The sequence below is a fragment of the Trichosurus vulpecula genome, chromosome 6, assembly GCF_011100635.1.
Source record: "Trichosurus vulpecula isolate mTriVul1 chromosome 6, mTriVul1.pri, whole genome shotgun sequence".
Lineage (NCBI taxonomy): Eukaryota > Metazoa > Chordata > Mammalia > Diprotodontia > Phalangeridae > Trichosurus > Trichosurus vulpecula.
Window position 1 is genome coordinate 15,499,713 of NC_050578.1, and position 288,358 is coordinate 15,788,070.

The following is a 288,358-nucleotide window of genomic DNA, read 5'->3' on the forward strand; positions in this document are numbered from 1 at the left end:
CCAGCATATTTTACAGATGAGGAAACTGAGGCAATCAGGGTTAAATGACTTGCCCAACATCACAGAGCTAGTAAGTGTCTGAGGCCAGATTTCAACTCAGGTCTTTCTGACTCCTGGTTTGGAGCTCTATTCACTGCACCACTGAGCTGCTCTCTGTATTGTTAATTTAGTCAGCTTCATTTAGGAAATGAATGCAAGGCTCTCCTGATCATCATAATCGCTTAATAAAAATTCATCTAATTCATCCGTGTAAGGTTAACAAACTTTTTCTACTTACAGTGGTGGTTAATAAGGGGAGTGTAATGGTTGATAAGTTTGATATTTAAAATACAGAAACCCACTGATTGCTCCTCCTGTTCCTCTCCTACATGCTCTCTTTGAGTCTGCTGGGTAATGACAACCAGATATAAGGCTAAAGACCCAGAGATATGGACTCACATTGGGGTACACATCCCCCCATCTGCTGTGCCACCACTTGTGTTGCCCTTGGGACTTTAGGGATAAGAAATCACATCCCTATGTGCCTCTGAGCATTAAACTGTTTCACCTATGATCTGTTGAGTGCTTGTGTTACCTCATTGTCCTCATAGGGGAAATTGGGTAAGTCTCCTGCAAAAAGTGATGTTTGAGCTGAGTCTTGAAGAAAATCAGGGATTATAAGAAGGATTGATGAGGAAGTGAAGAATGTCAGGTATAGGGGACAGTCAGTGGAAGGTTACAAAAGTGGAAGGTGGAACCTTGCATGGACCACTGAATGAGTGGGTGATAGTGGGCAGAGGTAACATGGAACCAGATAGAAAGATAAGAAGGATCTAAGTATTTTGAAAAGAAATTTACTTTTAAAAATTAATATTTCTCACTTTTAAATATCAAATTATCATAGCATTATAAATGTAAAGCTGGAGGGGAATTTAGAGGTTATTTATTCATCTAGCTGCCTTATTTTACAAATGAGAAAAGTGAGACCAGATTTGCTTCATGTGAAAGAGGTAAAATCTGAACTCATTTTTCTTACTGCCAAATACTATCTACTTTCCTTATTGGAAAGGGATCCAGACACAATGGAAAAATCAGATTCTACAAACTGAGTTAGTCCTTAATTCTTAAGTATTTTGTCTGAATAAGTAGCTTGAGTAAGTGATCCTCACTTAATAAGCATTTATTAAGCATCTACTATGTGCCAGGCACTGTGCTAAGTGCTGGGGTACAAAAAAGAGGCAAAACCAGTGCCTGCTTTGAAGGAGCTCGCAATCTAAGGGTGGAGACAGCAAGCAAACAAATAAGAGCAAAGAAGCTATGTACAAGAAAAAAAATTGTTGTTATTCAGTCCTGTTTGACTCCTCATGACCCCATTTGGGGGTTTCTTGGCAAAGACACTGGAGTTGTTTGCCTTTGTCTCCTCCAGCTCTTTCTACAGATGAGGAAACTGAGGCAAAGTGAAGGGACTTGCCCAGGGTCACATTGTTAATAAGTGTATGAGGCCAGATTTGAATTCAGGAAGATTAATTTGACTTCCTATCTGACACTCTATCCACTGTGCCACCTAGCATAAGCGAAGGAAGGCTCTAGAATCATGGGGACTCAGGAAAGGCTTCCTCTAGAAGGTACAATTCTTGTGTCTTGAAGCCAGGCAAAACAGGGGGTCCAGACGAGGAGGGAGAGCATTGTACACATGGTGAATAATAGCCCGATAAAATGCCTAGAGCTGAGAGATGAAGTGTCTTGCTCATGCAACAGCAAAGAAGCCAGTGTTGTTTTTCTAAGGATCTGACAAAGGTGGTTAAGTTGTTAAAGTGTCTGTACTACTGTGTTATTAGTATTTGGAAGCTTGCTGGTCTTTGAACTGCTGAATCCTCAGCTAGCCAGTGTATATTTTAATAGAGTTTATGTTGCTTACTCTTTACCTCAGTCATATGATGATAAGTGACTTGCACTGATGATCCAAGCTTTAAGGGCTAAATGATGAAGATGGCAGCTAGGGGCTTGCCATTTTATTTTCTTCTAATTAATATTGAATATTGACTCAACTTCAACTAGCATGCTTCTTTCTGAACATACCTCAATGGTCATCATTTGAAGGCTGGAGTAAGAGAGTAGATATGTATCAGAGAAAATTCACCCCTGCTAGAGGAAAAAAAAATATTGTACACATACCATACAGATTATTAGTTAGAGAGCATGTTTCTTATGGTTAGTGTGATCTTTCATCAAATGAGACAAATCCAGACATCTGATAAAAAGTTGCTTTCTTGACGTATGCTTTTACCAACACATAGTCCAGTTACAAGCAAAACTTTTAATCCAGATCAGGCTCCTAGGAAGTGGCCAGAATATTCACTGAAGCCTTTTTCTCACATACTAAAAGGCTGAGGGTGCTAGTACTCCTTCAGCAGGCAGATGAGTGAGCTGTGTACCTACTCCTAGTAGTTTGTTATAATAGGAAGCTAGTAGATAGCAAAAGTTTCCTCCTCCCTACCCTTGTGACCTTATCCCAGGTGAGCTGCTCTCTTTTCTTGTCATGGCTCCCGTGGTAGGGGTCACAGGGTTGGTGTCTTAGGTTTCTCTCCCCCAAAAAGAAATGTTTTCCTTCCCATGGAGCTCTGTTTACCAAAGTTTGAGATCTCTCCCTGAGGTTTCTCCCTCCCTGTACTCTTAAATTTCTCTTAATTTAATTTTGGGCCATCTTTTATATTGTCTGACCAAAGATTATTTTTAGGGAGGAATTGAGATAGTTCCTCAGATCATAGAATTTTTAGTTATGGGTCTAAGTTTGAATTATCAATCAACCTGAACATTTGTAAATAAATTAGACATAAGTTGCTTTTCAGTGGGGAGAATTGTTTGATTTTGTCTCACATCTCTATTTACCTACCCTGGGTCTACTCACTGTCAAGGGACAGCGGCCCAATTAATCTCTTTTGTACAGTTTATGACTGTGTCAGTTAGATGGTAGGGTTCTTCTGGAAGAAGTAGGAGAAATAAGCATTTAAAGAATCTAAGTGGATGAATTGTGTGAAACAGTTTCTGATTTAACAAGATGTTTCAAATATTCTTTTCCATGAGAATATTCCATGATTTTTTAAATGTAGCTAGATTGCTTTATGCTTGCTTTTCAGGTTTTAGACATGTTTTCCTTGGCATTTTTAGAATATAGTCTTATGAGAGAAACTTTTTAATAGGTCAAAATCTACAGGTTGCATAGCCTAGAAAAGAGAAACCTATTGGTCTCAATGAATCCTATTTCATGCTTAAAGCTAAAAAAAATGAAAACAAAACACAAAACAACTCCCACCAAAGGAAATGAACAGGAGGCAAATATATCCTTGGACTTAACCCAGTGGGGGAGAGAGCTGAGGCAATTAACACCAGAAAGGGTAATTTACATACTAAAATTTCCTAACCTGCCAATACCATTAATTTGTTCACAGTTTCCTACAACATTCAATTTTAAGCACATTTAGTTCTCTTCATTTTTTCATATTTTAAATGGCTTCCTTTCCTTTATTACATTTTATCCAGAAATTGCAGCTGATTGAGCATGTCTTCCAGGGCTGGCACTTTGTTGAAAGACTTTTGCTATCCAAGATTTGCCTAGGGTTACAAGAGGGAGGGGATTGTGCTTTTATTTATAAATTATGGTATGCTACAAATGTGTATCAATTAAATTTTTTCATTCATTTCAGAATGACAAGAAGAAAACATTTTCAGTTGCTTTTATTGAAAGAAGAAGAATATTAAAATATTAATGAAAATATAAAGGTCTTATTTTAGGCTTTGAGCTTAAGCCCCATTGATTCCATTCAAAACCACAAATTCAGCAGGGTAATGCTACAAAGAACTGGAATAAAAAGCACAAGTAATCTTCTAGATGAATTATTCTTCAATGTTAATGTCTAATTTGTATTGCTTAAACCATAAAGAGTTTTTTTTTTTAAATAGGCTAGCTCTGCCTGAAAGGTTGAGAATTTAAGTTGTAGATATAAATATGTCTATGCCTCTATTGGCTTGAACAAACTGAAACAATTTTGTTGATGACACTTACCTGATCTCGTTAATCTTTTTGATATATGACACTTGATAATACTATCTAAATGACAGGTTAGTGGCTAGTTAGCGTGACATTTAAAACAGCTACCAAAAACCCCAGCTTGGTAGTTGGAAAAAGCCCAGGTGCAACAAATATATTAAAGGATTGGAGAGAATAAGTAATGAACTCTCAATCCTCAGTTCTTTTTCATACCTGTCCCAGTTTTTGGCTTATAGCCAATTATGCAAGTCCACAAGAGAGTTGGCTTAAAATTCCATGCCAATAGACTATCCATGGACCTTTGCTTGTGAATTACGTGCAGATGTGAGAGCTTGCCCCATTCCACATCAGTCCTCTAAATAGATTCACCATCACCACCACTACCTCCAAATTATAGTTTAAAGCCTTAACTAGTTCTCTTCCATAAGTACAGCCATGTGCTTAGGTGTGTGTCTCCCCATTGAAATTATGGGGACAATTCAATTAACAAAAAAAAAAAAATCTTTGTGCATTGCCAAGCCAATGAGAGGGAGCCATCTTGTGGTTCAGGAAAGGACTTATTTTGGTTGCATTTCTATAGATGGTTCACAAAGATTTAGTAACCTTTGACTAATAAACATTATGTACATTTTACTTGTTTTGGCATCTAAAACAAGCAAATAACTCGATATTTTCCGTTAAATAATGAAACGATATAATAAAATGCAATAAACATTAAGCGACTCTAGTTTTCAGACAACTGTTTTCTGGCACAGATAAAGTTTAGATAAGACACCATCCCTAAGTTTCAAAGTTTATAGTATGAAGGGGGATAGATTTAATTTAAAATACAGATCTAAGAGGGAAGATTCTCTTCAACAAATGAATCAGGAAGGACTTCTTGGAGGAGCTGGTATTTGAGTTGGGCATTGAAGGATGTATAGAAATTAAACATAAGAAGAGAGAAAGGCAGAATATTACAAGCAGAGGCATGAGTATCTAATACATGTTTGGAAGAAAATAGTTCATTGCATCTGGAGTATAAAGGATATAGAAGGGAATAATAAGATGGTGACTATAGAGCTAGACTCTAAGCCAGGAAGATCTAACTTCAATTCTCTCCTTTGACATATACTGCTTGTGTTACCTGAGATGTTACTTAATTTCTCATTGCCCTGGGAAGCTCCATAATACTACAAATTGAAAAACGATTATTAATCTGTATTAGTAGAGGGAATTATCTTACCAGAATTTTCCACACTAGTGGGAAATTCCCACAGCTAGAGAGCAAAATGTAATGATAATATAAGGATAGAAAATTAGAGGGCAGGAGGATATAGAGAGCCTTCTTGCTAAGCAAAAAGGTGCTGAATTGGACCCCATAGAAAACAGGGAATCCCTGAAGATTTCTGAATAGGGAAGTGACATAACCAAATCTATGTATAAAAAAACATTTTAAATGGTATGAATTGCAGATTGGAAAGCAGAGAGAGTGTTGGTGGGAAGATTAAGAGGTTAATGCAATTATTTAGGTTATTTTTAAAAACCAGGATAGTGGCAAAGGGAATAGATCTAATAATAAATGTGGAAATGCAAGTCAGGACCAAGTAAGTGGCATGAAAAGTAAAAGAAAAGAAAAAAAATAACCCTAGGTTACTAACATGGGAGGCTGGGCAAAAGGTAGTAAACACAACAAGAAAAAAAAAGCTTAGAGGGAAATCATTTGTTGAATTGGAGGTGCTTCTGGGCATACAGGTAAAATTCCTTAATGGTAACTAGAGATGTATGTCCTGGTGAAAAGAGATTAGGATTGGAATTAGGGAGATTTTAAAGTTAGCTACATAGAAGTGTTTGGAACTAGGAATGAATAAAATTACTGAGAATGAGAATGCAGAGAAAGAAATGAGACACAAGGATAAACCTTTGGGGATTATCTACACTAAAAATTTGAGTAAAGGATGAAGATTGAGTGAACGGTACAGAGGGAAGTGGTTGGGGAGAGATAGGAAGAGAACTGGTAGAGTGTGGCATCTCTGGACAAGAGCTTTCATTTTGACAGCCTGGTTGATGGGATCAAAAGGCATAGGTGATCAATGAAGAGGAAAACTAAAACACAAAAACATTGTGTTAGAAAATTAGAAGGTTTCTGATGACTTTTTGAATAGTTTCAGTAAAATGGTAGAGATAATGGGACATACATGAGATATTATGAAGGTAGAAATGACAAATGGGGGGGGGCAGAGCCAAGATGGTGGCTGGAAAGCAGGGACTTGCATGAGCTCACCCCTAGGTCCCTCCAAACACCTATAAAATGGCTCTGAAAAAATTCTAGAACTTCAGAACCCATGAAATACCAGAGGGAAGCAGGGCTCCAGCCCAGCACAGCCTGGATGGTTGCTGGGTAAGGTCTATCACATGGAACTAGGAGCAGAACAGAACAGAGCCCAGCACGAGCCGTGCCTGGACCAACCAGACCAGGAGCTGGGTAGAACAGATCCTAGAGCCCTGAATCAGTGAGCTGTGGCAGTTACCAGACTTCTCAACCCATAAACACCAAAGACAACAGAGAAGGTTAGTGGGAAAAGCTGCTGGGACAGCGTGAAAGGAGTTCACTGTTTGGCCACTGCCCTGAGGGCAGCAGAGGTGATGCAGCTCTGAGGCTGCTTACAGAGCTACAGCTGCAGTTGCTTCAGGCCCCAGGCCCACCTGGTGGGAGGAATTAAGCAGTAGATCTGAGTGGGAATGCAGAGCCAGCTTAGATCTGAGTCCCGTCTGGGTTGGCAGTTCTTGGGGGAGGAGTAGCACTGATGTGGCAGAGCTTGCTGTGTAGAAATAGCTCTTAAAACAACAGCACACCCCAAGCTTGGGACAAAGAACTCTATACTTTATAAGCAGTCATACTCTGACAAAAAACTCAAGGGTCAAGTAAGTTGGCTGGGAACATGGCCAGGCAGTGAAAATGGACTCAGATTCAGACTTTGGAATCTTTCTTTGGTGACAAAGAAGACCAAAACATACAGCCAGAAGAAGTCAACAAAGTCAAACAGCCTACATCAAAAGCTTCCAAGAGAAACATGAACTGGTCTCAGGCCATGGAAGAGCTCAAAAAGGATTTGGAAAAGCAAGTTAGAGAAGTAGAGGAAAATTGGGAAGAGAAATGGGAATGATGTGAGAAAACCATTAAAAACAAGTCAATGACTGGCTAAAGGAGGCCCCAAAATACTGAAGAAAATAACACCTTAAAAATAGACTAACTCAAATGGCAAAAGAGCTCCAAAAATCCAATGAAGAGAAGAATGCCTTGAAAGGCAGAATTAGCCAAATGGAAAAGGAGGCCCAAAAGACCACTGAAGAAAATACTACCTTGAAAATTAGATTGGAGCAAGTGGAAGCTAGTGACTTTATGAGAAATCAAGATATTATAAAACAGAATGAAAGGAATGAAAAAATGGAAGACAATGTGAAATATCTCATTGGAAAAACCACTGACCTAGAAAATAGATCCAGGAGAGATAATTTAAAAGTTATTGGACTACCTGAAAGCCATGATCAAAAAAAGAGCCTAGATATCATCTTTCAAGAAATTATCAAGGAGAACTGCCCTGATATTCTAGAGCCAGAGAGTAAAATAGAAATTGAAAGAATCCACTGATGGCCTCCTGAAAATGATCCCAAAATGAAAACTCCTAGGAATATTGTTGCCAAATTCCAGAGCTCCCAGATCAAGGAGAAAATATTGCAAGCAGCCAGAAAGAAACAATTTGAGTATTGTGGAAACACAATCAGGATAACACAAGATCTAGCAGCTTCTACATTAAGGGACCAAAGGGCTTGGAATATGATATTCCAGAGGTCAATGGAGTGAGGATTAAAACCAAGAATCACCTACCCAGCAAAACTGAGTATCATGCTCCAAGGCAAAATATGGATTTTTAATAAAATAGAGGACTTTCAAGCTTTCTCAGTGAAAAGACCAGAGCGGAATAGGAAATTTGACTTTCAAATACAAGAATCAAGAGAAGCACGAAAAGGTAAAGAAGAAAGAGAAATCAGAAGGGACTTACTAAAGTTGAACTGTTTTGTTTACATTCCTACATGGAAAGATCATGTATATAATTCATGAGACCTCAGCTTCAGGGTAGCTGAAGGGAATACACACACCCATACACACAAACACCCACACACATATGTGTATATATATATATATATATATATATATATATATATATATACACATATATACACACACACGCACACACGCACACACAGGGCAGCACAGGGTGAGTTGAATATGAAGGGATGATATCTAAAAAATAAAAGACATGATAAATCTTTTTGATAGATTGGATATATGACGTGTGTGAGTAAGTAGTCAAGATTACCAGGCCGCTTGTCTGGGAAGATGGTGGTGATAGGAAAGTTGGTAAAAAGGGATTGTTTGGAGGGAAGGATAATGAATATCATGTCCAGGCCATTGTAAGATCCTTCTAGGTGATAGCCCTACCTTGTCTCTCCCCACACTCCAGGCCAACTTCCTGTCAGTTGTAAACTGATCTTTCTAAAGTGTAAATCTGACCACTTCACCACAGCAAACACTCGTGTCCCCCTCAATAATTGCCCCTGGATCACTTTTGCCTTTAGGATGAAATATAAACCTGTGTATTTGGCATTTAAAGGTATTTATAAATTGGAACCTTCCTACTGTTCCTGTCTTCTTAGGCCGTCTTCCATGCCTGAAATGCTCTCCCTCATTACCACTGCCTTCTGCCTTTCTTCAAGACTCAGTTCAAATGCTTCCTTCTGCAAAAGACCTTTCCTGGTCCCCTCCTCTCTTCTTTCCTCTGAGATTACTTCCCATTTACCCTGTAAATATCTCTTATGTGCATAGTTGTTTGCATTTCATCCCCTACATTAGAATAAAAGCTCCATTAGGGCAGGGACTATGTTTGGCATTATTTTTTGGTTTTTGGATACTTAACACTCATCAAAGTGCCTGGCACTAATAGGCGTAATACAAGATGGTGATGATGAGGTTGAAGAGAATGAGTAAGGAAGCAAGATAACAAATATAGACAAAAATTTAAGAAACTGTGTAGTGAAGGGAAGGATTAAGATGGGGCAAGTATGGGATAAAGAGAGATGGGGGGGTTAAAAAAAGAATTATGAGAGCAAGTCTGTAGGCAGATGCAAAGGAACCAATGCTAAGAAAGAAAGTTAAAGTACATGAAGGTGATAGCTGACTTTTAAATCAGGTAAGGAAGAAAGTTAATATGCATGAAAGAGAATAGATGATTCTCAGAACAAGGCCCTATAGAAGTAGCAGAGAATCAAGGTGGGCAGGGAAAAGTGATTAGTGAAATAGTAGGGATATCTCCTTTTCCATACATGGAGGGAAGGAGGAAAGAAATTGGTAATGGTGAAAAGTTTTTAGGACTATAGGAAGGGCCTGAGAAAGTTCAGGTCAGATGGTTTCAAATTTCTCAGTCAAGATCTTCTAAGTTTTAAATGTGGAGAGTCATGGTAACCATTGTTGGTGAAAGGAGAGAACAGACTTGGGACAGTAATTGTGAGAAATAACATGAAAATAAATAAGGGCAGAATATAACTCTAGCATTGAGGGCCCATTTGATAATCTGTACCATAAATTTGCTTTAACCTAGGGGAAAGCAGCCAACTGTGTTGAATCAATTAAGTGTTTCTTACTTCGTATGATGCACTGTTATAGTTGGTGGGGTTACAAAGATCAAAACAAAACAAAACAAAAAAAACGAAAAAAAACCAGCCCTGTTCCTTAAGGAGCTCATATTCTATTTGTAGAAGGGGAATACAGCACTTAATTATACTTGATAATTTGAAGAAGGAAGATGAGCAACTAGGAGGATTGTTGAAGGTTTTTCTTAGATGGTGGCATATGAAACTGAACCTTTTAAAAAGGTGGTTCCTAAGAGATCCAGTGAATTCTAGGCATGGGGTGAAGGTTGTACAAATAAATAGAGATTGGAAATAGGATTCTGAATTCAGGGAATAGTATGTAAGTCAGTTTGCGTCCTTTGGAACTCAAATTACATCCAGGAAAGAAAATGTGCAATAAGCCTGGACCGGTTAGTCTGGAGCTGGATTGTGAAGGCCTTTAAATGGCGGGCTGAGCAGTTAGAATTGTATCCTAGAGGCAATAGGGAACCTTTGAAACTTTTTGTGCAAGGGAGTGATGTGGTCAGACCTGGACTACTGGAAGATTTCAACAATTGTGTGGAGAAGGTAGAAGGGGAGATTGAGAGAGAGGAGAGATAGAGAGGGGAGAGACAAGAATCAGGAATCCAATAAGTGTTCATAATTCAATCATTCATGAAAGAAGTAATCTTTTCACTTTGGGAAGACTAAGCTAATAAAGAGACTACTGAGATAACTGGCATGTATTAAGAGAGTTATGTCATTTCATTTAGTCAAGCAATAAATTCTATAATTAAGATTAGGGGAGAGTTACTTCCCAGAAGGACCCAGCTCTGAAATTCGATATGTTTGAACCACTTGTAGTTTTTTGGCCTAGAAACAGTTTTGTCCTTATTTTGCAGTCCAGTGTGTGAAATGACTTCCCCATCTTTGACAACCACATCTAAAGCTCAGTTTCAAAAAGTAAAGAAGATTTTCCCATATATATGGACCACTATATACCCAGAATGGTAAAGTAATGATCTTGAAACAAAGCATATACCTTAGAGGGGTGAATTTTTCTTTCATTATACATAACTTATTTGCACATCGAAGGCAAAAGAATTATTTTTGAATAGCAAGTTAGAAGTTTTAAAAATAGTTTTCATGATACCTGCATGTGAGCTCATCATTTTATTTTGTGATATATCTTTCCAGAAATGATCACCAAACTAGAACAGAATGCCAAATAAAATTTAAATAGAATCCAGGCTTAGCATGTTGTTCATGTTCTATAAGCTACGGAAGATAATATTTTTAGTAAAAATGTGTTCAGAATTTTAAAGTGTGTTAGCTCCTATCACCTTTTTGCAGTATTTACTGTTGGAAACCCTCAAATTGTATTTTCCATTAAACAAACATAGAAAAGTGATATCTTCTGCCTTGAATTTTTTCCTTCACAATTTAGTTTATTTTCAGTTACTTCAGTGTTTTCATAAAACATATGAAAATTATAGTTCTGAGATAACCAAGTCAGTCTTGGTGAATGGATTCCATTTTTTAAATTGAGGTAAATTGAAGATAAACTTTGATTTGAGGGACCAATTTAGTGCATTTCTATATCTATCATTCATGTTCTTGAATCAAGAATGTTGAGTATCTATTTCTCAAACTTGAGTGTTTCATAATCAATTTCGTTGATTGATTATAATAAAAAAATGGACTCATGAATGGAGAACTCTCAGTATGGATATGACTTTACAAAATCATTTTGACACCTGCTTGGCAAATTAGTCTTAGAGAGCTGCTTGGGATATTGAGAAGTTAAGTGACCAGGCCAGAGTTAGTATGTTTCAGAGGTGGGACTTAAACTTAGGACTTCTTGACTCTGAGGCCAATTCTCTAACCATTAAAGTGTACCATCTACTTTTTCATAGTACCTTTTTTTTTTGGAGGCAGTCAGGGTTAAGTGACTTGCCCAGAAGTGTCTGAGGCCCTCTTGATTCCAGGGCTAGCACTCTATCCACTGTGCCACCGTAACTGCCACCTCTTCATAGTGTCTTAAACTGCATATCTTCAGTGAAGACATTCTTCAATTTATTTTTCATCTTTTCAAGAGTTTCTTTTTTATTCAGGATTTTATCTGGCTACTTGTTGGGAAAGGCGTGAATCTGTAATTTCTCTAAAACTAATCTCATTCATAAAATGGTGGGTGTTATTTCCTTTGTGGATTTTATAAAGTATAGGTTTATCAAGACAGCCTTTCTTTCTTGTCATGCCCCAAGTTGGCCAGCCCTGGTTTCTGTGCCTCATAACTAGCTTGTTTGTTATCGATCAACATTCTATCACATTTTTATTCTGTCAAATTTCAACAACCTTTGGAATAGAATTCTTTTCAGGAGGCTGAGAAAGTATTATTGATTGTTCTGGTTTATCTTATTTAAATCCATATGCTATAGATTCTTTCTTAGTCCTTGAATAAGAAGTCACCTAGAATTTCTTTTCTGCTCTGTGCCCCATAAATCTAAAGCCCCTGCCAGCTGGACTTTGCCTACTTAAGCAAATTCTCGGAAGGAGTATTGGTAAATTAAAGGGATTCATTTCCAAGATCTGAAAAAGGAATATATTCTGAAAATTAAAAAAAAATCATAGTGACTGATTGAGAACATACTAAAGGCCACTAAATGTTTCTCTTTGCAATCTTTCTCATCTTTTTAAGTTTTGCATTCCATATGATCAACATGTGTATTCAAGTGAAAATGGGATTAGGAAAGACAGCCTTTCATAGATGAATCTGTACAGCTGAGCAGTGAGCTTCAGCCTACATTTAGCTCCTCTTTCACATAGTTCTTTAAAGACTAACACTTTGTTAGCATGTACTTCCTCTTCTATGGGCTGAATATGTCCAGTTCTTTTAACCAGTTTTCATATGGCATGACCTAGAGGAAGGTTTCTTCAACTTATTTTCTTCTTTTTTAAGAGGCAGCTAGATGGCACAGTGGATAAAGTGCCAGTCTGGGGGTCAGAAAGACCTGAGTTCAAATGCAGCCTCAGGCACTTACTAGCTCTGTGACTTTGGGCAATTCACTTAACCACTGTCTGACTCAATTTTCTCAGCTGTAAAATGGGGATAATTATAGCACCTACCTTGTAGAGTTGTGAGGATCAAATGAGATAATATTTGTACAGTGCTTAGCATGGTGCCTGGCACATATTAAACTATATCAATCCCCTTCCAGGATCCCTTTGTCAGTCTAATGGAACCTATGGATTCCTTCTTAGAAAAATGTTATTAAATGAATAAAATAAAATACATTCAATTACAAAGAAAACCAATTATATTAAAATAAACAAGTAATCCCTGCCCCCCACCCAAATTGGCAGAACCTCTAAAATCTCTATTCACTGACCTCTTGGGGAAGCATATCTATTGACCTCACACCAAGAACCTTGAACTAGAGGTTCCTTTGCACATGCCAAGTTAGAATATCTTTACTAAATAGCAAGAAAGAGTGAACTCAGTACTGCAGATAAATCTTGACCAGGAAAGAGTGCAGTGGGTCTATCACCTCCCTAGTCTTAGATGTTATATATTTACTTAAAGTAGCCCAAGGTTGCAGTAACTCCTTATGTTGCCATATCACAATGTTTACTCAGTCAGGTTGAAGTCCATGAATCTAGACTGCCTATCTGCATGGAGTAAATTTATTGGAACTGCTAAACTTTCCATCTGTTAGATAAAAATCCATATGGTCAGACAATATTAATTTATATTTATAAAATCTCTTCTGCCACAACTTGATTTTCTCATGTGGAATAGAGAATCACTCATAACCATCTTCTTTCTAATGCTTCTTTATAATTGAAGGCATCTATTGTTGTCTTTTGGTTTTATAGTCAGGAATTCCACTTTTTAAAGCTATTACTCAAAAGTACATACTTGTTGCATTGCTTCTGAGTAAGTCTTATTTTAGGGTTTGCATTTCTTCCATTGCACTTTATGCAGACAGGGTATATGGATATATGGAGAGGTAGAAGAAAACCTCAAGATGTCCAACTCCTTCATTTTACGTATTCATCTACATTGTAAGGAAACTCAAATCAGGTATTATGTGGGGGAAAACACTTTGAAAACCTTAGTGTGTTATGTAAAAGTCAGCTATGATGATTGCCATCATTATTACCAATCTCAAGATCATATTACAGCTAAGGAGTAAGCCCAGAATATTTTTTTAAGAAAACACTGATTATAAAAATAATGTTAAATCTACCAAGTTGTGGTTTTTTGACTATAGTAGAAGCACTGTCCTAACCCCAACCCTAATTCAAGTTAGGCTATTTTCTCAAAATGTATTGAGATCACCCTTGAATTTTGGTTAGCTTGTAGAATTAAAGATTAAGGCTGTTAATATCACTTCCTGGTCACCAGAAGGTAGCCAGGACGTACTCCATGTGCTGTCTCTGATGCTTGATGGCTAGGTCAAAATTGACAACTCAGGGGAGGAAGCTTTATTCTACTGAATTATCTCAAATCTTCAATGCCTATCCTTGTTGGATATCCATCTACAATGGCCAAGTAAGTTTCCTTTAGTAACTGTTGAATGCTTATAAGTATGTCATTGTGTTCCAGGTTCTAACATAAACTATTAAGGTACTAATCTGGCCTGAGTCAGGTCCAGCCCAGAACAATGAAACATACTAGATAGAATAATCCATGCTCTGGAAAAAAAAATTCTTTATTCCATTTGATCCAAGTCTCTACAGTTACATGAATGGCATAAACTGCACATGGGTTAACAACTCTGACTAGAGCTTGTTAGTTGTAATGTTGAACGAAAGATAATACAACCAAAAGCAATTTCATCAAATTCATGCATGACATTTTAATATAATTTTAAGGAAAGAAAATCTTCCTGCCATTTTGCATAAGAACACAAAGCTTAGGAAGACACTTTTAAAAACCACAGACAGGTAATTTATACACTATCATAGCAACACTGTTTTTGGTTGTCTTTTAAACATTTTTTTCTCACTATCACAAAATTCACTGTATGATGTTAAAACCTTGTGTTGAAAGCTTATGGAACATTTCTTTTTGTTTTTGTTTGACAGAACACACTGGTATACATCCATGGAATGCAGAATGTTAATACTTGAGCCCAATTTTTTTCAGGATCACCCACTCTACTTTAAGTTACATAAAAACTCCAAGATGGCAACTTGCATATTTCACAAAGATGAAAGTGAAAGAGTGCAATCATATTCAAGCATGTCAAAAATACAATACATCCAAATATTTATATATACATATTTTTTTCCTGGCATTTAACCCACAGCTTCTAACATTCTCATCTGCAATCCTAAGCCATTAGAGCTGATGTGTTTATAACATTAAAGATGTGGGTTGCCTGAAGGCACCTTTGCTAAAATCAACCCTAAAGAAAGACCAGCTGTTGCTATAAAAATAACTTAATGTATCAATTATATTTCATCATGTCTTTACTGAAAAGAAAAGATATGAACTCTTTTGGGCTAGTGGGGTTTCTTGCTTATCTAATTACCTGCAAGGGATCTTTTAATATTGCCACCTCTCCCCATATATTCCTCAATTGAATCTTGTAAATATAACAAAAAATATTGCTGAATATGGTTTAAGATTAAGGAAGACATTTTTCTTTTTTAATTTTACTGCATATATCACACAGATTTTTTTTGAAATTTTGATTTTTCTATGCTATATACTAATTTTGTATTTCATCCTAGTTCTAAATGGAAGCATCTCTTTATCCTTCAAGACTAAAGTGCATTTATAAATGGCTTAAGTAGAAATAAAACTCATGGTACAGGATCAAGGGAGGATACATGGATTTTTATATCAGGAGAAAATTTATTAAGGGCTACAATGTGTAAAATGGAATAGACTTATGCTATGTGGCTCAAGTGGGTAGAACAACTGGTAGAAATAATAGGGCCACAAATTTGGATTCAATTTAAGGAAACACTTACAAAAACAATTAGAGCTATTCAACAATGATGAATGATGAGTTTCCTTCACCAGAAGTATTCAAGCAGGAGCTTTCTATATTCTGGGATAGAGCATAGGACCAAATCTTGCACTAGAAAATGTATATATACTAGGTGTTCCTTTCCAATTTTCTCATTCTAATATAGAAATGATTATGTGAAATTGAAGAAAGAAATTGAGAAAATGGCAAAAGAAAAAAAATATATAGATTCTTGGAATCCACTTAGTTGATGAAAATATTGAGTGTTTTTTGACACTAGGTTCAAGTGTATTGAATAAAATGAGATGTATATTTCCATTCTGATTTCTACCACATGAGAACTATAAGAAATAATGGAAAGACTTCTTGTTAAAATCACTAGGAAACTTTCCAATAAAACTGGTCATTGTTAAGATCTGACAAATATCTGGCCATTTTGGAAAGAAATCTAATACTTTGCTATTTTGTAGCAAAGATATTTGACAAATGGATTACTTCATATAACTTTATTACTGCATTTTAGACACCACACATTATGCTTTCTTAATAAACAATCTGTTACATCCACTGAAACATACCAACATCATTGAAGATCTCTTATAACTTGAAATATGACTTTATATTTCCATTTTGAAATTACCCTTTTTGACTTCCTGGGTCATATTAACATAGGACAATCTATCACTCTAAAATCCCATGACAACAAATGCAGACCTTTTTAAGAGGAAAGTCCCAGCTTGTCTCTAGAGAGTTCTATTTCCTAGGTCCACTTGTGGAATATGAAATGCCCTCCTCTAGTGTCTGAGAGAAGTTTTGCTGCCTTAGACAATTCCTTAACCTTAGGGAATCATCCCTTCTGTATTAGCTTTTAGCCTTCTCAGGAACTGGTGCCTCTGTTTAACATACAAAATGTACAACAGAACAGTATATATTTACCTAAAATTTAAAGATGTTAAGGTGGGAGCAATTTGGATAATTTCATAGGTAGACCCTTCCAACTTTAAAATTTTAAAATTTATTGTGTTTCAAAATACAATCCTTAAGATTTTGGCAAGGTCAGTGACTAAAAAGGTCAGACAGCCTTCAGCCTTCTTTCCTTACCCTTTGCAATACCAACAAAAAGAAAAGAAAACAAAACACACACAAAAACCCAACTGAAATTGAGAGGGTCCTCTCTCAAAAAGGTGTGAAGGGAATTTAGTATTAAGGTCAATTCACTTTTATCTGTTAGAGGCCTGATTTGTACATTCAAATGTATTATTATTCATGGAGTCTTTGGAGGTTTTGTATTCCATTTGTAGCCGTGTTGTTTCCCTTTGTACTAATGACAGTCATTTCCTTTGAAGGCAGTTTAGTAGAACTGATCATATGTTTCAATATGCAGAATACAAATGGGACTATATCTTACAAATTTCTCACATGTGCAAAAGTTATATTTTGTAATTAACATTAGGACTAGACAGTAAAGGTATTTATTTGGTTAAAACTGTTCCGATGAGCTAATGTTACTGTGGTATTACACTCAGTGCCTTGCTTCCAAAGAAATGCATTGAGTATCTGGGGGTGATTTTTGGCACTGAGAAGAATGCTCATTGAATTAGTTGGGAGCTTCAAAACATAAGGTATGGTTGTTATTATTAGCATCCTTAATTCTGTTCTCCATGGCTATGCACTAATGCCACAGGAAAAAAAAAATGGATAAAAGTGATATCCTTTCTAGCTCTAACATTGAATCTCACCATCATTGTGCTTTGTGTTGACTTGTATGGTAGTGGGGGCATTTTCCCACATTGGGTCCATTTTAAAATTATGTTGAAATTCTCCAATTTTTGGCTGCTGTAACTTTTCACCTGAATTGAATTACCTTGAGAAACTCAGGAGACATTTGGTGATTAATTAGTGTAATATTTACTTACAGCTCCATTTACTAAGAACATTGCTACAGTTTCCAAAAGCCCACAGTTTAGGCAGTAAGATAATGTAGTGAAATGCATATATTCCCAAATTAAGAAGTAAATTGTGATTTCTATCTTTAAAATTAGTGAATATGACTAAAAGAACAAGCTTGGGAATATAAACAAATTTGCTTAGTAAAATTAGACATGCTTTGACTTGCCAACAAAATTCCTGACTCATCCCCTCAGTGTACTGTCAAATGTACTTTATTTATATGCACATATTTCTGGTCTAGTTTTGGCTTCCTTGTCAGCTCCTTGAAGGTAGGTACCACTTTTCTGTGAAATATATTCCCCAAACATTTTGTACTCTACATGTAATGACTGATGTTCTTAAAATAGGTGCCAGGTCTGTGGACCTAATTAATTTTTCTTTTCTGGCTAAAGCAGATGATGAATTTAGAAAGCATATGCTAACATTTGTACTGTGAAGTATAAAAAACATATTTTAGAAGTTAGAAACAATAAATATTAAGTCTGTGGCTAGGAAATAATTGCTTTCAAGGCTAACATCTTTTTTATTTGTAACACAATGAAGGGATACTTAATGAATTTTCCTCCAATTTAGGATTGCCTGCCTTCTACCTCTCTAACTTAAGTATCTCGTAATCCATTTGTATTCTATTAAATAAGAGGTTCTTTACATTTTGGGGATTAAGACCCTTTGGGCAGTCTGGCAAAGTCCCATGGATCTCTTCTAAGAATAATATTTTTAAACAACTGAAAGATAAAATGCTGAATTTCATTAAAAGTTAGTGAAAGCAATGATATATATTTTTTTCATCCAAGTTTACAAGCCCTGTGGAATCTAAATGGTGTCTGTAAACCCCAGATTATGAGTCTCTGTGTTATGTATGTTTTGTGGGTATGGGTGAATTTCAAGGGCTTGGGTTTTCTGTTGACAGACGTAAATGGCTAATAGTCTTGAACAGATCAGGTTCAAAAGAACAGTTGATGTAAGGCAAAGGATATATGTCAAGTGGGAAAAGGTTGGGGGAATTGAACAGTGGGGATATAAAAGATGGGCTAGTCCCTAGTCCTCAAGAACATGGTAGTAAGAGGACAGCTCAATTCTGGGGAAGGAAAGGTGAAAAGGGGAGAGGAAATTGAGAGGGGAAAGATGGAGAAGAAATGAGAGGGATGCATTTTCTTTTTAAAGAAAAAGGCAGCTATACAGAGATGACTTTTCCTCCTTAGAAGAAAAACTAGTTGTAGATGGCAAAGGTTAACATAGCAACTGCCATTTAAATCAGCCTGCCACTCTTAGTTATGTCTTTTCTCTTTCCTGCAGTCTTCTCTAAGAATGTCAATAGCTATAGGAGATTAAGATTGTACCTCTGATTTCAATGGTATAAGGATCCTGGGTGAGCAAATGCTCTCTACCAATACAAATCAGCATCATCTCAGCTGCTTAGAGTCCGAGTTACCAAAGCATTGAGAGATTACATGACTTGGCTAGAGTCACACAGCCAGCATGCTGTCAGAGGTGAGACTTGGATCCAGGTCTTCCTAGTTTCAAGTCTAGCTCTTTATTAATTACACTTCATTGTTCCATGAACCTTAGCATATTTTAGAATGATGAAGATTCATTGACCCCCATTGTGTAGCCATGCTGCAAAAAAATGGACATACCCGCAAATGGAATCCTGGGAATTCTATACTTTAGCTTAGTCAAAAATGAAGTGAATAGGTAGAACTGAAAAGGAGATTAGGGATTGGGAACTTATTAAGAATTGGGAAGATCAGGAACTGACCACTGTGATCACCTGGATGTAACACTTGGATGGACAAATAATTGTACTAAAAAAAAAACTAGATATGGAATGAGAATCTGGGGACATATTTGCAAACATCTGATGGTCCTGACAAAGGTCTTTTAGGATCAGTGCTCAAGTGTTTTCTTGAGGGTGAGGGGAATGAGGCGATCCTATATTATAGGCTGATAAGACACTCAAGAATCTAGGGATGGTGAAGTAGTATATTTTATATTTTTGCTTATATCTTGAATCATATTATATATACATATATTGTGTACATATATATATCTCTCTGTGTGTGTTTTAAATATTTTAGATGTATGGACTGTATGTGTATGTACATAGAGATGTATGATGTACATAAATACACACTATACACACACACATACAAATATAAATATAGGTTGTACATGTAGGAATAAAGTCCTATGGCTACTTAAGTGTCTGGCTAGCTTCTTACCTCCTTGTGATGTTTTCTGGAGAGTTCATTTCTATCAATATATTGAGTCACAACAGCCATAGTTTTCATGTAGCTTCATGTTGATCCAAAATACTGATTGATTTCTAAAAGTCTTAATTAATCAGATCTTCCTTTTTAGGTTAAAAAGGAATTATGTTTGTCCTTAAAAAAAGATCCAATGAAAGTTAATGAGTTTAAAAAATATTTTTTACATTCAGGTGCAATTTTCTCATTTGACAGCATAGTCAGTAATGTGTATATTGGAGTGATCTCTTTTTAGAGGAAAAGTGTTTATATGTTGATATAGAAACAAGTATGAACAAGATTCCAAATCATTCTTGCTTGAACTTGTTTAAGAGCAATTATTTCACTGGAGTCATTTATGCTTCATCCTCGAATATAGAAACAGCTGATACCTGGAGTAGATTTTAGTAGCTGAAATGCAACATGACTATGTATATCTACATTCTATATACTTAACACATATTTGTTTGCTTGGGGATAAGACAACATATATTACTAATTAGGGGGAAATATTGATGTGTAATATGCTAAAGTACATAAGAATTGAATACAAACTGTTTTTCAGGGACACTTTGGAATAGCCATCCTTTTCGTTCCCTTTCCAGCTAAACCTTAAACACACACACACACACACACAGACACACACACACACACACACAGACACACACACACACAGACACACAAACACACACAGACACACAAACACACACACACACATGCATTCTCTAGGTTCTCATTATCAGTAAAATATGTTGCCAAAGTTTGGTTCACATGAACTGGGCTGCTAGCAATGCAGCATATGTCTGCCTCAAACACTCTTTTGCTTTTGGATACACACTTTTCAAAAATAAGGAAAGTTTATAGTAACAAGCTGTTTTAGCTGCAGTGTTTGTCTATAATGTCAAGATAACAAGCAACTTGTGTTCTATGTCTCACAAGAGACATTTGAGCAGTGAAAGTGGCCATGCTTAAAAAAAGATTATTAAAAGCAATTAGAACATAGTGTAATTAATTGCTGAAAAGGCCCAGGCATAATAACTGCTGTGACCCTTTAAATTGAGAAACATCTTTAGCTTTAAATGGCAGTTCTAGTTTTCAGTTTGGCAGTGTACAAAGATCAGAACATCAGACTGACAGATTTTGGGTTCAAGAAAGGGCTTTTACTAGATTTTCTACCGTGGTCTCAACTCTCCCAATGCAGAAATGATTCTTTGGAAGTAACTTGCCCTCTGGTGTCCCGTTGGGTGCATTTGTGCGATAATTAGCTGAAATTGTTTGTATTGCTTTTATAAAAAATAGTAGGTACTCAAGGACAATTTAATGGAGAAAGCAATCAAATCAAACCAGAATCCTAAATTCTATTTCATTTGTACTGTCAACATGGAATTTGGATGGTTAGATTTGGGACTTCTGATGTGCAACAAAAGTGTCAACTGATAATTGCACTTATTCTATCATAGTAAAACTTCTGGTTTGGGTTCAAACAACCCTAAAGAGCAACCAAATAATTGGAACCAAAATGTTGAGTTCCATTCAATTTGATGACATTGTGAAGACTCCCAAGGAAGCATCTTGTGCATTGGAAGAATTGTGCTCAACATTTAAGATCCCTCAAATTTGTAAAAGTAAAACTCAATAATTATGTGCTTTTGGGGAAAGAGACTCAATCCTGTAGCACATTTCTACAGCAAATTGAATTGTCCTTTTAAACTTGATTTGTTTTAAAAACTTATATAAATCTCATAAGAAAATGTGTTCTAACATTCATCTAATAATTCCATTGCAATTTGACCAAATCAATATCTAGCCTCAATTTTTAAATACTTTCTTTTACCTTTTCAGCCCCCATGCTATATTAAAATGTGACTATTTCACTGAACACTGAATATTTCATCTTCAGTTACAATAAAAATTTTTAACCAAAATCACATGAATAAAATTAAATAACTATCGAAGTCTAAAAAACCTCCCTTACATTTATCAAACATTTTTTGGGAATAATTAAAAATACACAGGTATAACGATTCTTTAAAAACAATGCATTCTGATTGAACTGACTGTAATTCAAAGAGAATAATAAAGGCTAAGAAGGGCATTCTATTGGCTAACTGGCCTCCTGGGCCATTTACATTAGTTAGCTAGAAAGATGACCTGGTTATGAAAAATTTCATAACACTAAATTATTTTTTTAAAAAATTAAATATTTTCTGTATTATAAAATTTGTTCTTCTCCTTCAGAGCTATTAGCTGGGTCAACATAACACCAAAACCAGAGTTTGTCTGATATATTCTATTGAAATAAGCAATGATTTAAATGGCAGGTAGACACAGTCTAAGAAAATAGCTTTTAGGGATAAACTTTATTTTTTACTACTTGCTGTGTGTTTTTTTAATACAAAAAGAATTCTAGGTAGATACTGCTTATACGGGACTCAGCTGGGGTGTTTTAAACCAAATTTAAAAAGGAAATAACACTGATTTTTTTAAAAACATAGGAACTCCAAAAAGTGGTGTATGGTACTACCACTATGTAATACATTGTACCATAAAACACATTGGCAGTTAAGCTTTCCTATATAATGATACGATCTACTATGAAAAAATTGGTCACTTTTAATTATTATGAAATACAAAGTTTATCATAGCTTATACTCATCTTCATTCATCTGTCTGATTATGACTCTGCATAGCAAGTCAAAATAGAACCTCTTTTTCATATGTCTCTTTAAAACACCTGTCATCACCTACACATGCACATGCACTTATGCAGGCAAATGTGCACGTACACACACACACATACACACACAACCAAAACATATATAACAGAGATATTTCCTGCTAAATGGAACAGCTAAGCCTCAATACATCTGGAGACCTAGTCTTGCTGCTGATGAATATCCTCGTGCCTAAGAATTTTGTAGATAACCCAATAAAAAATGTTGAAAATTAAAAAGGCTAATGGGAAGCAGGCTCGGGAAATGGTGTCAATCTTTTTGGCTCTGTCAAGGAATACCTTCCTCATTTCCTCGGAGGTTTTTGGTGTGATCTGGACAGGATTGTTTGGCCCCTTGGGGGTAACGCCATCTTTTGCTTGCAGACATGGTCCCATTCCATAAGCTGTAAAACTGAACCGACTTTCCCTTACCTCATCATCCTGTCACAAGAGAAACAAAAAGAATTTATATGTAATAGAATGATTTTCAGAGAGAAATGACCTGTGGTGTCATGGTATCTTTGAATTTTGATTTGGATAGATCTGTTTCTATATAGCTATAGAGATACACATATCTGTTTACATCTATCTATGCAATGATAGATACATGTGTATACATATGTGTATACGCAGATATAGGAAAAGGGACCGGACCTGTGATTTTATTGGGAGAAGGAACTTGCTCTACCAATGCAGGTTGTCATGTTCTCTGAAATTTATAATCACAGAGAGATTTCTAGAGTAGAGAGAGGTTAAGTGACTTGCCCAGGGACACGTAGCTAGTATGTATCAGAAGTAAAGCTTGAACCCAATTCACCCATCTCTATTCACTATGCCATACTGCCTCCCATAGGTACACATCATTTAAAATATGTAAACATGTTTATTATACATCACATGTCCTATATGTATGTATTTATATGCATATGTATGTGCGTTTATATGTTTGTGTGTGTGTGTGTGTGTGTGTGTGCATTTGTGTAACTCTACCACATCAGAAAACAAAGGCAGTACAGCATATTAGATAGAGTGCTAGGCTTAGAGTCAGGAAGAACTGGATTTAAACCTTTGAGATTGATTAAGCTGTGTGACACTGGAAAAGCCATTGAACTTTTTTGTGCCCCAGCAATTCTCAGAGACTTAGCTACTAAGCCATATGGCATTGATGATCTATGTCAGGGGAAGTTACTCCTACACCAGGAATTCCCCAACCTGGAAAAATTACAGATCTTTTCTTTACTTATTCCTATACGATTATAATTGTTTTAATGTTAAAGGCAGTTTTTCCTGCTATTTAATTTGTTACATTTGTCTTATACTACTATTAAACATAAACTGTCAATATGTAAAATATTGTAATAATGTAACAGGTTTTAAAAAAAGTATTTTGGAAGGGACTTTGATGCTAACTAAAGCCTCTGGTAGTGTCTCATTGACTGTAAAAACCTCCAGATGAAAAATCTTTTTTACGTTTTTCTATGATCCTATACACTCGCGTGTTGATAGACACATTTGTACATAATAAAAGTACGGTGTCCCATGACACTATATCAGGAGACCTGACAAATATTTTCACTTTTTGTTTGGATGAACCTCATTTTTTGTTTTTGTTAAAGATTTAATGGATTTGTTAGCCAAAGAAATCTTATTGGTTATTTTGGGGAAAATTTATTTTAGTCTTCCTGTGTTCTACTTTTCTATTTACTCTGAACTCTGACTCTATGTGTTCCTAACTTCTGTTGTATGGAAAATGAAGAATATAGGCTATGTAGTACCTTGCACAAAGTTAGATGTTTAATAAATGTCTTTGAAAAGAATGGTTTGAAATCTAAGCTTATGATTGGGTCAGCTGCTTTCCAAGCACCCTGGTTTTGTGACTTAAAAAAATTAGGAGACATTAATACCTATGTTTCATTGAACTTCGGCTTTGTTAAATTTCTTAATAATTCTAAGTTGTTAGAAAAAAAAACTTGTTTTTCCCCCCTGAAAAAGAGCAACTTGCTGAAAATATGCTGCAGTTGAAAAAAGCACTCATCTTTAAAATGCAAAGGGAGAAGTAACTTAACATTTTTTAAATAGTCACTAAATTTGGGAACTGAAATATCATTATGAGGTCTCTGTTTCTCGCTTAGTCATTAATTGATATCAAAAACACCAATTTTCAAAAAGGGTACACAAATTAGCCTAAATATGGTAGTAAGTTCATGGAGGTCAAAACGGTAAGTTACTAGAGTTGTTTAGAATATATAATACTTCATCAAGACTGTTTTCTTGCTACTGACAGTTTAAAGCATGGAAGATGCCACCTGTAGTTTTGCAGGACTTTTTCCCTCTCCATTTAAAGGTGGGGGGAAAAAGATAATAGGTTTTTTAATTAAAATAATAGGCAAAGTTATAATAATTAAGCACAAAAAAGATAAATTACTAAGAAAATTTTAATCATTTCGTGAGTCGATGTTGGAAATTGCAATGAGATTGAGGCCAAGAAAAATGCTAAGATCAAATTAATTTTTTTTCAGTAATTATGTCATATATGTTAATTTGACTTGAGAAAGTACAGTGTATCTAATTTGGGAAAGAGTTAAGTATAAAATTTATAGGCAATTACATATGTTGAATAATAATTGACATAAAACTGATGAGTCTTTAATAAGCATACCTTGGTGAGAAAATGACTCCTTTTTGCTCACACATAAATGCTTACATAGAAAATAAAGTATAAACAATTTTGTAAATAATGCTTTTTCCCCCCTCTGTACTCCAGATAGGACAGCTACCTCCAAATCTGAACTACTCTGACTGTTTGCTGCAGTGTGGTCCAATGGGGTCTCTCAATGTTTCTTTTTGCGTCTGAACCAAACACAAAAGGAAGGACTGCTAACTCATCTGATAATTTATCACCAGGGTATTCACATGGTTTTGAATACTTGGTTAGAGGCAAATTGCTAAATACCCAATGTGTTGACCTGATCCCAAGCTCTACAGATGATTTACTTGGTTAAATCACTTCTGTTGACTATCCTTTATAATAATTTAAAAAGAGACATTTACTCCAGTGTGGTGATACTTATTCGCATGAGCCTTTCAGAGAAATAAAACAAAAGAGCAATAATCTCTAGAGAGGACTTGATTATGACCCTGATTCCAATCTCCATTCTAGCTTTAACCTCCTTCTGGAAGTTTGAGCCCATAAGAAGATAGGTTTAGATATGCAAGGGACTTAATAGGTCATTAGGTTATAGGTTTAGAAGGAATGGACTGTGAACACCATCTAGCATAATCTTCTAATTTTATAGATAAGGATGCTGAGGACCAGGTAGCTTGAGTAATTGATCCAAAACAACATAGCAATCAATCAATAGGCCTTTATTAAGTACTTACAATGTACTATGCAATAAGTAGGAGAGTCTAGATATGAACTCAGGTCTTCTGACTCCAAATCCAGCTCATAATTTTACCTATCTCAAAGGAGCTATATTTCAAATTTCATATATACTCATGTACATGATAAAGCTTATGATCAAATTTTGTGTACTATACATGAATATCTATCAACTATTGCAGTTCCTAAATGCATATTTTCCTATTTCCTACAGAATCAAGAACAGTATTCATTTTCATATGTACATTTGACAATTTAAATAGTTTTCAGATAAGGCTAAGTTAATCCCATATTGCTTAGTTCTTGTCTCCCAGGGTATAATTAAATACTTAATTTAAAGTAAAATGCTAGAGTAAATTATATCCCAAGAGCTTAAGATAGTTAATAAACCCCTGAAGTACCTAACTTGAAGAAGCAGTATATGGATCAATAATAGTAGTATCATTTAGGTTGTGCAAATACAACTTATATAAATGTCTAATGAAAATAAAAATTTAGATACAGATTTTCTTAATACTTTACTTGGTAGGTTCATATTATAACTACTGGTGTAATTCTACTGTTAGATTCTGTATGCCCCACCCAAGTTAATCAGGCAAAAAGCTATGGGAAGAGTATATCAACTAGTATGCCTACATCCTAGCTGATGACATTTTTAACCTTCTTTACTAAAAGGGGTAACTAGTTGTGCAATGTTGAACAAGTTAATTGGCCTTTCTGAGCTTCTCAATCATAGGTTCATAGATCTAGACATGGAAAGGACCTTAAAGGCCATCTTAGTCCAATTTCCTCATTTTACAGAGGAGGAAAAAATTGACATCTCAGAAGTTAAGGTATTGTTATATGCAATATGAAAGGGATGGATCATACAATCTCTACAGTTTCTTTGAGTTCCAAATTCTTTGAAAAAGAATATGGAAATAACTTATGGTATGGGGTAGAGGGAATTAACATTAAATTTTTTGCAAGAACTGATCCTACTCTTCTCATTTTATATTAGAATAAAAGCATTCCAGAAGAAATAGGATGATGGTTGCTGCTGACCCAACTTGAACCTACCAGGTACCATGTCTACCCACTCCACCATGGTAATTCTCAAGTTATTTATTAGGTAATAAATTCATTGTTTCTATTAAAAACTGATAAAAATTTAACAAACAGTAATAGTTATTAAAATTTAATTATTTCATCACTTTATTAATCACAATTGCTCAGATTTATACAGAACTTTAAGGTTTACAAAGTGGTTTCCTTCCAACTCTGGGAGGTAGGTAGGGCATTAATTTTCTTGTTTCCAGTAACTAATCATAAATCCCTGAAATGCTATATATAGACTCACAGAATAGATATCATTTTTTGTTAGCTAGGAAAAAATGAATTTTAGAATAAAAGAATAAATTCAGATTTAATTTAAATGGGGAAGGATGGAAATGATCATTTATTAAGTGCTTACTATGTGCCAATGACTTTGCTAAGGACTTTATAAATATCTCATTTAATCTTCACAAAAACCCAGGGAAGTAGGTGCTATTATTGTCCCCATCTTATAGTTGAAGAAACTGAGGCAGGCAGAGGTTAAGTGACTTACTCAAGATCAACTAGCTAGTAAGTGTGTGAGATGGCATTTGAATTGAGGACTTCCTGATTCTAGTACCACCTATTTGCCTTAGGTTTGGTACAACTTAAGCCCTCCAATGTAATATGGGGATTTGGAATCAAAACCTGGGTTTGAATTCTGGGTCTATGTATTACCTGAGCGACCATGGGACAAGCTACTTCTCTTTTGTAATTTGCAATGCAGATATAATAATAGCTGTGTGACTTAGTATATAGTATTATTATTCTGTGCTTAAATCCGATAAGATTTTTTGATACTCTAAAGCTATGGTACTCAGAATGTCCCAAAAGCCTTAGTGTACTTACTAAATCTTTATTTAAATGCTTATGAATATTTAATATGAATTAAACTACTCTAAGACTTTTGGGTCATCCTGCATAGTATACCAGTTATTTTCTTTTCTGAAGCAAATTCTCATTAAAGCTTAAAAGGATAAAAAATATTTAACCATATTGAGTAACATTTTTTTAAAGTCAATATCAGAAATCCAAACAATTTTTTTAAATTTCTGGTTCTACCCAACTTTTATTGAGCCCCAAAAGTTCAAAAATAATAACAATCAATGCTAGAAAATTAGAAATAGTAAAATTATGTGTCATATCTGGCATGGCATGATGGAGAGAGTGCCAACTTAGAAGTCAGAAAGACTGAATTGTAAGTCCTAACCCTTGAAAGAATTTGTCTTCAGTGTACTTCCCAAGCCATTCCCCAAAATACAACTTAGGGAGAAGTTGTAAATCTGTATTAATGGGGGATTATCCATGGGTAGGCGTTCCTCATAGTAATTAAATCATATGTCCTGATCCTCTCCAACCTTCTACCACCCCATCCCAAAATGATATGTTTAGCTTTATATTTTCTTTCTTTTTTAACATCACAACTATGTTGTATTAATATTTACTGAGAGTTTTTTAAGGCTCCAAGAAGAGGTAAAAATAATGATGATGTCTAGCACATAGCACTTTGTAGGTTTACTGAGCCTCATAATAACCTTATGAAGTAGGCGAATAGCACTACCCTAAATTTAGGAATGAGGAACGGAGGTTTAAAGACATCAAGTGACTGTTCACACACTTACCAAGAGTTTAAGGTGGACTTTGAACCCAGATATTTTTGAATAAAAGTTCAATACTTATTTCACTATCACAGCTTGCATTTCAGAAAATAAAAATATTCTGTTTAAATTTTTTCTTAGGAAGAGAAGCATGAAAATATAAACTATTAATCTATAGAGGTTGGAGGGGATTAATAGTCATGATACATTGCAGAAGGTCTAACATATTCCAAAAACCACCTTATAAGTGAAATTATTAGTCCATAGTTAAGTATTAAATCACCATTTAAAGTGTCAACCTTGGAAGAGTTTCTTCCATGTATGTCTTCTGGGCCTCAGTTTTCTCACATCTAAAATGATCTCTCTGGTCCATTACAGAGCTAACATGCTATATAATTCAAGGTAACCTTCTAGTTGTTGAATGGGAAAGTAGACAAGGAGAAGAAAGTGAAGGATTGGAAGAAAAAATTTCATATTTGAGTTGAAAATTAACATTTTAAAGGTATCATCTGACAATTAGAATAGGTAATTCCCAGAAAAATTGCTAAGAAATAAAACTACAATCCTCACGAATTTTAGTGATGCAGTATTTTAAGGAATATATAAAAAAGTGACACAGAAAATCCATTGTAGGGTTATTCCTAGGGTTTGATGTTTCAACTACTCCATCAAAGTCACTCCAACATAACTGAGAAAGAATGCATTATTTAAAATCTGTAGACCAACCGTGTTTTGTGAAAATACCACAAGAATTGCTGAGAAAAATACAATCCATCCACATAAGTTCTTTTGCTTCACAGCAACAAATAATGTAGCACTCTGTGTTTATGTGTTTAGTGATTTTCAGCCACAAGATAGATCTTTCAGAATTCCTTATATCTTTATGGAAAATCAATCAACATTGTGTGTGCGCTAAAGAACATAATGTTGGCTAATGTGAAAGTTTATCTACATGAACTTTTCTTTTTATCATTTGCGTTATCCTATATTCATACATAAATGACTAGTTTATTGTAGCTATTTGTCTTGAAAACTTAGAGATAACTTCCCCAGATACTTTAAAAGGATTAATGGTGACTCAAAAAATAAAAGGATTTGTTATTATCTCCATAGATCTATGTGCTAGCCCATGGCTAGATCTATAACTATACAAAATAGCGTATAGTAATAATGCATAACAATATGTACTAGGAAATTATAATTTTCCAAAGTCACTACATTGTCAGGCTGCAATACCACTGAAATTATATTAGAAAAAATAAATTGAAGCATAGGAATTTTGTCCATATCTCTCACATGGTTCTCTCTGTGTTATTCAGAGACATTTTGGCATTTTGTGATAACCATATAGCAAAAGAAAACCTAACAAAATCATCAAAGAAGACAGCAATTTCCATCTAATACAACTTAGAAAAATGCACATACACTCACATACAAACTCACAGACCACTCAGCGATGAACATCTACCACAGGGCATGTAATTAGCACACAGTACTCCCCAACATTGTGGGGTGGGGAAATCTGGATGAAGGGCAAACTTTCACTGTTATACAAAAAAATAGAAGATCTTATTTAGCAAGGGAGAAAGATGGCAAATAGAACATTAGAATAAAAGACCTGGACCAATAATTTCCTTTGTAATAATGTTCTGGTGCGTCTTTTGTAAATGGCATCCTAGTGTCCTCTTATCATCAAAGATAATTTGAGCCCTATGCTATTTTATTCATTCTAACTGTCCAACAGAAAAATAGTAGATGTTAGGAGAATTTTAAATTAAACCCTAAAGAGAATAAGGAGAATTAATTAAATGGGATAAGTTTTAGACCAATATTACGTTTAAGTGGGCATCTGAATGGGAAAACACAATTTGATATACAACTTGGAAAGTTAAGGACTGAATTCAGGCACCCAAAAGATTTTAGTTCATGAACTGGTTACTAAGAATTATTCCTTTTCTCTCTCCCCCTCCCTCTCTCATTCTCATTGTCAATCATCTCTCACTTCTTAGTGAAGAACTGAACTTAGCATTTCATTGATGAAACAAGCCCCCTTTAAAATCACAAGAAGTTTGCCTCTTGTGGGGCACTGAGAGTTTACATGACTTTCTTGGGGTCACAGGGTATAAATCAGAGGCAAGATTTAAAACCAGATCTTCTTGCCTCATTGGCTAGCTCTATAGAGCTAGCCATTGTCCCGCTATTCCTCTGTCTGCTTTGTTATTTAGTTATTAAATATTCATTTAAAGTCAAAAGATTAATTTCTAAGTAATCTATTTTATAGGTCTACTTTTTACCCAAGCTGCTTCGAATGTTTAGAGATATACGGTACAAACCAGTTCTCTCTGAAAAGCTCATGGGCCTTTGACTTTAGAAAACATGTTTCAGTTATTACGTCTGAGTACCTCCACCAATATATTAACAATTCTAGTTTTTTATCTGTAAATATAGATAACATTCTTCCCTTTCATCATCTGACTCTGGTTTGTTATCCTTTCAGTGTGCATATCACTCTTTTGTTTCTAGTTCAGCATTGTTAACAGATTATTATTTGGCTTGCTCCTTGAGGGAGAAGTTAAGAAATAATCCCAATTATTAAAAAGGTCTATGGACATCAGAGGCTTAAGGAATGTAAAGGAACTTTGAGGTCAGTGAGTTCAACTTCTGCCTCATTTTGTAGATGAGGAAACTGAGTCTTATGATGGGTAAGTGACTTGCCCACAGTTAGCAAAAATCTGAGGCACATTACGAGCCTAGGTCTTCCTGACTCCAAGGCCAGCTCTCTGTCCTGAGTGATGGGCACATTTTCAGTAACTCAAAATAATCAAAAATTTATTAGAAATTAGGCTACTGTAGAATGTTTGGTTTGTGCCCAACTTCTATGGAGCAAATGTAGTCAGACTGTTCATAATATGAGTTGACACAACTGATAAGATTTTAATTATCAGTAGGTATGTATTGGATGCTCTTGAGGTGTATGAATCATGAGGAAATGGTTTGCCTGTTTTTTTTCCCCACTGGAGTGTTGCTTGTATCTTTTGGTAAAGCAACCTTTAATTGAAGTTTTTTCCCCCAGAGATAATAAAAACATAGTATGGCCTAGATGAAAAATAATAATAGATATTTCCCAAAGGCAAGTTCTTGCCATGCTACAGACATTATGGTGCATGCAAATCCCATGCAATTAAATGACAAATTATTAGTCTAGCAAATAACTCTTGCATGGCAATTGTATATTGTAATTTAGTGTTAACTGGAAACCAATTCAAATATCAAACATAAAACAAGGCTGGGAAAAGCCACCCATTTGAGAAAGACCATGCAGTTTTAATGGCAGAGGGAAAATAGTATGGAATTACATGCTACAAAATAATTAAACAGTCTATAAATCATTTCAAATTTCTTCTGTCAAACAGCATTAGAAGCAAAGTTAGCTCCCATGAAATAAGTATTTTTAGTATACCCAAATGATGACATACCATTTTCCATTAGCACAGACAGCACACAGAACATGTCCACCTTTCCTCCATTTTCATTGAATCATTTTTATATGGTGTAGTATTCTCCCCCAAGCTAAACACCATATGTAGCACAGTATGCCAAGACATACTTATTGACTTATGCTTCTCCCCCCCACCACTCTAAGCATTTGTCCTCATTTCGTATGTGGAACTTAGTTTGCAAACAGAAACATTCATTTGTCTGATGTATCTCAATCAAAATCCAACATGAGGAATTAGGTACACACACATATGGAATCTGAAAAGACTTTTTTTTCTTCCAATTAAACATTTCAAGTCAAATATAGGATTGCCTTGGAGCAACTTTCTTTTTTATAAAAAAAAATGGGAAAGAGAAAGAAAAATAGATAATTTTTTACTCATTTTGATACTACTTAGTTTGGGTAAAATGTGTCATTGTTTTCATTTTGAGAATAGTTATGAAAATATGAACTGTTTTTCTTTAAATATATATTTACCAGAAAAGCTTGAGCTTGCAAAGAGCTCAGAAAAAAAAATAGTTAAGGTGATAGTTAAAATGCCTCCCCTGAGTGAAAGAAAACTGAAATGGGACAATTTTTCCCCCATAAGGAAAAGAAAATAAAGGAAGGAAAGGTCCAAGAAACAGCTAAGACTGCTGATGATTTGTTATTACTTTAAAAGAAAAATGGGCTTCGTTTCCCCACCAGACACTGCCTACATGCAGAAATATGCTGTTAGCCTTTAACTGATGACCACAATCTTCTAGTTGAAGTTAAGAAAGTGAATTTACCGTGTCTGAGAAACGGTAAAACTTCTCCAATGCAAAAGCTTCTGTCTGTGGGAAGGCAAAGTGGACCAAAAGGGATTGAGAAATCAGAATCAGGTAATGTATAATTCAATAAAGTTGCACATTTGGTTTGAATTACGTAAAACATCTTAACATAGGTTATCAAAGAATCGATTCTTCACAGAACCAGGACTTTGCCCCTCAGTTACTACTGAACTTAGAAAATTCCAGAAATTTTTTCCTTAACCTTCCTGAAGGTTTTGAGTCATCTTCTTCATTTTTTACTTGTAATATATACATATATATGAACATATATACATACATGCATATTTATGTGCCAAATGCATATTTTTTCAAATGGTCCAAGTCACAGTTTGCTATTTCATATTCCTAACACTTCCACAAGGTAGAAATATTTTGATGTGAAGGGGAAAAGAATCCATCACACTGAGGTAAAGAGCAGTTAGTCTGTTAATTCCATTTAAATCACTAGTCACCGAAAATTGAAGTCTTTTGACTTTTAGTCCACCATTTTATCCATCTAATCATGCTGCTCCCATGATTCATGATAGGTATGGTATATGTTTTTCCTTTTATACCATCCTGTACTGCATACATTGACTTCTTCTAAATCGAATGCCCCCATCTTAAAATATTTGGTGTATAATCCCATTTCCCTCTAATTTCCAAATACAGAAGAGATATGAATACTAATTGAAAAAGGAAAAAAGACAAGTAAATCTGGAAAAAAAGTGAAGAGAATAAGTAAGAATTCTTTCTCCCACCATCCCTAAAAAAAAAAAAAACAAAAGTGGGAAGGAGAAAAGGGGCACTGTATTATTTATAATCAATAATGAAAAATAGCTTTATCAGTTGACAGCTGAGGAGTCAGGAAAAGAATCCCAATTCTTGGGGTAAGATTTTTTTAGTTTTGTACTAGAAAAGTAAGAATCAGAAAATAATGTTAAAAGAAAGAGAGTGGAGAGTAGGGGATGGAAGGGGAAGTAAAAGTAAAGGAGGATAGAGAAGAGAAGGGAGGGTGAGAATTAGAGGAGAGAGGGTGGAGAAGAATAAAGAAGGAAGATTTTCATATTTTAAAACCTATCTATCTAACATGTTTCTCAGTATACCACTTAATAGGGTCAAGTTTTGACAAAATATTGTATAAATGAACAACCCTGAGGTTTCTGTTCTTGACCTTTCACCAGATTCTTCTAGTACTCTTCCCATAGTACAATGAAATAGACATTTCCAGAAGCAGCATTGGCTCTTTTCTGACTGTAAGACATAGCTGGATAAATAACCAGTTTGATGTACATGAAATATTAAGAAATGACTTATTATGTGAAAAACTAAGAACTAACTCCAGCTATTATGTTATATTGGGGTAAGCTTAAAAAGTCCTTGAATCTTTTATGTTTTAGGAGATGCACAGTATTTAAATGAAACTATTGTTTTGGAGGTTTTAATTAATTTCACTTAAACATTTTGATATTCTAGTTCCTAGCCACTCTTTCCTCTGCCAAAACCCAACCTAGAAGATTGTATGTTTAAGTAGGCACCTCCTATATTTAAAAAAAAAACTGATTGGCACTAGAATACGGGATAGAGCTAAGCCTTTTATTTATTGTTTGTAGTTACATTTTTTAAAAATATTGTTTATCAAAAAGAAAAGAAAGGACAGGATCAATAACAGCACAACACATTTAAGACTAGTCTGTTAATCTGAGAGTAAAAATCCTATCTAGAGACTCCCTTTATAGATTTATTTCAAAATGTTTATGATGCCCTCTGGTTTGGGTTCAGCTTAAGCAGGAATGGTGGTAGCAGTATGCTAACAGTATTCTACCCTTTTCAGACAATTAGTCTGCTATTGACTTTTTCATAAAGACATATAAATGAAGAAAAGACCAGTCAACTACATATATCTTTTTCTTCTGTCTCATCAAATAAAAGATATATGGTTGAAGAATATAGAGGAAAAAAGCTCAAAATAAAGTCAAACTTTTACCATAACATTGATTTAGGTCAAGTTTAAATTCTAATTCTTCTTTGATGCCTTTAAGAATTAACATATGTAAAGCAATGGATTTTCTTAATTCAAGCGAGAGATTTTATTTGTATCAGTAAATACACTGGGAATCACCTGGAAAACTTTTCTGAGCTCCATACAGCTTGCTCTAATACAACATTCTGTGACTATTTAGATTCCTTTATAATTATCTAGAACACTTGACTAAGCTACAAATTACACAATGCCAAAATGATGTTAGCATGTTTATCTCCCTGCCAGGTTATTTTCCTTCTCTAGGGCTGCAAAATCAGTATCTTTCCAGTTTGTTAATATATTCCCATCCTACCTTGTTCTTCTTTCGTTTCCGACGGAATCGCAATAATTCCTTGTGTTGCCTTGATACAAAGTTGACAGCAGCATACTCCAGGAGTGCTGAGAACACAAAGAGGAGACACACTGCCATCCAGATGTCAATGGCTTTGACATAGGAGACCTGGGAACAAGGAAAGGCCAAGTGAGCAAGAGATGGGCCAGGTGATTTTGAGGGTCACCTCCAAGAAAAAGAAAGAATGGGGTGGGAGGTGTTTCCTGGATCCTGTCACTTAAATACCAGGCAGTTCCTGTAAAATAAGAGTAAACTTTAAAAAACTTAGTTCTTTTTGAAAAAAGAGTTATTTCTGGAACTTTGCCATACAAAGTTTTTTCAAATACTAGATGATCATATTTTCCTGTTGTTTTTATTTCACTTAGAATTTGATTCCAAATTAGCCACCTACATAAAGGAGAAAAAAATGTAATGAAATGTAATTTTGCTTTTAGCAAGCTTAGTACATGAGAAGTGTGACTAAAATTGAAATGTGTGTATGATGTGGATGCTACAATTCTCCCATTTTCTCCAAGCAGTTATTTCCAGCATCTAATATCGTCTGGAGGAGTAATTGAGATACTCCAATGCTGCATTAACACTTTTAGGTAAAAAAGGCAGAATGAACTGAAATGGTAAATTAACAGTTGCCAGATGACAGTAGATCCTACAATCCAATCCAAAAACAAACATTTATTAAGCTCCTGCTTTATGTAAGGCACTGTCCAAGGTGTCAGGGAGATTAAAAAAAAATAGATGGCAGTCGCTTCAGGCAACTGGCAGCACTGAGTCTAGAGTCAGGAAGACTTATTAACTGTGTGATCCTGGGATATCTTTGTGCCTCAATTTCCTCAAATGTAAATTAAGGGTAACAATTGTGCTTAACACAGTGCTTTGCACATAGTAGGAGTGTAATAAATGCTTATTCCCTCCCTCCTTCTCCTTTAAGATAAGGTAGCTACCAGTAATACACAACAATGGCCAAATCACTTTACTTCTCCTGTCTTCACTTTCCTCATACATAAAATAAGAGTTGAACTAGATCAGAGCCTGTTAATCTTTTCTGCATCATGGACCCCTTTGCAGAATAATGTTTTTAAATAAATTGTATGGAAATAAAGATGTAAATTTTACCTATTCAAATTCATGGATTCCCTGCAGTCTATCTATGGATACCCCAGGTTATCAACCCTTGTCCTGGATGATCTCTAAGGTCTCATCCAACTGCCACATTTTATATTTTTATACATGATAAATACATAAGGGAGATATCACATTACTTTACTTCCTTGTATCACTATGGCAACTGGGGAATTCCAACAAGTTTCAAATAAGTTGCACTCTTTTCTCTTAGCAGGAAGTAGAGAAACTTTCTCTTCTTTTCATATATCCTTACTGTTTTGTGCTTACTCTCCTTAAGTACTCAACTAGACATAGATCAGGCAGCAGTTTTTCTGTACATGTCTCTACCTCCCTTCCCATCCCCAGTTTTTCTTTCTTTTCTTTTTTTGCTTAAAATAGCAGTAGAAAGTTCTAGAAAGAAGCACAGGCATAACCCTATATGATGTGGACTATTCACTTCAATTCAAGAAAATGTTTAAAAGATCTACTATGCTTAAGATGCTAGGAATATAAAGGCAGAAATAAAATTTCCCCTACCTGTAAAGGGAGGTTGAGAGGATTCAATACCTACATATATAAGTAAATAAGATGTAATCTAAGGAAGGAGACATCACTAACTGGGACATTCTCATATTGGTCATGTCCAAAAATATATGTCTCATTCTGTATATTAATACATCACCTCTATGTCAGGAGGTTGACAACATTATTCATTATATATTCTCTGGAATTGTGATTGATAACTTGGTGGAACAGAGTTTTTATGTCTTTCAAAATTAGTAATTTTTATTATGTTGATATGGTATACATTATTCCAATTCTGTACTTTCTCCTCTGAATCCATAAGTCTTCCCAGGTTTATCTAAAACCATGTCTTCCTTCATTTATTACAGCTTAATAGTATTTCATTATATTCTTATACTGTAATTTATTCAGCCATACCCCAAGTACTTGTATTTATTCTGTATTATACTTATAAATGCCATGTTGTCTCTCAAGGAAAAAAAAAACACATAAAATCCTTGAGGGCAGGGACTATTTTATTTTTATTTTTGTATCACTAGCCCACACAAGAGCTTCTGGTACATAATAGGTGCCTAATAAATGCTTACTTGTTTGATTGGTACATGATTTGAACCCTAAAAGAAGTAAAAGATGCTAAGAAGCAGAGATGAGAAAGGAGTGCATTCCAGGTGTGAGGGGTTGGCTGTACAGACATGGAAATAAGAGTTGAAATATCAGATTGGGGCAACAAGTATGCTCATTTCTTTGGGATAACGTGTGTGTGTGTGTGTGTGTGTGTGTGTGTAATAAGAAATGTCTGGAAAGGTAGGTGACAGCCAGATTTTAAAATGTTATAAATGCCCAATGTGGGGTTTGTGTGTTATCCTAAAGATATTAGGCTTTTGAGAAGGGGTGATATTGATAGACAGGCATTATTTAGTTACTTAGTGGGGATGGGTAGAAAAGGAAATAGATCAGAAACAAGGAAATCTAATTTGATTTCCTCTTTCAATTGTCCAGGGGAGAGGAGGTGAAGACCTGAATAAGTGCAGAGAAGACATTTGGTACAAGTGATGGTGTAGAGGTACGTTGAATAAAAAATTTTCCTATTAGATGAGAGGAAAGGAGCAAGGGTGACATGGAGGTTATATGACTGGGAGCATCATGCTGTTCTCCAGAGAAACAGGATAGTTTATAGAAGGGGCAGAAGAAGGAAAGGTAATAAAGAATTTGGTTTTAGATGTGTTAGTTTCAGATGGAGATAGACCAAATGGCAGTTGGTGATGCAGAACTAGAATCTTAGAGTGAGAAAAGAAGATATTTGGAAGTTTTCTGTATTGAGATAATTACTGAACCTATGAAATCAGATGAAATCATCAAGATAATATAGAGAAAGAAGACCAAAAGCCTCAGGAAAGAGTATCAGGGCATACCCATATTTAGAAGATAGAAGATGTATGATCCAGCAAATTCATTGAATAATCGGTCAACAAAGAAGTTAAGACTGTACAGTAGGAACTTGAGGCTAGAACACAGAGACCAGATTGAGAGAACAAGGAGTTGGAGAGGGTTAGTGGTTTCCAAGTATGAAGATAAGAGTGTGATGAAGAGGTAAATTGTGATATGGTTGTTGAAGTCATTGAATAGTGAGGGAAAGTGATCTGGAGACAGGAAGATAGCAGTAACAAACTTGGGGAAATACTGTTTACTAATAGTGTTATCAATGCATTGTAACAAAACCCTCTTGTAACACTGCACAGTGCCAACACAATTGTTTGTGCCCAATTACCTGTGATATAAAATAAATACCATTCCTTTAAAATGAACTGTCCACCCCCAGTGATGTCATTTCACCTAATATATTTTTCTGGAAGTCATTTATTATATTAGGCAGGCTATACTTGGAAAATAATTTTTAAAAACTTAATTTAGTCCCTGAATGAACATCAATACCCCTTGGAGAAAATGACTCAAAAGTGTTTGTGTGAATGTTGCTACACTTGAGTGTCTACCTAAATGGCATTATCTGTTCTAAATGGAAATGTTATTAATCCAATAGATCTACCCAGAGGCATCTGGTTCATTGCAAAGTGATTTGAAACTTTTCAAAGGCCCATGAGCAGTGTAAAAAGAAACTTTTGTCTCAAACCAGAAATTAAAAGTTGTATTTCAAGTCATTTGGGATTCCCCATTTGCATTGAAATGACCCACTCTTGAAGGAGCAATCTGCCTGGATTGACTTGGAACTACAACAAATGGAACCACAGAGTATTAAAGACCTCACGTGCACTTTCTAAACTAGATTTTCCTATTTATCCTGTGATTAACACATGTTAATATATTTTGTTTTTCTTTCTTAATTTTTCATATCTTCACCTATGATCACATAGGATCATAGGCCTAGAGCTGGGAGCAGTCTTGAACGTTGGCTAGTCCAACTCTTTTATTTTCAGAGTAGCTCAGTAGCACAGTGAGCAGAGCACTGAACTTGGAATCAGGAAGATCTGAGTTCAAATTCAACTTCAGATACTTACTAGCTGTGTGACCCTGGGCAAGTCACTTAGCTTCTGTCTATCTCATTTTGCTGATCTGTAAAATTAGAATACTAATAGTACCTTCCTCCTAGGATTATTGTGAAGACAAATTAAGATAATATTCATAAAGACCTTAGATCAGTGCCTGGTATATAGTAGTTGCTAGATAGATAATTGTTCAAATATAAACTTTTGTAAAGAAGAAACTGAGGATCACTTGCCCAATATCACACAGATATTAAATGGCAGAATCAGGATTAGAACCTGGGTTATCTGACTCCAAATCCAGTACTCTTTCTACAATACCATGCTGCTCCTGCCAACAGATGTAGATGAGAACACCTCCACTTGTTTGTAGATGGCTTCATGAGTGTGTGCTGACACAACAGTTCAATACATGGTGACTAACTCTCTGGTAATGAGTCTTTCCACATTTAGTTAGATTGATCTTGACATGACAGATACACATTTTGTCCTGAGTAACATAACTTGAGCTCTGTGTGGGACCCCAGGGCCTCCTCCACAACATGAGGAAGAACTGCAGAAGGGATTTGCTGGAAGCTTAGAACAGGCAGATAAAGCAAATAAACATTTGTTCAGCTCCCGTGATGCGCAAGGCATTGTACAAAACACTCTGGGGGATACAGAAGAAAATGAGGCATTTATTGGTAATTACAAACAAATACAAAGCTTAATCACATACATAAATTCTCAAAAGTAGTTGCATTTTATAATGACTTTCCCCCTCATGTAACTACATTGTGCTTTGTGAATTTAATGCTAGCCATCAGTGGTGACTAATTGATTTAGGAAAAGCCAAAATACTGTAGGCAAGAACACAAGACACATTTAGATTCTTAATCCTCAAACTTCTGTTAGTCTATGTTAGAGCATTTCATAAGTGGGATATACTAGTCAGATGAGGTTCAGAGCAAGAAAGGATCTTAGAGATTGAGTCCCTTCCCTTTTCCAGAAACCCCATTTTAGAAACGCTGAGTTATACCTGCAGAGAGGTTGTGACTTTGCCCCAGTCACAGAGATAGAAGAATTATAACCAATGGAATGAATCATGAGAATTAAGAAATGAATCCAAATAAGAAGAAAAAAAGAGAGCAAACAGTTTGCCTCAATCTTCATTCAGAGTCCATAATTATTTCTCCAGATGTGCATGGTTTTTTCCATCATGAGTCTTTTGGAGCTGTCTTTGAACCTTGCATTGATGAGAAGAGCCAAGTCTATCGAAGTTAGTCCTTACAGATACCATGTCTTTAATCATGTATAATGTTCTCCTTGTTCTGCTCCCCTCACTCAGCATCAGTTCATATAAGTCTTTCCAGGTTATAATGAAGTCCATTTGCTCCTCATTTCTTATAGCACAACAGTATTCCATTACATTTATATACCACAATTTGTTTAGCCATTCCCCAATTGATGGGCATCCCCTTGATTTCCATTTCTTTGCTACCACAAAAAGAGCTGCAAGAAATATTTTTTTTGTACATACTTGTCCATTTCCCACTTGTGTGATCTCTTTGGGATACAGCCCTAGAAGTGGTATTCCTGGGTCAAAGGGTATGCACATTTTTATAGCCATTTAGGGATAGTTCCAAATTGCTCTCCAGAATGACTGGATCAGTTCACAACTCCACTAACAATACAACAACGTTCCAATTTTCCCACATCCTCTTCAGCATTTAGCATTTTCCTGTTTTGTCATGTTAGCCAATCTAACAGGAGAGATGTGATACCTAAGAGTTGTTTTGATTTGCATGTCTCTAATTAATAGTGATTTAGAGTATTTTTTCATATGCCTATAGATATCTTTAATTTCTTCCTCTAAAAACTTCCTGTTCATATCCTTTGACCATTTCTCAATTGGGGAATGACTTGTATTCCTATAAATTTGACTCAGTTCCCTGTGTATTTTAGAAATGAGGCCTTCATCTGAGACATTGTTTGTAAAGCTTCTTTCCCAATTTTATGCTTCACTCCTAATCTTTGTTGCACTGGCTTTGTTTGCACAAACATTTTTCAATTTAACATAATCAAAATTATCCATTTTTAATTTTGTAATGCTCTCTATCTCTTGCTTGGTCATAAATTCTTCCCTTCTCCATAAATCTGACAGGTAAACTATTCCTTGCTCTCCCAAATTGCTTATAGTATCAGCCTTTATTCCTAAATCATGAACCCATTTTGACTTTATTTTGGTATACGGTGTAAGTTATTGGTCTATGCCCAGTTTCTGCTATTTTCCAGTTTTCCCAGCAGTTTTTGTGAAATGGTGACTTCTTAACCCAGAAGCTGGACTCTTTGGGTTTATCAAAGAGTACATTACTACAGTCATTGACTACTGTGTCTTGTGTACCTAACCTATTCCACTGATCCACCACTCCATTTCTTAGCCAATACCAAGTAGTTTTGATGATTCCTGCTTTATAATAAAGTTTAATATCTGGTATGGCTAGGCCACCTACCCTAGCATTTCTTTTCATTAATTCTCTTGATATTCTGGCCCTTTTTTTCTTCTAGGTGAATTTGGTTATTATTTTATCCAGCTCTGTAAAATAATTTTTGGTAGTTTGATTAGTGTGTCACTGAATAAGTAAATTAGTTTTGGTAAAATTGTGATTTTTATTGTATTAGCTTGGCCTAACCATGAGCAACTGATGTTTTTCCATTTATTTAGGTAAAGATGGTTCTTTTTAAGAAAATGATTTTATTTATAAGCAATGTGATGCAATTAATATATAAGCAGTGTGGTATAATAAAAAACAGAATTTGACTGGGAGGAAGAATCAGGTGACTTTCTAAAATTTGTACTCTGTCGTTAATGGTGTGACTGATGTTGGATAAGTCAGTTAATAACTGGATCTCAGTTTTCTCATCTTTAAAATGAGATGGATGTATTTTAAGACTCTGGGATGGCATCATTCATAGCCTAAATATTTAAAGACATGCTATACTCTACTTCAGGTGACTTTTGTTTCTCTACATTTAACTTTCACCTTGATGAAATTGAAAAGCAAATTTAGAAGGTGTCAGCTTTTTCTTTCCCTCTTAGACCCAACCTATGAATCTCACTGACATCTCTTAGTACTCTATCAATGTTAACAGCACTTCAAAGTCTATTAAGTGTGAAACTGGATACGCACAGAATTATAATTGATTGTATCTCTTTCCCTGGCCTTACCCTTATCTCTCTACCTCTCCCACCCTCCCTCCCTCTTTCCTCTTCCTTCTCTGCCTCTCCTTCCCCCCCTCTCCCTGCATATTCCCCTCTCCCTACAGTGCTTCCATCGCTGTTCTACCATAAGCTTATTTTGCAATCATAGGCCCTCACCCCCCCCTTTTTTGCTTCTAATATCTATCTCTATTTACAAACTAATATGGTATAAGATGAAAGATGCACTAACCTCAGATTGCAAATTGCTTTATCAAATAGAATCTGAACCAGCAAAAGTGACAGTCTGTCAAAGGCAATTTCTGGTGGGAATATGGCTGTGCATAGATAATAATCAAATAGCCAATTGATTCAGGTGGGTGTTGTGAAAAGAAACAATTCAATTGACTGGAGCTGACTTCTTTCACATTTAAATCTTTAACCCTATGATTATATGCTATGTATCACAGACATAAAACCTGGGTATAAGGCTGAATTTTTCACTTTTTAGTTGTTTTGTCATAGTTTTTTTTTCCAGATGTGATTTCATCAGCATAGGGAGCTCCCAATGAAGAAACTCCATTTTCTAATGTGGAACTGTATGTCCTCTGAAAATTATAATCTTAGAGAATTCTTGGAAGCGAACAAAGATTAAGGGCAGACACTTGATTCTCGGATTGCCCTCTAACCTATCCTACTCTGCCTTTTAGTTTATTTTCTTGGTATAAAATACCTAGAGCCTTCTCATAGAATCATATGATCTTGATTCCATTTAAAATTAAAAGTTACCTTAAAGGTTAAATTCTATAATGATCCGGGGATGAATGAACTGCATTGTTGCTGGTATACTATGGTTATTGAGGTAGATAGAGAGAACTAGGCCCTGGTGGTCAGACCATATTCTATACACTACCACCCTTAGCCATCCCCGGCCATCTTAATTAAACTAGGAGACGTAATCAGAGCATGAGCCAAGTAGAAATAGATTCCCAAAAGAAAGGGCAACACAAATTAAGCTCGTTATTCTTTTCTCATATTGTCTCCCCTAACACTGATTCAGGAATCATATTATTTAATCCTTCCATGTGCCATATCTCTATCTCGATATTCTCCCCACCCCAGTCTGCAGATCTCTAATACAACATATCTTTATGATACATGTACATTAAGCTTAGGTGGCCCAATGGATAGAGTGCTGGGCCTGGAGTCAGGAAGAATCATCTTTCTGATTTCAAATGTGGTCTTAGATGCTTACTAGCTGTGTGACCCTGTGCAAGTTACTTAGCCCTGTTTGCCTCAGTTTCTTCATCTGTAAAATGAGCTAGAGAAGGAAAGGGCAAACCACTCTAGTACCTTTGCCAAGAAAACTCCAAATGGATCATGAAAAGCTGGACATGACTCAAATAACTGAACAACAAAAAATATTAGGCTGGCCTCAAGTCACTCTACATTCAAGACTATCTTCCACTCAGTTGTCAAAATGATCTTCCTAAAGTGTACATCTGATAGTGTCACAATCTTCAATAAATTCCAGTGACTCCTGATTGTACCCAGGATCAAGGGAAAAATCCTCTGTTTGGTTATGAAGCCCTTCTCAGCCTCAATTTCTTCATCTATGGAGTGCAAATAACTATATTGCCTTCAATGTGTGGGGTTGTTGTAAGGTCCAGTAGGATAATATCTATAAAGCATGTTATAAAACTCAATTGTGCTCTATAAATGCTATCTGTTATTATTATTTTAGTATATTTTATGGCAGTTATTCTCAGAGAGGCCAACTTCCTTTAGTAGACATGTCTTCTTCCAGTTTGCTTTTTTTCCAGACTTTATCTTCCATTGCTATACCGCCCTCACATCAGATAACTAACAATCCATGGAATATTACCATAGTTGCGCAAGGTTTGGGGATGGAGGAGGATTTCAAGAGTCAGTAGCTTAGGGAAAGTTGACCAGTTCTATGGCTTTGGACCCAAAACTATTCTTGCTGTGCAGTTCCTTCCTCATTTTGAACTGAAATCTGCCTCCTTGAAATGTCTGGGATCTACTTTCTGGAGCTTTTGAATATGGTGTTGTCTTTCTTCATGATAGCTCTGAACATCTTTCATGACAGCTATCTTATTTACACTAAAATTTTTTTTTCCTTTTTTCCACATTGAATCTTCTCTGCTTTTCATAGGAGATAACCAGGAGACACAGTGGATGGTCTCCTGGCCTTAGACTCAGGAAGGTATGAATTCAAACCCTGTCTCAGATGTTGTGATCCTGGGCAAGTCATTTAACTTATCTTCCTCAGTTTTCTTCTCAGTAAAATGAAATCTCTAAAGTCCTTTATAGCTCAAACCTATGATCCTATGATCTGGTTTTCCACACCCCTCACTATCCTAATTACCCTCATCTAGATGTGCTGTAGTTTATTAGTAGTGCTCTTAAACTGTTACTCTCAGAGGTAAATACAGTGATCCAGATGTAGTGTGACAAGAATAGTGTAAAACAAATCTGGAAGCTGGACCACAATGAAATTTTGGCAGATATGTTACCCTGATGACTTAGATTGAGATCAGAATCAATTCTTTTTTCTTCTTCACATGAATGTGCTTTTGTTACCTATCTGGTAACTGGGTGGTTATTTTTTTTAGCTGAAGTGAAGGATATCATGTCGTTCTCTATTAAATTTCACTTGTCCAATTTCAGATTAAATTTTGTCTGGCTAATTCCAGATAACATGAGATAACCTGTAAATCACTTTGCAAATGTTGAAGTCATACATAAACACTAGTTATTATTGCAGCCTGACAAGATCTTGTTCAATATGAATTCTTTCATCCAAAATATTATGTTTTCTTCCTAGTTTTATATCATATACAAATTTTATAAATATGCCTTTCATATATGTAAGTTGTAAAAAAAATCCCTAAGATGTGGAAATTCTTTTTCTCATCTCTGTATCTTCACTAAGGTCTCCTACCCCTATCACTTTCTTTTTTCAGTCCACCCAGATCTGATCTTTCCTTTGTGTCCTTGAGTCTCTATGAAGCTTTTCCTAGTTAGCCTTCATTGTTCCATCTCTCCCCTGAATTCCTAGAGTACTTATTGGTCTATACTGCTTAATTTAGCTCCTGATTGTACTTTATCCTGTATATTCCACTGCTCTTCAGGAATGTTAACTTTCTCTATCCTTGATGAGATTGCAAGTTCTTTGAGGTGAGGATCAAAAAGTCTTAGTATCTCACCAAAGTACCTGAACATGTATTAAATGCTTAATAAATTTGTGATATTTCTCTGCTCATGGTTGATCAGAAGTCTTGTTTGCTTATATACAACATCATTATTGATATACAATATGCATATAATGTATGTAAGAGAAGAAAAAAACTCAGAATAATCCCAAAGACCCAAGCACTAAATACAAAACAGATTTCAAATCCATAATTAAACTTTGCCCAGACATAAATAATAAAACTCTCCACCAAGGCCTACCCAGCATACTGAGACATGGTGAACTACACATTTTTTTTGGATAATTCAGGTAGCAGCAAAGCAAGGTCAAAAAGAGTTAATTTGATTCCTCAGACTGAACTTTTCTACCTTCCTTCTAGGTGAAAACTCCTAAAACAAACAAGCTTTTCTCTCAAATTAGGCCATGTGGAAAATCAATATTGAAAGTACATATTTGTTAGCAAAGTAATGACCATTATTCCAGCTAATAGTAAGGAAGCCCTGAGGTATGATTGTGAAAATGGAAATAAATGACAAGGCTCATTAGCTTAAAATTATAAGCAGATTTATAATTTATTATCAGATCAATATTTCATGGAATACTAGTTAACATAAGACATTTTGAAAACATAATGAAATGTTAATAGCATGAGACTTCACTCTGATATTCCACTATTAAATCTTGGAAGACAGAGTGAGTAATATAGGACATGAATTAGTATGCTAATAATTAACACATTTCTAATGCATTTGTTTGCATATTATGAGAAAATTCAAACCACATATGTACATGATTGTAAGAGCAGAACGCAATAAGGAGCAATGCCAGTCATGCAAAATCATTAACTTTGTATAGCACCAAACACATTGCCATATGTACATGGGTACTTATAGTTTGATGATGATGGAGACAATCATTATGATGAAGATGACATGAAGATGAAGATTGTGAAGGTTAGAGAAAAATGCTAGGGGAGGCTATGAAATATTCCTTTCCTGCAGGTCAGAAGATGGGAAGATTGATATCTGTCAACTGACATTCCCTTATGGAGCAAAAAAGCAACCAATCACATTTAACTGAGGTAAAGCTTGCAATAAAAAAGAGCAGACACTTTTAAGTACCACGGGAGAGAATGCTGCAGTTGTTGTAGTTTTGCTGTGTGTGTGTGTGTGTGTGGGTGTATGTGTATGTGTGTGTGTGTGCACATGCACACATGCATGTATGCACATGCATTCATGTATGCATGATGTGTTTTGGGGAGTGCCATGTGTAGTACATCACATCATGGTTAAGTAAAAGCTAGAGGAACCATCTGCTAAGGATGATTCTGGCATTCTCAATGATTCATGTAATATGTGCAACCATGAAATGCTAGCTTTACTCACCTTTGGGAGAGAAGCTCGGGATCCTGAGCTTTGTGTGGTCATAGTCAGCACAGTTGTTATCCCCAAAGCTACCCTGGCTGGAGCTGCATCCATGTTAATCCAAAATGAAACCCATGACAGTATAACAATCAGGAGACTAGGTATGTACATCTGGATCAGGTAGTAGCCCATCTGTCGTTCGAGATGGAAACGAACTTCTATACATGTGAACTTTCCTGATGACAAAAAACACACATTCATTTTCCCATGAACACACCTCTCTCATATCAGCTATTCAATAGCTTTTCCTTATCTGAAATAATTTTGATGTCTCCTTATAAAACCATGGTGTCATAGCCTATTATCAAGACAGAAAGGAAATGCTAGATTAGTATTTTCTAAATGGAAGTAGCCATGAGGCAAGGGAAGGGAATTAGCATTTACAGAGCATCTCCATATGCCAGGTACTGTGCCAAGTGCTTTTTTATAAAGATTATCATTTTATTTATTATTTATTAATTTATTTATTATATTAATCAATTTATTTATTATAAAGATTAATTAATTAATTAATTGTAAACAGTAATTAATTTATTTATTATAAAGATTATCATTTATATTACCTTTGAGGTAGGTGCTATCATTATTCCCATTTTACCATTAAGAAAACTGAGGCAAACAGAGGTTAAGTTATATGCTCAGAGTAACACAGTGTATGAAGTCAAATTTAAACTCACTTCTTCAGGTCCAGCACTCTATTCACTGTGCCATTAGCTGCCATGAGACAATTTTGATCTTGTGACATATTGATAAGTATTCTGTTTGTGCAAAATTCTGTGGTCAAGGATATGGGTCACCTTGAAGCTAGTTGCATGGGCCAGGTCTAAAGTTATAAAATGGACAAATGATTGCCTATCCATTGCACCAACATTTATCAAGTGCCAAGCATTTGCTAGGCACTGCACTATATGTTTGTGCCTCAGAGACAAAAATTAAACAATCCTTAATTTCAAGGAATGTATGTTCTACTGGGAAAAAAACATAATTATGTATCAAGCAACTTGGGGGGAGGGTACCAAGGAAAAGTGGAAAGCTGGAATATAAGTATATGTGTTGGATTAAGGTTAGATGAGAGGTAAGAAAAGGTGGGAAAGGTGAGGGGTGTGCATGTGTATATGATTACATGTGCATGAGAGATGGGATTATGTGTCTCCTACCTAGCGTTAACAGTACTGGTGAGTGGTTCATATCACTCTAGTCTACAATACCAGACATTGTCCTCAGTGGACTTGGGGCCAGAAATAGTTAGAGTTGAGTTGTTGGAGGGAAATGGCCTGGCACAATTTTTGAACCTGAGTCACAGAATTGAAAAGGCCATAGATTCTTATTTATAGCCATCTACCTACAAAGAATCAAAAAAAAATCCTGACAAGTAGTCATGCAGGTTTTTCTGGAAGACCTCCAATTGAGGAGAAAAGCTCTATTTCCCCAGAAATCCCATTGCACCTCTGCAGAGCTCTAATTATTAGGAAGTTTTCCCTGACATGGCTAAGTTTGTATCTTCCCCATGCTATTGCTTTTAGAGGTCTCCTGTCATGAATTTTAAAATGGGTTGGCCCCTACTAGAGGGCCCACAAAACTGACATTGTAACAGAGGACTATTTTGCCCATCACATCATATGTCCTTTGCAAAATGGCACCTTACATTAGGACAGTATTGCTGAGGAGGTAGCTAATGCAAATATTATTCCTCTTAGAAAGATGGGGAAACTTAGGTGCAGAGAAACTGTGAACTGATGACTCTCACATAGCTAATAGGTGGCAGAGACAGGCCTTAAACTAAGGTCTTCCTGTTTCCAGTCCCATGCTCCTTCCACCAGCCACTGGGAGACTTCTACAAGAAGGGGCAAATTCTTACCTTTTTGTAGAATATTTCACTAGGTAAGGAGCATAAAACATTAAGTAGCCACAAAAAATATTTTTCAAAACCTTTCCATTTCTATGGTTACCACTATGATTAAAAATAGAACAAAGATGTAAGAAGAGAAAGAACAAGGTAGAGAAAGAGAATTCCCTTATGAAAAATTGATCCTAAGGCTACCAAAAAGAATGGAGATTCAGGGACAGAAAATGATGAAATGACATTGCAAGTTTTTCTGGTAGTCAAGAATTAACTATTCTATCGATCTCTTCCTGCATTCATTCCCAGAAAACCCATCTGAGGCAAAAAATGGTACAGATCAATTAGTTCTGTTTACAAAGAAAAAACAACACATGAATGAGCAATATAGGAATGAGAATGAACAAAGGTGGTAGCATAGACTATACACTGATATATTCTAAAATTGGGGCTGTATGTTAGTTATTTTTAAAATTTATTTTATTTTTAATTTATGAGATAAACATTTCCATAGCACAGTAGAATAAAACAAAGATGAAACTGCAAATATATTAATTATGGAGATAGTATCCATAGAAATAGGAAATGGGAGAATTTTGTGATAGGGATTCTAGTGATGGTAAAACCAAGAAACCCAATAGACAATGAAGTTTTAGGATGCAGCTTCACCCCTAGCATCATCCTTTGTTTTTAGTTCCAACATTACAGAGAGGAGACAGAGAATGATTTTTACTTTATCCTCTAACTTTTTTATTAGGAAAAATACTTTAAAGTTTTCTTTGAAAATCCTTTTGACTTTTTCTTTGAGGGAAATTCACCAAAATTTGTTATGCACAAGTGGACAATTTATTCATGCTTTTAATGATGTAAAATATCAAGTCTGTTCTATTTTGGTGAAAAAAGCCTTCAACTTTAGCACAGTTCATTTTATTGAAGAATTTTCAAAAAAGTGAAATGTATACTTATGTAACCCAGGGCTATTATTAAAGTTTAATTTTCTCTTTTACCACAGGGAACTGTAGGACAGACAACCTGGACTGTTCTTGATTTCCACATTTTTTTCTTGTGTCCTGTGAGGGAACAGATCAAGAGAAACTTGGGGGCTACTGAAAAGTTCCCTAGACACCTGGGTTATAAAACTGCCGTGAGCAAGGGATGGGTCTACATTGCTATAGCCAGGGAAGGCACACTTAGGGAGTATGAAAGTGCCACCTGAATCAAGGGAAAGTCAATGGACCAGTGCTGGTCCTGAGAGCACAATGGTTCAGTGGGAATGTAAATGGTCTGGAGTAACTACTATTCAGTAAGAATATAAACCAGTTGATTTTTTTAAATTGCCAAGTAGCAGCAGTCAGAGTTTAGCAAGGTGGAAAAATCAGGGAGGGAAGGATTTTGGGACCACTGAAATAGTTAACCATGGGGACTAGGCTTGTTCAGGAAGTTAAGTGAAGCCAGAATTAGAGTATAGACTTGGAGTGGGGAGAGGGGATAGTTAAAAGAACTGGAATTCACAGAGCTAAAAGTAAAAGAATTGGAAAATTAGGACAGGAAGTTGTGATTATAGAGGAGAACTAGAGAATACAAGGTTTCAAAGGTTGAGCAGGAGGTAGATGGTATCTTGTATACATGGAAGATATTGGATTAGAGTTCAAGAAATATAACATCAGGGTATGGATCTTCAGGTTTGTGTTATGCAATGGTTTGACATTCCTCTTTTATATTGCTCTGATTCAGTAATTTTAAAATATATGTGAAGTTTGATTTTCAAGGGAAGAAGGAGCTTCCTCACTGGTCATTCACTAAACCATTTATATTTTGGGTCCCATCTCCCACTCAAGAAGAGAGGTTAGGTAGGAATATTGGATTGTGCTTACAAACAGAAGTGTTGTGTCAGGCAACTGAGACACTGAATAAAAAGATTTTCCCAGGTTTCTAAGTGGGAGCCAAAGAAGTATCACACCTCCAAAAATGTATACCAGACCTTTATTCTATAGGCGTCTATGGCAAAATGGTTTTTGCCAATAAACCAGTAACAAGTAGACAGCATTGTATCAAGCATAGAGAGTGTCTGCAGGGTGCTTTATATAATGATAGTATTGGCATACAATGAGTTAAAGTTTACAAAACATTTTACATATGTCATGCTCTAAAAGTCTTAGCGGAGATTTACACTTTCTGACTTTTGGAACACTGTATTGAGTCTTGCAAGAACCTGATAATGGGGAAACAGAAATGAAGTGACTTGCCCAAAGTTGTTCAGCTACTGAATATCAGAGGCAGGACTGAAACCCACATGTTCCTGATTCAGAGGTTGACATTCTATCAACTATATCAACAGAGTTATGAATAAATTGAATTTTTGTTTAAAAACGACCAAAAATCATGGCTTAGAGGCATCAGGACTCTTTACTTTAAAGGAACTCATTGGTAAGGTGTTTTGTATGTGAATACCTTTATATGTTGTTGCTGTTGTTGTTTGTCCTTCGTTCTCAAAGAGGACCATGATATCACAAAGGCGATGCCATGACTTGCACATGAATTGTATTTAAGTGAGGGAGGAAATATGAATAACTTCATTAGAAGAAAGGTAGTAAAGTGTATTCAGCATTTTAGGGAAAGAGGGAGGTAGTGGTATTTAGGGTATAGAAAGGTGACCTCAGTGCCAGAAGACATGGCTTCAAGTTCCACCTACAACATATACTGGTCATCTGACCTTGGATAAGTCATTTAACTTCCAAGTGCTTTAGTTAACTCTCTCTTAAGACTGTACATTTCAGACGTGTTGACCTTATTGAGTAAAGAGAGTTCTCAAATTGGGGAGTTTGTTATATGAGCAAATCACATTGATATGTTATTCCCTCTCTAGCATCCTGCTTTCATCAGTGCATGTAGGTACCCCTGAGTTTTTGAAGTCTGTTCGAGTAGGACTCAATCCTGCTCTTATCATAGGTTCTTAAAGTCTATCCTAGTAGGATTCAATCCTACTCTCATCAGGGCTTGTAGGTTTCCCCAGGATCTTGAAGTCATTCTTAGTAAGATTTCAAGTTCTACCCAGCTGAAAAGGCGTTGAACCTGGTTATAGTGATGCTATTTTTTGTGTTAGCCAGAGATCAGATTAAGTTCAGAGAAGCTTGTCACTTTCTTGGCTACAAAGTGATGGATGTTGTATCCATGAAAGCTCTTCAAGGACATTATTTCAGTTACATGTGGGTTGTAATCTATGTTGATGGACAGAATATTCCCCACCAGTAGTCATAGGTTGCTGAAATATAGATATGTTTATTTTTTAAGTAGGTCACATCTTTACTAGGGCATAAAGACAAACAACAACATTTTGGTAGCTCAATAGGAATGTTATCTTTTTCTCTAAGTTTATATGCTTAGTTTCCATAAAGAATATTTTCTGCCAGTGCTGCTTTAAAAAAGTGCCTCATACTTTTTGAAGAAGGTCCAACTATGCCATACTGTAGACATTATTAAATGAATGAATTCAAGTTTAGCCAAGATTCTGGCAGCAACAGAAAGTCACCGGAGAAACTGTCAACGTGAATTTGAATTTGTTCTAAATGTATTTTTGCTGCAGCTCAAGGCACTAAAATGAATAATGTAATTCCCTACTGGCCTTTTCTTCCTGATCAGTCCAATTGACTTGTATGTTATAGTGGGTAGATGATGTGAAATGCATCAGGAAACCTGGCTCTGGTAAAATCTCTTGTGTCCACGTGCCAGATGCTACAGACCTTTGTGGATATATTCCTTGGTGGGGGTGGGTGGGTGGGAGTGGCTCCCATTTCCAATAGTTTTCTTTGAAACACAAATACTCCAAGGAGAGGTGAAAATCAGGGCCCAATACCTTAGTTTGAATTTATCAGAAAGAAAAAGAGAAAGGACATATAATGAATAAGGTCTTAACCTACATCACAATTTTGCCTCAAAGTGACCTGGGTAACATGCATGTAGAGGACAGAGTGGCCAACAATAACCACTACAGAAAATTTCCTCCTTTTTTGTTAATGCAGAAGTCAGATATAGTGGCTTCTGCCCCATGAGGATTGAAAGAATTCATATTTCAAGCTCAGAGCCTGTGGGCACATGCTGTCCATAACACTCCCAAATGCAACCGAACCAGACTAAGATGTAATTGGGAAATATTTAACAGAACAAATAAAATTACAATAAAACATTGATGTTACTTTGTGGTTTTCTAAGTCAATACAAGCCCCAAGAGATACTCATATATGATTTAGTGGCCTCCATTTCAATTTGAGTTTGACACCACTGATCTAGTGTATTTCTCAAGGAACAAAACCAAACAAACCCCAAACCCCTAAAACATTGTTCTTTGAATGAGACCTCTTCTTTTACCTTAAGTTAATACAGAACATATTTCAGCCATCAGGCACTCATTTAGTTCATTCAAGTCAATTACATAACTGCATGCTTTTATGTAAATGTATGATTCATGTGTTTCAAAGACTTTTTTCCCCTTTCTGATACTAGGAAAAATTATGCATTTCAAATATAGTCAGAATAATTGGTTGAATATATTTAGGAAGGCACTGAAGAATTAGAAAACTATGATTCAAAAAATTCCTACCTCGCCGATCATAATTAGTTGTGATTAGTTCCTACCTGTATTGTAGTGTTTGGTGCAGTACCGTAAGTCTTTCTCTTCTTTTAAAACAAACTGGGGCAAAGTGAGTCCCTCTGCTACTTGTACAGGTGCCTCATCTTGCCATTGAAAGATGAGATCATTCATGGTATATCCAACTAGGCAAAAGATAATTAAAACCACTCAGGTTATAAAGTGCCATTATAAGCAATGAACTTAATACCAAGAATATTTATACAAACAAAAACCAGTAAAGAAAAAAAACAGACTTCTTGTATCAGTCACTTGGGGTTGGTGAGTACTTCCTAATTCATTACCACTGACATCTATCTAGATGGAACACTTTATAAGGAAATAAAAAATAAGGAAAATTTAAATTTCTACTAAATTTTCTACCGAAATAAGAAAAAGACAGGAATTTCTATTTGCTAGAGCCTACACAGAAGCATATGGGGGAAAATGAACCTCTGAAATACCTTAAAGATACATATGCACAGAAAGGATACATGCAAACACAGAAAATGAGTGCTAAATTCTTTCCTGCCCTTTAAAGCCTTTCTCAAGTGACGAAATTTTCCTTAATTCTTTGTCCATAAAGATTTCCCTCCCACCCTAGGACCTCATGGAGAGTTTTGCTTTGACATTTCATATGTATCGGTCACTTGTGTTCATTATGTATTTAAAGCTGGAATTGATCTTAGAGGTCATCTTATCCTGCCCCCTCATTATACAGGATAGGAAACTGAGACCTAGAGAGAATAAATGAATTTTTCAAAGTTACACAGATAGTAAGTGGAAGAGCTAGGATTTGAATCTAGGACCCCGACTCCAAATAAATTGTTCTTTCTATTGTGTCACAGTACCGCCTCATGTACTTCTCTGGTATTGCATCTTGTCCCCCTTAGATGATTCAGGAGGGCAGGGTCCTCATCTTATCTAAAAATTTGCAACTGGCATGATGAATATCTGCTGAATTTGTTCAATTTAAACTTGCTTAGAAGAAGAAACTTGTTTATTAGAGTCAGTATAAAAGTGAGTTCAGTAAATAATCAGCTCATTTGCTGAACTGTATGTCTATAACTCTGAGGCTATAACATATGCAGGATCCTTAAAAGTCTGACTCCTGGCTTGTGTCAACATCTGGTTACCACAGAGATTAGAATACACATAGGTAAAGATATACTCCCACAGTATCTGAGGTAGTAGCATCAGTAATTTTGAACTGGCTATTCTTTGAACAACCTGACTGTGGTCTGATGATAATGTTGAAAATTTACATCACTGAAATGCAAACAGAGATGACTGTTATTGAATAAGCTTTTTTTCTAAAGCCATTGAATTTTCTTCTCTTTTGGTACGACATCTGAGGATGACTTTCTCATTCGATAACTTCTTACTGAAAAGTGAGTGCCTTTTTTCAAGGATTTAAAAGTAATAAAAAAGGTACTGATCTTTAGTCTGCCAAGTCACACTCTGTAGTCTGCTATTTCTGCAGTCACTAGAGAAGTAAACAGCTAAATTTCTGCCCAGCTCCAAATGAAAAAAGAAGGGAGAAGAATCTCAGAAACAGCAAAAAAATTAAGCCTTATCATTCCACATTCCAAGTATATGTCAGAGCCTTGCATCAAACTTTCTAAGATATTTTCGGCAGGGGCGGGGGAGGTCCTATCTAGCTTTTAATCCAAATTGTTTCTAAAATTCATTACTGTACCAAATAGTTATATACACAGTCACCCATTTACGACCTTTATATGAACAGGCTGTTATTAAGTCATGTTATGTAGAGATTTGGGAGTGGCAAATGCATCAATTTATAATTTACAAATACAATAAAAACAAAGCATCAATGAACAACATTTACCAAAGGCCTGCTTTATGCAGAGTGTTATATAAGAGGCATTAAAGAACCAGGGGCTAAACAACTGTGGTTTAGTCTTTTGTCTTCAGTGGTGTCCAACTCTGCATGACCCCATTTGGGGTTTTCTAGGCAAAAATACTGGAATGGTTTGACATTTCTTTTTCCAACTCATTTTACAGATGAGGAACTGAGGCAAACAGGGTTAAGTGACTTGCCCAGGGTCACACAGCAAATAAGTGTTTGAAGCCAGATTTGAACCCATGAAGTTAAGTCCAGGCCTGGTGCTCTACACATTGTGCCACCTATTTAGCCCTGGGATAAATAATATTGTAACTTAATCAGTTTAAATTCTTTATGAGTTTTAAATCAGTGAATACTTAATAAACACCTACTATGTAACAGGCACTATGTTAGACAATGGGATGCAAAGACAACACATGGAACAATTACTACTCTCTTCAATGGGGTAGAGGGGTGACATGGATGTGCATAAATATATGAGAAATAAATATAAAAAGAATAACTAGAAATAAATCCAAAGCAATTAAATGCAACTCACTAACAGACAGAACTTTAGCTAGTTGAGAAGGGCACTAGTACTTAAGGAAGTCAGGAAAGTTTTTTTTTTCTTTTTAACATATTACTTCCATTCAAAAAGTTTTAAGAGGGTCCCAGCTGTTTCTCATAATTTCTGTTGGCAGTATTTTAGGTAAAGTTGGGCCAATTGGCGAGAACATGCTGCTAATGAGAGCAAGGTTATAGGTTCAGTCACTATAGAGACCAGCTGGATGCAGAGAGAAGAAAAACTCCTTTCCATAGATGTAGCTATGTGAAATGCATGGCCCCAATCCAGCTAATTACCAGGAGAGAATGTAAATAAATGGCTTGGTGTGACCCATTACCACTGCTAGAAAAACATCTCCAAGCACTTATCAGGTACCAGTGGGCAGTTGTGTCATATTTGTCTACAAAAGGAAGACTTTAGAAAAAATTCTATCACACCCAACAAACTAAAAACCAAAAAGAAAAGCAGTTATTTCATTTTATCTAGTAAACATGAGACCCTGATGAAACCCCTTCACTCTATCTAACTTGATTAAATTTCCCTTTTCATGGCTGTTCTCTCTTATTGGATTGCATTGTCCTATTATGGTATATTTCAATATGGAGTAGGTACTTAATAAATGCTTATTTACTGACTGGGGGAAAAACCTATCAGTTCACGGCTAAATTTCTAAGCTCATTATATTCCTTATCTCATCTTAAACTCTTTTGATGGTTTTCATGATTTCTTTTTTTTTAGTAATTTAGCAATGAGAATAAATTATGGTCAAAGAAAAACATGGCAAATGCATGACAGACACAACATGCTAGGAGAGTTCATGAGAAGAAAGGGCTACATTTGGCTAAGGGAAACCAAAATTGACTTTGATGAAGTGGTATTGGAGCTGTGAAGAGGTTTAAGAAAAATGATGATCGTAGGGAACCATATATTTCTAGGGGTGCTCGAGGCCCCAAAATACCTACCCTCCAGGTCCTGCTGAAAGAATTGGACTCAAGCCTTCTCAGCCAAGGGAAAAGACAAAGTTTATTAGGGATTCACCATAACAGGTTGTCTTAAGAAATCCCACGCTTTGTGATGCCTGTTTTCACAAGCAGGCCAGATTCAATCTATCTGAGCTAGATTGAATCTGAGCACCTTCATGGAGGGAAGATATACGCAAGATTGTGGGAGGGATTGAAGGGTGGTCTGGGGTGACTAGAGGAGGGATTTAGGGAGGGACTTGAGGAGGAGTTTAAGGAGGACTGAGATGAGGTCAGACTCCAGGGACTGGTTTCCATAATTTCAAAACAAATTTTGTGTAGGAATAGGCTGGTGTGTTTACATTCCTACATGGAATGATGATGTGTATGATTCATGAGACCTCAGTATTAGGGTAGCTAAAGGGAATATGCATATATATATATATATATATATATATATATATATATATACATTTATGTGTATATATATATATATACATTTATGTGTATATATATATATATAAGTGAATGTGTATGTATGTATATATCTATGTGTGTGTATATATACATACATATATATAGATAGAGAGAGAGAGAGAGAGAGAGAGAGAGAGAGAGAGAGAGAGAGAGAGAGAGGGAGGACACAGTGTGAGTTGAAGATGAAGGGAAGATATCTAAAAGAAATAAAATCAAATTAAGGGATGAGAGAGGAACATACTGAGAGAGGGAGATAGGGAGAGATAGAATGGGGTGGATTATCTCACATAAAGGTGGCAAGAGGAAGCAGTTCTATGGGAGGAGGGAAGAGGGCAGGTGAGGGGGGAATGAGTGAACCTTGCTGTCATCAGATTTGACCTGAGGAGGGAATACCATACATACCCAATTGGGTATCTTACCCCACAGGAAAGAAGGAGGAAGAAAATAAAAAGGGAGGGGGATGATGGAGGGGAGGGAAGATGGGGGTGGAGGTAATCAAAAACAAACACTTATGAAAGGGGACAGGGTCAAGGGAGAAAATTCAATAGAGGGGGATGGGTTAGGAAGGAGCAAAATATAGTTAGTCTTTCACAACATGAGTATTGTGGAAGGGTTATACATAATGATACACATGTGGCCTATGTTGAATTGCTTGACTTCTTATGGAGGGTGGGTGGGAAGGGAAGAGGGGAGAGAATTTGGAACTCAAAGTCTTAAAAACAGATGTTCAAAAACAAAAAATGTTTTTGCATGCAATTAGAAAATAAGATACACAGGCAATGGGGCATAGAAATTTATCTTGCCCTACAAGAAAGGAGGGGAAAAGGGGATGGGAAGGGAGTGGGGTGACAGAGGGGAGGGCTGACTGGGGAACAGGGCAACCAGAATATACGCCATCTTGGAGTGGGGGAGAGGGTAGAAATGGGGAGAAAATTTGTAATTCAAACTCTTGTGAAAATCAATACTGAAAACTAAATATGTTAAATAAATAAATTTAAATTAAAAAAAAAGGAATAGGCTGGTGGTGATAAAGCATGACTTGGTGAGTTTTAACAATGTCAATGAAGTTAATCAGACATGTCACCAAAATGGTGCATAGAAATCAGGAAACTCATTATTAACTAAAAGAGGTTTTACTTCTTACCAATCCATGAAACCAGTTTAAATAATATGTGGCCCTGGTTCTCTCCTGCTCATCAGTATAATTTGGGACTGAGAGAATAGAACTTGTCTTAGCTGATGGGCCATTCTTCACCTATAGTGGACTAAAGGTTTTTACAAAAAAGATACTTTTAAGAAACAGAGATATAATACTCAGAGAAGCAGTGTGATGTGGCAGAAAGATTACTGGACCAGCAAAGAGTAGGGTCCTGAATGAAAATAATTATGGATGTAAATTTGGCCAATCACAACTCTGGGTTTCAAATTCTAATGTATACAGTTTTGAAAACCTGGCCTCTGAATAAAACATTAATGAGGAACCCTGGGTAAGGAATCTTTCTCTCCTAATAAAGACAAACATTTGTCCTACAACTTATAGTCCTAGTAAATTTCCTGGGGTGCTTAGAATTAAGTTACTTGTTCAGCCTCACACAATCAGCATATAGTAATGGTGGGAATCGAGCCCCGGTCTTCCTGACAAAGAAGCTGGCTTTTAATTCATTATTCTACGCTGGCTCATTTGTATAAACATAGATTTGAAATAAATAACTGCTGCAGTCTCTTCTTTTGGAGAGCTTGGTTTGGTATTTTTGCAAGTTACTTGGAGGCTTAGGAGAATGGGAGCTGAATTATGCATCGAAATGCTAACATTTATTTGGGGAAACATATAATGACAAGTTTTCCCAATGGGGTGAGGGAAAGGAATAAACTTTTATTATGCACCTACTATGTGCCAAACCCTGTGCTAAGCACTTTATAAATATTATCTCATTTGATCTTCACAACAACTCTGAGAGGCGGGTACTAGTATTATCATCTCTATTTTACAGTTGAGGAAAGTGTGACAGGATATAATAACTTTTGTGAGTGACTGGTGTCAATCAGGATTATAGAAGATGAACTATTGTGACCCCAAGGTGACCACAGTGCTGGACTAAGGGACTCCCCAGTCATATGCTACTGAAAGATCTTTGTGGCTAACATAGTGTACAAACTTGTTCTGGTTCTCTTTTAGGTCACTCTTCCATACGAAATTCTAGGATTGGCTGTGCATTCAGAAAGAATGAACATTAAAAATGATTAGGGCCTGGATGTTTCAAGGGGATTGGAGTCACTGAAGGGAAAACATGGAAGAATCACGAGGGAGAGAGAAGTCAAGGAATATCTTACAGTAGACTCGCTGGCACTACAAGTCCTGCTTCCTTCAGCTTTTTGAGGTCTATATGGGTGATAAAATTTCTTAATATATATTGTTGGAAGATAGCCTCTATGATTCTATGGCATGTGATACAGGAAAACGACAAAAGTAAAGAGGTTTGAAGCTAACATCTTCAAGTGCTAAGAGGCTACAATTATTAGAGGTTGCCTTGTCAGATGAGAATATTCTACAGGATGTCCCTAAAGTCTGAACACACAGGCAAAAATGCATATGTTGAAATATTTGGAATATTAACAGACCTTAGCCCCTTTGACTTCTTTTTCTGGGGTATGCTAAAGGAGAAGGTGTACTCAATGAAAATCACAGATGCAATACACTTGATTCAATGCATGAAGAGTGAATGTGCCAAAATTGATGGCAATGTGGAGTTATTTTATCGAGTTCATGTGAATCTAGCAAAGTGCATCGATCTTTGCATCACAAACAATGGAAATCATATTGAAGATGTTATTTGTTAGTATTCCATTTGGAATACTAACAAATAACATCTTCAATTTGTTAATATTCCAATTAGAATATTAACAAATAACATCTTCAATATGATTTTATTTAAAATGTCGTTGAAAATTTCATTCATTTCATTTCTGGAAAAAATGCCTTTTTGCTTATGTGTCCAGACTTTAGGAACACCCTCCATTTTTCCAACCTGGCCAAGCACTGCAAGACATGTCTAGGATAAGCATCACCAAAGGTGCTCTCAGATTGTCTTTTGAAAACAAATTCAGTTGTTGGTGAAAATACCTTGAAGAGATACTTGGGACCTCAGGATCCCCAGGTCAAAAAGAAGGCAAAGACTATGGGACAGGAGCTACATGAGTGGAGATCTTTGGACAATGTGAAGATACAGCTAAAGCCACACCCTCCGGAAAAGAGAGAGTAAGGCATCCTGCACCTGAGAAGAGTTTACCTAGGTTGTTGGCAATAGTCATTTCCGGAGTTATACTTAAGGAAAATTACTTTGGTAGTGGTGCGTACAGGCAGCTAGGTGGTGCAGTGGATAGAGAGCCAGGCCTGTAGACAGGGAGACTTATCTTCAGACATTTATTAGTTGTGTGACCCTGGGGAAACTACTTAAGCCTGTTTGCCTCAACCTCCTTATCTCTAGAATGAGCTGGAGAAGGAAGTGGCAAACTACTACATACCTTTGCCAAGTAAACTCCAAAGGAGCCATGAAAACATGGATACGACTGAAAACAACTGAACAAGTAGGGTGTACAATGGAATGGAGTACTGAGAGATTTGAGGCAGGGAGACCCATCAAGAGGCTGTTGCAATAATCTGGGCAACAGGTAATGAGGGCATTAACTGAGGTGGGTAGTTGTACAAATAAAAGGAAGGGATCTGATAGGAGAATTTTTGAAGATAGAAATGGCATGTTTTGGCAACTGGTTGGATATGTGGGATGAGGTAGAGTGAGAAGCCTGGGATTATGCCAAGACAATGAAGGTAGGAAACAAGAACAAGAATGGTACTTTAAAAAGAAATAAGGATATTTACAAGGGACAGCATAAGTGAGGGAAAGATAATGAAATCTGTATTAGACAAATCAAGTTCTCTAAAAGTAAAGTTGTCTAGAAGTGGTGTCAAGAGATGATATGTAAAGTAATGTTTAATTTCTGTGGAGCTGACCTTGCTGGAAGCAACCCAATAACCTCTGGTCTTTTCCCTTAATAATTTGTGGATAAATTGTAAATTTACCTAAATCCTCCCAGAACCTTGCCCAATGTTCTATATGAGATAGGAATTTTATAACTGTGTATGAATTGTGCCAAGAAATAAATGAGTAAAGAGACTGCTGGCTTTCTTTGTTCTTTTATATAGCCAGAGTTGGAAGTATTTTGATTATATAGCCATAGATCTAATGCCCTAAGCTGGGAAATTTATTAGTTTATATTAAACTTATATTACATATTAGAAGTGAAATTCTTCTCATTTACTAATTAGGTGAAAATTGAATTTGAGAAGGACTTTGTTAGAATTTCCAAAGAAAATAAAATTAGTGTGTGTGTGTGTGTGTGTGTGTGTGTGTGTGTATGTGTGTGTGTGTGTGTGTGCCAAAAGAAAGAAACCCAACCAGGGAAAGGGTAGGATTGCTTGGTCATGGTACTGAAGGTATGCTCCATTCTGAAAGGACAATAGTAGAGACTATTTGAAAAACTTGTCTTGGTCTTTTCTGAGTAAGACACTAATAAGAAATGTTCTCACTCCAAAATTACCTTCTGAAGTAGATGCTTAGACAGCAACACTGATTTATAAAAGAAATTAGTAGAACATATTTGATCTAATAAAGCAAATTGCAGACACATAAACAGACCCAAATGGCACATATTTAAGAATTTTGAAGGAAATCAAGAACGTAAATTATGGAATTACTGGACAAAATGTATAATAAATATACAATTTAAGTTCCTTGAGGACAAAAACCATTTTATTCTTTCTTTTCATCCCTAGTGCCTTGAACATAGAAAGTATTTAATAAAAGCTCAAGTGATTGATTGATTTGAAGATTGTCATTATGACTTCTAGCCCTAGCAGGGATAGTAGAAGAAAAACTGGAGATACTAGATGAATGAGCTGCAAACAGTTAATGACAGGCTCACTGAACATGAATGTAAAAGCATTTTTAAATATTTACTGTGTGACAGGCATTGTGCCTTGGCATATAAATATAAGATACTTGGGAAAAGACATATTATTTCTTTAAGTGAAAATATTGCCTGGCTAGTCTACAAGAGTTCTTTAAGAGAGCAAACAACATTATGTAGGAAAATCATACATAATATTATTATATAATTTAATCATTTAATATTATATAAAACAAAGTAAATGTAATAGAAAAAAATTGATGAAATGCATTACATTTTAAAAATACTTTAGTTAAATATTTTTAAGTCAACATGTGACTGTCTTAGAGATAAGAAGCAAAAGGTAGGAATGAACATCCATTTCTGTTTAGGATTAAAAATTAATAATGCCTGACCTGGTCTTAACATTTTAAAATATAGTAGGAAGAAATTTTCTCAGTGGATAGGAATGGCATTCAATATTGCTGAATGGGAGAATATGAAGATGAGAAAGGAAATGGAGTAAAATCTTAGAATATTTTTGTGATGCAACAGAAAAGTAGAAGATGAGTTTTAGTATAGGGAAAAATCAAAAGTAATTTATTAGGACAAAATAATCGAGGCCTTATAAGATGTTTACTATTTAGTTATTATTTATGACCAGAGAGTCATTGTAGACTGTTATTTGAAGTTGTTGTCCAATACTATGATTCTGTCAATAAGGCATTAAGAATGATGGACATTAAATTGCAGGATGGGGACAACACTGAAACTGTAGCATAGTGTTTGTAACTATACTGGAACCTGTATGGCAGTTTTCTAATCATGATGGTTAGAAGAGAATGGAAGATAATGGAAGCCAAAATGATCAAAGATATAAAAGGGTTAAAAATGTAAGGCCTTAAAATAAAAACAAGAATTCTTCCCCTTGGTAAAACAAAGGCTAAAGCACATTTAATATAAATCTATAATATCAAGAATGGAGTGAATAGAATGAACACAAAATCCTGCAATGCTAAATGAACGAATCACTTGATGTTTGAAAGAGGTGAATAAATGACAGATAAAATGAAATCTACCCTTAAATATCAGGTAAGTTGGTAGAATTGCTTATTCTAAGACATAGAAATTAAAAGTATGATGTTCAAAGAAGTTTAAAATGAACTTCTAAATTTACAATGATTATAGAGGAAATGATGTCATGCAAGACAGTCATGGCCTCCCCAAACTTTCCTGTTATTTATGAAGACAAATTACTGAGCCCAGCCCCATATGGCAATTCTTCATTCCTTAAGTAACAGCTGGAACTCTTTTTGAAAAATATGATCATTTGGAGCATGTAGACTGTTGCCAGAAGACATATTCCCCAAATGAATTTCATCGAACTGACAAGAAACAACTGCAATGTCAAAATATATTTAACTAATCAGATTCATTCATTTATAATTGGTGCTTTACATTTTAATCATTTTTACCAGAAAATGAATTTTTTAGTTGGCATCGCACTGAAATCAGAGTACTGTGAGAAGTTTTTTCCTTGACTACACTGGAGCCCCATTGAAACATCACCTTGTTATTGAAAATAACTTAATACATGGCAGGTTCACTTTGAATCCCCTTAGCAAATGGAAAGAAAGAAAATATTAATTGCCTACTATGTGCCAAGTATTGTGTTAACTGTAAACAAATATTGTCTCCTTGGATCCCAATAACAGCCCTGGAAGGGGGTAGTGTTATTATTTTCCCTATTTTACAGTTAAGGAAACTGAAGTAGACAGAGGTTAAATGACCTGCCCAAGGTCATACTGCTAGGAAATATCTCAGGCTGCATTTGAAATCAAGTCTTCCTGACTCCAGGCCTAGCACTCTATCCACTTTACCATCTAGCCAGCCCAATATAAAACGAGGAAGGAAAACCATCATAATAAGATTATTTTTTGATAAAGGTTCAGAGGGCTTAGACCTCAAAGACCTAGCATGTTTTTCCATAAAAGTAAATATACACTTTATGGTGGTTACATGCCTCCATCAATGTGATATAGGCAGCGAAGCCCTCATATTTTGAGTGATCATTAGTGATCATGATAATAGTTTAGCATTTACCATATTAAAATTCATGTTTGAGTCATCACCCTTTACACAGTAATAGAAAGAAGCAGTAAATAGAATAAGAAAATAGATGTTTTGTTATTAATGCATGGATTTCTGTCAAAACCAATCTTTCTGTCTGGCATAGTACCTTATTGATAGAGGTACTAGAGACTCTTTAAGCATCTCTCATCCTTGGTAATGGCATGTTTGGCAGCTGTTATCTTTTGTCTATTTGAATGGGGATGAAAGTGGTATCAATCAGCAGCTCCCTCAGTGAGTGCCCACCTTTGCAAGTATGATTCTCAGATAGAATATAGGGTTTAGGGGGTAAATTTCTATCAGCCATACAAGGCCAGTACTCCTTTGATCCAGAAATGTAGTCTTCAAGAAGTTGTGTGGCCTGGATGGAAAGAGTCAAGTTTCATTCAATTTCATTTGAGGAAGAAGAGCTGAGTTGCAAATTGACTTATTTTCTGGAAGGACTTAAATAAGAGGTTAGATCATCTTTAGGGATGGAGCTGAAATGGAGCCTTGGTTCCTGGGAGTAAGGCATGTGACTGCAAACATAAGAATTGGTTCAACTGGAAGTAGCAAGCAGGGCTTCTAGAGCTATTCCTTTTAGTCTTGAATGATCTCTTACTCTCTAACAAGCTACTCCATCTGGATTTCTCCTGTATAATGGAAAAGAGCAGTAGGTAGTGGTAATTAAGGTGGATTTTAGTGTGTGTAGGATGGATTTTTATTATTCTTTCCTATATTTTAGTTCCCAGGATCTGTAGCCATAAAAATTCTTGTTCCCAGGTGTTAGATATGAGCTCTTGGGATCATGGTTCAAAACATCTCCACCATGCTTGCACAGCATTATATAATGATAAATAATATAAACATGTGTGCTTAGATTGTAAATATCCACTGTGGCTGCACAGTGAGATATAGGGATGAGGTAATGTAGAACCATAAGGCTATTGTTGGCAATACGCCTTCTTTGTCTGTTGTGTATAAATAAAGTGGGCACTGGTCAGTGAATGGGGAACCCTTAGGGTTGAATGCACAAGCTGGGATACTGTGCGTGCCTTGATCAGCCCCCATTAAGGCTTGGGGAAGGAGGAATATGTGTTTGCCTCAACCAGCCCCCATTGAGGCTTCAGGAGATTTAGGGAAGTGCATAAGCTGTCTGTCTCAATTGACCCCACTGAGACACAGGAGTAATTTCACCTCTTTCTTGTTGGCCCCTGCAAGAAGGTTGATTGGGGAATGGTGTAGGGGTTGTTGCTCTCATTATTGTAACCGTTTTGAGAAGAATAGTCTAGAAGAAAGTAAACCCTCCGAAGCTGCCTTCCTGTCCTTCCTGTATGACCAGGTCCAGAGTGAACCTGTGCTAGTGTCTCCACTTGTATTACAGGTAGCCTGGAAGATTTCCAACTTCTTTGAGGGTAGAGGTAGGTAGACGGCTACTACTTCAATTGGTAGGAAAGTAATCAGAAGTCCATCTCTCAGTGTCTGTATCTCTCTTCCCTTCTCTCCCCCTACCGTCCTTCCTCTTTCTTCCAGGATTGAGAAAGCACACAGAGACTCAGCTGAGTATGACTTGTTGGGACTATGAGTGACATCAAGAAATTTTAACGTTCTTCCTTTGAATGATTTTGTACCTTATTTTTGGATCATTAAATTAAATTTTATCATGTATAAGCATCTATATATGTATACATTGATAATTTTCTCTACAGTTTAAGTGCCTGAGAGGTTCACTATTGATTTAGGATTTTTCCCACCATCTAAATACTGATAATTCCACTCAAGTCTCTGTCTTTCTTGGACAAAATTATAGAATTATTTTGTAGTGCTCAGTTTTGCAGATATGTTCTGGTCAAGGCCTAAAGATCACAGGAGTTCTGATGCCCAGTAGCACTGGGGTGCAACAGAAGGAAATAGCTGGTAGAAATTCTCCTTCTTTGAACAGGATGCTTAATAGTAAGTGCTTAATCAATGTTTGTGAGACAAATTTTTCTTTTTGGATCTAAATAAAATAAATCAATTCTGCTAATCTCTGGATAATTAGAAATGATTTCCATTGGTCAGGAATTCCTCAGTGGTCATTGCAAGCCTACAGTGGAAAGAAAGTAGCAGGAGCCTATCTACCCATACATCGAACTCAAGCATATCTCTGGAGTAAATAAAGGTGTCATTTTTGAGTAGGAACACAACTGACAACTTGTGAATGAGCTACCCTGTGTCATTCCCAGCACCAAAGAGCTCATGATACCCAAATGTGATTTGTCTTATTAAATTACCATGGGAAATCAGCAGCAGGACATTCAGGTGTATTTCTATAGTGCCAGAAGAAAATGTTACATGAGCTCTGATATTTTGCATAGAGTTGGTGAAAAAAGAAAAGCAAAATAAATACCCAAGTGAGAAAAAATATGTCTATATAGGTAACATTTCTGCAGAGTCAACTTATGCTGACTGAACATAGACTCAGTGTAAAAAATCATGTTAGGCACTGTAATTCATAAGTAACATGAAAATTTTCAAACTCTAATTCCTGTTTGGACACCCCACTAAATCTCCAACACTGCAGTTTCACTTGGGTAATTCATCTGAGCATTGGATGAATGAACCTTACCATCATTTCCATTGACAGGGTGTAGTACAAAAAGAACTGGATACAAAGAGAGAAGATCTGAGAGAAAATCTCAGCTATTGTACTTAATCTATGTGCTATCTTGAGAAAATCACTTAACTACTCTCGGTTTCATTTTCCCTACATGTAAAGTGAACTATTTGGACTTGATGTTATCTGAAGTGTTTTCCGTTTCTAAATCCTATGAAATATTTAAAATTAATTTTAAATACTACTTTAGTATCTGAGTAGATTTTTAGCTACTCCGTGCTTGTTTCCTTTCTCTTCGTGTTTACATGTTTCATTGACCCATGATCCCAAGCAACCACAGCTTGTGTTGCACTGATTCAGTAAGTTCACGTCCAAAGCTGGAATTGCTGCTAGATGACTTCTTGTCTAGCTACCACTAGGCTGTAGCTGAAGGTTATTTCATAAGGTCATGCCTTGCTCCTCCATTCTTTGCTTTGTTGGATACAAACCCAGATTCTGAAACACTTGGAGGCCAGTGTAGCCTCCTGACTTTTTGAAACTCACAAGAAAAAGACACCAAGGATAAGTAAAGCCTTTCCCAAGGTTCCATAACCTCATAGGGGAAAAGGTCTCAAAGTCTATCAGCTACACTCTGGCCACCTAAAGCATTGTCTTTGCTCTAAGCAAAGAAGTCATACCACCAGAATGCAGCTGAAGTGAGAATTGTCACAAAATTGTAGGAAGCTAGCTAAGGCCTTTTAAAGGCCTCTTCAGCCCAAGATACTTTGATGCACCACATAATTAATCAGAATCAGTTAGAGAATGTCTAGATATGTCCCATAGCTTCTCCAAGGCATTTCATTTCACTTAATCACAATTCTCTTGGAAACCTCTTCCATGCAGAGAAATGATGTCTGTAGCACTCCGTGCATGTGTCAGATTCCTTCCCCTCTATACACACATTAATATGTACATAGTTTAATTTAACAAGGGGCAACAATTGTTCCATGTCCCCCTTCTTTTTGTATTGTATTTAAAAAAATATTGAAGTACCAGCATATAATTGACAATAAAATCAGTGGCGATCACCTACACCTTAATATATGCGCATATGTGCATATATGTTCACATGCATACATGTGTTTATATGACTGTAAAACAGCAAAAGTAAAAGCTTGTTTTCAAAATGGCAGTCTTACAATGTTCTATATACATAGAAATAGATCAGAAAGATAGGCTGCAACCTGCCTTCAGGTCAGCAAGGCAGTATGTTTTAGTCTGGAGCAGGTAAAAAGAGGTTATACATAGCACACGCTTTCCTGTCAATTCCCCAAGGCTTTTCAGAGACCTGTCACTGGGACCACATCACCACTGGGACTACATCATTTGTCACCAAAGACAAAGTCTTAGGTAAAGCTGGATCTAATTATCTAATGTTTTATAGACTCAAAGAAACACCTAAAGCCCCAAGAATTCTTTTGCTAAAAGCAAATGTTAGAGCTAGCCATTCAAAAAACACCCAGTACATGGGGTGACTTCTGTGTGCCCCTTGGTTGGAATAGGACAGAAACAGTACTTTTTGTTGAAAATTTCAGCAGTAATTGGTACACGTTGTTAGACCAAACTTTGGAGCAGTAAGACAAAAAGGAGAGAGGACTGACAGTGTTTTCCTATGTAATAGCCCTTCTGGCAAAGCTGGACTAATTGCCTCTAAGAGGGTCTAAATTGACAAACATCGTAGGAGCTGTCTTTTTTTCAATTATGAGAAAATGGATTGGAGGACAGAATATTTGGTTCCATAGTAGTTTAAAAATACTCTCTGGAGAGACACTAGAGGAGAATTGGAGAGATATACAAATGGAGGAGTCTTCCCAGGATACTGACTCTAAGCCTTGTAGCAGATAGAAACTTTCTTTCCTTGTTCTCTTCTCACCCTGAGGGGCATGAAGCTGAGAGTGTGCATGGCAAGTGTAATGGGAGCTGACTAATGAGCCTAGTCCCTACAAGTATATGCAGAGTGCTTAGTATAGACTCGGTTGTATCTGTAAATATTTTGAAATTGTTGCTTGACCTATTAAAATAGGAGCCTCTTTAAGTGACTATAGTATCTGTGTGGTCAGAAGTGGCAGTATAGGTACTAGTCGATCTCATCCTTTCTCTTTGGCATACTTCTTCCAGCTAGTGAAGGAGAATGGCATTGGAGTTTGGGAATTTCATGAGGTTAGGAAAGCATACCACTAGAAAGTTAGTAGCAGACTCTTAGGTTGGTCAGCCAATCCAGCTTTGAGCTTCCAAGGAATGACTGAAGGGACCTATCCTAGCAGCAGGTAAGACAGGAGTCCATCTAGCAGTAATGCCTCATTTGGGTGTGAACTTGGTTCTACTAATGCTATTTAGAAAACTTCTTTAAGTCTGAGCCCACTCTCCGCAGAGTGTGTGTTATTACAGGATGGGGGTATTTATAATTCTGTTCTTTATATATTATTAGTTAAAGCCAATTTGTGTTAATTGGTTAAATGAAACTGAGATACTAATTACTGGTGGCTAATACTAGGGAAACTACACGAGAATGGGAGTTCAAGCACTGAACTTAGAAAAGAAACACCCTAATCTCTTAGGAATATGCTTAAGACTCTGATCAATGAGCCTAGAGGACTTGTACGCCTATTTTAAAAGGAATACAATGATTTTGCCCTTCACTCTTAGAGAGGAAAAAGGAAAAAAAAACTACTTAAGAAAAGAATGAATATGTTGCATAGTTTGTGGGCATCATTTGAGGTAGAATAGGGGGAAATCCTACATAGGAACTTGAAAGGGCCTAATCTTTTGTGCTTTGCAAGTGATAAGATAAACATCTCAGCATGAGATAAATATATTCTTTCAAGCTGATTTTAGGCTTGCTTTATGGAGATACCTTTTGGGATTCTATGCCAGTTCAGGTTATATGTTTCATAAGTCTTTTGCACTTACTGTTATTTTCTGTAGCCAGCAGTGAATGAGTTAATGTAACATTAGAGATTGGGCTGAAAGATCACTAATATTTAGGGGTAGCTAGGTGGTGCAGTGAGTTCAGCACCAGCCCTGGAGTCAGGAGGACCTGAGTTCAAATCCAGCCTCAGACACTTGACACACCTACTACCAAATTACCCTTCCTAAAAAGTTACTAATATTTAAAAATCACATTCTAAGATTGTTTCTGTATTCCCAATATTCGCATTTAAGTTTTATATAAATGAACATGTTTTTAATACATAAGTTTATTTAACTTCTTTCTTCAGGAAAACACACTTTAAAAATTCCTAGTGTTATACATCGATCATTATAGTCCATTTATTTTGCAAGAGAAGCAGCATGAGATAGGAAAAATATTGAAATTGGACAGGAGACAAGGCTTTCCTTCTAATTTTGGCTGCATTGGTTTTGTTAGTACAATTTTTTTTAATTTGTGAAATCAAAATTACCCATTTTACCTCCTGTAAACTTTTCTCTCTCTCTTGCTTGGTCATAAGCTCTTCCCCTGTTCATAAATCTGACAGGTAATTTCTTTTCTGCTCCACTAATTTTCTTATTATACCACCCTACATTTAATTCATGCATCTGCTTTGACCTTATCTTGGTATACAATGTGAGACATTAGTTTATACCCAATTTCTGCTGGTCTACTTTCCAGTTTTCTCAAATAGGGAGTTAATGTTGCTATAGCTGGGAACTTTAGGTCTGTCAAACACTAGGTTACTGTGTTTATTTGCTTCTCTGTATTTGTACCTAACATATTTTGCTGATAGATCTTTCTATTTCTTAACCTGTTCCAAATTGCTTTGAAGTGTAATTTGAGATCTGGTACTTCTATGACTCTTTCCTTCATATTTTAAAAAGAGATTTACTTTGATATTCTTGATCTTTTAATCCCCTGGATGAATTTTGTCTACCTGTTTAAATTCTTTGGTAGTTTGATACAGCACTAAATAAGTACATTAATTTAAGCAATGTCATTTTTATTACATTGGATCTTTGTTTTTATTTGTGTCAACAGCATTTTGTAATTGTACTCGTAAAGTTTCTGTGTGTGCCTTCACATGTGGACTTCTTAAGTATTTTATAAAGCCTGTAGCTATTTTAAATGACATTTTTCTTCTGATCTCTTCTTGCTGGATTTTGACATCCACATACAGAAATGTTGATGATTTATGAAGGTTTATTTTATTTCCTGCTACTGTGTTGAACTCAATTTTTAAAATTTGTTTTTAGTTGACCATCTTGGGTTCTCTAGGTAGACTATCATGTCATCTGCAAAAAGTGTTTTTTTCCTCTTTGTCTATGTTTATTCTTTCAGTTTTTTTTGTGTTATTGTGATAGCATTTCTAGTACAATACTGAAAAAAATGGTGATAATGGACATCCTTGCTTCACTCCTGATCTTACCAAAAAGGCTTCTAGCTTATCCCCTTTACAAATGCTTGCTCTTGGTTTTAGATAGCTGTTATGTAGCTTTTTAAGAAATGCTTCATTTATTCTTGTGTTTTCTAGTGTTTTTAATAGGAATGATGTATTTTTTCCAAATTTTCTTCTGCATATGTGATTTTTGTTGTTTTTGTTATTGATACAGTTCATTATGCTTGTAATATTTCTATTATTGAACTAGTCCTGAATTATTTATGTAAATCTAGCCTGGCCATACTGCATGATCTTAGTGACATATTATTGTATATCTAGTGTAAAACTAGTATATAATTTGTATACAAATAAATATAGCCTCTAGTATTTTATTTAAAGTTCTGAATCAATATTCATTGGGGAAATTGGTGTATAGTTTTCTTTCTCTGTGTTGACTCTCCCTGGTTTAGATATCAAGACAATATTTATGTCATAGAAGGAATTTGGTTGGACTCCTTTACCTATTTTTTAAACAGTTTATATACTATTGAAATTAATTGTTCTTTGAATGTTTTGTTGAATTTGCATTCTACCAAATTCGTCCTGGGTTTTTTTCTTAGGGAATTCATTTATGGCTTGTCAATTTATTTTTATAAGATAGTGTTAAGTATTTAAAATCTTCTTCTGTTCATTTAGGGAATTTATTTTTTTTTGTAAAAATTCATCCATTCCACAGATTGTCAGTTTTACTGGCATACAGTTACACAAAAATAGCTCCTAATAATTACTTTTATTTCCTTTTTTTGCTGTAATATACTTTCCCCCATTTTTGATACTGGTAATATGATTTTCTTCTTTTTTTAAATCACATTGTGTAATGGCTTGGTTCTTAGCTTTATTTATTTGTTAAATGGATTTTATATTTTTAATTTTGTTAAACTTCCCTTTGATTTTCAAGATATCTATTTTAGTATTTAATTGGAGGTTTTTAATTTGTTGTTTTACTTGCTCTTTAAGTTGGATCCCAATTAACTGAACTGTTCTTTCTCCCTTTTATTGATGTATGTAAGCATTTAGAAGTATAATTTCTCCCCTAATTACTGCTTTGGCTGCATCCCAAAAATTTGGTACATTGTCTCATTTTTGCCATTATTTCTAATGAAACTATTGACTTTCTATGATATGTTCTTTGACCTATTCATTTTAAAATATTAGGTTACTTAGTTTCTAATTAATTTTTAATCTATGCTTCTAAGGTCCCTTATTAAATGTAATTTTTATTGCATTACAGTCAGAAAAAAGATGCATTTAATATTTCTACTTTAATGATTTTCTGAAGTTTTCATATCCCAGTACATGGTCAAGTTTTGTGAATGTGCCAATCATAGCTAAAAAGAAGGGATAATTCTTTCTATCTCCATTCAGTATTCTCCAAAAGTTGATCATATTTAACTTTTCTAAAATTTTATTCATCCCCTTAACTTTTGTTTTGCTTAATTTATGATTAGATTTATCTAGACATATGAGGGGGTAGATTAAGATAGTATAGTTTCATTGACTATTTTGTCCTACAGAATATAAATTTTACTTTAAAAAATTGAATGTTCTGCCATTTGGTGCATATATGTTCAGTATTGATAATTATTGTTTATGGTTCCTTTTTAAGCATTTAATTGGTATCCCTGGTATATCTATTATTGCTTTTGGATTGTGCGATATCATAGTTTCCATGGCTATGTTTTTTTACTTGAGCTGAAGCATAGTAGATTGTCCTTGGGACCTTTATTTAAACATTTAAGTGTATCTTCAAGTGTTTCTTTTTTCTTAATTTTTTAGTATTTTATTTTTCCCCATTTACATGTAAAAACAATTTTAACATTCAGTTTTAAAACTTTGAGTTCCAAATTCTTTCTCTTCCTCCATCATTGAGAAGGCAAGCAATTCCATATAGATTATACATGTGTAGTCATGCAAAATACTTCCATAAGAGTCATGTTGTGAAAGACTGTGTTTCTATCTTATTCCTCCTCCATTTATTCTATTCTCTCTCTCCTTTCACCCTGTCCCTCCTCAAAAGGGTTTTGCTTCTGACTACCCCCTCCCCAATCTGCCCTCCCTTCTATTACTGCCTTCCCCTTCTCTTACCCCCTTCTCCTCTACTTTCCTGTAGATAAGAGAGATTTCTATACTCAATTGACTGTGTATATTATTTGCTCTTTGAGCCAATTCTGATGAGTAAGATTATCTTATTCTCCCTCACCTCTCCCCTCTTCCCCTCCACTGTATAAACTTTTTCTTGCCTCTTTTATATGAGATAATTTACCTCATTCTATCTCTCCTTTTCTCTTTCTCCCAGTACACTCCTCTCTCACCCCTTATTTTTTTAGGTATCATCCCATCATATTCATCTCACACCTTGTAATATCAATTAAGTTGGGTGTCTTTGATTCAGTCTTAGTGGGTGCTAAACACCAGGCCCAAACCCCTATCTACTAGACACTAAGCCTATGTGGGTGTGAAGCCCTCAGGGTCCTAAGGGGAGTTTCTAAGACCAGAGCCAATAGTAGGAGCCTGAGTTCTGGTTGCTCAGGTGATGTCTGATGATGGCTAAAGAGTGTATAAAAAGAGAGAACAGAGCTATTTGTGGGGGGCTCTTTCACTCTTGGAGGAGTGTTGATGTGGAGACTCTGGGCAGCTGGTAAGAGCCCCCTAGCTTGTAAACCGGGATGCTTGGACTTTGCTAAACCCTGGTAACTATGCATTGAGATTTGAATCAGACAAGCTCTGTCTGTTGATGTTTGTAACTTGTTTGTATTTGCTCTGAGGTTCAGGGTGCTGGTTCTTTCCCCTGAACTAAGTGAATGATATTTGTATGTTGGATTAAAATAAGATTGTTAACCCCTTAATACTGCTTTCCTTATTAAAGCAGATCAAAAGAATCTGCATTGACAACTTTCTGTGTGCTGGTTGTTGGCAGGTCTTACACCTGTACAGCAGCTGCAGCCAGATTGTTGCTACACACCTATGGCCTCTGTCTATACATACTCCTTCTAACTGCCCTAATAGTGAGAAAAATCTTCTGAGTTGCAAATAGCATCTTTTCCATGTAAAAATGTAAACAGTTTAACGTAAATAAGTTCCTTATGATTTCTCTTTCTTGTTTACCTTTTAATTCCTCTTTGAGTCTTGTATTTGAAAGTCAAATTTTCTATTTAGCTCTGGTGTTTTCTCAAGAATGCTTAAAATTCCTCTGTCTCAATAAATGTCAACTTTTTCCCTTCATGTATTATACTCAGTTTTGCTGGGTAGGTTATTCTTGCTTTTAATCCTAGTTCCTTTACCCTCCAGAATACCATATTGCAAGCCCTCCAATCCTTTGATGTAGAAGCTGCTAAATCTTGTGTTATCTTGATTGTGGCTCCACAGTACTTGAATTGTTTCTTTTTGGCTGCTTGCAATATTTTCTCCTCAACCTGGAAACTCTGGAATTTGGCTATAGCATTCTTGGCAGTTTTCATTTTGGGATCTTGTTCAGGAGATGATCGGTGGATTCTTTCAATTTCTATTTTACCCTCTGGTTCTAGAATATCAGGGCAGTTTTCCTTGAAATTTTCTTGAAAGATGATGTCTAGGCTCTGTTTTTGATCGTGGCTTCCATGTAGTCTAATAATTTTTTTAAATTCTCTTTCCTGGATCTATTTTCCTGGTCAGCTGTTTTTCCAAAGAGAAATTTCACATTCTTTTCCATTTTTTTCATTCCTTTGGTTTTGTTTTATTGTATCTTGATTTCTCATAAAGCTCTTAGCTTCCATTTGCTCCATTCTATTTTTCAAGGAATTATTTTCTTCAGTGATCTATTGGACCTCCTTTTTGATTTGACCAATTCTGCTTTTTAAGGATTCTTCTTCTCATTAACTTTTTGGACCCCTTTTACCATTTGGACTAGTCTGTTTTTTAAGCTGTTATTTTCTTCAATATTTTTTGTATGTCTGTTGACTCCAAGCTGTTGACTCTTTTCTCATGATATTCTTGCATCACTCTCATTTTTCTTCCCAATTTTTCCTCTACCTCTCTTAGTTGATTTTCAAAATCCTTTGTGAGTTCTTCCATGGCCTGAGACCAATTCATATTTTTCTTATTGGCTTTGGATGTTGGGGCCTTGACTTTGATATCTTCTTCTAAGTGTTTGTTTTGATCTTCCTTGTCAGCACCGTAACTTTCTATAGTAAGATGTTTTTTCTACTGTTTGCTCATTTTCCCAGCCTATTACTTTACTTTTAAGTCTTTGTTAATATAGGGCTCTACTTCCAGGGTGGAGGGAGTACTGTCCCAAGTTTCCGGGGTTTTGTGCTGTTGTTTTCAGAGATACTTCCAGGAACTTGTAAATTTTCAGTTCTTCCAAGGTGGCATGATCAAAGGAGAGGTGTCCTTTCCTGACCTGTGCTCTGGTCTGTAATTGGCTACAAGCAATTGTGGTCTGCGGTTGAACTATAAGGAAGCTCCCCCCTCTACTGTGGCCATAAGCTCTGCTATGCTACTGCTCCTCCTCACCCTGGGACCTCACTGGGACTGTGATCTGGATCTGAATATGGGTGAAGCAACAGATTCCTGCTTCAGTGCTAGCAAAGAGACTCCTGTAATCTCCTTCTGACCAGCTGTTTGACCCCCTTACTGTCTGTAGGCTGGAGTTCTGGCAGCAGCTGCTGTGGCTGATTCAGTCATTCCCAAGGCCTGCTCCTGGTTTCCTGGGGCTGTGCTGTGCTGGTGCAGCCTGTGCTGGACTATGGTTCACTCTCACCCAGGTGCACCAGACCCTTGTTACTGACCTTCCAACTTGTCTTTGGCATCTATGGGCTGAGAGGTCTGGAAACCACCACTGCTGTCAGTGATGAAGTCATCCCAAGACCTGCTTAGGGTTTGCTTGGGCCCTGTCTGAGCTTGCATGGCTTGCACAGGACTGTGCTCCTTTCTCACCTTGGTACAACAGACTTTTCCTGACAGACTTCCAAGTTGTCTTGGGCTGGAAATTTGGTTCACTTTTTCTTTTTGTGGGTTCTGCTACTCCACAATTTGTTTAGATTCATTTTCATAGTTATTTGGAGGGGTTTGGGGGAGAGCTCAGGTGAATCCCTGCCTTTACTCTGCCATCTTGGCTCCCTCAGATGTCTTTCTTGTAAATAATATATTGTTGTATTCTGATTTCTAATCCACTCTGCCATCTTCTTACATTTTATAGGTTAGTTCATCTGATTCACATTCATAGTCAGGATTACTAAAAGTGTTTTTCCATCTATCCTATTTTCTTATATTTTATCCTTCCTCTTTTAGCCCTTTCCCTTTCTTAAGAGTCCATTTTCCTTCTGACCTGCTGCTTCACTTAATCTGCCCTACTTCTTATCCTGTCTCCTTTCTCTTAAACCTTTTTTTCCTCTTGCTTCTGTGTGGGTAAAATTAAGTTATATATTTGACTGTGTGTGTAAGTTTATTCTTCCTTCTTTGAGATAGTTCTGATAAGAGTGAGATTTAACTGTTGTTCTGCCTAACTCTTTCCTCCACTGTAAATTTTTTTTTCAGTGACTCATTTATGTATGGGGATTTCCCTGATTCTTCCTCTCTTTTTTATTCCTCTCCCAGTGAATTCCTCTTACACCACTCTTCCATTTTTCTTTCGAGAGCATCCAGAATAACAGAATCACACAAGTCCACTTTAAAATTAGACTCCTTCTAAGAACATTAGTGATGATAAAGTTCTAAGGGCTTACATATATCCCCTCCCCCAATAAAAATTAAACAATTTAAGCTTGTTTAATACCTTATGGTTTCTCTCTTTTGGTGTGTGTGTGTGGGTGTGTGTGCATGCACACATGTGTGTTTCTCTTAAGTACTGTGTTTGAATGTCAGATTTTCTTTTTGATTCTGATATTTTCATCAGGAATGCTTTAAATTTTTTTTTAATTTTTATCAAATGTCTAATTTCTCCCTGTAAGATTATGCTCAGTTTTTATCAGATAGGTTATTCTTGGCTGTAATGCTAGATCCTTTGCCTTCCAGAATGTTCCAAGCCTTCTGTTTGTTTTTATTGCTGTTTGCTAAATCTTGGATGAATTTTATTATGGGTCCATGGTACTTGAATTCTTTCTTTCTGGCTGCTTGAAGTACTTTTCCTTGACATGGGAGTTCTTGATTATGGCTAAACCATTCCTGGGAGTTTTCATTTAAGGAGCTGACTTTTAGATTTTTCCAAGTTCTACTTTTGCTGCTGGTTCTAAGATATCTGGGCAGTGTTCATTTATAATTTCTTTACATATGATTGCATAGACAGAACTGTACTTAAAGAAAATCGTTTTGGCATAGTGGTGTTTACAGGCAGCTAGGTGGAACAGTGGATAGAGTGCTAGGCCTGAAGTCAGAAAGATTCATCTTCCTGAATTCCAATCTACCCTCAGATACTTAATAGATGTGAGATGCTGGGGCAAGTCATTTAAGCCTATTTGCCTTAGTTCCTCATCTGTAAAATGAGTTGGAGAAGGAAGTGATTAACCACTCCAATATCTATTTTCTAGGTCAGCTGTTTTTCCTGACATAATTTCCAGGTTTTTTTTTACTTTTTCAGTGTTTTGAATTTATTATTTCTTTAAGCCTGATAGACTCATTAATTTCCATGTAGCTAATTCTAATTTCTAAGGTGTTGTTTTTTCAAGTAATGCTTTATATCTCTTTTACAAGGCTTTTGGTTATCTTTTCATAACTTTCTTATGTAGCTCTCTTTCTTTTCTCATTTTTTCTCTACTTGCCACTTTTCTTTGATTTAATTCTTTTTGCTCTTCTATCATTGTCTATAATTATTTTAAGAATTCTTGTTGGATTTATATCCAATCTTCATTTTTCTTTGATGCTTCACATGTAGTTATCTTTAATTTATTGTCTCTTTCTGTGTCTGTGTTCTGAGCTTTCTTGTCACCATAGTGGCTTTTTAAGGTTTGTGGTGGCTTCTTTTTCTCCTTCTCCTTCTCCTTCTCCTTCTCCTTCTCCTTCTCCTTCTCCTTCTCCTTCTCCTTCTCCTTCTCCTCCTTCTCCTTCTTCTCTTCCTTCTCTCTTTTTTACTTCTTCTGTTTCTTCTTCTCCTCCTCCTCATCGCCATTATTGGTATCATTATTATTCATTATTCCAGTCTACTTCTTGACTTTGCACTTTATGTTAATGTTGGACTCTGCTTATTTTGGGGGTGGGTGGACATTGGACTTGATGTTCTCTCTTTTTTTTCTCTTCTGCTGTTTTCACAGCTCAGTCTGGGAGCTGACAAGTTTTCAGTGTTTCCAAAGTGGTTTGATCCAGGGAGAGGTGTGTTCACTGACCTCTTCATATAAGATCTACAAGTTCCTGACCCAATTTTGGATTTGTTTGATTGTGTTTGATAGAGTTCAGTAGGCTGTTGCTGGGTTCAGTTACTGTTAGCCCACTGGAAGGTTCTATATGTTCAGAATAACTGAACTGATTGATTCCCCTTTGATGCTGGTTTCCTATCCTGTGTATTCCACTGCAGGCTTATGTGTATGGGGTTAAAGGTTAGAACCAAATCTCCCCTCTGCTCTTCGGCATGGAATCACACAGCTAAAGTTTTGGAACTCATTCTTTGCTCCAAACACAGGCAGGCCTTCTCTCACTTGCCACCATGACTGCTCCACTATGATCCTAAATTGAGTAATGGGTGACAGATGTGTCAGGGCTGGTTCAGGGGTACCTTGTGATCTTTTAGTCCCATTATTTCCAGCCTTGGTTTTCAGTCTTAGCCCCTTTATTTACCCTTGCCCTATAATTTTCTCCACTTCTACTACCTCTGTGCTGTGCTCCTACTTAGCCCCTGTCCCAAACTCCTCAGACCTCTCTGCATTCCTAAGCTCCCCTGGGCTGGAAATAGGACTCAGTGATTTTTTCTTGGCTTTCCCAATCCGAATTTGGTATAGTACATTTTCTAGGTTATGTTTGTTGAGCTTGGCAAAAGTGCTGGCTCCCACTAGACCATCTTGACTCTCTCTGCCTTTCCTCCTACCTTTTCACTCATTCTTTAGTTTCCTTGGATGAATCATTTTCCTTTTACAAAAGATGTGTCATTGACCTTCTTCTCTTCTCTACTCTCTCTCTCTCTCTCCATATTGTGTGTGTGTGTGTGTGTGTAGTTTTCCCTTAGCAATGTCATCAAAGATTCACAGGTCCTCAGGCAGCCAAATTCCATGCTTGCACAGGAATCCCATCTATAGTAGGGCTTACAATTAGTCATATAGCCTCTTCTTCAAGATTTCTAATGGTGATCTCATTTGAACATCCCATTTTCACCAACTTCATACTTTCATTTGTGCTGTTACCCCAATCTCCAAATCCAAATACCCTCTTTGTATATCCAAATATAATCTGCTTGTGGCACCTCCTTTAAGAAGTTGCTTTTTCACCTTTCTAAACTTGGACACCCTACATTTATTAGCTGTGTAACATAGTTTGGTAGTTAATCATAACTACTTTTGTGTTTGATATATGTTAATCTTATGCCAATGAAATGAAAAGATCATAGGACACATAGGAGACAGAGGTCAAGAACCAAAAGGAACTTCAACGGCATCAATTCTAACCCTCTCATTTTGTAGTTAAGGAAACTGAGAGGTTAGTGAAGTTAAAATGACTTGTCCAATGTCACACAGGAAGCACCAGAGGTGAGATTTACACCCAAGTCCTCTAACTCCAAAGCCAGTGCTCTGTCTACTGTATCCAGCTTCTTCCTTCATGTTACTAGGCGATAGAAAACTTCCATTTCCTTTGAATGCCCCAGAGATATATTCATACCTAGTAGATATCCAAAAACATATTTATTTAATTTGTAGGATTTAGAGTGGGCTGGGACTAGGGAGGCCATCTAGTCCACCCTCTCCTTTTATATTCAGGGTAGTAATGCCTCAAGAGGTAAAGTGACTTTCTCAAGGTCACATAGCTCTAAATAGTGAGGCAGGGTTTGAACCCAGGCTCTATTACTTCATTACCTGTATTCTAATTGGAAAGATTTGGATTATGGTAGTGACCTCCCTTGCATTGAGAAAATAATTCATTTGAGGTTTATTTCTCTTCTCTTTCTCTTCCTCTCTCCATACCTGACAAGTCATACTGTTTATTTCTAGTTTTCAATAAAAAATCATTCCACAGTGGGAATTAGAACAACCTGGAGGTTTTTCACCAGTTCTTACAGCATTTTGTTAAAAGAGAAATTGCTTTTTACAGAAAATAAATACACATATTTTTTTCTTTAAAAATGTAACCTGGATCTCAAACTATTCTATAAAATCACATACTTTTGAAGAAGTTTTAATATGTTATATTCCTTTTTTAATGGTTAAGAGAAAGAGGGCAATGAAGTTGCTATCACATTTACTTGATCTATATTTAAGTCTCCCCCAATGGCAGAAGGAGAGAATAAATAACTTCATGGCGCAATTAATGAAAATTCAATGAATTAATTAGAAAGAATTCTTGTTTCAGGTATGGACTTGATTAGATTAGTGAACTCCAATTTCTATGATCACACACCCTACAATATGTGCATATTTACATATTTATAAATTACATACATGTACTATTGTACTAATAATTATGAGGATTGTAAAACTTAACACAGGGCTATACAATACCGCTATTAGATCTGTACCCCAAAAGAGATAAAAAACAAAAAGGAAAAGGACCTATATATACAAAAATATTTATAGCAGCTCTTTTCTAGGGACAAATAATTAGAAATTGAAGGGATGTCCATCATTTGGGAATGGCTGAATAAATTGTGGTATGTAATTATGATGGAATATTATTGTACTATAAGAAAGGAAACTCTCAGAAAAACCTAGAAAGACTTACATGGGCTGATGCAAAGTAAAATGTACTTGGTGCAAAGTAACAACAATATTGTAAGATGATCAGTTGTGAATGACTTATATTCTCAGCAGTACAGTGATGCATGATAACGTTGAAGGACTTATGATGAAAAATGCTATCCATCACCAGAGGAAGAACTTATGGTGTCTGAAGCAACTTTTTCACTTTCTTTAATTTTCTCAAGGTTTTTTGGTCTGTGTTTTCTTTTACAACATGACTATCATGGATATGTTTTGGATGACTACACATATATAACCTGTATGGAATTTCTTGCCTTCTTAATGGGGGAGAGGGTTTGGAAGGAAGGAAGGGAAAGAACTTGGAGCTCAAAGTTTTAAAAACAAATGTTAAAATTGTTTTTACGTGCAACTGGGGAAAATTAAATATCAAACAAACAAACAAATAAATAAATAAATATACCAAAATGAGAATAGTGATAAGTAGTAAGGTATAGATGTGAAAAAGAGATGCCCTTGAGATGAAACTTGGAGCTTTTTGAGCTTTCCAGTATGGGGGAGAGGGGACTAGGTGCCACTGGACCTTTTCCAGAGTCCCACTCCCCTTGACTGGCAGGTTCAAAGCTCTCACTTTCAAAGAAGTTTTAAGGAGTGGACACAGAAGTGAAGTTTACTTGAGTAAAAGTTAAAAAATACCCACTAAGATCCTCTTCCTTGTGATCCCAGCTCTGACCAGAATGGGGCTACAGTGAGAAGTTAGAACCATTAAGATCCTCCTCCCTATGGTCCCAACTCTGACTATAGTAGGGATACAATGCCTTCTCTCTATCATCCTGGCTCTGACCAAGCTGAGGATACAGTGAAAAGTTAGAACCATTAAGAAAGATCCTTCATCTTTGTCATCTTGACTCTGCCTGAGCTAAGGCTGAAGTGAAAAGTTAAAACAGCTAAAAACATTTTGCCAGATTTATATCAACTCCTCTCATTCTAGATCAGCTTAAGGAAAGAGAGTGCTGAAGAATGGTAGGGAATTTGAATTCCCTACCTAGCCACTCACCGCACCCCTCCACACTCAATATATCCTAACTTCTTTATATATGCTTCACTCCTCACTAGAACAACAGGTGTGTCCATGAATTCATATTTCTCACAGAACAGCAGGCATGTCAATGTGATGGGATCCTAGCAACTGCTTCTAGCTAGCTACTGCCCCAGGACCCATTCCTCATATTTCCAACAGAAACAGCAGGTGTGTCCATGCACCCAACCACAACCATATCCATCTAGTCTCAGATAGGACTACAATAGCCAGCCAATGAGAAAGCAGCACCACCAGGATGCCCAAGCAGGATGTAGACCCCAAAACAATAGAAATAGTTCAATAGGGGGCGGAGCCAAGATGGCAGCTGGTAAGCAGGCACTAGAGTGAGCTCTGTACCCGAGTCCCTCCAAAAACCAATAAAAAATGGCTCTGAACCAATTCTAGAATGGCAGAACCCACAGAACAGCACAGGGAAGCAGGGCTCCAGCCCAGGACAACCTGGATGGTCTCTGGGTGAGGTCTATCCCACACGGAACTCGGAGCTGGGAGCTGGGAACGGAGTGGAGCAGAGCCCAGCCTGAGCGGCGTGGACCATCCAGACCAGAAGCCGGCGGAGGGGGTCCTAGCACTCTGAATATGTGAGCTGCGGCAGTTACCAGACCCCTCGATCCACAAACACCAAAGACTGCGGAGAAGGATAGTGGGAAAAGCTGCAGGAGTGGAAGGAGTTCATGGTTCGGCTTCCAGCCCCGGGAGCAGCGGAGGTGGGGCAGCTACAGCTGTTGTTACTTCCAGCTCCAGGCCCACCTGGTGGGAGGAATTAAGTGGCGGATCAAAGCAGGAGTGCAACAGCCTGCTGAAGATCTAAGCCCAGTCTGGACTAGGGGTTCTTGGGGAAGGAGTAGTGCAGGTCTGACAGAGCTGGCACCTCCCCCCCAAATGTGGAACAAAGAACTCGTTAGTCTACAAGCAGTCATACCCCACTGAAAAACTCAAGGGTCAAGTTAGTTGGTTGGGAATATGGCCAGGAAGCGAAAACACACCCAGATTCAGTCTCAGACTTTGGATTCTTTCTTTGGTGACAAAGAAGACCAAAACATATAGCCTAAAGAAGACAACAAAGTCATAGAGCCTACAACAAAAGCCTCCAAGAAAAACATGAACTGGCCCCAGGCCATAGAAGAACTCAAAAAGGATTTGGAAAAGCAAGTTAGAGAAGTAGAGGAAAAATTGGGAAGAGAAATGAGAAGGATGCGACAAAACCATGAAAAACAAGTCAATGACTTGCTACAGGAGACCCAAAAAAATACTGAAAAATACACTGAAGAAAACAACACCTTAAAAAACAGACTAACTCAAATGGCAAAAGAGCTCCAAAAAGCCAATGAGGAGAAGAATGCCTTGAAAGGCAGAATTAGCCAAATGGAAAAGGAGGTCCAAAAGACCACTGAAGAAAATACTACTTTAAAAATTAGATTGGAGCAAGTGGAAGCTAGTGACTTTATGAGAAATCAGGATATTATAAAACAGAACCAAAGGAATGAAAAAATGGAAGACAATGTGAAATATCTCCTTGGAAAAACCACTGACCTGGAAAATAGATCCAGGAGAGATAATTTAAAAATTATTGGACTACCTGAAAGCCATGATCAATTAAAGAGCCTAGATACCATCTTTCAAGAAATTATCAAGGAGAACTGCCCTGATATTCTAGAGCCGCAGGGCAAAATAGAACTTGAAAGAATCCATCGATCACCTCCTCAAATAGATCCCCAAAAGAAAACTCCTAGGAATATTGTCGCCAAATTCCAGAGCTCCCAGATCAAGGAGAAAATACTGCAAGCAGCCAGAAAGAAACAATTTGAGTATTGTGGAAACCCAATCAGAATAACCCAAGATCTGGCAGCTTCTACATTAAGAGATTGAAGGGCTTGGAATGCGATATTCCGGAGGTCAATGGAGCTAGGATTAAAACCTAGAATCACCTACCCAGCAAAACTGAGTATCATGTTCCAAGGCAAAATATGGAGTTTCAATAAAATAGAGGACTTTCAAGCTTTCTCAGTGAAAAGACCAGAACTGAATAGAAAATTTGACTTTCAAACACAAGAATCAAGAGAAGCATGAAAAGGAAATCAAGAAACGGAAATTGCAAGGGACTTACTAAAGTTGAACTGTTTTGTTTACATTCCTACATGGAAAGATGATGTGTATGATTCATGAGACCTCAGTATTAGGGTAGTTGAAGGGAATAGGCATATATATATGTTTATGTATATATATAAGTGAATGTGTATGTATGTATGTATCTATGTGTATATGTATGCATGTGTATGTAGGTATATATATATATATATATATGTGTGTGTGTGCTTTTATATATATATATATATATATATATATATATATATATATATATATGTAAAAGAGAGAGAACAGACACAGGGTGAGTTGAAGATGAAGGGAAGATGTGTAAAAGAAATAAAATGAAATTAAGGGATGAGAGAGTAACATACGGAGAGAGGGAGATAGGGAGAGATAGAATGGGGTGGATTATCTCACATATAGGTGGCAAGAGGAAGCAGTTCTGTGGGAGGAGGGGAGAGGGAAGGTGAGGGGGGAATGAGTGAACCTTGCTCTCATCAGATTTGGCCTGAGGAGGGAATACCATACATACCCAATTGGGTATCTTACCCCACAGGAAAGAAGAGGGAGGAAGATAAAAAAAAGTAAAAGGGGGGGGGATGATGGAGGGGAGGGCAGATGGGGGTGGAGGTAATCAAAACAAACACTTTGGAAAGGGGACAGGGTCAAGGGAGAAAATTCAATAAAGCGGGATGGGTTGGGAAGGAGCAAAATGTAGTTAGCCTTTCACAACATGAGTATTGTGGAAGGGTTATACATAATAATACATGTGTGGCCTAGGTTGAATTGCTTGACTTCTTAGGGAGGGTGGGTGGGAAGGGAAGAGGGGAGAGAATTTGGAACTCAAAGTTTTAAAATCAGATGTTCAAAAAACAAAGTTTTTGTATGCAACTAAAAAATAAGATACACAGGCAATGGGGCGTAGAAATGTATGTTGCCCTACAAGAAAGGAAGGGAAAAGGGGATGAGAGGAGAGGGGGGTGATAGAGGGGAGGGCTGACTGGGGAACAGGGCAACCAGAATATACGACATCTTGGAGTGGGGGGGAGGGTAGAAATGGGGAGAAAATTTGTAATTCAAACTGTTGTGAAAATCAATGCTGAAAACCAAATATGTTAAATAAACAAATTTAAATTAAAAAAAAATTGAGGGAAAAAAAAAGAAATAGTTCAATAGTAGTAATAGGAGACTCCTGAATATATACAATATTATGTATTATGTATAATATGTATTATAGCACACTATTATATTATATACAATATGTAATTATAGAAGGGGACAGATATGAAATGTGAAGGCAGAATTAGCAATATTTGACAACTGACTTTACTTCTGATTCTCTTGCCAGCTCTTCCTCCTTGCCTGCTACCTCCCTGTCCTAGAGAACATCCTATTTCCCTCTTCCCCAGTTGTTCCCTTTCTCTTAATTGGTACTTATTTCTATGGGACCACTGCCATATTCACAAAGGGGTGGTTTGGGATACTGCACAGCCGAAGGAGAGAGAGGAGTAGTGGAATACTAAGTAATAAGGATAGGTGTTGCTGTATTGAAGACAAGTCCTATATTTGGCTATGGCAGTAAGGGTGAGATGTAACCTATTTTTCCACCTTTTAATTAGTTAAACCACACACCTAGGGGTCAGTCCATAGTGCCACCCTGACTTTAAAGATAATTAGGTTATAGAATCATAGATTTAGAAATAGAAAAGAATTTAGAATTTTCAAGTCCAAACCTCTCATTTTGCAGATGGAGAAACTGAGGCCTGGAGAGATCTAATGCATTGGTCAATGTCACAGAGATATTAAGTGGTAGTGGTATAAGGGGTAAAAATGATAGTTAAGCCAAGGCAACTCATACTTCCAGTTTATCTGAATTTCTGTCCGATGTGGAAAAACAATCCTATTTACAAATACCCTTCAATACTTCATTGAATGCATGAAATTATTGATGTGGGGACTTACTCTAATGGGATTTATTGTAACCCTTTCATGCTCTATCATCCCATCCCATTCTTGTCTATTCCTTCCCATGAATTCTCCTTAGAATATCTACCCAACACATCGGGTATTTTCTTCTAGGTCTTTTTAAGATGACATTTCTTATCAGTGTATCATTCAGGCCATCCATTTATCATCATGTACTCTTGCTATATGTCTACCACATATTAAAATCACAGCTTTTCTGGGTGATATCCCACAGTCCAAATTCAACCTTTAAACAAACAACTAGTTAATCAGAAGGAAGGCTGGGACTATGAAACCAACGTTAGAGGCAAGGCCTGCTGCTGGATAGATAACTCAGTGGAAATGGATATACAGAAATCATGGACAGAAAGGATAGTCTAGGAAAAAAATACTATGAACTCAAGAAGATACTCTAATGTAATTTGCTCTATAATTCTAGGAGACTTCTAAGGCAAAAAAAGTATTTAAATCACTGAGTAGCTCCTAATAGATATTTGATTCTCACAATTACTTTAAAATTTGCTCCACATGATACAAATTCTAAAAATCAGTTAGTTTGGTTGTAGAGTTACATTTCACATAAAGGAAATTTCTAGGTCTAGCGTATTGGTAACCTGTATACCGAAAAGAACAGGGCCATTGGTCTGTGAAAACACCAATAATAACAACATAAAGCAGAAGCATTATCTAGTTGAGACTTCTGCACACTTCATGTAATGGGTTACTGGAGACTAGAAAAAAGCTCTAAGAGGATTGAAAAGTTAATTAAATCTTTTTGCTGAATAGTTTCACAACATGCTCTCTTTTTTCTTCCTTTATATGGCTTAGTTTTATAAGTACAGAAGTATAAAGCCGATAGGAGTGTGCCAGGATATTGAACTTTGTGTGGGGCTTTACTTAGGCCAAGGTGACCAGGACTTTTTTTTATTAAAGTCAAAACACTGGGTACACTAAAAGTAATTACAGTCCTTTGGCAGTATAGAACCAACTGACCTTGATGATTCGGAAGAATATTTAGTTAAAGCAGAAAGCTACCAAATAATTAGCTTCTTTCCCTTCCTCTTCTCCCCTACCACTTCTAGAATTACTTCTCCTTAGGTTTGGTTCCACCATTCACCCCCATCTCACAAACTAAATATATCTAAAAAGTTGATTTTAGGGTACATTTCATGTTGCATATATGTTAAGTGAACCAAAGCAACGAAAGATTCAGTTGTTTTCATCCAATGGTGAGCATCTTAAAATAAGCAGCTTACTTAAGGTATTCTACTATTGAGTTAAAGCTTTTCTTAAAAAAAGTTCAGTCTAATTCAACCATAAAAATAGATATTAGCTCATCTGAAAGGCAAAACCTATTATATCTTTATCCTTAGTTTCTTTATTTCTTTAGAATGGAAAATGCTATAATCCTTTGCTAGCTATTTCTACTTTTATAGTATAGTACTATACAATACCCAGTTAAAAGATAATCCCACTAAGCAACAAAATACTGATAAAACCACTTTTTAAAAAATCCTCCAATAATGTTTAACTACTGCTGAAATTTTGTATCAAAATACATTTTATGAATAATCAGAGTTCATTTTGATCCTACTTACAGCTTTCCAGTTGCATTATACATGTTTGTACATCCATAGGAAAATTTTTGAGATCCATTGGGCAGGAGAGTATTAGTGTCAATCTGAAATAATATTGAAAAGTTATTATGAAAGATGACATAACATAAACATTTCAGTAATGAAGCAATAACTGAAAAGAATACAGTACCTTGTAAGATGACAATGACATCTATTCATATCAGAATGAGCTTCAATGTCAAGATGCTCATTAGCTATGAGAAAACCTATGAGCATAATATAATAATCATTTTAAGATAAGTAGATACTTTTAAGTTTGTGTTTTATTTTTGCGGTGGAGGGGGAGGAACATATTGTTTGGTCAAATTGGACAATAAGAAGAAGAAGAACAAGAATAATGCTTTATATAATTGATGGCATGATCCAAACAAATCTCCCACAACCTATCAAAATTCTATGTTGAACAGAGAGACTAAAGAAAGCACAAGGTGCCATGAGAGTAGTGATGTAAAAGAAAAATGGAGGAACGATAAGGGAAATTAGTGAATTGTGAAAGGGTATACCAGGGTATTAGTTGGTAGATTATATTTATTGAACTCCCACACTGGAGAATTTAATATTCTTTATATTTCTATTTACAGAGGGGTGGATCAGCTATTAGACTCTTTTTCACCTGGCTAAGCTAGGTTACAAAACTTTACAAGTACCATTATAAATTCTGCGTTGTGTGTTTTTTAAGGGTTTTAATTCGTATTAATTTGCACTATATGGCAAAAGTTTGCTTTCTTCTTAATCACATGAATTTTTCAAATATCCAAGATGGCTGGGATAGTCAAACAAAGCTTTTAGCTTTGACAATGAGCACTTTGACCTTCTCTATGAAAGGACACAGCCATTCATTCTCCAACTCTTGTATGCTCTGCCTATGCTATGAAAAGTGAAATACACATCCTGATGATTTCACTGGACAAAAACAACAGATGTTAAATAATTTTAAAAAGCAAGACTCAAGGAGCTGTCTGGCTAAGAAAAATAAGAATTCCTGCTATAGCTCAGATCTTGGAAGAAGAAAATCTTTGACACCTCTCTCCTTTTGGTTTAAGGTACTATATTAGAAAGGTTTCTTTGATAGCACATTGCTGCAAACTGAATCAATCCTGTGTTCATACCATTAGATGTAGTTATCAAAATGGAGGCTACAAAACAAAGGAAACAGAGGGCCTGAAAAAGGCAAACATGCAACTCCCAAACCAAACATCTCCAAACTAAACAACAATTAATCACATTCAACTGTTTGAAGTGGACAGCTCTTACTGAAAGAGAGAACACTGTGTTTTGTTGACAAGACATGAAAGCAGGCTCAGTCCCTTTTAGTTTTGCACATAGGAATCCTTGGCTTCATGTAAGAACAAATTTTTCAAATCTTCCCTTGAATGTAAAATAAACAAATTTGCCTTACTAAAATGAAATGTTTTCTATCCATTTTGCAGCTGGCTTGTCATAGGATCCCAGATCATTTTGCCCTTATTTCAAAATTTTAATACTTTGACAACAGTAATATGTAAGCTCCTTGAGGACAGGAAGTATTTAATTTTGCTCTCTATTTCTTTGGTATTTGGAATGACCATAATTAGTGCCTTAATAAGGATAGAGAAAAGACATCTGATTTCATTAGTACAGAGAAATCCTTGCATGATGACACTGCCTGTAACAATCCAGATGGGTGCCTTCACTAATACGTGGTTTTAGAGAGTTGCCTAGAGGTTGGTGAAGTTAAGAAATTTTTTCAGGGTCACACAGACAGCATATGTCACAGATGAGACTTAAATACAGGTTTTTCTGGCACCATGGCTTACTATGTCATACAAATTCTCAATGCATAATAAATGCTTGTTAAATTGAATTGAACACCACCTGAAAATCCAGGTGAATTAGGAAGTCTTTTTCTGTCTTCTACTCAGCTATCAATGAGATCTCAAAGTAGAGATCTCAACATGTCATCCCTATTACTTTATCATAATCAAATAAATTCCGTAGTATTTTATGATCTAGTGGCCTCTGTGTTGATCTTCTCCCAAGATATTTCATCTCCCAACTCTGCATTTTCAATGACCACCCCACATTCCTGGAAGTCCCTCTCTTTTCAGCCCAGCTTTCTAGCTTTTTTCAAGTCTTAGCTAAACCTTTACCTTCTGCAAGAATACTTTCCTGATGCTTTTTAATGTTAGTGCCCTGACTCTGAGATTATTTCCACTTTATTCTGTATGTCTAGTTGTACATAGTAGTTCTCATGTTGCTTCTTCCATTAGAATGTGATCTCCTTAAGGCTAGGGCCTGCTTTTGTCTTTGTAATCCCAGTGTTTAGCATAATGACTAGCGTATAGCAGGTGCTTCCTAAATGCTTGATTTGTTGAATCTGTGGAACTTTCTGGATCTTTATCCATGTCACACCCATTATGAGTAAAGATTCTGTGCTGGCTATCATTCTTTTCCCTCTTTTTTTCCTCTCATTTGATAATTCCAATCAATCCCTATAGATTCAATAATCATCTTGGAGATGATGCCCAGATCTATATAGTTAGCTATAGTCTCCTGAGATCCAGTCTTGCATTATGAACTGCCTAATGGACATTTTAAAAAGGATGTCCTGCAGGCATCTCAGAAATTCTATCTCCAAGCTATCTTTTCACCAAACTTTTGCATTAACATGGGTGGCAGGGGTGGTGGGCACCACTAAACTAGTCCCCCAGGTTTCTAACCTTGATGTCATCTTCTACACCACATATCCAAATAAATTTCCCAATATCATAACTTTTGTCTTCACAAGGTCTCTCATCAATTTCCTCTTTTCTCCATTTCTACAGTCACTATTATAGTTCAAGCCCTCATCCCACTCATTTGAACAATTGCAATAGCCTCCTAATTTTTCTCTTTGTCTCTCTCTACTCTAATCCAGCCCCTACAGAGTCACATAAATAATCTTTCCGAAGAGTAGGTCCGGCCATAGGTCACCTATCTTACTTCCCAAAGTCCAATGGCTCCCTATGAATTCTAGGATCCAACATAAATTCCTCTGTGTGACATTTAAAACTTCACAACATGTCCCCTTCTCATCCTTCTAGTCTTCATTTACTCCCCTCTACATCCTCTGTTATCCAGCTACACAGACCTATTTTTCTTCCTAACATACAGCTTTCTATTCTCTCTGTGCCAGGCTGGCTCCATGCCTGGAATGTTTTGTCCCTTCATACTCTACATCTTAGTTTCTCTGGGCAAATTTCAAGCCTCAGCTGTAATCTCACTTTCTAAAGGAGGGCTTTCCCAGTCCTAGATCCTGGTGCCTTCCCCTCTAAAATCACCTAGTATCTGCTTTCATGTGTCTTGTATATTACTTCTATAGGTACAGGTTGGCTCTCCCACCAGAATGTAATCTCACTGAATGCAGGACTTGTTTTTGCTCTTTTCTGTGTTTCTCTAGTGCTTAGTACAGTTCCTGAGATATGGTAGGCATGCAAAAAAGGGTTAATAACTGAATCTAGCTCAATGTGGGCTTATAAAAAGAAAATATTATTTTTAGAATATTTATTTATTTTTAGTTTTCAACATTCACTTTTAAAAGATTTTGAGTTCTAAATTTTCCCCCTCCTTCGCTTCCCCCCTCCCCAAGATGGCATGCAATCTGATATAGGCTATGCATGTAAGAGAAGGTATTCTATTTGTTTCATTTTAGCATTCTTATGATCACATGCTTTAATCATTTATTTTTGTTTTAAAGAATCCGTTTTCAGTTGTTCTCTGCTATAGCCAACTGCCATTTTGAGATAGTCCATATTCTACGAGAAACATTTTTGTGATAAGTGTGTCATACTTTATGCTGTCTTATCAACACCACAGAATAGACTTTAGACTGCTAGTTATAAGCATTCAAAACAGGAAATGGAGCAGGTGAAAATGAAATAAAGAATTGGATAATATATTTTAAAGCCAAAAAATGAAACACAGTGAGAAATGAATTCCACGGGGAGTGAATTTTACATATTTGCTATCTTTTTGTAAAATAAAAAAGTAGGAAAAGCAAATGCTTCTTGGGAAAGCTTATCTTGCTGGGTTATATGAAAAGAGAATGGAGTTAGTCTTCATAAATAAGCAAATTTGTAGCTCTGTCCTTTTAGATAAAATATATCCTTTCATTATTATTTATGGCATTCAGAAATTATCATTATTAAAGAGATATTTTGGTATAGTGGAGAGAGTTTAGCACCTGGGCTGAAATCTTATACACAGTACCTACTTATTAGCTGACGAGGACAAATCTAAAACTCTGTGACCCTCAGGTTATTCTGTAAAACATCTACTAAGTTATGAATAGGTTGTGACCTATCTTTGTGAGAGGATTTCTTACACTGATGGAATCACAAATCTTTGCCGTATGGACTTATTTGCATTATTAATAATTTAAGCCAACCTATAGCTTTGTCTCTAGATTTGAAGTCAGAGGACCTGAGTTCAGATACTACCAGTTGTGGTACTTTCTACCTATGTAACCTTGGTCATGCCACTTAATATCTCTGATTCACAGTTCCCTCATCTGTAAAATGAAAGGTTTGAATTACATCACCTCTGAGATCCCTCAGCTCCAAATCGAGGATCCTAAAAACTTAGACTCATGAAAAGTTCTCTAGGAAACTAGGCAGTCTGAAACACTGCAGATTAAGCAGAACTTTGTTTTTTTTTTTTTGTTTGTTTTGCTGGATTAGAGCTAAAACTAGTCCTCAAAAAATGATAGATTTTTTAAAAATCATAATGACTACACTTTCACATGTACCCTTTATCAGTGCAGAAAAAAACTTGAATTATATAGAGGAAGGACTTTCACTGCACCTTAATCAAAAATCAATACTGAAAACTAAATATGTTAAATAAATAAGTTTAAATTTAAAAGAATGTAAATTCTTTGAGGTCAGGGACCATATCTCTTTTGCATTTGTAACTCCAGTGTCTAACAGCACCCCATGTGGTGCCTAGAACATACTACAACTTAATAAATACTATTTGTTGATTCATTCATTTAAAAAAATATATTTTTTTCTTAAAGGTTTTGAAATTCAACTCAGATCTGACATTCATCTCAAAATTTCTTGATCTCTATAGGAAAATTATGGCAATGTTAAATTTAATAAACAATTAAAAAAACCCTTACCCTTTATCCTAAGTAGAAATTATTCAAAGGTGCATTTGTCAGTTACTTGGAAAATGCTAAAAATGACAACTGAGAAAAATAAAGTACTTTGTTTCACAGTTATTTCATTCTGTCACTTTTAAGAAGTAATTGACTCATTGGCAAAGAAAGAAGAGAAGAGATAACATTACAAAAGCAGGTCATCATGATTTCAAGAATAACACCCAACAATGGGCCTAAAATTTGTAGCAGAAATCCTCAGAATCATCTTACACATCAAAATTTTTGAGAGAACCTAATTAGTAAAGGGGAAAATGATGAGACCAATTAAAACCAACTTAGTTTAGACCCACAATAGTATATAGAAATTTTCCTGCATATTATTCTTTTTATTGTTAAGGTAAATAGTTGTTAGAAGGCAGCTAGGTGGTGTAGTGAAGATAGTCTTGGAGTCAGAAAGACCTGAGTTCAAATCTAGCCTCAGACATTTACTAGTTGTGTGATCCTGGGCAATTCACTTTCCCTCTGCTTTGGTTTCCCCATCTATGAAATGGGGATAATAACTTGGAGTCATTCCAATGGTCTCTTCAAGTGGGCAATGCCATAAAAAACATTAATCCTATTGTTATAATGTTGTCTAAATATAGGGCCAATTATGAGAGATCAATGACAGTAAAATGCTTTGGGCTTTTTAGAGAAATAAATGAAGGATAAAAGGAATGCTTTATAAGCCTTCTGCCTTGGTCTATCATTGTGATTTCCCTTGTCACATACATGGAGATGGGGGCGAGGAGGCTGAGAATTGGGTAATGAAGACAAAAAATGTGTAGAAAGGTGACTAAAGAAAGAAAAGTAGAGGTGGTAAGGGGATAGAAACCTATAACAAGATGGGATATAGCAAGTCAAACTGGAAAAGTTTCTTCCCTTGCAGATGTTTTAGTGAATTCACCAACTTTTTTTTCCATTTTTTTATTTCATGTTAGATTTCCTCATCCTTCAATTTCCATTTAATCCTCCCTGCTGGCCTCTGTTGGTGTGGAACAACAGCTGCATCAGCTCTCAAGGTCGATAGCTGGCAAGAAAAACATGGACATGGAAAATGAAAAATGGAAATAGTTCTCCCATCTAGGACTCACCTGATTGAATATAGCACATTGCCGTTTTTGAAAATTCTTAGCAATTTGTTGTCTGTCGTAACCTCATGAAAGTTGGCACCTTTTTCATTAGCAAAGAAAAGATCAGGTTTCCAAATGGAATCCAACATGGAGGGATCTAAGTCTAAGGAATCGTCGGGATATTCGCTATAGGCAAGGCGAGGATCATTCCACTTCTGACGGAGGAAGATATTCACTCTGTAATCCTATAGGAAAGCACACAAAGAAACTGTTTTTGTTTGTTTTTATGGAAGACTTCTGGGGTTTCACGGCTTTTGTTTTTGGCTGCTTCGGGTGGTTTACTGTTCATAATAATAACTAGCATTTATGTAGTTCCCTAGGGTTTGTTATACATGTTTATTTTTATCCTCACAAAACCCTGGGGAAGTAGGTGCTGCTATCATCCCCGTATTACAGATGAGACCAAGATAAAGTGTGTGCATTGTACAGAATCATGCAACTAATAAGTGTTTGAGGCTGGGTTTGAGCTCAGGATTTCTTGATTCCAAGTCCCTATCCACTGAACCCACCTAGCTGTTCTTTCTTGGATGATGGCAGAATGAAAGCTATCTTCAATGGATCATAGCCAATAACATTTTTTGTTATAGTCCATTAATTACCAAAAATAAATTCTAAAACAGAGGCTTTGGCAACTTCTCCACAGGATGTATGCTCTTCAAAAGAAATACAATGAAGACAGATAAAATATAGGGTAATAAGAGATTAGACATGTAATTTCATTGATGGAAGGAAAGCTCAGATGGTGCAGCAACAATCCGGCTAGGAGCAGCTGTTGAGGTGTAAGACCCAATAAGACTATCAGTAAGAGCTGCCAGCACAGTTTCTTTGATCTGCTTTACTAAGGAAAGCAACTTTAAGGGGTTAGCAATCTCACTTTCATTAATTCACTTAGCTCAGGAGGAAAAGCCAGAAACCTGAACTTCAGAGCAAATACAAATGAATTACAAACATACCTTATAGACTAAATGCAAACCAACATCTGAGTTAGCAAAGCCGGGGCTGGGGAAGGGATGGGGGTGGGGAGCAGTTACAGTGGGTTGCTCAGAGTCGTGCACTACTCTTCCAATGAGTGAGAACCCACAAACCAAACATTTGGGTTTCTTCAAAGCCAGGGAGGGCTCCTAAACGGCTCCCCAGAGTCTCTGCACCAACACTCTTCCAATGAGTGAGGGCCCCAAAAGTCAAATGCCAACCTTGGATTTTGTATATCCATCTCAGAGCCTGGGGGCATTTAATTACCTCTGTGCTGAAAAGCACTCAAACAAAGAACAGTGAAAATCCCATTTTGCCTGCTCCATTCAAAGGCCAGAATCATTAAAGGCACTGAAGAATAGCAAAAAGCCCTGCCCTGATTACTGTTACAGATGGGCATACCCACTCTATTAAGGTAGGAGCACTGAGACATTAAAGTGACTTACACACTCAGGGTAAGATAGTCGTTCCTGTCATGGTGGGGATTCATGGATAGATCTTTAGCTACTGTGCTACAGCCAAAACATCTTTTAATTTGAGAGTCTATACTTTTGCTTCTTATCGCCTTTGAAATTCAAAGCATATTACTCAGTAGGGTTATGCACAACAAGAACCTTGATTTGTTTATGTCTCTCTGGGTACGTTTATACATATAAACATGCATATACATACATGTATATTATATATATATATGTATACACATACATGCATATTATATATACGTATATACATACATATAGATAGATATGTAGATATAGATATAAAGACTGGACCTGTGATTCACTGGTATAGAGGATGCTAAGGTTAGTAAGCTTCTACCAATGCAGGTTGACACTTTTTTCAGCAACTTATAGGTTCTAAGAGCTTCCTGGAACATGAAGAGGTCAAGTGACATAGAGATAGCATATGTCAGAGGCATGTCTTGAGGTTGGGTATTCTTAGATTGGAAGGACGCTCTCTAGTTACTACTCACATACATATGGGCTTTTTTCCTCCTTCAAGTTAAAATTCTCCTCCTTGGTATTAAATTCCTAGAAAGACTTTTTCATGTATTGTAGAAACAGAGTAAGTATTAACTGAGGCATACACATGGAGGTAGTTTTACATTAAGAATATTACCAAAGGTATCTCTATTCAATATTTGTTTTAGTCTCCTTGCAAAATAATAGCGATATATATTTTTTCCAGCTGGAGACTAGCATACAGACATTATTGTTGATGGTACAGGATTCTAAATGAAGAACTAAAATATAAAGATATGATTACTTTATACACTTAAAGAAAGTACTACTAATGATGTTTCCCAGTGAGATAACTCATCATCCATGAGTAAAGGAGGAAGAGAGAACTACTACCAAGAGTCTTAGTTCTTGCTCAATCCTCTATGAATTAATAGCATCATCACCAAGATAGGTGATCAGGGCTAAGACGATAGATTCAAAAGTTATTAGCTAAAAATACATTATTTACCCTCTCTAAACTCCCTCTCTCCTACCCCTAGTTTATGAGTGATAAAAAAATCATATATGTCATTATAAGAATAATGAATGCTACCAATCAACTGGTACACTCAGTTAAACCCTACCACCATTAGAAACATCTGGTTAAATTACCTAGCCTGAGGAAATAATGGTGAATGAGTGCCTCAGTGTTATTGGTTTTACTGCTTGACTCTCCCAAAGCACAGGGTATCAATAAGTACCACTGTATAATGACAGAAGACATTCCCATGATTCCAGGCTTGATGGATTGCTAATCTTGCAGATGCTAAACTCTTGTATTTTTGGTCAGTGTTTGAAGAAGTTTATCCACCCAAATGGAAAGGTACATAGAGGCCATTTGTTAGATTAAGTCTAGAGTTCTGTGACTTTGGGCCTCTTTTTGGAACTGAGGTTGCATAGCAGTTAATATTTTTCTGCTCACCAGGCACCCCATGTATCTTTTCAAGGAGCAGAGTTAACTTCAGCTTTTTGCCTCAAGACTCATCATAGTGTGAAAACACTTTATAATTGTCCAAGGAGACGTCATGACCCATGAGGTTCTGTAAAATCTGCACATGGGGATATGGAAACAACCTTTTTCTGGCCAAGGGGAGGAGGTTATCTTTTAACCTAAAGATTAGAGTAAAACTCCTAGATAAGAGACCTGTGGGGAATAAGCTATGCTCTTGTTTTTCTGTTATCTTATGGCAGAGATGTTAACTGTAAACACCGAGGAAGGAAAATATATACACACCCACACCCACACACACACCCACACCCACACCCACACACACACACACACATATATAAATATACTATATATGTAATTACATATTTATATATATATATATATCTTATATATCTATATGTATATAAAACAATACTATTAGTGTACATTTCTATAGTGCTTAAAGGTTTGCCCAGTGCTATCTTTAAACTACTGATGTGAAGTAGAAAGTAGAAATACTGTTAGATCCATTTTATAGATGAGAAAACTGAGGCTCAGAGAAGTTGAGTGGCCTGCCAAAGTTTGCACAAGCATCAAAACCAGAATTTTTTTTTTTTATAATGCAATTTATTTATTTAACATATTTGGTTTTCAGCATTGATTTTCACAACAGTTTGAATTACAAATTTTCTCCCCATTTCTGCCCTCCCCCCCCACTCCAAGATGGCGTATATTCTGGTTGCCCTGTTCCCCAGTCAGCCCTCCCCTCTATCACCCCCCTCCCCTCTCATCCCCTTTTCCCTTCCTTTCTTGTAGGGCAAGATAAATTTCTACGCCCCATTGCCTGTGTATCTTATTTTTTAGTTGCATACAAAAAGTTTTTTTTGTTTTTGAACATCTGATTTTAAAACTTTGAGTTCCAAATTCCCTTCCCTCTTCCCTTCCCACCCACCCTCCCTAAGAAGTTGAGCAATTCAACCTAGGCCTCACATGTATTATTATGTATAACCCTTCCACAATATTCATGTTGTGAAAGGCTAACTACATTTTGCTCCTTCCCAACCCATCCCGCTTTATTGAATTTTCTTCCTTGACCCTGTCCCCTTTCCAAAGTGTTTGTTTTGATTACCTCCACCCCCATCTGCCCTCCACTCCATCATCCCCCTGCCTTTTATTTTTTTTTTTTATCTTCCTCCCTCTTCTTTCCTGTGGGGTAAGATACCCAACTGAGTATGTATGGTATTCCCCCTCAGGCCAAATCTGATGAGAGCAAGGTTCACTCATTCCCCCCTCACCTGCCCACTCCCCTCCTCTCCTAGAACTGCTTCCTCTTGCCACCTTTATGGGAGATAATCCACCCCATTCTATCTCTCCCTATCTCCCTCTCTCAGTAAGTTACTCTCTCATCCCTTAATTTCATTTTATTCCTTTTAGCTATCTTCCCTTCATCCTCAACTCACCCTGTGTCTGCTCTCTCTCTTTTACATATATATATATATACACATACATACACATACATACATATACACATAGATACATGCATACATACACATTCACTTATATATATACATAAACATATATATATGCATATATATATGCATATTCCCTTCAACTACCCTAATACTGAGGTCTCATGAATCATACTCATCATCTTTCCATGTAGGAATGTAAACAAAACAGTTCAACTTTAGTAAGTCCCTTGCAATTTCCGTTTCTTGATTACCTTTTCATGCTTCTCTTGATTCTTGTGTTTGAAAGTCAAATTTTCTATTCAGTTCTGGTCTTTTCACTGAGAAAGCTTGAAAGTCCTCTATTTTATTGAAACTCCATATTTTGCCTTGGAACATGATACTCAGTTTTGCTGGGTAGGTGATTCTAGGTTTTAATCCTAGCTCCATTGACCTCCGGAATATCGCATTCCAAGCCCTTCGATCTCTTAATGTAGAAGCTGCCAGGTCTTGGGTTATTCTGATTGGGTTTCCACAATATTCAAATTGTTTCTTTCTGGCTGCTGGCAGTATTTTCTCCTTGATCTGGGAGCTCTGGAATTTGGCAACAATATTCCTAGGAGATTTCTTTTTGGGATCTATTTGCGGAGGCAATCGATGGATTCTTTCAATTTCTATTTTGCCCTGTGGCTCTAGAATATCAGGGCAGTTCTCCTTGATAATTTCCTGAAAGATGGTATCTAGGCTCTTTTTTTGATCATGGCTTTCAGGTAGTCCAATAATTTTTAAATTATCTCTCCTGGATCTATTTTCCAGGTCAGTGGTTTTTCCAAGGAGATATTTCACATTGTCTTCCATTTTTTCATTCCTCTGGTTCCGTTTTATAATATCCTGATTTCTCATAAAGTCACTAGCTTCCACTTGCTCCAATCTAATTTTTAAAGTAGTATTTTCTTCAGTGGTCTTTTGGACCTCCTTTTCCATTTGGCTAATTCTGCCTTTCAAGGAATTCTTCTCCTCATTGGCTTTTTGGAGCTCTTTTGCCATTTGAGTTAGTCTATTTTGTAAGGTGTTGTTTTCTTCAGTGTATTTTTCAGTATTTTTTTGGGTCTCCTTTAGCAAGTCATTGACTTGTTTTTCATGGTTTTCTCGCATCCTTCTTATTTCTCTTCCCAATTTTTCCTCTACTTCTCTAACTTGCTTTTCCAAATCCTTTTTGAGTTCTTCTATGGTCTGGGGCCAGTTCATGTTTTTCTTGGAGGCTTTGGTTGTAGGCTCTATGACTTTGCTGTCTTCTTTAGGCTGTATGTTTTGGTCTTCTTTGTCACCAAAGAAAGAATCCAAAGTCTGAGACTGAATCTGGGCGCGTTTTCGCGTCCTGGCCATATTCCCAACCAACTAACTTGACCCTTGAGCTTTTCAGTGGGGTATGACTGCTTGTAGATTACAGAGTTCTATGTTCTACGTTTGGGGGGGAGGTGCCAGCTCTGTCAGAGCCGCAGTCCTCCTTCCCCAAGGACCCCCAGTCCAGACTGGGCTCAGATCTTCGGCAGGCTGTGCACCCCTGCTGTGATCCGCCACTTAATTCCCCCCACCAGGTGGGCCTGGAGCCGGAAGTAACAACAGCTGTAGCTGCCCCACCTCCGCTGCCCCCGGGGCTGGAAGCCGAACCGCGAACTCCTTCCACTCCCGCAGCTTTTCCCACTAACCTTCTCCACAGTCTTTGGTGTTTATGGGTCGAGGGGTCTGGTAACTGCTCACGTATTCAGGGCGCTAGGGCCCCCTCCGCCCGGCTTCCGGTCTGGATCGTCCACGCCCAAAACCAGAATTTAAAGCCAGATGTCTCCTTGCCTCCAAATCCAGTGTGCTCTTTTCTATGTCATGCTGCTTGAGTTACTAATCTCCCTGCATGACTTAGCAGAGGATCACTGAAACAAAGCTAAGTCACAATGCTGCTGGCAACTTTTTCAAGTGTAAAAAGGACATCTGAAAAATAATTTAAAAAAATCCCACTTATAGACTATAGTTCCTGATTACTGTAATAAATACTTTTTAAACATCTTCAACACTTTGTAAGATATTGACGGAGAACTGTCTGTATCTACAAGATCAGCTATTTAAACCATACTACTGAGGCTTCATTTACATAAACTCAGCATTCTCCAGTATCTTGCATTATTTTTCTCTAAATGTCATGTTGTGGTTACCTGCTCCTCACCTGGTTGTACTTATTGGAATGGTAAACATGTAACATAAACCTAATTTGTGATGTTCTAAAAGATTTATTTTATTTTATTTTTGCTGCTTGGCAATCTAAAAGCAGTATTTTGATCACCTATGGATACTGTGTTTGGTTCATTTAGTGAAAACTAACCGTCCCAGGGGTAGGTGACACAAAGTCTACAATTCTGCTTCTTGGAGTACCAGGGAAAATCATTAATCTCCCTTGTGTAGAGCACTCAGGAGGATCCTGAAATCTCCAAATATCCTCCAGCAGCCCTCTGAACTGATCTTCAGCAGCCAGGAATCAGGATGAATGGAAAGGAAATGTGAGTCCTCCATTTCTTAACAAAAACCTGGTAGCCAATGAATTATTGCTATGAAACGTCTTGTTAGGATAAAATTCTCCCTTGGAACTAGAATTTTCAATCAATGCTTCCTTGAAGGTGACTGGCTCAATGAAAGGCAGCATGGTAGGTTGAGAGCTAGCCTCAGAGTCAGGTGAATCAAGGTTCAAGTCCCCTTTCTGATGTATACTGGTTATTGTATCTTGGTCAAGTGATTTAACCATTCAGTTCTCTAGCAAACTCCCTAAGCCTAAGTTGTCAGCCTAGGAGTTCCAAATGCCAATGAAATCATATGTCCAGGCCACTATCCATAGTTCTAATTATGTAAAGTATACTACTGTGAGAGCATGCAGGATGAAGAGCAGTCCAGTGCAAGTTACATGAATTAATTAAAGTCTACTGTCCTCAGAGGGCTAGTCTGCCTGTGTATTTCAGAAAATGGCTTTATAGGTTTCCATTAACTTGCCTGTAGGTATTTAATGAAAATCAGAAAAAAAAATTTTGTTTTAGGATAACAATGAAAAGGATCCGTTTCTAAAAGATATGCAAACATCCATCTGCTTCAATCAATTCCTTTGAAAGAAACCTATCAAACAACTGGTTGTACATTATGTACACCAAACAACTAGTTGATTAGGTGCCTGGACCAAAATCAGTCCATCTACAAACTTTTATTAAACACTGACTCCCAGACCCAGAACTAAAAATACTAGGGATAAAAGAAAGGTAAAAAGAGCACCTGCCCTTAGGGAACTTCTATTTTAATAGAGATAACAACATGCATCCAAATAGATACTTCAAAGAGAGAATAGGGAGAAGAGAACCTTGGAAGGAAGTTAAGGATTCTAAAAGAGAGGTAAAAAGGGAAAGCATTCCAGGCTGGAGGAGTGGTCAGTGTCAAGTTACAGAGACAGGATATGTTAGAAACAGCAAGTAAGGCAGTATGGCTGGACCATCCAGGGAATGGAGCATGGAAGGGACTAATGGGTAAGAAGCCTCTAGGAAGAGTTCTAGCTGCAAAGAGCTTGGAGTGTATATTTGATCCTTGCAGTTACAGGAGCCCTAGAGCTTTAGTGTGGGTGTAAGAGGGTAGCATAGTTGGATCTCCTGCACTTTAGAAAAATCACTTTGACAGTAGTGAGGAGGTTGGATGGAGTGGGTTGAGACTCCAAGCAGGGAGACTAATTAGGAGGCTCTTTCAATAGCCCGCTTAAAAGTGATGAGGGATTGTAGACACGATATATTTTGAAAGGAAAAACATAGAAACTTTCCCAACTTATTGCATATCTGGAGTGAATGAGAGTGAAGTCAAGGCTGTTACATGAGCCTAGGTGACTGGGGAGATGGTGATGTGCTCAAAAGTAATAGAGAGGTTTGGAAGAGGGGAGGATATGGGGGGGTGTAATGACATGTGGCTTAAACACCGTAAAAATGGCAAAGAAGATAATAGCTAGCATTAACATAGTGCTTTAAGCTTTTCAGAGCACCTTACAAATATTATATAATTTGATCCTCACAATAACTCTGGGTCCCATTTTTCAGATGTAGAAACTTAGACACAGATTGGTTTTGACTTGCCACTGTTGCATAATTAGTAAAATGTTTGAAGTTGGATTTGAACTCAGGTCTTCTTACTCCAGTGCAACACTCCAGTCAGCTGGGTATTGCAGTGGATAGAGTGTACTACTTGAAGTCAGGAAAACCTGAGTTTATATCCAGCCCCAGACACTAGCTTTTTGACTCTTAATTCTCTGTATCTCAGTTCCCTTTTCTATAGGATGAGGATAATAATAGCAATTACTTCACAGGATTGTTTCGAGTATCAGCTGAGTTAGTGCTTTGCAAACTTTAAAGAACCATATAAATGCCAGCTATTAGCTATTATTATTGTTTACTATGCCATTTAGATGCCTGCACAGTTGAGGAAATAGTCCATATGCTGCTAAACCTAAAAGTCTCTTTTCCTTGAAAGCATAAGCATTATCTTTTGTCTCTTTAACAGTGAATATTCTGGGAAGTGCCATGAATTACTTCACTGATAAAAAAATTTAGCTCCAAAGTGATTTAGGGAAAAAAACACAACAACTGCCTCTAATTGACCTTTCCAGTCTTGCTTTAGATGACTCCATTTCACTTACCCTTTTATTCAATAAACTGGTTAATGGTTTTGCTTAATTAACAGGTGGATTCAATGAGAGAAGTCATTTCAATAACCCTATGTAGAATAAATTAATTCATTTAATTAACATTCTGTGTCTGCCATGTGCAGATACTATGGAAGGCATTAAGGATCACAGATAGACATGCCACATGCTCTGCTCTTAAGCACCTTCTAATCTAATGAATGCAGAATATATAAAATTAATCAAATGTGAGAATATATTAGGTCTGAAAGATTATTCCAGATAAATTGCTCAAGAGAAATTCAATGGGAAGATTTCTTTCTCTTGAGATGAAGGGAAGCAGAAAACTTCCTAGAGAAAAGTGGTCCTCAAGATCGAGTTTGAAGGAAGAGAGACTTTAAGATGAAGATGGGAGAAGGTAGTTTATTTCTCAAATAGCTGATAATATAATAATATTGTTATTGCTAACATTTATAGAGTCCCTTAAAGTTTGTAAAGTATTTTACATATATTGTCTCGTTTTATCCTTACAGCAATCCTGTGAAGTAGGTGCTATTTTTTTAATCTCCATTTTATAGGTGAGGAAACCAAGGCTGAGAAAAGTGGCTTAGTGGCTTAAGTGGCTTAGCCATGGCCGCATAGTTAATGAAGTATTGAAAGCAGTGTTTGAACTCAGGTCTAACCACTGCACCAAATTATAGAGATAGAAGGCAACGGAAATGAAATAAAAGACAAGAATTGTTAAATGTCGAGGAAAGTTGTTTTATTTTTTGGGTGGGATTTCCCACACGTTTTTAAGAATTGTTAGAGCATGATAAAAGAGGAGAGCGGTTTGAGGCTATGGTTGGGAGGACTGACATTTTAGCTATTATGAATAGAAAAATAGAGGAAAACAGGAGATGCTTGACATGTTTAGAGTAGTGGAGGAAGTGAAGTGAGAGAGCTCATATTGAATGGTCTCAGTCTCAGTAAAATAAGAGAATAGTCATCTGTTGTGGCAAAGCTGGACAGCATACTAAAAAAATAGAGACATCACATTGTGACAAAGGTCCATATAGTCAAAGCTATGTTTTTTCTAGTAGCAATGTGTCACTGTGAGAGTCAGACTATAAGGAAAACTGAATACTGTGGAATCAATGCTTTTGAAATGTGGTGTTGGAGAAGAATTTTGCGAATCCCTTGGACAGCAAGGAGATCAAATAAATTAATATAAACCACCTTGGTTTCCAATTCTTTGCAATCACAAAAAGAGATGGTATAAATATTTTTGTACATATTGGTCCCTTTCCCACTTGTGTGATCTCATTGGGATACAGTCTTAGAAGTGGTATTGTCAGGTAAAAGGGTATGTACATTTTTATAGCCCTTTGGGCAAAGTTCCAAATCGCTCTCCAGAAAGGTTGCATTAGTTCAGAACTCCACCAATGATGCATTAGTGTTCCAATTTCCCCACATCCTCTCCAATATTTATTATTTTCCTCTTTTGTCATGTTAGCCAATCTGACAGGTGAGAGGTGGTACCTAAGAGTCATTTTGATTTGCATTTCTCTAATCAATAGTGATTTAGAGCATTTTTTCATATGTCTATAGATATCTTTAATTTCTTTCTCTGAAAACTGCCTGTTGACTATTTATCAATTGGGGAATGACTTGTATTCATATAAATTTGACTCAATTCTCCGTATATTTTAGAAATGAGGCCTTTATCAGAGACACTGGGTGTAAAAATTCTTTCCCAGTTTTCTGCTTCCCTCCTAATCTAGGTTTCATTGGCTTTGCTTGTATAAATCTTTTCAATTTAATGCAATCAAAACTATATATTTTGCATTTCATAACACTCTCTGTCTCTTGTTTGATCATAAATTCTTCATTTCTCCATAAATCTTACAGGTGAACTATTCCTTGTTCTCCAAGATTGCTTATGGTATCCAACTTTATACCTAAATCATGAACCCATTTTGACTTTATTTTGGTACATGGTGTCAGATACTGGTCTATGCTATATTATTCTCAAGATAAGTTGCTATAATCTTTTTGCTAATATTTTATTTAAAATTTTTGAAATTGGTCTATAGTTTTTTTTCTCTGTTATGACTCTTCCCAGTTTAGTTATAAATACCATATTTGTGTCATAAAAATAATTTGGTTGGACTCCTTCTTCACCTATTTTCCCAAATAGTCTATAAAGTATGGGAATTAATTGTTCTTTAAATGTTGATAGTATTCACATGTAAATCAATCTGGCCATGGAGATGTTTTCTTAAGGAGTTCATTGATGGTTTTTCCAATTCTTTTTCTGAGATTCAGTTATTACGTATTTTATTTCTTCTTCTGGTATTCTGGACAATTTATATTTTTGTAAATATTCATCTATTTCCCCAAGATTGTCAAATTTATGGGCATACAATTGGGCAAAATAATTGCTAATTACTGTTTTAATTTCCTCTTAACTGGAGGTGAATTCACCCTTTTCATTTTTGAAACTGGTAATTTGGTTTTCTTCTTTCTTTTTTTAAATCAAATTAACCAAAGGCTTATCAATTTTTTTAAATTTTTTTTAGCCTATTCATCATGTCAACCAATGGAGTTATTCTGTATTTATTTGGTATAGCTGCTCTTGAATGTTTATATATTGAACCCTATAAAAAGGGGGCCCTGGGAGAAGGGGGCATTTCTGATCATGAGGAAGATCTGAGGTCTACTTCATTAGAGGGGATCATGGACCCTTCAATAAAGTGCCATTGACTCAGAGCTCTGACTCAATTTCTCTTATTGTAGGTTGCGTAATCTTTATCCCTACAACAATAGGCTCTTGTTCAGTTGCCTTTTCTTTATTTACCATTTACAAAATTAGAATATGAAATCTTCAGAAGTTATTACAATGTGGAGAGGCTAAATATACTTACACTGACCCAGTTTTAGATTAATGCAACATTTACGGTAATCTCTGAATGGAATGAAAATTGTATTCACTGCTTGCTTTCTTTGTATGTAACAAATGATATTCTAAAGTTAACATTTTAATGAGAGGAGAGGAAGGAACAAGCATTTATTAAGAGCCTACTCTGTGCTAAGTACTTTACAAATATGAATTCATTAGATCCTCACCCTGAGAAGGAGAGTTTCTTCTTATTCCCATTTTACAGTCGCTGAGATTGAGGAAGACAGAAGCTAAATGACTTGGCCAGAGTCACAGAGCCAGTAAGTGCCTGAGGACAGATTTGAACTTAGGTTTTCTTGACTGGAGGCCCACTCTATCCACTATGCCACGTAACAGCCCAACGGAGGAACAAGGTACTAGATACAATCATGAGAAGGGATTATTTTCACCTATACATATTTGTAAGTTAGTTAACTGCTATCTATGTGACAAGTTACCTCACTTTTCTGGACCTTGCTTTCCTAATTTGTAAAATGAGGGGAGCTAGACTAGATGGCTTTCCTTTCTAAATTTATGATTCCATGATGTAAAATAATATCAGTCAGTGAGTGCAATTCTCTTTATTTGAAGGGGTACTGAGGGGTAGTGGATAGAACACTATAGACTTGGAGTCAGGAAGATGCAGGCTAAAATCCTGTCTCAGACACTTACCAGCTATATTAACTTGGTAAACCTCTTTGTGGATCAACTTCCTTATCTGTAAAATAAAGAGTTTGACCAGATGACTCCTTGACCCCACAACCTGCCCTTTCAACTTTGTCTATGATCCTGTGACTCAAAATACTTTTAGAGTTAGAAATTCTTCTTTTTTTGTATTGTTTTATTTTCTTTGTTAGAATAAATTTGAAGATGGAAGGGACCTTAGAAGTCATCACACCAAACATTCTTATGTTACAGATAAGGAAACTGAAACTGAGAGTTTAAGAGACTTTTCCAGGGTTACATGGTCAATGTAGCTGAGGCATGAGATCTTCTATACTCTGAATTCAAGGATATATTTTCTCCTCCTATTTCCTCCTTACCATCAAAACCTTTGTCATTTTCCCTCTTGGTTGTGGCTGCTGGCCAATAAAGACTTTACTTTTCCTAAAGTGTACTTTATATAATTTTAATTTTTTAAGTTCTCCAGAGGAGGAATTCAATTCATTTGAATAGATTTATTGGCAGAGGGAAATGAAAATGAGTGAGTGTGATCTCTTTCTTACTTGACCATATATTCTGTTGGTGGGGCAATGATGTTTACATAGAGAAGTGTAACAACAATGTTGCTAGCAGCTGTTGTGGGTGTGTAAGACCAACAATACCAGCCCACAGGAGGGCTGCTAGTACAGATTCTTTCATCTGCTTTTCTAAGGAAAGCAACTCTAAGGGGTTAACAATTTCACTTTAATTAAACATACATATTCCATTCACTTAGTTCAGGGGGAAAAGCCAATACCTTGAACTTCAGAGCAAATACAAACAGAAATTACAAATGGAGACAATATAAACAGATCAAACAGACAGATTTCTGTCTGACCAAATCATAATATACATAGTTACCACAGAAGCACCATCTGAGTTTTTCAAAGCCAGGGGGCTCCTTCAATTGGCTACCCAGTGTCTTGTCACTAACACTCTTTCAATGAGTGTGCCCCCAAAGGCAAAACGCCAACCTCAGATCTCAGGGTCAAAGGGTGTCATGACCATGTGAACTAGGCCTTCCCTTGACATAAGCAGGTCATCAAAGACTCCTCATTCAACAAAAGATTCCTTAGTGCTGAGAAGCACTTCCAAAACAAAACCAACAAAAAGTTCACTTTGCTTGCCATTATGTTTGAAAGGCAAGACTCATCAAAGGTACTTGATTACCTCAGCATTCCAAAAGAGAAAACAGTAAGAGCCCTACCTCAATTACCATAACAAGAAGGAATCTAGTATAATTGGAAAAAAAGGGAGGTTGATTAAGAGTCATAAAAACATAGAACAAGAGAGAAAAGGAAACTCTGAGAACACCTAAGGCCAACCACTTAATTTTTAGGTGAAGAAATGGAGGTCCAGGGAAGTGAATTGACTTCCTGAGGTCTGACAGGTAGCAAATATTTGTCAATATTTGAACTCAGTTCCTCTGACTCAGGGGAGTGATATAGTCAAGATTCAAAGCCAGACTGCCCTTCCTTAAAAGTCTTTTTTTAAGTAAAAAAAAAGTGTATGCTGTAATCTGTATTCAAACATCATCAGCTCTTTCTCTGGGGATGGGTGTCATTTTTCATCATAAGTCCTTCAGAGTTGTCTTGGATCTTTGTATTGCTGAGAATAGCTAAGTCATTCAAAGTTGAACATCTTACAAGATTGCTCTTACTTTGTACACACTACATTTCACTTTACATCAACCAATATAAGTCTTTCCAGGTTTTTCTGAGAGCATCTTGAGCATTATTTCTTATAGTACAATAGTATTCCATCATAATTACAAGCCATAATTAGTTCATTCATTCCCCAAATGATGGGCATCCCATCAATTTCTAATTCTCTGTTCCCAGAAAAGAGCAGCTATAAATATTTTTGTTCATATAGGCCCTTTTCCTTTCTAAAAAAATATCTTTTGTGATATAGACTTAGTAGTGGTATTGCTAGGTCAAAGGTTTTGCATGGTTTTATAGCCCTTTGGACATAATTCCAAATTGCTCTACAGAATGGTTGAATTAGTTCACAACTCCACCAATAGTGCATTTATGTCTCATTTTTCTCACAACCCCTCCAACATTTGTCATTCACCTTTTCTATACTATTAGCCACTCTAATAGGTATGAGGTAGTACCTCAGAATTATTTTGATTTGCATTTCTCCAATCAATATTGATTTAGAGTCTTTTTTCATATTGCTATAGATAGCTTTGATTACTTCATCTAAAAAAGTGATCATATCTTCTGGTCATTTATCAATTTGGGAATGGCTCTTATTTTTATAAATTTGACTCACTTCTCCATATATTTGAGAATTGAGGCCTTTATCAAAGAAACTTGCTTCAAAATTTTTTTTCACTGTTACTATTGCTGATTGTATTTCCCTCCATCCTATTCCCTCCACCCCACATTTATTCTATTCTCTCTCTTCTTTTGCGTATCACTCCTCAAAAGTGTTTTGCTTTTGACTACCGCCTCCCCCAATCTTCCCTCCCTTCTATCAACCTACTCCCCATTCCCTTACCATACAGGAAAGTAGGAGAGGAAGGAGATAAGATAGATTTCCATACCCAATTGAGTGTGTATGTTATTCCCTTTTTGAGCCAATGCTGATTAAAGCAATGTTCACTTACTCCCCTTCCCTTCTCTTCTTTTCCTCTACTGTAAAAGCTTTTTCTTGCTTCTTTTAGGTAAGATAATTTACCCCATTCTACATCTTGCTTTCCCTTTCTCTCAGTACATTCCTTACTTAACCTTAATTTTATTTTTAGATATTATCTCTTTATATTTAACGTGTACCTGTGCCCTCTGTCTACATATATATATATATATATATATATATATATATATATATATATATATATATGTGTGTGTGTGTGTGTGTGTGTGTGTGTGTGTGTGTGTATATATATATATTACTTCTAACTACCTTAATAATCAGAAAGGCCTTATAAGTTACAAATATCATCTTCCTGTATAGGAATGTAGCTACTTTAACCTTATTAAGTCCTTTATGATTAGCCTTTCCTGTTTTTTTTAACCTTCACTTGAGTCTTATATCTGAAAGCCAAATTTTCTATTTAACTCAGGTCTTCTCATCAAGAACACTCAATTGTCCTCTATTTCACTGAATATCCATTTTTCCCCTGAAGGATTATTCTCAGTTTTGATGGGTAGGTAGTTTAACATCTTGGTTCTGCCCCCAAATTATGATTGTTCTCCACTGAAAAATAACAAGTCTCTCCACTCCATTTTCCAGGGCACCAGTACTCAATATTTATCTGTGCATTTCTTTTTTTATAATTAATTGACCTTAGTCAACAAATGGGGTACTCACTTTTTCTCATCTAGAAAGGTGAATAGAACAGGGAAGTACCCTGTATGCTCAGAAACTAATTGTAAGTCTTGCATTTTGTTTTTGTGACCAGACATATAATGAGATTTTAGATGACTATGCATAGCCAATTTTCTTGATTCTCCTCATGCAGAGGATGAATTAGATTGAATCTATGCACCTTCAGAAAACAGAACCAGGACCCATGTGGGGAAACCTTGTAAGGAAGGAGATTTGGGGTTAAGGGAAGAGAATAAGTATTTATTAAATGTCAAATAATCTTTACCCATGTGAAATACCCTTTTTATTATTGATAATGAACTTTCAATACTTGACGCAAGGTCAAGGTGGTCACTAACAGTAACTGTCTCTTTAAGAGAATGAAAGAATGACAGTGAATAGCACACCTTTGTAGAAAGCTGGGCACCTCTTCTCTGCTTGATAGTCTTTCACTAAAGCACTACAGTCTATTCCCTCATTTGTCCTAACATCTATTTTATACTACCTTTTCCCACCCAGTCATTGAATACTTAGAACTACCATATTTACTTTTAACCCTAATTATATAATTATCCTTAGATACCTTATTCCACAAATGCAGTTGTTTCTGATATATAGGATAGTCTCATCCCCCTCATTTTTAAATGCCATTTCAAATGGCAATAATCTTTCCAGATAGTTATTTAGTTTTTGCCATTTATATATGTAATTTAATATAGGCAGAGGCATATTTAAGGTGTTGTATGTTATATTTGAAGCTTCCCTGGGGATTCTGTAACTTTCAGCATCATAGAATTGGCTGCCTGTGGGGAACTGAACTCCAAAAGCCACTTAAAGCTGTTCAATTAATGCTACAAATGGATTTTAAATTAGGTAGGATACCTTAGGAACTTTCTGTTATCAAAAAGACAAAAAAGACCAAGGACTCCAGCTGCACCAGGGGCCATCTCCAGTTGTCCTTATCTATATCTTGCCATTGGACTCAGATGGCTGTGAAGGTGAAAGTGAGGCTGGTGACTTTCAACAGCCCTCCCTCACTTAAATCCAATTCACTTGCAAGTCACGGCAGCACCTTCCTGATGTCGTGATACAAAGCAAGGATAGCTTCTCTCTTGACTTCCTTCTCTTTTCTTCATTATAGCAACAACAACAACAACAAATGGCCAGAGGGCTCTCTTTTCTTACAAGCTTCCTGACCCATGTCCAAACCTCCACTTTCTCCCTATTCTATCAAGTCTATAAAGGGTTACCCCATTACTGCTTCTAACAATAATATCTAAAATTTACGTAGTCCTTTATGTTTTCGATACTACATATATTTTTTTCATTTTATCCTCGCAACAACCCTGAGAGGAAACTACTATTATTATTTCTATTTTACAGATGAGGAAAGTGAGGCTGAGAAATTAAGTCCTAAAACTAGTAAGAGCATCAAGCAGAATTCAGGTCTTTCTGACTTCATCCACTACACCACCTAATTCCTAAAATACAGCTCTGAGAATGCTCAACCGAGACCAAACTCCATCACTCTCATTCACGCCTCTCTAGTCTTAGGAAATGCCATAAAAATCATTAGTCTTGCAATTCAAGCCCTTCCATTTGATCTCCATCTTCTGTTCTAACCACTAGTGCCTTTCACATCCTCCTCTTTCAGCCAAACAGAAACCATCCTCCAAATATATGCTGCTGTTTCCCGACTTTTGTTCAAACTGTTCTTTCTACTTAAAATATCCTCCCCTTCCATGGTAATCTATCAAAAGGTGCTCATTCTTCAAGGCTCAGGACAAAGGACATCTCTTCTATGGAGAGGGGTAAAATGATCTGTCTCTCCCGAACAACTATTGTATTTTGTCTATACCTTAATCTTCTTCACAGACTTTTCATATTCTCCCTCCAATCAAAACCACAGAGGAAAGAGGGGAGGGGGACCAAATGGTTAGAAAAAAAGTCTCAAACCTCACTTTATTAACTTACTCAGAAGGCACCTGAGAGGATGTGAACAATTACCAAATGATATGCTTACTTTCCCAACTCTGTCTTCATGACATTAATGTATACAGGACTTGAAAACATTCTTGAAGAAGTTTTAAGAAATTCCATTCTGCAGCAGACCACATTGTTGTAGTCATATAGTTGTCAGGAGGATATTAGGGGTTATAAGATCCCACAGTACACATTGATCGGCTATAAATAATTGATGAGCACACTATCACTTTGCTATGTACAGGTGTTTCCTGTATATAGCTGAAAATTGTTCAAAATTCCTTGAATGATAAAACAACAGTGATAACTTTGGTAAGCTATCACTATGTGGGGTATAAAGTAATGTGATGTGTGTTCACCGGGGTAGTTTGCCACCATCATGAAGAATGTCCTGTTATAATACAGATGGAAAACGAATTCCCCATAAATACTCTCATTTGCAAATTATTTGATGTTTAATGCATCGAGTCCTGGGTAAGTAAGCAATAACCAATGGCCAGCGCTTACTTTCCATTGGCATGCCATACAATGATAGGAGAACTAGAGAAAGGTCCTCACCATGTTGGATAGACCCTCTGCAGGGGAAACACAGAATATAAATAGTTTGTGGCAACTAGGTAGAGCAGTAGAGTGGTGAGTATGGAGTTAGGAAGACCTGAGTTCAAATCCAGCTTCAGACACTAGATGTGTGACTTTGGGCAAATCACAACCTCTGATTGGCTCAGCTCCCTCAACTGTAAAATAGGGACAGTAGTAGCATTTGCCTGTCATGGATCGTTGTGAGGATCAACAGAGACATTTGTAAAGTATTTGGAACATGGTAGGCACTCTGTAAATGCTAGCTACTATTGTTTTTAATCATTATATTGTGATCTACATTACTCATTATTGATCATTAGAGCCAATTATCCCTTCTTTGTTTTTCAATATCTCTCTGAATTGTAGTGCTATTAATTCACCAGGCCCGCATTTTGGCTTCTTATTTTGTTCCCTTAGGATCTAAAATAAATAGAAATATAAGCAGTCAATGAAAAATTTTATGTAGGTTGGCTTCTACTTATCCGATCAAAAAATAAGGAGAATACCTCCAAAGGAGGCATTAATGCTTGCATCCCACTGGTGCATATAGACCCGGTGTCAAGCTGTGCACAGAATAATGCCAGGACAACAGCACCAAAGAATTGAATGGATAAGTTGTTTGATTTTATTAAGAGAAGCAGCCTGAATGGTACTGGATCTGGAAGCAGCACTGGCCTGAGAATAAAGAGACCTGGGCACTAGCATTGGTCCCACTGCTAACGGGCTATGTGATCTTGGGCAAGAAGCTCCACCTCCTTAGACTCAGCTTTCTTATCTATAAAATAAGGGGACTGGAAGAAAGGAAGCATGGTAAAGGGAAAGAATCTTCAATTTAAAGCTAGAAAATCTTTGTGATTTTGAATAAATTGCTTAAGCTCTATGGGCACATGTAAAATGATGGAATTAAAAAGAGGGATTGTTCTATTCTCTTTTCTATTTTCCTCAAGTTAGATCATCTCTAAAGCCTTTTCCAGCTCTTAAAATAATTCTAAGAATCTACATAAAGTGTTAGTATTTTGTTATGTTCTATTTTAAGTGTGTCATGGACATTTCTAGAAGTGTAGTGAAGCTTATGGATCCCTTTTAACAATAGTGCTATTAAACACTAAAATGCATTTAGTTGGTAATGACAAAGGGAGGAACATTTACTCACTGTCCCACCCTGCTCACCTGTAATTATTAGGTTGAAATGAATTGTAAACTTCATGGTGGCAGGAACAATATCCTATACAACTTTTTTATTCCTTGCATGACTGGAAACAGAACTTTGAATATAAAAACATGCAATAAATGTTTGTTGAATAAAATTAAAATTATTTTATATCTAGGTGACATAAAAATTGCCCAAGCTGAAAATTTTAGTTAACTTAGCATGCCAGCAAAGCATCAAAAATCAAGACAATGACAAAACATTTAAAAGTAGATTTTTGTTTGTGCTTTGATAAGACACAACATTTTAGGTAGATGCAAACCATTACATGAGGAGCACTGTTTATATTTCCTTTTTTCCTTCAAACTTTTAGTTGCCTCTTATATATGGTGCACTATTCAGGAAAAATACAAAGATAAATAAGACAGCATCCATCCATAAGGGATTCACAATTGAAGAGTGAAATAACACTCTGACAGTGATATTTGGAATCCTCCAACTTAAATGAAACCAATGAGTAACAATGGTTAATCTAAAAATAAAATCATAGAATAAGGAGAATATTTAACTCTTTGAAAAATATGGTAATTTCAAAATGCTCCATTGTCTACTGGTTCTAGAGATCACTCTTTTGATACCAGCTTGGCTCTACAGTTTTACCATTAGCTTTGATTTAAGCTTTCAGAAATTTAAATAGGCATTGTACCTTTTTGTAAACAATATTTTGATGGGTGAGTGATTACATCTTTTTAATGTAATATTTAATGCAACTAAATACATGTTTGCTGATTATCTACATATGGGTCTATTCAAATATTATGGGTTTGAAGAGAGAAATACTCACTTTGGGAATAATATGGTGAATAAAATATGTAATAGAATTAAATAGTATTTACAATGACTTTTTCCCCCTTTTAATAACTCAATTACTTCCTGGCTAATTGTTGATTTGCAGATGGGCACTATGGAGGCTATTAACTTCACTACAAAATTATAGAGAAATCAACTCCTTTTAGAAATCATAATTAGATATTATAGTTTCAATTTCAAACAAAATATTAAGCACTGGAATATTCTGCTATTTCTGTAGTGAAGCAAATATGTGCTAGTTTTTCTCAAGGCAACTATCATTTAATTGTAGCATACAAGTATTAGACAGAAACAAAATATGCTAGCACCAAAATGAAAAATGAAAACAATGAGACAAGCATTGGGTACTTTTTTGATTGTCTTCATGCCACCAATTGGGATATTTCTGAGCATTTAATTTTATGTTGTTTTCTAGTCAAAATACATGCAGTCATACTTTGCAATGAGATATTTTGGTATTTGCTCAAGAGCAAGATATACTATTAAAATGTTCACTCATTTTAAGTATTCAATAAATACAAATCACAAATATAACTACTCCCATTCTTCATCACATTTTATCCCTGAACCTTAATTGCTGGTTGGGTGCCTATTTCTGAATATAACTATGATTGAGAAATAATTTAACAAATGAAGGAATAGAACAACTGAAAATTAATTATCTTTGCTGGAATCCTGTGAGGTTTGGACATGGAAAGGATGGTCCATAGAAACTGCTTATTCCTCTGGTACATTTTACCTGTGATTTTGGTAGCTGCCTCTAAGCTTCAGGCAGCATAGGTCATTTGGGGAAACTTTATAGAAACATGATATTTTTATTATTGTTTTTTCTAAAAATAAAAATATCTTTCAGAATAAAAGCACAAATTAGCCACCTAAAAATTATGATTATAAAAGATTATAAAATGTACAATTAATTTATCATCTAAATAAAACTCTAAAACAAATTTATAATTTAAAAATTCAAATTAAAAAAGATTTAAATAATAACCTAGCTACAAATGAAGTCCCTTCCACTAAACTTAAATTGTTATTAATCCTTGCTTAATGTAATACTGAATTTACTTCTCAAGACTAATTAAAACTCTTCCAGCTTTTCTTCTTACAATCAGAAACCTTCTGATCTACTGTATAATGAGTTTACATATTTTGTAGACCTTCATATTCAGCTTTAAAAAACTGTTACTTAAGTTTGCCTCTCCAGCTAAGAAATGAAAACTCAATCCCCATTTTTCTTTGGAACATCTTTTCCCAGCAAATACCTTTTTTCTTTCTCTGTTACAAAGATTCCTTTCTTTTCTCTCATGACCAACCAAAATGAGATATTAAAACAATGCATCAGACATGCAGCATGATTGTCTGTTTTTAGAATAATGTTATTGCAATCAGGAAGGCATGATTGTGAACGTTATAAAGATCTGTTCCTTTAGCTCAATTATCTGATCTCCTTTTCCCATACATTGAATTAATGTGTCTATCAGCCTGAGGTGACACCGGCTTTTTTATATTGGCTCACACCAATCTGTTTTTTAAAATCCTGCAAATATTGTAAAAATAGTTGGACAAAATGGAAAAAATTTGTTCAAAATGAATAATTTTCTTACATATAACTCCATACTTTAAATTGTTTAATTAAAGAATAACAGAATTTCAGAATAGGAGGGGGCACCAAAGACCATATATTCAAATCCATAAATATACAGGAATCTCATTCACAACTTCCCCAATAATTGGCCATCTGGCTTTTGAAGGCCTCTAGTGTGGAGGAACCAAATATCAGGTCTCCTTGGTCTACTCCTGACTCATAAGCCTTACTTTCTTAAACTGCTTTTCATATAGCATGGTTGCAAAGTCCTCTAATCACCCAAGTCACCCTTGCTCTTGACTCTTCCAGCTTGTCAATTTCCTTACTAAAATATAGCACAAAATGTGAATAAGGGATTCTAGATGTGATCTGATCAGGGACAGAGTAGAATGACATTTTTCACTTGTCACTTTTTGGAAACCATTCCTCTCAATGAAGTCTAAAGCTGTATTAGTTTTCTTAGCAAAACACTTTATTTTACTGATCACTGATATTAAGCAGTTTACCTAAATCTCAGTCCAAATTATGCTGAAATGAATAATAAATTTAACATATGTGTTACTTATTATTTTCCCCAATGTGAACTGTTCTTCATACATTTTTACTTCATTCACTGAAAAATAATCAACATCATATTTCTCTTAATCATTCTTTTAAATCTTTCCTATGTTGCCAATGAGATCTGGCTTTTCATCATTTTCACTTGTTGTTCAATTGTATAGCTAAATTTACTGAGGACATTTCTACCAGACAAAAATATCATTTAAGGTCGAAGTTGTATTTATTATCCCAGCTATTTCAATTGTAATTTGAATTGCATTTCATTTGTTCTCCATGACATTCTTCCTCATAATTAAGTGGCCCCATTTACAATATACCTTTGTGCTCTCTTCTTTTATGAATTCCTATGATGATAGTAATAAATCCTTAATATATCATCTTCCAATCACTCCCCTTTTATATTATGAAAAAAGCTGCATAGGTAATATTTTTCTCAGTACATTTAGATAGAAGCTTAATTCCTTAAGGATTTAAAACATAAGTTTCAATGCTACAGTTTGTATCTCCTTCATTATTAGTGGAATATCTCACTCCTAAATATAAGAAATTCAAAAGTGTTTTCATAACAGATGACACTGAAACTCTAGAGTCTAGCATTTGCCCAATGATTATAACAAAATATAATGAATTCCTGTTCATATGCCTAGTATCACTGAAAATGTGTTTGAAATTTTTAGTGAAATGGAAGTTTTAAAAGGTAGAAAAATATTTTGAATCGTTTTTAGGTAAAGTGAATAGACATATGTTATATATGTATATAATGTGTATATATATATATATGTACATATATGTGTATATATATAATAGACACATACACATATGTGTATATGTCTATATCTACATTTCTACTGATTTATAGAGACACAGATATGTATGAAAATCCAGGTGAGAAGTAGCATAGTGTAGTAGGCAGGGAGTTGACCTCAGAATCAGAAAGATAGAAATTCACTCCTGCTTGTGTCACATACTGGTTATACAATCTTGGACAAGTCATTTGACCTTTCTGTGTCCCAGGAAACTCTGCTATGGAACAGGAAGTTCCTCACTAGGAGATCCCTGTAACAATGACATAAAATAATAAAAACAACCACAACTATGATCACTCAAACAACAAACTAAAAGAAAACAAAACCTCAACTAACTGGCACCATTGAAATGCTATAAAATCTAGAGGGAAGCCTCCAGTACATTGGGTTGATTCTTTAGGTAGGATTATGGGAGTATATGGACAAGAAGGTACAAAAGTAGGGAAGATGAGAAGGCAGTGTTGTGTGATAATCTTAACAGGGGGCGGAAGTACCCACAGTGACGAGGTCATAGATACTCTTCAGTACCAAAAAAAATGTTAAAAAATCCTTCATTTTAAAAAAATTCAATTAAATATTTATTGACTATCTATAGAGTACAATATAGTAAAGAAGGCATTTTAGCTTTACCTGGGGAAAAAATTGGCTAGGCATTCACACTAACCTGAGTTGAAATAAGCTTCTCCTAAATCAAATTCTGTCCAATGCCACCTCCTCCTTCCTTGCAACTGCCTCTAATAACTCCCCAAATACACATGAATGCAAATATAGTTAGTTTTTACCCTAAATCTTTCAAGAGTAGTTGAGAAGCTGTTGCAAATGTTATTTTTTTTTCAAAGCAGAGAAAATTAATACTAAACTTTTGGGGAGTTTGTTTCTTGGACATAAAATCCTTATTAATTAAAAAAATCACATCTCCACATCTTTTATATTTGTGATTTCCACACTATGCATTAAAACCAGATCATCACAAAGTAGTCTTTGTTGGTACCCTAAGTAATTCTACTTTTAAATACATTTATTTAAATGTAATGTATAAAACCATATACACATAAATAGGTGCGTATATCTATACAAATAGATACATATATCTATAATTAGAAAAACAACAGGGAAGGAATGCATACATGAACTTGAAAACATGAATTCAGCTTTCTAGAGCTGAGAAAAGCTTTGGAAACCAGCAAAGTGATAAATAAAGTAATAAAATATTTTGCTATGTGCAAAAGAGTTAAAAATAATCCGGAGTTCCAAGTTCCTAGTGAAACTAGCCAGATGGAAATGTATTTACTTTTATCCTCAATAACACTTTGTGATAATTGAAGTAGCTGCCTATTATGGAATTATGGAAGTCATCCAAAGAGGTATTTGTTGCAATACTAAACACAAAGGGTGAGAGCTTAGGAATGAAAGAGCAAAGGATGACATGGTTATTATTTTGTCCTTTTTTTTGGTCACCAATGAAACAAGAAAAATGATCATATTACAAAAACAAGGGCATAAGTTTTGTTCTAGGGGACTGAAATTTTAATGCAGACATTTCCAACTATAAAAATATTGAACTGGACATGTCTTTTCTTCCTGTTTTGATGAACATAATTAGATACCATCACCCTGTGGTTGATTAGAGTTTTACACTAATGATAGCCTTCCTAGTTTGCATTTACTCAGTCACCACTAAGACACTTAGGTAAACTAATCACTGAGATTATTGAATATCCTTAGTTTTCAAATGTTTGCCTGAATTGTTAAAGACTAAAAAAGCAAAGAGTTTACATTGCATATTACACTAAAGAAAGGTGATAAAGGTCTGTCTTTAGGGCACATTTGGGTCAGACAGCAAAGGAAGTTTGGCACTTACTTGTCTCCTTAGCAGTCTAAACAAGTGAAATAAATTGGAGAGCAAACCAGAAAAAGTTGAGTTAAGTCCATTAGGACAGGACAGCCTCCATTTATAACAGTGGCCTCTGGAAAGAATTTATAGGGGTATCCCTTTAGATAAGTCTTGACATAGGAAGTCACTTCATAATTCCTTATTGTCTTCTGGACCAACCTAATATTAGGGGCCAATGTGGTGGACATGGCTACTGGGGAATTAGAAATATAAGCTGCAGATGAGTGGAGGGCCAGAAATGAGTATTTCAGGTGTTAAGGTCAATGTTATCCCTAGTATGTATTTCTGAAATACTACAGAATTGCAGAATTGGAAATTATCTGAGAGACCATTAAAACTAACTCATACCTGAATAAAATGCCCTCTACAAGGTAGGATCATAGATTGAGAACTGGAAGGGATGTTATAGGTCACCCAAAGTTCTTCTAAAGGCATAATGGTATAGTGAATAGAGTGCTGGATTTAAACCAAATAATTGAGTTCAAATTATACATCAGACACTTATTAGTCATGAAATCCAGGGGGATAATGATAATGGAAATTAATAATAATAGTAGTTGTAATAATAATATTAATAAAGAACTGTGTGACCCTCAGGTGGTATCAACCTCTCTGGGTCTTAATCTCATCATTTGTAAAGTGATACATCTGGATTTAATGATTTCTAAGGTCCCTTTCAGTTTTTAGTACATCATTTTATGATCCTAGCATCTAATTTAACTTTCTTATCCTACAGATGAGGAAACTAAAACCTGGAAACTCTTAGTGACTTGCCTCAGATGGAATAGGAAAAAAGTGGCAGAACTGAGATCTGAACTCAGGTCCTCTGGTCTCACATGCAGCACCCTTTCCCCGGTACCAAATAACTCCAACAAATAATTGTCTTGTCTTTGCTTGAAGACATCTGGGGTTTTTTTTTTGGGGGGGGGAAAGCTACTGCCTTCTAAGGGAGCCAGTGTCTTTGAATACTTCTAATGCAAGGGATGATAGGATCACAGATCTAAAACTAGGGATTTTAGGGGTCTTCTAGTCCATCTCTTTCATTTTTACAAAGTAGGAAACTGGGAAGCTAAGTGACTTTCCAAAGATCACACAGTGACTAGGTGATAAAGCCCAGTATTCATTCAAATTAAGGTCTCCTGACCCCATATTCAGTCCACTTGATTTTCCTCACATCCATCCTACCTCTTTACAACTTCCATTCATTATTCCTTGTTCTACCCTTTCAAACCAATCAGCACAAGTTTAAATCCCTTGGGAAAGAAGCATTTAGAGAAAGAGGTCTCTTTTACTCCATCTGTCAATCTAGTTTGCTAGAAGAGAAATTCTAAAATATTATCTGCAAAAAACAACATGTAAAATCTTGCAACCTGGGGAAAAACTATAGCTGCTCTCTTTTCTTTGACTCAAATAACTTAATAATTTAGAAAAAAGAACTGAAGGAATGATTTAAGAGTTACAGTGATCTCATGTGGTTTTGCAGATCCCAAATGACATAGGCAGGACATTTTCTAGGGACATGAAGAGAATAGCCTCCCTCTAGATTGACTTCTATTCTCTTTCCTTAGAGGGAAAGGAGAGTACCAGCATTGCTGCCAGCAATATACTGTTCCTATTCTGACCAAATGCAATGTAAGAAAGGAAAGGAGCAAAGCTTGGGCAGAGCAGGGCATGAGATGAATGATTCTCCCCTTACCAACAAACCGTCACAGTTCGTACCAGTGCCAGTATAAATGAATCCAATTTCACCTTCCTAAAGGACACAGCAGGCTTAAAGTTTGTTAGGAGTCCCTAAGTGTGGCTCCTGCCAGTATAAAGATTAGGTAAAGATGCACACGCATGCCCGGGTGCACGCATGCACGTGCGCGCACACACACACACACACACACACACACACCTACACTGAAAAGCAGTTTTCAACCAAAGGTGGGGTAAGGGGATGATAAAAGGCAATTTAAGTTTTTAAAAGCAATTCAATATATTTAAGGTCTCAATATATTCCATAATGGTGATTTTCATTATGAAGCTGACAATCCAGAATTGGACAAATGGTCTAAGATCTATTTCTGCATAAGAACTAAGCAACAGTACAACTGTGAATAGTTTTAAGGAGGAGAAGGCAGTGTTTAATGGTTTTACTAGAGGTTATTTTGAGATGGGCAATTTGAAGGGTGAGGGCCTAAAAGATGGCTTAGAGCAGAAAATTGTTCAAAATGAGTCAAGAGTTTTGATGCATTTCTGTGAGAGCTGAACAGTTAGTATCCTCAAAGACAAGCAATTTAGCACTGATAAGCTCCAAGTAATAGATACCCTGGAAGGAAAACCTGGTATTTTTTACACATCACACTTTGAAGCAAACATTTCTTATGACCAAATAACCACCTTTAACGATTGGGCTAAGATACTGCTAAATTCAGCAGAAAAGGTTGTATACTAGACAGAAAAAGAAGAAGAAACTTCTCCTTTCCATCTTAGACTTTTGCATCAGGGAATTAAAACAGTGCCTAATATGTGCATATTAGTTTTTGAGGAGGCCATAATTTATATATCTTGTCATCATGGAACTTAGACTGTAGTGCAGGATTTAAAGGTTAGTTTTTGAAGAAGAGAAAGAACTGAAAATTTAGACTTTTTATCAGAGAACTTTTGGGAATCCCAATGAAATATCTACATGACCGTGGCAAAATAACTTTAGTTCAGGAGAAAGGACATATGAGTGATATGGAACCAATGCTATAAAGTATCCTGCCACTAAAAGAGCCAGGAAGACTGGAGAGACTAAATCTGACCCAATCTTTCAGTCATGTCAAATTTTGCTCTTCCATCTGAGAAACCGTAAATAAGGGATTTGGCTTCATAATTTCTAAAGTCTCCAGATAATTTTTAGGACATTTTAACTGAAGGTCAGAGACCCTTCATTTGGATAATACTCCATAAAAGAGAGATTTGATAGAAATCTATTCTGGTGTCTGTCTGATAAGTTACAGGTAACTGACCAAGTCATTAGGCTTTTTTTTAAAATTAAAATAAACAAACAGAAAAGCTATAAGCAAAAATGAAATGAAACTTGCAAGAGGCAAAACCCATGAAATTTATATACATGCATACAGACATACATACCTGTATACACACACAAACATATACATGCATATACATATGCACATACACATATATCAGAAAGTGTTCTTTTGCATTAATGTACAACATATGCTGACAAAATGCCTACTGTGTGCACAGAAGTTGGGGCAAAAAAGTATCAGAGAACCTGATAGTATTGGTTCAGTGCCACTCATATTTTATTAATCCTGAGTGATATGAAATTGTGTGTATATAAAATTATTTATATAGTTATTATATATATTATGTTATTATCTATTATATATATTATCATATAGTTATATATAAATATATGGTTCTATTTAATCAGTTACACACAGTTACATAAACTTATCTATATATGTAGTAATATATAGTTGTATATGTTTACATATAGTTATATAGGATGTGCATATTTGTATGTATATATGCATACACAAATGTGTCTATATTTGCACACACACATATGCAATCCATTATGTGTATATATATATATATTATACACACATGCACATACGTGCCACATACTTTAATATATCTCTATTTACCTTCCTTAATAATGTGAAGATGAAGGACAAGGAAGATACATTTTGCCTTTAGTTAAGTAAAAAACATTTCTAGACTCTGATAATTAGAGCAAAAGTCTTTATTGGACAAGCATTTAAGTGCTTACTATCTGCCAGACACTTCCTTAAAGGCTGGGCATAGAGAGACATGAAAAAATCTGTCCTCAAGGAACTGAGATTGTACTGAAGTGCAACAACATACAAACTATTCAGTCAATACGAAATATGTACAAAGTCAATATAAAGTATATGTGAAAGACAGAGAGAGGGGAATTTGGAGAAGAGAATATGTGCATACCTATGACTTTACCAAAGACGAAGATGTGGTCAGAAAGCAGGAAGTAGAATTTAAAGAAAGAATTATAACTAGGAAATGACCTGGTGAAACAATTGCCATGGGTTTTTAAACATGCGGTATAGTCGTGTCAAAAGGTTCCTGATGAACTGCCTAAAGTCGGTGCTGGGTGATGCAGTCGTGACCCTACCAGAATTAGTATACCTTGCTAAAGACTTAAGTTATGGATAGGCTATATTTGGGGCTCCCTGAGGATAAACTGATCCAACCTTGCTGCCTAAATAGGACTGGAATAATGATGAGGTAGGTGCAATGCTTTGAATTATGCTTCAGTGAACTACTATATCCTGAAAAATTCTTCTACATTGAAGATTATTGAATATTTACTTGGAGAGGTTTTGATATCAACAGTGTCCATAAATCTCAGTGAGCACACACATACACATACACACAGATACGCCTTTAAGCAAATACCAAAAACTCTTAGAAATTTCATTACATATTAGTTTGAGAAAGTAATACTTTCCTTATTAACTAGAAATCAAGACCTGGCAAACTTTGGCCCAAGGCCCAAAGTGAGTCTGCCCCCTGTTTCTGTATGGCCAGTGGCAAAGAATTTTTTTTTCTTTTTAATATTTTAAAATGATGAATACTTTATTTAAAAATGTATAAACCATTTTAAATTCATCAACTCCGAAGTCACACAGAAGGCTCAAATACTGCCATGGTTTGTTGAACCATGGATTAGATGACACACACCAATGAGAATTTTCTAAGGCTGCTGATATGCTCCAGAAGGGGAAAAATAGAAATTTAAATTTCAGCAATTCATTCATTCTATCTAATTTTGAATACTCAGAGTTTTTACGGGAAGAAAAAGAAATATTTTCAATGAAAAGAAACTCCTAATTTTTCAATGACTATTACAACAAAGACCAATAATGGAGAAGATTTTAACTGCTTTTTTATGAATCTACTTTTTGTTTGTTACATATTTTATTCAATGATTTCAGACTACTATTCTCAGTTACTGTTGTCAAGTTACAAAAATTATTCTCCCATGTATAAAGCTTCTCATCCTAAAATCTTTAGTTATACACTTAGACACTCATTCATTCTCATAACACCCTTAAGAGGTAGGTGGAATGCATTAGGATCCATGAATCTGATGCAGAAAAAGGTCAACTTACTTTTGCAGGGTCACACAATGAGTCAGTTACAGACCCAAGAATAGACTGGAGGTTTAGTGTTTCACATATGTGAATCGTAACTATGGGCTGTGTACTGCCAGCAGTTCCCAAGACCCAATCATTTCCCTGGCTACTTTCAAACTTGAGAGTACCATGGCAGTGAGGCTAATTAAACCTTAGAAAAAGAATACCGAGAAAAAAGTTGTTGAAAAACTTCCCTTGTTCAAGTCTTTTAAAAACAGAACAAACGTTCTTCTTTTTAAAGGAAGTATCCTTTAGGGCCAGGACACTAAATAAAATGATCTTAGAAGTCTATAATCTTAAGAACCAAAAGAATATCTATGCGTATTTTAAAATAGACATTACAGCGATAACATTATTACAGGGTTTTAACGTTTATGAACCACATTCCATATATGATCTCATTTGACCCAATAGCTCTGGGAGGTAGATGCTATCATCTACATTTTAACAGATGAAAAACTAATATCATATTGAGGTTTATATAGCTAGTAATCATCTGAGGGGGAACTTGAACTTAGGTCTTCTTGACTTCAAGTCCAGCACTCTATATACAATAATTATAATCGCAGGATCACAGATTGTGGAAGGGGCCTCAGAGGTCACATCACGTGACCTCCTCACTTTATAGATGAGGGAAGTGATGACCATATAGGTTAAGCAGTTTGCCCCAAGGGTCACAGAGATGGTAGGAATCAAAGGCAATAATTTGAACCCAGGTCCTTTGACTTCGGGGTTGGTGCTCATTTCTTTGTGTAGCCATTTACAAAGCTCTTTAAGATTAGCAAAGTACTTTATATACATTGTCTTGTTTAGATGTCACAACATTTTGGAGAGGGGGAGGAGGGGGAGAGAGGGAGGGAGGGATGGAGGGAGGGAAGGAGGGAGACAGCAAGAGAGGGAGGGAGGGAGGGAGGGAGGGAGGGAGGGAGGGAGGGAAGGAGGGAGACAGGAAGAGAGGGAGGGAGGGAGGGAGAGAGAGAGAGGGAAGCTACATTTTCCCATTTTGCAGGTGAGAAAAGTCTGGTTACGTGATTTACCCATGGTGTAGTATCAAATAAGCTGGGTCTTTTTTTTACTGTTTTATAATGATAAATTAATTTATTGTCTTTGATGGAGCCTTACTAGGTGCAAAGCCCCAGGCCCAAACTCCTAATTACTAGGTGCTAAGCCTATGTGGGCGTGAAGCTCTCAGTGTCCTAAGGGGAGTTACTAAGACCGGAGCCAATAGTAAGAGTCTGAGTTCTGGTTGCTCAGATGACATTTGATGATGGCTAAAGAGTGTATAAAAAGAGAGAACAGAGTTATTTACTTGGAGCTCTGAGCGACAGGAGGAGTGGAACGTGACTATGGGCCAGACATTGTTATGAACTCCCTGGCTCCTGAACTCAGATGTTGGTTTCTTGGTAACTATGAATTGTATTTGGTCTGTTAACGTGTCTTTGAAATTTGTTTGTATTTGCTCTGAAGTTCAGGGTGCTGGCTTTTTCCCCTGAACTAAGTTAATGATATTTGTATGCTGGATTAAAATAAGATTGTTAACCCCTTAATGTTGCTTTCCTTAGTAAAGCAGATCAAAAGAACCTGTTCTGGCAGTGTTCTTGTTGTTGGGCTTGTGTTGGTCTTTCACCCCCACAGCAGCTGCTAGCTGAATTGTTGCAACACATGGACAGAAAGCTAGTTGGTAGAATTCAAGCACAGACCTTCTTGGTTCTGAGAACAGTACTCTATCAACTACCTTGGATTGTCAATGGGCATATCTATCTATCTATCTACCTTTCTATGTATTGAGAGACAATATAGAATAGTAGATAGAAGGCCAGTCATATTAAATAGTTCACATTGTGGATGGCTTGAAGGACTGACTTCAGGGTTGTCATTCTAAAACTGTTTGTGGGATCAGATTAGTTTGTGATATAGGATGCTGAAATGCCTGTACAATAACACTATGAACTTGCAGGGAATATATACAGTTGATCTAAAATGGAAAACAAATGCCATTGGTAAATGCTGGGATGGTGCTGAAACAAGTCTGAATACTCACCAGCTTAGAAATTTGCAGATAAATTTCAAAAGTTAAATATAGCCAAAAATAGCTAACAACATAAATTAGGAGGAATTGCCTTCTGATCACTGAGAGAAAGCACACAAAGACAGAAAACCCTGACCATAAGCCAAAATGTTCTGAACTGTTATCAGGAATCATTCAGGCTCTCACTTCCACTCCTTCCTAAATTAAGAACACAGTGAGGTTTGTTATTGGTTTTGTTCAAATCATAAAGCTGCCTGTGGCTGTGTAAGCCCAATTGAAGAGAAAATTGCTTCTTTCCTATTTTTTCCAGATGAATTCCCAAAGCACTAAATCCCAGCATCCATAGGCATTTTCAATGGTGAAGAAAAGATGCTCTATCTTCATATGTATGCTCTCAGCTACAGAGGCTATTTAATTTGCTTGTGAGCCTCTTTTTCTTTGCAAGGGCCCTTGGAATATTGCTCTTATGTGTTTGACATTGTCTATGGTGCACCTCAGAATCAAGGGGAGAGTGCACCAATAGACACTACATGAACAATGCTATGGCAGCCTCAATGAAATCACCGAGACTATCAGCCTTCCTCCTTAACTATTCCTTATCTGCTGAAGAGAGACATGCTGCATTTTCAATTGATTATTGAATAATTAACATTAATTGACATTCTAAATTCATGGCTGAGTAACAAGTTGTGACTCATGTCAATTATCTTATAGAATACCAGATCATGGTTCTTGGGGCTCCTCTCTCTTTCAGGGCCTTCAGGGTAAGCAATTCCATCTTGGAAGATTTAGCTCTCATACAGCAAAGTCTTAAAATATGGCAAAATTCCTTCAAAATGAACACCAAGACAAACTATATATTGCAAGAAAGATATTTCTGTGCTCTGGTGGAGGGTCCACTGAAATAAAACTTGATGGGTCTGCTTCAGTGAGTTCTACACAACAAATCCTTGTCTTTGTTCATTTGTCAATCATTTTACCAAAAGAATATGAGTTTGTGCTCTTTTGAGTGATAGGGCCAGCTCAGGAGACAATGGCTTCATGAAGCTTTCCTGAATTCCAGCCCTTCACTCCTTCAATCTAAAAAGCATCCTGTTCTCCTCAAACTTTCTTGGAGCATTTTGTTTACTGCTTTTAGTCATAACTATTAGACCCTACCTTGTGTGCATATGATGATAAACTCATCAAAGGCAGGGACTATTGTTTTTCACCATCATCATCATCATTCCTAGAACACTTCTTAACCTGAGGTTTATGAACTTATTTTTTTAGTAACTGTATTTCCATATAATTGATTTCCTTTGTTATCTTTTACCTATCCTATATCATTCATTTCACAACATTATTTACAATATTATTCTGAGATGTTGATTCACCAAATTGTCAAGGTATCTGAGAACTCCGGCCTGAGAGCTTAGAACATGGTATTGAACTTCTTTTGTGGGAAAGGAGGTTGTCTGAATCTGTAATTTTACTTTTATAGTGAGCTCCCAGTGGGGAAACTCTCAAAACTCTCTGCTTTATAGTTTATCCTCTTAACAGACTTGTCTGGGGGCACTGAAAGATTAAATAATTTGTTTAAAGTCATACAGCCAATGTGTGCTACAGGAGGGTCCAAAACCCAGAAATTCTTTTTATTACTCTGTCAACTATTCCAAGGTACCTCTCAGACACTCAAATTGATTAATGAATACTAGCTGCTTTCTAAGAGGTATTTTTGGATTGCCTGAATGTGTGAATAGGAACGTTATGGTGGAAGTAAGATCGAACCCCAAGAAGGAGAATTTTAAGCCTAAGTGTATTAAGTAGGATTACAAAGTCCCCTTTCCTAGAAATCATTTCCCTGTCACACATAGCCTAACTCATAGCAGCCACTAAAATTTCTTTTGTCTCAATTAGGTAAGCAGAGGAGAGCTCCACAGCTGTTTATGCCTTAAGCATTGCCTCCAAGACAGTATAATCTTTCAATGTTCCTCATTTTCCATTTCAAAAATCCCACAAACCTGAATTCTCAAGCTGCTTAGCAAAACTAAAAGCCACATGGGAATATCCAAGAATTTGGAAAAAAGATAGGAGCACAGGTGGTCTATTTTTAAGAAACTTTCCATGACTGACTTTAAAACACTTTCTCCTTTGATGCATTCTAGACAAATTGGACTGTTCATCATCTTTCACTTGCTTTGGTGCCTTTTCTCAGGGAATGAAATGCTCCCTCCTTCTTTCCTATTTGCTGAAACACTGACATTTAAGTTGCAACTCCAATGACAACTCCTTCATGATCTTTGCTCTGAAACTCCTTGTTTCAACAATCCAGCTAGCAGCTTCTGTGGGGGTGTAATATCCACCTACAGCCAGCACCCAGAAAGCTGCCAGCAAGCTGGGAAAGCACAGGTTCTTTTGATCTGCTTTAATAAGGAAAGCAAGGTTGAAGGGGTTGACAAGCTTACTTTAATTCAGCATACAGACAGCATTCACTTAGTTCAGGGGAAAAAGCCAGCACCCTGAACTTCAGATCAAAATACAAGTTACAAACATCAACAGACAGACCCAATACAGATTCATAGTTGCCAACATCTAGGTTCAGCCCGGGAGCTCAGAACAAGGGCTGGCCCAGAGTCACTCGCGCCACCACTGCTGCAGGTAGAGCTCCAAAGAACAGACAGCCAACCCCTGGTTTTTATATCTTTTTCAGGGTCAGGGGTGAGTCACATGTGCGACTCACCCACGTGACCTAGAATCATCACAAAGAGGTGGACTTAAACCCACATGGTCTAAAAGCCTCTGCTCTCCCAGACATGTAAACTAGGCCCTCCCTGGAGTTAGCCCCACCTTGGGCCCCACCTTAGTTGCCAATCCACACCCACTAAAGTTTTACACCTAATAGGGGTTTGGGCCTGGGGCTTAGCACCTAGTAAGATTCAATCAAAGACACTGAATTAATCAAAGGAAACAAAGGCCAAACTCTTCAAGGGCACTTGTTGAATTAAGTGCTAAGGAGCCCATTTTGATTACCAACACACTCCTAGGAAGATATGATTTCTTACCCTCTCTCAACTCTCATACCATTTTATTAGTATTTCTTATATGTAATTATAGTCAAATTTGAATTGTTTTTCTACACAGTAGATATGTAATAAATTTTTGTTGAATGACTGCCTAAATATCTTATCTCCTTAATAAGATTGTAAATGCAGCAGGCATTTCTTAAATGTTTGTTTGTTCATGTAGTGAATATATTCATCACTCCTGCTCCAGAAATAGCATTCTTGTTGCAGTAATATAAGGTATATACCTGTGGTTTTATTGGTAGAAGAAACCCTGGAGGAGGAAACTCTCTCTAACAATGCAGGTCAGCACCAGTTCTGTAATTTATAGTTTTCAAAGTTGGCTGCGGGCACTAAGATGTTAAATAACCTGCCCACGGTTGTATAATCAGTCCATGTTCAACATTAATCCAGATTGTTCTGATTCTAAGGTCTGCTCTCTGCTATGCCACATGCCCACACAGTACAATAAATTAATGGCAACTAGACCATGGCGCATCTAGACTGAATAATATGTGCTTAAAACTAAGAGTCTAGACATGACAGATACTAACATGGCTTCTTTTTTTATTTAATACTTTATAGGAAAAAGTGAGAAAGTGGGATTTTTTCCCATACAGGAATGGGCTTAACCCTCTAAAAGCTGGTAGGATATTTTCAGATCCCCCTGAAAAGAAGTAGGTTGACATCCCACCTCACCATTGGTTACTTTAAGCACTGGTTGTACCTAAAGGTGGAGTGTTGGGGCTTTTTACGGAATCACACTCATTGTTTCAGAGAAATATGAAGAAGTAGGTGTGGCTCTCTAAAGGACTCAATTTATGCCAGAGAGAGACACTAAGATAGTGTTTAACATTCAGTTCACGTTGCTGAAAATAAATTCAAATACTATTAGGTATCTATTCTAGACACTGCTGTTGGTGATGAATATTCAAATACAAAGAGGGAGACATACCCTGACCTCAAGGAGCATATATTCCACCTCAGAGATACATGTTAAAACAGAATTAATTATAGAATATTTATTCCATGCCTCCCCTGTTTTGCCCCCTGCCCTCCAAAGCCCCAAAAAACATAAATGAGGGGAGTTATTGATGCAGTGAGGCAAATGAGAAAAGACTTACTGGCTCTTGAGTTAGGCCTTGAAAGGACTTAAGGGTGCTAAGAAGCATACCTAAGGAGACATAGGCATTTGGGTAGCTTATTTAAAGGCACAGAAAGTCACATATACAGGCCTGTTTGTTTAGACTCAAACCATTAGTGCATAGATTATATGAAGGAATAATGTGCACGCAGCCTGGAAAGATAGGTTGGGGTTAAATGATAAGGAGCTTTAAATGCCAAAGAGAGAAGGTTATATTTTAACCTAATGACAATGAGGAGTCATGGAAGCTTCCTGAGCAGAAGTATCACAGAGTCAAATAATCAAATAATTAATAGCATTTACTAAGTACTTAGTATGCACCAGGCACCATGTTAAGTCCTTTAATCAGGTATAAAAGCATATATTCTGACTACTGCCATTAGGTAGTTAAAACATTATTATGAGACTTATTTGAGTCTTAGACTAATTATCCTTTACATTTTTTAAATGGTAGAATGAACCTCCATTATTCTAAATGATTCTTAGACCACTTTATGAACTCTATCAAAGAATGTCTAATTTACTGATCTTGAAGCACTTTCTGTAAAAACATTGTATGGGCATTGCATGCATCTATTTTCACATCAATGTGGAGTTAAAAGCATGTGCTTTTTATGCTCCCTTAAATTCCTGAGGTGGATCCCAGTAGACTGGGACACCAGCTTTATCTGGTTGTATGTATGACCTTGGGGAAATCACTTTGCCTTCTGAATCTTCACTTACTTCAGCTACAAAGTTGAAGGGCTTAAAAATTATAGTTCTAGTCAACTACAAATCTCTTTTTTAAAAATTTGATTGTAAGAAGACAATCTAGCTGAGCAGAGTTATCAGCCTATGTTAACTGTGACTTCATTCTGTGTAGGTGTCTAGGTCAGTGTTAATTCCGTGATCCAAGATTAGAATTGCCAGGGCAGATCATGAAACAGAATAGGGATGAAAGTACACAGATTTCATCACAAGATGGTCATGTTGGGTATAGTTGTGTACTAGCCTGGTTTTTGTCTGTTATGGTATCAGTGTCGAGGATCACTCTGGGGGAAAGATAAGTTGCAAAGGCTCTGGTAGGGAATACGGGCATGTAAGATGAAAGTTCTATCATCTGGAATAATTTATACACTACCTTCTTTTGGATGTCCTCCAGTGTAAACTTGAACGTTTGGAAGGATCTTGGGCAGGAATGCTACACCTTAGTCTTGTTCATACGTTTGTTATTTTGAGCTTAGTCATTATAGAAAAAAACATCAATGATGATCAAAAAAGACTTTGGGGAAAAAAACCTATAAGGAAAATCTAAAGGAAGAACCATTTTACTTGAAATTGAGAAAACTAGTCTGGGAAAGGGTTATGACATATAATAATGAGGTATAAAATGAGGAATTGTTGAGGAATAATCCATTTCTATCCTAATAGTAATAAATAATAATAATGCCCACCATTTGCATATGGCTTTAAATTATCTTGTTTGATATTTACAACAGCCTTGTGTAGTAGGTATTATACACACAAGGTATTAGCTTCATTTTATGGATGAAGAAAATGAGGTTCAGAGAAGTCAGTTGACTTGACTGGAGCCAAGAAGCTAATAAATGTAAGAGGCAGGATTTAAACATGGTGTTTATTCCCCGAATCAATCCCATTTCCTATATATTATATTGCCTCTTCCAAAAGAAATGGGAAGAATGTATGATGAATAAAGTGTTGTTTGGACATGCATTATTTTCTGAAAAGAAGGTATTTTGTGTGTATCCTCTAAGACAGGAGTTTTTAATATGGGGTCCATGGATATATTTCAGGGGGTCCATTAACTTATATGGGAAAATATATGTCTTTATTTCCTTTGGAATCTCATGTGTTTCTCATTATACATTTCAAAAGATTATTCTGTGAAGGGATACATGACACAAAAGCATTAAGAATCTCTAGTCTAGGATAATTGAGATCCTGCCTAGAAAAAGGTAATAGATTAGATAACTTTTTGATCCCTTCCTATATAAGAGGATAATTGTTTGACATATATTTATATACATTTTCTGGCAATTTTTTATAATAACAATATATAAAATTATTTCCCCTCAAGAGAGCAAAAGGACCCTAAAATGACATGTATGCGATATTTTAATCATCCCTGTCAAATCCCTTGGAAACCAATCAGTTTTCTGCTCTTGGGGATGAAAAGCTCTTTCCTACTCTAATCCTTATTATGATATGTAGGTATTCCTTGGTTCTAGAAGGCTATTTTAGCAGGGCAAAATGTCTCATTCATATATGTAGACCATACTTGATTCCTTGAAAATGTGACTGCAGAGAAAACTCTTCAAAGACTTTCTAATTATTAATATCAAGCAAAGCTATATGCTTGCTGAATGTGTCCACCATCATTATGGATTCTCTGGAGGAAACTCTCCAGGGTCCAAAAAAAAAATACAAAGCAGATGTTGAAGTATATTGATGTTCCTTTTGATGGATGATATTGTACAAATTTCCCCAGAACCTACAATGTATCCTCTTAATGAGATGTATTATTATTTAATAGACCAATTAATAAGCATTTATTAAATACTGTGTTCTTAGTACTGTGCTGGAGACACAAAGACAAAAATGAAACTGTGTTTGCTTTCAAGAAGTTTACATTAAAAAAGATGATTAACAATCCATACAATAAAAATGTGATAGTTATTATCCAGATTATGCTGTATAGTCAATACATCATTATATATGCTGAGTATGTACTACAGATATATAACAAATTAGGTTAAGAATTGAATAGGAGGAAGGAAAAGGATGGGTTGAACTCAGTGCCTTTAATGATCTTAGGCTTACATTCTGGCATGAAGATTCATCTTTTCAATATAAATGTTTTGGTGACTTTCTATGGATATAAATTTTTTTTTCTTTTTGCTTTTTGGCAGGGCAATTGGGGTTAAGTGACTTGCCCAAGGTCACGCTGCAAGTACATGTGTCAAGTGTCTGAGGCTGGATTTGAACTCATGTCCTCCTGACTCCAGGACTGGTGCTCTACTCACTGCGCCACCTAGCTGCCCCTGTGGATATAAATCTTGAAGCCCTACAATCTGTTAGCAGTTAAATTTGTGAGTGACCCATGAGGAATATAAATAAGCTACAGCACATTTCTAACAAAGATGTCCTACAAGAACTGGAATAAGGGAGATCATTGAGGAAATTTCATGCTCAGAGAGGGATATGGTTCAAGAAAATTCAAGACTCTTGGATGAATCCTTTGTGGAGAATCTCTGGAACAATATGAACAAGAATCCCATGGATGAAAGAGCTTGAATTCCTTGAGATCTAAATTAATAAAAAAAATACTCATATCAATGAAATGACAGATCTATTAAAATAATGTTGCAATTTATTGTTCCCGATGTTCCAAGCCCCTCAGTTATTATTTAGACTTTTAAAAATGTTATTTTTCAGTGCTCCTCATCTTAATACTAGAACATTAACATATGGATTGCATGTTAAGGAAATATGGAAAATAGAGTATTGCTTACTCCATTATTGGAAAGAATCCTCAATGGCAATATGACAAGAACAGCAGATCACTCCCTGACTGAACAAATGGCTGATACTATAGGAAGTTAATTAGATAAACATTAGAAAAGGTATATAATTTTGGCACTAAAAGAAATGAGCTTATGTTGTAGAAAAAAAGATTCAACTATTGAAAGAATTAATCTGTTGCCAAGAATGGATTGTGAACAAAATTTTGCTTGCATATTATTTTGCCTCTGCTAAAAATAAACTGACTAAATAGGATTTCTACATGAGAGAAGACTATAAAGAATAGCTTTTAATGGGAATAGAGACACAATTAAAATCTGTAAGTAAATATTGCATATCAGGGAAACGCAGACCACCAGAGGGAGTTTAGCATATTTGGTAAGTTGTTAAATGTAAGAGGAAGATTGATTGTGCTGATCAGACTGAGGATGTAAACTATTCCTAGAAGAGGAGTTAGTATTTTTTTTAAATAAAGTTACAAGAAAAAAAGATGTTTGTGGATAGTTACAAGCAAAGTTGTATACCACTTTCTCATTTTGAAAATGCAATCACTTAATTGCATTAAGCATTCAGGAGGAAAGAAAATTGGAAAGGGATTTATACTTTGGGGGATTTAAATCAAGTGTTTTAACTTGATTTAAAGACAGCGATTTTTAAATAAAGAGATTAAGATAAATTCTGAGTAATTGACAACAAAAGTAACATATACTCCTGAGGTATCAATGGCTTATTCTCTCCAAATAAAATAATTCTAACCATTTAGTTTATAGCAAGATTGTTTCTCATTATGTAATTATTATAGTAATGATATAATTATGTTATGAAGGGAAGGGAAAGGAATAAATATTTATTTAATGCCTATTATGTAGCAGGCACTATTCTCAAGGCTTTACAAATATTATCTCATTTAATCATCCCAACAAACTTTTGAGGTAGGCTGTACTTTTAATCCTTATTGTATGTTTGAGGAAACAGTGGTTAAGTGATTTTTCCAGGGTTACACAGCCATTAAGTGTGTGAGATTGAATTCGAACTCAGGTCTTCCTGACTCCAGGCTTAATGTCCTATCCATTTCACAACCTATCTGCTTAATTGGCATGATAATTTTGATTAAAGGAATATAAACTATGAATTAGGGGGAAAGAAAAAAAAGTCTTTTAAGCTAAGTTGGATTAAGATGGTAAAGTGAAGCTTAATACAGCACTCAGTTTCCCCTCTTAACTCTTAATCAAACTAGTAAAATGTCCCCAAAAAGAGCAAATATTACAATGAAAAGAATCATTCAACAAATTCTTATTAAGTATTAACTTTGTGCCAAGTGCTGGGAACCAAAAAATATGAAAATGCAAGGTCAAGGTAGAAGAATGGGTGAGGGTAAAAGTCAGAAGAGGAATATTTAAAAAAAATCTACCAAAAGGTAATTCTTACATAAAAAATGCCTAGAGATTAACTCACTAGCCCACAGTCTCTTTTACTCTTGCCTTTAACACTCCTATACCTCTTTCTCACAATCTGGGTCCTCTATTTCTGGTGGTACCTATGGTTTCAGGTATAGTCTTTTGGAGGTAACTGCATGGTAGTATTGCAAGGATATTGTGCTCATAGGGCCTTTTGAGGCTGTTGAGTCAATTTAGCCTTGATTTTTGAGTAGGAGGAAATGAGTGATTGCAGAGGAGTGTGGATCCTAGGGGAAGAGGCTAGAGAAGAGAAAAGAGACCTGAAATTCTTTGCTATGGTGTCACCAGCAGTGTCAGGAAAACTCATGACAATCAATAATTTTATAATAGTTTAATTTTGTGGCAGCAATGGTCACGTGTCATTGACACTAGACTGACTCAAACCATCTATTTGACTAGATAAAATCACGTGGGACTGGTTTCTCCATCTTTAGTTAGTTCCCTGACAATTCAGTGTTAGATTTTGTGGTATACACACGCATTTCATTGCTTTCTTTTGTTGTATTTTTAATTCTGTAGGCTTAAAGTACAGCTATAGCTTCAAAGAAACTGACAAAAGCTGAAGCTTTTAAAAATGCATTTCAATAATGGGTTAGCGATTTTGTCATAGCTGTTGGTATAAGGAAGGCAATAGTATCAAGGTCCATCATTAGGAAGCACAAAGGAAAATGCAATCTAAAATTGAAAAACAACACCAAGAACTGACAAACTCCTGCTGTAATAGAGACATATTAATCCTTACAGAATAAGCAAAACATTTAGAGGGATTTGCAAATTGGACAGATTGTTATTAATTTCTCTATAGTGCAGTATAGACATTTTGATATTAAAAGAAAAACAAGAAGAAAAATATGAATTAACTAATTAACCACTGGGCAAAGAATTCAAAGACCAGAGACTTTCATCTGTTGTCATTGATAAAACTCACCTTTTTTCACTTGAAGCCTATACTAAAACTTCAGTCAGAAGAAGTCCAGGAGAGCCTTAAGATCTGAGCATTCCCATCAGACCATAAAACATTTACCCCAAATATATTTGGAAGATTTTTTAATTTGGCCTTGAAGTTTTGTTCCTATTAAGGTTATCGTGGACTTTGATAAATACATTGAAATAGTGACTAGGGAGAGAATTTTTAACCAAATAAGGATTAGAGGGCATAAAGGAAGACAAACTACTTTTTGTTGCATAAAGTTAATTTTTTTACTCAAATGAAATAAATGAAGATAATAGAAACTCTAATGTGGGTAATACATATGCAATAAATATCGATGATAAAAGTCTGCTATACAAAATGCATAGGAAACCGACATAAATTACTAATATCAAGAATTAATCAAGATGTGAGGTCAAGTGTATTGGCAATTAAAATGGGCTCTTAGAACTTAGTTCACCCAAGTGCCCTTGAAGAGTTTGGCCTTTATTTCCTTGATTAAATTGGGAGTCCTTGATGACCCCCTTGCCTCAAGGGAAAGCCTAGTTTACATGGGTTTGAGAGACATGTTTGTGACATCAAAAGCTTTTAGACCACGTGGGTTTAAGTCACCTCTTTGGGATGATTTTAGGTCGTGTGGGTGAGTTACATGTGTGACTCACCCTTGACCCTGAAAAAGATAAAAAACCAGGGGTTGGCTTTCTCTTTTTCGGAGCTCTGACCCACAGCAGTGGTGGCACACGTGACTCTGGGCCAGCCCTTGTTATGAGCTCCTGGGCTGAACTTAGATGTTGGTAGCTATGAATTGTATTTGGTCTGTCTGTCAATGTTTGTAATTTGTTTGTATTTGTTCTGAAATTCAAGGTGCTGGCTTTTTCCCCTGAACTAAGTGAATGATATCTGTATGCTGGATTAAAGTAAACCTGTCAACCCTTAATGTTGCTTTCCTTAGCTAAGCAGAGCAAAAGGACCTGGGTTTTGCAGCATTCTGTGAGCTGGTTGTTGTTGATTTTACACCCCCCACAGCAGCTGCTAGCCAGATTGATGAAACACCAAGTGATAAGAACAAAATTTTCAAAGGAATACTTGCAAAACATAATCAATTGCAAACATGCTCCAAAGAATTAATAATTTAAAAATAATTAAATCAACTTCAAGGTTTTCCCTCATAACTTGCAGAATAATAGCTAGGATAATAGCAGCTTAAGGTTTTTGAAGCATTTTCAAATATTAAATTATTTTATCTTCACAACATAATGAAACTGAGGCTGACAGAGATTAAGGGACTTGCAGAGGGCCACACAGCTAGTCAGTATTTGGGCTGGATTTGAGTCCTCTTGACTCAAAGGTCAGCTCCCTTTTCCGTGTCCCTCTGATCTCCCTCTAAATGTTGAAGATGAACAATGAGATGGAACAATGATGTCAGAGAGGCTGTGATCATACAGACATATTACTACCTCTGTTCGTGGAACTCAAGTGGCCCAATAATTCTGGGCATCAATTTGGAATTACACAAGAAAAAGTGATTCAAGTATACATTCATACACTTGTCCTAATGATTTCACTAGATAAATATCCCCAGGAAAGTCAGAAGCAGAAAACACAGATCAAATATATAATCAAATATCCATAATAACACTCCATGGTAGCAAAAAGCTGGAAATAAAGTGGCAGCTCACTTACTGGGGAATAACTGAAAAATAATATTCCTGCATGTTCTTTCCATTACATTTGATTGCATTCATTTGTGAAAGTAATTGGATATGATGCTTTTCAGCAATTGCAGTAAGAAATTATATCTTCCCTTCACCCTCATTCCCCAAGTCCTACTATGCTGAACAAGTAACTCTCATGGAAACATAATAGCAGAAACCCTACTGCTCATTCAATGGCCCCTTCCACCATTGCCATAATCATCAAGCATCATCTCAAAGACCTCATTACATCCATATCTGAACAATTATCTTGGTGTTCAGGTTTGCAAATGTTAAATAAAACTCCTTTGGCTAGGGAACAGTGCCAATGAGGTCCCGAGTATGGGTCCAGTCTCTAAATGATCCAGTTTTTGTCACAAGGACAAAAAAAGACAACCCCATGCCCAGCTATAATAATTGTAAACCTGTTCAGTCATCTTGGCAAAGACCTGTTCTTTGTCCCACAGGAAACCGGTGAAGAACATGTGAATGGTTTAGGGTAATTCAACACCATTATTGGGAAAAATTTAAATATATGAATCATCATCTGTGATGGACAACACTGCTAGTTGCTGTTTTAAGCTACAGGAAGTTCTTACTCCTTTGGTAAGTTCTAGGCAGAAGGACAAAGGCAGATTTTTTCTCACTATGCTTAGAGAGCAACAGTAACCTCTAGGTAGCAGTTGTGACCATGCTACTATTGAGGGCCATTTTGAAAATTCATCTTTTAGGAAAGAATAATCATAGTCCAAGGCAGACAAAATCCTAGTTACAGAGATAAGTAAATAGAGACAGAAAGGCAGTTACACATATACTTATTATGGTTCTATACTAAAATATTTCATTTTAAAAGAAAAAGAATTATATCTTTTCCTGGGACAAAATCATTGTCTGTGACCTATTTTTCCAACTTATTACAAACTTGAACAAGAATTTCATTTTATTTTAATATGTCATCTAAAATCAAGTTCAAAATATTTGAATTGAAATGTTTAAGATATTTTATTATAATATAACTAATATTTCTATAATTCTTATTATAGTTAAGCTAGGTTTTTTAACTATGTCTCCATTTTATATACAAAACATTTACTCTGGCATGATTTTGCAAAATATCAGTTTCTGCAACCGAGGTCAAAGTTTTGTTGTTTATGGCCAAAGCATGGTGCGAGACTCCCAGAGGACAACATACATACAATATAATCTTGTAAATAAAGTATAACCCTAACAGATTGGGATGTATAACATTCATTACTCCTTTAAAATATATATATGTATACACACACACACACACACGCACACGCACACACACACACACACATATGCTCTAGCTTCCTATTGATATTATATTATAAAACTACATACAACTCAAAATATGTATACATTGATTTGTAATACTAAAATGTAATGCTAATTTTCTTATCACATGGAAGAACAGTATGTAAATCCTATAGATATTATAATGGACAAGTAAATAAAAGCTTAACTGAATTAGAAACTAGAAATTACTAGCCATTTAAATCAATTTATTTAAACAAGAGACCATGAACTATTTTGAATCAATAAGCAATGTTATTGATTTATATGTCAAAACTTCAGGTATTTTTCTGGGATTTTAAGCATTAGAATACAGACTTATTAATACAGAAAGAAAAATTTTCATTGCATTTATAATTGTTCTTTAAAATAGCTTGAATAAAAATATTGTTTATTGTGATTTAACTATACCAGCTATTTAATATTAATATATGTGCATACATATATAGGCATATATACATGCATCATTAACAGCTTGTTACTTAAATGACTCCACATTTGGAGTTGAAACATTTTACTGATGTCAAATGGCTTACCATGGTTGTCTCTGCAATGGATCCAAAGCTGTTTATGAATATATTGCATGTGACATTAACTGGAGGGCCTGAAAAAGGAAAATAAAGTAAACACCAATACTAGGTAAAAGTTTATAGAGGAAATAACTCGGGGCCTAATAACAGAAATGGAGCAGGTAGGTGGCATAATAGATAAAGTGCCTAGAGTCAGGATGACCTAAGTTTAAATATGGCACCAGATACTTAATAGCTATGTGACCTTGGAAAAGTCACTTAACCCTGTTTGCCTTGATTCTTCCTCTGTAGAATGAGCTGGAGAAGGAAAGGGCAAACCACTCCAGTATCTTTGCCAAGAAAACCCCAAATGGGGTCACTAAGAGTTGATGACCGAACAACAACACAATCAGAAGACCTGGGGTCAAGTTGATGCTCTGTTAAGGGACTTCGAATTACATACTCTCTTGACCTTTCTGAAGGATGGTTTCCTTATCTTTACAATGGAGACCATAATACTGGGAGTTTTCTTCCTAATGTGGCAGCTGTGAAGAAAGAGCACTATAAATATACAAAGCTCTCTGTGATTGAGAACTGACATTAGTACTACAGCACGTTTGTTATTTCACTGATGTGGGGACTCCATTTACCTATCTAAATAACAGCTCTTGTTCATAAATTAATGCATTAAGTAAACATTTATTAATATTAATCACAATATTGTACTAATACAACTATTTGAAATGAATGAAAATTTTCAAAATAAATTTTATTTTTTTCAGTAAATAAGTAACTTCAGTAAATAAGTAACCCATCAGAAGAAAAGGAAAACAAAACTTTTATAAAGAAGATGTATATTCAAGCAAAACAAATTCCTATGTTGTTCATGCCCAAAAAAGTGTGTATCATTCTATATCTTGATTCCATTGTCTTTCTGTCAGGATAAAGATAGTCTTCATCATCAATCTTTTGGAATTATGGTTGTTCGTTGTATTCATCAGAGTTCTTAGGTCTTTAAAAATTGTTCATTTTATGCTGCTTCATCAAGTTGTTGTTCAGTTGTTCAGTCATGTCTTATTCATTGTGACCCCAGGCCTTTATATCCTCTACTAAAGAACCTACTATGTGTCAGGAACTGTGAATAAAGATGAAATATTCCTTGTGTAATAGGATCAGGGTCCCTATGTTTCTCTGCAACAAGAATTAGATTTTCCAAAAAGCTAAAAAAAAATGGGAATTGATAAGCACCTGTCTCCTTTCCTGGTCACTGAAGAGCATAAAAACTCCCACCTACATCGAATTAGGGACCCTCTTACTTGATGGATTTCTGAATATCATGACCCATCATAACCTGCTTTGCTGACCAGACATGATTCCATATGGAGACTGTGTGTGTGTGTGTGTGTAGTGCATCCAGAGAAGCCTTGTTAAACCCTTGGTTAACTGTTCAACAACTTGTGAAAATCTCACTTTGTCCCAACATTGAGTTTGAACTGAGAGGGTACTGACGTTGGGTATACCCTAAACAATTTTATCTCGAGGGGCTTACATTGTATTAGCAAAGAAGACAAGAATTTTTATAAATATATGTAGAATAAATAAAAAAAATATAAATACAAAGAGCTTAGGGTGAGAAAGTACTAACAGTTGGAAGAACCAAGAAAAGTATTGCTTGAGTTGAGCCTTGAAAGATGCATTCTAAACATAGAGGACACCCAATACAATAGCATTGAGCTAGAGTGTTATGTATGAAGAATATTAACAAATTCAGTTTTCGGTGGCTCTATAGTATACATGGAGGGGAATGATGTGTAATAAAGCTAAAAACGTAGGTTGGAGGATGGTTTTGAACAGACTTAAAAGCCAAGAGCTTTTAGGATGATGGGGATAAGAAAGGAAAGAAAGAAATTTACATGATAACTTTATTAAATATTCAAAAAGAATAGCAATTTGTACATAATACATTTGTAGTTTCATGTGTAGTCATCTTTTTTATTATAAGATGTTATGGAAATGCTTGTTTTATTTCATAAATTAAAAGTAAAATAAATAAAAATTTTAAAAAAAGAATAGAAGGAGTGGAGTAAGAAAACCTGGGCTTCCATCCTTCTCTAGCTGGTAACTCTCACTATATTTTACAGGGAAATGGCAGGCCATCTCTGAGATTCCATCCTCTTGTCTATAAGACCATTGGACATTGTAAAGACAAATATCTTTGAAAAACTTGAGGACTCTAATCAAAGCAATGATCAATCATGATTCCAGAAGACCAGTGATGCACTTTTTGACAGAGAAGTGATAGAGCATAGGTGCAAAATGAAACATATATTTTGGACATGGCCAATGTGGGAATTTATTTTGACTGTGTTAATTTTTTACAAGGATTAGGCTTCTCTTCCAGTGGGGAGGGTGAAATAGGAGAGAGAGAGAAAAAATATATTTGTTGTTTGAAAAAAAAGTAAAATAAAATAGAAAATTATATTAAAAATAAAAAAGTCAAGTAAATTAATTTGTATCTATTCTAGGGCAATAAGAATCCACTGTAATTTTATTTGGAAGGGAAATGACATGGTCATATCTATGCTTAAGGAAAATAACCTTCTTAGCCATTTAGAGGATGCTTAGAATAGAGAGAAACTTCAGCCAATGGAGTCAATTAAAAATCAATTGCAACGGTCTATGCTAGAGGTCATAAAGGACTATGTGACTAGTGAAAAGAGAATGGGTGTGAGATATTGTGGAGGTAGAACAGGTAACATCTGGCAGGTGATTGGATCTGAGGATAATGCCAGCTAGATTAAGGAATCAAGAATGACACCAGAGTAACAAACAGTTGAGACTAGAAGGATGGTACTTTGCTCATTAAAAATAGGGCAGTTCAAATGATTGATGAGTTTGAGTGGAAAGACAATGAACTCTGTCTTGGACATGTTGAGTTTGAGATGTCTATAAGATATTCAATCTGATATGTCTAATGGGCGTTTTGTGATTTACAGCTGAGGCTCAGGAAAACAACTGGGGATGGATATATAAAACTGAGAGTCATCAGCAAAGAGATTAAAACTGAGTCTATGGGTGGTGATGAGTTCACCTAGTCAGAATATATATAAACAGACAAAGAGATCAGTGTCTTGAGAACACCCATATTTACAAGCCATTATGTGGATAGAGTCCTCAAAAGAGTCTGAAAAGAGGTGATCATATTGGCAGGAGAGAATACTGTCTCAGTACTCTCACACAGAGAAAAGATAATATTCAGAAAAAAAGGAAGAAACACTGCGGCAATCTGCTATGGTGGAACAGTGGATTGAACACTGGACTTGGACTCATGGCAACTTGAGGTTTAATTCTACCTTAGACAATTGCTAGCAATGTGACCCCTGGATAAGCTACTTCGCCACTTTCCATCTCAGTTTCCCTGTTTGTATAATAGGGATAATAATAGCACCTACCTCTAAGAATTGTTGTGAGGAGTTTGTAAGCCTTAAAATATTATGTTGTTAACTACCATTTGGAAAATTGTGATTTCTTAGCCACCTCTCTGAATCTTTTCCTTTGTATAATGATATATCACATGAACCCCACATGAAATCTTTTGACCTTGGTGAAAAATCCTAGGGCTTGAGCTCTACTGCTGTGGCCTTTGAGATCTCACTATCACCCCAGGATTGGGACTCTAAAGACATTTTCAGTAGGGAAGATATGATTTGTCATTATTATAATTATAGGAACATTCTCTCTTCAGTCAAGTCCTCTTCTGTGGCCTCATCACGCTATAGAATTGACTGCAGACTCAGCCAGCCAAGTGCAAGGTCTAGCTTGTCCTATTATGCTGGAAAGTCTTTTAGTATAGGCCCAGGAATGGGCTCTATGTGGGTTAGCCTAGGCAAGAGCAGCTAGGTGGTGCAATGGACAGAGTAGACAGTGGAGTTAGGAAGACCCATCTTCATAAATTCAAATCCAGCCCCAGACATTTACTAGCCTTAGTTTCTCATCTGTAAAATGGCCAACCACTCCAGTATCTTTGCCAAGAAAACCACACAACTGGAAAATAACTGAACAAATGATCAACCATCTGTTGGTGGGCTGCAGGATGATGGGATTTTTAGCTATGGGAATTCTAGGAGATTAGTTACCAAGTCAAAGAGGAGCTAAGACCTGACTTAGGGGAGTAAGAATCCACTCTATAAAGTAGGAAAGTAGTAATTCAGATCTGATCTCGTGACTCACCCATTCTAGTGACTTCCATTTGCCTTTAGCATAAAAATAAACTCTTCTGTTTAGCTTTCAAAATCCTATACAACCTGGCCCCAGCCTACCTTTTTTAGGGGATATTACTCTCTCTCTCTTACATTCTGACACTTGGCCAAAATGGACTTCTCTCTGTTCCTCACCCTTTCTTCTATATTGGAATCTTTGCCTTGCCATCCTGTATTCTTATAATGCATTCCCTCCTTGTCTCTGTCTTATAAAATTCTTCTCTTTAATTTACAACTCAGACAGCATCATCAAGATGAAACTTTTACTGAACACCTCAATTTCTAGTACACCTCCTTTCTAAACAACCTTATCTATAAATGTACATATTTTTTCCACTTTTTGTTTATACCTTATCTATATATTTTCTATGTATTTGTAACCCCATTACAATGCAAGCCGCTAGTGAGCAGGGATTGTTTAATTCTTTGTTTTCTATCTCCAGGGCATAGTAAATTGCCTGGTACATAGTAGCTGCTTAAAAATCACTTGTTTAATTGAAGGAATAAGTAGCACCAAAGTCTGTAGCAAGCTTTTCCAAAAAAAATGCTCCTTCTATCTTCCAGAAGAGTTGTTGGCACACACAAATAAAGAGAAGATTAAGCAGATATTTCAAACACTGCAATTTGAGATGGGGAGACCAAAGTCCTAGTCCCAGTTCTGCTAATAACAGGTTATGTGACCTTAGACAAGCACTTTTTCTTCTCTAAGTCTCCATTTTCTTGTCCAGAAAATAAAGTGATTAAATTTGATGATCTGTGTCCAGCTCTTCCATGAATCTGTGATCTTATTGATTCTTTGTGACATCTTTTAGCTCAGAACAGGCATAAAATGGTAAAGAACATTCCCAGGCAAATCACTGGTTGCTAAAATGCTGCATTTTTGTTTTGGGGGTGCAGGATGTTCACAGATTGAAAATAAGGTCAGAGATGAGGAAGCAGGTTGTAGTCGCTAGCATGCATCACAAAGACATGCAGGTATATATGTATGTGTATAGTTATGCACTCATACACTCAAAACATGTACATGGTATATTATGAAGGCAGAATTTATGATTTCAAAGAGAATCTCATATGTGCCTAAAAGGTCCGGAACCGTAAGATATAAGGAATTCTCTAGGCAGAAGGCAGGAGAACTAAAGCATGTATTTACACTCCACAGTAACAAGCCCACAAACCAGCGTCCCCATTTTGATATTTTCATCAAAAGTTTCCAGGCCCAATAAGTCCGCCTCACAAGGGTAAATAGGAGGCCACAGAGAAGCGAGATGGTATAAGGCAAAATCGTATACATGCTTCCCCTCTACGGTAAGAAGATTACCCACTAGCCTCCAGTCAGCTCTGCTACCGGCAGCTCAGCTTCGGCTGTAGGCGTCTCTGGCTCCAACCGGAAAAGGAAAGGAGGATCTTCAAGCTGTCCTCTCCCCTCTTATAGAGTTTTTGACATCATCAAGCGCCGCCTGAACGACCAGGGCCGATTGGTTCTTGACTTGGCCCCTCCCCCAGCGTAGACCACGTTAACACACCTCCCCTCAGCCAGTGCCACGACTCATCACACAGGAAGCTCTGGTCCTGCCCCGGAAGAGCAAGCCCCAGCGTCCAGGGAAGCTCAATGAGGCAAGCTGAGTCATTCAAAGAAAACAAAGTCCATTCTGGCTACACATGGGTGTGTCTAGATATGTATTCATACATGTTTGTTTATGCATACGTGCATGTAATGACAACAATAATGATGATAATATTACTACTACTACTATCCATTCAGTTGTTTTAAGTTGTGTCCAACTATAACAACAATGTTGCTGTGCAGCTGCTGTGGGGGCATTAGACCAATAACACCAGCACACAGGAGGGCTGCTAGCACAGGTTATTCGATCTGCTTTTATAAAGGAAAGCAACTCTAAAGGGGCCAACAATCTTACTTTAATAAAATCAAACATATGTATACATATGCACATATGTATACATATGTTTGATTTTATATATATGTATATATACATACACATACATACACACACTCATATACATACATATACACACACACATACATACATACACACACACACACACACACACACACACATATACCATTCACTTACTTCAGGGGAAAAATCAGCATCCTGATATTCAGAACAAATACAAGCAGAAATTATATAAACTGAGTAAATAACACAAATCAACAGACAAGATTATAACTGTTTGACCATAGCAATACATACATAGTTACCAGAGAGAGAGAAGCACCAACATCTGGGTTTTCAAAGCTGGGGGGTGGCTCCTTAATGGCTACCTAGAGTCTTATCTGGCTATATCACATGAACACTCTTCCCATGAGTGAGCCCCAAAGCAAAATGCTAACCTTGGAGTATATATATACTTCTTCAGGGTCCGAGGGAATCACAACCCTTGTGACTCAGGCTCATGTGACTTAGGCTTCCGTGTGACTCAAGCAGGTCACATGGGCCTATTAATGGATGGGAAAGATCTTCCCATGAAGCAAAAAAATACATTAACAATACAGCAACTCTTTGTGACCCCTTTGAGCTTTTCTTGGCAAAGATACTGCAGTGGTTTGCCATATCTTCTCCAACTCATTTTACAGATGAGGACCTGAGGCAGACAAGGTCAAAAGACTTGCCCAGGGTCACACAGCAAGTAAGCATCTAAGGTGAGACTTGGACTCAAGAAGATGAGTCTTCTTCACTCCAGGTGTAGCACTCTATCCACTTTGCCACCTATAGCTACCTGTGCCTATTACTAATACTGCTACTACCTAGCACTTATATAGTAACTGCTTTGTGCCAGGCAATGACAGAAGTCATTATTATTACCCTCATTTTACATACTAAGAAATTGGGACAAATAGATGTTAAGAGGGTTATATAGCTAGTAAGAGTCTGTGGCCAGATTTGAACTCAGTTCTTGCTGGTTTCAAGCCCAGAGCTCTAGCCACTGCACCACCTAGTTGTACTTATATACCCATTCATCTATCAATTTATCCATATCCCTAGCTAGCTATGCAACTTGGGGAGGTGGCAAGATGAAGGGAAAATCTGAGTAGTTTTGTAGACAGAAGTGAATGAGCCAGCAAAGTCAAACTGTTCTAACCCCAACTATGCAGCAAATCGTGAGCTTCAAAATGATCATTAGCTCTCTGCAGGATTTTGGCTCTTGTTACAGTCTGTGCCTGGCTTCGATGCACACAACTAAATACTTTCATTGCTGCATTCAGAAATTCTCTCACACTGCTTGATGCCTTCAAAATACAGTGAAAAGATTTAGGGCATATTAATCCACATCAGCTGGTTCACTGAAAAATTCCAGTGGTTGGGCCTTCTGGAGCTTTTGTCCTCTGGCAAATTTCCATAGGCTCAGACATAATTAGGACTTTAAGAAGGGTATTGCACAGAAAGAAATACGTATTGCTAGTCAAAAAATTCTTCTCTGCTATCTCAGTCATAGGGTGCTAGCAGACAGTGAATATTACTTTGCTGGTAAAAACCATAGTAGCTGCTTTTAATACCAGCCCAACAGTCACTAACACTAGCCCAACAATGATTTACATCAACCAAAGACAGCAAGGTTGCCATATCAATCAGTCATTCAACTGCTCAACAAGGACTTATTGAACACCTACTATGTGCCGGGCACCTCACTGAGGTCTGAGGATACAAATGCAAAAAATGGAATAATCCCTACTCTCCAAGAAATTGCATTTTATTCAGAGAGACATGTTCTTATATAAGTATAGAGCACACACTGGAACTATCTTTCATTGTAGGGATTGCCCAATTGCCCAGTAAGAATCTCCCTCTACGGGGGGCAGGGATAGAGGGGCCGGCAGAACCAATATGGCGGCTGGAAAGCAGGGACTACTGTGAGCTCCCCGCCAAGTCACTCCAAAAACCTATAAAAAATGGCTCCGAACCAATTCTATAACTGCCGAACCCACAAAATAGCAGAGGGAAGTAGGGCTCCAGGCCAGAACAGCCTGGATGGTCTCTGGGTGAGGTCTATCCCGCACGGAGCTGGGGAGCGGAGCAGAGCCCAGCATGGGTGGTGTGGACTAACCAGACCAGGAGCCAGGCGGAGCATGTCCTAGCACCCTAAATCAGTGAGCTGCAGCAGTTACCAGACATCTCAACCCCAAAACACCAAAGACAACAGAGAAGGTTAGTGGGAAAAGCTGCAGGAGTAGACAGAGTTCGAGGTTCAGCCACCGCCCCAGGGGCAGCAGAGGTGGGGAAGCTACAGAGCTAGAGCTGCAGTTGCTTCTGGCCCCAGGCCCACCTGGTGGGAGGAATTAAGTGGCAGATCACAGCAGGAGTGAAGAGCCTGCTGAAGATCTAAGTCCAGTCCAGGTTGGGGGTTCGTGGGGAAGGAGGAGTGCTGGTGTGGCAGAGCTGGCACATCCCCCCAAGCTTGGAACATAGTTCTCTTAACTCTACAAGCAGTCATACGCCACTGAAAAACTCAAGGGTCCAGTTAGTTGGCTGGGAATATGGCCAGGCAGCGAAAATGCACCCAGATTCAGTCTCAGACTTTGGAAGCTTTCTTTGGTGACAAAGAAGACCAAAACATACAGCCTAAAGAAGTCAACAAAGTCAAAGAGCCTACAACAAAAGCCTCCAAGAAAAACATGAACTGGTCTCAGGCCATGGAAGAGCTCAAAAAGGATTTGGAAAAGCAAGTTAGAGAAGTAGAGGAAAAATTGGGAAGAAAAATGAGAAGGATGCGAGAAAACCAGGAAAAACAAGTTAGTGACTTGCTAAAGGAGACCCAAAAAAATACTGAAAAATGTACTGAAGAAAACAACACCTTAAAAATTAGACTAACTCAAATGGCAAAAGAGCTCCAAAAAGGCAATGAGGAGAAGAATGCCTTGAAAGGCAGAATTAGCCAAATGGAAAAGGAGGTCCAAAAGACCACTGAAGAAAATACTACTTTAAAAATTAGATTGGAGCAAGTGGAAGCTAGTGACTTTATGAGAAATCAAGATATTATAAAACAGAACCAAAGGAATGAAAAAATGGAAGACAATGTGAAATATCTCACTGGAAAAAACACTGACTTGGAAAATACATCCAGGAGAGAGAATTTAAAAATTATTGGACTACCTGAAAGCCATGATCAAAAAAAGAGCCAAGATATCTTCTTTCAAGAAATTATCAGGGAGAACTGCCCTGATATTCTACAGCCACAGGGCAAAACAGAAATTGAAAGAATCCACTGATCACCTCCTCAAATAGATCCCAAAAAGAAATCTCCTAGGAATGTTGTCGCCAAATTCCAGAGCTCTGAGATCAAGGAGAAAATATTGCAAGCAACCAGAAAGAAACAATTTGAGTATTGTGGAAACATAATCAGAATAATCAAAGATCTAACAGCTTCTACCTTAAGAGATCAAAGGGCTTGGAATACGATATTCCAGAAGTCAATGGAGCTAGGATTGAAACCAAGAACCACCTACCCAGCAAAACTGAATATCATACTCCAAGGCAAAATATGGATTTTCAATAAAATAGAGGACTTTCAAGTTTTTTCAGTGAAAAGACCAGAGCTGAATAGAAAATTTCACTTTCAAACACAAGAATCAAGAGAAGCATGAAAAGGTAATCAAGAAAAAGAACAAGAAAAAGAAATTGCAAGGGATTTACTAAAGTTGAACTGTTTTGTTTACATTCCTACATGGAAAGATTATGTGTATGATTCATGACACCTCAGTATTAGGGTAGCTGAAGGGAATATGCATATATATATATATATATATATATATATATGTGTGTGTGTGTGTGTGTGTGTGTATATATACATATGTTTATGTATATATATGTGTTTATGTGAGTGTGTATGTATGTATATATGAATGTGTATATATATATGTATATATATACATACATATATATATATACAGAGAGAGAGAGAGAGAGAGAGAGAGAGAGCGGGCACAGGGTGAGTTGAAGATGAATGGAAGATATCTAAAAGAAATAAAGTCAAATTAAGGGATGATAGAGGAATATATTGAGAGAGGGAGATAGGGAGAGATAGAATGGGCTAAATTATCTTGCATAAAAGTGGCAAGAAAAAGCAGTTCTGTAGGAAGAGAAGAGGAGGCTGGTGAGGGGGAATGAGTGAATCTTGTTCTCATCAGATTTGACCTGAGGGGGGAATACCATACATACTCAATTGGGTATCTTACCCACAGGAAAAAAGGAGGAAGAAGATAAAAAAAGGGGGATGATAGAAGGGAGGGCAGATGGGGGAGGAGGTAATCAAAAACAAGTACTTTTGAAAGGGGACAGGGTGAAGGGAAAAAATTCAATAAAGGGGGTAAGTTAGGAAGGAGCAAAACATAGTTAGTCTTTTACAACATGAGTATTGTGGAAGGGTTTTACATAATGATACGCATGTGGCCTATGTTGAATTGCTTGACTTCTATGGAAGAGTGGGTGGGAAGGGAAGAGGGGAGAGAATTTGGAACTCAAAGTTTTAAAAACAGATGTTCAAAAACAAAAAAAAAATTTTGCATGCAACTAGAAAATTAGATAGACAGACAATGGGGTGTAGAAATTTATCTTGCCCCACAAGAAAGGAGGGGAAAAGGGGATGGGAGGGGAGTGGGGTGAGAGAAGGGAGGGCTGACTGAGGAACAGGGCAACCAAAATATACGCCATCTTGGAGTGGGGGGGAGGGTAGAAATGGGGAGAAAATTTGTAATTCAAACTCTTGTGAAAACCAATGCTGAAAACTACATATATTAAATAAATAAATAAAGAATCTCCCTCTACCAATTCAAGTCTGAAACTTGCCTAGAGCACTTACAGGTTAAGTAACTTGCCTAGGGTTATACAGCCAGAAGGTGTCAGAATCAGGACTTGAAATGAGATTTTCCTGGGTTAGAGGTTTTAACAGCAACGTCACTAGCAGCTACTGTAGTTGTGTAAGACCAACAACAATGGCACACAGGAAGGGCTGCCAACACAGGTTCTTTTTTGGGGGCGGGGCAGGGAAATTGGGGTTAAGTTACTTGTGCAAGGTCACACAACTAGTAAATGTGTCAAGTGTCTGAGGCCGGATTTGGACTCAGGTCTTCCTGACTCCAGGGCCTGTGCTCTACCCACTGAGCCAACCAGCTGCCCAACACAGATTCTTTGATATGCTTTTCTAAGGAAAGCAACTTTAAGGGGTTAACAATCTCAGTTTAGTTAAACATGCATATGTCATTTGCTTAGTTCAAGGGGAAAAGATTAGCCCCCTGAACTTCAGGGAAAATAGAAACAGAAATTACAAATCATTATATAAACTGATCAAATAATACAAACCATTCTATTCATAGTAAGCCATAGTTAGCAGAGAAGCACCAAAATCTGTCTGGGTTATCAAAGCCAGGGGCGGGGTATTTCAATGCCTTGTCCAGATTCTTGTCACCCATACTCTTTCACTAAGTGTACCCCCAAAAGTGAAACACTAAACTTGCAGTACATATACCCTGTTTATGACTCTGAGGGCTTGAGGCTCACCATTTAGAGTGTAAGAAATCACTAATACCAGAGTGTGGGAAAACTCCAACCACCAGCACCACATCATATACAATTCATTGACTCTTGATTGTCTTAGTGCTGAGAAACATTCCAAGACAAAAAAGATCTCTTTACCTGCCCCATTCAAACAAAGGCCAGACTCATCAAAGCCACTTAAGAGAAGAACAGCAAAAAATCCTTCCCTTATTACCATTATAGAGGTCACTTCCCTATCCTGTACTTGATGATGTCTCTCTGTATATACAAGTATGAAGAGAATAAATATCTACAGCATTTTGGCTCTGGGCTGGGGCTTTCAACATGGACCTATTTGGAAGCAAGAATTTGACTTGTGTTTCAACAAATCAGTTCATTTGGACAGTTTCTGGGAGATACAGCTCATTGAAGATGGTAAATGTTCCATAGTGGCTACAGTAGAGGCGCCTATTTCGTGGCCCCTGATCAGGGTAGAAGCTGTTCAATTTATTAATCAGTTCATTAGCTGATTTTTTTAAAAAACAGCACATAACTATAATGACATCTATATGATAGATTTTTATTTTAGATTACTCACCCCGTTAGCCAAAGCTGGCCTTCTAAGCAAATGGGAGTAAATTTAGATGTTTTAGAAGCACACTTTCTTATACTTATTCTCTAACAACCATCCATAAAGCCATCATAGAACAAATAGTACTCTCAAAGTCACTTAGAAGAGAGAATGACAAAAGACTACAGATTAGGAATATAATATTCCCCTTTTAGATTAGGAAACTATTTGATAGATTTATGGCAGAAAAAAGTCCCTAAATCTAAAAGCAGAGAAACTTATAAACATTACCAACAAAAGAAAAATATCAAACTGTCTTCTATGGTAGATCCAACGTGACAGAAGATATTTTTATATAGGTTAATTTTTTTTCTTGCATACTTTTTAGCTTTAGAATGAGAACAAAATTTGAAGCTCCAGAGGAATCCTGGCCAACATTTCTCATTGTAAGGTCCTTCTTAGTCTCCACTGTTTGATTATCTTACATTTCCTATTCCTTCTACATGCTTATATCTTAGGCTTCCTGTTTCTTCTCTTCACTCTATAGTTGCTCTGTTTTGGTAATTCAATCAGCTCCCAAGAGTTCAACTCTCATCCCCATGTGGATGACTCCCCAGACTTTCTGTGCAGCCCTCAGTTATTGCCAAAGCTCCCATGCAGAATCTCTAATTATCTGTTGGGTATCTCCCCACCTTATTGTCTCACAGGCTTATCAAACCCAACATGCTTAAAATGAAACTCATTCTATTTCTCCCTGAATTCACCTCTCTTCCCAACTCCTTTATTTTTGTCAAGGGTACCAACATTTTTCCAGTCAATAGGTTGACCACCTTGGAGTCACCCTCGAGTCTTTAGTCTCACTCCCATTCTCCTATCAATTACCTTGTCTTAGTCATTCTACCTCCACAACATTTCTCATATTGGGCTTCTTCTTTCACCTCACACCACAGCTCTCCATAACTCCTTCCCTGGACTATTACAATAGCCTCCTATTTGGGTTCCATATATTCAGCCTCTTCCCTTTCTAATATATCTTCTACAACTGCTAAATTAACACTCCTAAAGTACAAGGGTGACAACGTCATTCTTCTAATCAAGAAGCTTCTGTGATTCTTGACTTTAGGATAAAATAACAAACTGCACCTTTAAACATTTAAAGCCTTTCCCAGTCTAACCATTAGCAGATGTTAACAGGATAACTTTCACCTTATCCTTCTTCCAGGCCTCCACCCCACTTCATGACTATGAAGCACTCAACTCTACTTTGTGCCATCACTGTGGATACACTCCCATCCTCCTTGCCAGATACCATTTACATATTGTCTTCCCTCTTTAGAGAGACTATCTTGTTTTCTTATATTTGTATCTGTTGTGATTAATACAGTCCTGGGCATAAAGTAAAAACTTAATAAATGATCTACCATCCATTTGTCAATCTAACTTCTTTGTCTCTCTTTCTGGGGCCAATTTCATCTCAGTCTCCCACACACATTCTATGCTCCTGCCAAACTATCCTACTAGATGTCCGCTGTAAATGACATCTGGGCATTGCACAGATTCTTCCTCATACCTAGTATTCTCTGATGTCTCATCTCTGCATCTTGGAACCCCTAGCTCTCTTTGAGAATCAACTCAAGTATCCCTTCCAACAAAACACTTTTCTTAATATCTGCAACTGTTAGTGTTACTCTGAAATCATTTTGCATTAAACTCATACACACATCCTTGTTTACTCATGAGTCTATTGTCTTTTCCCAGTAGAATTTAAGACCCTTGAGTATAGAAACATTTTTATTTTTATCTCTGTATCCAGAGAAGCTAACACAACACTGACACATTGTAGGCTCTTAACAAATGTTTATTGAATAGATTATTTGTATACAGATTTAGGAATAACATGGTTTCATCAGTTTGGGAGCATTCAGAATTTACTTTTAGGGCGAGGACTCTAAAAATGATAATCATTATAATGAGAAGATAAAGCCAGAAAATATGTCCTTCACATAACTGACAAACATAGGGTGTATGGTGACCCAGTTAGAAAAACTGGAAGGCACTCTTTTGTGCTATTGGGAAAAAGAGATTAATGTAAAAGTATTAGATAGAAGCAGTAAGAGCGATGGAGATTCAGAGAGAAATACGAAGAATGTGAAAGGGAAAGAGAAAGGACAATCTGGCATAGTATGCTACATTTATGGTTGTAGAGAACAACTATTACACCCTGTATGAGAGAATGAGAAAAGAAAAAATATATTGCACAGATTTTTAAAGGAAGTCAGGAATTGAAGAGTCTGGGTTCTGCATAGAGAACCATTTCAACCTGAAGACAAGGGATGACCTTAGGAAGACCAAGGACAGTTTGAGGAACTCACTGATGGGGAATAGAGGCCTGCCTTGGATTGAACTTAAGTGATGTCTTTGTAAACCAGCATTACTTAGTATCTCTTTTCTGTTCCTTTTAAATATGTTAAGAAATGTTAAGCTTAGTAGAAAGAGGCATGATTCCCCTGTAAGTGGATAGCTTGTGTCAGGGAGCAAGCTGTGCGAACCAATAGGAAGCTAGAATGCACTGCTTTTTAATAAAGAAATATAAACATCATATGCAGATTCACAATACTGCATGTCAATTGGCAAAGGCAAGAAGGAAGAAAGGCAATCACACAGAGAAATCAGGGAGAAGACAGCTATACGTCTTCACATTCTTTTCAAGCAGATACATAAGATGAGAATCTTTTCTCTCTTGCAGTTGCTACAAAGGAGGCTGAACTGGTAGAGTTCAGAAGAGACGGTAATGAAAAGTTTTGAAGAAATCACTTCAGGAACAAAGCCCTGGAGACACGGAGATAGCAGACAGCTGTTACTGTGAAGGCAGCATTGCATTCTTTAGTCTCAAGAGTCTGAGTATTTGTGTACAGGGCAAGGATTTTCAACCCTAGTCAAGTAGATGGGAGCAAATGCTAGAGAAAATGGCAGAAGCCTCTTTGTGATTGAGCTGAAATGAAGCTATGTTGCCCCAAGGGCTTTGGATGCTGTGTCATTTGACATTTTATACATTTGGGTGTCTAAGGATAGCACACATAAAACTGTATATTTGGTCACTGGTATCAAGCCTGAAATTCAGGAGAGTTGACAACAGTTGCCCAACTACATGTATATTCATACTTACATGTCCATGCACAGACATACATTCATATATTTATACATATTTATTCAAATAGACACATAAAGGAATGGGGGTTATGTTTTCCCACATAGATGACCTTTATACAACTAATTATTAATTACTGACATTAGTAAACCATTTAAATATAATATAGCTTCAAAAAGATTTCAAAAGGTACAACCACTAAGATGAAGCCCTCATTGTTTAGCGTAAACCAGTATCTACACTAATCATAGGCAGAATCAAGATTTCACTGGGGCACAGCTTAAAAGAGGTTGAAATTTAAACCTGTAGCACTGTACCCAGGGTGGATCAAGCTAAATGGAGTTTGAGATTAAATAATCTGGAAGAGAAGGGTAAGTCTAGGTTAGGAGGGTAAATATGTGGACATAGGGAGTGCTTTTCCCCTGCGGAGGATTAAGAATCCCAGGAGCATCAAGACCCAATAGTCCCTACTTGATATTCCTCTTGATTAAATTAAGAACTTGATCAGTGAAATAAGAAGTCTCTTTATTTGCTTCCTAGAATGTTTTCAGAAGAGACTTATGGGGACAAAAATGGGCTATCTCCATCTATGTCCTTCAAACTTTGTTTGCAGAGCTCCACTCTATGCCCATCCCAAATATTTAATTTCCATCCTCTCTAGGCCTTTGGGACCCAAGGAAGTACAAGTCCCAGGATAGACAAATGAATCAGAGAAATGTATAATTTCAGAATTCAAAGGTTTCATCTCATCTAATTTGTATCTGAGTAGGAATCCATTCTATCATATACTCAAGAAGAAACTAATTTTCCATTAGAAACTACAATGACAAGTAACATGCTCCCTCAGAACACACCTCAAATTTAATTGTTAGGAAAGCTTTTCTTACACTCAGTGGAAATCTGCTGCCTTGTCTTCTGCCTTTTTAGTTCAAGCAGAAGCAGAATGCTTCCCCCACCCACAATATAGCCCTTCAGATGTTTGAAGGTAGTCATTATGTCTCCAGTAAATCCTTTTCCCCCCATGCTCTTTCAGTTAATTTCATATAGAATTGTTTCCAGTCCTCACTCTGTCCTATTTACCCTTCTCTGGAAACATGTCAGCTTATTAATCTTCTCTTAAAATGTCACACCCAGAACTTAATTCAAGGTTCCAAATATTGTCTGACTAGTGCCAAGAATGGTGAGATGAGCACCTTCCTCACTGTCAACACTATGTCGCTTAAGACTGATTGGCTTAGGTAATGTTGGCTTCCATGCTACACTTTTATCTTACAATTCTTGGGGCTCAGCCCCCTCTCACCCCACACGCCTGCTTCAACTGGTCCTTCAGCTCATTGTTGTCATATTCTACCAAGATTAGGGTAGTGTTTTGGCCAAAGAGGTCCTGACAACTGTGTTCAATGTCTGGCTCAGTTAAGCAGGCTTGTGATTAATTAGTCACTTTATGGGAATAATAATTACCACTTAGGTTATTATTAATGGCATCTGGAGTATATAGATATTAGAAACTAATTCTATAAAAATGATGGCCAATTTTACATGATAATGTAGTTAATGATATATATTTTCTTTAGCAAAAGCAAATGTTCTTCCCTTATAACATGTTTTCTCCTGTTCTTTTCCCTTGTTTCCTGCCAATTCTAGGAAAGCTGAATTTTTTTATGACAAAATGGAACAAGTTTTAAGAGTTGCGAGGTGAATGCAATGGGTACTCACAAAATCATAAGACTGAGAGCTGTAAGACAACCAAGAGGGCATCTATTCCTATGTAGCCAGAATGGACTTTGTTTTCTTTGAATGACTCAGCTTGCCTCGTTGAGCTTCCCTGGACGCTGGGGCTTGCTCTTCCGGAGCAGGACCAGAGTTTCCTGTGTGGCGCTGGCTGAGGGGAGGTGTGTTAACGTGGTCTACGCTAGGGGGAGGGGCCAAGTCAAGAACCAATCGGCCCTGGTCGTTCAGGCGGCGCTTGATGATGTCAAAAACTCTATAAGAGGGGAGAGGACAGCTTGAAGATCCTCCTTTCCTTTTCCGGTTGGAGCCAGAGATGCCTACAGCCGAAGCTGAGCTGCCAGTAGCAGAGCTGACTAGAGGCTAGTGGGTAATCTTCTTACCGTAGAGGGGAAGCATGTATACGATTTTGCCTTATACCATCTCGCTTCTCTGTGGCCTCCTGGTTACCCTTGTAAGGCGGACTTATTGGGCCTTGAAGCTTTTGATGAAAATATCAAAATGGGGACGCTGGTTTGTGGGCTTGTTATTGTGGAGTGTAAATACATGCTTTAGTTCTCCTGCCTTCTGCCTAGAGAATTCCTTATATCTTGCAGTTCCGGACCTTTTAGGCACATATGAGATTCTCTTTGAAATCATAAATTCTGCCTTCCTAATATATCCTACCCCTATTATCGATGATGATGACTTCATGAAAATTCCGTAAAGCATATAGTGAAATTATTGTTGTCCCTCCTTCTAGAACAGGAGAAACCATAAACTGGGAGTTAAATTTTGGTCCTCTTATTCAGAATTGTGAGAAAATTACATATAGTCTAAATTCTACAAACATATCTATTTCATGATAGATCCATATAACAGAGCTATGAGGGACATTGTGGATATTTGTGTATGCGCTGCCTTGGAACAATTAAAAGCAGCCTTGAATGGAAATGGAATAAAGTACTAAGGAGTCTTGTATATTTTTGTCAAGAGATTTAGGATCCAGGGATTGCCCTCATTGATCTGCCATTAATTACTTGTGTGGTTCTGGGAAGGTCACTTCATATTTTTGGGCCCCAGTTTCCTCATTTGCAAAATCAAGAAATTTGACTATATTTCAGCTTTAAATTTATGACCTACTCTTATCTTGCCGAACATGGTACAGTGACTCATTATGACCATCAGAGGGTGCTGTGCATCAGGTTTTTTAACCCCCCTCTAAAGCTAGGAGACTCTCTTGCCTAGTTCAATGAACTAAATTGGCTTTTCCCAAAATACTTTCGGGACAGAATATACTTGTGGGACAGAATATGTTGATGAAACCTTTAAATTTTGGTTTAATGAATCTAGGGACATAGGATATTCCCTAAATCAAGGAAAACCAACAAAATTTTGTTGCAAAGCAAGTTGTTTCATGTAGTAAATACTTTTGGTGCATGCTTAATTTCATTTTTTATATTTTAGAAGGAAAATTATCTTTAACATCATTTTTTCATGGAAAATTTATTCCCAATTGCATCTAATATATGCTGAAGTAAATCATACCTTACTATTTGGTACTAAGTGAATACATGGGTTGAGGCTATCCAATGTAATTTAAAAACCTATCTGCCAATGCCATCTAAATTTCATCATTATTTTCCTTGCCATTGATAAAATGCAAAAATTACCTAGAAGAAGTAATTTCACAAGTTTGCATTAATTTAACAGAATGGCTAGTCAAACACTTGGGAAAAGATCAAAGTGTGCATGTGTGTCTGTGTATACACATATGCTTATACATACATATGTATGTGTATGTGTGCACATATACACACATGCATATGTATATACACATATATATGCATGTACATGTGCCTGTATACATACATATATACATATGTATATATATAAACATATATATCTACATATACAAACACACAAACACACACATATGTATACTGACTTCATTGAGGTAATGAAACTTTAAAAACTGCAAAATTTATAAAAGGATAGTTTTACATATTATGGGCATATGGCCAAGTAATTAGAAAAAGGCAGGGTAATCAGGACATAAAGGGGTTTTAAAACTCTAACATAAGAAATTGTTGAAGGAACTGAAGACTAGAGTGGAGCAAAAATGGGAGCCATGAATTAGAAAGACTGTAGTAAGTATCTTCAAAGATTTGAAGGCCTATTTCTTTTCATTTCCAGTGAAACAAGGCATTCATTTTTTAAAAAGGAATATTTGGGCTTGTTATAAGGATGCATTTTTTAATGATTTAATGATGGACTACCTTGTTTTACCTGGTGATATTGTATCCATTGGTGAAGAGGTTCAAGAAGAATCTAGATGATTTGTCAACGATGGAGTAAGAAAGGATTCCTGTAGCATTTGAAGGATTAAGCTAGATAACCTCCATGAAGTTATTATACAGCAGTTGGAACCATGGACTTGGATACCAAGCTCTGGAAGATTTGCCCAAAGAGTAGACCAGCTAAATTCAGAAAAATTCATACCCAGAAGTTTGGATGCAAGGTGATGATTTTTTTAGCCATAGGAATTCATAAAGACTTTCTAACAAATGATACAGATGATTACCATTCCATATTTTCCATGTTAAACTCCAAATTTATTCTTAACTTGAATTGCTAAGACTTAAGTTTAGAGATGAACACTTAGGGATATCTATCAAAAAGGGGAATTTTCCCAAGGTCCTGTTGGATACAGGGTTATTTCATCTTGATTTGTACTTTGATGCACAATTAAATAACCAAGGATGGAGGCAAGATGAACTGGAACAATACCACCCACGACTTAAAAATTAAGCATATTTGTAGATACATCAGACTTTTACTTATCTAGCTGCAAAACCTCCAGGATTTTTGCATTTTCAGTCCTTCCCTCTTGCTGTCAATCCCTTCATATTAACCATTCTTCCAGTAGAGGAATTAATTATTTTGCATAACAGAAATTCTAGAAAAAGATGGGTCAAGGGAAATGAGATGCCCTTTATTTATCTATTGTTTTTTATTTATCTATTAAACCAACAGATTTACTGAGAGACTGCTATGCACATTATATTATGCAGCATGTTGTAAGGAATCTAAAATTTATCAGACATGATTTCTTTCCTCAAAGAACTTTCAGTCCAAGTGGGAACACAAGACACATTTTCAGGAGAAAGGGAGAGAGAAAACATGAATTTATCAAGTGCCCACTCTGTGCCAGACTCTCTGCTAATTAGTTTTTGAGTGCTTATCTCATTTCATCGTTACAACAATCCTGGGAGGTAGGTGCTATCATAATTTTCATGTACCTTGAAGTGGTTGTCATGTTGTTTCAGTCATGTGTGACTCTGTGACCCTATTTAGGATTTTTTTGGCAAAAAAGTGGTTTGCAATTTTTTTCTCCCAGCTCATTTTACAGATGAAGAAACTGAGGCAAACAGAGGTTAAGCAACTTGCCTAGGGTCACATAGCTAGTGAGTATATGGGGCCAAATTTTAACTCAAGTTTTCCTGATTCCAGGTCCAGTGCTCTGTCCATTTGATACATTTAGCTGCCATATAAGGAGGTAAATGATTCTAGCTCCCCTACTTCCTAGTTTTGTGACCTTGTAAAAATCATTTGATTTCTTGGGCCTAAATTTATTCACCTATAAAATGAGGAGGTTTGGCTAAATGACTGCCAATGTTCTTTTCTGGATTTTCCTATGATTAAACCTCAAAGTAAGCAGTACAGAGACTCTAGAAAAGGAAGAAAATAATGTGATTGGATACATTTCCATAGCTGTATATTTCCTCTCTGAATGAGGCATTCCCAAATAAAAATGTAATCCCCCAAAGACTTGTGAATTGAGTACAGATACCTTTCCCCTTCTGCATTTATCTTTTTTAAAGGGGGTAAAAAACCCTCAAATCATTACTTTGTAGAAATATGCCAAATTAACTCCACAGTAGGCAGAAAAATTACCTTTAAAATTGGGTCTGATTCTTGCATCATAGCCCGATGTCCTGCCCATTAGTTTATCCAGAAAATCAGATGGTGACATTGGTGTGCTACGTGATCTTGCACTGTCTGTCTCCTTTGTGGCAACCAAACTATAAAGAAAAAGATAAGATCCGTATTTCATGAAACAGGCAACAGTAGTTGCACATGTAATTTAAGAACCAATAAGGTTATTCAAATTCCTACAGAAATGAAAATATCTTTAGGCCAGTGAAAGAAACCTTGAAGTACATTGGTAGTGGGATTTTAATTAAACGAAACCAGTAGGTTTGTGAAATTTGCAAGTGCAGGCTTGATGTTGAAGTTAAACTTCCTCAGTCTGTGTAAGGCTCCATTTGAAATATAGAACTAGATGATATTTTAGAAAAAAATATTCTCACCATTTTTTTTTCATGGAAACTGTATTCCTCTTGCATGTAATGTATTTTGGGAAATCCTGAACTAAACCATACCCAAATATTGGGAATAGTGGCATTCATATGTCAAGTAAGATAAATTTCACTTCGACAGACAGAAAAACTCATTAAGGCACCAGACTTTCAAGAACTAATACTCCCCTGCCCCGTTTCCCAAATCTAGTTTCTTTACATAATAATTATTGAGTAATCAAAAAACATAGTATATTATACAGAACAAAGAATCAGCTCAATGAAATAATTTAAATAGTTCATTTATACAAAAAGACTTTTTCTTTCTTTTATTTGAAATAAAAGTTTTGTGTGAAGTTCTCTCAACTGTAACCTCACTATCCTTCAATGCACATGTAATTATATTTTTCTCAAAGTAACTATTTCCCAAGTTAGTTATATATTGGCCTATATTTATCACTCTTTTGTTATATTATCACAAAACCACTGCATGAATAACTCAAGTTCGGAAATTACCTATGTCAAGAAGAGAAAGAATTGTAAGCATAGTTTGTGCAACTAGATATTGTATGATAAAAATCTACGTCAGGGGATAATCATCCAAATTTCAATCTTTCTAATAATGTATTTTTTCTTCTTTTACTTATACAGTTTTCCCAAGCAGGTGTCATTAGAACATATGCTTTCTACCTCAGTCTCTCTCTCTCTAGCCTCCTGCCATACCGGTCAATAGCAAGTTTCTAGTCAAACTGGTCAGGCACTCATCACCATCTTTAGCTACAGTGTTTTTCATTGGTCAGCCAACAAATATTCACAGACTCCTAACTATATTAAATGCATGGTGCCACAGCTTAAATCTTCCTTTGGCCTTCTAGTGACTATATCCTTCTAGGCTCCATTCCCTTAGTCTGAACTTAAAACCCCAATCACCATTTCCTTGGACACCAGCAGATCTCCAGATTTCACTTTCAGGCTAACATGTTATCTCTCTGTCCACTAGCCATTGTTGGTCTTTGACCAGTGTAGTCAACACTATGAAAATGCCTACTACTACCATATAGGTGTACACTCAAAATCAACATCATCACATTCCTTCTTCACTAAGAAACCTGAAAGTGGTACTTAAAGTGTTTAGAGTTGGAAGGGACCTTAAAGATAACATTTCAAATTTGCCATTTTACAGCTAAAATAACTTTAATATCAGGAAGGTAGAGCCCAAAGTTAAACATCTGTGAATTAATTTTACCTTATCACATATGTGACATTATGCCCACGTGTGGTACTAAATATTTGTCTTGTAATATTCACTTGAGATATTGGCTCAAAGTAAAAATAAAACAAAACAGCCTAGTGGTCTGAATTAGCACTAAGTACCAGTATCTGAGTTAACCATTGCAATAGTAATGTAGATGGGAAGCTCTTTCCCATCCATTAATAGGTCCATGGGACCTTCCTGGGTCTCATGGAAGCCCCTGTGGTGGGAGGAGCTTGCCAAATTGGTGGAGCAGTACAGGGTGGAAGTCAGAGGTTGTTACAGCTTTGAGAGAGAGAGAGGAAGCAGAGAAAGCAGCAGGTAGTGTGGGTAAGAGAGAGGCATTTTTGCCTAAGGGAACTTAGTTTGCTGGAAGGCTGACAGAGGGAAGGCTTGGGGATGCCGTGCCCCCTGCATTGCTAATGTGTATAGATTTCTTTGTTGCTATGATGGATTTGGCTTTCTGGTGTTTGAATAAATGTTTTGGTTCTGCCTTCAATAAAGAGAGTCCGTTACATTTTGCGATTCAGAAGTATGCCAGCATGTTCATGGCTGCCGTAGGAGCTGTGAGTATCACGTTGGCGTTACAACCACTAGTAAGTAGTTAATTACTAAAGTAGATGATCTACTTTAGCTACTAGCTAAACCTTCTTTCAGTCACTCATCATGTGCACATAGATTAGCTACTGTCTTAACAAGCTGCCGCATTGCCACCAGTCACACAGAGATGGTTCGGGAGCCATCTCTAGTCATTTGACTTAGATCTTGCCACTGGACTCTGATGACTTTGGAGGAGACAGTGAGGCTGATGATGAAGTACAGGCCTGCCTCACTTAAATCCAGTTCACTTGCCACTCAAGGCATCACCCTCCTGATGTCATTGGTCCTCTTTGAACTGCCTGATCAAAGCAATATTGCTGTACACTTTACATACATCACTGGATCTAGAGAGCCTTTACATCTGAGTAGCCTAGGGACTCTGAACACAGGAAATCAAAAAGTCCTTCTTATAAGTAAACTCCCACAGCAATATATTCTGAGTTGGCATCTTGCTGTGGGAGCCAGAAGGCATCACAACCCTAGTGACTCAGTGCCTAATTTATGTAGTAGCAAAAGGTGTAAAAGCTTTCCTACAAGCAAGCCTCCCCCAAGCAAGCTCCTCCTTAGGCAAGTCCCTCATCCAATGGGTTCCACATGAGGCCTATTAATGAGCAGGAGAAGATATTATTATCTCATTAACATTGCACAGGTTTATACCTTCTCTGCAATTAATCATCTTAGAGAACAGCTTCCAGTGTTTAATGGTTAAGTGACTTGCCCAAGGTCACAGGATCTATGTCAGAGGTAGGACCCAGGTCTTTCTTGCTCTGAGGTCTGTTTGTCAAGTTACCCCTAAAATTATATAACAAATAATAATCATGTCTTTCTTACTTATACTTTGAGAGAACTGTGGGAATGGGAGCTACCTAATAAATCATCTAATGGTGACTTTTCCAAATTATAGTTTTAAGTTCTACTGATGTAATTCACTCTTGGTGTATGCTGAGGTCTAATTCAACCTTTGTAGAATTGTTATTCAAATGTTTCATTTGTGTCCAACTCTTCATGACCCCCAATAGGCATTTGGTAAAGATATTGGAGTGGTTCGCTATTTTCTTCTCCAGCTAATTTTTAATTGTTAAATTTTATTTTTAATTTATGGAATAAACCAAACATTTCCATAACATAGTACAATAAAAAAAGATGATTGCATGTGAAACTGCAAATCTGCTATGCATAGCTTGCTATTCATTTCAAATATACAACAAAATTGTTATGTGAATTTATTTCTTGTCTTTCCTCCTCCCCCCTTCACTCCAGCTCATTTTCTAGTTGAGGAAACTGAGGCAAACAGGGCTAAGTGACTTGCCCAGGGTCACACAGCTAGTAAGTGTATGAGACCAGATCAGAACACAGGTCCTCCTCACTCCAAGGACCAGCACTCTCTCACTTAGCTGCTCCCCATAGAATGATACAATATGCCAATGAATGCAATGAATGAATTGTACTATTTCTTTTTTCAGTTTCTTCAGAGACAAGAACATTCCAATCTACAGGCCAGATTTAGCACTGCTTCCCTGTTTTGGGACTTCTTAGTGATTCAGAGTACTCATTATTCATGTCCTTATTCATATCATGGTGTAGATCAATCAATTTAGACCTGGAAAGGAATTTGGAGATCTACTCCATGAGCCTTACAGATAAGGAAACTGAGGCTAAGAGAGATAAGTTACTTTCCAAGGTCACCCGGGTAGCATGTTATAGAATAGGGTTATACAAGGCATGCTGATTTGAAATCCAGACATTTTCTACTACTCCAAGCTGCCTGGCCAAAGAGGTAATTTTCTTTTTCTGGTGACTATTAATACATTTGTTGTGTTTTATTTTTCTCTAGGACAACTGGTTTTGCTTTTCTACTGAGGGAGCACAAGCCCTGAAGGCTAATAAATAGCAATTGAAGATTTGTGAATTTTGGGTTTATTAGCATATCAAAAGAGAATAATATGAAACAATATGCTAAAGCCTAATGATGTGATTTATCTAAGGTAATATTTGTTAGGTTATTACTAATGCAGCACAAATTATGTGTATATATATATACACATATACACACACATATATGTATATGCATATGTATGAGTGTGTTGACACACATATACACACAAATACATATACATATATGTATACACATATACACATAAATACATATACATACATATACACACATATACACACATATTTTTTTCTTGTAGGGGTCCTGTTTTCCATCTTACTGAGAATAGAGCCTCTTAAAGTTTTTGAAAAAAACAAAAGTAGCTGAAGATTTGTGAATAGTGTTTAATGAGTTAATCTGCATTTTATGTAATTAACATTTCAAAGGAGAGTAATAAGAAATAATATACTGGATGCCACAGTCTAAGGATACACAGAATTTGATAAGAGTAGTTACTATCACCTCAATATTATTGAGTCATTCTCCTTCCTTTCAATCTCTATGCCTGAATTTCTTTTCTCCCTCTATAATAAGAGAGGGAAAAATAACCCAGGAAGAATAAACAGAAAAATTTTCTTCTCAAATGATCAAGTGAGACAATAAATACAAATTGCTTTGCAAGTCTTAACACACAATATAAATGCTATCTATTGTTATCATCATCATCATTATCATCTCACCATCATCCAAGAAAGAAAAAGCAATAAATATATTGTTTGCAGTTGATAGGACAATGATAAACAAAAATTGAGAGAAAGCAGAGCTGTTTTAGTTACCTTCCTTCTTTTTGTCCAAGGGGAATGATCTTGGCAACGGAAAGGACAAAATCTTTACGAGGAAGTTAAAACCACATATATGCCTATCTAAGGCATATAAGGCATATAGTAAAAGAGCACTCAGCTGCTCTTAATAAGTACAGGTCATCAGTTAGAGATGTATTCCAGGGCAGAGAATGAATTGGCAGTTGTGGCTGCTGAGATAATGATTGCTGCTATAATGGTCTTTGGATATCTCGGAAAACAAGAGGAGTACTGTAAGACAGTTGTTCAGTTGTTTCAGTCATGTCTGACTCTTCATTGACCTCATTTGTTGTTTTCTTAGCAAAGATACTGAAGTAGTTTGACGTTTCCTTCTCCAGCTTATTTTACAGATGAGGAAACAGAGGGAAATAGGGTTAAGTGAGTTGCCCAGGGTGGATTTGAACTCAGGAAGATGAGTGCCATCTAGCTTTCTAGAGAACAACAAATGCTGACTCTGTGTGTGTGTGTGTGTGTGTGTGTGTGTGTGTGTGTGTGTGTGACACAAAGAGAGAGGGAGAAAAAGGGGAGGGGGAGAGACTGGGAGGGAGAGGGATAGGAAGGGGGAGAGGGAGAGGGGGAGGGATAGAGGGAGGTGGAGAGGGAGAGGGGGAAGGGTATGGGGAGAAAGAGAGGGAGAGGGAGAGAGGGGGGTTGGTAGTAAAGGGAGGGCAGAGAGGAGAGGGAGGAGAGGAAGGGGAGAGAGAGAAACAGAAAAAAGAGAAAACTATAGACTAGTAATTTTGATTCTAAGCAATATTCTAGACCATGTTCTTGAGGCATCTAGGCTTCATAGTTGTTAGGGCACTATACTTGGAAACAGAAAGACCTCAGTTTGAATTCCGACTCTGATGCATATTAACTACATGGCCTTGGGCAACCCAATTAAATTCTCTTTCTAATCTACAAAGTGGAAATGATAATGGCACCTGCCTCTCAAGGTTGTTATGAAGATCAAATGAGAGAATAATTGGAAAGCATTTTGCAAATCTTCAAATTAAATAGAAATATAAACAACCAGAAGTTCTGGTTAGGGAACGTCTAAACAAGGAAACAGTGATCACAAGGAGCTAGCATTGTTTCATTAAGCATACATCAAGCCACGCCAATGTCTTTACCATTTTTGACAGGGTTATTAGATCTTTAAATAAGGGGAAGCCTAGATATAGTTTACCTAAGTTTTAGCAAAACATCAGACAATCTCTCAAGCCGCTCTTGTAGAGCACCCTCTGCTAATGTTTCCTGGATGTGATGACCAGATCAATCTGAACAAAATAGAATTTTCAAAACCCTGTTCGGAAATATTCAGTGGCTCCCTATTTCCTTCAGGATCAAGTCAAATTCAACACTACCAAAACGGTACCCCCTGGACACTTCCTATCTCTGTTATCTTTTCCTGTTAGGATACGAGCTACTGGAGGGTAGGGACTATCTGGCTTGTTCACATTTTTATTCATGGTGCCCTAGCACAGTGCTTGGCATATGGTAAATTAAATAAGAGATTACTCACCCATTAAGCCAGGTGACATTAAAAGCACTTCACAATTTGTCTTTACATGTACTTTTTGAAAGTTCTTTCTCATTATTCCTCTATGGGAACACTCCGTCCCAGATAGAGTTGTCTCCTCATTTTTTTCCTAGCACACCTCATGAAATCCTGTTTTCCCACTCTTATTTTCCCCAACTGAAATACCCTTTTCCCCACTATACACACCCACACAACACACACATACACACACGTGCACACGCATCTGCGCACACCTCTCTGCTTATCCAATCTTACTCAAATTTCAAGGCTCAAAGCTCCATCTGTCTCAATTATTCCTTCCCACAGGGAACTCTCCCTTCTCCAAACTTCTGTAGAACACATTTGTCCCACTCACTTGCAATTTATTCTACATTGCCTTGCACTAACAATTATCATCTGGTGTTTTTGTTTTCTTTTCTCATCTTAGAGACTCTTAGAAATCACAGCCTATATTTTATAGGCTATTTCAATGCCACCTTTGCCTCTTTGCCACACAGAGAGTGCCTTGCACATAACAATCACTGATAACTGATTAAAAGAATTTCCTGAACCCTAAGTAGAAAAGTACTTCTTTTTTTATTTCTTTATTTCTTTATTTCTTTTTATTTCTTTTTATTTTATTTTTTTATATTTTTTTATTTTTAGTTTACCACACACGGTTCTACATAATTTTGAGTTAAAGATTTTCCTCCCCTCCCTCCCCCCTCCCTCCCCAAGATGGCATGGAATCTCATATAACTACCATGTATAACTTCGCATTGAATTAATTTATACACTAGTCAAGTTGTGGAAAAGAATTATGACCAATGGAATGAATCATGAGAAAGAAGAGACAGAACCAAAAAAAAAACAAAACGCCAGAACAAAAACAAAAGAGAAGAAAAAAGGCGAGCATGTAGTGTGCCTCAATCTGCATTCAAACTTCACAATTCTTTCTCTGGATGAAGATAGCATTCTCCATCGTGAGTCCCCTGGAGTTGTCCTTGCACCTTGCATTGCTGAGAAGAGCAAAGTCTGTCAGGGTTGGTCCTCATGGAATCCATATATCTGTGGTTGTGTACAATGTTCTCCTGGCTCTGCTCCGCTCACTCAGCATTATGTCGTGTAGGTTTTTCCAGGTTGTTACAAAGTCCGTATCATCCCCATTTCTTATGGCACAATAGTATTCCATTACCTTCATATACCACAGCTTGTTCAGCCATTCCCCAATTGATGGGCATCCCTTTGATTTCCAATTCTTGGCTACCACAAAGAGAGCCGCTATAAATATCTTTGTACATATGGGTCCCTTTCCCTCTTGTGTGATTTCTTTGGGATACAACCCTAGAAGTGGTATTGCTGGGTCAAAGGGTATGAACATTCCTATGGCCCTTTGGGCATAGTTCCAAATTACTCTCCAAAAGGGCTGGATCATCTCACAACTCCACCAGCAATATAACAATGTTCCAATTTTCCCACATCCTCTCCAGCATTTATCATCCTCCTGCTTTGTTATTTTAGCCAATCTTACAGGAGAGCTGTGGTATCTAAGAGTTGTTTTGATTTGCATTTCTCTAATCAGTAGTGATCCAGAGCATTTTTTCATATGCCTGTAGATAGCTTTAATTTCTTCCTCTGAAAACTGCCTGTTCATATCCTTTGACCATTTCTCAATTGAGGAATGGCTTCTATTCCTATATATTTGGCTCAGATCCCTGTATATTTTAGAAATGAGGCCTTTATCAGAGATACTAGTTGCAAGGATTTTCTCCCAATTTTCTGCTTCCCTCCTCATTTTTGTTGCATTGGCTTTTTTTTTGTACAAAAACCTTTCAATTTAACATAATCAAAATTATCCATTTTGCATTTTGTGATGCTCTCTATCTCTTGTTGGGTCATGAATTCTTTTCTTTTCCATAAATCTAATAAGTAAACTATTCCTTGCTCTCCCAAATTACTTAGAGTATCAGCCTTTACTCCTAGATCATGAACCCATTTTGACTTTATTCTGGTATATTGTGTAAGATATTGGTCTATGGCCAGTTTCTGTCCTACCCTTTTCCAATTTTCCCAGCAGTTTTTGTGAAATAGTGAATTCTTGGCCCAGAAGCTGGCCTCTTTGGGTTTATCAAAGAGTAGATTGCTATAGCTGTTGACTTCTCCATCTTGTGTAGCTATCCTATTCCACTGATCCACACCCCTGTTTCTTAACCAGTACCAGGCAGTTTTGATGACTGCTGCTCTGTAGTACAGTTTAATATCTGGTATGGCTAGGCCACCTTCTCTAGCATTTCTTTTCATTAATACCCTAGATATTCTAGACCTTTTGTTTTTCCTGAAGAATTTTGTGATTATTTTGTCCAGCTCAGTAAAATAATTTTTTGGTATTTTGATTGGTATGGCACTGAATAGATAGATTAATTTAGGTAAAATTGTCATTTTTATTATATTAGCTCGGCCTAACCATGAGCAACTGATATTTTTCCATTTATTTAGATCTGCCTTTATTCGCATGAAAAGTGTGTCATAGTTATGTTCATATAGGCCCTGGGTTTGTCTTAGCAAACAGACTCCCAAATATTTTATAGTGTCTACAGTAACTTTGAATGGAATTTCTCTTTCTATCTCTTGCTGTTGGGCTTTGTCAGTAATGTATAGGAATGCTGAGGATTTATGTGGGTTTATTTTATATCCTGGAACTTTGCTAAAGTTGTTTAGTATTTCAAGTAGTTTTTTACTTGATTCACTAGGATTCTCTAAATAAATCATCATATCATCGGCAAAAAGTGATAATTTAGTTTCTTCTTTTCCTATTCTAATTCCTTCAATTTCTTTTTCTCCTCTTATTGCTACAGCTAACGTTTCTAATACCAAATTGAATAATAGGGGTGATAATGGACATCTTTGTTTCACCCCTGATCTTACTGGGAATGCGTCTAGCTTATCCCCATTACAAATAATGTTTGTCGATGGTTTTAGGTAGATGCTATTTATAATTTTAAGGAAGGTTCCATTTATTCCTATGCTTTCTAGTATTTTTAATAGGAATGGGTGTTGTACTTTGTCAAAGGCTTTTTCTGCATCTATTGAGATGATCATATGGTTTCTGCTAGTTTTGTTGTTGATATGGTCAATTATGCTAATAGTTTTACTAATATTGAACCAGCCTTGCATTCCTGGAATAAATCCTACCTGGTCATATTGTATTATTCTCGTGATGAGTTGCTGCAATCTTTTTGCTAATATTTTATTTAAAATTTTTGCATCAATATTCATTAGAGAAATTGGTGCATAATTTTCTTTCTCTGTTTTGACTCTACCTGGTTTGGGTATTAGTACCATATTTGTGTCATAAAAAGAATTTGGTAGGACTCCTACTTCACCTATTTTCCCAAATAGTCTACAAAGTATTGGAATTAGTTGTTCTTTAAATGTTTGATAGAATTCACATGGAAAACCATCTGGCCCTGGAGATTTTTTCCTAGGGAGTTCATTGATGGCATGCTCAATTTCTTTTTCTGAGATGGGGTTATTTAGAAATTTTACTTCCTTTTCTGTTAACCTGGGCAGTTTATGTTTTTGTAGGTATTCATCCATATCTCCAAGGTTGTCAAATTTATGGGCATATAATTGGGCAAAATAATTCCTAATTATTGTTTTGAATTCCTCTTCATTATAGGTGAACTCATCCTTTTCATTTTTGATACTGGTAATTTGATTTTCTTCTTTTTTTTAATCAAATTGGCCAAAGGTTTATCAATTTTATTGGATTTTTCATAAAACCAGCTCTTTGTTTTATTTATTAATTCAATAGTTTTCTTGGTTTCAATTTTATTAATCTCTCCTTTGATTTTCAGTATTTCTAATTTGGTATTTAATTGGGGGTTTTCAATTTGCTCTTTTTCTAGCATTTTCAGCAGTATGTATGATCTCCTTTTTTGCTATTTTATTCATGTAAGCATTTAGGGATATAAAACTTCCCCTAAGAACTGCTTTTGCTGCATCCCATAAGTTTTGGTATGTTGTTTCATTATTGTCATTCCCTTGAATGAAGTTATTGTTTCTGTGATTTGTTCTTTGGCCCACTCATTCTTTAGAATTAGATTATTTAGTTTCCAATTAGTTTTTAGCTTATTTTTCCATGGTTCTTTATTAAAAATGATTCTTATTGCATCATGATCTGAAAAGGATGTTTCGACTACTTCTGTCTTTCTGCACTGGATTGTGAGGTTTTTATGCCCTAGTACATGGTCAATTTTTGAGTATGCGCCATGTACCGCTGAGAAGAAAGTATATTCCTTTTTATCCCCATTCAGTTTTCTCCAGAGGTCTATCATATCTGCCTTTTCTAAAATTCTGTTTGCCTCCTTAACTTTTTTATTATTTATTTGAGGTTAGATTTATCAAGTTCAGAAAGGGCAAGGTTGAGGTCTCCCAATATTATAGTTTTGCTGTCTATTTCTTCCTGTAACTCCCTTAACCTCTCCTCTAAGAATTTGTATGCCTTACCACTTGGTGCATATATGTTAAGCAATGATATTGCTTCATTGTTTATGGTGCCTTTTAGCAGGATATAATGTCCTTCCTTATCTCTTTTAATTAAATCTATCTTTACTTTTGCTTTGTCTGAGATTAGGATTGCTACACCGGCTTTTTTTACTTTAGCTGAGGCACAGTATATTTTACTCCAGCCTTTTACCTTTACCCTATGTGTATCCCCCTGTTTCAAATTTGTTTCTTGTAAATAGCATATTGTAGGATTATGGTTTTTAATCCATTCTGCTATCCGCTTCTGTTTTATGAGAGTGTTCATCCCCTTCACGTTCAGAATTATGATTTCTATCTTTGTCTTTTTGTCCATCCCAGTTCCCCCTTTTCATGCTTTTATTTTTCCCTTTCCCCTTCTCAACAAAATTTTGGTTTTGACCGTCACCTTCCTCAGTTTACCCTCCCTCTTTATTCCCCTCCCTTATCTTACCGTTTCCCACTTGCTACTTCTCCTCTCCCTTCTGACCACCCTCCTCCCTTTTTTCCCCCCTTCCCCTCCTACTTCCCCTAGGACAAGTTAGATTTCTAAACTTATCAGAGTATGTGATTCCCTTCTTGAACTAGATCAGATGACAGTAAAGCTCAAATACTGCTCTTCTCCCTCCCTTCTTTCCCTCCATGTTTTTGTGCCACTTCATTTGGTGTAATTTACCCTTTTCTACTACCTCCTTACCTCTTCTCTCATAGCCCTCCCTTTATATCTCTTACTTATATTTTTTATCTTTACATCAGTTAATTTATACAGGCATTCACAACCTAAGTATATCCCTTTCATTTGGCATAATAGCTGTAACATTCTCAAGACTGACATATATACGTATATATATAAAACATACATAAGATGATATAATCCCACATAAAGATGCAAACAACCTGCCCTTATTGGTTAATAAGGTTTGTGGGGTTTTTCCCTCTGGTTACCTTTTTATGTCTCTCTTGAGTTTTGTATTTGGAGATCAAATTTTCCATTGAGTTCTGGCCTTTTCCTCAGGAAGGTATGGAATTCCCTTATTTCATTGAATGTCCATCGCCTTGCCTGGAAAATTATGCTTAGTTTTTCTGGGTAGTTGATCCTTGGTTGTAGTCCCAGCTCCTTTGCCCTTCGGAATATCATATTCCAATTTCTCCTGTCTTTTAATGTGGAAGCTGAGAGATCCTGCGTGATCCTGACTGTAGTTCCACGATGTGTGAATTTCTTCTTTTTGGCTGCTTGCTGTATTTTCTCCTCGAGTTTATAGTTCTGAAATTTGGCTATAATATTTCTTGGTTTTTTCAGTTTGGGATCTCTTTCAGGGGGTGATCAGTGAATTCTTTCAATGACTATTTTGCCCTCAGGTTCTAGGACCTCTGGGCAGTTGTCTTTGATAATTTCTTCGAAGATACTGTCAAGGCTCCTTTTTCCATCTTGGATTTCTGGTAGGCCAATAACTCTTAAATTGTCTCTCCTGGATCTATTTTGCAGGTCAGTTGTTTTCCCAATCAGGCATTTCACATTTTTTTCTATTTTTTCATTCTTAACGTTTTGCTTTACTACTTCTTGGTGCCTCATTCCATTTGCTTAACTCTAATTTTTAATCAGTTTTTTCATTTTGCTTTTGAGTCTCCTTTTCCAATTGGTTGATTTTACCTCTCAGGGTGTCATTTTCTCTCTTTAGATTCTGAATCTCCATAGCCATTTCACCAATCTTATTCTTTAGGGACTTGATTTCATCAGTGGATTTTTTTTCCATATTTTCTTTTAGCTCCCTAATTTGGTTTTTAAAATCCTCCTTTAACTCTTCCAGCAATGCTTTTTGGGCTGGAGACCAGTTCACATTACCTTTTGAGGTATCAGACACATCTATAGTGTCATTACTGACTTCTTCCATATTGGTATTTTGATCCTGCCCGTCTCCATAAAAAGAATCTATTGTTTTTTTGTTGTGTTCTTCTTCATGTTTGTTGGTTTGCCTTTTCCTGGCTTTACAACAAGTTTCTGTCTATGTGGCTCAGGGCTCTCTGTCCCAGCTTTCTTATTCTGGGGATTGTCAGTCTAGAATTATAGCCTTCAGTTTCCTGAGGTGTGGGGGAGGGGTCTGGCTCCCTGGCGTCTCACTTCCTATGGGTGCTCTCCAGCACTTGCTTTTCAGCAATGGTCTCAGCTGTTTGTTGTTTGAGCTGATCTCTGACTCTTCCCCTGGGGGAGCAAGATTACGTCTGGGTTCCTGGTGTTGACCCCTTCCGACTCTGCCCCTCTGGGACTAATGAACTTGTACTATTTGACCACTGAAGCCCCACTTCTTTCTCCTCTGTGTCAGCATTCTTTTTTTTTTTATTTTATTTTTCCTGAGGAATTCTCTGGGTGAGGGGGGGAAGGGAGTAGAGCCATTTACCTGGCCATTAATTCTCCTGGAAGTTCGAGAACCTGAGTTTCTGGGCTGCAGGCATCAGGAGTTGGTGTTTCACAGCCAGTGGCGTTGCGCTGCCTCTCCTCACTTCCACAGACTGCCGTCCTGTGTTGGCTGGCCTGGGGATCTCTGCCAGTTTCAGGCACCCAGCTTTCTCCCAGCCTGTCTCCCATGTGGATTTCCCAGCCAGCTGCCTCCGCCTTGGTCTGGAGAAGCTCCGCACCGAGCAGTCTCCCGGCCTACAGGTTCGTGCCTCCAGCCTTTCAGACTCTCCCAGCTCGGAGATTTGCCCCATGTAGACTGCTCGCGGTTTCTGACTCTCTGAAATCTGCTCAAATTCACTTTTTTATAGGAATCTGACAGACCTTGTGAGAGAGCTCCGGTAAGATGCTGCCTTAATGCGGCCATCTTGGCTCCATCCCCCCAAAAGTATTTCTTACAACTAGGAACGATCATCTTTCTCTACCCCCAAATTTTCCCTCTGAAGAGCTGTAGAAGAAAATAAGATTAATCTTGTTTTACATGAAGGCAAACTAATCCTTTATGGCTTTAAGGATGAAAAATTTATTTATATTGAGGTAACTAATCCCTTTTCATATCTGTTGACATTCAAAAATCAACAGTGCAGGAATTACATTAAATTGGACTTATGGAGGAAAAAAAAATGATGCAAAAGATATCATTGTTATGGAGGCTTAATGGCTATCCCTCAGCAAAGTCCAGAGATAGTACAGGCTTTTCTCCTCAAAATGGGACATTTAACCGCTTATTTCACGTTCTCAGTAAAACAGCCAGGTTTTTGTTGTTTTTCACATATATCTGTTTGTGTTTTTCATATGACATGACTTGTGGAAATAACTGGCACACTGCAATTACAAATATCAGTTATATACTTTGTCTCTATGCTTAGATTTAGTAAGAAATACAGGGATTTTGAAAATGGTATTTTAAAAGCCATTAATTTCAAGTAGTCATTAAGTGGGAAAAAATCTGTGAAATATGTATTTGGCTGATATGGAGCTCACCATTACTTTATTAATTCTTTACCATAAAATATTACAAGGCACAAAATACATTCCCCTATTATATATAATTATACAACCGAAAATATCATCCTTTAATTCAAAGATGATTTGAATAATATAAAACCTTATACAATTTCAAATATGTTTTCTCATCCCATTGTCAACCCCTCAAAAGGGATTTTCTAGTAGACATAGGGAGAAAGGATTGAGAAATGAGACTTGATTTTGTAAGGAGAAAAACTCAATAGTTTTCCTTTCGTCACTAATCATTTTTCTTATAGAACTATGGTTTGTTCTGTACAGGTGGAGATCCCATACATAAAGGAGTCTAATGATGCTGATACAGAAACTTTTCTTCTATATCAGGGGTCCTGATATTCAGGGACCTTCAAAGGGTCCAGAGACAGATTTCATGAACTTTATGAATTTGGATGGGACAAAATATTTTACACACACACACACACATATGTACACATACTTTTATATATACATATATATATGTATTTACTAACTTTTAATTTCCTTTATAATCCTACATATTAACAAAAAGTTATTCAGAGAAGCAGTCCATAGGCTTCACCAGGCTGCCAAAGGGGTCCATAACACAGAAAAGGATTAATCACTTAAGCTTTATACCTGAACACTTGGCCTTCACATGGGCATGAAGGGCCCTTCACAAGGGGCCCTTCACATGAGATGAAGGACATCTAGATGCATATAAATGTCCAAGTGCCTCCTAGGGGCAGGGACTGGAATTGCTGAGTGCAGTTCTCTAGTAGTTCAAGCTATGAGTTCAGGACTCTTTTAGTCATACTTGCCATAACCTCACCATGATTACTGCAAATGTGCCAGGAGGTCTTCCCAGACTCCTCTCCATTCTACTTTAGTTTCTATTGTTCAACTTTACATTTTAAATGAAATAACATTAGTGTACCCTCTTTATATATGTATAATTGTACATTAATTTGCTCCAGTCTCTTTCTTTTTCCCAAAATGGGGTGACCAAAACTACTCACCCACTCAGCAAAGTTTTATTATATGTTAGAAAACATTAACTGAATTAAATCAGGATTTTAAAAAACAATATGTTAAATGTCTGAGCCACTAAGCTCCATTGAAAGATCTGAAATTTCTATCCTTCATGTCAGTAACTGCCCCAGTGATATCTGAGTTCTAAAACCCACTTTGGCTGAGGGTAATGGTTTCTCCCAGAGGCTGGATATAAAGGCATTTAGACATTACCCACCTCAGAGATAGGAGAAAAAGGAAGGTCTCATCCTCCATTGAGTAGTGACTCTACTCAAACCCCTATGATGGCAGATATTGATTCTTGACCCATCACTAGACAAATTCTGGAAGCTAAAGGGTGCTGGCAGTACCTCTAGATGCCTCTAATAACCTCTTTCTGGACCCCATTAAATTCAAGCTTCATTCATCAAGTATGATTTTCCACTGTCTTCTTGGATCACATCACTGGTAATTTCTGGTTGTTCAAAAGCTTCTAATTCTAACATACTCTTATCCAGAAGTGTGAGAAACATGGGGTGTTTTTCCATTCCTTTTCACTCAAGTCACATGAGTTTTGATAGTACAACCTGATCCTTTATAACATTGGGATCATTCCATCCCACTTTCATTTCTCCCATTAAAATGAAGAGGAAATCCCAACTTACAACAACAAGGATCTACAATAAGAAGAATTAGGCTACAGGGATATATATTGATGAATTTGAGTATTTTGAGAAAACATATTAGGCTTATATTGATGTTAATCGATTCCCACCTTGAAATTATGGAAGCACTCCTCAGAGATACTCCCCAAAAGTCTTAGTGAATGATAATAAGAGTCCGTTTAAAAACAAAAACCCTGACATTTTCCAGTGTCTAGTACAAGGCCTGGTACATAACAGGCACTTTCCGAATCAAATTGTACTTGTCAGGTCAGAGGGAATCATTCTCACTTTTTTCTTGCCCTTTCTGAGAGCACAGTTATAGTGGATCAGAGAATAAGAAAGGATTCTCTAGCCATTCTTTCAAATGAGTTGGAGGTTTGGGGAGCAGTAATAGAAGAACTGTTTCCCTCTTGGAATACTCGCTAGGAGCCCTTTTACTCTTACCACATCATCAAACTCTCACTGTGCAAACAGTAGGTGCAAATGATGTAAGGAAAGGTTGCAATGATGAACACAGAGAGTGAGGTTCAATTTGATTACTCAGAATTAGTCCACATTTGCAGTCAGAAAATCTTTTGCCAAGTGGAAATATGGAGGGAGGGGAAAAATCACATATCACTTTAGTTGGGACTTTTTTTAAATAAAAATGTCTTTATCAAAAGTTAATTTCTTTTTCTAAAGTTCTCCACTTCAAAAAAATTGTCATATTTATATAATTACTAAAGATTTTCATAGCAAGTTAACAACTATTAGGACTTTTAGAAAGCAACAGCTTTAGATTTCTTGGTATAAAAGTCTCCTATTTAAACAAAAATCCCTCAGTAATTATCTTTCTTCCTACACTTCAGGATACACGCACACACATACCCACATGTGTGTATGTATGTATGTATATGTATGTATATATAGATATGAGGTATACCTATACATATTATCTATGTTTGTATATATACATATACATACATGTATGTATGTAAGCAGTACGCTTACTATTACCTTGTTTTAGAAATTATATATGGGTTTATATACATATACATTCCGAACAATGAATACTCTGGCTCTCAAGTCTATTTAGGCATTCAGTTTCTAAACGCTTGCAAAAACTCGTATTTCAGATTAAGATATTGTGAATTCTCTTAATATTTAGATGTTAGCTGGTTGTTGTAGAACAGGGAAAATCAATAATATTCATCAAAATAAAAAAAAGAGGCATTGAGGCATTTGGCTATGAGTTTCATTCATTTCTGAGATACAGAATAATATTGAAAGCTGATATTCTGAATATTTATTCTTTAAGGTAATTATTCATATTTTCTGGTACACTTGGCTTAATGAAACTACAAGAGAGACATTTGTGAATAATAATCCCCAAGCTAGGTTTGTGGTTAAAATTATTTTTAATATCTCAGAGACTCAGACAGATGAGAAAATTAGGCCAAGACAATTTAAGTGACTTACCCAAATATTTCATAAAGAAATAACCCAGAGTTCTCCTAGGAAGTAGATCAAAGAGTGAAAGCAATTTTGTGAATGAGATCCCTGCCATTTAGATAGCATTATTAACCATTAATTAAAGTCAGGTTGTTAGGGACAACAGTATAAAATAAACTCCATTAGTGGGATAGCTCAACTTCATCAGGGTTAAATAGATCTTTGTGGGCTAATCTACAACTCTAATTATTCTTTATGATTTTTTTAAGAAAATGTATTCTGAGCTGGAAATATGAATGAGAGGCTTTGAAATGTCTTATTAAAAGAATGTCTGTATGTGTGGTGACTATTGAGGTAGAATAGACTAATTGGATTTATCTTAGCCCTCAGACTATCAGGGAGTAAGAGGAGAGAGGAATGACCAGCTTTAAGGGGACATTTCCAGGAAGACTTGCCAAACAAGGTGCCAAATAGTGAAGGTTTCATGAAATTGGTAATTTATGGAAGGTGTTTCCAGGGGAAGCCACAAGGACTATTGTTTTCCTTGCGACCCAGAAGCTATGAAACTATTCTAGTGTTGTGTTTGTTTTCTTACTTGAGATTATTTACCAGTTATGTGACAAATAAATGTAAACTGCTTTCTTTCCTTAAGGGAAAGATGAAAGGCACGAGGAATACCTTTCTCTGCTTTACAGAGCCTTAAGGATTCCTAGACAGGATGGAAGAAATAATTCAAGATGAAGCCAGAGAGATAATAAAAAATTATAGACAATAGGTCACAGGGGTAGAGTTGAAATAAGTTTTAAGAGGTTAGAGGACTATAATATAGAGGAAAAAAGAAAGGAGGGGAAAAAAGAACTTTGGAACTATCAAAAGTCTTATAGAGGACAGAAATATATTTTTCATATAAACAACAACTCACTACAGAACAATAAAATACATTCATAGGTGCTACCTATTTGAGAACTCAGTAAAAAGAAATGGGTAGTAGTGACTGAAAGACCAGGCTATGGATTCTGATTTTTCATTATCACTGCAGATGTGAATATTGTACATAGATCTATGGAATTTATGTAAATATGTATAAAATGGAATTGGAAATGTTGTGTAAAGACTGGTAACATGATGCAGTTACATGGTACATGACATGTACTTCTGGAAATTGGATCATATTCATCTGTAGATGAGTTTGCACGAATTTTTTATCTGAATTTTTGTTTCTTTGTGTTGTATTTACAACTTCTGACCCTGTGCTTGTGCCTTATATCATGGAAGAGTTTAATTCAGTGTGTACTGTATTACCTGAACTCAGGATTGGATGGCAATTGATTCTAATTGTACCTAAAGGTGACCTCAAGGTGGTACATAATTGTGTATAAAGAATATTGGAAGGAGGCTCGTTACACTGTTGCATTTATTTTTTAACCTGCTAAAAGAATATTAATAAAAACCCTCTTTCTAACAAAAAAGGGCCCAGGCTAAAGGTATGTCAAGCTAACACTGGGAGACATATTTATTATATTTGATGCAACAAAATTAGCTTGCCAAGATATAAACTCACCAACCACTAGCCCCTTCTCCTACTCCCTGTAGGAAAGGCACACAAAGAAAAATCTTGATACTAATGTCTATTGACTTTAAAGTCCTAAGAAAGGAAATGAAGGATGTGAGGACATGTCTAGTATTTTCCTCTCTTCTTCCAGATAAAGGCAGCAATTTTGGAAAAGCAAAAAGAATATAGGAAAAACTTCCCAACTACCGATAGATTATTTCCTTAAAAATTCTCACATTTATTCTCCCTTTTCCACTAGTTGGCATACTACCCTAGTTCAGTCCTTCAATACCTACCATCTAGGACTTGGCTATTGTGATAGCCTTTTATTGGTTTCCTTTCTCCAAGCTATACTGAATGTTGCAGCCAATTAATCTGCTTAAGACACAAATCTGATTAAATCACTACCCTGATCAAAGACCTGTGTGATTCCCCATTGCCTCCTTCTATAGAAGAAAGCAAATATCTTGACCTGGGATTTAACACTTTTCATAATCCAGCTCTAACTGATCTTTGTATCTTTATTTGACATTATTTATTTGATATTTATTTGACAGTTCTCTTCACATAGTCTATGTCCAGTCAAACTGTACTGCTAGCACAATTCCTTACACATATTAAATGCCTAATTAATGCTTGTTGAATTGAAATGAATGGTCAACACTGTGTAGATAATATTGAAGAAGATTTCATTTTCCAGAATCAGGTAATTACAGTAGAAAAAATTTACTGTTCTCTAGCAGGCATTCCTAAGAGCCAGGAGGCAGCTTAATAATTCTATTTCTCCTTCTTCCATCTCCTTTTGTGAGGAAAAGGTAAGGAAGCAGAAGGGCACATGAGAATACTACAGCATATAATGTACTACAGCATATAATAATGAATAATAGACTCCATTAATCAGAATGCTTTGGGGTAGGGTGTGAACCAGAAAAGCACTATATGAGATAGTAAGAATCTGAGGCACAAAGCAGAAAGCTTTTCAAAATTGTTTATGAGAAGTATTGGGGAGTGGTATGGGGTGAAGTAGTGGAGTCAAAATGGTAGAGTAAGAGTAAGCATTTTTTACCTAGCTCACTCAGCACAACACCTCTCCAACCACCTAGACAGAGTGCCAAACTGAATGCTGATTGAGAAAACCAAGAAAATGGCACAGTGCATCCTTTTTTTTAGCTGAGGGTAGCCTATGAAGATAGAGGTCTGAAGACATTGTGATGGGAGTTGGCTAAGAGTTCAGCCTCAAGGCAAAGACAGGAATATTCTAGCACCTAGGGATTGAAACAGGACTGAGACAGAGCACTAGGGTAGGAAAAACTAAGGCAGAAAGTGGTCCTAGGGGACCACTGAATTAGCACTGGGAAAAGAACAGACTCAAGATTGCAGCAATTCTGGGTCATAGCTCCAGGGTAGAGAGGAATGGTTGCAAGCGAACAGGGCCCTAGCTATCTACTGAGCAAAGAAAAGTACCAGAAATTTAGATATGTGGCAACAAGTCCAAGAGCAGAGTAGCAACTCAGTTTAGCATTTAGCCAAGTGCATAAGCCTGAAGTGGAGACCAAGATCAAATGGGAGGTAGCAGTTCAGTCACTGAACCTAAAGAACGTCCCATTGAGAATGACTTAGTCAAATAGAAGTCCTACTATAACTCAACCACATATGAACCAAAAATTTTTATTTATTTACAAGCAAAATCAGATTTAAATAATTGGAGGCATATTAATTGTTCATGGGTAGTCAGGACCAATATAATAAAATAAAAACATAAACAGAATATATAAATCTAAAATATAATAAGAATGAAAATTTTATCCAAAGGAATTTATATGCTCAACACCATCCCTATTAAATTATCAAATTTTTTTTTCTGAATTGGAAAAATATAAGAAAATTCACTCAAAAAAGCAAAAAGTCAAGAATATCAAAGGAAATAAAAAAAGTAAAGAGATTTAGCAGTATTAGATCTTAAACTGTATTATAGGTAGCAATTATCAAAACTGATACTAGCTAAGAAATAGATACAATTTACAACAACAAATAAACATAATAACCTTGTATTTGACAGTATAAACACTTAAGATTTTGGAATAATAATTTCTTAGGAAAACTGGAAAGCAAGGTGTAAAATTTATGATTTAAATTACATTAAATTAAAAAGGTTTTGTAGGGGCAAAGCCAAGATGGTGGATGGAAAGCAGGGACTTATTTAACCTCTCCCCCAGGTCCTTCCAAACACCTGTAAAAATGGCTCTGAACAAACTCTAGAGCTGCAGAACCCACAAAATAGCAGATGGAAGCAGGGCTCTAGAACAGGACAGCCTGGATGGTCGCTGGATGGACCTAGATATAAAGGGAGATATAACATATTACCTAGCATACTCATGGATAGGAGAATAATTTATGAAGAAACAAGAAAAAGAGAGCATTGTGAGGAATAACATGGATAATTTCAATTATATTAAATTTAAAAGTTATTGTACAAATAACACCAATGTAGCTGAGACTAGAAGGAAAGCAGAAAACTGGGGAGGGAGGGAAATTTCCTTGATAAATTCTGAGACAAAGATCTCATTTCTCAAATATATAAAGAACTTTGTCATTTACAGATGCCATTACAAATATATAAAGAATTTTCTCATATAAAGAACATTTGTCATTTACAAGAATATATTTTGTTAGGGGCCACGTTAGAGCTGAGCCCTGTCCTCCTCGGACCTCCAGGCCCAGGGGCCTGCTGAGATAAACTCAGGGCTTTGGGATGTGGGTGGAATCAGGAGGAGGGGTCTCTCCTTTGTTGCCTCCCTGGCAATTCCAGGTCTTTGCCCGAGCCCAGACCTGCCTGACCACGTGGAGTTTCCGGTTACTGCCTGCCCACAGAGAGCTTTGGGTTAGTGCAGGAAGAGAAGGGGAGGAGAGTAGGCGGAGTCAGGGTGGTCCTAGGACCCAGGTGTATTAGCTTTACCTGTCCTTCACCCACGTAACCAAAGAATGTACCTATGTCACTAAAGATATAAATGTGCTGCTTGCTGAAATAATAAACGGAGTCATTTCACCATCTTTTCGGCTCCTACCCCATACATTGTCCGCGAGATCAGGTCCTTTGCTTAGGCAAAGGCCTGGGGCTTGGGGGGAACCCCGAGCATAGTTATGAGGCTTCGGAAGCCCGTAACAAGTGGTGCCCAATACGTGGGGCGGTTACACGGGTCTGGCCACGCCCGTGTGCTCCCGCGGTACCCAAGGTGCCTCCTTCGGGGAACAAGAAGGAGACGATCAAGAGGGAAGACTACGCGTGCACGCACAGCCTTGGTCCAGGTTCAACACTCAGCGAGAAACGCTTTATCTTCTCGTCTCCGCGGACAACTCAGTTTCATAACCACAACTCAACAAAGCTGATGAGGTAGGAGGTCTATCTTCTTATCATGGGGCAGTGTGCATCCTTTACAGACTCTAAGGACTTAGAGACATTCCGTAGAATACTTCACAAGCTTAGCAAGAAGCAAGGATGCATGATTCATTTGAGAAAAGTTAGGGGCATCACAGCACAGCAGCAGCTGCAGACACTGAAGTTCCTCAAAACAAAAGTTTTACAGACTTTTGGGGCTATTGGAACAGAGCAAGAGGAGGGACTTGCAAACTTGGCAGATTTAAAGGACAAGATACCAGAAAAAGGCAACTTAGACTGTGATCCGGAGGAAAAAATGCAGTCTCCTTCAGCCCCTCCCTCAACTCCTCATTATAATTTCAATCCGTGCATTTGGGAACTTAAAATACATTACAGGAAAGTTTGGAAGAAGCTAGTAAGGGAAAAATATCTCCTAAACAACTGGAAGAGACCAACGGGGATTTGCCCCAGATTATCTTAAGAGCAGGGTCTCCAGGACCCCAGTGAAGCATGGCACTTGGCCTCTGTTACATCAGAGGACCAAGCACTTTGTGTATAGAATTCAAACAAATCCTCCCTGTGTCTCTGTGTCTGCGTCTTCTGTGTGAGTGTGTAATCAGCCACCCTGTAATCTTCCTTATCTCTTTCTCTCCCTTCCTGACCCCAGGCTCTTTGGAGAAGCGGGTGGGGTGGGGGAGAGAGAAAGAGAGAGAAAAATGTAGTTTTGGAAAATAATGCTCTTTCTTTTTCACTTCATTCCCTCAAATGTGGCCAGTTTGAAGGATCTGAAGAGAGAAAAGGAAGAAAACGGGAACTTTTCCCTTAAAATTTAAGTGGAAATGTGTTCTAATTTGGCTTAAATTAAAGTCAGAATTTCTTATACCATTTGGCACTAAGGCAAATTCGGAAAATGCGTGAATCTCTAATAAAGAGACATTCTGAGTCTTCCAGTACAAGGAGAGGGGACAAGGTACCACTGGATTCTCTTTTTTCCAGAGTTCTACTCACCTTTGACTGGCAAGTTCAAAGTTCTCTCTTCCAAAAAGTTTTAAGCTGTTGCTCATTTTAATCTTTAAGTTTTAAGGTGAAAAGTAAACCAGCTGGGGAAAGGGAAAGCTGGGTGAGTGTGTAATTTATTTGCTTGAAATGTTCAAGGTAGTTTGGGAAAGAAAGATTGTAATTGGAGATACAGAGGGTAAAAAGAAAAGAAAAAAGTTAAGGTAAAAGTTTGGGAAGGTGAGAGAGGCTGGTATGGAGGAGTTTGATTGTGGGGGTAGAAGCTGTAGTTCAGCCCACGTGGCTTGCTTGGGGTCCACGTGGCTCTGGGCCATCCCCTCCCCCCACTCCACCTTAGGAGCTGAAACTAAAAGAAACTTGTAACCTGTAGTTAATGATGAAAGGTTTTATTGAAACTCTGGGTATTTACTATCAGAAAGATTTTGATTCATTAAGCTCTGTCTATGTAAGGTACCACTGTGTTAAAAATGTTACAAATTTTACTTTTGGTCAAGGAAGCTCCCCACCTGGGAAATTAACATAAGCAGGCTCTTTTATTCTCTATGGGACTTCCCAGCCCAAGGTAATTTACCTGTGGCTGAGATTTCTATCATGGATAATCCTGAGTTCCTCTTTAACTCACTTTTGTCAGTTCTGCTCTGCAACTGAGGTTGTTTTTAGCTTGCTCCTTTTGCTTAGAAGGAAGTGGCTCACCTCTTTCAAATTCCTTAGGTTTTTTGTTAATTCAAACCCTTTTTTGTAAAAGCAGAAGAATTAGAGTCAGGGATTGGAATGCTTAGGATAAAGCTTGGAGAAAGCTAGGTGCAAATAAAATTTTTCTTTTCATTTATAAGTTCATTCATGGCCAGGCCACATTCCTAATAAAGTGTATTTAAGATATTAATGTATTAATATATGTTATGCATGTATTTATATATTAATATACTAATATAGAAATACCAGAAATCACAGGATCAACAATTCCTATGAAAAAGTTAATACTTTGAAAATTTGGGAGTGTGATTTTCAAGCCTTTATCATCATCTAAAGCTGTATTTATATTAATTTGGAGGTTTATGGTCTAATTTGTGAATGAATCCAAATGTTTAAAGGTTATTTTGCTTTAAGTAGGAGACACATATCATTTTAAAGCTCTCCAAATAATTTTTCTTCATGAAAGTTTAGTGACCATCCCTGTTCATATCATGATAAATTTTAAATTGTTTTTAAACTCTTTTTGTATGATTTTCAGAAGGCCTGCTGAAATTTCCATCTGTAAGCTAATTGGTTGCAGTTTTCTGTGAGTTATCCAAGTTCTGGGTGAGATGATATGATGCTTTTTTTATGGCAGATCTCTGTAATCAGAAATAAGCAGGTAGTGACAAAAGAGAAGTTGTAGAATATTTCTGTATTAATGGGAAAAAGTTTAATGTGGATTTGAAATCATTCCATCATCTAATACATAAAGATAAAGTTATATGGCTCAATTCTTTCAGATCAGGCATAATTAGAGAAGAATAGGAAGATTGAAAGAAACTGATGCAAATGTGTTAGAGCAGTAATTTATGATCTTTAGGGGAACATTTTATGAAGAAGGGAGAAAATGCATACAAGCTATTTAGAGCTAGTTTTAAGGATGTTCCTGAAGCAATGTGAGATTATATTCATTCAATCTTGCCATTCAAAGACTTTATGGGACTGTTAACTGACTGTCTTTCTGAGTCTAACTCCAGGTGTGAGTATCAAGGAAGGCTGACCCAAGATGCCAGCAGCCCTGTGAGAGGGCAAGCATGAGCTGCAGGTATGATTTCTTGGCAGGGTTGAGAGGGCAACTGTTCAGCATGTGCTGAGGTGGGACCGTTTTGACCTGATGCCTTAATTAAAACCTGGCAGTCCAAGCCTGACTCAATGCAGGTTGTAGTTTAACATGGCCTCTGCCTGGAGTTGACAGGAAGCTGGGGAAAATATCATCCCCATACTCTAAGTCCCTACTCTCTTGGTGGCAAAATTTCTATAATCACAAGGTTTTGTAAGCACAGTGAATATCTATTAATACTAGTTATGGAACATCTTAGATTATTATAGGATTGGGATCAGTGTTTTTGTATAGACATAAGTTAGATTTTCTCTCAGTAATGGTATGGAGACAATTTGTGACAATATTATTTTGCTATTTGGTTAATATCAAGCTTGTCTAAAGCTTTGTTACAATTAGTAATGTTAAAAGAAGAAAGGCTTGTGTATTATCCTCTAACTGCCATCAAAGAAACATGGCATGACAAAAGTTTATGACATAATATATACTGTGTTGAAAATTGGTTATTTAATATAGTTATGTATGTACTGGAGTTTCATCCCTCTGGTGGGAAAATTAATGATGAGTAATGGAAAGTATAAGAATTTGGATTCTGATGTGAATTTCTTAAATAGAACAATTGGTCAAGGTTCCAATTTTGAATTTGTAAAATGATCAGGGTTATAAGGATTAGAAATGGTAACTTAAAATTCTGTTAAGATTACTCTTGTAGGAGAATGGACAAAAAGCTGGTTCCTGCAAGAAGAGAAGAAGAAGAAGAAGCCCCTGTGCTGGAGATGTCTGGAGCAGATGCCAAGGACCAGAAGACTTAATGCTTCCTGCTGGACAGCTATACAGGAAAAGACTCTTTGAATCTTAAAGGGACAATTACATCATTGCTTTTCCTTTTGGGTCTATGTATCTGTATTTACAAAGGGGACTGCCCCCTTTGATTTTTCAATGCGTCGTTCAACCTTTCCAATGTTTATTTATTAGGGGATAGTTAAAGGAAAAAATTGGGATGTACCTGTAGTGGTGAGGTGTCAGCAAAGACAAAAAAGGGGAGTATGAGTAATTTAGTGGAATATTGAAGTAGCAGAACAATTATTGATTATTGATAGTTTCAAAAATTATTAGTATTTTCAAAACATTTACCCATTTCCTAATGTATTCTTGACTATTTTCCATACAGTACCTTTTGTTTTTTGTTTGGTCAGAATAAGTTTTTGTCTACCTTGTGTCCTTAGGATAATGAATGTTATGTTTAAGCCTTATTTCATAATCAGAACATTATAGCAGAAATTACCCAGGTGTTACAATTGGCCACTGAGAAAGGAGGGGCAGTGCAAGAGAACTTATAACCTGACAGTGTTATAGACAACTTTGAGTCATGTTAAGATCTTTTTAACCCTCAATTGGCTTAGTCATGTCTTAGAGACTGTGGCCATTGTGGGGGCTTTGCCTTTTTTGCTATGTTGTACTCCTTTAGTGACGAGTATGTTTTTTGGGGCCCTGTATACAGTCATTGAGTCAGTACCCATTGACTCTTGTTGCAAACAGAAAAGGGAGGTGTTAGGGGCCGTTAGAGCTGAGCCCTGTCCTCCTCGGACCTCCAGGCCCAGGGGCCTGCTGAGATAAACTCAGGGCTTTGGGATGTGGGTGGAATCAGGAGGAGGGGTCTCTCCTTTGTTGCCTCCCTGGCAATTCCAGATCTTTGCCCGAGCCCAGACCTGCCTGACCACGTGGAGTTTCCGGTTACTGCCTGCCCACAGGGAGCTTTGGGTTAGTGCAGGAAGAGAAGGGGAGGAGAGTAGGCGGAGTCAGGGTGGTCCTAGGACCCAGGTGTATTAGCTTTACCTGTCCTTCACCCACGTAACCAAAGAATGTACCTATGTCACTAAAGATATAAATGTGCTGCTTGCTGAAATAATAAACGGAGTCATTTCACCATCTTTTCGGCTCCCGCCCCATACATTGTCCGCGAGATCAGGTCCTTTGCTTAGGCAAAGGCCTGGGGCTTGGGGGGAACCCCAAGCATAGTTATGAGGCTTCGGAAACCCGTAACAATATTTCATTCTCTAATTGACTAAAGGTCAAAAGAACAGATAGTTTTTAATGAAGAAATCAAAACTTATGTAGTTGTACTACATATATACATATGTGTATATATATATATATATAGTTGTGTAAAAATGCTTTAAGTCATCATTAGAACAACTTTGATATATCATGTGACACCTAGAAGATTGACTAAAATGATAGATGCTTTTCAACAGGGGAAAGGGTAAACAAGTTGTGGTATAGGATTGTGATAGAATTCAACTGTGATATAAGAAATGATAAGCTGGGAATGATGAGCATAGATAAGGTGGATAGCTATGACATGTTTTTTTTTTTTTTCCAAGAAAAATTAACAACCTGAAAGAGAAATGTGTAGTTTTATATCAAATCCACTCTATGTTCTGCTGTGTACATGAAAAAGTCCCTTTTTTGTTTTTGTATTTAAGGTTTAAGTGAATAAAAACTTGCTAAAAAGAAAAGAGAATGAGAGATAATTTAAGAATTAGCAGACTGTCCTGAGTCACAAAAAGTCATGAAAAAGAGCCTAAACATCATATTTCAAGAAATTATAAAGGAAAACTATCCAGATATCTTAGAACCAGAAGGCAAAGTAGAAATGGAAAGAATTCATGGGTCACCACCTTATAGAAATCCCAAAATGGAAACTCCCAGGAATAGTAAAGCCAAAATCCAGAACTTCCAAGTTAAAAAAAAATAGTGTAAACATCCAGAAAGAAATAGTTTAAATATTGTAGAACCACAGTCAGGATCATGAAAAATTTAGTAGGTACCAATATAAAGAAACGGAGGACTTAGTTCATGATACTACAGAAGGTAGAGGATCTAGGATTACAGCCAACAATAACCTACCCAGGAAGACTGACTATAATCATACAAGGGGGAAATGGACTTCCAGGTATTCCTGATTAAAATACCAGAACTAAATAGAAAATTTACTGTTCAAGCAAAAGACTCAAGAGAGGCACGAAAAGGTAAACATGTGAGAGTGAGAAATCACAAGGAATTTAATATAGTTGATCTGTTTACATTCCCAAATGGGACAATAATACGTATAGCCCATTAGAGCTTTATCATCATTAGGGCAATTAGAATGAGTGTACTAAGACAGAGTACATAGGTGTGAGTCTTTTATGTTAAGATGAGCTCAAAAGAAAAATGGAAGGCCGAGAAAGGGGTATGTACTGGGAGAGGAAGAAAAGAAAAGAACAATGGGACAGATTATCTCACATTAAAGAGGCATGCAAGAAGAGTTTTTATAATGTAGGAGATATGGAAGGGTGTACGCAACACTTGAACCTCAAATCCATCTGAAACGGTTCAATAAGAGAATAATATACTGTGATGGCAAGCAGGATAGGACTTTCTGCCTTTATTTTTTCTTTAGGAGTGCTTCTCAGCACTAAGGCAGTGAAGTACCTTTGATGAGTCTTGCTTTTCAAATGTAATGGCAAGCAAAGTGGACTTTTTGTTGTCTTTTGTTCTGGAATGCTTCTCAGCACTGAGGTAATCAAGTGCCTTTGAGTCTTGCCTTTGTTTCAATTGGGAGTCTTTGATGGAATTGAGTCTTTGATGACCTACTTAAGAAACAAGAAAGCTTCAGTCCTGTTTCCACAATCCGGCTAGCAGCTTCTGTGGGGCTGTAAGATCCACCAACAGCCAGCACCCAGAAAGCTGCCAAAAGCACAGGTTCTTTTGATCTGCTTAATTAAGGAAAGCAAGGTGAAGGGGTTGACAAGCTTACTTTAATTCAGCATACAAATATCAGTCACTTAGTTCAGGGGAAGAGACCAGCATATTGAACTTCAGAGCAAATTGCAAAGAAATTACAAACATCAACAGACAGACCAATTACAGACTCATAGTTACCAACATCTAGGTTCAGCCTGGGAGCTCAGAACAAGGGCTGGCCCAGAGTCACTCGCGCCACCACGGCTGTGGGGAAGAGCTCTCAAGAAAAAACAGCCGACCCCTGGTTTTATATCTTTTTCAGGGTCAGGGGTGAGTCACACATGCAACTCACCCATGTGACCTAGAATTGTCACAGAGAGGCAACTTAAACCCACATGGTCTAAAAGCCTCTGCTGTCCCAGACATGTAAACTAGGCCCTCCCTGGAGTTAGCCCTACCTTGGGCTCCACCTTAGTTGCCAATCCACACCCACTAAGGTTTTACACCTAATAGGGATTTGGGCCTGGGGCTTAGCACTTAGTAAGACTCAATGAAATACACTGAATTAATCAAAGCAAACAAAAGCCAAACTCTTCAAGGGCACTTGTTGAACTAAGTGCTAAGGAGCCCATTTTGCTTACCAACACAAGTCCCCAGACCCCATATCCCATACCCTTTTGCTAAGTAGGTGCTAAACTCCAGGGCCCTGAGAAGTGTATACATGCTCTGAAGTTGGTGTTTGTTTTGGGGGTTTCACTCATCGGAAAAGTAGTCTCGTGGTGTGCCCAGACAAGACTCTAGGTAGCCATTAAGAGCCCCTCCCTCAGCTTTGAAAATCCAGATGTTGGTGCTTCTCTTTCTGGTAACTATGTATTGTGATTTGGTCAGACAGATCTGTCTGTCTGTTGATGTGTGTTACTTTGCTCTGTTTATAATTCCTGTTTGTAATCTTTGTGTTTTCTCTGAAAGTTCAGGGTGCTGAGTTTTTCCCCTGAGCTAAGTCAATGATATAAGTATGTTTAATTAAAGTGATATTGTTAACCCCTTAAAGTTGATTTCCTTAGAAAAGCAGATCAAAGAACCCATGCTAGCAGACTTCCTGTGTGCTGGTGCTGTTGATCTTACAGCAGCTGCTAACAACGTTGTTAATACATATACTTACATACATAGTTGGGTACAGAATATACAATGGGAAGTAGAAGAAAAGGAGGTGGTTGATTAAAGGAGACAGGGGTTAAAAGTAAAACAAACTGTTAAAGAAGGTACAGGTTAAAAAAAGAGTAAGTATAAGAGAATAGGATGGAGGGAAACACATAGTCAGCAATCTTAACTGTGAATGTGAAAGAGAAACTCATCCATAAGAAGGAACAATACAGAACTGCATAAAGTTCAGAATGGATTGGAAGATAATTCCCCAGAATATTCTGTTTACAAGAGGCACACCTGCAACGGAAGCATACACATAAAGTTTAAATATGGGACTTGAGCAGAATCAATTGTGCTTAAGTTGAGGTAAAAACAGCAGGAATGGTGAACATGATTTCAGACAAAGCAAAACCAAAAATAGATCCAATTAAAGAAATAGACAGTAAAACTACATTTTGCTAAATGGTACTATAAATAATGAATTAATATTAATATGGGCTATATAAGTACCAACTGCCATAACATTTAAATTCTTAAGGAAGAGTTAAATAAGCTACAGTAGGAAAGGGTAAAACCATAATAGTGGATGATCTTAATCTGCCCTTCCCAGACCTAGAGAAATAACCATTAAATAAATGAGAAAGAAATTAAGGGGATACATGGAATATTAGAAAAGTTAGTTGTGATAGACAACTAGAGAATATTGGGAATAGAAAGGAATATATCTATTTCTCATCTGTGCATGTCACCTTCACAAAATGGATAAGGGAATGAAGTATTACAAACAAATGATAACAAAAACCTCACTAATAAGCAGAACTATTAAACGCATCTTTTTTTTTCTGACCACAATTGAATTAAAATTTCATTCAATAATGGACCCTTGAGACATTGTTTAAAAATTAATTGAAACTTAAATAATTTAGTCCTAAAGAATTGGTGGTTAAATAACAAATCATAGAAACAATAATTTCATTAAAAAGAGAAATAATAAGACACTATCTCAAAATTTGTAGAATGCTGTCAAAAAAGTGCTTAGGAGAAATTTACATTTCATAAAGCTTATATCAGTAAGGTAGAGTAAGAGCAGTTCAATGCAACTTAAAAAGGCAGAAAATAATAACTCCTACACCAGGGGGGTGGAGCCAAGATGGCGGCTGGAAAGCAGAGACTAGTGTGAGCTCCCTGCCGAGTCCCTCCAAAAACCTATAAAAAATGTCTCTGAAACAATTCTAGAATGGCAGAACCCACAAAAGAGCAGAGGGAAGCAGGGCTCCAACCCAGGACAGCCTGGATGGTCTCTGGGTGAGATCTATCCCACACAGAGCTGGGAGCTGGGAGTGGAGCAGTGCCCAGCATGAGCAGTGTGGACCAACCAGACCAGGAGCTTGGCAGAGCGGGCCCTAGTGCCCTGAATCAGTGAGCTGCGACAGTTACCAGACATCTCAACCCACAAACACCAAAGACAACAGAGGTTAGTGGGAGGAGTTCGAGGTTCAGCCACCGCCCCCAGGGCAGCGGAGGTGGGGCAGCTACAGCTGCTGTTGCTTCCGGCCTCAGGCCCATCTGGTGGGAGGAATTAAGTGGCGGATCAGAGCAGGAATGAAGAGCCTGCTGAAAATCTAAGTCCAGTACGGGTTGGGGGTTCTTGGGGAAGGAGGAGTGCTGGTGTGGCAGAGCTGGCACATCCCTCCCAAACAAGGAACATAGAACTTTCTGGTCTACAAGCAGTCATACCCCACTGAAAAACTCAAGGGTAAAGTTAGTTGGTTGGGAATATGGCCAGGCAGCAAAAACACACCCAGATTCAGTCTCAGACTTTGGATTCTTTCTTTGATGACAAAGAAGACCAAAACATACAGCCTAAAGAAGGCAACAAAGTGCAAGAGCCTACACCAAAAGCCTCCAAGAAAAACATGAACTGGTCCCAGGCCATGGAAGAGCACAAAAAGGATTTGAGAAAGCAAGTTAGAGAAGTAGAGGAAAAATTGGGAAGAGAAATGAGGAGGATGTGAGAAAACCATGAAAAACAAGTCAATGACTTGCTAAGGGAGACCCAAAAAGTACTGAAAAATACACTGAAGAAAACAACACCTTAAAAAACAGACTAACTCAAATGGTAAAAGAGCTCCAAAAAGCCAATGAGGAGAAGAAAGCCTTGAAAGGCAGAATTAGCCAAATGGAAAAGGAGGTCCAATGGACCACTGAAGAAAATACTACCTTAAAAATGAGATTGGAGCAAGTAGAAGCTAGTGACTTTATGAGAAATCAAGATATTATAAAACAGAACCAAAGGAATGAAAAAATGGAAGACAATGTGAAATATCTCATTGGAAAAACCACTGACCTGGAAAATAGATCCAGGATGGATAATTTAAAAATTATTGGACTACCTGAAAGCCATGATCAAAAAAAGAGCCTAGATATCATCTTTCAAGAAATTATCAGGGAGAACTGCCCCAATATTCTAGAGCCACAGGACAAAATAGAAATTGAAAGAGTCCATTGATCGCTTCCTCAAATAGGTCCCAAAAGACATCTCCTAGGAATATTGTCGCCAAATTCCAGAGCTCCCAGATCAAGGAGAAAATACTGTAAGCAACCAGAAAGAAACAATTTGAGTATTGTGGAAACACAATCAGAATAACCCAAGATCTGGCAGCCTCTAATTTAAGAGATTGAAGGGCTTGGAATACGATATTCCAGAGGTCAACGGACCTAGGATTAAAACCTAGAATCACCTACCCAGCAAAACTGAGTATCATGCTCCAAGGCAAAATATGGATTTTCAATAAAATAGAGGACTTTCAAGCTTTCACAGTGAAAAGACCAGAGATGAATAGAAAATTTGACTTTCAAACACAAGAATCAAGAAAAGCATGAAAAGGTAATCAAGAAAAAGAACAAGAAAAAGAAATTGCAAGGGACTTACTAAAGTTGAACTGTTTTGTTTACATTCCTACATGGAAAGATGACATGTATGATTCATGAGATCTCAGTATTAGGGTCGCTGAAGGGAATACACACACACACACACACACACATATATATATGTATATATAAATATATATATATATATATATGTGAATGTGTATTTATGTGTATATGTATGTGTATATATATATATATATATATATATATATATATATATATATATATAGGGAGAGAGAGAGCAGACACAGGGTGAGTTGAAGCTGAAGGGAAGATATCTAAAAGAAATAAAATCAAATTAAGGGATGAGAGAGGAATATATTGAGAGAGGGAAATAGGAAGAGATAGAATGGGGTGGATTATCTCACATAAAGGTGGCAAGAGGAAGCAGTTCTGTGGGAGGAGGGGAGAGGGCAGGTGAGGGGGGAATGAGTGAATCTTGCTCTCATCAAATTTGGCCTGAGGAGGGAATACCATACATACTCATTTGGGTATCTTACTCCACAGGAAAGGAGAGGGAAGATGATAAAAAAGGGGGGGATGAGGGAGGGGAGGGCAGATGGGGGTGGAGGTAATCAAAAACAAACACTTTGGAAAGGGGACAGGGTCAAGGGAGAAAGTTCAATAAAGGGGGATGGGTCAGGAAGGAGCAAAATATAGTTAGTCTTTCACAACATGAGTATTGTAGAAGGGTTATACATAATGATACACATGTGGCCTATGTTGAATTGCTTGACTTCTTATGGAGGGTGGGTCGGAAGCGAAGAGAGGAGAGAATTTGGAGCTCACAGTTTTAAAAACAGATGTTCAAAAACAAAACAAAAATTTTTTGCATGCAACTAGAAAATAAGATACACAGACAATGGGGCGTAGAAATTTATCTTGCCCTACAAGAAAGGAAGGGAAAAGGGGATGGGAGGGGAGTGGGGTGACAGAAGGGAGGGCTGACTGGGGAACAGGGCAACCAGAATATATGCTGTCTTGGAGTTGGGGGGAGGGTAGAAATGGGGAGAAAATTTGTAATTCAAACTGTTGCGAAAATCAATGTTGAAAACTAAATATGTTAAATAAATAAATTTTTAAAAAAGTTTAAAAAAATTAAAAAAAACAGACACCAATACATAGCTTAGTGTGAGAATTCAATGAATTTATGTATACAAAGCACTGTGAAAACATTAAAATATTATATAAAGTTCTACTTTAAAGAAAAGAAAATAATAACTGCTAATTAAACCCCAAAATAGCAATCTAGAAAATCAAAGGAGAGATTAACCAAATTAAAACCAAAAAAGCTTAAACTAAGAGATTTTTTTAATCAACAGATAAGCCTTTGGCTAAATTGATTTTTTGAAAAAAGACAGATACGATTTACAACCGGTGAAGATGAAATAAGAGAAATTGTTGGGAGCTATTTTGGTCAACTACATGTCAAATTTATGAAAAATGTGTATAGAGGGTGGAACAACTATTGCATCAGCATCAGCAAAGACAAAAGACAGAAGAATAGCAAAAAATAGAAGGGTGGTGATGGTAAACATCAGCTTAGAACAAGTTGAAAATTGTTAAAATAATACAGACATCAAAATGCCATAAATAAAACACATTTATATAAGATAATAAGTTTTTAAAATAACTCCCTTACTCTATGAGGTAGGTCGTGAAAATTTTTATTATTACTTTTAAAAACTATTATTTCTTTATTTCAGATGTTCTTTTTTTTAAAATTTAGAGTTAAAAATTTTCTCCCTCCTTGTGCACCCCCCCATAGAGAAGACAAACAATAGGATATCATTTATACTTGTGAAATCATGCAAAACATATTACCATATCAACCATATTGCAAGAAAAAAAAGAAAAAGAAAATAAGAAAATTATATTTCAATTTTCTCTCAGACTTCATAAGTTCTTTCTCTGAAGGTGGATAGCATTTTTCACCATGAGTCCTTTGGAATTATCATGGATCATTGTATTGATCAGAGTAGGTAAGTTTCTCATAGTTGATCATTATAATATTTCTGTTACTGTGTATGCTGATTTCTTGGTTCTGTTCACTTCACTTTGCCTCAGACCAAAAAGGTCTTTCCATGTCTTTCTGAATGCCTCTCCTGTCACTGCTTATAGTACAATAGCACTCTGTCACAGTCATATGCCACAACTTGTTCAGCCATTCCCTAACTGATGGGCTTCCTCAAATTTCAACTCTTCACCACCACAAAAGAGTTGCTATAAATACTTTTGTGCATATAAGTCCTTTTCTTTTCTTTTCTTTTCTTTCTTTTTTTTGGATCTCTTTGGGACACATATCTAGTAGTGATTTTGCTGCGTCAAAGGGTATGCACAGTTTTATAACCCTTTGGTCTTAGTTCAAAATTATTGTCCAGAGTGGTTAGAGCAGTTCACATCTATACCAACAATTCATTAGCATCCTATTTCCCCTCATCCCTTCCATCATTTGCCATTTCTGATAGGTGTGAGTTGGTACCTAAGAGTTGCTTTAATTTGCATTTCTCTAATCGATGGTGATTTAGAGCATTTTTTTCATTTGACTATAGATAGCTTTGATTTCTTTCCTGGAAACTGCCTGTTCATATTCCTTGGTAATTTATCAATTAGGGAATGGTTCTTATTTTTATAAATTTGACTTGGTTCCATAAATATTTGGGAAATGAGGCCTTTATCAGAGAAACCTGATATGAATTGTAGGGCAAATCACTCAACTATTGTTTGCTTTAATCCACAGGAGAAGGAAATGACAAACCACTACAGTATCTTTGCCAAGAAAACCCCAAGGACAGTGTGGTCCTTGGGGCCAGGAAGAGTCAAACACAACTGACTGACTGAACAACAATAGCAAAAGGACAGTTTTCAGAACAAGTGAGGTAAAACTCTATACTGTGAAAACCAAGCCTAAATTATTTGACTGAATTATAGGGAGTACAAAGCAGCTGGGATTCTGGAGAGTCTGAAATCATTTAAATATAAGGAAGGAAGTTGGGTATTTAGTCTAAGAAAAGCTAAGAAAGTAGAGTCACATGGTTGAGAGGTTGTGCCATGAAAGGGAACAAACTTGTTTTGTGTATTTCTAGAGATAATACAAAGAAAACCTTTTTTTTAATGATGTGAGGTATTTGAAAATGGAATGCACAAACCTAAGGAGGTTGGTGATAGAATAGATCTGCTAGAGATAAAAGCTGGGCTTGTGATTCTTTTGATATAGATTACTTTTAGATGTGATATATCCCTCTACCAAATTAGGTTGGCACCTTCTTCGAAATGTATAGTCATAGAAAGTTGCCAAAGACTGAGAATGTAATTAATTTGCTTAAGATCACATAGCCAATATGTGTCAAAGATGACACTTGGACCCAGGTCTTTCTGGCTTGGAAGCCAGTTCTGCTATATTGTGGCTTAATTTATAATAGTCCCATTCTAGAATACATGAACATATAACAAATTATTCTAAAATACAGAATGTCAGTATCTGTCAGTTGGGGAACAGATGGTTAAATTATGGTTGTGAATATAATAGAATGACAAGTGCAGAATTCAGAAGATCTTAGGAAGGCTTATATAAAGCGAAGAAGAACAAAGCAAGTAGAACTAAGAGAAGACAATGGCCACAAAATGATGTAAAATCATACTCAGTGACATCAGAACTCAGATCATTGCAATGACGAATCTTGACTCCAGAGAGGCAATGATCTATTTCCCTCTTTTTGGCTGTTTACAGGTCTGTAATGGTTTCTGGAGGACTTCAGGTAAGAAAAGGGGCATATATTGTCAGATGGTCAATGTATTGATTTGTTTGGTTAACTGTATTTCTTTGATGCAAGTGAACCTTCTAAAGGATTATGTGTGACCAATACACTTAAAAAAGGAAAAAATAATATATCAATAAAACTTAAAAAAATATTTGAATGGGTTCCTCTATGGGATAGTAACCACTTTTCAGAGATATTCAGGTGACACTTCTATGTAAGAGATTATCTTATATAACCTTTAATTTCAGATCTAAGATTTATAAGTGAATTTTTGGAATACAAATTAGGAATTACACATATTATATATGCATATTATATATACACGTATATATTATACATATACATACATACATATATATGTATATTCCTATATGTATTAAGGGAAAATAATCAGTTTTTACCCTTTACTTCATCTAACTGTGGCTAAATTCATCACACAATAAATTTTCTCAATATCACATTAAACCAAATTATATTTCATTCAACCCTATTCCTTGGTTTCTGGTCTGTTTCATCTGAGAAATACATAATTGGAAAAAGAAGATACTCTTGTAGCATGAGATTTAAAACATAAACACTGTCATCCTCATGGAAAGTGGCATTAGTATATAGGCGTAGTGGATAGAGGACTTGTTTTGGAGTCAGGAAGTCTTGAGTTCAGATTCAACCTTAGGTGATTCCTGGTTAATTAAGTAATTCTGGGTAAGTCACTTGTCCTCCCAGCTTCAGTTTCCTTAACTGTGAAGCGGGGATAATAAAAAATCTCATAGGGTGGTTGTGATTAGATTGTAAAGCCCTTTGTAAATATTAGCTATTATTATTATTATTATTATTAAAAAGCACTAGATTTGAAATCTGCAACTTAAAATCTATATTGTCTTGGGGAAATTACCACTCCTCTGGACCTGAGTTTCTTCCTTTGTAAAATGAGGAGGTTGGAACAGTAGATCTACAAGGTTCCTTTTAGTTCTAAAGCTATGATCTAGAAGAAGGCATGTATTCGATAGATCCATTATGAAATATTTAAGGGAAGGTAAGGGCAAAACCCATACAAGATAAGATTTGCACAGCTTGACACTCAAATGCTTGTACCTCTTACTATGCTTACTTCTTATGTGACCCTGTGGCAAACTACTTAGCCTTTCTGTACCTCAGTTCCCTAATCTCCCACCTATCCCCCTCCCCATCTTCACTTGTCTGATATCCTTTTGTATCTTGTTTTCTGTCCTTAGAATGTAAGCTCCCTGAAGACAGGGGCTGTCTCTTCATAAGCATTTCAGTTAATTATATTAATGGAAAATGTCCTATACATAACGCCTTGATTTTTTTCAAGATGACTTTGTATTATCAATCTTTTTAGACACTCCCAACAAGAGCACTTTGTCTTGTCCATTTCATAGGTAAAGAAAGTGAGGTCCAGATATGAGTTCCAATGATATGACCAAATCTGGACACCAATTTAGTGGTCAATATTGGATCAGAAACTCAATGTTCTCACTCTTCAATCTGTAACTTCTTCATTCCTCTCAATCCCATTGCCTTCTATTTACTCAATTTGTGTTTTAAGTTAAGCAGAAAGTAGGCATTTTATAGCACTTTTCCATGTGTTCTCAGATGTAATTACACTTAGGATAAATAAGTCATCAAGAAACTATAAATCAAGCAATTAATTAGCCATCATGACCTTTTAATTCTTCCGAGTTAAAATAAGCTTCTGCCCAAACTACAGGAAAGACGTCAACAACGCACCGTTATTTAACTATTATCCAAGAGTGAGCAGGCAGTTTTCATGCAATTACAGTAATTAAATTTTCCAACATACAATTTAAAAGTGTTTGGTTGAAAACTGGAAGTTTCAGCATCAAACATATCCATTAATTCCTTTATTGAATAAACCAAGTACCTACTATGCGGAGTGCACTGGAGAAAGCAAACATTTAAATAGTATAAGGGACTGAGATGGGAAACATAAAATGGTAAGCAATTACTTAGGACCTCCCAAATCTCTTGCCATCTGTTTTTTTTTTTTTAATGCAATGCAATTTATTTATTTAACATATTTGGTTTTCAGCATTGATTTTCACAACAGTTTGAATTACAAATTTTCTCCCCATTTCTACCCTCCCCCCCCACTCCAAGATGGCGTATATTCTGGTTGCCCTGTTCCCCAGTCAGCCCTCCCCTCTATCACCCCCCTCCCCTCTCATCCCCTTTTCCCTTCCTTTCTTGTAGGGCAAGATAAATTTCTACGCCCCATTGCCTGTGTGTCTTATTTTTTAGTTGCATACAAAAAGTTTTTTTGTTTCTGAACATCTGATTTTAAAACTTTGAGTTCCAAATTCCCTTCCCTCTTCCCTTCCCACCCGCCCTCCCTAAGAAGTTGAGCAATTCAACCTAGGCCACACATGTATTACTATGTATAACCCTTCCACAATATTCATGTTGTGAAAGGCTAACTACATTTTGCTCCTTCCCAACCCATCCCGCTTTATTGAATTTTCTTCCTTGACCCTGTCCCCTTTCCAAAGTGTTTGTTTTGATTACCTCCACCCCCATCTGCCCTCCACTCCATCATCCCCCTGCCTTTTATTTTTTTTTTTTATCTTCCTCCCTCTTCTTTCCTGTGGGGTAAGATACCCAACTGAGTATGTATGGTATTCCCCCTCAGGCCAAATCTGATGAGAGCAAGGTTCACTCATTCCCCCCTCACCTGCCCACTCCCCTCCTCTCCTAGAACTGCTTCCTCTTGCCACCTTTATGGGAGATAATCCACCCCATTCTATCTCTCCCTATCTCCCTCTCTCAGTAAGTTACTCTTTCATCCCTTAATTTCATTTTATTTCTTTTAGCTATCTTCCCTTCATCCTCAACTCACCCTGTGTCTGCTCTCTTTCTTTTACATATATATATATACACATACATACACATACATACATATACACATAGATACATGCATACATACACATTCACTTATATATATACATAAACATATATATATGCATATATATATATGCATATTCCGTTCAACTACCCTAATACTGAGGTCTCATGAATCATACTCATCATCTTTCCATGTAGGAATGTAAACAAAACAGTTCAACTTTAGTAAGTCCCTTGCAATTTCCGTTTCTTGATTACCTTTTCATGCTTCTCTTGATTCTTGTGTTTGAAAGTCAAATTTTCTATTCAGTTCTGGTCTTTTCACTGAGAAAGCTTGAAAGTCCTCCATTTTATTGAAAGTCCATATTTTGCCTTGGAACATGATACTCAGTTTTGCTGGGTAGGTGATTCTAGGTTTTAATCCTAGCTCCACTGACCTCCGGAATATCGCATTCCACGCCCTTCGATCTCTTAATGTAGAGGCTGCCAGGTCTTGGGTTATTCTGATTGGGTTTCCACAATATTCAAATTGTTTCTTTCTGGCTGCTTGCAGTATTTTCTCCTTGATCTGGGAGCTCTGGAATTTGGCAACAATATTCCTAGGAGATTTCTTTTTGGGATCTATTTGCGGAGGCGATCGATGGATTCTTTCAATTTCTATTTTGCCCTGTGGCTCTAGAATATCAGGGCAGTTCTCCTTGATAATTTCCTGAAAGATGGTATCTAGGCTCTTTTTTTGATCATGGCTTTCAGGTAGTCCAATAATTTTTAAATTATCTCTCCTGGATCTATTTTCCAGGTCAGTGGTTTTTCCAAGGAGATATTTCACATTGTCTTCCATTTTTTCATTCCTCTGGTTCTGTTTTATAATATCCTGATTTCTCATAAAGTCACTAGCTTCCACTTGCTCCAATCTAATTTTTAAAGTAGTATTTTCTTCAGTGGTCTTTTGGACCTCCTTTTCCATTTGGCTAATTCTGCCTTTCAAGGAATTCTTCTCCTCATTGGCTTTTTGGAGCTCTTTTGCCATTTGAGTTAGTCTATTTTGTAAGGTGTTGTTTTCTTCAGTGTATTTTTCAGTATTTTTTTGGGTCTCCTTTAGCAAGTCATTGACTTGTTTTTCATGGTTTTCTCGCATCCTTCTTATTTCTCTTCCCAATTTTTCCTCTACTTCTCTAACTTGCTTTTCCAAATCCTTTTTGAGTTCTTCTATGGTCTGGGGCCAGTTCATGTTTTTCTTGGAGGCTTTGGTTGTAGGCTCTATGACTTTGTTGTCTTCTTTAGGCTGTATGTTTTGGTCTTCTTTGTCACCAAAGAAAGAATCCAAAGTCTGAGACTGAATCTGGGCGCGTTTTCGCTGCCTGGCCATATTCCCAACCAACTAACTTGACCCTTGAGTTTTTCAGTGGGGTATGACTGCTTGTAGATTACAGAGTTCTATGTTCTACGTTTGGGGGGGAGGTGCCAGCTCTGTCGGAGCCGCACTCCTCCTTCCCCAAGGACCCCCAGTCCAGGCTGGGCTCAGATCTTCGGCAGGCTGTGCACCCCTGCTGTGATCCGCCACTTAATTCCTCCCACCAGGTGGGCCTGGAGCCGGAAGTAACAACAGCTGTAGCTGCCCCACCTCCGCTGCCCCCGGGGCTGGAAGCCGAACCGCGAACTCCTTCCACTCCCGCAGCTTTTCCCACTAACCTTCTCAGCAGTCTTTGGTGTTTGTGGGTCGAGGGGTCTGGTAACTGCCGCAGCTCACATATTCAGGGTGCTAGGGCCCCCTCCGCCAGGCTTCTGGTCTGCCATCTGTTTTAATGATATTACTACATGCCTTCCCTTGTCCAGATCCTTGGCTTCACTACATGTTAGTTGAATAGGTCTATTATTCTAATCTCTGAATACTATCAAGCTGCCATTCAGGAAATAGAACTGTTTGATGTCCTTTAACCTTGTAAAGAAATTTTAGTAAAACTATCTCGGTGCTAAGAGATCTGGGCTCAGTAAAGACTGCAAATCTTAGGTAATCAACATTACAATTTTGACTTATCATTTTTAAAATTTTTGTTATGGTAACATATTTGGGGAAGCTGTTTTAGGCCCCAGCTGGCACCACATCAAAGGATGGCAAAGGGAGGTAAATAGCTAATACAGTCAAAGAAAGAAAGCCAGGTGTACTTGTGGAAAGTACTAGATTTAGATTCAGAGGATCTAGATTTGAACCTCAACTCTGCTGCTGACTGTCCCTGTGACCTGTGGTAAATTAGACTTTTGGGGTCTTAGTTTCCCCTTCTCCAGTCTAGCCTTACCCCAGCTTAACCAGTATCTTTTTCTGTGTTATTTTCCCCAATAGAATATAGACTTTTTGAAGTCAGGGGCCTTCTTACTTGAATGTATTTGCATAGGTTTTTAGATTGCATTTGTATTTGTTTAGCTTTGTTGGCTTAGAATGAGTATAAATACCAATTGTTTTCTGTACTGGCCAGAAACTCTGGGTGTCTTCCCCTCCTAGGTTGACATCTTTGTCTTGATAAACTGGACCATGAACTCAAGCCCTCAGTAACTGAATGGGTATGGCCTTAAACCAGGGGTGGGGAACCTGAAGCCTCAAGGCCACATGTAGCCTTCTAGGTCTTCCAGTGCAGCCCTTTGACTGAATCCAAACTTCATGGAACAATAATTAATAGAAGGATTTGTTCTGTCAAATCTGGAGGTTCTCTACCCCTGCTCAAACTGAGACCTGGGAAAGATTTTAATTTAGGCCAAGGTCATCCACTGCAATGTAGGCCATCACCAATCCTCTTGACCTTTGTCTTGCCATTGGACTTTGATGACTGGAGGAAAGAGTGAGGCTATTTTGTAGTTCTGCTCCACTCCTATCCAGTTCACACTCAAGTCAAGACATTGCCCTCATGATGTCATTGGTCCTCTTGAAGAACAAAGGATTAACATTTGTATTCAATACAATACATAGCATGCCCTTATTAAATTCTCTGTCATCTATTCTTAAAAAGGGATTAAGTTAGGTAATTACTAAAGTCTCTCTCAGTACTAAATCCTATGATCCTACAAGTATTATTTAAGAGACTGCAAAAGCTCTGCTGAACAAAATTTTCATTCCCACAACCCCTAAAATTCCTATTAGTATTGTTAGTTCTGGAAGTATTCAGTTAGCCAAGCACTTTAACCGGGTTAAGGCGTTATACTGTTAAGCTTCTAATATCAATATATCGATAAAGATATGCTTGTTGAATGGTTTCATTTGAACATTACCTTATTTTGTCACATACTAGTGAGCAAGTTTCTAAGAGTACCAGAGGGAAGATGAGTGCTTATGTTTTGGTAGGGAAAGGCTGTAGATACTAAGAAGCAGGGATGATAGGGCAATATAAGTGGAAATTATGGCCTATATGAAATCACTGAAGAGTCAGAATAAAACCAGCTCAAGATGGAAAAGGACCCAGACAGATTGCACCCACTTCAAAGATTTTCTGAAGCATTACTGCACTTGGGAATGATGGCTTTTGTTACTAAAAAGGAAAAATTAAAAAAAAATGATAGAAGTATATACCTCAAGAAGATTTTTATTCAAATTGAGGGAAGGACAGTAATAGTAATAGCATTTTGTAGCACTCGAAGATTTGCAAAGTACTCTTCAAATGTTATTTCATTTTATCCTTTTGACAATCCTAGCAGATAGGTGCTAGTACTATTCCCATTTCACAGATAAAGAAACTGAAACAGACAGAAGTTAAGTGATTTGTTCAGGGTCGCATAGCATCTAAGTGTCTGACTCTAGGTCCAGTGCTTTATTCACTGTATACCACTGTGCCACCAAGCTGCCCTAAGAACTGCCTTGAGGACATAATTATTTTAGAGGCATTAATGGAAAGAGTACTGGATCTAGAGCCTGTTCAAATCCCACCTCAGAAATTTACTAGCTATGTGACCCTGGGCAAGTCACTTAAACTCTGTCTCAGTTTTCTCACCTGTAAAATGGGGATCCCAGGGTTATTATTAGGATCAAGTGGAATACTAGTTATAAAGCACTTAGCACAGTGCCTGGCAGTTAATAAATACTTATTCCTCATGCACTTCCTTTGTAATTAGAGGGCATGCATTCAAATCCTAGCCTTGCCATTTACTCCCTTGGGAAAACCATCGACCTTCTGTGAGGTCCAGTTTCCTCATTTTAGGGAGTTGGAATAGATGACTCACAGGTCCCTTCCTGCTCCAGATCAATGTTCCTATACTCATTTCCCCAATCCGATGCAACTACCATTTATTTCTTCAGGACCTACTATGTCCTGTGTTTGGTGCTGGGTATATAAAGACAAAACAAATAAAAATATTCCCTGTCCTCAATAAGCTTAACATACTTGTTAAGGAATAAATCACATAAATAGAAAAGGTACTGTTAAAAGGAAAATCCTTTGTGTGGGCTTTCACCCTGCTTAATGAGGCAAAACTATGGAAAAAAGAAAATTAAAAGGAGTTTATTAAACAATACATCAGGGTAGCAACACATTGACAGGCTGATCACTAGAGATCAGCAAGGGATTCAAGATAGATCCAGCTTTTAATGCTAACTTTCATAATGAGATAAAGACAATTCAGATAGGTCCACATCAGCAAAAGGGGCTGGGCCATTGCATTTTAGCTCCTCTCCAATTTCTCCATCATATGGAAATGAGATTATTGATAGGGGGAATGGGCTCCTATTTGCTGGGTAACAGGTAGGGGATAACCTGCTTTGTGCTAGATAGCAGAGAACACAAAAGCTACAGACTGGGGATGCCTCCTGAACACTGATGAACAAGTACTCAGAAAACAAGCCAGGCAGAAAACAATGGAGGTCACTACATAAATTTCAATAGTACCAACAACATATTTCTTTAGAATGGCTCAGTAATACAAAGTGGTCATACTTGAAAATCAACTAAAATAGATCAGTACTAATGCCAATACCCTCAATTTCAATTCAGCCTAATACATTTGAAAGAAAAAGAATTGTTATTCCCATATTGGAAATTTAGAGTAAAAAAAAAAACTGCACACAGATGTCAAAATATATTTTTTGTCAATACAAGCATGTAGTGGGGCAGCTAGGTGGCTCAGTGAGTAGAGGACTGGCCCTGGAATCAGGAGGACCTGAGTTCAAATCCTGCCTCAGACATTTGACACACTTACTAGCTGTGTGACCTTGAACAAGTCACTTAACGCCAATTGCTCTGCCTTCCCCCTCCAAAAAAAACCACAAAAATAAAAAACAATTATAAGCATGTAGATATCAATTATTTCTTAAATAGGTATTCAATGGAGAAAAAATAGCTTTTTAACAAGTTGGCTCTGAAAAGCTCAGCTTGTTTCTTGTGAAAAAATCATGACTGATAAAGAACATACTACAAAAGAAAAGGTCTTGGACATCCAATACAAAAAAAGAAAAAGTCAATTTTATTTTCAAATAATAGTGTCCATAACCTCAACATCATATTCTAGACATATGTTAGACACGCAATGTGATTTTGCAGGATTTCTTGTCAGAAGATATAAAAGGTTTAATTATTGTTATTATTATTAGCCTGAATGAGTACAGGAGTTCCTGTACTGTCACGAAATATCATGTCAATCTTCAAACACAGTTTTTGAACTCCAGAATCTCAGAGTTGAAGAAGATATGAGAGATCAAAATAATACCAAAACAGAAATCCCATATTTCTGAGAAGTTATCATTGATATTCTACTTGAAGTCCCATAATGAAGGAAAGTCCGGTATCTCCCAATGAAGCCTGTTCTATTTGTATATACTTCATAATTGTTAGGAAGTTTTTTCCAGAATCAAGCCCAATTCTACCTCTCCAAAACTTTGAGTCTTTGCTCATAGTTCTACTCTCAGAGGCAAAAGACTAAAACTACATGTCCTTTTACTTGGCGGCTCCTCAAATTCTATAAGATAAATTCTATATCCCTCTGAAATCTTTTAATTTTAGCTTTCAATCCTTTCACCAGGCTGGTCATACTGCTCTCTATTCACTACTCATTCCACTAAGTAGTCTTTCCAAAATGTGGCACCCAATAATGAACACACAATTCTAAATGTACTTTGACCACAACAAAACATGGCAAGATTATCTATGCCTTCGTCATGGGCATGGTATTTCTATTAATGCAGCCTAAGATGACATTTTTTTTTTGTTTTTTGTTTTTGACTGCCATGTCACATCACTGACTCTAATTTATCTTGGAATCAACTAAACCCCAAAGTCTTCTTGACATCAGTTGGTGTTGGGCTATGTCTCTTTAGTTCTATATATCTCTCTGTTGAATTTCTGAGTCAAGTATAGATCTTCACAATTATTGATTTTAAGTGTTACTCTTTTAGTCTAGATGGCTGAGAGATTTTGGAATCCCAGTTCTATCATCCAACTTTTTTATTTCTCTCATCTTGCTGTTATCAAGCAAATTTACTAAGCCTGCCATCCATGATTTCATCCGAATTATTGGCAAAATAGTTGGATAGATTAGGGATATGGGCAGATCCCAGAGACCTTACACTAGAGAAAATTAAGATTTATCCTGATCATGACTCTGTGGATTTGCTTGGTTATGCAATAAATTCTGAATACAAAAAAAATTTAATTATCTTGAGTAAGTCTCTTGATTATGCCAACAAGGATAAAGACAATTTCAAGCAATTTCAATTTTCAACAGTACAAATTTCTGAGTGATGAAATGTCTTCTGGACTATCCATGATATTCCCCTGATCTAGCAATCGTGTGACCTACCAAAAATGAGAGTGAATCTGCTGTGTTGAGGAAGTGATCTCATTACACTTTAAAATTCTACTAAATTATCTCTTTATATTTATGTAATATTCTTCAATTCAGTTTTACTCTAAAGACTCATTATGAGGTAATATTGAATTAATTCTTTTAAAAATATTTATTTCATTTTCCCCCAATTCCATGCAAGAACAAATTTCAACATTCATTTTTAAAAGTTTGAGTTCCAAGTTCTCTCCCATCAAACAGCATTTCTACAAAAGGTGCTCCTGAAAACACTGGCTGAGAGCACTGGTGTGGATTTCTAGGCCCAAGGCTTTTGGGTTCAGGGTCCAGAACTGTTTCCTTCAGGGTGAGAGGGGAAGATTGTAGTCAAAGTGGTAATGGTTTGACTTGCCAGGCACATGGTGCTTCCTGTTTCTTCCTCGTGGTGACTTTCCGGCCCCATTTAATTAGCTTGGAATGGATTGACTCTTCTCTATAACAGCTGCTTCCCTCACATGATGGCTATGAGTGCTGCACTGAAAGCAGGATCAATGGTCTGGTGGTAAGGGAGAAGGTGTTGCCAATCCCAAGTTTGCATGCTGATATTCTTGTTGGTGGCAATTGGCCAGCCATTGTTGCTGGTGGTTAAGTGGAAGGTGCATCTCTTTTCAATGATATCTGTAGTGGCTAGGCTGGGGGAGTAGTTTTAGTGGTTGAGGGGAATGTTGCTATTGCAAAGGATCTTTTGCTCAAGGTCATAGGTTATCTCCATTAGAGCCTGAGGAAAGATTATGGTCAAGGTGGTGTGGGTGGTTTGACTTATTTGGCACATATCACCTTCCTTCTCTCCTTCAGAATGCTTACTGCCTCAGCCAGGCTGGCTTGCCTGACCATTGTGTGTCTGGGAAAATGATTAACCCCTTCTCTGTAGGAGTTGCTTCCCTGGATCATGGCTTTTAGGGCTGGGTTCAAAGCTTGAAGGGTATTTGTGTGTGGCCTGCTGCCATTGTTGGCCAGAAGTTCACATAGAATCCTCACTAGTAAAAAATACTCTCTTCCAGTAAGTAGAATTTGATAGATGATGTTCTTTTTATGTGCTCACTCAAAGACGGTTGGTTACCAAGCCCTGAATCAAATACCAAAAAAGATGTTTCTGTAAGGCATTCTCATCATGGAACCCAAGGGGCTTTTTCCTTTTTTTTTTCAAATACAAGCTTGTTATATTTACATTGCTGCACAGATATGGTAGTCACTTTCAATACAAGTTTCTACCGTGAAAGACACAATGCTAAGACATTTGAACACAATCAACAAAATATCCTTCCCCTCTAGCTAATAATTTTATTATGACTCATACGCTTTCTGTACTTGCTTTTTTATTGTGTGATAAAATGCAGCAAATCCTTAACTGTATCCTTAACTATCCATTGAGAGGTAAATTAAACCTTTAAAGATTTAATAACATATGTCAATATGTTAATAATCTACGTGATACAGAGGAAAGAGTGCCATATTTGGAAATGGATGACTCAGGTTAAAGTACTACCTCTACTATTTACTCCCTGTGTGACTTTGAACAAATCACTTAACTTCTACAGGCCATGCTTTCCTCATCTGTAAAATTAAGTGGTTGGGCTAGATGACCACTGGTGCTTCTATTTCTAAACCTATGCTATCAGGATTTCTAATTTCGCCAGCATGGAGGAACTGTCAGCATGGAAATTCCCTCCATCAATATAGATCAGAACTCATCTATGACTTAGAAGATAAAACCTAAGGACTGTCCAAGGCACTATGAATTACCTAGGAAGATATCTAGTAAGGGTCCCAAGCCTCCCTGAATCTAAGCTCAGTAGTCCTCATAGCAGGTAATTCCTATAAATATTTAGGGAACCAAATGATATCATGAAGAATGACACTTTTGTTCAATTATTTAAAAAAGGAAATACAAGAAGGCCGTGGCATTTACTTAGTGTTTATGAATTACAAAACCCTTTGATACTCACACAACCCAGTGAAACAGGTAATACATTTATTATTTTCCATATTTACAGTGGAATAGACCCGGAGGGGAAATTGACTTGCCAAAGTCAGCTAACTTGTTGGTTTCTTATAGGGTCAAAATTTAAACCTACATCTTCTGACCTGGGATCAAATGCTCATTTTGCTATGCCATAGTTGCCTCAGAAGATCAGGCTTATTGTCTCAATCATTTTATTGGTATTGATAGTTATTTAATATCAATTTAGTAACTTCAGTAAGGGCCAGAGCCTAAACTAATCAACCAGAAGAAAAGCCTGGACCTAACAGCTTCTTTGTTCTCTGAGTAAACTCAGAGAATACCTCTTCTTATGTCAACAAGCCTAGATGGGGCTGATGTAAAAAAACATTCTTTCCTCTGTTCATGGCCATTAAGGATGAGATACTAAGACACTATCTTGAATCATGGAACTTTTTCTTATCTTAATATTTTATATACATATACAATGTTATGTTATGTTAATGGTAAAGAAAATACAGATGTCCTGGGTCATGATTTCAATTGACATTTTATCAACTCTTTTTACTTATTGTATGTATAACCTATTCAATTAAGAAATTCCCTTCTTATACTGTGATTAAACATACACGGAGATCATAAATTTGAGTGACACAGACATGCTGAGTTGGGACTATCCTGAAATGGATTTAAGCCTTCTCATTCTTTTGTTCAGACAGTCAGATTTTACCTGGTGCCATACATGTATGTATTCTGCTAGCTTTAAGGGAATAAATTATATATACATACATACACACACACACACACACACACACACACACACACACACACACACATATATATATATATATATATATATATAATCTCCATTCCCTATCCTGTTTGCCTCCTTTAACCAAGCTTTCAGGTTAACAGTCAAAAAACAAAAGAAAAACAAAACAAGAAAAAAAAAACTTTTTTATTTTAAAAGTCAATTATAGGTGCTAAAACTACATCCAAGGGACAATACCGTCTCAGCCTTCAATGCTTCTTCTCTATACTATGTAACTTGGTGGTATCTGTTTATAGAAAATAACTAAATATAATATCCAACCCCATCTTGTCCATGAGCTCCAACATGAGATTTCCAACTGATTTCCAGATGATTTTTTCTAGGTGTCCCACTGATTCTTCAGATCTCAAATGCCTCCATCTGAACTCAACTCATTTCCCCCTATACTGACCCTCTTCATAATTTCCTAATATATTTTGAAGGTGTCAGCAGAAATTAATTTAAAAGGCCACACATTTTGGGTGAGAAATTCAGTATGTTCTTTTACTTATCCACTTTAGACTACACCCTCTATAAATGTTAGCAATGCTTAGTCAATTGAACTGCCATATCATTCACAGTATGTCTGGAAATATCCATAGAATGTAAGCTGCCTGAGAATACCAATGTTTTTTTTGGTTCTGTGTGCAGTGGTTCATAATTATTTTGGGGGGAGAGGGGACCTTTGATTTCATATTGTAGGGAACAACCAGTGTGGAAACTCTTTCCAATGATATAGATCAACAACTCTCCTGTAACTTATAGTTTTAGAGATTTATCTAAGATACTGAGAGTTTAAGTGATGCATCCATGGTTAGACAGCTTAGATGCATCAGAAATAGGATTTTAGTATAGGTCTCCCTGATTTAATTATCAATTTTACCCACTATGGCACACCAACTATTGTCTTACAAATAACAGGGACTTAACACAAGTCTATTGGAAAATTGAATCTTATTCACTAGGTTGTGTGGAAGTTTCTTTTTTTATGACTTTGGATAACTAATAGATATTTTTAGTTACTAATCACACTTCTCAAAAAGTGTCAAATATGAGAGGGAAGATGGCAGAGTACGTCAAAAAATTCCAAGTTCTCAAAGTTTTCCCCCACAAAAGAGATAAAACAGCACCTTAGGGCCAACAAAGTGAGGTTAAAGATAAATAAGAATAGGGGCACAGCAGGGGTCTTCCTGGGAAAATTTAGAGGATCAGAAGAAAAATCCTAGGACAAGGGTTGGTACCTGTGAAGAGTAAGCATCTCCAGGCTACGGTCTGCAACAAGTGGCAAGCCCTGGGGTTAGTTGGTTTGAGAGGTTGCCTCTGCCCTGGACCCAGCCACAGGAACTTTTACCCTGGGACAGTGAGGGCAGTTGGGTACCTGAGCCCAGGAAGATCAAGGGAACCTCTGGTGACAAGGAACTCCAGACCCAGCTGTTCTGCAGAGAGTGGTGGCGTCAAAAAGGAAAGAACACATATCCAGTGAGTGCAGAAGCAGTGGGGCAGAAAGACCCTGGCTGTGGGCACTTACAAGAGGTTGGAGGTTTGTCTTTGGTTCCAGGCTGGAGGAGGGAACTGAAGATCTGAGACAAGAGGCACCATCCCCCATACCCTAGGACAAGAGGTAATTAAAAAAAAAATTAAGCTATTGCCACTAAAAATGCACAGACAAAGGACAAAGAATTCAAGCACAGAAAGCTATTCTGAGAATAGAGAAGATCAGGGTTCATTTTCAGAGGAGGATATTGAAGTAAAGAAACCCCCTTCTACCCTAAAAACTAATGCCAAATGGTCACCTGCCTGCAAAGAATTCACAGAAGATCTTTAAAAATCCAATGAAAAGGAGCGGAGCAAAGATGGTGACTGGAAAGCAGGGACTTGCTTAAGCTCTCCCCCAGGTCCCTCCAAACACCTGTAAAAATGGCTCTGAACAAATTCTAGAGCTGCAGGACCCATAAAATAGCAGAGGGGAGCAGGGCTCCAGCCCAGGAAAGCCTGGATGGTCACTGGGAAGGGTCTATCATATGGAGCTGGGAGCAGAGCGGAGCACCACCCAGCATGGCCCACACCAGAACCAACCAGACTGAGAGCCAGGCAGAACAGGCCATAGGACCCTGAATCTTTGAGCTGTGGCAGTTACCAGACTTCTCAACCCACATATGTCAAAGACAACAGAGCAGGTTAGTGGAAAAACTGCTGGACCCAAGTGAAAGGAGAGTGTGGTTCACCCCAGCCCCAGGATGGCTGAGGTGGTGTACCTCTGGGTGTGCTTCCAGAGTTCCAACTGCTATTGCTTCCAACCCCAGGCCAACCCTGTGGGAGGAATTAAGCAGCAGATCAGAGTAGGAGTGCAGAGCCTGCTTAGATCTGGGTCACATTCCTGGTTGGCAGTTCACGGGGGAGGAGCAGTGCTGCTGCGGTAGAGCTTGCTGTGTAGAAGCAGCTCTGAAAACAGCAGCACAAGGCCCCTAAAGCTTGGGACAAAGTACTCTCTACAAGCAGGCATACCTTGACAAAAAGCTCAAGGGTCAAGTAGTTGGCTGGCAACATGAACAGGCAGTGCAAATGGACTCAGATTCAGAATCAGACTTTAGAATCTTTTTTGGGTGACAAAGAAATCAAAACACACATCCAGAAGAAGTAAACGAAGTCAAAGAGCCTACATCAAAAGCCTCCAAGAAAAATGTGAATTGGTCTCAGGCCATGGAAGAGCTCAAAAAGAATTTGGAAGAGCAAATAAGAGAAATAGAGGAAAAATTGGGAAGAAAAATGAGAGTGATGCAAGAAAATCATGAAAAACAAGTCAATGACTTGCTAAAGGAGACCCAAAAAATACTGAAGAAAATAACACCTTAAAAATAGACTAACTCAAGCAGCAAAAGAACTCCAAAAAGCCAATGAGGAGAAGAATGCCTTTAAAGGCAGAATTAGCCAAATGGAAAAGGTGGTCCAAAAGACCACTGAAGAAAATGGTACTTTAAAAATTAGATTGGAGCAAGTGGAAACTAGTGACTTTATGAGAAATCAAGATATTATAAAACAGAACCAAAAGAATGAAAAAATGGAAGATTATGTGAAATATCTCCTTGGAAAAACCACTGACCTGGAGAATAGATCTGGGAGAGATAATTTTAAAATTATTGGACTACCTGAAAGCCATGATCTAAAAAAGAGCCTAGATATCATCTTTCAAGAAATTATCAAGGAGAACTGCCCTGATATCCTAGAGCCATAGGGTAAAATAGAAATTGAAGGAATCCACTGATGGCCTCTTGGAAAAGATCCCAAAAAGAAAACTCCTAGGAATATTGTCACCAAATTCCAGAGCTCCCAGTTCAAGGAGAAAATACTGCAAGCAGCCAGAAAGAAACAATTTGAGTACTGTGGAAACACAATCAGGATAACAAAAGATCTAGCAGCTTCTACATTAAAGGATCAAAGGGCTTGGTATATGATATACCAGTGGTCAAAGGAGTTAGCATTAAAACCAAGGATCACCTACCCAACAAAAGTGAATATCATTCTTCAAGGCAAAATATGGATTTTCAATAAAATAGAGGACTTTCAAGCTTTCTCAGGGAGAACACCAGAGCTGAATAGAAAATCTGACTTTCAAAAACAAGAATCAAGAGAAGCATGGAAAGGTAAACAAGAAAGAGAAATCATAAGGGACTTACTAAAGTTGAACTGTTTTGTTTACATTCCTACATGGAAAAGTAATATGTGTAATTCATGAAACCTTTCTCAGTATCAGGGTAGATGAATAGAATACACACACACACACACACACACACACACACACACACACATACGCATACATGTGTATATAGACAGAGGGCTCGGGGTGAGTTGAATTTGAAGGAATGATATATAAAAAATCAAAGTAAGGGATGAGAGAGGAATATATTGAGATAGGGAGAAAGAGATAGATAGAATGGGCTAAATTATCTCACATAAAAGTGGCAAGAAAAAGCAGTTCATTGGAATGGAAGAGGGGGCAGGTGAGGGGGAATGAGTGAATCTTGTTCTCATCAGATTTGATTTGAGGAGGGAATAACATACACACTCAATTGCGTATCTTACCCCACATGAAAGTAGGGGGAAGTGGACAAAGGAGGGATGATAGAAGGGAGGGTGGATGGGGGAAGAAGTAATCAAAAGCAAATATTTTTGAAAAGGGACAGAGTCAAGGGAAAAATTGAATAAAGGGGGACAGGTTAGGATGCAGGGACACATAGTTAGTCTTTCACAACATGAGTATTGTGGAAGTGTTTTACATAATGATGCGTGGCCTATGTTGAATTGCTTGCCTTCTTAGGGAGAGTGGGTGGGGTGGGAAGAGGGGAAGGAATTTGGGACTCAAAGTTTTAAAAGCAGATACTGAAAAAAAAGTTGTTTTTACATGCAACTGGGAAATATGATTTACAGGTAAAGGGGCATAGATATCTATCTTGCCCTACAAGAAAGTAAGGGGAAAGAAGATGGGGAGACAGTGGGGTGACACAAGGGAGGGCTGACTGGGGAACAGGGCAACCGAAATATATACCATCTTGGGGTGGGGAGGAGGGTATAAATGGGGAGAAAATTTGTAACTCAAAATCTTGTCGAAAGGTGAAAACTAAAAAGAAAATAAATAAATAATAAAATGTGGAGTAAGTAAAAAAAAAATCCAATGAGAGAGAGGGGGGAAAATCTAAAAAAAAAAAATAAGAATAATACAAGAAAAACAAGATGATTATGAAAGGAAAGTCAACCAATTAGAAAAAGAGATCCAGAATTTTAAGGAAGAAAATGACACTTGAAAATTAAGTTGGGCAATGCAAAGCCAGCAAAATTTTAAGAGATCAAGAAATAATTAAACAAAATATGAATAATGAAAAAATAGAAGAAAAAGTTAAACACAAGAAAAACAACAGATCTGGAGAATAGATCAAGAAGAAAAAAATGAGTGAAAGAAAAAGAAAACAAGAAAATTAAAAAAAAATCAATTGGACTGAGAGCTATGATGTTGATACAATAATACAAGAAATAATTAAAGAAAATTGTCCTGAAGCATTAGAACAATGGGTGAAAGTACAAATAGAAAAATTCCATCAATCACCACTTAAAAGAGAACCAATGAGGAAAACTCATAGGAATATTATCATCAAATTCTGAAACCCCTATCTCAAGGATAAAATATTAAAAGCAACAAAAATTAAAAAAAAATTAAATATGATGGTGCCACAATTAGAATCACACAAGACCTAGTATTGGAGACATTAAATGACCCCAGGTCTTGGAACACTATATATTTAAGAGCAAAATAACTGGGTGCTCCTGCCAAAAGTATCATACCCAGTAAACTTAAGCATAACGCTGAATGAAAAAAAATGGATATTTGATTAATTATCAGACTTCCAAGACTTTTTTAAAAACTAACAAACAAACCTGAACTTAATAGAAGATTTGACACATAGAAGCCAAGAGAAACATAAGGTACATAACAATTAAGATTAAGAAAGATTCAATAAGGACAGACTATTTACTTTTTATATATGTAAAATGCAAAACATATGTCTAAGATTCTTATTAATAGTTTGGTAGCTCGTAAGAAAGATTAGGCTAAACCTGAGTATGATATGAATTCAAAATGTAAAACCATTTAGGAAGAGCTAAAAAGAATAATTACTTTATACAAATGAGGTAGAAGAGGAAAAATCAATACAGAGCAATTAGATGGGGAAGGAGCCTGATAGTTCTGGTGATCTACTTTCATTTGGAATAGGTTTAAGAGGGATCAATACATATATCTTTAGAAGAATATAAAAGTCTTCTAAATTTAGAAGAATAAAATGGTAAGGGGATAGGGAGGGAGGAGAGGACAAGGGAGGGATCTTTAGAGGGTAAGGTGAGGGAATAGGTAAAGGGGGGTACAGAATAGTGTTTGGGTCAACAGGATTAGGATGATAAGGGCCAGATCTCTGGGGAAAGGGAATAGGTTATAAGGGGCTATTAAAGGCTGTTTAGATATATGGGAACTGGAAGACGGGGGGGGGGGAAGGGGGGGTAGACTAAGTAAGAGGAGGACAAGGTAGCAAGCAAAAGTAAAGCAGAGGAAGTGAGGAAGATAGGAGATAAGATATATACAAACATAAAAACAAAGATTAGGAGTAGAATGTGTTTGGGGAGTACATTATGTATATATGTATATGTGTATGTATATATCTTAAGAGAAATATATCTCCACTTAATTGTAGCCTTCTGGGAGTGTAGGAGGTGGGGGGGGAAGGAACAAAATAAAAAAAGCACACAGCAGAGAACAAAAGAAAACTTACAAGGAAGCAAAGAAAAGATGGACAGCTCTCAACACAATGTGTAATATTTATCATACAGGCTTTCTGGAAATGAAAATTTACTGTTATATATTTTGAATCTTCTCTTATGTTCTGCTATGCACATGACATTTTTTTCCTTTCTCACTTTGTATTTAAGTTCATAATGTATTTTTGTTTCTTTCCTCTATTCTGTATTTGTATTCTGGTGTTTGAGTGTAAAATGAAATTTAAAAAAATAAAAGTTTCAAATATTCCATAGGTCAGTAAGCAGGCGCTAAACTCATCTATGACTAAACAGCTCTTGTTAGAAGAGAATTTAGCAAGTATCACATTCCATATAGCATCCCTGAGTGAAACAAGGCTGGCAAATGAAGGCCAGCTTACTGAAATTTGAGCTAGATATGTCTTTTTTCTGCCCAAAGTGAAGAGGAGTGCTGTGAAGATAGTGTAGATTTTGCAATCAAAACTAATTTAGACACTAAGCTTGTATGCCTACCAGAAGGAGTGAACCACAGACCCATGACAATGTGATTGCCACTTGCAGGAAACTGCCAACTGCCATTATTAGTGCCTATGTTCCCACCATGGTGAACCCTAATGAGGCCAAAGGAAAATTTTATGAAGACCTGGGGACCCCTATCATCAATATGCCAAAAAATAACACACTTAAAATTCTGGGTGACTTTAATATTAGAGTAGGCTGAAACTACAAGATATGGCAGGAAGCCATATGGTCACTTACTGCTGCAGACCAGTGCATCTCATGATCTCACCACCAACACTGTTTTCAATTTACATAGTGTAATAAAACTTCATAGATGCACCCTTGCAGCAAAAATTGACATTTAGTAGACTATGTGATTGTAAGGAGAAGAGACAGACAGGATTTGAAAGTGATGAAGAAAATGTGTGTCACAGAGTGCTGGACTGATCATAGACTTATCCTCTCCAAGCTAAATATTCATATTCTACAAAAGTCACAGTCCCAAGGCAAAATGACTACCAGAAGAATTAATGTCAACAGATTAGAGCACATCTCTGAGCTGGAACAGCTGGAGGGTAAATTGAACCAATACACAGTTGCCAACAGTGGAACAGAAAAGGAGTGGGCTGCTTTCAGAGATTTGGTATACAGTATTGCATTTGCTTATCCAGGTCAGAACACTCACAAACATTAAGACTGGTTTGACAAAAATGATGGGGAAATTCAGAAGCTGCTAAGTGAAAAATGAAAGCTCCTTAGGGCTTATGAGCAGGATAGTTCATCCATCTATAAGAAGGCAGCATTTAATTCCATTCCAAGTGAAGTTTGGAAAGATGCAGAATCCTTGGCTCATTGAAAAAGGCAGAAGAAATTCAGTTTTATTCTGATAGCAACAATCCAAAGCATGTTTATGATGCCCTGAAAGCTATTTATGGGTCAAGGAACTATGGTGTATCTCAACTATTTAGTGCTGATGGAGCCATATTGATTAGTGATAAAGACATGATCCTAGAGAGACAAACTGAACACTTCCATAGTGTTCTCAATAGATCATCATCAATCAATGCTAAAGCCATTGGCTGTTTACCTCAGGTTGAAGTCAATCCCTCCCTAGCTGAAGTTCCTACTGAAGAGGAGGTTTTGAATGCCATTAGGCTCCTTTCATGTGGCAAGCACCTGGTGCTGACTCTCTTCCAGCTGAGATTTACAATGTGGGGGTCTGTTGCTCATACAAAAGGTGACTGAAATTTTCAAAGTTATATGGAAAAAGGAGGTTATCCCCCAGGAGTTCAAGGACACCTCCATTGTCCATCTCTATACAGGTAAAGTAAAGAAATTGTCCTGTGACAATCATGGGTGCAGGGGTTTCTCTCAGTCATTGCTGGCAAAATTCTTGCCAGATTCCTCCTTAATAGGCTGATCCTTCACCTGGAAGATGGCCATTTACCTGAGAGCCAGTGTGCCTTCAGAAAGGACTGAGGAATGGTTAATATGGTGTTTGGTGACTGACAATTCCAGGAAAAATGTCAGGAGCAGAACAGAATTCTCTACACGTTTGTAGATCTGACAAAGGCCTTTGATACTGTGAGGGCTTATGGAAAATCATGTCAAAATTTAATTGCCTGGAGTTCATCAGTATTTTATGTCAATTTCAAGATGGCATGCTTGCCTGGATTCTGAATAATGAATGATGCTTCAAGATAATTTATTCTGTTCCCATTAAGTTCTTCTTCTTCAGCTTAACCATCTCTATTTCCCTCAACAAACCCTCATGTATAATGATTTACAGGTTTACATCATTCTGAATAACCTTATCTGGATGTGCTACAGTTTATCAGGGCCCTTCCTAAAGTACAATCCATAGAATGCAAGGCTCAGCTCCAGTGTTACTTGGTCAGGGCAGAGTATAATGGAACTATCTTTTTTCTTTGTTTGGTATTATATGTTCTATTAATGAAACATTAGATTTCATTCATTTGTTTAATTTGCCATGTCATACTTTTTCACTTATACTGACTATATATAGCTAGTAAGTGACTGGGGCAGGATTCCATTTCATACCTTTCTGACTTCAAGTCCAGCACTCTATTCATTGTACCATCATGCTACCTCAAGAAGCCAGCAAGTACAATTCTGTCACTTTATAGATAAGGAAACAACAGATCAACAAGGTTTAATGACTTCTGAGGATCACACAATGAGTAAACATCTGAGGCAGGATTAAAATTGAGGTCTTTTAAGTTTTCTAGCTTCCTCAGTGTTAGCTATTCAGCTTTGAATCATCCAAAAATTTTGTAAGTATTTTATTAATGTCTTTAAGTCATGGATAGAAAAGTTACACAAAACAAGCTAAATGGCAAAAATTCACAGGGCTACTTCCTGGAGACCTCCCTAGAAGTTGATGTCAATGCATTAATGACTATTCTCTGGTTATGGTTATTCAACCAGTTCTGAAATCACCTAGCTTCTCTTAAAAAACAAAAACAAAGCAAAAACAAAAACAATCACATTTCTCTGTGGAGTGTTGTGGGACCTTTTCTATCCTCTAGGATTTTTTGAAGATCACTGGCGGGGACTCACTAAACATATATATAGTAGTCCTTTAAGTAACTTAGAATGTAGTATATCTGGGCTGAATAATTCAAAGTCATTGAAAGCAGATAGATTTTTTAATGATTTTGACTTCTTGCTAACCATTTTTATTCTACATTTCCTTATCTGAAGATTATTCTCCTCTTCAGAGAAAATGAAGCAAAATAAGATGTTAGTAGTTTGACCTGTTTTCCATTATCTACTGTAAATAGTAGTTTTATCAGTTCTTTGGTCTTCTTCATTCCCCCAATATTGCTAGAGAAAAAAATCTTGTTTTTGTTATTTTCAGAAAACGTAGCAAATGTTAGCTATTTCTGAATATTAGAATTCTTGAAATTGTTCTTGTAGGGTAGCTTCCATTTTTATGAGTTCTCCCACAGTTACCTGTTCTTTATTTCATCTTCTATAGAAGTCTTAAAATAAAGATAATATGGTTGATCAGTTTCTTATGGATTCACAATATTTTCTTTGAAAAGTTCATTTTTTCTTCATCATAGCAATTTCAATTTTCAGAATTTCATTTTTTTTTCATTTCTTCCCTTATCTCTTGGGTCAACTTATTTAGTAGAATCTTTGGTCATGGTTTATATCTATGATTTTATTGTTCTCCCAAAACCTAGGGCAAATTTCACAATCTGTTCAAATGTCTTATCTTTTGCTCTTATGGATTCCAAGATAGTATATTAAATTTCTCTGAATATTTTCATCATCACTACTTCAGTAATCATTTCTTCCTTAGTAAGAATCAGGTCTAGAATAAGTTCCTATTATTACTTCCTCTGCTTTTTTGAAGAATGAAATTGCCATGAATAATTCAAGAAAATATCAACTATTTCTTGTTTTTCAGAGACAGAGAGTTAGAGGGAGGGACACAGGAAAGAAGAAGTGGAAAAAGAGAGAGGAAAGGGGAAGAGAGTTCTAAGAAATGGATATATAACTGAAGCTTCCCATCACTACTCTCAGATATATCTGGGCCAGGTTTCTGATCCTTTTTCCTGAGCTCCTCTTCTATTTTACCTTTCTATGATTTTCCAATTCTGAGCTTTCTTCATCTATTTTCTTAATATGCGATGCTGTTCTTTTGTTTCTATTATCATCTATTACCTTCCTCTTAAATAAGGCATATCTTTAAATTTTCCTATCCAAATTATGGGTCTCATTTTACCAATTTTCATGTATTACAGGCCATTTTTATTTTACTCTTCATTATCAGAATATTATTCTTCTCTGCAGAGAAAAAAGAAGCAAAAGAAGAGTTGAGTAGCTCCAGTACTGGATGACCTTTCTCTAGTGGCAGTTCTGGCTTCATATCACTCCTTTAAGTATAAGAATGAGTTTTCTCCTTGCATTGTCCAGATCTACCTTGCTAGAGAATCTTTCTATGCCAAGGGGTGAATTTGTATGGTCTTTTTTCCTTTTGCTTTTTAAAAGAAAGCACATATTCTCGCACTTACTTTTTATATACATAAACATGGTTTCTGCAATCATTTTAAGACTAACTTTATCATTTGGTTAAATTTAAAATACAGAATATCAGAACATAGTCTGTTTTAAGTGTAAAGGTAGGAACTTTCATCATTATTAATGAATGCTTTAAAAAATTACAACCCCATGTAATATCAATTAAGTTGGGTGTCTTTGATTGAGTCTTACTAGGTGCTAAACCACCCCAGGTCCAAACCCCTATCTAATAGGTGCTAAGCCTATGTGGGCATGAAGCCCTCAGGGTCCTAAGAGGAGTTGCTAAGACCAGAGCCAACAGTAGGATCCTGAGTTCTGGTCACTCAGATGACATTTGATGATGGCTAAATAGTGCATAAAAAGAGAGAACAGAGCTATTTCCTGGAGGCTGTCACTCCTGGAGGCACAGGATTCTGGGCAGCAGCTCTAAGGGCCTCCCAGCTGAACTCAGATGATGGTTTCTTGGTAATTATAAATTGTATTTGGTCTGTTTATGAATGTATGTTTGTAATTTGTTTGTATTTTCTCTGAAGTTCAGGGTGCTGGCTTTTCCCCCTGAACTAAGTGAATGACATTTGTATGTTGGATTGAAATAAGATTGTTAACCCCTTAACGTTGCTTTCCTTACTAAAGCAGATCAAAAGAACCTGTGCTTGCAGCATTCTTGTTGTTGGGTTTGTGTTGATTCTTCACCTCCACAGCAGCTGCTAACCAAATTGTTGAAACACCCTAATGTATCAATTGCATAAGAACTAAGATAGGAACATCTTAAGGATATAAAATTCAAAATACAAAAACAAGAAATACAAGAAATCAAATGATTTCACAAGTTAGATTTCCTTTCATTCAGCCTAAAAGAAACATTTCAAACAATAAACAAGAATAAAGTTTTCTACTAAGTTAAACTGATCTGCATTAAAGTGGTCTTTGAAGAGGTAAACTGGCATACTAGAAAGTACACTGAATTCAGAGCCAGAGAATTGCTCTCCACACCCCGCCCGAAGCCCTGGATTTACTACTTAGTAGTGATGTAATTGTTAGGGAAATCAGCTCACCTTTCTTGGCCTCAACCTCTTTAATTATGGAATAAGAAATTTAAAATGAATGATCATTAAGATCCCTTCAACACTTAAATTTATGAATGAGATCTGAAATGTGAATTATACCAGAGGAAGCACTCTCCACCCCTTTAGCCTCTCCTGATTGCATGTCTGCTCTATTTAAAGAGGGTGCCCAAGCCAGTCAAGTCTTCTTCCCCTCCAGATTGCATTCCAAACTCATCCTGCCACAGACTAAGTACTTTTCTCTTCCCTTCCCACTTTTCTGTTTCCTTTTATGTGTTTTCTATTAGCTTCTTGAGGGCAGGTACTATTTTTCTTTCTACTTGGATTCATATTCCCAATGCCTGGCACATACGTAGCAGTTAATAAATGCTAGTTGATTAGTTTTAATAACCCAATGGTCATATTTTGTTAATAAAAAAGGAAAAAAGAGTTCCCAAGAGCCTCATATGCTAAAGGGGGGCCAAGAAATACTAGGTTTTGTTTTTGTTTTTTAGTTTAACAAAAGCTGTAAGGGGCCTTTATGAAATGCTTTCTCAGAAGACTAGATTTCAAATTTCTGATTCATTTCTAACGATTATATACACATGTGGCTATGGTTTCATGGCTATCTGTAGATCATAAATATACAGCATATGGATAGGTACTGTGGTGAAGTGGAAAGGTGGCTGGAATTGAATAAGGAGAACTCTGAATGAATTCGTTTTGACAATAATGCCTCTGCAACCATGGCCTTAATTTCCTCATATGTAAAATGAGGGGCTTGGATTAATTCAGGTGGAGGCAAACTATTGCCTGCCTCATGTGGATCACCACCAGTTTTTGCACCTGCCAACAAAGAATGATTCTCACCAGATTTGGCCCTCCGGGTGTTGTTTGCCAACTTCTAAACTGCCCAAATCATGAGGTCCATTTATCTCCAAATCCCATGATTATTTGAATCCCAACATTTCTTTCACTAGTAAGTCAATTACATTAGAAAATTTAATAAGTCGGTCAGGATTCTAACGAATAACATTTGTGTGTGGGGGGTATACAAATATCATGTGTTTATGTGTTACATTTATATTTTTCCAAAAATATGAACTTTTAGAATGCTGATTGAATTTTCTGCTATTTTAAATAAACTCCAGACTTGGTAGAGTGACTAAACCATTTTCAGTTTTATTCTGTGTGGTATTTGATTTGTGACTCAATTAACTTCTTTGTATAATCTCATTTTGCTGTACAGAAAAGGATAATAGATATAACTTATGAAGTATTTTAATATCTAGCTTAATTCATAACTTAGCCTCACTTTCTCAAGGATGTTATGAAAAGTCTTATTCAACACTAAGCTGAACTCAGTTTTGCTAGAGATGACTGTAACAGAACATGGTTTCCAAATGAATGGAAAATTGTTAATTAACTGCTAATTACTAGAGATTGTAATAACAATGCTGCTAGCAGTTGCTGTGAAGGTGTAAGACCAAAATCACCAGCACACAGGAGGGCTACTAGCACAGGTTCCTTCATCTGCTTTTCTAGGAAAAGCAACTTTAAGGGGTTTACAATCTCACTTTAATTAAATATACGTGTATCATTCACTTAGTTCAGGGGGAAAAGTCTGCACCCTGAAATTCAGAGAAAACAGAAATTACAAGCAGAATTATATAAACAGAGCAAATTACACAACTCAGCAGACAGGGCTTCTAACTATCTGTCCATAGCAATACATACATACTTACCAGAGAGAGAAGCAACAACATCTGCGTTTTCAAAACTGGGGTGGCTTAAAAGCTACCCAGAGTCTTGTCTGGTCAAATCACAGAAACAGTCTTTCAATTAGTGAGCCCCCAAAAGCAAAATGCTAACCTCAGAGTACATATACAGTTCTTCAAGGCCAGGCCACAGAGGGTGTCAAAACCATGTGACTTGAACTCATGTGACTTAGGCTTTCTTGTGACTTAAAGAGGTCATCAAAGACTCTTGATTAATCAAAGACTCTTGATTCAAACAAAGGCAAGTCTCAATCAAAGGCACATGATTACCTTACTGCTGAGAAGAACTAGAATTCCAAAAATAAAAAAGTCCCACTTTGCTTGCCATTACATTGTACCCCTCCAGGATCCTGGGCCTTGGATCTAAATCTAATATAATCTAATCAATCTAAATGGCCAAGGATCTTGGAACAAATGGAGGCACTATACCTTGCAATCCTATCACATATTAACTTATTAGTAAGGTGGCCACATAGTCATAAATAAAACATATCATTCAGTATCTCTTATAGAATTTCTCAGAATACCCCTACATCATATATCATTGTTCAATAAACTAAACCATAATGTTCATAGCAACATCCTTAAGCAACACATCATCAGTAGCATTCCGCAAAACACTTGTTTACACATGCAGGGGGTCCCAGGCCAGGATCTTCTCTAACACAACATATCATACTTAAAGGGTAGGAGAAAATACAAATACCATCTACCACTATGTCACAGCAAATCCCATCTCTTCATTCAATACAGAGTGTCCAAGTAAAATTCTTCTTGGGGGTGTGTCCTTCTCCCCACATTGCCATTGCAGATTTCCTCCTGGCACTCTCAGGTTGAGGCATGGTTTAATGAGCAAAGTCTCAACATAAACAAAAAAAGTCCGAATAAAGTTCTCCTGGGGGTGTGTCCTTCTCCGCACACAACTCTAGTTCCCCGTTTCCATGTCCTGAGGGTCAGCTGGCCAGCAAAGCCGAAAGCATAGGGTCTTTGGGAGTCCATGACACTTCCTCTCACCCACCATAGACAACTCCACCTTCCCCTGGGTCCAAACCATCTTGGGGAAAGCAGCAGAAAAGCACACATAGTGCCTTTCTGCAAAGTTTCTATCTTGCTACAGGGCTGAATTCTGAGCTCCAAGGTTCCTCCTCCTCCCACAGGAGCCAGCTACTCCTGGCTTCTACCTGAGTCCCAATGCAGGGAGCTCTCCATTTCTACTCTCTCACCTCACCAACTATTCCTGCTGAGTCTGTATAATATGTCATTTTGTAACAACAATGCTGCTAGCAGCTGCTGTGAAGGTGTAAGACCAACAACACCAGCACACAGGAGGGCTGCCAGCATAGGTTCTTTGACCTGCTTTTCTAAGAAAAGCAACTTTAAGGGGTATACAATCTCACTTTAATTAAATATACATATACCATTCACTTAGTTCAGGGGAAAAAGTCTGCACCCTAAAATTCAGAGAAAACACAAAAAGAAATTAGAAGCAGAAATTATATAAACAGAGCAAACAACACAAAATGGAAGACAGGGCTTCTAACTATCTGTCCATAGCAATACATACATACTTAGCAGAGAGAAAAGAACCAACATCTGTGGTTTCAAAGCCATGGTGTCTTAAAAGCTACCCAGAGTCTTGTCTGACCAAATCACAGGAACAGTCTTCCAATTAGTGATCCTCCAAAGCAAAATGCTAACCTCAGAGTTACACATCTTCAAGGCCAGGCCACAGAGGGTGTCAAAACCATGTGAACTGAACTCATGTGACTTAGGCTTACTTGTGACTTAAGCAGATCATCAAAGACTCTTGATTCAAACAAAGGCAAGTTTCAATCAAAAGCACTTGATTACCTTAGTGCTGAGAAGAACTAGAACTTGAAAACAAAAAGTCCCACTTTTCTTTCCATTACAGAAATACAAATAAAAAGTCAAATAGTCCTTTCCCTCAAGTAGTTCATAATCTAATATGTAAAGAAACAACACAGTGAGGGAAGTGGAAGCCTGAAAGTCATAGGAATAGTGAGTAAAGCTACTGTTTAGTTATTTTCAGTCTTGTTTGACTCTCCATGACCCCATTTGGAGTTTTCTTGGCAAAGATACTGGCATGGTTTGCCATTTCTTTTTCCAGCTCATTTTCCATATGAAGAAACTGAGGCACACAAGCTTTAGTGACTTGGCCATGGTTACACAGTGAGTAAGTATCTGAGGCAATATTTGAACTCAAGGAGATGAGATTTTTGACTTCAGACCTGACACTTTGTTAACTGTCCCACCTAGCTGCCTGAATAAAGACACAGGGTAGTCATTTATCACATACTTCCAGGAAACAATGGTGATATTCATTTCTTTATTATTATCCAGCCATTCCTAAGAATTATATCCAAGGCTTAGATCCTAAGCTTGCTATGTGAGACAGAGAAGAACCCAGATGTTGGCTGGGTAGGTGGTTCATTCACTTGCTCCAATTAAAAATATTTTCTGTGTGTTCTCAAATAGGGAGTTTGCTATCTCTGATCAGGCCAGCAACCAGTACGGACATTACTATCTAATTATTCCCTGTGGGGATAGGAACATAGACTACTTCTCTAATTTCATTGGCATGGAAGACACACAAGTGAGGAATTTTCACCCTAGCACATTTCTCTATAATTTGAGCATTGAGTCACTCAGTGACTGGCTCAAGGTCACACAAAAAAGCCACTCTGTGTGAAGGGTGGAGCTTGAACCTCAGTCTTCTGTGTTCTGAGGCTGATTCTCTATAATGATAGTCATGGGACAATGACCTCCATATTTTCTTGATAGAGCCCTGCCCTTGTACTCAGAATGAAGTTAACTTGGTGGTAATTCTATGCCCACACTCAATTCTCTGATAATTTTTCCTTGTTTTTTCTATCCCAGGGGCAGGAGTTTTTTTTTAATTTCTTCATAGGCTACAGAGCTTATTTTCCTCCATTTCTACTTGAACACTTCTGTTATTTTATAGCTCAAAGATATTAATTATATACTTTGCAAGGACTGAGTTTAAAGTAACAATCTCAAATTTGCAGTTATCATACATTCAGCATCACTACAATAACAGGTGTATGTATGCATGAACATTTCTGTTTCCACAATCCGGCTAGCAGCTTCTGTGGGGGTGTAAGATCTACCCACAGCCAGCACCCAGAAAGCTGCCAGTAAGCTGCGAAAACACAAGTTCTTTTGATCTGCCTTAATAAGGAAAGCAAGGTTAAAGGGGTTGCCAAGCTTACTTTAATTCAGTATACAAATATCAGTCACTTAGTTCAGGGGGGAAGCCAGCACCCTGAACTTCAGAGCAACACACAAAGTATAAACATCGACAGACAGACCCAATACAGATTCATAGTTACCAACATCTAGGTTCAGCCTGGGAGCTCAGAACAAGGGCTGGCCCAGAGTCACTCTCGCCACCATGGCTGTGGGGAAGAGCTCCCAAGAAGAGACAGCCAACCCCTGGTTTTATATCTCTTTCAGTGTCAGGGGTGAGTCACACATGCAACTCACCCACATGACCTAGAATTGTCACAAAGAGGCAACTTAAGCCCACGTGGTCTAAAAGCCTCTGCTGTCCCAGACATGTAAACTAGGCCCTCCCTGGAGTTAGCCCCACCTTGGGCTCCACCTTAGTTGCCAATCCACACCCACTAAGGTTTTACACCTAATAGGGGTTTGGGCCTGGGGCTTAGCACCTAGTAAGACTCAATGAAATACACTGAATTAATCAAAGCAAACAAAAGCCAAACTCTTCAAGGGCACTTGTTGAACTAAGTGCTAAGGAGCCCATTTTTCTTACCAACACAATTTCCACAAAAGAATCATATGTGAATATAGCTGTGTGAATTTCATTTCTGGGTTCTAGAAACAAAATTGAAGAGAAAGAACCCAGCCTTTGGATGATTCTTTTGGAGCTGTAACTAGGGGATGGATTATGGGTATTTGCCTCAAGATGACAAAAAGAAATCTCCACATCAAGCACATTTCCTGTCGAATTGTTTTTCCCTTCAGGTGAAAGTTTTAATTATGGCTCTTTATGTTCCTGAGGCCCATCCCACTTGCTATTCTTTCCTTCTTTTTTTCTCACTAGCAGAATCTTTTCCCACTCATGTTTTCTGCTCTTTTCATACTTTTCTGACTTCTTTAATGTGATAGAAATTCACAATCTGAGTTGAATAGTACAGGGTAAGTGATAAAAGAAAAGAATCTGGATTCAGAAGACCTGGGCAGACTCACATTAGCTACCTTCCAGACTCATTACTCCTTGTGCAAGTCCCTCCCAGCTCTGACCTCAGTTTTTACTGGATTATAAGGATAGAACATTCATTTATCACCTTCTATATGCTGGTTACTGTGTTAAGAACTTTAAAAATAGGATTTCTGGGAGCCAAAATGGCAGAGTAAGCAGTGAATTGCTAGAAATCTCCCATTTTGACCTCTGAATAAAACTGAAATAGTACCCCAGGATAAATCCTGGAACAGAGGAACCAACAGAAAGATGGAGTGGAGCAGTTTTTTAGCCCAGGAAACTTGGAAGATTGGTAAAAAAGTGTCATCTCACTCCTGTAAAAGGGGAGCACATTCCAGGACAGGAAGCATCCCAAAAAGCTTGCAACAAGCCCCACCTCAACAAGTAACTAGGAGACCCTGAGCCCAAGGGAGGTGGTGCAGGCAATTGCCAACACCAGCACCCCCATGTGCCTTAGCATAGCCTGGGGAACCAGCAAGTCCAGTTCGGAGAATCACCATGTCGGCCAGTGCAATGGGCCGGCAGGTATCCTCCAGCAGCAGGTGTCCATGTCCTTCAGTGCAGCCCAGCGTGCACAGGCATCCTCCAGGAGCCAGACCTCTGTTTTCTTCAGTGCAGACCAAGGAAATGCAGAAAAACCCCACCTGGCCTCATCACATCCCAGATGCCACCACTAGGACCCCAGCTCACTACCAGGTAAGCTAACGTATCCCCTAGAGCCTTCAACTGCCAGCACCTGAGGCCCCAACACACAAGGCAAGTGACCAGGCCCCTGGCCCCCCGCAAAGAAGTTTGGGACAGTCCCCCCCATACCCCAGAAGGAGAGCTCAACTTTAAAAGCCAGAGAATAGGCAAAGAAGATGATCAAAAAGCAAAAGTGAACAGTAACCATAGATGGTTTTATGGGGACAGGGAAGATCAGAACGCGAACTCAGAGGAGGAAAACATTGTCGATATGCCTACATCTGAAATCTCAAAGAGAAGTATTAATTGGTCTCAAAGCCAAAAAGTCTTCCTAAAATTATCAGCAAGTATTATATATAATGGGGATAGGCTAGGAACATATCCAAAAAGATTAGGGGTGAAACAGGGATGTCCATTATCACCACTGTTATTCAATATGATACTACAAATGTTAGTTTTAGCAATAAGAGAAGCAAAAGAAATTGAAGGAATTTGAATAGACAATGAAAAACAAAACTATCACCCTTTGCAGATGATATGATAATATACTTAGTGAATCCTAGAGAATCAAGTAAAAAACTACCTGAAATAATAAACAACTTTAGCAAAGTTGCAGGATATAAAATAAGTCCACATAGATCATTGGCATTTCTATATATTACTAGCAAAGCCCAACAGCAAGAGATAGAAAGAGAAATTCCATTTAAAGTTACTGTAGATGTTATAAAATACTTGGGAGTCTTCCCACCAAAACAAATCCAGGAATTATATGGACACAATGGAAAACATTTTTCACCCAAATAAAGTCAGATTTAAATAATTGGAAAAACATAAATTGCTCATGGGGAGGCTGAGCTAATATAAGGAGAATGACAATTCTATCTAAATTAATTCGCTTATTCAGTGCCATACCAATCAAACTACCAAAAAATATTTTATAGAGCCAGAAAAAATAGTGACAAAATTCATCTTGGAGAGCAAAATGTCCATAACATCAAAGGAATTAATGAAAAGAAATACTAGGGAAGGTGGCCTAGTCATACAGGATCTTAAAGTATATTATAAAGCAGAAATCATGGAAATTATTTGGTTCTGGCTAATAAATAGTGTGGTGAATCAGTGGAATAGGTTAGGTACACAAGACACAGTACTCAAGGATTGTAGTAATCTAGTATTTGATAAACTCAAAGACTCCAGTTTCTGGGATAAGAACTCACTATTTGACAAAATCTGCTGGCGAAACTGGAAAATAGTGTGGCAGAAACTAGGCTTAGACCAACATTTTACAATGTATACCAAGATAAGGTCAAAAGGGGTTGTAATGCAAGCAAAGTAGCACTTTTCCCTGTTTTTTTTTTTTCTTTTGGAGTTCTTCTTACCACTAAGGCAACCAAGTGCCTTTGAGCCTTGCCTTTGTTTATAGGAAGGCCCACACCCTTTTGCTAATTAGATCACCAGAGGTGTGAAACCCTTGAGAGGTATGAAACACTCTGACCCTGAAGAAGTGTATATATACTCTGAGGTTATCATTTTGCTTGGGGCTCACCCACTGGAAAAGTGTTGTGTGATTTGACAAGACAAGACTCTGGGTAGCTGTTAAGGAGCCCCCCAGGTCTGAAAACCCAGATGTTGGTGCTTCTCTCTCCCTCTGATAACTTTGTAGGCATTGCTATGGTCGGATAGATAGAAGCCTGTTGGTTGATTTGTGTTATTTTGCTCTGTTTATAATTTCTGCTTGCAATTTCTGTTTGTATTTGCTCTGAAGTTCAGGGAGCTGACTTTTTCCCCTGAACTAAGTGAATGATATATGTATGTTTAATTAAAGTGAGATTGCAAACGCTTTAAAGTTGCTTTCCTTAGAAAAATAGATCAAAGATACTGTGCTAGCAGCCCTCCTGTGTGTTGGTGTTATTTGCCTTACACAGCCACAGCAGCTTCAAGTAACATTGTTGTTACAGGGGTACACAATTTAGACCTAAATGGTAATACTACAGGTAAATTAGGAGAGTAAGGAATAGTAAATCTGTCAGATCTATGGAGAAAGGAAAAACAAGAGGTACAGAACATTATGAAGTGCAAAATGGATAATTTTGATTATATTAAGTTAAAAAAAGCTTTTCCACAAGCAAAATCATTGCAACCAAGATTAGAGGGGAAGCAGAAAGCTGGGAAACATTTTTTACAACCAGTGTCTCTGATAAAGGCTTCATTTTTAAAATATATAGAGAGCTGAGTCAAATTTATAAGAGCCCAAATCATTTTCCAGTTGATAAATTGTCAAATGATATGAAGAGGTAGTTTTCAGTGGCAGTAATTAAAGCTCTCTATAGTCATATGAAAAAGTGCTCAAAGTCACTATTCATCAGAGAATTGCAAATTTAAACAACTCTGAGGCGCCACATCACACCTTTCAAATTGGTTAGCATAACAAAACAGGAAAATGATAAGTGTTGGAGAAGATGTGAGAAAATTGGAACACTAATGCATTGTTGGTAGAGTTCTGAACTGATTCAGCATTTCTGGAGAACAATTTGGAACTATGCCCAAAGGGCTATAAAATCCAGCAATTCCACTACTGGGTCTATATTCCAAAGAGATCAAAAAAAGGGAAAAGGTTCCACCTGTACAAACATATCTATAGCAGCTCTTTTCATGGTAACTAAGAATTAGAAATTGAGGTTATGCCTGTGAGTAAGGGAATGGCTGAACAAGTTGTGGTATACGAATGTAAAGGAATACTGTTGCTCCATAAGAAATGTTAAACAGGTGGATTTCAGACAAACATGGACAGACTTACATGAACTGATGCTGAGTGAAGTGAGCAGAACCAGAACACTAAACGCAGTAACAGTGACACTGTGTGATGAACAACTTTGATAGACTTAGCCCAGACTAACAGAAGAGGAAATTAAATACTTAAATAACTCCATCTCAGAAAAAGAAATTGAATAAGTCATCAATGAACTCCCTAAAAAAATCATGTGGTTTTTCCTTTTTGTTCTGATTCTTCTTTCACAATGTGACTAATGCGGAAATATGTTTAATATGATTGTACTTTATAGCCTATATCAGATTCCATACCATCTCGGGGAGGACGGAGGGGAGAGAAGGGGAAAAATTTAGAACCCAAAATGTCATAAAAGTGAATGATTAAAATTAAAAATAAATAATTTAATTAAAAAAGAACTAAAAGAGTATCTCATTTGATTCTCACAACACTGAGGTAGCTTGCTATTATGATCTCCATTTAACATTTGATGAAATTGAGGCAGAAAGAGGTTAATTAACTTAGCCAATGTCATACATCCAGTAAGTGTCTGGGATGGGATTTGAAGTCATAGCCACTCTAGGCCCAGTTAATCTGACACCTAGCTGCTTCTAAAATGAGCTCTTAGGTCTTTTGTGGCATTGCCGTTTTGGGATCAGTCAAGTGCTTTAGGACTGAGAAAGTACTTACCTTACAAACCCTTGAGGTAAGTAAGGTAATAAATAAGATACCTCTTTCACATCATCTCCTTGGTCTGGCATGGACTTTGGGGTTTTGTTGCATGGTGAGTCATATATACTTTTGCTCATTTGAGTCTTCTATCTATCACAATTTAACATATATTTGTCGAGCACCAATTATTTGTCAGGCACTCCACACAGACTGAAGATAGGTTTTCTTTTTTTTTGCTGCATTTATAGTATTTTCACAACTGTTTTTCCATTAAGCCTGCAGCAATTTTGTTGGGGTTTGGAGGAGTTAGACTGAGGAATCACTCTGGCTAAACAGAGCATTGTCTGGAAACACTGTGTTTTTTAAATTTAAATTTAAAAAAAAAACTTCCTTTATCATATTTCAGAAGGAGCAAGGCTCCTTAGCTGTTACCATGGAAATTATCCAGAGTTTAATTATATCCTAGCTCCTGATGGCTGGGGTAACCAGGACCAAGGGTGACTTCCCCAAGAATTGTGATCAAGTGAATACAACCTGTTGATGTTTTAAGGGCCCTTGTGATTATTGGGCTTTGACAAAAAGGAAAAAAAAGCTAGCTTCCCCTTATGGTATTTCTTGAAATCTACCCTTCCCCCATGATATAATTGCTCATATTTATATAGCAATTGAGAGTTTACAAACATCCTGCTTCCATCATTTTTGTTAATCTCAATTTGAATCTTGCAATAATCTTTCAAAGGATTTAGTTATACATTTATTATCCCCACCTCACAGATGGCAAAACATGCTGAATTGCCTTGCCTGAAACGGTAACAGTTGTAATAATAATAGCAATGATCACAATACTAGCTCGCATTTATATAGTACTTAATGATTTCAAAGTGCTTCATAAATATTATTTTATTTGATCTTAACAACCATGGGAGATAAGTGATGTAATTATCACCATTTTACAATTCAGGAAACTGAGACAGAGAAATAATCTGACTTGCCCAGGGTCACACAGGTAGCAGGTGTCCATGACAGGATTCAAATTCAAGTGTTCTGAAAAACAGCATTTTATGCTGTCTTTAAGGAGATGCAGTCTAAGTAAGCTACTGTGGATGGCCACTGAATTTGAAAACTAATACTTTTGGTGCTGTGAACATTCTATGTCTCATTTACTTAGTCTTTGACTTTGGGTAAATGATTTACTTTCTCTGAGCCAACAGGTCCACAATTTGTAAAAGGAGGCAAATAGCATTTGTAATATTTACCTTATTACGTTTTGTCATACATTAAATAGGTTAGTTAGATTTATTAACATTTTCAAATAGCGATCAATTGTGCAATTGGCATTTCTCCATTTATGTTATATTCTATTTTCAAAGGGTCTAGACAGCTTTCATAGTGCACAGAGCTCTAGAGCTGAAGTCAAATCCCACTTCGGATATTGGCAACTAGTGTGACCCTGAGTGTCACTGAGCCTGTCTGGCTTTTTTTCACTATCTATAAAATAGGGTAACAACCAGCTTATCTCCCAGGATTGTTGTGAATGTCAAAACACAGTATTTGTACGGTTCTTTGCAAAACTTAAAGTGCCACATAAATGTAACTTCTACTTGTTCTTGTTATTATTTCTTATTTATAGTATTCAGGTTTTATGAATTGTTATGTTTTTGGAGACCTAGAATCCTAAATTATCTTTTCTTCAGATTAATTCCCTTTAATGCATATAGTTTTCATGTTATTTTAGTCTTGTTGCCACGTATTTTGTGGTCATTTTATTCCACTTGATTTAGGGGAATCCACAGGATTCTCTCTTTCATTAAGCACTATTGTCTTACCTTCACTTGTATCCTAATATCAAAAAACAAGCATAGTTTCTTTTAGGTTTAATGCTTTTTTTCCTTCTGACTTTGGATTTGTGCCTGTTGATTTGTTTATTTATACGTTGCTCTTTTATTGAGGCCTTTTGATGTCTTTGGTGTTTTAGCCGTTAAAAAAATTATTCCTCTCTGGTTCTGCTGTGATTTCTGGTAAATAGAATGTCAAGCCTGGGATATAAAGGTGCCTCAATCTTCTAAACATTGGAAAATATAGGGTTTGCTTGCCTGGGCCCCTTGCTAGAAGTAAACTTTAAGGGAATAAGAGCCACTCTACCTGTGTTGTAGTCCCCTTTCTTTCAGCTTAGGTGCAGCCATTCACACTGGCACCCTTCCTGTTTCCAACTTTTTCTCTTTCCTTCATAAGCTCAGCAAATATCTGCTTCTTGTGGGATGGAAGTTGGTTAGGAAATGTCTCATGAGTCATCACAGCCTTGGAGACCCCTACCCTAGGTCTAGGCTCTCGTAAAAAGGTAATATATTTTCACTCCTTTCAATTTTCATCTACTCACCTCCTTTCCTTCATATGATTAGGCAGGGTCAGCATCTGCTGCTTTTTGGGAGTTGGGAACTATAGGAATGTTCATATAGAATTGCTACAATGGCCAAAGATCACCAAATAATACCTAAATAAGCTTGTGAGTTTTCTTATACTCTTACTGCAGCTGTATGGAGGAGATCCTGAAATAGTGTTTTATTAACATTCTCCAGTATTAATACATGAAAGATTTTACCTTGTTGGAGATTCTGTCTTCTGTGGATTTTGCTATAATTCTTCTACATTTCATACTTAATTCACTTTGGGAGGAGGAGGTGGAGGGTTGACATTTTCAGAAATAAATAATCTGCCATCTTGCTGGTGACATTGCTTAGGAATCTGGTATTTTCTATGTGTGTATATGTATACACACACACAAACATAACTTTTAATATGTATCTGCAATATGTAGAAAGAGTCCTGGACTTGGAGTCCGAAGACAGGGTATCAAATCCTGGTTTTGCTAATCATCACGTATTTAACCTTGAGCAAGTCACTGTTCTTTCATTCTTGATTTCCTCATCTGTAAATTAATGGGTACTGTACTAGATCAAGGGTGGGAACCTGCAGCCTTAAGGCCATATGTAGCGCTCTAAGTCCTCCAGAGCGGACTTTTGAATGAATCCAAATTTCACAGAACAGATTCCCTTAATAAGAAGATTTGTCCATAAAACTTGGCCTGAGTCAAAAGGCCACACCCAAGGACCTAGAAGGCCACTGTGGCCTCAAGGCCTCAGGTTCCCCACCCCTGTACTAGATGACCTTTACTATTCCTTCTAGCTCTAAATACAATGAAATCCCTACATCATTATTCTGTTAAGCTTTTTGTTCAAATTTTTAATTATTTAAGTAAGGGCTTTTATCTTACTTAGGAGTCTTAAGACATAAAATTATGTTGCCATTTCAAAGTAGGGGCTAGAGTCAATTAGATACTCACCTGGATTCAGATATGCTGAATTCTGTACTTAATATTATTATTTATAGTTCTAAGATGAATATCCAAATTTTATCAGTTAATCAGCCATCCAATACTTAATGTTAATGTTAAATTCCTAGAGAGCACTTGGAATTACATATTGATTTTTTTCCTCTCCTTTGATCTCTCTTATCAAGAAAATAGAAGTTTTACTAATTTTTCTTCATGAAGTCTTCCAATTTTTTACTTCCTTTATATTACTATTTCTCGTATGCATCTCAATAACAATATGTCCAAAACAAAATTATAACTCCCTCTGCCTCCACTGGGCAGGTGGTTTCCTTAGTTCTATAAAAGACGTACTATTGTCTAGTCATACAGATTCCCACTCAGAGAGGGCTCTTTGACTCCTCCATTCCACTCATCTTGAACATCCAGTTACCAAAATCTTGTTCCTTTTATTGATACAATCTGTTCTGTACATGATCTATTTTCTAACTTCATACAGCCATCTATCTGCCTTAGGCCCTGTCTGAGTTATTTGAATAACCTAATCAGTCTCTCTATCTTAAGTCTTTTCCAGTCCCCTACACACAACCACTAAAGTGATTTTGTTAAAGTGTATGCCTAGCTATTGTTGCCTTCCTCTACTCAATAAACATCAGTGTCTCCCTATTGTCTTGAAGATCAAAAAAATCAGCTATTCTTTTGTTGCTATTTAAAATTCATGAGAAGATGGTCAAATCTTACCTTTCTAGCCTTATTACACATTACTGTCCTTTATGCTCTCTATGATTTAGCCAACCTGGCCTTTTCAATTCTTCACACATGACATTCCTTATCCCATGTCCATACTTTTTCACTGGCTGATGATTATTTGCTTGAAATTCACTCCTTCCTCATTTCTACCTCTTAGAATCCATGGTTTCCTTTGCCTTAAATAGCCATCTTCTACATGTGGTCTTTCTTGCCCTGCCCCTGCTGCTAGTACCTCTAACAAAGTTACCTTATAGCTATTTTTTGTGGAGCACGATGCCTTGGTCTGAACATTATCAACTAAGACCTAGACTATTTTGATGTCTTCCTAGCTTGTGTTTCTAGCTTCTACTTCCTCCAATTTGTTCTATAAAGACCAGCTTGATCTTGATTTTCTAATAACCAAGATACATATATGTATATATATATCTATACACACACACACATTATACATATGTACGTATATGTAGAACCCTAGAATTCTTCTTTTTAAAAAGAGTGAAACAAAACTGATGCTTAACTGGCATATAGATCATGTTTTATAGTGTATGCAATATTCATCACCCATAATCCTCCATCTTTTTTACCAAGAAAAGGGAAGTATATTACATCATATGTTATTAAGAGCCAATATTGGTCATTCCCTTTAATGAGAATTTTACTGCCTTTATGTTGTTTCTGTTTACATTGTTGTACTTGTGTTAATTGTTCTTTTGGTTATACTTTCTTTGTTTTACACCAATTCACATAATTTACTATTATTTTACAATAATATTGATATTATTTACAATAATACAATACAATAATAATATTATTACAATAATTTACTACTACTTCTCTGAATTGGTCATATTTTTTCCAATTCTTATGTTGTGATAATTTCAGCCCCACCTCTGCAGCAATCACTGGGAGAAACAATTTCAACAAAGAAGAGACCAGCCATCTACACCAAACACCACCTATGAGACACGAAGGCAAACTGACTGAAGCAATGGGGCACCTTGCGGGAGAGACAGGAGGTAGCCTGTGCCAGACAAGTCAAATCAGCACAATCATCTTGACCACAAGTGTGGGCCTCATAGTTGTCACTGAGTGGAATAGTCCATTTATTTGCCGCCAGATGCATCAACAAGCAGGGAAGCCTAACACCTTCCCAAATATACTAATCTTGTTTTTAGCCCAATTTTGGGAAATACCTGTTATGGATATGTTGCCTGGCAAGTGCTGCGGCTGGTATCATAGCCATACGTACTAAAGACCCAGAAAATAAAGTTTACCACCATAATCCTTGCACAGTCAAATGATTCAAGATCAGAAACTGATACATTTTCGTCAGTAGAAATGCTATTAAAGATGGTTATATTACATCTCCTTTGCCATGGCATGCTAAGAATCATAAGACTTTTCAATCTGACTTTTAACTCAAACTATTCACACACACCCGTTTTCTCTTTCCAGTAGAATGTGAGCTTTTAGGAAGCATGACCAGTCAAGTCAACAACATTTATTAAGTACCAAAATTGTCCCTAATTTTAAGGAACCCACAGTCTAATGGGGGAGGCAACATGCAAACAACTATGAACAGATAATATATGGGATAAACAGGAGTTAATCAACAAAAGGAAGGTACTAATATTAAGGTGGATCAGAAAAGTCTTCTTGCATAAGGTAAGATTTCAGCTGGGACTTTAGCTAGGAGGAGGAGACAATTGGGGGGAGAAAACCTCAAATATGAGGGATGGTAAATAAATATGCTGTAGTAACAATTAGATTTGAAGATCTTTCCCACCCATTAATAGGCCACGTGACCTGCTTACATCACAGTTACATCACACCTAAGTTACATACTGGGAGGAGCTATCTGACAGGCAAAGAAAGTTACATTACAGAAAATGCTGAGAAAGAGAAAGATGTTATGGCTATTAATGGCTGCTAATAGCCATCCTCTTGATTGTTAGAGCTGAACACACTGACTTAGCTGTACTGTGAGTTTGCTTTGGGGAAGATCCCAGCAGGGGTTCGGAGAGGTTTTGGGATGGCAAGTCTGCAGTCTGTTACATGGTGTTTCAAGTTACTTGCTGTTGTGATAAAGTGGGCTGACTGGCTGTGGGAGCTGAACATTTGGTTATGGGATATGATTTTCTGGTGTCTGAATAAATGTTATACTCTTTTACCCACAGTATGGAGAGTGTCTCACACCTTGTGATGCAGAACTACATAGGCCTATTCACAATTATCTTTGATGTTGTGATTATTGCCTTACTGTTTCATTTGGTGACGAGGATGGGATCGCAAGGTATAAGATCTCTATTTAGAGGTAGAAGGGCTTTAGAAGAAATGGTTGTCCCAGGATGGGAGAATGTAACTTATTGCTCCCTAGCAAGGGAGTGGTCTAAGGGCACTGGTCTCTGTGAAGATTGGAAGCAGAAGCTGCAGGGAGGAGGACCCAGAGATTTGGAGTGATGCCTCAGAGAGGTTACTGTTCAGCCAGGAATTTGGATTTCAAGACCAATATCTAGACAAGGCTGGATTTTACTCCTAGACTATCATATTGTATGTGAACACAGAGACAGACTATTAAGTGATGGAGCTCGAACTCAGACAGTTTCTGAAATGTCTGAGAATACTTCTCCTATACCAGAGCAAGATGGAGAAAGTCAGGTGGTAGAACAGCAGGAAGCTAACAGGCTTGTTGTAAATTCAGGTAGAAGGTAGAGGGAGCCAAGGAGGTCAAGAGTGCACCTCAGTTCAGCTGAGGTTGAGCCTAGCAGTCAGTTTAGTTACCATGGTAACAGCAGAAGAGACTCTAGACAGGAAGATACAATGTCAGAATCTCAGGTATGGCGTGATATTTATTGCATGCTACTTCTGAGCCACAGAGTAATACAGTATCACACCAGACTTCTCAAAGAGAAATACATCCCATACAGTGGAGAAGAAAGGAACACAAGATGAGCATACTCAGTTTAGGGAGATTTTGGAGGATTTTACACAGCAGGAAAGATATTTTGAGTAGGTTCACCCAGAGAATGGGAGAATCATTAATATCTTGGATGGTAAGAATTAGTGACGAAGGGGCCACAGGAGTGTCTGTAAATTCTGTGGATTGTATGAGATTCATATGTATTAGTCAGAACTCTTTTGTACAGCAAGCTTTTAGCTATCATCATTCACAAAGAACTAACCAAACAGCCAATTTGTTGACTTTGGCTGTGACGGTCTGTAAAGAGGAATATCCTGCTGATACCATGTGGCCTACTGCAGATAAACCTTGGTATTCAATTAGGAACTGTACGAGAAAGTTAAAGGAGGAGGTAATGAAGACTTCTATTATGTTGGAGAATGCTGAAGTTTGCTATGAAACACACTTGGGAGTCTATCATAGGAATTTGAATGTTAAGATGGCACCCTAACTTATAAACATGTGATTATGACTCTTCTGATTGCAGAAATAGGGAACCCTCTTTCAGAGGTGCTGGATAAGATTTCACAGTTAAGTGACTTAGGAGACTGGGGAAGAGATAAGTTTCCTCAGAAAAGAAGGATACATAGCCAGAAGTTTCAAAATCAGAATAGAGTGACGAGGAAAGAGATGTTTACTACTCTGTTGAAAGCAATGCGTAGATTTTAGAAGAATAGATGGGTGTGGCAACTAATGAGCTATACAAAATGTACCAAGATAAGCGGCCTAATAGCAAGTGGAATGGAGAAGTAAGAACTGCCCCTACAAATCCCACAGATCTTGAAGCCTTGTATCCAAGTGAGTCACACCTTCAAGGAGACTAGGAGATAGGCCGAGCCCCAGCTCAGATTAAAGAAACACAGATATGGGACTACAGACCCCATTTTAATCTGACTACATATTGGAAGAATAGATCAAATACTGTAACTAGGGCATTGATAGACACTGACGCAGAGGCCCGCTTGACTTATGGAAACCCTGATAAATTTAAGCATGAAACTCCTATTACCATCACACGACTAGCATGGGCTGAAATATCAGCCAAACAAGTGAAAATGATGATGAAAATTGGACAACTGCCTAAGAAAGAATATACCGTGGTGATTGTACCCATTCCTGAATACAACATTGGAATTGATATATTGAAAGGAATGACTCTGAATTGCCTGAGGGGAGATTCTAGATTTTCCTATCCCCACCAATAAGATGGAAGCAAAAAAGTTCATAGGATTGTTTGGATATTGGAAGTGTCACATTCAACATCTTAGACAAATTTTGAAACCCTTATATAAAGTTACCAGGAAAAATATGAATCTGATTGCAGACTTGAGCAGAGTAAAGCTTTTGAAGAAGCTAAAGCTGCTATACAATTGGCTCTAGATTTATGGCCTATGCAAACTGGACCAGTGGAATTACAAGTGACTGTACAGGATGACCATGTGAATTGGAGTTTATGGCAAAAACAACAAAGCTGTTGTACCCTTAGGATTTTGGTTAAGGAAACTACCTTCATCTGGATTATAATATACACCTTTCAAAAAGCAGTTATTAGCTGCATATTGGGCTTTGGTAGAGAATGACTTGGGCCACGAAGTGATATTAAGGCTTAGGATTCCAATTATGACTTGGATAATGAGTACCCAGGCATCTCACAGAATTGCACATGTGCAAGAGCCTAGCATAATGAAATGGAAATAGCATATTCAGTATAGATTGAAAACAGGCAAAAGTGGAGTTTCTGCTCTCCATGAATCCTTTACAAGCATTGACATTGATGGAAAAGGCAAACCCTCTGAACCAAGGCAACAGTTGGTATAATCCTTGGTAAAATGGAATGATGGGTTGACTGAAGAACAGAAGAAACATGCATGGTTCACTGATGGAACAGCAAAATATTTGAGCCATAAAAAACATTGGAAAGCAATAGCCTATAACTTATGCACTAAGAGAACTTTAGTAAGTACTGGGATAGGTGGAAGTAGTCAATATGCTGACCTTATGGCAGTATATCAAACTTTTAAAACAGAGAAAGAAGGACAGTGTCATATACTCACTGATTCGTGGGCAGTAGCTAATGAGTTAGCTACATAGATGCCAATGTGGAAAAACCGGAATTTGGAAATTCATGGTAAACAAATTTGGGGCAAAGAACTATGGGAAGATATATGGGAAATGTCTCTGGTTACCAATTTGTCAGTTTTTCATGTAGACGCTCACGTGCCCCTCACTACACCAGAATGTGTGTACAATGGACATGCTGATTGACTAGCAAAGATTGCTATTGCACATATTTGTCCCTTCTTCAACACCAACTGATGATCCAGTACTAGCAAAATGGGTCCACCAAATGGCTGGCCATTTAGGGGTCCAGGCCACACATTGGTGGGCCCAAGATGGAGGTACTAGTATCTCTTATTCATTGTTAAAGCAAGTAGTAGAGGAATGTCATATATGTCAATTGGAAAAAGAAACAAACTGTTCCTTGGATAGTAACTGGAGAAATAGCAAGCAGAAAAGTTCCAGCCCAGATATGGCAGATAGATTATATTGGACGACTACCCCAAGGTAAAGGATGTAAATTTATATGTACTTGTGCTGACACCTATTTAGGTGTTCTAGTGGCTTGTCCTTATAAGAATACAACCCAGAAAAAAACACCTGTAAAAACTCTAGAAATTTTAAGTCTATATTATGGAATGCCAATGCAGATTCAAAGGGATAATGGGTCACATTTCCAAGGTAATGAGATGAAGAGATATTGTGTATTGAACAATATAGAGTGGATATATCATATTCCAAATTATCCACAAGCATCTGCATTGACAGAAAAAATGAATGGATTGTTGAAGGAACAGTTAGGAAAGTTAAGTTCTAATAATTCGTATCAACATTGGAAGGATAATTTGTTCACTGCTTTACATAATTTGAATAATAGATCATTAGGAGGAAGTACACCTTGTTGCAACAATTCAGCTAGCAGCTGCTGTGGGAGTGAAAGACCAACACAAGCCCAACAACAAGAATGCTGCCAGCACAGATTCTTCTGATCTGCTTTACTAAGGAAAGCAACATTAAGGAGTTAACAATCTTATTTCAATCCAACATACAAATATCATTCGCTTAGTTCAGGGGAAAATGCCAGCACCCTGAACTTCGGAGAAAGTACAAACAAATTACAAACATACAGTAATAAACAGTCCAAATACAATTCATAGTTACCAAGAAAGCATCAACATCTGAGTTCACCTGGGAGGCTCTTGGAGTGGCTGCCCAGAGTCTCGTGCTTCCAGGAGTGAGAGACTCAAGCAAACAGCTCTGTTCTCTCTTTTTATACACTCTTTAGCTGTCATCAAATGTCATCTGAGCAACCAGAACTCAGGTTCCTACTATTGGCTCTGGTGTTAGAAACTCCACTTAGGATCCTGAGGGCTTCATGCCCACACAGGCTTAGCACCTATTAGGTAGGGGTTTGGGCCTGGGTGTTTGTACCTAATAAGAATAAAAGACACTTAATTAATCTATCATTCTTAAACAGTAAAAAAGTCCCAACTTAATTGATATAATACACCTCTAGCCAGAATGATGACTCCAAATCTGCAAATTAGAAAACAGCAAACACATAAGATCCAAAATATTAACTTTCAGGGAAGATGCCCTACCACTGTATCCAGGAATACCTGTTTCTGCAGGATTTTAGAGATGTTTAGAGAACTTTTGGTTGGATATAAAAGAAATCAGAAAAATATCTACTGGGATATGTATGAGGATCCCTAAGAATCATTTTCAACAGATCAGGATTAGCAGCTCAAGGAATACATGTATTGGCTGGAGTGATAGATTCTAGTTATCAAGAAGAAATTATTGTAACACTCCAGAATTTAGTTGAAGAACCTATAGAGTTGCGTAAAATTGATAGAATAGTTCCATTGATTCTTACTGTTTGTGAAACAATACCTCTTGTGAAAACTAACCCTCCTTCCAAAATAACTGTCAGAGGAAAGGAAGGAATTGGTTCTACTGATAGAATAAAGTTAGGAGCTAAAGTATGGGTAAAACAGAAGCCTGACCATGTTCCAAAGGCTGCAGAAATTATAGCACATGAGAAGGCCAATACTGTCACAGTTGTTTACCCAGGAGAAAATGATTATGGAATTGTACCTTTGACTCATGTATTCTATCGTGAATAAGGTTATGATAGTCTCTTTGTTTCTTTTTGGCTTTTGTCTGTTAAATTTGTTTGTGAGATATGTTTCCTGTAGTCTTAGTACCATCTACCCGCAGATGGATTGGAATGGGGATAGACTTGAGATAGGGAAAACAACTAGAAGGCTACTATAGCAGTCCACACATGAGATGATGAAGACATTCGTGAGGTTGGTGGCAGTGTCATAGTAGGGAAAGGGATATATACATATATATATATATAATATGTATATATATATATATATATATATATATATATATATATATATATATATATATATATATATATATAAAAGATGTTATGAAGGTAAAATCAGTAAGAGTTGGCAACAAATTGGATATGTAAAGGGGTGGTAATAAAGAGTTGAGGATGACACCTAGCTTGTGAACCTGAGTGACTAGAGGAATGGTGTTGTCCTCAACGTTAGTAGAAAAATTATGAAGAGTGAAGGATTTGAGGGGAAAGATAAGGAGTTCAGTTTGGGGCATGTTGAATTTTAGATGTATGTAGAATATCTAGCTCAAGATATCCTTTAGGTAGTTTGAAATGCAATTCTGTTAGTTAAGAGAGAGGTTAAGACTTCATAGGTAGAGGTGGAAATCATGTACCAAAAGATGAAAAGAGAATAGGTGAAAGCTGATAAGATAATCAAGTAAAATAGCAAATAGATGGCCTGGGACAGAGCATTTGGGGATACCCATAATTAGTAGGTGTGACTTTGTAACAACAATGTTGCTAGCAACTGCTGTGGGGGTGCAAAGCCAAAAATACCATCACACAGAAGGGCTACTAGCACAAGTTCTTTGATCTGCTTTTCTAAGGAAAGAGACTTTAAGAGGTTAATAATCTCACTTTAATTAAACATACGTATACCATTCATTTAGTTCAGGGGGAAAAACTTGTACCCTGAACTTCTGAGAGAATATAAACAGAAATTAAATGCATGCATTGTATAAACAGGGCAAATAAACACAAATTAGTAGACAGGCTTCTAGCTGTCTGTCCAAGCAATACACAGTTACCACAGAGAGAAGCACCAACCTCAGAGTTTTCAAAGTGGGGGGGGGGGGTTCCTTAACAGCTACTCAGAGGCTCAATACCAACATTTTTTCCAGTGAGTGAGCCCCCAAAGAAAACGCTAACCTCAGAGTGTATATACCCTTCTTCAGGGTCAGAGAGCTTCAACCCCCTCGATAACCTCACACCTCTCAGGGTCTTCACACTTCTTGTTACCTAATTAGAAAAAGGGTGTGGGCCTTCCTACTAACAAAGGCAAGACTCAGTCAAAGGCACTTGAGTGCCTTAGAGCTGAGAAGCACTCAAAAACAAAAGACAACAAAAAAGTCCTATTTTGCTTGCCATTACAGCAGGCTTGGATCAAAATCCAACAAAATAGACAGAAAAGTGATCAGATAGACAAAAGGAGAATTAGGAGATAGCAGTGTGGTGGAAACCTAGTGAGAAGAGTGTGATTGAAGCAAGGATTGAGAAAAGGTCATTAGATTTGTCAATTGAGAGATCATTGGTAACCTTGGAGAGAATAGTTTCAGGGTGCATATAGAAAGTAATTAATAAATGCTTTTCCAGGCATTCCTTCTTTGCCATTCATACATCACAATTTGTTCAGACATTACCTCATATGAGGTAATGAGAAGTCACTTTTTCTTCATATAGCTACTATTAGAAAAAAAATACTGCTAATAATATTTTTAGATGAGAACTTTTTTTTCCTTTGGTATATAGCCTGATGTCAGTATTACTATATTAAACACCACTATGATTACATAACATCTCTGTTTAGAAATGGTTATCAAGTGCTTGCTTTGGCATCACATAGATTAAAATCGGAATGATACAGAGAAAAGTTGCATGGCTCCTGCACAAGGATGACACACAAACTGATGAAGCATTCCATATTTTTAAGTCAATCCTCAAATAATAAATGGTCAAAGGATATGAACAGGCAGTGTTCAGAAGAAGAAATTAAAGTGATCATTATTCATATGAAAAAATGCTCTAAATCACTATTGATTAGAAAAATTCAAATTGAAACAGCTCTTAGGTACCACATAACACCTATCAGATTGGCTAACAAGACAAAAAAGGAAAATTATAAATGCTGGAGATGTGGGAAAATTGGAACACTAATGCATTGTTGGTGGAGTTGTGAACTGATCCAACCATTCTGGAGAGCTATTGGGAACTATACTCAAGGGCTATAAAAATGTGCATACCCTTTGACCCAGCAATACCACTTCTAGGGCTGTATCTCAAAGAGATCATAAAAATGGGAAAAAAGGACCCATATACACAAAAATATTTATAGCAGTTCTTTTTGTGGTAGCCAAGCATTAGAAATGGAGGGGATGTCCATCAATTAGGGAATGGCCGAATAAGTTGTGGTACACGAATATAATGGAATACTATTGTGCTTTAAGAAATGATGAGCAGATTGACTTCAGAAAACCTGAAAAAACTTACATGAACTGGTCCTGAGTGAAGTGAGCAGAGCCAGGAGAACACCCTAAAAGACTCATGATGGAAAATGCTATACACATCCAGAGAAACAAATATGGAGTCTGGATGCAGATAGAAGCAGACTATTGGCTCTCCTTCTTTGTTTTGTATTTTCTTTCTCATGGTTCCTCCCGTTCATTCTAATTCTTCTATACAGCCTGACTGATGTGAAAATATGTTTAATAAGAATGTGTATGTACAGCCTATATCAGACTGCATGCCATCTTGGGGAGTGGGGAGAGGAGAGAGGTGGAGAAAATTTAAAACTTATGGAAGTGAATATTGAAAACTAAAAAGAAATAAATTAATTAAAAAATGATTATCAAACAAAGTTGAAATTCTTTAGCCTGTCATTCAAGTTTTCCAGGCTTGGATGCGAATCTACTATTTCTCTAAGCCAGTGGGCTACTCATTGTCTATATGCATTCTTTTCCACCTCTGAACCTTTGCTTATATCTTTCCTCCCACCTTTAATGTCCTCGCCCTGTCCAAATCCTACCTACCCCCTAATATTTAGCTCAAAGTTTACCCCCTCAGTAAGGCCTTCTCTAATCTCCCTCTTTTAAATCACTATAGTACTTTAATTTTTTTAAAACTTATTTTATTAAATATTTTCCAATTATATGTAAAACTTAACAATAACTTTTTTAACAAAACTTGAGTATGAATTCTCTCCCTCCTTCCTACCTCTCTCCTCTTCTTGTGAAGGCAAGCAATTTCATATTGATTATGTGTGAAATCATGAAAATATATTTCCATATTAACCATGTTACAAGAGAAAACACAAAATAAAATAAAAAAAAATAAAGTTTTAAAAAGTATACTTCAATTTGCCTCCAGGGTTCATCAATTTTCTCTCTGGAGGTAAATAGCATTTTAGATCATCTGTCCTTTGGAATTGTCTCGAATCAATGTCTTGATCAGAGTAGCTAGGTCTTGTACAGCTGATCATCTTTATAAAATTGCTGCTACAGCGTACAATGTTCTTGTTCTCTTCCCTTCACTACGCATCAGCTGATAAAAATATTCCAAGGTCTTTATGAAACCATTCTGCTTGTCATTTCTTATAGCACAATAGTATTCTATCACAATCATATAACACAATTTGTTCAGCCATTCCGCAGTTGATGAGCATCCCCTCAGTTTCCAATTCTTTGATACCACAAAAAGAGCTGATATAAATATTTTTGTACAAACAGGCCTTTCCCTTTTTCTTTGATCTCTTTATGATACAGACCTAGTAGCAGAATTACTAGGTTAAAGGGTATGCACAATTTTATAACCCTTTGGGCACAGTTGCAAATTGTCCTTCAGAATGGTTGGACCAATTCACAATTCCACTGACAGTGCATTAGTGTCCCAATCTTTCCATATCCCCTCCAGCATTTTCATTTTCCTTTTCCATCATGTAATCCAATCTGACAGGTGTGAAGTGGTATCTCAGAGTTGTTTTAATTTGCATTTCTCTAATCTATAGTAATTTAAAGTATTTTTTCACACTATAGCACTTTTTATCTATGTAATAGTACAAGGTAAATATTACTTTGTATTAGAAATATTTGCACATATGCCTTATCACTGAAATTGTTGGCCAGGGTCATGTTTTTCTCATGCCTATATCCTTGATAGGGTCTAACCGTGAAAAAATCAGGGACTCAGAAAACTTTTGTCTAGTCAATGGCTAAGTGCAACTGACAGAATCCAAACCTGTCAAATCTTTAGGACATGCAAGAAACTTATATTTTCACTTTTTTTGAACAGTGAGAGACTTTTTTACAAGGCTGCATTCTGGTCAAGTCAGCTTTAATTTGAACTGTTTCAATTCTTTTTAAAGCATTCGCTGCCATGATGACATGCATTTTTATAAACCTTAAAATCAACCAGAATCAGGAAATAAAAGCAAGGTATCCAACAGGATTCTGAAAGTAACATTCTCTTTCACTACAGAATTTCAGGTGCTAAAAAATAACATGCAGAGAATATTCAATAAGGTGTACACATAATCATTTTTCTTTTCTTGAAAGGCATGAATCCTACAGTACTAGGATATGGTGATATCCTCAGTCAGAACCACTCAATTTGTATGATCTCTTCATCAAGAATACGGAATCTTAGAGTGGAGTATGGTCAGTAAAAATAAGGATTTGGTATTCATATCTGATTTTTTTAGGTATATTGTGGGAAACCAGGAAGACCGAAGAAGGAATGTTCCTGCTGCTCAGGGTAGAAGATAAAAGATAGAAGGCAAAATTACTCATTTCTAGTTTTTTTTCAGTATTTTTTGTGCCAAGGAAAACCTCTACCTAGAACAAGGTTTTGAATAAAGTAAGAGCTGGACCCTCATCCAATGCAAACTATACCACTGACTACCAAAAGGACTGGCATATGTTATAACAGATCCACTTGTGACCTCTGAAAAATCCTGAAAGGCAGAATTAGAAAAGGGTAAATTTCCTGATCTATAGAAAAAAGAGAACAGAGTCTGTAAACTCTAAGCCAATGACCTTGACTGATTCCTCAGAAAATTATTTAATTCATTGAAGGGAATGTATAAGTACAGACATATTTACTGATGATGTACCTTCTTTTTCTGATTACTCTTTGGATAACTAATCAATAGATTTTTCTAGTAGGTTAAAATGATGGTGATATCTGATTTATGTAGTATTTTGTTGTTACAATGCATCTTATATGTGTTACAATAGTAATAGAATAATAGACAAAACTTGAATAGCAATTTAAGGTTTTCAAAATGTTTTGCATAGATTTTCTCATTTGAGCCTGAGGTCAGTAGTAATACAGGAATTATCTCCATTTCACAGATAAGGAGAATAAAGCACAGAGAGTTTATTTGACCTGCCCCATACTTGGGAAAGACAATTTTTAGAAACAGGATTTAAACTCACTGATTTATTAAGATTCAGGATCAGAATTTTTGGTTAGTCTGTCAGCATCCCCCAGTAAAATTTTCTGTTAAAGTTTCATTATGTCATGTAAAATTCTGAGTTCCCAAAGGATATTTGTGTGTGTGTGTGTGTGTGTGTGTGTGTGTGTGTTTCTTTTGTGGAGATAAAATTAGGAGAAATAAAAGGAGAGGGAAAAGGTGGGCAGCATGATAAAAATTGAGCTAAAGAGTAGAGGAAAATAGGAAAATAGCTAGATAAGGGAAGAGCAACTGTACCTTTTAACTGGGCAGGGAGGAGAGAGCAAATTGAGAGGATACAATGTGCTGTAGTTAGTGCTATGCCATTTGTCTCTAGGGAGAAAAAAATATTGAAAATCAGAGTATACCTGAAGATTTTTTATTTTTTTCTCCCATAGGATTTTGTTCATGAAGGTGAGGAGGGAACAAGGAAAACTGGCAAAGGGTGATCACAACTTCAAAAGCAAACAGGTTTTTCATCATTTTGTCCAATGCAAATTCTAGACTGTCACTTTTATATAACACATAACCAATGTTATATAACTAAAATGTCAGTTTATTCTGGTGGAGTACAAAGCTTCTAGTTTCCTAGGAAAACAAAATATTTCATACAACAGCTTTCTGAGTGCAAAAGAGAGAAGAGCAGTAGGAAGACAAACATTTCTTATCTAGCCAAGGACAGCAAAATCCCGGGAATTATCAGCATGGGAATGTCTTCTGGGCTACAGTGACCCTTCTCACTGTACTATCCTCTCTATTACACTAGACTATCTTCTGTCCTCTTGTGATATACCCCAAATTGTCCCTTTCTTATGCTGAGTATGTCTCAGTCACAGTTTTGGCCAAATTCACTTCTTCATGGGACATTTTAACACACAGGGCATCCCAAAAGTTTTAGAGAACATTCACATGTTTTAATAGATGAAAACTGCATCAAGGCATTTGGGACACTATATAGAATGGCAATATATTGATTTCCTCCATGTGAGTTCAGTAGTCTATTTCCATATGCAAATGTCATACTCTCTGTAATATTGGCCATTTTTTTGATGACTGAGACAGTCAAATAATGATCAATCTTTGGGTAATGAATTGTTTCAAATCTAGTTGGGCAGCTTCTCAGACAACAGAAACGGCCAGGGCCGTAAGTCTTGTATTTGAAAACCTTCAGCTTGAAAAGACATGACATAGCTATGCCATGTGTAAAAATTTTAATAGCCTAAATTTAGCACAATACCATACAGAGCCATGGCAGACAGTCTACTCTAATAACCATAAGCTATGATTCTGGTTCTTAAATAGTAAGTTGATTTTATCTATCAAAAGGTGACATGGAAAGATTGATTAAAAGCCATTAAGAATGCAAAGCACCAAAGAGGAGCAATCTTGGCATAATACAAACCAAGCCAGATCTGGAAACACAAGAGATCTGAGTTTCAGTGATGCCTCTGATGTTTATAAGCTATATGAACTCGAGTAAATCCCTTAAAGTCTTTGAGGCTCAATTTTCCTCGTTTCTAAAATGCATTGTCATGGCACAATGCATCTGTCATTTGTTTGGGGATTTTTCTCACTCAAGAGGTCCTCAGACAGACATTCCTTGCTGGACCCATACTAAAACTTTTACAAGTTGGTAGGTTAGCAAGCAACTGGCCTGGCCTTCGAAGACCGAAAGTCAACCATATACTAAGATGAGGCATTATAATGGGATTTTAGTTAAAGTCAGTAATTAAAAATAGTGAATCTGATCTCTTCATGAATTTAAACACAACGAAAGAGAAAGTGAAATTAGAGAGAAAATATGACAAGATATATTCAAGTTAAAATGGTTGCAGAAAATACATTATAAAATTGTTTTTAAAATGGATTTTATTTTTCTGATGAACAAGCATTTATTTTCTTTCCTTTCTTACTTTTCCTCTGCTCCACCCACCAAGGAGGAAAATACCTTTTAACAAATCTGCATAATCAAGCAAATGCATTCCCACTTGGGCTATGCACAAAAATGTGTTTCTCATTCTGCATTTTGAGTCTATTACCTCTCTTTCAGAAGGTGGGTAATATTTCTCATTATTGGCAATCTGAAATCATAGGTAGCATTGCATCGATAAGAATTAAGTCTTTGAATGTTTATTTTTACAATGTTGTTGTTCTTGTAAGATCATATAACAATACGTAAGGGCAAGCAAAGTGGGACTTTACTGTTTTTTTTTTTCTTTTGGAGTGGTTCTCAGCACTAAGGCAATCAAGTCCCTTTGATTGAGTCTTGCTTTTGTTTGTAGGAAGGCCTACACCCTTTTGCTAATTAGGTCATGAGAGGTGTGAAGCCCTGGAGAGGTAAGAAGCCCTCGGGCCCTGAAAAAGGGTATATAAACTGAGGATAGACTTCAAGCAAGAACTCTCAGAACTGTTGGAGGAGAGGTTTTGCTTTGGGGCTCACTCACTGGAAGAGTGTCATGTGATTTGACCTGACGAGACCTTGGGCAGCCGTCAATGCTTTGGAAAACATCAATTATCATAATAATTTTTAAATTAATAATTGAAGGTAGTCTAAAATGCTGTGATTCTTAGTTCCTTCTGCTTCCCTTCCCCCACCAGACCATCTGTTACTAAGGGATACATAGGCCTAAAGGAAATTTTGTATTTTTCTCTGTTTCATGGATTGATATAGTAAACAGTTAACATAGTGGTCACCCTGCTGGTGATGAGCTGACCAGTATTGCAGAAGAGCATTTATTTAACTGCAGTACTCTCTCAGTGGTGCTCTTTGATGAAAAATTATGGGGCAGCACAATTTACCTAGAATCAATTTTACAGGTGACCCAAAATATAATGGAAAGACCCTTGATGGATACAAGTAGATGGCAAAATATTGCTAGTGATGATATGTACAAGAAGGGACATACAAATATCAGCAAAAATATGTAAGAGAGAGAAAGGAAACAACCTAGCCATATAGGGAAAGCAAGGTATGAGGGATGGACAGTCAGTGTTAAACTAATGGTATCACTGAAATATTAAAAGAACTAGAGGAAATCCTTCAGTACACTTGGTAGATAGAGCATTTGTGGAAGGAAACGGACAAAAATGTCCCATGAAAAAAAACCATCTTAGCTGTAACTTATTAGCTGCATTAGTGGAGGGAGTATCCCCACAATGGTGAAATCTCATTGATTCTCAGTAAGAATGATCTTAATATCAATTCATTTTTCTTGGACTTTTCTTGGCATTTTAGATTTTATATTCCTTTCTCCAGACTCAAACTTATCATTCCCATCTTCTTTAAAATTTTTCTGTTCCATGTCCTGCTTTTTTAGGTAAGGATTCTTAAAGTGGCACCCATGGATTTGGATGGAAAAAAGTCATATTTTTATTTGCAATAATCTTTAAAACTTTGCCTTCCTTCAATTATGAATGTAGTCAAAAATTATTCAGAGAAGATGGTGATAGGCTTCACTTTTATCCTGTCAAAGGGATAACACACAAAAATGGTTAAGTATTATGCTTTTAAGGGATGTTCTTAACCTCCTAATGTAGCAAAAATTTGGATAGCAGTGGCTATTGGCATGTAAGACCCAACAAGACCAGCAACAAGAGCTGCCAGCACAGATTCTTTTGATGTGCTTTACTAAGGAAAGCAACTTTAAGGGGTTAACAATCTCAGGTTAATCAAATATACATATGCTTATATCATCCACTTAGTTCAGGGGGAAAAGATCAGCCCTCTGAACTTCAAGGCAAATTCAAACAGTAATTACAAACATCAACAGACAGACCTTGTCTGAACAAATCAAATACACAGTTACCAGAGAAGAACCAATGAGTCTGGGTTAAGTCTGGGTTAGCAAAGCCAGGGGGCAGTTACAGCTTGCCCAGTGTCTCAACACTCCTCCCATGAGTGTGCCCCAAAAGTCAAACACCAACCTTAGATCTTATATACCTGTTTCAGGGCCCTGGCGCCCTTGATTTCCTCAGTGCTGAGAAGCACTCAGACAAAGAATAGTGAAAAATCCCCTTTTGCTGGCCATCACATTTGAAAGGCAAAACTCATGAAAGCTACTTAACTACATCAGCATTCCAAAGGAGAAGACCACCAAGAGTCCTTCCCTGATTACCATTACATTGTCTTAGGGCTGAGAAATACTCCAAGACAAAAAGATCCCACTTTACCTGTTCCATTCAAACAAAGGCCAAGATCTTTAAAGGCACTTAAGAGAAGAACAGCAAAAAGTCCCACCTTAATTACTGATACAAGTCTACCCCTTTCCGGGATACTTGCCTTTACATAATCTAAATAGGCATGGGTCCTGGAACAAATAGAGGCATTATACATTGTGGTCCAATCAATCAGGGAACTACAACAAAACATATCATTCAGTATCATACCCAAAATACTTGTTTACGATATACAACCCACCCTTATGTCAAAGCAAGTCAATCTCTAGTCAATATAGAGTGTCCAAGTAAAGTCCTTCTTGAGGGTGGGTCCTTCTCCCCACACTGCTGTTGCAGCCTTCCTCTCAGTACCCTCAGGCATGGGTATGTTTTTATTAGCAAAGTTTCAATGAAAACAAAAAAGTATAAATAAAGTGCTCTTGGGGATGTGTCCTTCTCCCCACACTGCTGTTGCAGGCTTACTCCTGGCACTCAAAGCCTCAACTCAAACAAAAGAAAAATTCAAATAAAATTCTCCAGGGGATGTGTTCTTCTCCCCACACTGTTCCAGCCCTCCACTTCCAAGTCCTGAGCAGCAGCTGGCAACAAAGCCAATAGGATGGGGTCCCTGGGGCTCCAAGGCACTTCCCCCACTCAACATAGACAACTCCACCACTCCCTCCTGGGTCCCAAACAGTTCGAGGGGAAAGCAGCAAAAAAGCACACTGAAAAGTTTCCATCTTGCTCCAGGGCTGAATTCCAAGCTCCTGGGTTCCTTGTCATCCAGTTCCTTCTGGCTGCTTCTGGCTTCTGTGGAAATCCCAACATAGCCAGTTCCCCACTTTTGTGCTCATCTCACCAAAGTTGGTTCCAAGGCAACTCATTACTCTCACCTTTCCAATGTTCTCATGCAAGTAGTCTTCTGCACCATCTGGGTCAATAATCTCGGCAGCCATTGTCTTCTTTCTTCTCTCTCCTCACCAGCCATTCTTGCCAAATCTGCACAAAGGACATTCTCCACTCCAAAGCCATTCTCCACTCCTGTTTCAAAACTACATATACAATACGATCTCAAGATATTCACGCTTTTGGTAAAAAATGACTCTGAACAAATTCTAGAGCTGCAGAACCCACAAAATAGCAGAGGGAAACAGGTCTCCAGCCCAGGAGAGCCTGGATGGATGCCGGGAAGTGTCTATCGCATGGTGCTGAGAGCAGAGCACAGCTCAGTGTGGGCCACGCCAGGACAGACCAGACAGGGAGTCACCCAGCCAGAACAGGCTTTGGGGCCATGTATCAGTGCACTGTGGCAGTTACCAGATTTCTCAACCAACAAATACCAAACAGCTGGTTAGAGGGAAACTGCAGGATAGAGGTCAGAGCAATTCAGCTACCAGCCCTGGGGGTGGCAGTGGTGGTGGAGCGGTGGTGGTGGCAGCAGCAGGAAGGTCCTGAGGCTGCTTCCAGAGCTACAGGGTCAGGTGCTTCCCCAGTCCCTGGATCACAGAGTGGGAGGAATCTAGCAGCAGATCAGAGCAGGAGTGCAACTAGCACTTTGTGGGCACAAAGGCAGATTCTCTTGCTGTGCCTTGCTTGGATGTGTATTGTGGTCCTGGTTGGCAGTTCTTGGGGGAGGAGGAGAGCTGCTGTGACAGAGCTTGGGGTGACAGTGGAGTAGAAGTAGCTCTAAAAACAGCGGTAATTGGGCCCTAAAGCTTGGGGTAAAGTGCTCACTATGCTACAAAGAGTCATATCCTGACAAAAAGCTCAAGGGTCAAGCAGTTGGCTGGGAACATGAACAGGCAGCAAAAACGAACTCAGACTCAAATGCAGACTCAAACTCAAACTCTAGATTCCTTTTTTAGTGACAAAGAAACTCTAAACATACAGCCAGAAGAAGTCAACAAAGTCAAAGAGCCTACATCAAAAGCCTCTAAGAAAAATACGAATTGGTCTCAGGCCATGGAAGAACTAAAAAAGGATTTGGAAAATCAAGAAAGAGAAGTAGAGAAAAAATTGGGAAGAGAAATTAGAATGATGCAAGAAAACCATGAAAAACAAACCAATGACTCACTAAAGGAGACCTAAAAAATACTGAAGAAAATAACACCTTAAAGAATAGATTAACCCAAATGTCAAAAGAGCTCCAAAAAGCCAATGAGGAGAAGAATGCCTTGAAAGGCAGAATTAGCCAAATGGAAAAGGAGGTGCAAAAGACCACTGAAGAAAATATCACCTTAAAAATTAGATTGGAGCAAGTGGAAGCTAGTGACTTTATGAGAAATCAAGATATTATAAAATAGAACCAAAGGAATGAAAAAAATGGAAGACAATGAGAAATATCTCATTGGAAAAACCACTGACCTGGAAAATATGTCCAGGAGAGATAATTTAAAAATTATTGGACTACCTGTAAGTCATGATCAAAAAAGATCCTAGACATCATCTTTCCAGAAATTATCAAGGAGAACTGCCCTGATATTCTAGAGCCAGAGGGCAAAATAGAAATTGAAAGAAGCCACTGATTGCCTCTTGAAAAAGATCCCAAAACAAAAATTCCTAGGAATATTGTTGTCAAATTCCAGAGTTTCCAGGTCAAGGAGAATATAATGCAAGCAGCCAGAAAGAAACAATTTGAATATTGTGGAAACACAGTCAGGATAATACAAGATCTACAGTAAGGGATTTAAGGTCTTGGAATATGATATTCTGGAGGTCAATGGAGCTAGGATTAATACCAAGAATCACTTACCCAAAAACCTATGTATAATGCTCCAAGACAAAATATGGATTTTCAATAAAATAGAGGACTTTCAAGCTTTGTTAATGAAAACACCAGAGCTGAATAGAAAATTTGACTTTCAAATACAAGAATTAAGAGAAGCATGAAAAGGCAAAAAAGAAAGAGAAGTCATAATAGACTTGCTAAAGTTGAACTGCTTTATCTACATTCCTACATGGAAAGATGATGTGTGTATTTCATGAGACCTTTCTCAGCATTAGGGGAGTTGAAGGGAATATAGACAGAGGTCACAGGATGAGTTGAATATGAAGGATGATACCTAAAAAAATGAAATAAATTTAAGGGGTGAGAAAGGATTATATTGAGAGAAGGAGAAAGGGATAGATAGAATGGGGTAAATTATCTCATGTAAAAGTGGCAGGAAAAAGCAGTTCTGTTGGAAGGGAAGAGGGGGCAGGTGAGGGAGCATGAGTGAATCTTCCTCTCATCTCATCGGATTCAACTTGAGGAGGGAATAACATACACACTCAATTGGGTATTTTCCTCCTTAGGAAAGTAAGGGCAAGGGGATTAAAAAGAGGGGGGATGATAGAAGGGAGGGCAGATAGGGGGAGGAAGTAATCAAAAACAAACACTTTTGAAAAGGGACAGGGTCAAGGGAGAAAACTGAATAAAGTGGAACAGGATAGGATGGAATGAAATATAGTTAGTCTTTCACAACATGAGCATTGTGGAAGTGTTTTACATAATGATACATGTGTGATCTATGTTGAATTTCTTGCCTTCTTAGGGAGGATGGGTGGGAAGGGAAGAGGGGAGAGAATCTGGAACTCAAAGTTTTAATAGCAGATGCTTAAAAAAGTTGTTTTTTGCATACAGCTGGGAAACAAGATATATAGGGAATGGGTCATAGAAATCTATCCTGCCCTACAAGAAAGTAAGGGGAAAGGGGATGTGGGGGGAGTGGGGTGACAGAAGGGAAGGCTGACTGGGGAATGAGGCAATCAGAATATATGCCATCTTGGAATGGGGGAAGGGGAGAAATGGGGAGAAAATTTGTAACTCAAAATCTTGTGGAAATCAATGTGGAAAACTAATATACTAAATAAAATGATAAAATAAAAAAGAAGAAAAAGTACAGTGTCCACTTTGGATAACAGTCAGAATTCAAAAATACATCAATAAACTACAACTTTGTTCTATTTAAGTGACTCAGATAAGGCATATCACATGCTTATCAAGTTTACTGATGACATAAAGCTCGGAGAGCTCATTAACATAACTAACAAATTGAATGTCAGTGAGGATCCAAAAATCCATCAACAAGATAGAGCACGGTGCCAAATCTAAAAAATACAAGATGGAATTTCATAAACATAAATGTAAAGTCTCTACGTGGATTCGAAAGTCAACATGAGTACAAAATGATAAAGCATGGATAAATAGATTATCTAAAAAAAAAGACTGGGAGTATTTTAATGTACTGCAAGTCTAATAAACATAAATGGTATAGAATAGTAGCAGCCCCTCTCCCTTCAAAAAACCCTTAAACAATCCAAACCCTGATGTAGAATTAAGCAGCATGAGAAGCCTGGTATTGAGGACTAGGCAGCGAATCCCATTATACTCTGCTCTGATCAGACCACATCTGACATACTAATGGCATCATATTTTAGGAAGAGTTTTGATATCCTGTAAACCACGCAGAGGAGGGTGATTAGGATTGTGCAGAGCTGTGAGATCATATTATATGAGGTTCATTTTAGGGAACTGAATATGTGTAACCTGGAGAAGGTATAGGGAGAATGTGATAGACAGTTGAGGGGTTGCCAGAGGTAAAAAATTAAAAAAATAAACAAATAAATAAATGAATAAAAAGATACTCAACCTTTCGGCACAGTCCTCCAGAGCTAGGCTTATCAACTCCAGCACTTACTCTGGCTATCCAACCCTCCCCCAAGCCTTGGCTTGGTCTCCTCTCACTGCCTCTTCTCTGGCCTGTCTCCTCCAGAGTGCTAGTGGGGTAGGGAGCAGGAAGGAGAGGTTATCTCCCAGGGAGCCTGTTCTGGGCTCCTGGGAAACCACTCCCATCTCTGCTACTTGCCTGTTCTTCTTCAGGTCTCTGTTGCTCATGATGCTCCACAGAACCATAGCCACCACAAGTACGAGGAGCAACCCACTAACTGAGACACATCCAACCACTACCTCGGTACCCCAAAACTCCATACTTTCCTTTTAATCTGCAGATCCTGCTGACTACACCATTTTGTAGCAACAATTTGGCTAGCAGAAGTTATTGGGGTATAAGACCTAACAAGACCAGTAACAGGAGGTGCCAGCACAGGTTCTTTTGATCTGCTTTACTAAGGAAAACAACTTTAAGGGTTTAACAATCTCAGTTTAATCAAACATACATATACTTATATCATTCACTTAGTTCAGGGGGAAAAGATCAGACCTCTGAACTTCAAGGCAAATACAAACAGAAATTACTAACATCAACGGACAGAAATTGTCTGATCGAATCACAATACAGAGTTACCAGAGAAGAACCATGATTATGGGTTAGCAAAGTGGGGGTGGGGTATTTCCACCTAATTAGGTTATAAATGTGTTGAAGTCTTTTGAACTGAATGAATCAAGGTGTTGCAGATGTGATTGTGGAATCACTGTTGATAATCTGATGACAGCAGTCAAAGACTAGTGTGAGCTGTGTTCCAAAACAAGAAAAGTAGATCCTCCAAGTCACGACATACTGATCTTTTGGCCAGTCTTTGACACCATTCTCAAAAAATGATTAAATGAATGGTTTGTTTTTAATTATTGGGAGCAGGTATCAATTCACTAAGAGTAACACTAGAGTAATCTCTTGACAAATTCTTTTACCTGGTATCCTAATAGAAAGGCAGATGGAATAATAATATATTTAGCATTATTCACAAGGGCTTAAAAGACCATGCATAAGCATTGTTAATGATGGAATCTTAGAAGATGCAAATTTCACATCCTGCTGGAGTTTGCTTTTCTCATCCCCATTATTATTTTTTTTACTAGTTTTGTCTGTATTCTCTGCATAGTCTAAGATTAGGAGAAAAAAGGCATTTAACTTGGAAATTTTCAGGGAATATATAATTTTGGGTTTTTCTAGTGCATTTCTCTTTCAGTTGTTTTAGAAAACTCATTTTATTTAGGAACATTGGAGTAAATGTCCACAAATTCCTTGAACCTTTCCATTGTCAACACTTGTAGCTTATCATCTACATAATAGAGTACCTGTCTTTTGATTCTGCCCTTAGGACACGAACAGGAATAATGCAGATGAACAAAAACAGTGTGTGTATTGACAAATACACAAAACAGAAAAAACTGCTTTTTCACCATATGTTCTTCCCTCACAATCAGACAATAAGTAGAAAAATATTGCATTTGCAAACATACTGCTATTAGTAAAAATATTTCCTGAAAAAACATTATTTTGGTAACATCCCAATGAAAACTGTCCCTAAAGGGCAGAAGGTAAAATGAGTAGGTAATCAGAAGTACTGAGGGGCACTATCGAGGAGAGGTTGTTATAAATCTCACCTTCCTTCTCTTTCCCCACTTAGAGGCTGCATGAAAATTAGTACATTATGAAGTAGGGTTATTCATAAATGCTTTATATTAGGGGCTCACTATATAGGGTATATGAACTATAGTTAAGTATAATTGGTTTCCTTTATAATTCTATGCTTTTATTTCATGCATTTAGAAATATTATTCGGAGAAGGGGTCTATAGGTTTCACCAGACTACCGAAGGTATCTATAACATAAAAAAGGCTAATTATCTTGGCTTTACATCTTAGAAGACAGGAAACAAATGTTATAGATTGAGTATTCAGGTCAAATGACATTTATCTTATCACTGACACAATGGTTTCCTTCCCTCCCTCCCTTCCTTCTTTCCTTGAAAGGGATTTGTAAATTTATATAACACACCTAGGCTTCAGGCTTTCTCTGTTGGGAAATTTGTTTTGACTCCATTTCCCAACTCCTATGCCTGAAACACTTTCCATCTTTATCTTTATCCATCTTTATCACATCTGATTGTCTGAGAAGTAGTGAGTAAAATGTGATATAACAGAGTAGAGCCAGTGGTTCAGATTGAGTCTCTGGCAAATACTGGCTGTGCTTCAATGGAATAAGGATGGGACCTGGATGTGTGATTTCTTTGCTATAGGTACCCCTTGCATGAAAAAAACTCCCTATACCAATGAAAGTCTTGACGTTTTCTTCAATTTATCATCTTATGGAATGGCCTCGAACATTGGCTTTCATGGTCACATAGTATGAAAAAATGTTTATCATATTTCCAGTAAGACTATCTCTGATTTTCAATATCACATATTTCTAATATGCCAAGTTTCTTTTCACTATCATGGGCAAGGCGCATGGAAAATTCTAATTTCTAGTATGGTATATTTCTAATATGCTAAGCTACTTCTCATTATCACTGGCAAATCACTTAACCTATCATTGCCTTAGGCAATTGTCTAAGACTAAAAGTCACAAACAAGTTGTCAATGTGCTTTGGCAGAGGGAGTTGCTGCACATTGATGAAAGCATAAGTTTAGGGCTCTCTTCTGCTCCCCTCCAAAATTAAGGGCCTACTATGTCCAGGCTCTTAGTTCACTAATCCATTCTACATATTGATTACAGTTACTTTTTCAAAACAACAATTCTATCATGGAACTCTAATGATTAGAATTCTTCAATGATATTACAGGTTCTTCCGCAATAAATAAATAAGTAAGCAAATAAACGAATAAAAATTAAAAAGCCCAAATTCCTTAACCTGTCATTCTGTGCTCTCCAGTCTGGACCCTCCAAACTTTCCATTTTATTTCCCCTTCCACATATTCCTTCACAAAAAACTCTCACCTTTCCTCTCTCTCTATGCCTATAATGCTTCCACTCAGTCTATCCAGATTTTATCTCTATATTAAACCCTGATCAAGGCCTTCTTTCTCTATGAAGCCTTCTTAGACTTACTGAAAGCTATTTCTCAGTCTTCTGAGCTCATAGTATTATGAATACTAATTACCTGAAAATTAATGACATATAAATCTATACAGGACTTTAGGGTTTGCAATAAAATTTGCATACATTATTCAGTTGAGTCTCTCAACAATCTTGTGGGATAGTTAAAATTGTAGATAATTACTATAGATATATGTGTAATAATATGTAGTAATATTCTTTTTTTATAGAGGATGATATCAAGGTTCAGTGTTTAACTCTTGCTCACAGATGCCAAATTAATCTTAGAAAAGGGATTTGAATGCAGGTCTTTATGATTCTAAGTCCAGCCTGGAATCCTTCATGCCATACAGCCTTTCTACTTGTATGGTGACCCTTTTACTGCTTGTCTTGTCCTATTATTTAACTCTTCATTTATTTACCCTACATCTCTCCAACTAGATTATAAGCTCTTTGAGGATGAATACTATGTTTTGTACTCCCTTCTTTCCCCATAGTGACTTGTACATTATAGGTGCTCAATATATCTGAATTCATTTCATAATGTACATTGCTTTTGAAATATCTATTGTTTACTCTAATCCAGTACATCGCCACTATGACTTTTCCTATATTTCTATAGCAGGAAACATATTTTACATGAAGGCATAGAAATTGCTTAGTCTGAAGAGGGGGGATTAGGTGTTGGAGGGGACTCCTCATTTGGTATCAATCATTTATCTAAACTTGGAAGGGTTACAGATATCTTCTATCCCATGACCCTGATTTTATAGATGAGAAAACTGAAGACCAGAGAGATTTAATGACTTGCCAAAGGTCGAAAAGGTAGTAACAATCAGAGATGGGATTTGAACTCTGTTTCTCTGATTCCAGAACCGCTGATCTTTCCATGCTGCTAACAGCCTTCTTTAGATTGGTTCGTATATGATTGACTAGGGTATGCCAGTATTAACAATTATGCCTATCACATTCCCCATAGTGACTTATAAAGCATCTTCATTCTTCTTGATTTAAATTCCCCCCCCCCCCCACTGAAATGCCTCTCCTTAATCAATATCTCCTACTCTAGTGGAAAGATTGAGCTCATTCTATGTAAGATCCCTCAACTCCCAAATCCTTTCTTCTATTTGTTAAACTTTTTCTGCATCTTCTCCCAATCCCTTCTTCTGTTAGTCTGATGAGGGGATGCTTCTCCCTCTTACCAAAGCAAATTCTTCAGTGCTTGCTTTTGATCCCATTTGCTTTCATCTTCTTTAGGACAGTGACTATCCCTCACTTTCATTTTCAGTCTTGATCTCTTTCCCCTGATGTCTAAAAATATTCTTCAGATCCTTCCCTTTTCCCTATCTCTCACCTCACCCACTCTTTGATAACAAACTAGTATCTAAATTCTGTCTGAATCCTAAATTTCATTCATGTTTCCCTTTTCCTTTCAATCTCAACTACTATTTTTATTACCTTAATTCAGACTTTCATTGTTTCTCACCTGAATTAATAGTAATAGCTTACTTTTACAGAATGCTTCAAGGTATGAGAAGCACTTTACTCATATTACTGGATCCTTATACCACTCCTGGGAATTAAATACTATTATTTTCTCTATTATTTTCAAATCAGGAAACTGAGGTTCAGTGTGATATGACCAGGGTCACATAGCTAGTGTCTGAACTGTGATTCAAAACTAGGTCTTCCTGACTTCAAGTCTATTGCCCGATGCATTCTGCCAAGTTTTTATAATGGCCTTATGATTGGTATTCTTGCTTCTAATCTCCCTGTTATCCAATTGATTCTTCACATAATTGTGTTGGTGATCTTCTGAATGAAAACATCTTAGGTTATTTCCTTATTAAAAACCCTCCAATAGTCCTCCATTGCCTAATATTGTATTACTACTATTCATGTACTCTCTTCTTCAGTTAAGCTGAACTATCCATTATTCTCTTATACTGAATTGCCCTCTTTTATAATTTCTTGTTTTTGTGCTTTCTTAACATCTGCCTCTGTTGAAATCCTACCCTTAAAAATCTAATGTAGGTGTTCAATATATCTGTATTCATTTCATAACATACATTGAACTGGCAAAGTCTTACATATTTCACAAGGATACATTTGATAATAAAAAGTAGGTAGGTAATTCCTGTAGTGAGAGTAAGAGATGGACAATTCAAATATTTTATTGGTATTCACAGACTACTAAAAGACAAAGGGAAGGTTTCCAGCACCTTGGATAGGAGGATTTAATGAAATGGACAAGAATTTCTGTATAAAAAGGAATGAAGGAAGGATAATTTGCAACACAGGAAGCAACACCCACACCAATGAGATCACAGAGACACCTAGCCTTATCAATGGAATGTTTTAGGCATCAATCTGTTATTCTAAATTTTCAAAGCTCTATCAAGGAGGGCTGATTGAAAGCAAGGACTCACCTGAGCTCTCCCACAAACACCTTAGGATTCCTCTAAAGAGTGAATATGAATAAATTCTAGAGAGGTAGAATCCACAGGGAGACAGCTTGTGGTGAATTTTAAGTCCAGGACAACGTGGGAGGTGGACAGCAGGTATCTGTTGCACCAGACTTGGAAAGGAGTGAAGTCTAGCATGCAGGCTGCACTGGCATGGACCCGAATTTGGTGAGGTTGGAGCAGACCCCAATGGACTTAATTGCTGGCAGTGCTGGCAATTCCCAGACATCTCTCACAGGAGGGGTAAGAGTCTATCAGAACTGGGTAAGAGAGCGGCACAGTCATGCACAGGGCTTGCAGCTGCAGCTACTGCTGGGGCTATCATCCCACAGACTGAATGTTTAAAAGTCACCTATTTAAAGTTCCAGGAGCCTAGATGGTACAGTAAACAGTGAGTTGCTTTCACCCTCCCTTGTTGACCTTGAAAAACCCAGAAAACATTGCACCAGGAAAAGTTCTGGAATAGTGGAGCTTGCAGACAGCAGTCTTTTAGCTCTAGCTCAGGAGGCTAGGGGATTAATGGGAAAGTTCCCTCCTGCTGTGGCAGAAGACCAGTACAGGAGGGGAGGCATCTCAATAAGCCCCACCTCAGAGGACCAGCAGGAGATTCTGAGCCCCAGGGTGGAGAAGCAGGCAAGTGCCAACATCAGGCACACACCACACCTCCACCTTAGCACCAGGTAAAATACCAGACCACTACAACATCCAACTGCAAGCACCTGAGGCCCCAGAACAGAAAACCAGTAACCAGGCCCCCAGGTCCAGCATAAGGAGTCTGGGACAGTGCTCTCTGGAACCCAGGAGGAGAGATCAAATTTAAAATCCAGAAAAAGGCAGATAACATGAGTAAGATGGATTAAAAAAATCAATGACCATAGAGAAGTATCTTGGTGACAGGGAAGATGAAAACACAAATTCAGGAGAGTTCAACATGGTCAATATACCCATATCTGGAACTTCATAGGGGAATATGAAGTGGTCTCAAGCCCAAAAAGCCTTCTTGGAAGAGCTCAACCTAACTGAATAAAACAGTTCATTAAAATTAGAATTGGGCAACTGGAAGCTAATGACTCTATGAGACATCAAGAATCAGTGAAACAAAATCAAAAGAGTGAAAAAATAGAAGAAAATGTAAAATACCTCATTGGAAAAACAACTGACCTAGAAAATAGATCCAGAAGAGATAATTTAAGAATTATTGATCTACCTGAGAAGTATGATGAAAAAGAAGAGTATGGGTAGCATCTTTCAAAAAATCATCAAGGAAAATTTCCCTGAGATATTAGAACCAGAGGGTAAAATAGTCATCAAAAGAATCCGCTAATCACCTCCTGAAAGAGATCCCAAATTGAAAACACCAAGGAATATTGTAGCCAAATTCCAGAACTATCAGATTAAGAAGAAAATATTGCAAGTAGCCAGAAAGAAACAATTCAAATATCCTGGAACCAGTCAGGATTATGCAGGACCTCGCAGCTTCTACATCAAAAGATCAGAGGGCTTAGAATATTATATTCCATAAGGTAAAGGAGGCTTGGATTACAACCAAGGATCAACTACCCAGTGAAACTGAGCATAAACTTTCAGGCAAGGAGATGGACATTCAATGAAATAGGGGACTTCCAGGCTTTTCTGATGTAAAGACCAGAACTCAACAGAAAATATGATCTTCAAATAGAAGACTCAAGAGAGGCATAAAAAGGTAAACAGGAAAGAGAGGGGGGGCATGTTATTCAATAAAGACAAACTATATTCCAACATGGGAAGATGGTACTTACAACTCTTGAGAACTGTATCTTTATTACATCTTATAGAAAGGAAACACATAGACACAGGGGATGGGTTTAAGTTGATTTTGATGTGTTGATTAAAAAAAAAAACAACTAGATGCTATAATAAAGATTGTAATGGGAAAAGAGAAAAGCAGGAGGAAGAAAAAGGTAAGTTACATCACATGAAGAGGCATAAAGACATATTATAGTATAGGGAAAGAAGGGAGGGTGATAAGCATTGTTTGAACTTTACTTTCATCTGATTTGACTCAAGGAGGGAAGAACATACTTGGTTAGATGTAGAAATCTAACTTGTCCTACAGGAAGTTGGAAGGGAAAGGGGGAAGAAAAGGGAGGGAGGGATTGAAGGCAGGGAAGAAGTAAGGAGAAATGGAAAGAAAGGGGAGGGGGAATGATAGAAGAGAGGGCAGGCTGAGGGAGGAGATGGTCAAAAGCAAAACTTTAATGAGGAGGGAAAGGGAGAAATGAGAAAGAAAACTATAAATGGGCAAAGGGATAGGATGGAGAAAAAAACAAAAATAGTAATCATAACACTGAATGGGATTGGGATGAACTATCCCATAAAACAGAAGCAGATAGCAGAATGGATTAAAAATCATAATCCTACAATCTGTTGTTTACAAGAAACAAATTTGAAATGTGGGATACACACAGCTTATAGGTAGTTAAAAGGCTGGAGCAGAATATATTATGCTTCAGATGAGGTAAAAAAAAAAATAAAAGCAGGAGTAGCTCTCAGACAAAACAAAAGCAAAAATAGATCTAATTAAAAGAGATAAGGAAGGAAACTATATCCTTTTGAAAGGCATCATAGCCAATGAAGCAATATCATTACTAAATACATATGCACCAAGTAGTATAGTATCCAAATTCTTAGAAGAGAAGTTAAGGGACTTATATGAAGAGATGGACAGCAAAACTATAGTAATGGGAGAACTCTCTGAATCACATAAATCTAACCTCAAAATAAAGAAGAAAGAAGTTAAGGAGGTGAATAGAAATTTAGACAATTCAGATATGAAAGACAACTGGAGAAAAATGAATGGGGATAGAAAGTGATATAACTCTCTCAGCAGTACAGTGGTACAGTGATTTAGAATCTCATTTATTCCAGGAATGCAAGACCGGTTCAATATTAGGAAAACTATCAGAATAATTGATCAAATGAACAACAAAATTAGCAGAAAATGATTATCTCAATAGATGCACAAAAAGCTTTTGACAAAATACAACACCCATTTCTATTAAAAACACTAGAGAACATAGGAATAAATGAGTCTTCCTTTTTTTTAATTGTTCAGTATGAGCATTTTATTTTTTTAAAATTTATTTAACATATTTAGTTTTCAGCACTGATTTTCACAAAAGTCTGAATTACAAATTTTTTCACCATTTCTACCATCCCCCCACTCCAAGATGGCATATGTTCTGGTTGCCCCGTTCCCCAGTCAGCCCTCCCATCTGTCACCCCACTCCCCTCCCATCACCCTTTCCCTTCTTCCCTTGTAGGGCAAGATAAATTTCTATGCCCCATTGCCTGTGTATCTTATTTCCTAGTTGCATGCAAAAACTTTTTTGTTGTTGTTGTTTTTGAACGTCTGCTTTTAAAACTTTGAGTTCTAAATTCTCTCCCCTCTTCCCTACCCACCCACCCTCCCTAAGAAGGCAAGGATTTCAACATAGGCCACACACGTATCATTATGTAAAACCCTTCCACATGTTGGGAAAGATTAACTATATTTTGCTCCTTCCTAACCTAACCCCCTTTATTGAATTTTCTCCCTTGACCCCGTCCCTTTTTGAAAGTGTTTGTTTTTGATTACCTCCTCCCCCCATCTGCCCTCCCTGCTATCATCCCCCCTTTTTTATCTTCTTCCTCCTTCTTTCCTGTGGGGTAAGATACCTAATTGAGTGTGTATGGTATTTCCTCCTCAGGTCAAATCCAATGAGAGCAAGATTTACTCATTCACCCTCACCTGCCCCCTCTTCCCTTCCTACAGAACCACTTTTTCTTGCCACTTTTATATGAGATAATTTACCCCATTTTATCTCTCCCTTTCTCCCTCTCTCAATATATTCCTCTCTTATCCCTTAAATTAATTTTATTTTTTTAGATATCATCCCTTCTTATTCAACTCACCCTGTGCCCTTTGTGTGTTTGTATGTGTATGTAATATATATATATATATACATATATATTATATATATGTATATATATATGTGTGTATATATGTGTGCACACCTACATATATACATACATAGACACACACATATGTATATATATGTATACATATATATGTACACATATATGTGCATATTCCTTTCAGCTACTATGATACTGAGGTCTCATGAATCATACACATTCCTTACATAGGAATGTAAACAAAACAGTTCAACTTTAGTAAGTCCCTTATGATTTCTCTTTCTTGTTTACCTTTTCATGCTTCTCTTGATTCTTGTGTTTGAAAGTCAAATTTTCTATTCAGCTCTGGTCTTTTCACTGAGAAAGCTTGAAAGTCCTCTATTTTATTGAAAATTCATATTTTGCCTTGCAGCATGATACTCAGTTTTGCTGGGTAGGTGATTCTAGGTTTTAATCCTAGCTCCATTGACCTCCAGAATATCATATTCCAAGCCCTTCGGTCCCTTAATGTGGAAGCTGCCAGATCCTGTGTTATCCTGATTATTTTTCCACAATATTCAAATTGTTTCTTTCTGGCTGCTTGCAGTATTTTCTCCTTGACCTAGGAGCTCTTTAATTTGGCGATGATGTTCCTAGGAGTTTTCTTTTGGGGATCTATTTGAGGAGGCAATCGGTGGATTCTTTCAATTTCTATTTTACCCTCTGGCTCTACAAGATCAGGACAATTCTCCTTGATAGTTTCTTGAAAGATGATATCTAGGCTCTTTTTTTGATAATGGCTTTCAGGTAGTCCAATAATTTTTAAATTATCTCTCCTGGATCTATTTTCTAGGTCAGTGGTTTTTCCAATGAGATATTTGACATTGTCTTGCATTTTTTCATTCCTTTGATTCTGTTTTATAATATCTTGATTTCTCATCAAGTCACTAACTTCCACTTGCTCCAATCTCATTTTTAAGGTAGTATTTTCTTCAGTGGTCTTTTGGACCTCCTTTTCCATTTGGCTAATTCTGCCTTTCAAGGCATTCTTCTCCTCATTGGCTTTTTGGAGCTCTTTTGCCATTTGAGTTGGCCTATTTTTTAAAGTGTTGTTTTCTTCAATATTTTTTTCAGTATTTTTTTGGGTCTCCTTTAGCAAGTCACTGACTTGTTTTTCATGGTTTTCTTGCATCATTCTAATTTCTCATCCCAATTTTTCCCCTACTTCTCTAACTTGCTTTTCCAAGTCCTTTTTAAGCTCTTCCATGGCCTGAGATCAGTTCGTGTTTTTCTTGGAAGCTTTTGGTGTAGGCCCTTGCACTTTGCTGACTTCTTCAGGCCATATGTTTTGGTCTTCCTTGTCACCAAAGAAAGATCCCAAAGCCTGAGACTGAATCTGGGTGTGTTTTCACTGCCTGGCCATGTTCCCAGCCAATTTACTTGACCCTTGAGTTTTTCATCAGGGTATGACTGCTTGTAGAGTAAAGAGTACTTTGTTCCAAGCTTGAGGGGATGTACCGTTGATTTCAGAGCTATTTCTATATAGCCAGCTCTGGCACCCCAGCACTCCTCCTTCCTCAAGAACCACCAACCCGGACCTGACTCAAATCTTCAACAGGCTCTTCACTCCTGCTCTGATCTGCCACTTAATTCCTCCCACCATGTGGGCCTGGGGCCGGAAGTAACTGCAGCTGTATTTCTGTAGCTGCACCTCCCCTGCTGCCCCTGGGGTGGTGGCTGAACTGCAAACTCTGTCCCACACAGCTTTTCCCACTAACCTTCTCTGTTGTCTTTGGTGTTTGTGGGTTGAGAAGTCTGGTAACTGCCAGAGCTCACTGATTCAGAGTGCTAGGGCCTGTTCTGCCTGGCTCCTGGTCTGGCTCGTCCTGCTGCCTCCCACACTGAGCTCTGCTCCCCTCCACTCCATGCCCGATAGACCTCATCCAGCGACCATCCAGGCTGTCCTGGGCTGGATCCCTGCTTCCCTCTGCTATTTTGTGGGCTCTGCAGTTCTAGAATTTATTCAGAGCCATTTTTGTAGGTTTTTGGAGGGATGTGTTGGGGAGCTCACACAAGTCCCTGCTTTCCAGCCACCATCTTGGCTCCACCCCTGGAAGTCCACCCAGAGTCTTCCTTAAAATGATAAGTAGCATCTATCTAAAAGCATCAGGAAATAGTATATGTAATTGGGATAAGCTAGAAGCATTTCCAGTAAGATCAGGGGTGAAACAAGGATGTCCATTATCACCCCTGTTATTCAATTTGGTACTAGCAATGTTAGCTGTAGCTATAAGAGAATAAAAAGAAATTGAAGGAATTAGAAAAGGCAAAGCAGAAACTAAATTATCTCTCTTTGCAGATGATATGACGATATACTTAGAGAATCCTAGAGAATCGAGTTAAAAAAACTACATTAGGAAAGTTGCAGGATATAAAATAAACCCACAGAAATCCTTGGCATTCCTATATATTACTAACAAAGCCCAACAGCAAGAGATAGGAAGAGAAATTCCATTTAAGGTTACTTTAGACATGATAAAATATTTGGAAGTCTACCTGCCAAAACAAGCCCAGTAACTATATGAACAGAATAACAAAATACTTTTCACACAAATAAAGAAAGATATAAATAATTGGAAAAACATCAGTTGCTCATGGGTAGGCCGAGCTAATATAATAAAAATGACAATTTTACCTAAATTAATTTATTTATTTAGTGCTATACCAATCAAAGTACCAAAAAAATTTTTATAGAGCTAGAAAAAATAATAAAAGTCATCTGGAAGAATAAAATGACCAGAATAGCCAGGAAATTAATGAAAAGAAGTACTAGGGAAGTTGGCCTAGCCCTACCAGTTCTCAAACTGCATTATAAATCAGAAATTATCAAAACTACTTGGCACTGGCTAAGAAATAGAGGGGTGGATAAATAGAATAGGTTAGCCACACAAGACACAGTAGTCAATGACTATAGTAATGTACTGTTTGATAAACCCAAACACTCCAGATTCTGGGACAAGAACTCACTATTTGACAAAAATTGCTGGGAAAACTGGGCATAGATCAATATCTTACATGGCATACCAAAAGAAAATCAATTCATGATTTAGATATATAGGCTGATACTATAAACAATCTGGGAGAGCAAGGAATAGTTTACCTGTCAGATTTATGGAGAATGGACAAATTTATGATGAAATAAGAGATAAAGAACATTATGAAATGCAAAATTGATCATTTTGATCACATTAAATTGAAAAGTTTTGTACAAACAAAGGTAATGCAACCAAGATAAGGAGGGAAGCAGAAAACTGGGAAAGAATTTTTACAATCAGTGTCTGATAAAGGCCTCATTTCTAAAATATATAGAGAATTGAGTCAAATTTATAGGAACCCAAGTGATTCCCCAAATGATAAATGGTCAAAGGATATTAACATGCAGTTTTAAGAGGAAGAAATTAAAGATATCTATAGTCATATGAAAAAATTATCTAAAACACTATTGATTAGAGCGATGCAAATCAACACAACTCTTAGGTACCACCTGTCAGATTGAGTAACATGACAAACAGGAAAATTATAAATGCTGGAGAAGATATGGGAAAATTGCAACACTAATGCATTGTTGGTGGAGTTGTGAACTGATCCAACCATTCTGGAGAGCAATGACCAAAAGGCTATAAATATGTACATACCCTTTGACCCAGCAATACCACTTCTAGGGCTGTATCCCAAAGAGATCACATAAATAGAAAAAGGACCTGCATGTATAAAATATGTATAGCAGCTCTGTTTGTAGTGGGAAAGAATTGGAAATTGAGGAGATGCCTATCAATTGGGAATGGCTGAACAAGTTGTGATATATGAGTGTAATGGAATGCTATTGTGCTGTAAGGAATGATGAACAGATTGACTTCAGAAAAACCTGGAAACACTTATATGAACTGATTCTGAGTGAGGGGACCAGAACTAGGAGAACATCGTACACAGTTAAAGATGCACTGTATGATGACTAACTTTGATAGACTTGGCTCTTCTCAGCAATGCAAAGTTCTAAGACAACTCTAAAAGACTCATGATGGAAAAATCTATCCAGAGGAAGAATCACGGAGTCTGAATGCAGATTGAAGCAAACTATTTGCTCTCTTTTTTTGTTTTGTTTCTTATTTCTCATGCTTCATTCCATTGGTTATAATTCTTCTTTGCAACATGACTAATGTGAAAATATGTTTAATGTGAAGGTATATGTAGAGCCTACATGGGATTGTACACTGTCTTGGGGAGTGGGACAGGGGGGAGGAGAGGGAGGAGAATTTTGGAACTCAAAAGCTTGTGGAACTGAATGCTATAAACTAAAAATAAATAAACTTAAAAGAAACAAAAAAGCTCTATCAAGTAAGACCAAGAAATGCAACCTGCCTAGACCATATGCAATCCTCCCAGAAAGGCCTTCATTTAATTACTCACACACTTTCAGAGGGGCATTTTGATATAATGGATAGAAACCTGACCTTAAACCCTAGAAAATTGGGTTTAAGTCTTGCCTTTGACATATATTCTTTGTGTAACCATGAACAAGTCACAATCTCTCAGTGTTCTAGGGAATTCTCTAAGAATATAAATCTCAGAGAGGAAAATAACATACATTGATGGTATAGTTCTCTATACCAATGAAATAATATGTTCAGATTCTGTTATTGCTATGCTCTTACCTTCTAAGTTTCTATAAAACTTAGCTATAAGAAATATGGATTTGAATATTGTGTTTTCCCAAAGTAATCATATTCCGTTTTTCACATGTTGAATATGAGTTAATAGTATGACATTGCAGCTGACATTGGGTGTATGTTTGTGTATGTATATATGTAATGCTAATTTAAATTTGAAGATCTTTCCCACCCATTGTGACCTGCTTATGTCACAGGAAGCCTAATTCATATGTGGTGGGAGGAGTTTGCTGAATGAGAGGAAATGGAAGGGTGGAGCAGGAAATGCTTAGAGTGGTTTGAGCTGAGGGAGAGAGCAAATATGTGCTTGCTGTACTGTGTTTGTTGGTGTCAAGGTCCCAGAAGGAGGTGGGAATGGTTTTGAGATGGAGTCATTCTCTGCTGTGATAATATGTATTAATTTCTTTTCTGCTATGGTGGCTTGGACTAATTGGTTTTGGGATCTGGTTCTTTGGTGTCTGAATAAATGGTTTACTTATTCTATCTTCTATATGGACAGTCTCTTGTATTTTGTGATACAGAACTACATAGGCATATTTACAATTATCGTTTATATTGTATTTTTTGCCTTGCTAATACAATATGTAATTTGTTTTGTTAAATACTTTCCAATTACATATATATATATATATATATATATATATATATATATATATATATATATATATATATATATATATATATATATATATCTTTTTCAAAATCAAGTAAAGATGTTTATTTTGGGTAACACACCAAGCAGGCTCTGTGTTAAGGGAGGTCAACAACCCTTAAGCAAGGCTACAGCTTATAGGCAGGGGGCAGTTCCTTGAAGGAGACAGCTGCTCCTTAATGGAGATAGCAGTTCCTTAAGAGAGACAGCAAGAACAGCTGAAAAAACAGGGTGTAGAGATGCTAACAGGGTGCAGAGATCCCCAAACTACCCCCAGTCTGGCTGGGGTGCTCGCAGTAAAGGGAATGAGCCTATGGGCTTACCTTGATTTAGAGAGATACTGGGGCTGAGACAGTCACCACACATCGGGTGCCAGCAATGTTGAGGTTCAGGGTGCAAATGATGAGGTAACAGGTATGTGTGTGTGTGGTGAGATCATCTAGAAAGAATTCACTTAGGCTGTATCCAAATCAAGTAAAGGCATTTATTCTGGGAAAAACACCAAGAGGGATCCTCCTTAAGGGAGGTTGCTACCCCTTAAAGGAGGTTGCAACTTAAGGAAGACTACAGCCTAAATGGGGAGGCGCAGGTCCTTAAGGGAGACAGCCACTACTTAATGGAGACAGCAACTCCTTAAGACAGACAATCCCCCTATAAAATGTCTTTAGCATTCATTTTTTACATTTTGAGTTCTAAATTCTCTCCCTCACTCCTGGCCCCTCTCTCCTCCTTGAGAAGACAAGCAATTTTATTTCAATTATACATGTGATGTCATGCAAAACATTTTACATATTAGTCATATTGCAAAAAAACAAAAACAAACAAAAACCATTTTTCATCTATGTGGGTTTTTGGACTAGTGTCCACCCTCATGTCACAGATCTCTCTGGCTTTCTGAGTTGTTTGGGCTGGAAGAATGTCTTACTCTTAACTTTTGTTTTGTCTGCTACTCTGGAATTTTATTTGAGACATTATTTTAAAGTTGTTTGAAGGGGAATGTTAGGAGGGATTAACTTAGTGCTTTTTCTTCTCTACTATCTTGGCTCTGCCCTTGGAATCTTTACTGACAACGAGATCTAAAACCTTACTGCAAAGCATAGTATTAGATATGATACTCTGACTATATTTCCTTCTAATCAAATCAAATCTGGAGTACTGTGCTATGGATACCAGATTTTCAGAAGGAGATAGACTGATAAGCTGGAAAGAGTACTAGATTTGATGTTAGGAATGCCTGGGTTTGAATTTCGTTCAATGTGTCTTAGTTGTAGAACCCTAGGGAAGTTGACCTATCTTAAATTCCTTATTTGTAAAATGAGGTTAATGATACTTATAGCACCTGCCTCAATGGATTTTTGTGATGATCAAGTCTGGTAACATATAAAGAGTATTTTGCAAACTTTAAATAGTAGATAAAATCATTTACCATGGTCAATATTACGTACAAGAAGCAATTAAGGGGGTGGAGCCAAGATGGCGACCGGAAAGCAGGAATACACTTAAGCTCTCTCCCAAATGTCTCCAAAAATCTGTAAAAATGGCTCTGAACAAATTGTAGAGCTACAGAACCCACAAAATAACAGAGGGAAGCAGGTCTCCAGGCCAGGATAGTTTGGATAGTCGCTGGGAAGTGTCTATCGCATGTTGCTGGGAATGGAGTGCAGCCAAGCGTGGACTGCACCAGGACAGACCAGATGGAGAGTGACCTGGAGCAGGCCTGGGGGCTATGAATCTTTGAGCTGTGGCAGTTACCAGACTTCTCAACCCACAAACGCCAAAGATCATGGAGCAGATTAGTGGGAAAACTGCTGTATCGGGGTGACAGTGGTCCAGCCCCAGCACTGGGGGTGGTGGAGGTGGTATAGGGGTGGCAGTGACAGCAACAGGAAGCTCCTGTAGCTGCTTCCAGAGCTCCAGAGTCAGCTGCTTCCCAAGTCCCTGGCTCACATGGTGGGAGGAATCAAGCAGCAGACCAGAGTGGAAATGTGAGGAGCACTTCGCTGGCACAGAGGGCAGGTTCTCTTGCTGTGCCCTGCTTGGATGTGGGTCACAATCCTGGTTGGCTGTTCTTGGGAGAGGTAGAGCCCTGCTGTGGCAGAGCTTGCTGTGTAGAAATAGCTCTGAAAACAGCAGTACAGCCACTAAAGCTTGGGACAAAGCACTGTCTAATCTGCCAGCAGTCATACCCTGAAAAAAAGCTCAAAGGTCAAGTAGTTGGCTGGAAATATGGCCAGGCAGTGAAAAAAGGTTGCAGACTCAGACTCAAGAATTTTTTTTGGTGACAAAGAAGATCAAACATACAGCTGGAAGAAGTCAACAAAGTCAAATAACTTATATCAAAAGCCTCCAAGAAAAATATGAATTGGCCTCAGGCCATGGAAGAGCTCAAAAAAGATTTGGAAAAACAAGTAAGAGAAGTAGAGGAAAAATTGGGAAGAGAAATGAGAGTGATGCAAGAAAACCATGAAAAACAAATCAAGACTTGCTAAAGGAGACCCCAAAAATACTGAAGAAAATAACACCTTAAAAATAGACTCACCCAAATATCAAAAGAGCTCCAAAAAGCCAATGAGGAGAAGAATGCCTTGAAAGGCAGAATTAGCCAAATGGAAAAAAGTCATCCAAAAGACCACTGAAGAAACTATCACCTTAAAAATTATATTGGAGCAAATGGAAGCTAGTGACTTTAAGAGAAATCAAGATACTATAAGACAGAACCAAAGGAATGAAAAAAAAATTGGAAGACAATGTAAACATCTCATTGGGAAAAACACTGACCTGGAGAATAGATCCAGGAGAGATGATTTAAAAATTATTGGACTACCTGAAAGCCATGATCAAAAAAAGCCTAGACATCATCTTTCAAGAAATTATCAAGGAAAAGTGCCCTGATATTCTAGAGCAAGAGAGTAAAATAGAAATTGAAAGAATCCACTGATTGCCTCTGGAAAATAGATCCCAAAAAAGAAAACCCCTAGGAATATTGTTGCCAAATTCCAGCGTTTCCAGGTCAAGGAGAAAATATTGCAAGCAGCCAGAAAGAAACAATTTGAGTATCATGGAAAGAAAATCAGGATAATACAATATCTAGCAGCTTCTGCCTTAAGGGATCAAAGAGCTTGGAATAAGATATTCCAGAGGTCAATGGAGCTAGGATCAAAACCAAAAATCCCCTACCCAGCAAAAGTGAGTATAACACTCCAAGGCAAAATATAGCTTTTCAATAAAGAAAGGACTTTCATGCTTTCTCAATGAAAAGACCAGAGCTGAATAGGAAATTTGACTTTCAAACACAAGAATTAAGAGAAGCATGAAAAGGTAAACAAGAAAGAGAAATCATAAGGGACTTACTAAACTTGAACTGTTTTATTTACATTCCTACATGGAAAGATGAAGAATGTAATTCATGAGACCTTTCTCAGTATTGGGGTAGTTGAAGGGAATACACACACACACACACACACACACACACATACATATATATGTATACATATACATACACACACATATATATATATTATATATATGTATATATATTTAGACAGAGGGCACAAGGTGAGTTGAATATGAAGGGATAGTATCTAAAAAAATAAAATAAAATTAAGGGATGAGAGAGAAATATATTGAGAGAGGGAGAAAGGGAGAGATGGAATGGGGTAAAGTATCTTGCATAAAAGTGGCAAGAAAAGCAGTTCTTTTGGAAGGGAAGAGGGGCCGGTGAGGGGGAATGACTGAATCTTGTTCTCATCAGATTTGATTTGAAGAGGGAATAACATGCACATTCAATTGGGTATCTTACCCCACAGGAAAATAGGGGAAAGGGGATAAAAAGGGGGGCTTTGATAGAAGGAAGGGCAGATGGGTAGGAGGTAATCAAAAACAAACACTTTTGAAAAGGGACAGGGTCAAGGGAGAAAATTGAACAAAGGGGGATAGTATAGGATGGAGGGGAATATAGTTAGGGTTTCACAACATGAGTATTGTGGAAGTGTTTTACATAATGATACATGTGTGGCCTATGTCGAATCGCTTGCCTTCTTAGGGAGGGTGGGTGGGAAAGGAAGAAGGGAAATAATTTGGAACTCAAAGTTTTAAAAGCAGATGCTCAAAAAAAATTGTTTTTGCATGCAACCAAGAAGTAAGATATATAGGGAATGGGGCATAGAAACCTATCCTGCCCTACAAGAAAGTAAGGGTAAAGTGGATTTGGGGGAATGGGGTGATAGAAGGGAAGGCTGATTGGGGAACAGAGCAATCAGAATATATGCCACCTTGGAGCTGGGGGAGGGTTGAAATGGGGAGAAAATTTGTAACTCAAAATCTTGTGAAAATCAAAGTTGAAAAGTAAAATATTAAGTAATAAAATTATTGTTTGGAAAAATAAAATAAAATAAAATAACAAACTAAAAGAAGCAATTAGGTTGATAGAGTGCCTTGAGATGTGGAAGTAAGACTAATAGGGTAGTACAAGTTCACATCTTGACAAAAGAAATACATACCTGACATTTAGAGCTATTCAGAAATTTAATGGGCTGCTTCAGAAAGAAATACATTTTTGTTCCCTAGAGGTCTTTGGGCTTAGTCTTGATGGTCATTTATTAGAGATATTGTGGTGGGTATTCAAGTCTCAAATAAAATCCAGGAAGCTTTTTCCAATCTCTTCCTATTTTAGTCCCTTCTCTCTTAATTATTTAAAAAGAAATAATCTTATATATAGCTTTTCTGTATATAATTGTTTGTTTATTTGTACACCATTAGACTGTGAATGCCTTGAGGGCATGAGTCCACTCTTGGTCTTTTATTGAATCCCCAGGGCTTAGCACAGTGGCAAGCACATAGTGGGTGCTTAATAAATACTTATTGAGTGATTGATTTGTAAGTTGGTGCAGGTTCTTCTCAATGGCCTTTGGGTTCCCTTCTGAGTGCTATTATGTGATTCTCTGAATTATATTACCAATTTTGTTCTTTCTCCTTTATTTTTTAACTTAGGGAGAACACCAATTTAAATTAAATATTTCAATGAAATTTACTAACATGGCAATATTTAGTAGAATGATCATTAAATTTGGAGTTAAAACATGAGTATGCACTTTCTGTTAAAAGAAGTACTTGGAAAAGTCATTTAAATTCTCAGCTTCCATTTGCTCATATATTAAACCTTGCAGGACCCTTTAAGTTATGAATAATTTCATCCCAGGTGTCCAGGGACAGAGAAATATGTACTATTTGGCTTCTGTTCAGTTTTTACTTTTCAATACATATTTTATATTATTCAAAACTAGTTCTCCTTTATATTGTGTAGAATCCTTTGAATCACCTAAAATATTTTTTCTAAGTAGGTAAATTGTAGTTACATCATTGACCTGCTGTGTGACCATTGGGGAGTCATGTTATCTCTATGATCTTCAGGTTCCTCATATGTGAAATAAAGGAATTGTCAGAACTGATTATAAAGACCTCTTCTAGGCTGAATATTCTATGAATGTAATTTTAATGATCCAGGAATCCAAGATTTTGTGAGTGTAGGTAATTACTATCTCTACTAACAGTTTTCCTCATTGTCTCATCATGGTGTAATAACAACCCTATCATTTCTGAAGGTGATGCCATAAAAATGGTATCTAATTGATGCTACTAAACTGTAAAAAACTTCAATTATATCTCTGAAAATGAACTGTATTCTGGTTATTCAAAGAATAACCTAAGTTCAGGGAGAATCATCAACATGTTACTCATTAGATGGTGGAATTTTATATCTCAAAGATTACCTTTTAAGTCATGGAAAGGTCAAGGTTCTGAATCAAACCCTAAGTCATAAAACTACTAAAACTAGAATAGTGAGGCTATGGATACTGATTCCATTAGTGCTTCAACTTACTAGCACATATCTTTTCCCATTTGGGTGCTTCACTTTTATTTATCTTTTATAGTATTCATTAACTAGACACCTTTATCAAATATGTAGTATGTGCAAGATACTAAAGGGAATAAAAAGAGGTCCCTCCCATCAAGGAGTTTAAAATCTAGTATGAGGGATAAGAACTATATTAGTTGCCACCTGTATGTATTGTCACTGACACTAAAAGTGGAAAAAGCAAAAAGATACTCTCCTTTTTTATTGGCATGCCTAGATATCAAAGTCCTTTTTTATACCAACAAATCCATAACATGATTAAAAAATAAAAACATTTAATTTGTGTTAATAAAAACATCGTGCAAGAAATAATATAATAAAACATTACTCTTTGCAGTGTCATGATATAATCATTTCATTTAGAGAAACAACATTGTGTAACATAAAAAGTTCTAGAAATTGGGTCAGGAGACCTGGGTTTGAGTCTCATCTTGCTCATTTACTAGTTGAGTAACCAGAGACAAATCACTATTTTGATTGGAACCTGAGATTCTCTGAATATAAAATGAACATTAAGACACTCATAGTACTTTTTTAATAGGTTCATTCTTTATATCAAATGTGATAATGTACTTAGAGTACATTTGTACTCTACTACTCTAATAGTACATATATCAATACTCTAATTATATTAAGCACAATTCAAATGTCAGCTATTATTTCTAAGTCTTTTATAGAGTATAAAATTTCCTATTTATGTTGAGGAAAATTACATTTAACTAAATTCATAATTGGGGAGGTGGGAATATTTAATGTTTATTTATTCCATTCTAAAAAAAAAAAAGGAATAACTAGCCAAAATAGAGTTGACCACTCTTTAAGGAGAAGTTTTTTCTTTCATTTCCCAGTACAAATTCCTATACTTCTGAGAGAGTGAAATGAAACAACGTTGCAGAGGACATGGGGCAAGGAATGTTTTCTTTTAGATTTTTCCTACTCAATGAAGGATTTTATTCACATGAACAATTCCTGCCATTCTTTTCTAAGCAATCTTTCTCTAGCTTGGAAAATGCTTTTTTCAGTGCTATAATTCATAACAATAATGGCTAAAACCTACTGATTACCGTTAGAAGAATTTCCCAGCTCTACTCATCTCTACCCTTTCCCCCTTCTTTCTTCATACTATGTCTTCCAAAATTGATCTTGAGAAAAGAAAGGGAATAAGTAGAGAAATTCTACCAAGCAAAAACCAGATATTCTTGCCTTATAATAATACATATTATATTATTTTAATTTCTTTAATATATATTATGGAGCAAACATATATTAAGGGTCCCCTATGTGCCAGATATTGTGCTAAGTGTTTTACAAATATTATCTCATTTGACCCTCACAACAGTTGTTACTTCTATACTATGATCATCATTTTACAGTTGAGGAAACAGAGGCAGACAGATTAAATGACTTGCCAAGGTTTACAGAGCTCAGAAGTGTCTGAGGCAAACTTTCATATTAGGTCCTCTTTGTGTACTTCACTACCTCGTGCCCTATTTGGAATAATTCATGTATCTTTTATAATACATTGAAACCTTTGTAGAATTATAGAATCTTAAAGATGAAAGAGGAACCAGATGACATCTAGTCTGAGCCATGTTTCATTTCTACAAAAAAATCTCTGCCAAATGGCCATACCACCTTCCTCGAAGATCTTTATTGTTAGAAAATCACCACTCAAAAGATAACTCAGTTTTTTTTAGATTTTAGTTATCCTCTCCACATATTGAACAAAATCTGCCTTTCTGTAATTTCTACTCACTTCCTAGTTCTGTTTCCTATAACCAATCAACTAATAAATATTTGTTAAGTACCTACCATATTCCAGGCACCATTCTAAACACGGGGGATACAAAAGAAAGAAAAAGACAGACCCTACCCTCAAGGATATCACAATTTAATGGGGAAGACAACATCCAAACAAATATATATTAACAAGCTTTATACATAATTAATAAGAAATAATGAACAGAGGGAAAGTACAAGAATTAAGAGGAGTTTGGAAGAGGCTTCCTGTAAGAGATGGGAATTCAGTGGATACATAAAGGAAACTTAGAACTGAGAGGAAAAGTTGAGGAGGGAGAGCATTCCAGGTATAGAGTAAGCCAGAAAAATTGCCTAAAACTGAGAGACGGGAGTGTTTTGCTTGTGGAACAGAAAGGGGGTGGGGCACTACATGGAAAAATAAATGGCAGGGAGTAAGATGCAAGGAGACAGGAAAGATTTGCTAAGAAGAACTCTGATTTTCAAATAGAGGATTTTGTGTGAGTAATGATAATTACAGGGATTTTTTTTTACAGTTTTCTCTTTTAGAATGCTAAAGTAATCAAGTGTCTTCACTTAAGTCTTGCTAGGTGTGAAGCCCCATGTCCATACCCTTTTGCTAACTAGATGTGAAGCCTTGAGCCCTAAGAAGGGTATATATAGTCAGAGGTTACCATTTTGCTTTGGGGCTCTCACTCAATGGAAGAGTGTCCTGTGATTTGACTAGATGAGACTCTGGGTAGCCGCTGCTGGAGCCCCACCCTGCCCAGAGTGGCTCTCCCCGACTTCCCACTTTGAAAACCCAGATGTTGATGCTTCTGTCTCTGGTAACTATTTTGATTTAGTCAGACAGCTAAGAGGCCTGACTGTTCATCTCTGTGTATTATTTACTCTGTTTATATAATGTATGCTTGCAATATCTGTTTATATTTTCTCTGAAATTCAGGGTGCTGGCTTTTCCCCCTGAACTAGGTGAATGATATATGTATGTTTGATTAAAGTGAGATTTTAGACCCCTTAAAGTTGCTTTCCTTAGAAAAGCAGATTAAAAAAAACCCTGTGATAGCAGCCCTCTTGTGTGCTGGTGTTATTGGTTTTACACAGCCACTGCAGTGGCAAACAGTTTTGTTGTTACAGCATGTTATCCTAGAGGTGATAGGGAGCCACTGAAGTTTATTGAGTAGGGGCATGTGTAACATGGTCAGAACTGTGCTTTAAGAAAATAACTTTTGTGACTGAACAGTGGATATATTGGAATGGTGAAAGAAATGAGGCAGGCAGACCTACCAGTAGGCTGTTGCAATAGGTTAAAAGTTTTAGTTGATGAGGGCCTGCACTAGAGTTGTGGTAGTATAAGAGAAGAAAGAGAGCATTTTTGAGATACGTTGCAAAGTGAAATCAATAAGACTTGGCAAAAAAAAAATTGGATATGGGGTATAAGAGACAGTGAGTAGAGAATGACTCCTAGGTTGTGAACCTGACAGACTGGGAGAACAATGATGTCCTCTCTTTAGGAAGTGGAAATGTAGGAGGCAGGAGTTTTAGACATGTTTCATTTAAGATCTTTACTGAGAATCCATTTTTTGCAAGTCTGAAAGGCAGTTGGAGATGTAGGTTTTAAGGTCAGCAGAGAGGTGGGGAAGGGTAGGAAGATTTGTGAATCATCAATATAAAGAGGGTAACTAAATCCATGGGAACTCATAAAATCACTAAGTGTAGTAGGGAGGGAGAAAAGAAGAGGGTCGAGGACAGAACCTGGAGGGAAACCTGTTGTTAAAGGGTGTGATCCAGAAGAATGTCCAACAAAAGTGCAGCCACATAGCTAGGAGGAGAGCCAGGAGAGATTTGGATGTCCTGAAAAACCTAGAGATAGGATGGTCAACACTGTCAAGGGTGTGAAAGAGGTAAAAGAAAATGAGGATCTAGAAAAAGAGGCCCTCGCAACCAAGTAAAACAATTTTAATCACTCTTTCCCATGAGAACTATTTAAATATATGAGGACAGCTTCCTAAGTCCGTTCTTTTTTACTCCAAACACCACCCCTTCCAGTTCCTTTAAATTATCCTCAAGTGACTTTGTCTTCATTCCCCTAGCCATTTTAGTTGTTCTTCTCTGGGTAAGCTCCAGTTTATTTACATGCTTTCTAAAATATGGTGATTAAAATCAAACACAACTTTATGTAGTATCTAACAAAGAAAGAGAAGAGTGGGTCTATATCCTCCCTTGTTCTAGACAACATATTTATATTAAAAACAGCTTAAGGTCAACTTTGCTTTTGTGATTTCCATTTCACACTCTTGATTAATGTTGATGTCCAATAAAACCCTCAGGTCTTTTGCACATGAATTATTGTCTAGTCATGTATTTTGGTGAAGATTTCATAACTCAAGTGTAGGTTTTCCCATGTCCCTGTTTACTCTCATCTTATTAGATTGTCCCTAATCTAGCCTTTTGAGACATTTTTGGATCCTGTTTTTGTCATCCATTATGCTAGTTATACATATCAGATCTTTTCATCTTACAAATTGATAGGTATGCCATTTGTGCTGAATTGTACCAAGGACAGATTTCTTACAACTTCCTCTAGTAACCTTCCTCCAGTTTGATATCAATTCCTTAGTGCTTTCTCGTTGAGCATCAATCAATGGGTCCTGATTCTACCTATATATACTATTATTTAAATTCATTACTAGAGTACGTTGTAAGATATTTTCAAACACTTTGTTGAAATCCAAGCATACTGAGATCCCAAACTGAAAACACCAAGAAATACTATAGCCAAATTTCAGAATTACAAAGTCAAGGAGAAAATACTGCATGCAGCCAGAAAGAAACAATTCAAATATCGTGGAACTACAGTCAGGATCATGTAGGATCTCTCAGCTTCCACATTAAAAGACAGGAGAAATTGGAATATGATATTCCAAAGGGCAAAGGAGCTGGGACTACAACCAAGGATCAACTCCCCAGCAAAACTAAGCATAATTTTTCAGGCAAGGATATGGACATTCAACAAAATAAGGGAATTCCAGACCTTCCTGATGAAAAGGCCAGAACTCAAGGGCAAATTTGATCTCCAAATACAAAACTCAAGAGAGATATAAAAAGTTAAACAGGGGGAAAAACCCCCACAAACCTTATTAATTAATTAAGGGCAAAATATTTACATCTTTGTATAGGACTATATCATCTTATGTATGTTTTATATATATACATATATATGTCAATCTTGAGAATAGTACAGCTATTATGACAACTGAAAGGGATACACATAGACTGTGAATGCCTGTATAAAATAACTGATATAAGGATTAAAAACATAATTAAGAGATATAAAGGGAAGGTTATGAGAGAAGAGGTAAGGGGGTAGTAGAAAAGGGTAAATTACACCAAATGAAGAGGCACAAAAACACATTTTAGTAGAGGGAAAGAAGGGAGGGAGAAGAGCAATATTTGAGCTTTACTGTCATCTGCTCTGGTTCAAGAAGGGAATAACATACCCTGATAAGTATAGAAATCTAACTTGTCCTACAGGAAGTAGGAGGAGAAACAGGGAAAAAAAGGGAGGGGGTTGTCAGAAGGGAGGGGAGAAGTAACAAGTGGAAAATGGGAAGATGAGGGAGGGGAATCAAGAGGGAGGGCAAACTCAGGAAGGCGGTGGTCCAAAGCAAAACTTTGTTGAGGAGTGGAATAGGAAAGGGAGAAATAGAAGCATAAACAGGGTTGGAGAAAAAGACACAGATAGAAATCATAACTGTGAATGTGAATGGGATGAACTCTCCCATAAAATGGAAGCAGATAGCAGAATGGATTAAAAACCATAATCCTACAATATGCTGTTTACAAGAAACAAATTTGAAACGGGGGATACACCCAGGGTAAATGTAAAAGGCTGGAGTAAAATATATTGTGCTTCAGCTAAAGTAAAAAAAGCAGGTGTAGCAATCCTAACCTCAGACAAAGCAAAAGTAAAGATAGATTTAATTAAAAGAGCTAAGGAAGGACACTACATCCTGCTAAAAGGCACCATAAACAATGAAGCAACATCATTGTTTAACATGTATGCACCAAGGGATATGGCATGCAAATTCTTAGAGGAGAGGTTAAGGGAGTTACAGGAAGAAATAGATAGCAAAACTATAACATTGGGAGACCTCAACCTCCCCATTTCTGAATTTGATAAATCTAACGTCAACATAAATAAGAAAGAAGTTAAGGAGGTAAACAGAATTTTAGAAAAGGCAGATATGATAGACCTCTGGAGAAAACTGAATGGAGATAAAAAGGAATATACTTTCTTCTCCATGGTACCTGGCACATACTCAAAAATTGACCATGTACTAGGGCATAAAAACCTCACAATCCAGTGCAGAAAGACAGAAGTAGTTAAAGCAAACTTTTCAGATCATGATGCAATAAGAATTATTTGTAACAAAGAACCATGGAAAAATAAGCTAAAAATTAATTGGAAACTAAATAATCTAATTCCAAAGAATGAGTGGGCCAAAGAACAAATCAGAGAAACAATTAATAACTTCATTCAAGAGAATGACAATAATGAGACAACATACCAAAATTTATGGGATGCAGCAAAAGCAGTTCTTAGGGGAAGTTTTATATCTATAATGCTTACATGAATAAAATAGGGAAAAAGGAGATCAATGATTTGGGCATACAACTGAAAAAGCTAGAAGAACAAATTGAAAATCCCCAATTAAATACCAAATTAGAAATACTGAAAATCAAAGGAGAGATTAATAAAATTGAAACCAAGAAAACTATTGAATTAATAAATAAAAGAAAGAGCTGGTTTTATGAAAAAACCAATAAAATTGATAAACCTTTGGCCAATTTGATTAAAAAAAAAGAAAGAAGAAAATCAAATTACCAGTATCAAAAATGAAAAGGGTGAGTTCACCTCTAATGAAGAGGAATTCAAAACAATAATTAGGAATTATTTTGCCCAATTGTATGCCCATAAATTTGACAACCTTGGAGATAGGGATGAATATCTACAAAAACATAAATTGCCTAGGTTAACAGAAAAGGAAGTAAAATTTCTAAATAACCCCATCTCAGAAAAAGAAATTGAGCAAGCCATCAATGAACTCCCTAGGAAAAAATCTCCAGGGCCACATGGTTTTACCTGTGAATTCTGTCAAACATTTAAAGAACAATTAATTCCTGTACTTTGTAGACTATTTGGGAAAATAGGTGAAGAAGGAGTCCTACCAAATTCTTTTTATGACACAAATATGGTACTAATACCCAAACCAGGTAGAGTCAAAACAGAGAAAGAAAATTATAGACCAATTTCCCTAATGAATATTGATGCAAAAATTTTAAATAAAAATTAGCAAAAAGATTGCAGCAACTTATCAGGATAATAATACACTACAGTCAGGTAGGATTTATTCCAGGAATGCAAAGCTGGTTCAATATTAGGAAAATGATTAGCATAATTGACCATATCAACAACAAAACTAGCAGAAACCATATGATCATCTCAATAGCTGCAGAAAAAGCCTTTGACAAAATACAACACCCATTCCTATTAAAAACACTAGAAAGCATAGGAATAAATGGAGAGTTCCTTAAAATTATAAATAGCATCTACCTAAAACCATCAACAAGCATTATTTGCAACGGGGATAAGCTAGATGCATTCTCAATAAGATCAGGGGTGAAACAAGGATGTCCATTATCACCCCTACTATTCAATTTGGTACCAGAAACGTTAGCTGTAGCAATAAGAGAAGAAAAAGAAATGGAAGGAATTAGAATAAGCAAAGAAGAAGCTAAAGTATCACTTTTTGCAGATGATATGATGATTTACTGAGAGAATCTCAGAGAATCAGGTAAAAAACTACTTGAAATAATAAACAACTTTAGCAAAGTTGCAGGATATAAAATAAACCCACATAAATCCTCAGCGTTCCTATACATTACTAACAAGGCCCAACAGCAAGAGATAGAAAGAGAAATTCCATTCAAAGTTACTGTAGCCACTATAAAATATTCGGGAGTCTGTCTGCCAAGACAAACCAGGGCCTATATGAACATAATTATGAAACACTTTTCACGCGAATAAAGTCAGATCTAAATAAATGGAAAAATATCAGTTGCTCATGGTTACACTGAGCTAATATAATAAAATGACAATTTTACCTAAATTAATCTATTCAGTGCCATAGCAATTGAACTACCAAAATATTATTTTACAGAGCTGGTTAAAATAATAACAAAATTCATCTGGAAGAACAAGAGGTCTAGAATAACTGGGGTATTAATGAAAAGAAATGCTAGAGAAGGTAGCCTAACCACACCAGATATTAAACTCTACTACAGAGCAGCAGTCATGAAAACTACCTGGTACTGGCTAAGAAACAGAGTTGTGGATCAGTGTAATAGGTTAGGCACACAAGACACAGTAGTCAACAACTATAGCAATCTACTCTTTGATAAACTCAAAGAATCCAGCTTGTGGGCTAGGAAATTCACTATTTTACAAAAATTGCTCAGAAAATTGGAAAATAGTAGGGCAGAAACTGGGCATAGACCAATATCTTGCACCATACACCAACATAAAGTCAAAATAGGTTCATGATTTAGTAATAAAGGCTGATACTATAAGCAATTTTGGAGAGCAAGGAATAGTATCAGGTTTATGGAAAAGCAAAGAATTCAGGACCCAACAAGAGATAGTGAGCATCACAAAATGTGAAATGGATACTTTTGATTATGTTAAATTGAAATGTTTTGTATAAAAAAGCCAATGCAACAAAGATTAGGAGGGAAGCAGAAAATTCGGAAAAAATCTTTACAACTAGTGTCTCTGATAAAGGCCTCATTTCTAAAATATACAGAGAACTGAGCGAAATATAGGAATACAAGTCATTCCCCAATTGAAAAATGTTCAAAGGATATGAACAAGCAGTTTTCAGAGGAAGAAATTAAAGATATCTATAGGCATATGAAAAAATGTTTGAAATCACTACTGATTAGAGAAATGCAAATCAAAACAACTCTTAGATACCCCATCTTTCCTGTCAGATTGGCTAAAATGAGAAAACAGGAAAATGATGAAGCCTGGAGAGGATGTGGGAAAGT

The 288,358-nt window shown here is 36.9% G+C and overlaps 1 protein-coding gene and 1 non-coding gene across 2 annotated transcripts; one reads left to right on the forward strand and one right to left on the reverse strand.

The window, feature by feature from the left end:
- Positions 1 to 22,593: 22,593 nt before the first annotated feature.
- On the reverse strand, positions 22,594 to 161,931 carry GLRA3 (glycine receptor alpha 3). Its single transcript, XM_036764004.1, has 9 exons — positions 161,853 to 161,931; positions 140,745 to 140,812; positions 94,454 to 94,677; positions 88,160 to 88,242; positions 53,704 to 53,841; positions 47,193 to 47,407; positions 35,250 to 35,396; positions 25,737 to 25,742; positions 22,594 to 23,010 (listed from the first exon to the last, which is right to left on the reverse strand). Exons 1-9 carry the CDS (start codon positions 161,929 to 161,931, stop codon positions 22,732 to 22,734), a joined length of 1,239 nt encoding a protein of 412 aa, XP_036619899.1. The 3' UTR covers positions 22,594 to 22,731.
- Positions 161,932 to 246,276: 84,345 nt separating this feature from the next.
- On the forward strand, positions 246,277 to 246,383 carry LOC118855618. The gene has a single exon (XR_005010787.1). It is a non-coding gene; the product is annotated as a U6 spliceosomal RNA (small nuclear RNA).
- The last annotated feature ends 41,975 nt before the right edge of the window (positions 246,384 to 288,358 follow it).

Bases quoted from the DNA above. Each gene is read 5' to 3' on its own strand.
- GLRA3 (XM_036764004.1), bottom strand. From the start codon at position 161,931: ATGTCACCATCTGATTTTCTGGATAAACTAATGGGCAGGACATCGGGC. The intron at 140,813-161,852 runs GTAATTTTTCTG...TTCCTTTTTCAG, and splicing joins AATCAGACCCAATTTTAAAG to GCCCTCCAGTTAATGTCACA. The intron at 94,678-140,744 runs GTAAGCCATTTG...GCTTTCCTATAG, and splicing joins CCATTGCAGAGACAACCATG to GATTACAGAGTGAATATCTT.